Source organism: Camelina sativa, chromosome 11, assembly GCF_030686135.1.
Source record: "Camelina sativa cultivar CO46 ecotype springtype chromosome 11, ASM3068613v1".
NCBI lineage: Eukaryota > Viridiplantae > Streptophyta > Magnoliopsida > Brassicales > Brassicaceae > Camelina > Camelina sativa.
Window position 1 is genome coordinate 12,113,142 of NC_141890.1, and position 224,029 is coordinate 12,337,170.

General features: G+C 34.0%; 36 protein-coding genes, 4 long non-coding RNA genes and 7 pseudogenes across 140 annotated transcripts; 26 read left to right on the forward strand and 21 right to left on the reverse strand.

The window, feature by feature from the left end:
• Positions 1 to 5,865: 5,865 nt before the first annotated feature.
• Positions 5,866 to 13,901, reverse strand: PP2-A5 (phloem protein 2 A5). 2 transcript variants are annotated; one of them, XM_087473609.1, is made up of 5 exons: positions 13,187 to 13,901; positions 12,905 to 13,018; positions 12,288 to 12,366; positions 12,107 to 12,204; positions 5,866 to 6,406 (listed from the first exon to the last, which is right to left on the reverse strand). In XM_087473609.1, the coding sequence occupies exons 1-5, from the start codon at positions 13,660 to 13,662 to the stop codon at positions 6,403 to 6,405; spliced, it is 771 nt and encodes a 256-aa protein (XP_087329735.1). In that variant the 5' UTR covers positions 13,663 to 13,901; the 3' UTR covers positions 5,866 to 6,402. The 2 variants fall into 2 exon arrangements, with proteins under 2 accessions (XP_087329735.1, XP_010439743.1); XM_010441441.3 differs by having other exon boundaries at positions 5,866 to 6,414; positions 13,187 to 13,889.
• A 5,316-nt stretch (positions 13,902 to 19,217) lies between these two features.
• Positions 19,218 to 21,701, forward strand: LOC104723129 (WAT1-related protein At4g19185). Of its 2 annotated transcripts, none has more exons than XM_019231612.2 (7): positions 19,218 to 19,616; positions 20,143 to 20,205; positions 20,298 to 20,414; positions 20,500 to 20,785; positions 20,907 to 21,062; positions 21,144 to 21,295; positions 21,410 to 21,701. In XM_019231612.2, the coding sequence occupies exons 1-7, from the start codon at positions 19,402 to 19,404 to the stop codon at positions 21,612 to 21,614; spliced, it is 1,194 nt and encodes a 397-aa protein (XP_019087157.1). In that variant the 5' UTR covers positions 19,218 to 19,401; the 3' UTR covers positions 21,615 to 21,701. The 2 variants fall into 2 exon arrangements, with proteins under 2 accessions (XP_019087157.1, XP_087329737.1); XM_087473611.1 differs by having other exon boundaries at positions 19,243 to 19,616; positions 20,505 to 20,785.
• Positions 21,702 to 22,148: 447 nt separating this feature from the next.
• LOC104723130 (putative apyrase 7) lies at positions 22,149 to 25,868 on the forward strand. Of its 3 annotated transcripts, none has more exons than XM_087473614.1 (4): positions 22,149 to 22,652; positions 22,808 to 24,921; positions 25,056 to 25,348; positions 25,583 to 25,868. In XM_087473614.1, the coding sequence occupies exons 2-3, from the start codon at positions 22,953 to 22,955 to the stop codon at positions 25,331 to 25,333; spliced, it is 2,247 nt and encodes a 748-aa protein (XP_087329740.1). In that variant the 5' UTR covers positions 22,149 to 22,652; positions 22,808 to 22,952; the 3' UTR covers positions 25,334 to 25,348; positions 25,583 to 25,868. The 3 variants fall into 3 exon arrangements, with proteins under 3 accessions (XP_087329740.1, XP_087329739.1, XP_087329738.1); XM_087473612.1 differs by having other exon boundaries at positions 22,235 to 22,663; XM_087473613.1 differs by lacking the exon at positions 25,583 to 25,868 and having other exon boundaries at positions 25,056 to 25,516.
• Positions 25,869 to 40,755: 14,887 nt separating this feature from the next.
• Positions 40,756 to 42,926, reverse strand: LOC104723131 (putative carotenoid cleavage dioxygenase 4, chloroplastic pseudogene; annotated as a pseudogene). The gene has a single exon (XR_015572153.1). The product of XR_015572153.1 is annotated as a putative carotenoid cleavage dioxygenase 4, chloroplastic pseudogene (transcript).
• A 1,248-nt stretch (positions 42,927 to 44,174) lies between these two features.
• Positions 44,175 to 47,344, reverse strand: LOC104723132 (uncharacterized). Of its 2 annotated transcripts, XM_010441448.3 has the most exons (8): positions 46,535 to 47,344; positions 46,249 to 46,411; positions 45,984 to 46,061; positions 45,411 to 45,774; positions 45,036 to 45,313; positions 44,823 to 44,941; positions 44,646 to 44,738; positions 44,175 to 44,513 (listed from the first exon to the last, which is right to left on the reverse strand). In XM_010441448.3, the coding sequence occupies exons 1-8, from the start codon at positions 46,654 to 46,656 to the stop codon at positions 44,357 to 44,359; spliced, it is 1,374 nt and encodes a 457-aa protein (XP_010439750.2). In that variant the 5' UTR covers positions 46,657 to 47,344; the 3' UTR covers positions 44,175 to 44,356. The 2 variants fall into 2 exon arrangements, with proteins under 2 accessions (XP_010439750.2, XP_010439751.2); XM_010441449.2 differs by lacking the exon at positions 46,249 to 46,411 and having other exon boundaries at positions 46,535 to 47,241.
• Positions 47,345 to 53,067: 5,723 nt separating this feature from the next.
• LOC104723133 (uncharacterized) lies at positions 53,068 to 56,445 on the forward strand. Its single transcript, XM_010441451.3, has 2 exons — positions 53,068 to 55,039; positions 55,679 to 56,445. Exons 1-2 carry the CDS (start codon positions 54,882 to 54,884, stop codon positions 56,301 to 56,303), a joined length of 783 nt encoding a protein of 260 aa, XP_010439753.1. The 5' UTR covers positions 53,068 to 54,881; the 3' UTR covers positions 56,304 to 56,445.
• LOC104723134 (uncharacterized) lies at positions 56,434 to 58,144 on the reverse strand. Its single transcript, XM_010441452.3, has 5 exons — positions 57,672 to 58,144; positions 57,445 to 57,575; positions 57,233 to 57,358; positions 57,005 to 57,132; positions 56,434 to 56,851 (listed from the first exon to the last, which is right to left on the reverse strand). Exons 1-5 carry the CDS (start codon positions 57,913 to 57,915, stop codon positions 56,554 to 56,556), a joined length of 927 nt encoding a protein of 308 aa, XP_010439754.2. The 5' UTR covers positions 57,916 to 58,144; the 3' UTR covers positions 56,434 to 56,553.
• Positions 58,145 to 58,260: 116 nt separating this feature from the next.
• On the forward strand, positions 58,261 to 61,256 carry LOC104723135 (replication protein A 70 kDa DNA-binding subunit E-like). The gene is made up of 2 exons (XM_087474803.1): positions 58,261 to 58,981; positions 59,074 to 61,256. Exons 1-2 carry the CDS (start codon positions 58,698 to 58,700, stop codon positions 61,130 to 61,132), a joined length of 2,343 nt encoding a protein of 780 aa, XP_087330929.1. The 5' UTR covers positions 58,261 to 58,697; the 3' UTR covers positions 61,133 to 61,256.
• A 5,725-nt stretch (positions 61,257 to 66,981) lies between these two features.
• Positions 66,982 to 71,060, forward strand: LOC109124539 (putative methyltransferase PMT21). Of its 3 annotated transcripts, none has more exons than XM_010441454.2 (8): positions 66,982 to 67,243; positions 68,297 to 68,623; positions 68,719 to 68,867; positions 68,973 to 69,168; positions 69,247 to 69,457; positions 69,577 to 70,255; positions 70,339 to 70,416; positions 70,502 to 71,060. In XM_010441454.2, the coding sequence occupies exons 2-8, from the start codon at positions 68,357 to 68,359 to the stop codon at positions 70,728 to 70,730; spliced, it is 1,809 nt and encodes a 602-aa protein (XP_010439756.1). In that variant the 5' UTR covers positions 66,982 to 67,243; positions 68,297 to 68,356; the 3' UTR covers positions 70,731 to 71,060. The 3 variants fall into 3 exon arrangements, with proteins under 3 accessions (XP_010439756.1, XP_010439757.1, XP_010439758.1); XM_010441455.3 differs by having other exon boundaries at positions 66,996 to 67,255; XM_010441456.3 differs by lacking the exon at positions 66,982 to 67,243 and adding an exon at positions 67,856 to 68,034.
• A 292-nt stretch (positions 71,061 to 71,352) lies between these two features.
• On the reverse strand, positions 71,353 to 83,335 carry LOC104723140 (uncharacterized). Of its 39 annotated transcripts, none has more exons than XR_015572173.1 (13): positions 83,126 to 83,335; positions 82,840 to 82,872; positions 82,623 to 82,758; positions 82,095 to 82,180; positions 81,947 to 82,020; positions 81,783 to 81,848; positions 76,106 to 76,177; positions 75,595 to 75,729; positions 75,415 to 75,472; positions 74,650 to 74,716; positions 72,667 to 72,763; positions 71,856 to 71,945; positions 71,353 to 71,657 (listed from the first exon to the last, which is right to left on the reverse strand). It is a non-coding gene; the product is annotated as an uncharacterized LOC104723140 (long non-coding RNA). The 39 variants fall into 39 exon arrangements; XR_015572168.1 differs by having other exon boundaries at positions 75,595 to 75,732; XR_015572175.1 differs by having other exon boundaries at positions 81,769 to 81,848.
• Positions 71,870 to 74,537, forward strand: LOC104723139 (replication protein A 70 kDa DNA-binding subunit B-like). 2 transcript variants are annotated; one of them, XM_010441459.3, is made up of 10 exons: positions 71,870 to 72,045; positions 72,128 to 72,392; positions 72,460 to 72,556; positions 72,646 to 72,771; positions 72,852 to 72,936; positions 73,035 to 73,164; positions 73,232 to 73,425; positions 73,525 to 73,648; positions 73,730 to 73,942; positions 74,023 to 74,537. In XM_010441459.3, exons 4-10 carry the CDS (start codon positions 72,648 to 72,650, stop codon positions 74,338 to 74,340), a joined length of 1,188 nt encoding a protein of 395 aa, XP_010439761.1. In that variant the 5' UTR covers positions 71,870 to 72,045; positions 72,128 to 72,392; positions 72,460 to 72,556; positions 72,646 to 72,647; the 3' UTR covers positions 74,341 to 74,537. The 2 variants fall into 2 exon arrangements, with proteins under 2 accessions (XP_010439761.1, XP_087330937.1); XM_087474811.1 differs by lacking the exons at positions 71,870 to 72,045; positions 72,128 to 72,392; positions 72,460 to 72,556 and having other exon boundaries at positions 72,627 to 72,771.
• On the forward strand, positions 76,626 to 81,359 carry LOC104723138 (uncharacterized; annotated as a pseudogene). The gene is made up of 5 exons (XR_015572165.1): positions 76,626 to 77,011; positions 77,101 to 78,046; positions 78,136 to 79,485; positions 79,588 to 80,664; positions 80,762 to 81,359. The product of XR_015572165.1 is annotated as an uncharacterized LOC104723138 (transcript).
• Positions 83,336 to 84,470: 1,135 nt separating the features above from the next.
• On the forward strand, positions 84,471 to 89,443 carry LOC104723142 (cyclin-dependent kinase F-4). Of its 6 annotated transcripts, none has more exons than XM_087474806.1 (17): positions 84,617 to 84,945; positions 85,278 to 85,339; positions 85,466 to 85,695; positions 86,077 to 86,549; positions 86,647 to 86,725; positions 86,810 to 86,878; positions 86,965 to 87,054; positions 87,131 to 87,269; positions 87,410 to 87,512; positions 87,622 to 87,674; positions 87,763 to 87,829; positions 87,927 to 88,035; positions 88,115 to 88,180; positions 88,282 to 88,350; positions 88,430 to 88,496; positions 88,594 to 88,821; positions 88,914 to 89,443. In XM_087474806.1, the coding sequence occupies exons 4-17, from the start codon at positions 86,542 to 86,544 to the stop codon at positions 89,156 to 89,158; spliced, it is 1,392 nt and encodes a 463-aa protein (XP_087330932.1). In that variant the 5' UTR covers positions 84,617 to 84,945; positions 85,278 to 85,339; positions 85,466 to 85,695; positions 86,077 to 86,541; the 3' UTR covers positions 89,159 to 89,443. The 6 variants fall into 6 exon arrangements, with proteins under 6 accessions (XP_087330935.1, XP_087330933.1, XP_087330932.1 ...); XM_087474808.1 differs by having other exon boundaries at positions 88,923 to 89,443; XM_087474810.1 differs by having other exon boundaries at positions 88,926 to 89,443.
• A 57-nt stretch (positions 89,444 to 89,500) lies between these two features.
• On the forward strand, positions 89,501 to 98,427 carry LOC104731660 (uncharacterized). Of its 2 annotated transcripts, XR_015572206.1 has the most exons (4): positions 89,501 to 90,657; positions 90,762 to 90,879; positions 90,971 to 91,026; positions 98,024 to 98,427. It is a non-coding gene; the product is annotated as an uncharacterized LOC104731660 (long non-coding RNA). The 2 variants fall into 2 exon arrangements; XR_015572205.1 differs by lacking the exon at positions 89,501 to 90,657 and having other exon boundaries at positions 90,745 to 90,879.
• Positions 89,504 to 90,654, reverse strand: LOC104731657 (protein PAM68, chloroplastic). Its single transcript, XM_010451099.3, has 2 exons — positions 90,429 to 90,654; positions 89,504 to 90,253 (listed from the first exon to the last, which is right to left on the reverse strand). Exons 1-2 carry the CDS (start codon positions 90,483 to 90,485, stop codon positions 89,666 to 89,668), a joined length of 645 nt encoding a protein of 214 aa, XP_010449401.2. The 5' UTR covers positions 90,486 to 90,654; the 3' UTR covers positions 89,504 to 89,665.
• LOC147933886 (uncharacterized) lies at positions 91,168 to 93,742 on the reverse strand (annotated as a pseudogene).
• LOC104727923 (putative disease resistance protein At5g45510 pseudogene) lies at positions 94,066 to 97,461 on the reverse strand (annotated as a pseudogene). Its single transcript, XR_015572937.1, has 2 exons — positions 96,879 to 97,461; positions 94,066 to 96,756 (listed from the first exon to the last, which is right to left on the reverse strand). The product of XR_015572937.1 is annotated as a putative disease resistance protein At5g45510 pseudogene (transcript).
• Positions 98,428 to 106,186: 7,759 nt separating the features above from the next.
• Positions 106,187 to 108,571, forward strand: LOC104723148 (uncharacterized). The gene has a single exon (XM_019232268.2). The coding sequence runs from the start codon at positions 106,198 to 106,200 to the stop codon at positions 108,076 to 108,078; it is 1,881 nt and encodes a 626-aa protein (XP_019087813.2). The 5' UTR covers positions 106,187 to 106,197; the 3' UTR covers positions 108,079 to 108,571.
• A 139-nt stretch (positions 108,572 to 108,710) lies between these two features.
• Positions 108,711 to 111,337, forward strand: LOC147933887 (uncharacterized). Its single transcript, XM_087474812.1, has 2 exons — positions 108,711 to 108,830; positions 108,960 to 111,337. Exon 2 carries the CDS (start codon positions 109,040 to 109,042, stop codon positions 110,219 to 110,221), a length of 1,182 nt encoding a protein of 393 aa, XP_087330938.1. The 5' UTR covers positions 108,711 to 108,830; positions 108,960 to 109,039; the 3' UTR covers positions 110,222 to 111,337.
• On the forward strand, positions 110,267 to 111,337 carry LOC104723149 (disease resistance RPP13-like protein 4). The gene has a single exon (XM_087474815.1). It carries the CDS (start codon positions 110,267 to 110,269, stop codon positions 111,095 to 111,097), a length of 831 nt encoding a protein of 276 aa, XP_087330941.1. The 3' UTR covers positions 111,098 to 111,337.
• Positions 111,338 to 112,409: 1,072 nt separating this feature from the next.
• On the forward strand, positions 112,410 to 114,753 carry LOC147933888 (uncharacterized). Of its 18 annotated transcripts, none has more exons than XM_087474823.1 (6): positions 112,684 to 112,780; positions 113,504 to 113,657; positions 113,786 to 113,845; positions 113,939 to 114,082; positions 114,204 to 114,308; positions 114,525 to 114,753. In XM_087474823.1, exons 3-6 carry the CDS (start codon positions 113,822 to 113,824, stop codon positions 114,576 to 114,578), a joined length of 327 nt encoding a protein of 108 aa, XP_087330949.1. In that variant the 5' UTR covers positions 112,684 to 112,780; positions 113,504 to 113,657; positions 113,786 to 113,821; the 3' UTR covers positions 114,579 to 114,753. The 18 variants fall into 18 exon arrangements, 9 of the variants coding, with proteins under 9 accessions (XP_087330947.1, XP_087330949.1, XP_087330951.1 ...); XM_087474819.1 differs by lacking the exon at positions 112,684 to 112,780 and adding an exon at positions 112,831 to 113,147 and having other exon boundaries at positions 113,789 to 113,845; XM_087474816.1 differs by lacking the exon at positions 112,684 to 112,780 and adding an exon at positions 112,887 to 113,147.
• Positions 114,615 to 115,944, reverse strand: LOC104723152 (uncharacterized). Its single transcript, XR_757301.2, has 2 exons — positions 115,806 to 115,944; positions 114,615 to 115,049 (listed from the first exon to the last, which is right to left on the reverse strand). It is a non-coding gene; the product is annotated as an uncharacterized LOC104723152 (long non-coding RNA).
• Positions 115,945 to 115,983: 39 nt separating this feature from the next.
• Positions 115,984 to 119,321, forward strand: LOC104723151 (cadmium-induced protein AS8). 2 transcript variants are annotated; one of them, XR_015572155.1, is made up of 5 exons: positions 115,984 to 116,258; positions 116,623 to 116,869; positions 117,055 to 117,279; positions 117,588 to 117,842; positions 118,055 to 119,321. XR_015572155.1 is itself a non-coding variant. In XM_010441467.3 (4 exons), the coding sequence occupies exons 1-4, from the start codon at positions 116,256 to 116,258 to the stop codon at positions 117,620 to 117,622; spliced, it is 510 nt and encodes a 169-aa protein (XP_010439769.1). In that variant the 5' UTR covers positions 115,984 to 116,255; the 3' UTR covers positions 117,623 to 119,321. The 2 variants fall into 2 exon arrangements, 1 of the variants encoding a protein (XP_010439769.1); XM_010441467.3 differs by having other exon boundaries at positions 117,588 to 119,321.
• Positions 118,072 to 119,321, forward strand: LOC104723150 (putative disease resistance protein At4g19060 pseudogene; annotated as a pseudogene). Its single transcript, XR_015572154.1, has one exon. The product of XR_015572154.1 is annotated as a putative disease resistance protein At4g19060 pseudogene (transcript).
• A 1,421-nt stretch (positions 119,322 to 120,742) lies between these two features.
• Positions 120,743 to 124,549, forward strand: LOC104723154 (putative disease resistance protein At4g19050 pseudogene; annotated as a pseudogene). Its single transcript, XR_015573061.1, has 2 exons — positions 120,743 to 124,154; positions 124,248 to 124,549. The product of XR_015573061.1 is annotated as a putative disease resistance protein At4g19050 pseudogene (transcript).
• A 1,668-nt stretch (positions 124,550 to 126,217) lies between these two features.
• Positions 126,218 to 132,274, forward strand: LOC104723155 (protein ENHANCED DISEASE RESISTANCE 2). Of its 7 annotated transcripts, none has more exons than XM_087472130.1 (22): positions 126,218 to 126,774; positions 126,863 to 126,937; positions 127,326 to 127,379; positions 127,481 to 127,546; positions 127,681 to 127,784; positions 128,255 to 128,322; positions 128,405 to 128,521; positions 128,959 to 128,999; positions 129,105 to 129,209; positions 129,410 to 129,505; positions 129,819 to 129,883; positions 129,972 to 130,043; positions 130,136 to 130,291; positions 130,402 to 130,628; positions 130,708 to 130,747; positions 130,845 to 130,987; positions 131,079 to 131,180; positions 131,329 to 131,373; positions 131,471 to 131,611; positions 131,699 to 131,794; positions 131,875 to 131,976; positions 132,075 to 132,274. In XM_087472130.1, exons 9-22 carry the CDS (start codon positions 129,190 to 129,192, stop codon positions 132,174 to 132,176), a joined length of 1,407 nt encoding a protein of 468 aa, XP_087328256.1. In that variant the 5' UTR covers positions 126,218 to 126,774; positions 126,863 to 126,937; positions 127,326 to 127,379; positions 127,481 to 127,546; positions 127,681 to 127,784; positions 128,255 to 128,322; positions 128,405 to 128,521; positions 128,959 to 128,999; positions 129,105 to 129,189; the 3' UTR covers positions 132,177 to 132,274. The 7 variants fall into 7 exon arrangements, with proteins under 7 accessions (XP_087328256.1, XP_010439772.1, XP_010439773.1 ...); XM_010441470.3 differs by having other exon boundaries at positions 126,220 to 126,774; positions 129,105 to 129,205; positions 130,842 to 130,987; XM_010441471.3 differs by having other exon boundaries at positions 126,275 to 126,774; positions 129,105 to 129,205.
• A 588-nt stretch (positions 132,275 to 132,862) lies between these two features.
• Positions 132,863 to 133,468, forward strand: LOC104727924 (putative defensin-like protein 139 pseudogene; annotated as a pseudogene).
• A 3,408-nt stretch (positions 133,469 to 136,876) lies between these two features.
• On the forward strand, positions 136,877 to 139,300 carry LOC104723156 (aquaporin NIP1-1). The gene is made up of 5 exons (XM_010441473.3): positions 136,877 to 137,211; positions 137,324 to 137,548; positions 138,006 to 138,224; positions 138,637 to 138,698; positions 138,819 to 139,300. Exons 1-5 carry the CDS (start codon positions 137,041 to 137,043, stop codon positions 139,033 to 139,035), a joined length of 894 nt encoding a protein of 297 aa, XP_010439775.1. The 5' UTR covers positions 136,877 to 137,040; the 3' UTR covers positions 139,036 to 139,300.
• A 460-nt stretch (positions 139,301 to 139,760) lies between these two features.
• On the reverse strand, positions 139,761 to 142,483 carry LOC104723157 (uncharacterized). Its single transcript, XM_010441474.3, has 10 exons — positions 142,157 to 142,483; positions 141,998 to 142,063; positions 141,726 to 141,906; positions 141,411 to 141,607; positions 141,240 to 141,290; positions 141,031 to 141,122; positions 140,868 to 140,944; positions 140,645 to 140,736; positions 140,439 to 140,543; positions 139,761 to 140,344 (listed from the first exon to the last, which is right to left on the reverse strand). The coding sequence occupies exons 1-10, from the start codon at positions 142,376 to 142,378 to the stop codon at positions 140,207 to 140,209; spliced, it is 1,221 nt and encodes a 406-aa protein (XP_010439776.2). The 5' UTR covers positions 142,379 to 142,483; the 3' UTR covers positions 139,761 to 140,206.
• A 204-nt stretch (positions 142,484 to 142,687) lies between these two features.
• On the reverse strand, positions 142,688 to 149,221 carry LOC104723158 (DNA (cytosine-5)-methyltransferase CMT2). 6 transcript variants are annotated; one of them, XM_087473384.1, is made up of 24 exons: positions 148,717 to 149,105; positions 148,555 to 148,589; positions 147,348 to 148,395; positions 147,073 to 147,107; positions 146,862 to 146,961; positions 146,571 to 146,678; positions 146,368 to 146,487; positions 146,159 to 146,249; positions 145,935 to 145,975; positions 145,791 to 145,857; positions 145,613 to 145,678; positions 145,282 to 145,533; positions 145,097 to 145,155; positions 144,960 to 145,026; positions 144,520 to 144,849; positions 144,379 to 144,447; positions 144,200 to 144,286; positions 144,033 to 144,120; positions 143,805 to 143,923; positions 143,625 to 143,726; positions 143,387 to 143,430; positions 143,233 to 143,302; positions 143,045 to 143,148; positions 142,688 to 142,962 (listed from the first exon to the last, which is right to left on the reverse strand). In XM_087473384.1, exons 9-24 carry the CDS (start codon positions 145,952 to 145,954, stop codon positions 142,797 to 142,799), a joined length of 1,710 nt encoding a protein of 569 aa, XP_087329510.1. In that variant the 5' UTR covers positions 145,955 to 145,975; positions 146,159 to 146,249; positions 146,368 to 146,487; positions 146,571 to 146,678; positions 146,862 to 146,961; positions 147,073 to 147,107; positions 147,348 to 148,395; positions 148,555 to 148,589; positions 148,717 to 149,105; the 3' UTR covers positions 142,688 to 142,796. The 6 variants fall into 6 exon arrangements, 5 of the variants coding, with proteins under 5 accessions (XP_087329510.1, XP_019087808.2, XP_087329509.1 ...); XM_019232263.2 differs by having other exon boundaries at positions 145,791 to 145,975; positions 148,717 to 149,221; XM_087473383.1 differs by having other exon boundaries at positions 145,791 to 145,975; positions 146,567 to 146,678; positions 148,717 to 149,145.
• Positions 149,222 to 155,109: 5,888 nt separating this feature from the next.
• LOC147933889 (thioredoxin-like fold domain-containing protein MRL7, chloroplastic) lies at positions 155,110 to 158,547 on the forward strand. Of its 3 annotated transcripts, none has more exons than XR_015573123.1 (5): positions 155,110 to 155,317; positions 155,663 to 155,769; positions 156,304 to 156,386; positions 156,475 to 156,614; positions 156,776 to 158,543. XR_015573123.1 is itself a non-coding variant. In XM_087476495.1 (5 exons), the coding sequence occupies exons 2-5, from the start codon at positions 155,762 to 155,764 to the stop codon at positions 156,863 to 156,865; spliced, it is 267 nt and encodes an 88-aa protein (XP_087332621.1). In that variant the 5' UTR covers positions 155,110 to 155,352; positions 155,663 to 155,761; the 3' UTR covers positions 156,866 to 158,547. The 3 variants fall into 3 exon arrangements, 2 of the variants coding, with proteins under 2 accessions (XP_087332621.1, XP_087332620.1); XM_087476495.1 differs by having other exon boundaries at positions 155,110 to 155,352; positions 156,475 to 156,560; positions 156,776 to 158,547; XM_087476494.1 differs by having other exon boundaries at positions 156,475 to 156,560; positions 156,776 to 158,547.
• Positions 158,548 to 158,743: 196 nt separating this feature from the next.
• On the forward strand, positions 158,744 to 161,597 carry LOC104723160 (4-coumarate--CoA ligase-like 6). The gene is made up of 6 exons (XM_010441475.2): positions 158,744 to 159,906; positions 160,090 to 160,279; positions 160,551 to 160,696; positions 160,797 to 160,864; positions 161,013 to 161,115; positions 161,215 to 161,597. Exons 1-6 carry the CDS (start codon positions 158,836 to 158,838, stop codon positions 161,338 to 161,340), a joined length of 1,704 nt encoding a protein of 567 aa, XP_010439777.1. The 5' UTR covers positions 158,744 to 158,835; the 3' UTR covers positions 161,341 to 161,597.
• Positions 161,598 to 161,606: 9 nt separating this feature from the next.
• LOC104723161 (26S proteasome non-ATPase regulatory subunit 13 homolog B) lies at positions 161,607 to 163,959 on the forward strand. Its single transcript, XM_010441477.3, has 6 exons — positions 161,607 to 161,896; positions 162,248 to 162,694; positions 162,888 to 162,968; positions 163,068 to 163,264; positions 163,359 to 163,458; positions 163,575 to 163,959. The coding sequence occupies exons 1-6, from the start codon at positions 161,747 to 161,749 to the stop codon at positions 163,758 to 163,760; spliced, it is 1,161 nt and encodes a 386-aa protein (XP_010439779.2). The 5' UTR covers positions 161,607 to 161,746; the 3' UTR covers positions 163,761 to 163,959.
• Positions 163,960 to 164,082: 123 nt separating this feature from the next.
• Positions 164,083 to 165,783, forward strand: LOC109124846 (vacuolar protein sorting-associated protein 25). Of its 2 annotated transcripts, none has more exons than XM_010441478.3 (7): positions 164,083 to 164,272; positions 164,530 to 164,605; positions 164,703 to 164,842; positions 165,015 to 165,068; positions 165,189 to 165,277; positions 165,364 to 165,439; positions 165,526 to 165,783. In XM_010441478.3, exons 2-7 carry the CDS (start codon positions 164,547 to 164,549, stop codon positions 165,645 to 165,647), a joined length of 540 nt encoding a protein of 179 aa, XP_010439780.1. In that variant the 5' UTR covers positions 164,083 to 164,272; positions 164,530 to 164,546; the 3' UTR covers positions 165,648 to 165,783. The 2 variants fall into 2 exon arrangements, with proteins under 2 accessions (XP_010439780.1, XP_010439781.1); XM_010441479.3 differs by having other exon boundaries at positions 164,088 to 164,210.
• A 31-nt stretch (positions 165,784 to 165,814) lies between these two features.
• LOC104727925 (protein IWS1 homolog 2-like) lies at positions 165,815 to 168,204 on the reverse strand. Its single transcript, XM_019231849.2, has 9 exons — positions 168,113 to 168,204; positions 167,455 to 167,782; positions 167,116 to 167,360; positions 166,880 to 167,009; positions 166,727 to 166,789; positions 166,559 to 166,636; positions 166,302 to 166,459; positions 166,056 to 166,212; positions 165,815 to 165,952 (listed from the first exon to the last, which is right to left on the reverse strand). The coding sequence occupies exons 1-9, from the start codon at positions 168,130 to 168,132 to the stop codon at positions 165,854 to 165,856; spliced, it is 1,278 nt and encodes a 425-aa protein (XP_019087394.1). The 5' UTR covers positions 168,133 to 168,204; the 3' UTR covers positions 165,815 to 165,853.
• Positions 168,205 to 172,516: 4,312 nt separating this feature from the next.
• LOC104723163 (putative xyloglucan endotransglucosylase/hydrolase protein 29) lies at positions 172,517 to 174,959 on the forward strand. 2 transcript variants are annotated; one of them, XM_010441480.2, is made up of 4 exons: positions 172,517 to 172,915; positions 173,268 to 173,368; positions 173,487 to 173,695; positions 174,277 to 174,959. In XM_010441480.2, the coding sequence occupies exons 1-4, from the start codon at positions 172,702 to 172,704 to the stop codon at positions 174,833 to 174,835; spliced, it is 1,083 nt and encodes a 360-aa protein (XP_010439782.1). In that variant the 5' UTR covers positions 172,517 to 172,701; the 3' UTR covers positions 174,836 to 174,959. The 2 variants fall into 2 exon arrangements, with proteins under 2 accessions (XP_010439782.1, XP_019087815.1); XM_019232270.2 differs by lacking the exon at positions 173,268 to 173,368 and having other exon boundaries at positions 172,696 to 172,915.
• A 997-nt stretch (positions 174,960 to 175,956) lies between these two features.
• On the reverse strand, positions 175,957 to 176,639 carry LOC104727926 (protein S40-3-like). The gene has a single exon (XM_010446981.3). It carries the CDS (start codon positions 176,507 to 176,509, stop codon positions 176,177 to 176,179), a length of 333 nt encoding a protein of 110 aa, XP_010445283.2. The 5' UTR covers positions 176,510 to 176,639; the 3' UTR covers positions 175,957 to 176,176.
• A 3,379-nt stretch (positions 176,640 to 180,018) lies between these two features.
• Positions 180,019 to 181,950, forward strand: LOC104723164 (pentatricopeptide repeat-containing protein At4g18975, chloroplastic). Of its 8 annotated transcripts, none has more exons than XM_010441481.2 (8): positions 180,019 to 180,214; positions 180,301 to 180,396; positions 180,487 to 180,588; positions 180,717 to 180,772; positions 180,856 to 180,952; positions 181,058 to 181,201; positions 181,283 to 181,495; positions 181,611 to 181,950. In XM_010441481.2, exons 2-8 carry the CDS (start codon positions 180,340 to 180,342, stop codon positions 181,803 to 181,805), a joined length of 864 nt encoding a protein of 287 aa, XP_010439783.1. In that variant the 5' UTR covers positions 180,019 to 180,214; positions 180,301 to 180,339; the 3' UTR covers positions 181,806 to 181,950. The 8 variants fall into 8 exon arrangements, 7 of the variants coding, with proteins under 7 accessions (XP_010439783.1, XP_010439785.1, XP_010439784.1 ...); XM_010441483.2 differs by having other exon boundaries at positions 180,724 to 180,772; XR_015571822.1 differs by having other exon boundaries at positions 180,023 to 180,214; positions 181,271 to 181,495.
• A 780-nt stretch (positions 181,951 to 182,730) lies between these two features.
• On the forward strand, positions 182,731 to 184,821 carry LOC104723166 (GDSL esterase/lipase At4g18970-like). The gene is made up of 5 exons (XM_010441485.3): positions 182,731 to 183,352; positions 183,473 to 183,597; positions 183,691 to 183,936; positions 184,046 to 184,301; positions 184,401 to 184,821. The coding sequence occupies exons 1-5, from the start codon at positions 183,121 to 183,123 to the stop codon at positions 184,622 to 184,624; spliced, it is 1,083 nt and encodes a 360-aa protein (XP_010439787.1). The 5' UTR covers positions 182,731 to 183,120; the 3' UTR covers positions 184,625 to 184,821.
• Positions 184,822 to 185,227: 406 nt separating this feature from the next.
• On the reverse strand, positions 185,228 to 190,815 carry LOC104727927 (floral homeotic protein AGAMOUS). 4 transcript variants are annotated; one of them, XM_010446982.2, is made up of 9 exons: positions 190,535 to 190,815; positions 189,684 to 189,921; positions 186,501 to 186,582; positions 186,345 to 186,406; positions 186,153 to 186,252; positions 185,988 to 186,029; positions 185,868 to 185,909; positions 185,536 to 185,726; positions 185,228 to 185,439 (listed from the first exon to the last, which is right to left on the reverse strand). In XM_010446982.2, exons 1-9 carry the CDS (start codon positions 190,668 to 190,670, stop codon positions 185,436 to 185,438), a joined length of 897 nt encoding a protein of 298 aa, XP_010445284.2. In that variant the 5' UTR covers positions 190,671 to 190,815; the 3' UTR covers positions 185,228 to 185,435. The 4 variants fall into 4 exon arrangements, with proteins under 4 accessions (XP_010445284.2, XP_087330157.1, XP_087330159.1 ...); XM_087474031.1 differs by having other exon boundaries at positions 185,868 to 185,918; positions 190,535 to 190,687; XM_087474033.1 differs by having other exon boundaries at positions 190,149 to 190,539.
• A 4,480-nt stretch (positions 190,816 to 195,295) lies between these two features.
• LOC147933890 (uncharacterized) lies at positions 195,296 to 196,100 on the reverse strand. The gene is made up of 3 exons (XR_015571823.1): positions 195,942 to 196,100; positions 195,478 to 195,639; positions 195,296 to 195,397 (listed from the first exon to the last, which is right to left on the reverse strand). It is a non-coding gene; the product is annotated as an uncharacterized LOC147933890 (long non-coding RNA).
• A 3,780-nt stretch (positions 196,101 to 199,880) lies between these two features.
• LOC104727928 (serine/threonine-protein kinase 12) lies at positions 199,881 to 203,145 on the reverse strand. The gene is made up of 12 exons (XM_087475572.1): positions 202,407 to 203,145; positions 202,214 to 202,288; positions 202,001 to 202,096; positions 201,820 to 201,905; positions 201,615 to 201,735; positions 201,446 to 201,525; positions 201,284 to 201,346; positions 201,088 to 201,194; positions 200,899 to 200,984; positions 200,680 to 200,801; positions 200,454 to 200,565; positions 199,881 to 200,328 (listed from the first exon to the last, which is right to left on the reverse strand). Exons 1-12 carry the CDS (start codon positions 202,737 to 202,739, stop codon positions 200,230 to 200,232), a joined length of 1,380 nt encoding a protein of 459 aa, XP_087331698.1. The 5' UTR covers positions 202,740 to 203,145; the 3' UTR covers positions 199,881 to 200,229.
• A 2,866-nt stretch (positions 203,146 to 206,011) lies between these two features.
• Positions 206,012 to 208,173, reverse strand: LOC147933891 (uncharacterized). Its single transcript, XM_087472371.1, has 2 exons — positions 206,611 to 208,173; positions 206,012 to 206,329 (listed from the first exon to the last, which is right to left on the reverse strand). Exons 1-2 carry the CDS (start codon positions 208,171 to 208,173, stop codon positions 206,012 to 206,014), a joined length of 1,881 nt encoding a protein of 626 aa, XP_087328497.1.
• Positions 208,174 to 211,644: 3,471 nt separating this feature from the next.
• On the reverse strand, positions 211,645 to 212,911 carry LOC104723167 (cyclic phosphodiesterase-like). Its single transcript, XM_010441486.2, has 3 exons — positions 212,428 to 212,911; positions 212,177 to 212,231; positions 211,645 to 212,005 (listed from the first exon to the last, which is right to left on the reverse strand). Exons 1-3 carry the CDS (start codon positions 212,857 to 212,859, stop codon positions 211,806 to 211,808), a joined length of 687 nt encoding a protein of 228 aa, XP_010439788.1. The 5' UTR covers positions 212,860 to 212,911; the 3' UTR covers positions 211,645 to 211,805.
• A 170-nt stretch (positions 212,912 to 213,081) lies between these two features.
• On the reverse strand, positions 213,082 to 214,415 carry LOC104723168 (cyclic phosphodiesterase). Its single transcript, XM_010441487.3, has 3 exons — positions 214,030 to 214,415; positions 213,792 to 213,846; positions 213,082 to 213,411 (listed from the first exon to the last, which is right to left on the reverse strand). The coding sequence occupies exons 1-3, from the start codon at positions 214,312 to 214,314 to the stop codon at positions 213,209 to 213,211; spliced, it is 543 nt and encodes a 180-aa protein (XP_010439789.1). The 5' UTR covers positions 214,315 to 214,415; the 3' UTR covers positions 213,082 to 213,208.
• Positions 214,416 to 219,330: 4,915 nt separating this feature from the next.
• LOC104723169 (oil body-associated protein 2B-like) lies at positions 219,331 to 220,894 on the reverse strand. The gene is made up of 4 exons (XM_010441489.3): positions 220,453 to 220,894; positions 220,008 to 220,090; positions 219,808 to 219,922; positions 219,331 to 219,703 (listed from the first exon to the last, which is right to left on the reverse strand). Exons 1-4 carry the CDS (start codon positions 220,739 to 220,741, stop codon positions 219,462 to 219,464), a joined length of 729 nt encoding a protein of 242 aa, XP_010439791.1. The 5' UTR covers positions 220,742 to 220,894; the 3' UTR covers positions 219,331 to 219,461.
• Positions 220,895 to 221,109: 215 nt separating this feature from the next.
• LOC104723170 (aquaporin NIP1-2) lies at positions 221,110 to 223,714 on the reverse strand. Its single transcript, XM_010441490.3, has 5 exons — positions 223,366 to 223,714; positions 223,007 to 223,231; positions 222,163 to 222,381; positions 221,670 to 221,731; positions 221,110 to 221,565 (listed from the first exon to the last, which is right to left on the reverse strand). The coding sequence occupies exons 1-5, from the start codon at positions 223,519 to 223,521 to the stop codon at positions 221,346 to 221,348; spliced, it is 882 nt and encodes a 293-aa protein (XP_010439792.1). The 5' UTR covers positions 223,522 to 223,714; the 3' UTR covers positions 221,110 to 221,345.
• Between the last annotated feature and the right edge of the window lie 315 nt (positions 223,715 to 224,029).

Here is a 224,029-nt window from a genome sequence, read left to right on the forward strand (position 1 = left end):
ATTAAAATTAATTAAATAATACATACTGCAATATCTACCACAAAAGTGTCACAAGTCAGTAATTTTGGTAAGATTGATAAATCATATTCTTACAGTAATTCATTACAACAAACTGCTATTTTTACCACATAATTTTTACTGCAAGATACATCTAATTATAATATTCTCTGCAACTCAACTTAAAAAAACACATGTTACCGGTCACAGCTTTCATTAGGAACAAAAAAAGGAAAGCTGAAGGAGAGAGAACATAACGAACAGATAAAAAGTTTTTTTTTGGTTTGGTAGATGATTAAGGGCAAAATAGGCACAAAAAAAAACGAAGACATGTAAAAAGTGACGCAAAAGTATACCAACTACGGAGCGGGTGTATTGAAAGTGGAATTTGGAAGGATTTTGTGAGATTTATGATATTTTGGATTTTAAAAGATTTAAAGTGGATTTTAAGGTATTTGGTGGATTTGGTGTTATTTTTCATTTTTAATAAGAAAAATTAGTTTGTGATTTCATGAGATTTGGTGAGGTTTTAAAAATAATTTGGGGTGATTTTATGAGATTCTCCACAAAATCACATTAAATACAAAAGTCACCATCCTATTTTCTGAGAAAGTCATGTTCGTGTTTTTTTGGTTTTGGTTGTGAATGGTTGCAGCGGTTGGGGTGGACAAATCCATCTGCAGATCAGACCGCTTTTTATTTACCATTCATTATGTTTAGTCCGTAGTAGTGCGGTCTACATAAAATAGAAACAAGATCGCAGCAGACCAACTGCAGACCGCTTTTCCTTACAAATAGAGTTGAACCGCAGCGGTTCGCTGCCCACACTTAAAACAGAGCGGTCTAGTTTATAGACAAATTTGTCCACCCCGACCGCAGTTACTATTCACACTCTTTGTTTAATTTATATCGCTGAATATAACCATCGTGCGTTGTATAATTTATAGTTACATGTGACATCAGTTTGAATTTGAACCCTGTTGATTCCTACTTTTCTGGGCAATGTTACTTGGGTATTACTTTTAAAATTGCAACTTAATTAAATTGTTGAATATTTGCTCAAAAAAAATTAAATTGTTGAACCAAATAGTTACTGATGAAACATGATGGGACTGTTGAGTTTGAAGTTCGGCTGATGCTATAAAAGATTTCAAAAGCAACATAGAAAATCTCACATGGTCTCTCTCGATAAATGAACCATATATGAGAGATACAAACCTCTTTGATTATATCAATCAAATTCAGAATATTCTAGGCATGTCTTCTTCTGAACTTTTTTGTTCAAAAGAGAGATGAACACCATAGATAAGAAAGTGGAAAATGATTTTTTTTCTTTGTTTATGTGAATTGTTTTTTTTTTAAAACCAATCCTTCCCAAATCACACTTGTAAAGGTGTGATTTTTCAAACAGGATTTCTCTTACAAAAATGTATACAAAGTCTCCCAAAATCACTGTTATGATTTTATATTTAAAAAAAAGTTATGTTTTGAATAATAGAGGATTTGATATGATTTTTACAAATTTTTGATTGAATAACAGAGACTGTGAGTGATTTTGAATGATTTTTTACAAATTCCATATTCAATAACATTGGATTTGAGAAGTGATTTAGAAATACTTAATTGAATAACAAGTGATTTTTTAAAAAAAAATCCAAAATCCTTCAAAATTCCACTTTCAATACCCCCCAAGATCAGAAAGTAGGTCTAAATGTAAGAGTTTTCACATAAAGTGGGTGTGGATGTTATTCTCTCTTTTTTAAAATTATTAAAAAGTTACTTACGAAATTCATTTAAAAAAATGGCAAAAAATCTAAATGGACTTTTCTAAAAAAAACCTATCAAGAATACACCGTCTTAGTCAAAACCCTAAAATCGTAGGTCATTTACTATTATAAATACTATATACACTAACCATTCTCCATAACTCAAAAACAAGAAAAAAAACCTTAAACTATTATTATGTTCTAGAATTTATTTTTGTATTATAATTTTGATCTTTTTATGATTTATCGGATTCTAGTTTTTCATTCTCTCTTTTTTGTAGTGGTTGTTTGGCAATCAAGATCAAACAATTTCCCCACCTTTTAAAACATGTATGTTGTGTTGATCTCTATATTTTGTTTTATACTTTGGCAATTTGAAAAAAAATCATTATTTTTTTTTTGTTTCAGGTAAATTCATGGATGATCATAATTATAGATCTACAAAACTGAATATAACAAAATTCAGGTATTAATCTTTGTTAACCCGAATCCTTAGTTTTAAAAAATAAAATTGATGCTAATGTTTTTTTTCTAATGTTATCGTTGCAGAAAAACTATGGTGGATTATATTGATGGAAAATTTAAGGTAATTTTCTAAAAATTTGGATTTCTTTCTATTTACAAATAGATTTAAATTATAGTTCTGTTTTAATATAATATATAAATTATAATATGTGTGCCTACTAAATTATAATTGTTTTTTTTAAATAATAATATGATATGTGTGCCCAATTTATTTTGTATTATAATCTTGGTCTTTTATATGATTCATCGGATTTCAATTTTTCATTCCCTCTTTTTGTAGTGGTTGGTTGGAAATCAAGATCAAGCAATTTCTCCTCTTTTTAAAACATGTATGTTTTGTTGTTCTCTATATTTTATTTTATACTTTGGTAATTTGAAATAAACTTATAATCTTTTTTTTGGTTTCCGGTAAATTCATGGATGATCATAATTGTAAATCTACAAAACTGAATATAATGAAATTCAGTTATTAAACTTTGTTAACCCGAATCCTTAATTTTAGAAAATAATATTGATGCTAATGTTTTTTTTTCTAGTGATATATTTGACCACAAAAGTTAATATCTTGAAAATATCTTACTTATCTCCGTTTGTGCTTTATATCTTTTATGAACTGTAAAACACATTTTTTTGTATGACTTTATAGATGATTTGATATTCTTGTAGTAAATTTTTATTTTTGGGTCTAAGAAAGAAGGATTCATGTCCCAAGACATTGATTTGATGTTGTTTGAGTTGTTTTTTCGAATTTAAAGAAGACGAATTGAGGACAAGCACACATGTTTTATTAGTTGTACATGTGTTCATATTAGTTTCTCTGCAAATAATTTGTAATTTTGTAGTATTAAAGATTTTGGTTTGAGAAGTTTCAACACGTGTCGATCTAAAACCAAGTAAGTATATGAGTGAAAATATTAATAATTGGGTGTGTTTGGTGACTATGTTGGTCTTCATGAATTGCACAAATTTTAAGAGAAAAGAGGTAATGATTTTGGTCTTGGAGTTTGACGGGTTAACAAGTTATGAGGTAATATAAAAAATTTAAATAACTATTTAGTGTAAGAATGTGAGGAAGCTGACGAACAAAAGGAAGAAGAAGAAAACAACGAAGAAGTAGACGGTAAAAGCAACGATGACAACTACCATAAAAAAAATCAAAATAAAAATAGTGAGAAAAAAATATAAAGAGTAAGAAAACAATGAAAAATAACGAGAAAAAAATATAAAAAGTAAAAAAACTGTGAAAAATGAAAATATAGGTGGTCAAGAACAATTAATATGAAAAAACGAGATTAATTCATGATTCTAAAAATGTTTCGTTTGTCTCGTGGTCAAAGAAATGTTTAAGATATGCGAGATCACCAGTTCGATCAACCTCGCCTGGACGTCGAGTTAAATTCATAATTTTTCTGATCAGATTTGATTTTTTAAACAACTGAGTTTTTAGATTTTTTAAAAAATTGTGTATCTAAATTAAAAATTTTACCTTAATAGTAATTTAAAGTTTTTTATAAGATAATATTTTATAAATTTTATCAATTATATATAATTCTCGTCAAAATATATCAAACAAACCTATGCGTTAAAAAAAAAAAAAGGTAAACATGGATGCTACACTAAAAAAATATAGCAAGAGACGTATCTAAACTTATTATGCTTTTATGTATCATGTGATGGTTAGTTTAATTATGAAATAAAATTTAAATAGTATTAAAAAAATGGGGTAAAAAAAAGGATTTTTTTTTTGAGAAACGATCCACCCTTCTACGGCTCTACCGATAATAATGCTCTTAAGAGCTTCTCCAACGGTGGATTTAGCCAAGGTTCTTATTACAGATTGTGACTAAAAATAAATCAGAACTAATAAAAAAAGATAAGAGTTGCCTCTTATTTAGGAAGCTTAAGAGTTGCCTCTTAATAGATAAGTGTCAGCATATCCTTGAGTTGGTTTTCAATATAAAAACAAGTTTTTTTTTTCCCTTTCTTTCTCTTCCTCTTCTCTCTTTCGCGATCGCGATACTCTCAACCCAAAACGAAGAGTTTTTTTTTTTTACAAAATCGGAACCTGGCAATCGGAGGTTTTGATTAAACAATCGCTAATCGGAAGTTTTGACTAATCAATCGGAAATCAGAGATTTTGATTAACCAATCGGAGCGACATATCGGAGCTTCAGATTAAGCGACGAGTTTGAATGTGAAAGCGTTGAGTCTTCTGCACCAAATATAGCGTTACCTTCGCTTACTCGCAGATTTTGATTAACCAATCTAGATTATACAGGTAATTTCCTTTTTCTGATTCTATGAATTCTTGTTTAGTAAAGGTATAGAAATTAGGGTTCTTCAAAATCTGTTTATATCTTTGTCCATAGGCATGATTGTAATTAGGGTAATCTTTTTGTAGAATGTGATCAAAGTCTCTGTTTTATTCTCTTACCTCTCTCTGTTTTCTGTTTTATTGCTCTGTTTCTCTTTACTCGCATGAACGAAAGATGACAACGTGTTTGCTTTTTTGGTGTCTGCGATTTCTGCTAAGGTTGTTGTGTGCTCGTGATGCTCAGTTTGCTTTTTTTTTTTTTTTTTTTTTGTTAACGTGGTGAGAGAACGAAACAGAGAAATTAGTGAAATTGATATCTTTACAATTCTATTAAAACTCTCTTATATTCTATTAAAGTGTTGCAAAATATAACTGTTAGAATTAACGAGAAAGATTTGAAAGTTTAGAATGCTTGAAAATCTATCGTTTATGTCTTCAAAATTATTCAATCAAATGGTTTTAGTTGTGCTGATAAGGCTATGAAGTATGTCCCATTGTAGTTGATAGTGATTGTAATGGTGGCTTTTAAAAAGTGAACTAGGATATAACTTATCTGTATTTGTTTCAGTTTTGGCTATGATCATTGTCTTGTAAGCATTTATAAGTCTATAAATGTCGAGAAAGCAAGAATCTTTGGTGTTTAATTTGTTGTTTTTGTTGCTTTGCAGATCAGCTACCTTCTCACCATTGTTTTGTCTTTTCTGTTTTCGTTATGTGATCAGTTTTCCTTCCCCTTATCTGTTTATGCCTTTCTGATTTTATAGTGTGCATATGTTTTATGGTTAATGTTAATCACTTCTATTGGATGTGAAGTCAGTTTGGATGTTATATAGTGGAGGTTCTGGTTCGTCCTGCTTGCCTACACTCCCCTATATCTGTACATCATGAGTTTGTGAGGTGGTTTTCTATGTTTGTTACTTCTAGTGTAGATTTTCGAGGAAGCATAAACAGACTTTTCATCAGGGAACTCATTGCCTAGTCTGATCTTTGTATTGTTTTGATACAGAACTAGGAAACCAATAGCTTTGTTGTCGTTGTTGCTCTTCTTGTTGTTGTTGTTTTTGTTTTTGTTGTTCTACATGTCTTTTTGTCTCACGTGTTTGCGTGTTGTGCAACGCTTTGAGCGAGAGCGCGGATGCTGTGGGATCTGGAGAAGAGGAGAACATGGAAGGCTCGGGTTAGGTGACAATGACCCGAGCAGTTTGGTCAGAGAGACCATGGTAGACTTGTGATCAGTTTGGTCGGGTCAACAATGGCAACAACTAGAGAATTCAATATATTTTTTTTCAAAATTAAAAACCCTAATAAGAACTTCACCATTGGAGAAAGCAAAATTTTAATTACTCTTTCACAAGTTCTTATTTTCAAAAAATACAAAATATAATCTTAAAAAATTTAAAAACCTCAAAATAGCATCCTCACTGTTGGAGAAGCTCTTAGGATTTGGGACGAATTGCAACACCTTTGATGAAGAGCCTTGACTTCCACTGGTTGCAATCGTGATCGTACATTGCAAAATAGATTTCCCCGATATTTTTGTTCGATGTGGTGAACTCACCGACAGGAATATCAACCCAATCCTCAGATAAGTAATCTAACATGTTCACACTCCGCTCTTGCAGTTTCCCCAAACTCTTGGGCAAGACCAACTTTAGATTCACTGGTGTCTTCCATTTTGAGTTGCTTCTAAGCAACGCCACCACAAACACTACCTCGTACCTTGTCCTCGGGGACAGATATTGTGTGTCAAACTTTCCAGATATGTGTAGCCAGCAAACTTTTTTCAAAATCGCAACTTCCTTAACTGATTCACTGGACAATATTGTGGTTAGTAATAGAAAATAAATCTAGGAAAAGATATTTGAGATTATACTAAACTTACAAATCAGTTTTATGAAAGTTCTTCAAAAGTTTTAAAATAGTAGTCTAAAATGCGTTTGTCGTGGATATTTGAGATTATTTCTCTAACTTTATATAATAAGATAATGTTTTTTTTTTTTGCGCAAAGTATAATCATATACATAAAAGTAAGGTTTTGCTATCTACTTATTGGTCCATTTGACATTTATTTTTTTTAAATTTAATATTTATTTTTAATTAAACAACACAATTAATTGTATACATTAATGCATATTTTATATTCATTCTTTACTATTAAATTGTAACTGAAATTTCATAAATTGTAAATTGACTTTTTCTCTTCCATTCATTTTCATTTAAACACATTATTAATTATAATTGTAATTCTTCTAATTTAATTATTTTAGAAATATAACTTCCATCACTTTTTATCCTATAAATAACTATTCTCACATCCTCCTCCACCATATCCCAAATCCTAAATATTTTCTTTGTTTTTTATAATGTTCTTGCATAGGTTGAAAACCACAATAAGAATTTGATTATATTTTTTGTTTACTATATTTTACATTGTTTTGAATTTATTGTTTCTTTGTTTTATGTACTTCTTCTTTTCTTCTTTGTTTTCTTATATTATTTTTATTTAAAATACATATGTATTCTAATATGTATAATAAAATTTTGATGACCATAATAATATTTTGGTTATAACCATCTCATAATAAAAGAATCAACCGAAAAACATCTTAATTCTTTACTTTAGATATTTGATTAGTTCATACAAATTCATATATATTTATTTTATTCTTAAAATTTGAAATGTTCTCGTGAAGGAAATTTTGGTAATATAATTATCAAATAATTTTTTTATACCTCTCTCTTACCTCCAACAAAATTGTAATAAATATATTTTAGAATACTCATCATTATATTTAGTCTCTCATTCAACATATAATTATATAAAAATCATTACTTTTAAATTTAATTCAAATATGCACTTTAAGGATTTTGCTATATAAAAAAGCAATTTGATATTTATTTTCTTTCTAGCTTTTACTACAAGGATGAAAAATTGAAAATAAGCCTAGCAATATAACTTAAATTAAGGGGAATATAAAAAAATGTAATATAATTATCAAATCAATTTTTCTTAACTCTCACTTACATCCAACAAAATTGTAATACATTTATGGGCATTTTCAAAAATATCTCTTTTTCCATGTCTCTTTTTAAAAATATCCCTCAATGTTGGCCACTTTTAAAACTACTTCTTTTTATGTGCAAAATGACCAAATTGCTCTTTCTATGAATGACAACAAGAATGTACAGTCACCAAAATCAAAAAAAATTCCCGCCAAAAATGATAAGTTTTTCCACCAAAAAATAAAAAAAATTCACGCCAAAATCGAAAATTTTTCCTGTCAAAAATTATTTTTTCCCGCCAAAAATTTTGAAATTTACACCTTCTAAAAACATTGTAAATGCTTTTAAAAATCTTTTAAAAACCTTGTAAACGCTTTTACAATGTTTTTAAAAGTGTTTTTAAAAGATTTACACTTTTAAAAATATTGTAAAAGCGTTTACAAGGTGTTTAAAAACCTTGTAAACGCTTTTAAAAACCTTGTAAACGCTTTTAAAAACCTTGTAAACGCTTTTACAATATGTTTAAAAACTTTTTTGAAAACCTTTTAAAAACTTTACAAAAACCTTGTAAAAGCATTTATAAGGTGTTTAAAAACCTTTTAAAACCTTTTAAAATTTTTTTAAAAGTTTCTACCTTATAAAACCTATTAAAAATCTTGTAATTTTTTTTGGCGGGAAAATATTTGGTGGGAAATTTTTTCTGACAAAATTTTTATCAAGGGACTTTTTTCGAAAAATTTTTGGCGGGAAAATATGTTCGAAATTTTTTTGGCGAGAAAATTTTGCTTTTCTTTTAATTGAATAAAATATTTTTCATTTAAGGGTAAAATGGTCACTAAAAGTTAAAGAAGGACAAAACTAAAAATGGCCAAAAAAGAGAGTATTTTTGAAAAGGGGTATATCAAAAAGAGTATTTTTAACAAATTCTCTACATTTATTTTAGAGTAATAATCATTATATTCAGTTTGTGATTCAACATATAATGATATAAAAATCACTATTTTAAAATTTTAATTCTAATATGTACTTTAAATATTTTTCTGCATAAAAAAATTGATTTTTTATTTTCTATCTAGCTATTTATTACAATGGGAAATATAACTAAGGGATTTTAGTTAAAAGTACCACATTTACTTACAATCTTTTCTATTCTACCACAAGTGAAAACTACTTTTGGATTCTACCACAAGAGACACTTAAAAGTCGTAAATACCCTCTTGTTTATGAGAAAAAATTGAAATTAATTGTCTTTTTTTTATATAAATATGAGGGGACAGTCTACTACTGACAATTGACATTTAATATGCACAAAAGTAAGAATCAGTGGGCCAAAGAAATGAGCCGTAAATATTTTGAAGAAGAAAGAGAAATAGGTAACAGAAAAACACGTGTGATGAAAAGATGAGAACATTAATTGAGTCTGGAGACAAGTTATTCCGTAGACAAAATGATTTGTTTGTAGACAAGTTTTATTTGTTGATCATGGTAGACATATTCATTTTTGGGGCTGTGGACAAGTTATTTTCAGTAAATTTATAAAAATATATTTTTGTAGACAAGTTGAGCCGATAGACAAATTATCAAGTACATAGTGACGGACAAGTTTGTGGATAAATTGGTTTTGTTGTTTGTAGAAAAATTGGTTTTGTTTTTCGGATCTATAATAGACAAGTTGGTTTTGGTGCTTGTGGACAAGTTTCAATTTGTTAAGGTTGTAGACATATTTTTTTTAGTAGACAAGTTGGTTTTGTTGGAAATTGACAACTTTCAATTTTTAGGTCCAAAAAACTGAATCTTGACAACAAACTAAGATCTTAGTAGACAATTATGAAATCGATGGATAAGTCGTAAATATGTCCATAAAAAATTAGACATCACAAAAAGATATAATTTTGGAGTGATGAGATCCATCTCATCGACGCCACCACTGTTGGTTTTGTGATTTATCATGAGGGGACAAACCAAAGATAAATAGAAAAGGTTATCGATTAGAGGACAAAAATGGGATAATGGAACATGAAAAATGGAGATATAAACAGTGGAAGAAAGAAAGAGAGAGAAATGGAATGTAACTTTCTTCTATCTACTTTAATTTGACATTAGTGAAACGATGGAGAAAGAGAAAAAAAAGGTGTTGGTTTCAATTAAAGTTTTTCAAAAAAAAATATGGAGAAGTTAGTCAAAGTTAATTTAGTCATTTAATGTTTGAATGTGGTATTTGTGGAAAACAGTTATGGAATGTGGTAGATGGAATGAGAAAGGTTTTAGAATGTGGTAGATTTGTTAAAAAAACTCTATAACTAAACCTAGCAATATATCTTAAACTAAGGGGAATATAAAAAAAATGTATTTTTTTAAAAAAAAATTTGGGAATCGTATTTTAAAACTTTGATTGCACTTCATATGATTTTATAGGAAATGTGTATTTTTTTACTTTCAAAATAGTTTAGCTTTTAATTATTAAATACTTTAGGTTTTGTGTTAGTTTATATGAAAAACTTAAATTATATATTTAAATCACATAGTAAAATTTTGTTTTTATTATTAATAATATTTTATGACCTCAAATGCTCAAAAATACTAATAAAAATTATAGCCAAAGTTGAACAATAAAAAACAAATAACTTTAAGAGATATGTATAATGTATGTATGATTATATTTAAATAAGTTATATATTTTGATATTGTATGATTTGAATAAATAAAAGTGTAAAATTTTTTAATGACATTTAAATTAATTTGTTAAGTTTTTTATAACTATCAAATATATTTAAATTAATTAATGTATTCTATTATACAACAATCCGCGTATTTGCGCGGGAAATTTCCTAGTAAATAGTAGAAATACACCAATTTGGCAATTTGATCCAAATTTCACAATTAATTGCTAGATTAACACATATCTCATTACTAGAATGACACAATTTTTATGTAGAAAGACTAAAAGCCCATCAAATTTTTATTTCAATTTTTTTTTGAAAAAAAAAAACCAAAAATATATAATGTATTAAAAATATGATTTAAAATATAAAGTTTCAAATATTATTTAAAAATATGATTAATGAAAAAAAATATAATGTAAGAAACATGATTTAAGAAATATGATGTTTGCCCAAAAACAAAAAAAAAAATATGATGTTTAAAATCATTTTTAATTATGATTTAAAAATATTATATATAAAAATAATATTCAAAAATATGATGTTAAAAAAATTATTTTTTAAATAAGTTTTATAAAAATATAATGTATAAAATATTATTAAAATATTATTTGTGAAAAATATAATATAATGTATAAAAATATGATATTTATTCTTTTTAAAGAAAAAATATGATTTAGAAAAATAAAACTGTGTAAAATATGATGTTTTAAAAAAGTATACAATATATGATATACAAAAAAAAAATCTAATGTATAAATATGATTTGAAAAATATGGTTAAATTTTTTTTAAAATATAATTTATTAAAAAAGTGTATAAAATATATTTAAAATATAATGTAAAAAAAATATTTGTAGTTTTATTTATAAAAAATATAATATAATGTATAAAGTATGATTTTAAAAATATGATTTAGATAACTATAATATAATGTATAAAATATGTTGTTTAAAAAAAATTATTAAAAATATGATATATAAAAAAATATAATGTATAAGAATATGATTTTAAAATATAATGCATGGAAATATTATTCTAAAAATATATCTATGTTGATTTACAAAGATATGATTTTTGGAAAGAAAAAACTGTCGTAACATAAAACAAATATGTTGTCACTATATTTACATCTGATAAATCTGTTATCAAACACCAGATTTTTGGAAACAAAAAAATTTCATAACGTAAACAAATATGCCATAACATGGTCTTCATGTAGGTTATTTTAGCAATTTTTAAAAAACATTAATAAATCTGTTATCAAATGACAAATTTTTGGTTAAATTAAAAAATCTGTCTTAACCTAAAACAAATTTGTTATCACTAAACGTCAAACTAGTAATTATTTTTCTGTAAAAAAATTTGTCACGTTACAATAAATTTTTAATGAAAAATATAAATTTGAAATAACTTTGAATAATAAATCTGCCAGACATTATATCAAATTTGCTATATATTATGAAAGTTTATGTTGTCTATATAATTTTTTCGTGAAAAATAAATCTGCTATTAATTATAATTTTTTGTAACTATCGTTAAAAAAAATATGTCGTCCAAATAAGTGTGCCATTAAAAATCTGTCATTGCAAAAATAAATTTGTTGTGTAAAAATATTTTTATTTTTATTAAAATGCAGGGAGGATAGATTTGACTTTCTTTCTTTTTTCCTAACAAATCAAAAAAAAAATTAGGAAAAAACAACTCATCTAACCTTCATATTTTATAAGTTAGTTTAGTAATTAACCTTTTATTTTAGGTCAATTTAGTTTTTATCCCAAATGAATAAGGTAAAGAGAAGATTATGACCAAACAAAAAGAAAAGGTTAAGAGACGATTTACTTTGGACTTCGGTTTATGAGAGGAAGCCAGAACCAATACTCGGAGTCGTTTGACCATGTAATAGAAAGTTCCCTTGCTTCAAGAACCCATACTTTTAACTGTTGACATATAAACTTCCATGTCAATTTCATAGACATACATAAAAGACAATCAACTAAAAAATAAAAGCAAATTTTATCACCTCGTACGAAGGCTCCGGTAACTGAATCTGGGTATTTCCAGTCATGTTGTTTGACTGGTAAACTTCAACGGCTTCCTCACTGAACATAAAATCCAAACATCAAAAAGGAGTATGTTCTAAGAAAACACAACTCGGAGGTTCCATTCCTTTAATTTGAACATAGTGTTAGAATATAGGAAATATTCTAACATTCTCTTGGAAAATCAGCAAGCAAGATGGCAAGTGGGAGTGTTGAGTAATGCCTTTTTGGCTCCCAAAACAAACTAGAAGCATTCAAGGATAGATAAGAAAAAAGGGTAATTAGTTAAATTAATGGCGTTGTTGAAAGAGTATTCTAGTGTCGTTTGAAGTTGCTTGTAAGACTAATCTAGTGGGTTAGGAGAGTTGCATTTGCTGTAGCTTTTTGTCTCTATATGTTGAGTTTGTATTGCAGTGCAAAACTAAGAAAAAGGTATGAGTTTATTATAAGGCTTTATTTCTCCAATGCTTCAAACGATTTCCAAAACTATAGAACCAAAACAGAGAAATGCAAAAAAGCTTTCCAAATGATCTAGACTTGTAAAATAAAACAGTTCTATTTTCGTTATATATATATATATATATATATATAAACTTACTTTGATGCCTCGTCATTTTTTACTATTTTCCCATCTATTCTTGTGGAGGAATCCGACAGCATTTTCTTAACCTCCGTGACGATTATCCTTATGAAATCTTCATCGGTTATATCACTTTGGTATAAGAAAATAAAAGGAAAAAAACAGTCAATGAGACAACTAGCTTTCCTTTTTTACTTGCTATTAAGTACAGACAAAAACAGTCAAAACGTTACATAGAAATTACACAGATATTTATTATCAGTTGAGTGACAAAAACATAAAAGTGGAAGAATAAAAAACCTGTTTTCGGACAAGGACAAGGCAAATCTTTGGCAAACAGAAACCACAGCTTCCTTCCATTTTTGGGGTGTTTCTGGTTTAGTATTATTATATCTACATTCCAGATCCCTGAATTGATCGCCGAATTTACCTTGAAAACGTTTCACTACGGCGATATCAAGCTTGTAGAAGATGGGAATCACTCTGAGTTTTTCTTGATCCATGCATTCCGTGATCTTTACCAGCTCATCCAAACACCATTTTGACTCGGTGTATCCTTCAGAGAAGATAACCAACACGATTTCCGAATCACCTATCCTAATAAAAAGGTCGCTTAGCTTTTTGCCCCTCTCCTCATGCTCGTCTATAAACACGTTGATGTTTTCGTTTTTCAAGGCAGTCACAAGAAAGCAGATGAAGCTTTTGCGAAGGTCTTTTCCCCGGAAATTGATGAACACTTGAGGTCGATTAGAAGAAACAGAAGATGCTTTTGCCATCGAAGATCAGATTGTAAAACGAGTTTTATTCGATTATAATTTGAATTTAAAAGAACAAGAAGAAGAAGAATAAGAAGAAGAAGATGCTCCTGCCATTGAAGAGCAAATTACAAAACGAGTTTTATCGATTCCTGTTTGAGTTTGCAATAACGTATTATTTGCTATTTTCCTGGAAACTCTAGGCCAAATGGAAAAATCTCTCCAAAAACGTGTTGACTTGTTCACGCAAAGATAGATTTAATTTAGGCCCCTACGGAATAAAAATATAAGGACATATACATATTTCGGGCATTTGGTAACGTCGTTTGATTTAATTCACAGTTCCAAGAAACGTTTCCTCAAGGTAATATATACATGTTAAATATATGTTGAAAAATAACAAATATAATTTATAGTTGACCAAATCTAAAACATAGAGGCAGCTACAATTTCAGACTACCCTGATATTTAACACACCAATCAAAGATAGTCTTTTAATAGAAACTAGATTAGGACCCGTGCTCTAGCACGGGTTGAAATTCTTTTTATTTATATTATAACTTTAAATTAAAATATAATTTATATGATTGTTTTTAAAAAAAAATTTGGATAAAATATGATGCAATAAAATCATATGCTAAATATGATAGATTGAAAAATCACATATTTTGTAAGTTTAATATTGTTAGTTTTTTAGTTTTATGTATGAGAAATGGTTATGTTTGTTGTTTGTTTTTATTTTAGTTTTTGAACATGCTTGGTGAAAGTTTTTAAATATGATTCGTGCTTAGTTTTTTTTTTTGGACAAACGACCCGTGTTTAGTTTAGATTTTATTTTCAACTGCATAATAAGATCTCGGAAATCACAATTAAGTGTGATAAATTGCTAAAATTTTATTCATTTATATGTCTGACAATATATTTTTATGCCTAATAGTATATATTTTGTAACACGGGTTCTCTGAAACTATGAAACTAATGTCATTTTTATGTTTTCGTAAGTTCTCTGAAATGTATTCTGGTGAAAGGAGATTAGCATAATTTATATACAAAGTTTAGAAGATTCTCATTAAGGTTTAATTTTTAATTTTAGAATTATTTTACGAAGATCACGACGATTAATCTTGTTAAATTAGCGAGATTTGATTCCTTTTGTATGATTGAGAGTATATTTTTATCTCTTTAATAATTTGGGTAACATGTGGTCTATCAATAAAATATGTGGAACAAATTGGTAATATTTTGATTCTAGATATTTGGAAACAACGTGATCTTCCGAAAATAAAGTTTGGAATATCCATGAACTATCAATTTAGAATAACTCATTTAAGATTTTCGGTTACAATTAAGATTTTATTTGTTACAATTAATATATGAATTAATCTATAACCTATGTATAACCTATTTGTAACTATTTATTAAAATTATAAAGTCTACCAAAACAATGTTGTGTACTTCCGTTTTATTAAATAGGGGATATCTAGAATAGAGTTTAAATTATACTTCTAAACTTTTTTTTAAGCTAGTTTTTAAACATATGATTTTCAGCTATTAAAGGTTTTCCATATTTGATATTTTTAATAAAACGCATTCTAAAGTTTTTGTGTTTTAATTAAAAAATTCTCATTAAATCTATACTAAATAAAAGTAGAAGGTATAAGCTCCTAAGGTTGTCCACCTAAGATTTAAAACATCCAATCGAAATTCGACATGTCACTAACTAACATCTTTTAAGTTTCCAGAATTTTCTATATTAAGATATTTTTTAAACAACCAATCGCGATAAAACAACTCAATATTTAACATTTTTAAAATTATGTTCAATTTCTATGTTAAAAATACTTATAAATCAGTATATTTACAACGTCCCACATCGGCTTGAAAATTTTAGACAATAGCTGAAAACCATTATAAATAAGACGTATATGCTTCCAACTTTGAATGAGAGAAGCTTCAGTTATGAGGCGTCCAAATTAAAAAAAAAAAAAAAGTTTAAATAATTATAATTATTAAAACTTTTAAAAAGTTAAAATATTATAAATATTTAAACTTTATAGGATGTTTAGAATTATTATAAACATCTCCACAGAGAGTTTAAAATATTATAAATATTTTAAACTTTGTAAGAAGTTTAAGTATTATTAATATTTAACTCTCAAAATTTTAAAACATGTTTTTATCTATGACTTTATAGATGATTTGATATTGTTTCTAAAATTTAAAACATGTTTTTAAAATTATCTTTTGGGTCAAAGGAAGAAGGATTGACATCGCAAGATCTTGATTTGATGTTGTTTGGGTTAATTTTTTGAGGTTTAAAGAAGAAGGATCGATGATAAGCACAAATGTTTTATTAGCTATACATGTGTTCATATTACTTTCTCAACAAGTAATTTGCAATTTTGTAGGATTAAGGATTGTGGTTTCAAAAGTTTCAATACGTGTGGATCTAAAACCGAGTAAGTATATAGGTGAAAGTATCAATAATTGGGTGCATATAGTGACTAAGTTGGTCTGTTAAATTGTACAAACTTTACGAGACAAGAGGCAATGATTTTGGTATTAGAGTTTGATGGGTTAACAAGTTGTGTGGTAGTTTAAAAAAAAGTTTTAAATAATTATTCAGTGGAAGAATGTAAGGAAGCTGATGAGGAAGAGGAAGAAGAAGAGTATAATGAAAAACCGGACGGTAAAATTAACGATGACATTTATCATGAAAATTTGACAATGAAATAATGAGAAGGAATATGAAAAGTAAGAAAACAGTAAAAATAAATCACAAAGATATAGATGGTGGTTGTCAATTAAATATGAGAAAACAAAATTAATTCATGATTATGAAAATGTTTTGTTAGTCTGAAGGTCAAAAAAACGGTTTAGGATATGCTAGGTCACCAGTTCGATCCGCCTCGCATGGACGTCCAATTAATTTCATGATTTTTTTGATCAGATTCGAATTTTTAACACAAGTGACTTTTATATTTTTAAAAAGTAAAATTTTCACCAATCAATTGTAATTTAAAATTTTATATAAGGTAATATTTCATAATTTTCATCAATCATATATAATTTTTACCAAAATATATCAAATAACCTAGTCTATACTAAATAAAAGTAGGAGCTATAAGCTCATAAGACTGTCTACATAGAATTATAAACATCCAATAGGGATTAGTCACTTCATTATTTAACATATTTATAATTTACAAAAATTTCTATATTATTAACATCCAATAGGGATTAGCCACTTCATTATTGAATCTTTTTATAATTTACAAAAATTTCTATATTATTAACATCCAATAGAGATTAGCCACTTCATTATTTAATATTTTATAATTTCCAGAATTTTGTATATTCAGATTTTTAAAACGAACAATCGAGATCAGAAATCTCAATATTTAACATTTTTGAAATTATTAAAAATTTCTATATTAAAATATTTATAAATAAGTATATGTACAACGTCCCACATCGACTAAAAAATTTTAGACACTAGCTGAGAACCATTATATATAAGACTAATATGCTTCCAACTACGAATGAGCAGAAAGCTTGATTTATCATGCGTCCAAATTTAAAAGTTTTATTTGGGTTAATCCGGATTTTTATTTGACCAAATTATTTTTTAAAAAGTTTATCTATATTTCTTTATAATTAGTATAGATTTTAGCAAATTTAAACTTCTAAAAAGTTTGAAAATATTATCATATTTTAAAAAAATTTAAAAAGTTTGAAAGTATTAACAATATTGAACTAAATAAAAGTTGGAGCTATAAGCTCCTTAAGGCCCACCTAGGATTTTAAACAACCAATAGAGATTCGACATGTCACTGATTAACATTTTTTAAATTTCTAGAATTTTCTATATTAAGATTTTTAAAACGACCAATCGAAATCAGACATCTCAATATTTAATACTTTTGAAATTATGTAAAATTTATATATTAATTTATTTATAAATAAATGTATGCACAACATCCCATATCGGCTATAAATTTTGTAGACAATGACTGAAAAGTATTATAAATAAAACTAATATGATTCCAACTACGAATGAGCAGGAAGTTTGATTTATTAGGCGTCCAAATTTAAAATTTAAAAAGTTTAAAATATTATAATTAACGAAACTTTTAAAAGTTCAAAATTATAAATATTTACTTTATTGAATGTTTAAAAATATTATAAATACCCCTATAAAAAGTTTAAAATATTATAAATATTTAAACTCTATCAAAAGTTTAAGTATCATTAATATTTTACTCTAAAAAAATTAAAATGTTATAAATATTTAAACTACATCTAAATTTTAAAATATCATAATATTTAAACTCTATAAGAAATTTAAGTATAATTAAATATTATATAATTGATTTTTAATATCTTGAAAATATCTTATTTATCTCTTTCCGTGTTTTACATCTCTTATGAGCTGTAAAACATGTTTTTTGTATGACTTGATAGGTGTTTTGATATTGTTTTAGTAAATTTTTTTTATTGGGTTGAGGAAGAAGGATCATGTTGCAATACCTTGATTTGATGTTGTTTGAGTTAATTTTTGAGGTTTGAAGAAAAATAATCGACGACAAACACATTTTTATTAGCTATACATGTGTTCATATTACTTTCTCTGCAAGTAATTTTCAGTTTTGTAGTATTAAAAATTTTGGTTTGAGAAGTTTCAATAAACCGAGTAAGTATACGGGTGGAAGGATCAATAATTGAGTGCATGTGGCGACTATGCTGATATATTAAATTTTATGAGAAAAGAGGCAATGATTTTGGTTTTGAAGTTTGATGGGTTAACAAATTATGTGGTATAGAAATGGTTTTAAATGATTATTCAGTGGAATAATGTGAGGAAGCTGACGAAAAAGAGGAAGAAGAAGAGTATAACGAAGAATCGGACGGTAAAAGTAATGATAACAATTATTACGAAAATTTGACAATGAAAATGACAAGAAATAATATGAAGAGTAAGATAACAGTGAAAAAACCCAAAGACATAGATGGCGATCAATTAAATATGAGAAAACGAGATTAATTCATGATTCTAAAAATGTTTTGTTTGTCTGGTGTTCAAATAAATGATTTAGTATATACAAGGTCACCAGTTCGTATGTTTGATCCGCCTCGGCTAGACGTCGAATTAAATTCATAATTCTTTTGATCATATTTGATTTTTTTAGCAAAACTGATTTTTATATTTTCAAAAAGTTGTGTATCTAAAATAAAAGTTATGCCTTAGCAGTAACTTTAATAATTCTATAAGATAATGGGTTTGATTGGTAACGTATCCAAAACTGTACAGAAAAGCTGTAAGCTGAAGCCGTAAGCTTTTACGGAATAGTGCAAAGCTGTAAGAAAAAGCTGTACATGAAAACTGTACAAAAAAAAGTTGAGAGTAAAATTTTTAATAAATTTTTTGGTAAAGTTTTTGTGATTGGTAAAAATCCAAAGCTGTATCATTTATAAAGATTTGTTAGTGTTTACCAATCAAGCCCAATATTTCATAACTCTCATCAATCAGATATAGTTTTCACCAAAATATATAAAATATTTTGTATAAAAAACCTAGTTGTATAAAAAATTCATGGGAATTTAGTATAGAACCTAGAGAAAAGACTCCACAAACTCCAAGAAGCAGCTTTGATTTATTCCTAAGTTAACCAAAGATCTCACTTTTTAGTCTTTGCCTCATCTAATAAAACTATTTTAAGAGTGGGAGAGAGTGAGCGAGGTGCCGAATAAATCGGAAAGATGACGGCGCCGATGAGCCTGACCGGAGGCGGATCGGCGGAGAAAGACGCTCGGAGGGCGCACACTGCCATGGCTTTTGTTCAGCTCTTTAATGGCGGATACCATGTGATTACAAAAGTAGCTCTTAACGTTGGAGTCAACCAGCTTGTCTTCTGTGTCTGCCGTGATCTTCTCGCTCTCTCTATTCTCGCTCCTCTCGCTTACTTCCGCGAAAGGTATCACCTTTTTCACCTTCTCGAGATGGGTTTCAATCGAATCCTATTTTAATTGATCGACTTGTATGAAGGAAGAACAATACAGTCTCCTTTGTTAAGTGCATGATCCATTGGTAATGTATATTTGGATTTTGAAATAGGGTTTCTCCCTGATGAATTTGTATAAGTTATGGGTATTTAGAGTCAGTGTGATCTTCATAATAGAAGAACTAGAGTTCAGATTTGTAGCAATGTGCGTTGACTTAAGATTTTTGTTCCGTTTAGTTCCACTGTTAGTAGATTTAGATATTCGATGGGATCATAGATTGCAAGTGCATTTGGTCATATTCTCTGAGTTCTATGCCTCTTACCTTTTGCAATTAGTACATTAGAAACTTGGATCTGATTTTGTTATCTAGGCTTGTCTAGTATGAGAGGTTATGATGCGTCAAGTTTTAAGCGAGACCCACTCTCAAGCTATGCAGGGTTTGTGATGAATGTTCAAGTTATCTAATCAATGAAAATTGTTCTTCTTTCATGTATGTAGAAGGATCAGAACTCCAATGAATAAAAGCCTCCTCCTGTCATTCTTCTTCCTGGGTTTAGTAGGGTAAGAAATCATCCCTATCCTGTCTCAATGTATTGTAATAACGTTTATGCAGATTGAGCATCTCAGTAAAGCCACCTCTGCGTTTTTGATAGGGTATTTGGGAACCAATTGTTATTTCTTATCGGTCTTACATACACAAATCCAACGTATGCTGCTGCCATTCAACCATCCATCCCGGTCTTTACCTTTCTCTTGGCTGTAATGATGGGGTGAGTATGATTCACTTTAAAAAGTTCTCCCTTTAGGTGTTGCCTTCACTTCTCGGCTTTTTGATGTCTCCTACTTTGTATGCAGTACAGAAAGAGTGAATTTGTTGAGAATCGAAGGTCAGACTAAGGTTGCAGGCACACTTGTGTGTGTTTTGGGTGCCGTCTTTATGGTTCTATTTCGAGGTCCAGCCTTGGTTGGAGATAAAGATGCAGACTTTGCGATGAACAATGAAATTAGTGCTAAAGGTCAACCTGAGCCTACTGGGTGGTTAGTCTCTGGTTTGCTTGATCTTGGACTTGAGCAATTTCACATTGGGGTTTTATGCTTGATTGGAAACTGCATGGGTATGGCTACTTTTCTTGCCATTCAGGTAAATCTCTTCATTGTTTCTGTTCTTTGGTTAGTTTTAGACCAACACATAAACTGCAGGCTACTTACTAACCTCTGTGAATGTGTCTTTATATGCTGATGTAATAATGGACACTCTCTAGGCGCCGCTTTTGAAGAAGTATCCGGCAAATCTTTCAGTTGCTGCATTAGCATACTTCTTCGGTACACTACTAATGTGCATAACAGCTTTCTTTATGGTAAAGGAGCCATTAGATTGGAGGCTAACACAATCTGAGGTTCTTGCAGTTATATATGCAGTAAGTTGCACAAGATTTTTTTGTTTTTTTAATTCACTCACATGTTTCTCTCGTAATCGTTGACACAAGTCTTCTCTCTAGGGAGTCATTGCATCAGCACTAAACTATGGACTCTTAACTTGGTCCAACAAAATTATTGGTCCTGCCTTGGTTGCTCTCTACAGTCCTCTTCAGCCCGCTGCATCAACTTTCTTATCGAGAATCTTTCTCGGTAGCCCTATTTATCTCGGAAGGTTTATATACATTTTCTGGAATCTTTTATAACCATTCATACATCTTCTTGACCGTTTCACATTACTTCAGTTCCAAGACTTTCTTCTAACTCTGATTTATTTTCCTCAACGCAGCGTTGTGGGTGGATTCTTCATCATTTTGGGACTATATATGGTCACTTGGGCATCATTTAGAGAGCGGAAGACAGGGCTTTCCGGGATTGGGATCCCGTCTCATGGTGTCAAAACCTCGGAACCACTGATATTTAATGGGACAGTCAACAGATTAGGACATTTGTTTTCTGGATTACCCAGTTCCTCTCTGAAATCTGCAGACTAAAAAGACAAGAACCCATTTTTACAACAGTTATAACTTATTGTTACATTCATATCTTATTAATATCTTCTTTGATTACCTTCTTCAACAGATTCATAGTGTTGCTCCATTGCTAAATTACTTTATTAATCTTGAAGTTCATCTAGTTGTTGAATTGAGTCAAATGTAAAGTCCCAGACAATGATTATTAATTCGTAGTGGATTTAGGTCTAAAACTATATAGGCTATGAAGATGACATGTTATCTTTTAACCTTTTGAATATTTTTAGCAATAGATTTATAATGACAAAGACTATATGATATACAGTCATAGCTTTTTCAAATCTTAGGGTAGGAAGATCTCAATAAAAGTTCGAAAAAAGATGTGGCTTTTTTTGGTAAGAACACATAACAATAGTGGGGTTGTACAATTCCTTAAAGAAGTTGGTCTTATCCTAATTTAGTTCACATCTTTAAACATGAAGTTTATTAGTATAGCTTTAGATTTAAATACGGTTAAATATTTATAAAAATATACATTTTTGATACAATATTGTCGACGTCACACACCATTAGCATTTTTAAACTAACAAAAAACATGATTTGCGAAAATATTAATGAACCTTTGATTGAATCATATTTCCACCCCAAAGGTTTTCAGATATTCATAAATAACCCCAAGAAATTGAAGATTGAGCAAGACGTTTTCAGTTGAAAAATCAGAGGACAAAAGGCAAAAGAGGTCTTTCACAAAACGGATCTCTCTCTCTCTCTCTCTCTCTCTCTCTCTACCCCAACGTCTTCGTCTTCGTCTTCGTCTTCGTCTTCGTCTTCGTCTTCGTCTTTCTCTGGTCTGAGTCTCGTGTGGTTTTAGCCTGATACTCGTCAGATCTGCTGAAGATTCTCGATTGTTTTGTACGAAGACGACGATTCGTTGGGATTAAACGCATGTGCGTGTGTTGTGTATGCGCTTTATGAGACGCTGCGACATACGAGATCTAAAGAGAGCTGAGAACGCTTTGACGGTGGGCTAGAGTTTTTTGTTCTTCGTTCTCTACCAATGTGTGTTTCTGGTATTGTACCCTAGCTTTTTCAATTTGTTGAATTGTTATCGCATATGTGTTTCGATTTTGAACTGCAGATCGCTTTGTGTTTTTTTATTGATTTGTGAAATCACATAAAATTGTTTGTGAATGCGTTTGATTTGATTTGTGTAGTTTCCACAGAAGAATGAAGAAGGATGTGAAGAGTTTGTTGTGGTTCTGCATTTGAAACACTACGGAGAAGGTTGTGTTTGAGTTGTTGTTGTTAAGTTTTCTTCTACGTAAAGCAGTTTTGGAGGTTATATGTAGGCAAAGAGAGATGGTTTTTGGTAGGATCACTGAACTTTTTAATGCTGCATCGAATCGGTTTTCATCGGGTTCACAATCATCTGTTCCGTATATGCCTACTGGTTCATCACCGGATGTAGGAACGTCACCTTCGGATTCGATTAGTTTTGGGAATGGTGGACGAAAGAATAGTTTGCGACACTCTGCGTCTCTCCAAGATTTCTCTTCGTATCATGGGTTTGATCCTGAAGAGTCTATTCTTGCTAAGGAAGCTGATTTAAACACTAAACGGCAAACTATATCATGGGGACAGAATGGATCTAGTGTGTCCAAGGAAAAGGCAGGTGTTCCTAGTGGTACCAATCCATCGACACGCCGTAAATGTATCCGTGCGTTTATGATCGTTATGTGCTTGATTCTGTTTGCTTTTCTGGTGTATATAGTCTCCATGTATATTTATACAAACTGGTCACGGGGAGCATCAAGATATTATGTTGTGTTTGACTGTGGAAGCACAGGTACTCGCGCGTATGTCTATCAGGGCACTATAAATTACAAGAAAGATAGTAGTCTCCCCATTGTTATGAAATCTTTGACAGAGGGTATTTCTAGAAAGAGTAGTGGCCGTGCTTATGATCGGATGGAGACAGAGCCTGGGTTTGATAAGCTTGTCAACAACAGATCAGGGTTAAAAAAAGCGATAAAACCACTTATTCAGTGGGCAGAGAAACAAATCCCCAAGCATGCTCATAGAACCACATCACTCTTTGTTTATGCAACAGCGGGCGTCCGGAGGCTCCGTCCTGCTGATTCAAGCTGGATTTTAGGTAATGTGTGGTCTATACTAGCGAAGTCGCCCTTCACTTGCCGGAGGGAGTGGGTTAAGATCATCAGTGGTACAGAGGAAGCTTATTTTGGATGGACCGCCCTTAATTACCAAACAAGCATGTTGGGAGCTGTACCAAAGAAGGCAACATTTGGTGCACTTGACTTAGGTGGTTCATCATTGCAGGTAACCTTTGAGAATGAGGAGCGAACGCATAATGAGACCAACCTAAATCTCAGAATTGGATCTGTTAACCATCATCTTAGTGCATATTCTCTCGCGGGATATGGTCTTAATGATGCGTTTGAAAGGTCTGTTGTTCACCTTTTAAAGAGACTACCAAATGTCAATAAGTCTGATTTGATTGAAGGAAAACTGGAAATGAAACATCCTTGCTTAAATACTGGATACAAAGGACAGTACATATGTTCTCAATGCGCGTCCAGTCTCCGAGGAGGTAAGAAAGGGAAGTCAAGAGTTCCTATCAAGCTTGTTGGTGCTCCAAATTGGGAAGAGTGCAGCGCACTGGCAAAAAAAGCTGTTAATAGCTCTGAATGGTCGAACACAAAACTTGGAGTTGATTGTGATTTGCAGCCTTGCGCTCTTCCTGATGGTTACCCTCATCCTCATGGTCAGTTCTATGCTGTATCCGGATTCTTTGTGGTGTACCGTTTTTTCAATTTAAGTGCTGAAGCTTCCCTTGATGATGTCTTGGAAAAGGGTAGGGAATTTTGTGAGAAGGCTTGGCAAGTTGCCAGAACCAGTGTTTCTCCACAACCCTTCATTGAACAGTACTGCTTTAGAGCGCCATACATAGTCTCCCTGTTACGAGAAGGTTTATATATTACAGATAAGCAAATCATAATTGGGTCTGGGGGTATAACTTGGACACTTGGAGTAGCTCTTCTGGAAGCAGGGAAAGCTCTTTCTTCTACACCGGGACTAAAGAGCTATGAGACTCTCAGCATGAAGATAAACCCAGTGGCCCTTATAATTGTTTTGCTCGTTTCATTGCTTCTGCTTCTCTGTGCACTATCACGAGTCAGCAATTGTTTGCCAAGATTCTTTAGAAAATCCTATCTTCCACTTTTTAGACACAATAGCACCTCAGCTTCATCTGTTCTCAACATCCCGACTCCCTTTAGATTCCAGCGATGGAGTCCTATGAGCACAGGTAACTAATTTTTATATAATCTTCAGTTAGGACCAGCTGTACCTGCTATCTTCTCAGTTCTTCATATTGTATTTTCGTATGCCTTCAGTTTCTTTTTTGCGTAGATATTCATTCCTAGAGGTTTTTTCTTTCAGGTGTAAAGACACCATTGAGCCCAACAGTCCGGGGATCACCGCGTAGGCCATTTAGTTTTGGAAGCAGCGTACAGCTCATGGAATCTTCGTTGTACTCATCGAGCAGCTCCGTAATGCATAGTTGTTCTTCTGATAGCTTAGGGGATATACAATATGACAGCACTAGTTCCTTCTGGTCCTCCCCTCGCAGGAGTCAAATGCGTCTCCAAAGCCGGAGATCACAATCTCGAGAAGATCTTAGTTCGTCGCTCGCTGAATCACACATGCTCAAGATGTAGGAGAAGAATTTTTTGGTACGGTCTTTTATCACTTCCACACACTCAGAATTTCTCTTTTCTAGGTATAAAAAAAATCATAGTACCTAAAGAAAAAGAGAAAAAATTCAAAAGCTTTCCTTGTGTCAGTTCACATGTAATTCTTTCTATACCATATACTATATATGATTACTAATTTAACCCAAATTCGACTATCTATCACTCTCTTCCTCTTTACCCTTCTTGTATTTCTCCACATTCTTTCTTGTACAGAGCCGGTCCAAGTTCTTGTCATCCCAAAGTTTCTTGGGTTTGAGCCGCTAGAAAGAGAAGAATCGATTCCCAGATTGAGTGGTTTATGTTTCAAGCCTAGAATAAGTCCTGTAAGTGCTTATTTTCTGCTCTTTGATTCTTATCATCATATCTAAAGGATGACAACAAAAAAAAGTAGAATCTGTTATATGTTGTTTGGACTTGGTTTCATTGCAAGATTCGAGGCTAAAAGTGTCTTTTTCCTTTTACCATGAAAATATCCAATATAAACAGTATCCTTATGTTAGATTGTATAGCTCAGTTCAATCTGGGACCATAGTGTGTGGTTGACATTTAGATATTGAATAATCAGAGTAACTATCACCTGGACTTTGACTTATCTTCCTATGGATCATATGTCAAATATATGGTTTAGATTTTTTGCATATTGATCGAGTGCGTAGATTATTTAACCACTCCTCCTAATGTTTAACTTGTGGTAATAGGTTCGGTTCAGAATATCAGATAACCAAATAAAAATGTTTATCCTAATGATCTCTATTTCAGTAGGTTTGGTCAAGTAAAGTTGTGCAGATTGATTCTTGTTAGTTGCATCGTTAATCATATTTTGGTTACCTGATCTAGTGATCTAGAGATTATGTGATTGGTTCTGAAGACTTGATTACCAAATAAAACATTTCGTCAGATTGATTGAAAGTATGTGACGAAACGAGTCTGTCTCAGTAATTTTCATTGCCATAAACGTCAACTATTGTTTTTTTCTGTTGGAATTGATCGCCCATCACGTGAATCTTGATCCCAAATTATAAAGACGTTTATTTAAGTCGATGTTAACAAGTGTACCATTTGGTCTCAGACGGAAGGATAAATCTTACATCTATGTCAGTGTCACTCTCGTTCGTTTTATTGCTTTGGCCACTCGTTTGCTTTGATTCCACTACACCCAACAAAATCAACAATAATTGAAAGAAAAGAGTGGTTATTTATTCCTTTTCTCTTTGAGATCAAAAAGTTGTTTTCTTCTTAAGAATCTCCATCAAAGAACAAAAGTTCAAGTACAAATTTTAATTATTAGAAAAGAAACAGAGGAAGAACTAGCATTCCTCAAACACAGAGCAGGAAACCCCATACAACCGGACTAATCACACACTGAGGTAATCAAACATTCTGCAGGGCTTTGAGATTATTTCACGGTATGCATAAACAAAACTAAAATTACATCAAAAACAATTAAAATTGTTTTAAGAGAGGTTACATTCGTTAAAGGTCGTTGTATTTGTTGCTATAAATGAAGTAGGGCCATAACCATATACGAACCTCATGTTTTGCTGAAATAATGTCTCGTTGGTCCCATCGATAAAACAATCTTTTTCACGTTCCTAATTTATCTGTCCAACTTATACAAATAAAACATTTATCTAAAAATTGTTAATGGTAATAGATACCACAAAGTATCCTTCTTCCTTTTTTTTTCTTTTTTTTTCTTTTTTTTTCTTTTTTTTTTTTTTTTGTTGTGAATCACTATATTGTAGTTCTTTATCCGTTAACTGATCTTTCCTATTTCCACTATTAAGTGTTTCAAAACATAAAAAATCACGAATAATAAATGCAATGGTTACATTTAGAGTGGTTATCAACTAAATAGAGTATTAAAATCTAGCAGTTTCATTTTTTTCCAACAATATATGTTCTGATTAGAAATAGTCATATTTTGTGTTAGACTAAATAAAATCATACAATACTTTGAACTAATTTCTATCACGTAGTTTTGGACGTTCAGATATCCGTTTGGATACGGATTTCTAAATATTTCAGATTTTCAGATTTAGAAGTATATAACCGGCTATTTCTATACTGCAGATTTGAATTGGGTATTTCGGGGTTTGGATTCGGATGACATGTACAAATATCCGAATATTTGTACTGCAGGTTCGAATCTGTTACATGTTGTATGGATTTCATTGCATTGCAAATTCGAGGCTAAAAGTGTCTTTTTACTTTTACCATGAAAATATCCAATATGAACAGTGTCCTTATTGTAGAGCTCAAATCAGTCTGGGGACCATTGCCATTGTGTGTGGTTGGCTTTTAGATATACAGAACAATCAATAATAGTAACTATCAATCAGTCAGTCTATCACCTGGACAATTTACTTATCTTCCTATATGGATCATATTTCAAATAATTGGTTTAGATTTTAATTTTGCGTATTGTAATACGTAGATTATTTAACCACTCCTAATGTTTAACTTGTGGTAATAGGTTCGGTTCGGTTAAGAAAATCTGATTACCTAACAAAAATGTGTATCCTAAATTCCTAATGATCTGAATTTCAATAGAGTTGGTCATGTAATGTTGTACAGATTGATTCTTGTTAGTTGCATGTTCGGCGCATCTGGTCTTAGTGGTAATAATAGATCAAGAGATTATGTGATTGGTACTTATGAAGACTTGGTTACCACATAAATTATCTGCTTAAAACAAATCATGTGACGAAACTAGTCTGTCTCAATGTAATTTTCATTGCCGTAAATGTTCAAATAGTGTTTTTTCAGTTGGCATTGCTCACCAAGCACGTGAAATACTGAAACTTGATTCACAACATTTAGACAGTAGACATTGACTTAACCTAAAATAATTGTCTGGCTTCTCAAAGGAAAGGATAAATCTACAATGTTAGTACTTAGTACCAGTGTTATTCTCGTTCGTTTATTGCTTTTAGTACCAGTGTTATTCTCGTTCGTTTATTGCTTTGGCCACTCGTTTGCTTTTTTCTTTGGGGGCAAACTTTGGCCACTCGTTTGCTTTGATTCCATTACACCCAACAAAATCAATCACAATATATTGAAATAAAAGAGGAGTTGTTTTTGGTTACTCAAATAAATATCTTATTAAGAAACTCCATCAAAGGATCTTAAGTTTAACTAGAAACTCGAATCAAAAACCAGAGGAAAAACTAGCATGAAACCCCAAACAAACCGGACTTGATCACACCGAGGTAATAAATCATTCTGCTGCAAACGAACCTAGGTAATAAATCATTCTGCTGCAAACGAACCTATCTTTTAACCAATCTTCCACTGTTACACTCTGGGCTTATAAGGGAGACTCCTTTATTTGCTTTAGCACTCACAGGATTCAGCAATTTGGCTTAGAGTTTATTTCACGGCATGCATACCAAAAAAAAAGGATTTAATCCAGAAACAGTTAAAAGTTATTTTGAGAGATTAGACTACCTCCAATGAAGGGTCATTACTTTTACTTTTTAGACTACCTGCAATGAAGGGTTATTTTTTTTTTCCTTCCAATAACTTTATTAAAACTCAAAATCACAGTCATGGGTTACAGCATTGAGTAAGAATTGGGGACAAGAATGATATAAAGCATACATTTGAGGACTAGTTGTTGCCTTTTTTTGCAAGTATATCTGCACAAACATTTTGGTCGCAAGGACGGAAGGTAAATTGGATAGAATTAAAGTGTTGACACCATTGCCGGATTGACTCTAAGTAATGCTTTAGTCAAGGAGATGTTGCTTGACTATTGATAAGGTTGATCACTGTTGAATTATCACCTTCAAATACCTCCGAACGATAACCAAGTGTCCAACTTCATTGTATTGCCCAGATTAATGCAGTACATTCTGCTTCCTCGATAGTTGCTTTACCTTGATATTTACCCATTCCACCATCAAGGAAGTTACTAGTGGAGTTCCGTATTATCCAACCTAGTCCAGAGATAAGGATTATTATTTTTACTTTTTAGACTCTTATCATTTTTTATCGTTAAATTTTGTATTTTTTGACAATATTTTTTTTAAGGTTAGTTAAAATTATTCCCTAAGATTCTACTAAGGTCTCGAAATAGCACAGTAACAAAGTAACAACTGTGTTGGACTCAACACCTACAATGAAAATTTAATTAGAGTTTTTATTTATCCATAAATATTATATCAAAATAAAAAACTTTTAAGTAGAATTTAATTAGTTTAAATGTTTAAACATTTTATATTTTATAAAATTGCAAAATTATTGCATTTCATTAATTTTTAAACATAAAAACGTATTAAAAATAGAAGTACAAATCTAATATATTAAATCTACACCTAATGAAGAAGTGACACCTATAGAATAAGAGTTGCCACCTAATATCATCTCCATTGATGGTGCTTAAGAATATCTTAACATTAACACAATTAAAATTAAATCAAAATACATGATAAATTTAAGATTCCATTCTTAGCTAAACCTTTTTAGAAATTGTTAAGCAACTCTATGTGTTAGTTTATAAATAGTTTTCTCTTCTTCTTCCTCTTTCTCTTCTTTTTCCTTTTCTTTTTTTGATTTTGATGTTTAACAACTGTGAATAAAGCCTTTAATTTCTACAGTTTCTTAAGAAGTTTTTAATCTAACTTTTTAAAAAATTTATCATAAAATAATTTTTAAGCAACTTTCTTTAAATTCATGAATAAAGATGCTTTAAGTTTACTAAATAAAAATTGCCTCTTATTTTTTCATTCAATTTTAATTTATTTTTTATCCTATTTAGCATAAGAGATCTTTCTAAATCCCCCGTAGGACAAGCTCTAAACATTTTTAAGGTCATTGTATATGTAGATTATTTTAAGATGAAAATAAGTATATTGTGTGTTAAGTATGGCCAATTAGGCAATTATACAAAGAGAGGGTGGAGTGTAATAAAATTGAATGAAAGTAAAAACCAAACTTTAAACTTATTATAATCAAAAGGAAACACATATAAAGAAACATATTTTTTAGTTAAAATCACTTAATTGTTGTGATCATTTGTTTACATGTTTCTTTTTTTAACCCGCGGTACACCGAGTAAATATAATTTTTTTATTATTTATATTTTATATTGTAGTTGTTTGTTAAGTATTTTTCAAATAGAGGAATAACTAAATTTCCCGACCGTTTGTGCGACTAAATGCTTATATTAATTTTTTAATCCGTAATATACTTTATGACCATTTGTTTGTTATATTTAGTTTGTTTTGTTTAGTGTTTGAGATTCTATTTTGATTTTTAATTATTATAAAATAAAAGATCTAAATACATAGTAAGTCATTTATACGCTATGATTAAGTCACATTTTTCCTAATGATTTAATTATTTTACACAATATTAGTTAAATCAACTTAATTTTTATATGTCAGATATCCTAATATTAATAGTGTTAACAAATAATAAAATAAAGATTTAACTCGTGTTAGCACAAATTAAATGATTATTCATTGGCTCCAACATGTCCTTTTTATAAATCATCTACTATATAACCATATTATATAGTATTTTAAGTTATTTTAATTTTACATATTCGTAGTATTTTAAATTTTTATTAAGTTTATATATATATATATATTAATTATAATATTAAAATAAATGTGAATCGAAGTTCTTCTTACGTTAAGAATCAAAGCTCACATGTTTTGGAAAACAAAATAGGAATCAAATTGTTGTTTTCTTTGATTGCAAAAGATTCTAGAATATCTTGAATACACAATAGAATGTGTGGTTAAATATATCATAGTTTATATTTCCATATTGATTATGCTGTACTTTTTTAGTTGGAATGATATGTAAAATAATTAGGAAACAAAAATATGAAGTAATGCTTTTTTAGAATTTTTTTAGGGATTAACTTTGTAAATAAGTACAAATAAAAGAGTATAACCCAAAATGTACTTCAAACATGTATATATAATATTTTCAGAGGTTAATTCGAATTAATTTGTATCATTTAAATTTCTTTGTTAAATATTTTTGAAGTACTTAATCCGCATGTACTTTAATTGGTTTCCTAAAATACTTAATCCGCATATACGTCCAAAATGTATTTCAAAAATCTTAAATATTTGGAAATATTGGTTTTCTAATCATTGAAATTTGGGTTCTCATTTTTAGAAACTTTATTAATGTTAAAATAATTATGAGGATTGTAAACTTTTTGTTATGGAAAATCGGTTGTGTCATTTAAATTTGAGAGATTATACCATCTCTAAAGATAGTTTTGGATATTTTATGGGAATAAAATTTTAATGGGTATAATAGTTTTTGGAAAAATCGAAATGTATAGATGTTGTCTAGATTTTATGGCAATAAACTTAACATGTTTAGGAGTTAATGTTGTAAAAAAAATTAAATAAGCAAAACTTAAAAAAACATAACCTAAAATGTACTTCAAAAATATTAATATAGATAATGGATATCACAAATCCTTTTTCTTCTCTTTTTTTGTGAATTTTCTTTTTATCCGTTAACTAATCTTTCCTGTTTTCCACTGATAGGTGTTTTCAAAAAATAAAATCACGAACAATAAATGCAATGTTTTATTTGGAGTGGTATATTGTCAACTGAATAGAATAATAAAATAAACTAGATTTTAATCCGCGGTACACCGCGGGACAATATTTTATAACAAAAAACTAAATTTTAAAATGTATTTGTTTGTTAAATATTTTTCTTTTGTTTAGTCTTTAAGATTGTATAACTATATTTTGATTGTTAGTTCAAAAATTTGACCAGCTGTATGTAGACACGAAACGAAATGACAATTATTTAGTTTTATTTATGATAATATTACATTTTTACCATATCAAATTTATTGTGGTTACAGTTTTTAGATTTAACCCGTGAAAAAAATATTCTTACATTATTAGTTTTTAAAACGTTTTTTCTTTTTAAATTTAATCCTTAAGTTTTTAGTGTTTTTAGATTTAACATGTGAAAAAATAATATCTGTAAAAGTTATTGTGCGGTATAATGTGGGTTAAATTATATTATTAAAAACTTTTTTTGGGTTCACCAAGAATTGTCCTATTATATATACTCTATTTTTTATATTTAACCGGTGAAATAATTATTCTCACATTATTTTATTAGCATCGTAGTAATCAGTGGCGGACGCACGTTGACCGTGGGTGTGGCACGTGCCCCACTCTCTTTTTTTATTTTCCTTGAATAAATAGTATAATATTTATTTATATACCCTCTAATTTAATTATTAATCTTATTAGTGCCCATACTAAATATTTGTCTGTATCCGCCCCTGGTAGTAATCATTAAAAAAAATAATTGTTTCGTATCAAACAATATAGTTATTATTGAATCTTAGAGTTTTTAATGATTTTATAAAAAATATATTATATATATAAATATAAACATTGTTTTAGGAAATTATAAACCAACTTTTTTTTTGTCAACAAACTATAAACCAAATTGTTAGTGATATTTTAGGAATCTAATTAATTTTGTTTTTTTGTGTAATTATTTAAGGATTAACTTTGTAAATAAGTATAACATAAATGTTAGAACAAAAAATACTTAAAAATGTTAATATAGATATATTTATGTGTCTTTACTATCATTGTAACTGTTTAAACAAAATAGTGAACATTTTATGTATATGTAAAGATGTAGTTTGTGGTATTGGACAGTAAATTAATATAGGTTTTTTTAGAAACATAAATAATTAAAAATCTCACAAGTAACGGTTACAATAGTAATATAGACCAGCATACTAAGTCAATAGATCTCCACCTCCAGCCTCTGTTTTTCCGGTCTCTCTTCAAACTGATGAGGAGTTTAATCCGGTGAACTTTTCTTCCCATTCTCCAAGTTTGTATCGCTTTTACAGTTGGGAAATAATTAAATTAACATCTCAGTTTAGTTAGAAATTATAGCTGGTTTGGCTAGGTTCTCGCTAGGAATCATATTCTTTTCTCTCCACCGAATCAATGATTTTCTAATCTTGTTGCTATTGCCATAGTAGGTTTTTTCCATAGTTTCATCAGCTTGACCTATGATCATAGGATTTAAATATATACCGCATAAGTATGTAATATACTAATATCACATGAATCATTAATTTACTAGGGATGTAAAAATGTGAAACAAAAGGTTACAATTACCTTGTTATGATGGACACCATAGTGCATCCGGATATGAAACAAAAGGGTTCCCTAGTAAAAAATAAACATTGTTGTATGTTTTAAAACATGTCTTGAGCCTTTATTGGTCAAAATTGTAAAAAAATATAAAAACTAACGTTTGGCTCCCATGAGGTGCATAACTGGAGTTGAAGCATGTCTACCGCGCATGTTTGGTAAGTTTGTGATGGTTTAATTGTTCTTTGAGCCTGAATAATCCAGAAAATAAGTAGTACGACTCATGTTTGCTTTGTTGCTACATATGAACGACGACTTTACTGATAACTATATTTATTTGATCCTTACTTGAAGTAGTAGAGCGTAACACTTCCCTTCATGATAGATTTCTTCTATTAACACGCTTCAATCCTTTAAAAAAAAAATAAGAAACTGGTTATTGTTATTAAAGACGACCATATAAAAAATCTTGGAGGATTAAGATTAGTTACCTGCATATCTGTACCTTATAAAAACTAAGTCACTATTACTTACCTTTCAAATTCTTATTGATTTGCTCAACCACGGTAGTCTTAAAGATTGGTTTGCTAATGAAAAAATAAAGCTTCATATGATTAGGTCATTTTCTTTCATTGGCTGACATATTATTTATATAGTACATTCTTCATGATAGATTTATGTGTGATATCATATTATTTAGAAAGCAAATAATATGATATCAAGCAAATATCTTTGAAAATATGACAATTAAGAATTAATGCAAAGAATTTTGTAGTGAGTTATGGAATATCCCATTTAATTCTCGTCAATCAGTAATAATTAGTTTATTTGCTTATACTATAATGTCATGCTAACGTATGTTGATGTTGAGTTGGTAAGAATATTGCATAATAATATTCAGTTTCTAAAGGAGATATATACTTATTTCTTGCTTACAAAGTTAAATATTTGCTAAAATTTGATTTTAACCATTTGGGTTATCGTGTTTATGAATGTTATCTTCGTCATAATTATAATTGAGAATGTAATCTTTTGTTTCTCAAAGTCTTTCGATTTACATTCAACTATCATAAAGATGTATTAAAATAAGTTTTGAGCATTTAATCTCAATCTCTTAAATGATGGTGTCATGTTGTGTATGACAATAAGCGTAAATTAATTTGATCGATTAATATAGTTTCATTAATTGAGTTAAGTAGAAATATTATTTTAGGAAAATCTGTAGGGGTTAATTAACTAGAAATGTTATTTTAGTAAAATCTGTAGGGGTTAATGTTGTAAAAAAACAAATTAAATAAGATAAACTTTAAAGGCATAAATCAAAATGTACTTCAAAAGTGTTAATATAGATATTCCGCTTTTGTTCTTTTATAGAAATTATTTATGAAATATTATAAAATACATTTGGGTTAAGAATTTATACGATTAGACAAAACTTGGAACTAATTTAATTTCTATCAGGAGGAATGGAACATAGGACAATATATTTATAGAAACTTTGTTGCCACCAATATTTAGAAAAGAGAGAAGAATTTTTTATAAGCTTTCGTATTTATTATATATATAGTATATACATGAATACATCGACCACAACCAAACTACGTATCCATTTCAATGTATAAAAATGTAACAACATCACTATTCGTCTAGTATCGGTTGTACGGAACGTAGTTAAGCACTTAATCTATACGTAAAGGGGAAGCATTTTTTGCTCTGTAGAAATAAAATTAACAAAATATGACATGAAATACCTTTGAAAATATAATAAAGCATAGAAAACGATATGGGTATTAAAATAATTTTATAAGTCAAAACACGCGGATCGTATTTTTATTCTGTTTTTGTTAGTTCGGATTGTGTTTTGTGTTTCCAGAATAAGAATACTTATTTCCGTCACCAAACAAGATATTATTCAGTGGAAAAACATCTGGTCCATAAATAAGATATATAAAATGGTAAACGAGCGGCCCATAATATCAATATCCAATATGCAAACATTTAGTGGCCTAATTACATTAAATACAATATTCCAAAAACAGCATTCTTTAAATAACAAATATTGACTATTATCATATTGAATTCCTATAATTTCTACGAATAGCAACAATAATGAGAAACATATAATACTTATGTCCCTATAATCACGCGAATTACCAATTTGCATATCTCCAATTTATTACAAAATCAATAAAGGGAATCATCTACCGAAATCATTTAAAATTAAAGTTTTCCTAAATATATAAAATTAAATAAAACAACGACACAATGTAAGAAACTATACCAAACTTTAAAAATTACCAACAATATCGTTTCAAATCATGTAGCTACTTACCATATTCCCATATAATCATTTACTGGCCAAATATATGCTAGGTATATTCTAAATACCTAGGTCTTCAACTATAAGCCATCCAAGCCGACTTTGAAGATTCAAGTGCGGATTGTTCACTCATGGCGATAGTACATGAGTTTTATTGGATAAACCTTAGAAGTGATCTTAGCAGATGTCGAAGTGGGCTTATATTGGTAAATATAAATCTTTTATCTATGTACTTATATTTGTTTAAAACATAGATGATTACGATTAATCCTGATAATTTACTATGTGATTGTATGAAATTGCAATGTTTTTCACATGGACAGCTTTATGTTCTTATATCAAGAGTGACTTTCAAATAATGGCTAAGGTGCTAATCTTTGGTAAAGAAGTTTTTCAAAACATATAAGCAATTTATGGACTTCGAGTCTCTTACATTACTTGGGTATGCATTTTTTTTAACTATTACAATATGTATAGAATACATGAATTTACTTTCTATTGCTTTAGTTTATTCTCGCTTATCTTATTTATAGATAGCTACTGTTCAAGGCGTCAGTGATGATTAATGGTGGATTATGCCTCTTACATGAAACCAGTTTGTCTAAATTTATATGATTTGCGAGAGGTAGTCATGTAACATTATACATTATTTAAATTTTTATTTATTTCGACTAACATTATATTATCTTTCATAACGAAATCTATGTTGGGAACTAAAATTTTTTGAGATATTTTTAAAACAGGTTGACCATAGATTTAATAAGGAAATTATCTAGAGTTAGAAATTGAATGTTGAAAGTGTAGATTATTTGTTTTCAAGATATATATTTAGGTGTTTAGTAAGTATGAAGAAAATTTAATAATCAGAATGACAAGGTTCCGATTTAGATTTTGGGGTTGTGATCATACTATCAATTTTTTTTAATCTAATTTACATCTCCTAGAAAAACCAGATAATATGAAAATTTACTTACCTTGATCAACGATGGTGAGCCTTGCTTTTGGGTACATTGATTATTTCCAAGAAAAATGGATTTATAAAACAAGAATTAACACCCAATATAAAACCCAAAACCAGATTAAATAAAAACTAAAAATTAAGATTGCTTACCTTTGAACATAGTGTTATATACTCACTGGATTCTGTAAATTATTGATGAACTTGGATGTTTATTGATGTCTCTGTTGGATTTGATAATGTGGAAGACGAAGGTTAAAGAAATTACCTCTTCAATACACACTAATTTTTTCCTTTTCTGTTTTTGGTCAGATAGTCACAGAAGGTGTTTTTTTTTCAATTTTTTTTCTTTCAATGAGTTTGTAGAAAAAAATAAAAATGCCTTTTGTTAAATTTATCGGGCATGGCAAAGTATGTTACTTTGAAGGTGGAGTTAATAACCAATAGATTGAAACTATAAGATTGATAAGTGTTATTTCTCCATGGATGGCCATTGTTAACTCTATGTTTTATAATGTTCTACACTAACTTGGAGGAGGATCGAGAATACAACGTGCGAGTAGTTTTCGAGTTGCACCCACGCGAACATAGTATGGAACTATAGACTGATAAAAGTCAACTATTTTAAGTTATGATTTTATTGTTAAACACGAACACAAAATTGATTACGTTGTATAATTCTTTTTATGAACAAATTAATTTAAATTATATAATACTATAGATTTTACTATAAAAACTTATGGAAGTACTTCGACACCTTATTAATTATTATGGACTGGAGATAAAACAGTCTAACAATACTTGAAGACTCTTCCGAGGCTAAATATTGTATAGATTTGTCATTACAAATTATAATATACTATTGTTTACTAATATTAATTAATACAATTACAACTACTATACCACATTCACGACACATTTTCTTCTCGCCTTTATTATCCATAAACGAAATATAAAAAAAATTACAGTATTATTCTTTAAAATTACAGTTTCACTAAACAATAAACTTAGGGGGTGTATTCAAACCATGATTTTGGAGAATTTGATGGGATATAGGAAATTTAGAATTTTGATAGATTTTAGGGAAGTTCATATGATTTTCTGTAAAATTCTTTCAAATCCCACCTAAAACCATGAGATTTGGATTTCTGTATTTTTAACTAAACAAATCCTCCAGAATCCTAAAAATTATGAAAATCCTAATCCACAAAACTGTTTTGAATAACCATGGATTTTAAGATAGATTTTTAAATCATCAGCTCAATAACAGTAGATTTTAATAGATTTTAAAGTAGATTTTTAAATCATCAGTTCAATAACAGCAGTTTTTAATTGACTTTTTAAAATCCATGATTGAATAACATAGAATTTGTAAATTTCACACAAATCACTTAAAATGTCAAGTTGAATACATCCCCTTAGTTTTTGAAAACAATCTCGCACGTACGTGCGAGTCCGAATCTAGTCTATACTATTAAAAGGGAAGCATTTTTAATAAGTAGACATAGATTAAGAGATTATTACATGAAATGCCACTGGAAATAGAATAAGGATATTTATAAATCATGTATCCAAATAGATTGATATTTAATAGGAGCCAAACAGAACCAAAATTAAAGATATAAAAATAAAAAATCGGGTGCAATTTTCTAATGTTTATGGAAATTGAAATTAATATACTATAATAGCGCAATCAACAGGATAATAATTCTCTAATGTTTATGGAAATTGAATTAAAAATAATAATAATTACCTAATATTTATGGAAATTAATTAAATTTGTTGCCATAAAAATCGGATTCTTAAATATATTTTGAGATACTGGAAACAACTATTTAATTTTAATATAATGATAACTATTTAATTGGGTAAGAAGTTCCAAATTAATTTGTTAACATAGATAATGTGGTTAATAAAAGAAAACAATTATTGAATTATCAAAAATGGAAATAAATAATGTTACTTAATAGCCCTCTTTAACTTACAACAGCTATTTTTTAAATTTGTTCAAAAAATCTAAAACTACTTTTATGAATTAAAATAATAATTACAAACAAGATGACAATAACCAATGAAAAATATCTATAAACGGAATATGTTCTTTTCTATTGATTTCAAAATGATTAATAAGAAAGTGTTCCAAAAATATATTCCACTTATAGATAAAAATAAATTATTTTAATAAAAATTTTGGAATAATGTTTAGTTGAATAGCAGATCTACTAAATCCTAATTTCGTGAAAATTCTAATTTTACAATAAATTTTTAAATAAATGATGAATAGTATAAAATATGGTTTGAAATTAATTGAAGATAATTTAAGTAATTAGTAACTGATATTGAATTTTCGATATTCTGAAAATTTTCATAAGATTTGTTTAAATTTTTGTTTTTTGTAAGGTTAAAATCTTTTATTTTAGTCAGAAAACAAGTATTAATAGAAAATATGGGCAAATTAATGGTGGCAAAATTTGTGGACGAACAATTAGGAAATTTATACAATGTTCTAGGCAAAAAATATCTTAACAATAAATGAAAAATCACAAATATTTAACTTATGTCATACCACTTTCCTATATATATATAACAAAATATTTGTGTTTAAATCCTAGATTATCCCTTTTTGCCATAGCACATATATTTTTTTTTTGTTCTATTTGCTAATTGAAGTAGAATCTTATTTTGAGTTTTTTTTTTGTTTGATTTCAGCATTCGAATGGATCAACGGTCGAATGGAGCAGGGAGACAGTTTTTTCCCCACCTTGTGTGTTAGTATCTCTTCAAAACTATTGTACTTTGATCAATTTATTTTTGAATATTACTTAGTTTGTTGACTTGGTGGGTTTTATATAATGTGAAATTTGATCTTTATTTTGCATGACACACCCTTTGATTAAAAGAGTTTATAAATTGATTTCCCTTTATTAAATCATCAAAAAAAGTTATTAGGATATTGGGAAGAGCAGGAAGAGTTGTTCATAGAACATGAATCCTCAAAGCAACTCATCGAGCTGTAATTATTTTTAAAAATCATTTTTAAAAGTTTATGTAACATATCAGATTATTAAAATCGATATTCTATATATGTAAACTTATTTAATTTAATGGTATATTATTTGTTATTTACAAAAACAACCATCTAATTTAATATGTTCAATAAAAAATCATCATTTATTTTTAATTTCAAAAAAAAAGTTTAACAAAAATACTAATTAATTCTGATTATAATAAATAGATTAAAACCAAAATGAATTTTTAATTATATTTTATTCAATTATGAAAACAGTTATTATATTTGCAGTATATAATTTAACCACACGATTTAATATTTTATAAAATAGTATATTCTTTATATAAATTTTGGATTTTAGATTCATCACTATCTCGAAAAATTAAAATATTATCGATTTCTTAAATATTAATTCAAAATATATACAATGTTGAAGTTTTGCCGATTTTGGTTCATAAGTGGAAAAAAAAACAATTTTTAACAGTTAAGAATAGTTTTAGTGGATTTATATCATAACTGCTACAATTCTAATAAATTCTATTGTGAAAGGATTATTATTTCATTCTCACACTTTTATAGCAAACTAATACAATTTTATGTTATAGATCTTATACAACTAAATATATCAACAAATAAAACCCACACATATGTGAGGATCCAAAACACTTACTTATTTTCTTATCTGATAAACTAAAATATATAATATGAAATATATAGATTATTATTAAAAACAATCATAAAATGAAAAATCATATCTGGGAGGAGATATACCACTTTTGTTTTACTATTTTCTGTCCTGAAATAGATGTACGGTCTATCTCTTATAATTTTTTTTTATTGTAGTTATCTTTACATATAATAAAAGATAAACTAATCACTTTTTAAGTTTAAACAAATCGAATATGTAACCGGTATGAGTTCGGTTATATGAATGTTAACATTCCTAAAAAAAAAATAAAATATGTCTACAAACATAACTCCACAAATATGTAATCTATTATAAATGTTATAGTAAACTTAGTTTCTGAAATCAAATCCCCCACGTACGTTAACGCTAGTTATTCTATTAAACTATATGTAGTTAAGTTAACGCTGCTTATTAAGGTCACTCTCCTTCACAAATAGACCGTGGAATCCGTACGGAACCCTTCGCGGCAACCTCACGGCGGCGACGATTTCAAGCTCCGGCGACTTTGAGTCCATCACCAGAAACTTCGACTCTCCAGTCACCTCATCGTGAACGTACGTCACGACATAACCGTCATCCTCCTCGGCCTCCGGATCACTAGGATCCCTAGCCACGAAAAACGGTTCGCCGCCGTAACAACCTGGACCGTACATCCTACGCGCCACCGTACAATCATCCCTATCTCCTTTAGACACTTCGAGCTTCACCACCCCGGATATCTTCGGCATCGGATCACCAATCGCCGCGTAAACATACCTGCTCCGCCTCCCGAGAAACGCCGGATTAATCACCGCGAAATCGAGATTCCTCGCCGAGATCGGATGACGTGACACGATCCCGGTGACGAGATCGATCCTCACCTTCTCGACCAAAGCGTGAACCAGATCCATCCTCTCCAAAGTATGCTCAATCGACATAATGTTCGGAGCGATCAAAACGACGGCGTTTCCGTCGTCTTCATCCCAAGCATTGATGGCGTGAATGATATTAAATCCAGGAACCTCAAACCACTTTATCTCCGATTCATCTCCGGCGTACTTCGGGATCACACCGAGCCTCGGTGTTTTCCCTTTATCAGCACCGACCGGAGAGCCACCTTCGAGAACAAAATCCATCGGGTTCGTCCTCATCCCAAGCTGGATCTCAGCGAAAATCGCGTTGCGTTCTGTGATCGCGAAGTCGTGGAGAAACGACGGAGACGTCATGGAGAATATCGGAACGTCTCTCTGTTTTCTCCCGGCGGAATCAAACCGGAAATACGTTAAAAACGGTGGAACCGGACCGTACCGGAATGCGAATGTCTCTCCGGTTATTGGATCGGTTTTAGGATGAGCTGTCATACTCATCGCCAACTTCCCGTCGAAATCGTACCGTCCGATCGTTTCAATATCTCCTGACTCTGTTAATCGTACGGTGTAGGGTAAATCAGATTCACCTAAAGCGAAGAGACGGTTACTGAAGAAAGCTAGACTCGTATTAGCCAAACCAATGCCGTTAACCGGATTAAACTGTCCGGTTAAAACCCGAACCGCCGATAAAGCTCCACGAGCTACCGACGCGGTTACACCGTTGAATCCAGAGAACACGTTAGGCATAACCGGAGCTCCGGTTTGTTTCTCGACGTTGTATTTATAAGTCTTGACGTATCTGCTACAGAGTGTTGCTTTACCATCGTTGATCCGAATCGCGTGAAGCATACCGTCGCCGTCGAAGAGGTGGTAAGGACCACGAGGGAGGAACTGTGGATTCGGACCGTTACGGATGTAAGCTCCGTTAAGCGACGGCGGAAGAGAGCCGTGGATGATCTCACAGTCTGTAGGAGGAAGCTCGTCGAGGACAGGAGCGAAGTTGTCGGAGAGAACGTGTTTTGGATCGACTGAAGGACGTGACGGTGGATCGATGAAGGTGTTGATAACATCTTCGACGGTGGTGAAGAGAGATGTTGCGAGGTTCATTTGTGGTCGGGGTTTCGCCGGAGATGATGAGAGTGATGTGTGAAGGTTGGTTCGGTTGTGGAGTGTTTTAGGTTTGCTACTAGTACGACGGTGATCATTGCTGTCGCTTGGGTTAGTGATGGGAGAACGTTCTTCGACGACGGCGGAGTTGATACGGAGGAGACGGGGAGAAGAAGATGGACGGCGAAGAGAAGAGAGATGAAGAGAGAATGTGGAGATGAAGGAGGAGGAAGAAGAAGAAAGAGAGTCCATTGCTCTATACTTTTTTGTGTTTTAGTTGCTTTGCTTCCACGTTTAAGGCTGTGAAGGATGATGAGTGTGTGTGTTGTTGTTGTGGGGCTATTTATTGAGTTATGAAAATGAAAAATCAAGCAAATGTTTTCTTGTGAAACTAAGATTTTTTTTTTTTTTTTTTTGCTTTATTTTATGTGAAGCTAATATTTTATTTGGTTCGTTGGTTATTCTTATGTGAAGTTCTGATCTTCAATAATAATTTTGTCTCTATTCTTATTTTCCGCATACGTTTTTATTATTCTCCATAATATCAGAAGGATTATCCTGTATTTTATGTGACAGCAAAATTTTTCGTTAAATTTGGATTGATTGATTTGTCAAAATATAAGTTTCTGAAGCTAGGATAAAACCTAATAATGTTTTTTATTAGTAATTTACTCATAATATTATTTTATCAAATTTGATAGTTTTTCTAGGTTGCCCACATTTGATATTTTGGTTGTCAATTTCTTTTTCGTCAAAGTATTAGTTAATTCATTACTTTCTTACATTTCTTATTTGTTTTTTTTTTTAATTGCAGTTCCTTTTTTTTTTGACCGCATACATTTTCTTTTTGTCTAACCTATATATTCCTTTTTTGTTAATAATATAACATATGTAAATTTGAATCATTCCAATGATTGCTTCCATCCATAGGTTTTAATACTTTTTAAATATATATCATCAATAGTTCAAGATATAAACGATTACAAACAAACATGTGAAATGCATGGAATCTTGTAGCTATTCATAAACTCAATAGAACTAACTATGTTCATTCATGTGGTCCGGTTGTTGATCAAAATGAAAGCTCAGTAAGGCTAAGACTGACCTACAAATGTGGAAACTATAACAAACTCCTAATATGTAACTTGTAGTCGATAACTCGATATATTCGGTCGCTTTGGTCGGAATTCAGTATATAACAATTAATTTTGATATCTGTATATGTTGAGGCATTTACAGGGTTCAGAGTGCACAATCATCAAACAATATAAGAAAAGAGAGAATGACAGGTAATGGGTACATGTGTTGCGTATCTGGAATTGCCACTTTCTGGGTTTTGTGCATGTAATTGCCATTGATGCATGCACAATTGTTAGGTGTTATTCATACGTTGTAAGATAATAATACCAAACTCATTTTAAGTTAACTTTTTATGTGATTGATCAAAACTGTAACCGTTGTTTTTTTTTGTCCTTTCTTTCTTGACAACCCCAACCAATCTTCTTAGCTTTTCTACAGAAATACAGTAGTTGAACTCGGCAAGATTATCGTGTTTGGTTTAATTACTTTGAATCGGGCAGTCGGGCTTACTTTTTCGGTATAAACCAAAGTAAAACCGTAAAATCATGTCTAAAAAATTCCAAATCTCATTCGGTTTACTCGGTTCTTTACATGCCCGGCCGGTCACTAGACCATATCAATAGAATCGGCTCATCTGATAATTAAAAGTTTAAAACCTTAAAACATAAACAAAATTTTAGTCGGAGCCCCAAATCCATTAGATATGATCATAGAAAAGGTAAAGAGTTACAACAAGGGTTCCATGTCTTCTCTCCTTAGTCCTTACAAAGGTTCTTCCAACACAACAAAGACGCAGAGAAAGAAAGAGAGCGTATTTACAAAGTGGAGTACAGACAGTGAGAGAGAGAGAGAGAAGTCAAGGAACGGTCAAGCGATCAGAGCCAAGAGGCTTCAATGAAGATATTAGACGAAGGAGATGTAGTCTCTCTAAAAAAGGTTTCAACACCGCTTCTTCTTCAGGAGGAACAAAGGCCAAACATATGCTCAGCTCTTGTACCGCCTCTCCATATTGCCTGCTCCACAATAAACCATATATGCCAACAACAATTCAAGATCTTTTGTTTTGATCAAACAAAACCGACCAATTTACAGAACAGGGACAAGCAACAAAAGAACCATTCTTTGTAAAGATTTAAATCTATTACCTTTCGTAGTACAGCATCATACCAAGGTCTCTGCGAAGTACCCAGTTATGAGGTTGCAAAATCAACAACCTTTCTGCAGCCGCTATAGCCAACCTTTTGATCAGCAGAAACCGTATGTTAGGCCGAGAAAAGATTAAGGGTTTGCAAAATCTTTCGTCTTTCAAGTTTATTTTTTACCTAAGCTCTTGAGGCCGCAGCAATGGGCAATTAGAACTACTGATGTTGTTAAGTTGACTAAGAGGAGAAGTCAGCATTAGTCCAGGGGATGACTTCGTAGCACGTCTCCAGTGAAGCCTCTGCAAATAATCAAAAGACAAAATAGAATCTTTTCAATATGAAATCTTTTGGAGTTCAAGATTTGTACTTTGGCTTTAGGTGATAAGGACTTACAATCAAATTGGCAAGAGCAATCCCAATAATGTCTCTGTTTGTTGCGATGTCGAGGTCTTTAAGTGACTTTGCGGTTAAGTCTGATGCCATTGATCCAGGATCATCAACGCAGCTTCCATTGGCAATAGAGAACAAGCTCTGTCCTGAAGATATTTTAAAGAGTTCCTCAGGATACTCCGTTTCAGGCCAAATCAGAAAATCTTCCCCAACTGGAGATCCAACAATTGGCACATCGAGGCGCTTACAAACTTCAATGTATATTACACTAATCAGAAATGCTGCACATGGAAGAAAACAAAACCAATTAAAGACCAGAGACAACAACTGAGAAAAAAGGAAACTCTGATTGAGAAAGCCTAAAGATGAAACTTTTACCGGTGCTGCTTCTACAGTTAAGTACAGAGTGAAGGTAGTAGTGTTCTGGGTCTAAAGTAATAGATGTCCTCTTGAAGCCTCTCAAACCGAAAAGAACTGCATTTACAGCTTCAAGAATTTGTACCATGTGGCAGCCGATGTCTCGTGAGACTAATTCTGCCTCTACGTCTTTGGCAATTGCATCTATTTCACTCAACCACTCGGTTACACTCTTTTCATCTAACTGCAACAGCTCCTCAGAATCTGACTCACTTGAATCAGATTGATCTTGGACACTTTCCCTCTCGTTCATGAGTGACTGAGCATCCCTCTTTCGGTTAAAAGCCATGTAGGCTTCATCTTCAGCAGCAATGTAAAACAGAACCTGTGAGTCCATTTCCATAAGTAAATGAGCAAAAGCTTCAAGGATATAAGTAACATATATAGAAACTTCAACAAACTATGTTACTCTAAAATCATCAGAAACCAAGTAGAGGGTCAACAAAACCATAGTCATATCATGTTCAGTAATGGTCTGAAGCAAGTCACCAAGAGTCAGGGATTATACCTTAAGAAGAGAAATTTATTATATACCTTTGCAATCGAAATGTCACTGTCCTTCGATTGGATAGAGATCTCTCGAGCAAACATTTGTCTGGCTGACTTAGTGACCTGTAAATTAAGTAAATCAAGAAACAGGAACATGAGCAAACCTTATATAACAACAATCCATATGAAAAGCTAACAACATCAACAATAATAATCTTTTCAGATATCATCAGTCACTACAAAGATATCACTATTGCTGATTCAAGATCCAAGTAAGGAAGAATCATATTGTGGATTTACAAAACTGAACCTCTTGGTAAGTTTTGGGTCTCGGTGAGTCTTTATTAAGCTGACAGAGAAAGAGAGGGTAAGCAGAAGAAGCTGAGGCAGTCCCAGTCCTATTCCGAGGAAAAGGGATCTTCTTTTCAATTCCAGTCCAAGAACAAGGACGACGATGTTGATCATGATCATACCTGATGATCGTTAAAGAACATAAACTCATGTATCCCAAACGCAGTCTCATACCACAAAACTCCCAAATTTCTAAACATTTTTAACCAATACAAGCATAAGAAGTGAAGGGATTAGTAAATCACCTGAGAGTAGTGGTATGATGACCAAATCCAACAAATCTGGAAGCTGGTGAAGAAGACGCCGTCATAGTCATCATAGCTGATGCAGAGCCCAAAAGAGCAAACGAAGATGATCCACACAACATTTTTGTTTCTTTGATGGGGAGAGAGACAGACGAAACAGAGATGAAAAATTTCGTAGATTTGGAAAAAGATTGAAGTTTTATAAACAAGAAGAAGAATCTTCAGAGACGATGATGATGAGACAAGAAACGAAAGAAGAAGAAGAAGAAGAAGGTTTGTGAATACTACAATTCAAAGTCATGGATATGGCGTCTGGATAATCACTTCCAGCTAAAGAATAATCTGAGAATCTACAAGGAGTAAAGCAATTGCGCAAGTACAATCGAGATTTACCCAGTTCCATATCAAGCAAATGCGATTGAATTTTTTAAAAATGGAAGCTTTCTTCTGATTCTTTCCCCAAAAAGACGATTCCTTTAAACCAAGAAAGTGGAGAAAACAGAGGAGGAAGAGAAGAGAGGTTGGAGCATTGTTGTATTCTGGGTGAAGATTCGATGTGGGTTTTAGAGAAGGATTCTAGGGTTTTTATATATCAGAAGGATCTCGTCTCTTGAGTAAGTTCTCTCTCTCTCCTTCTGTGGTGGTGATAATGGCGGATTTGGTAAAAGGAAGATAGAAGAAGAGGTTTTTAAAAGGATGATGACAACACTTGTTGCACAGTTACAAATTATAAATTCATATTCTAAAATTTTCCTAAAAATTTTCTTTTTCTTTTTCTAAAAGATTATTTTTGCCTCCTTTGTGCGTCACTAAATTTTTTTTGGAAATATATATATATATATATATATATATTTATATTTATATGATAACTAAAATTACTCAAATTTTTAACTTGTTTTACCATAATTTTAAAAAAATTTCTTATTTTTACCAATAATAAGGAAATTGGTAAAAAAATATTATTGGAAACATTGACATATAAAAAAAAATTAAAGTATGTTTAGGTATTAATTTACTTCAATTTTTTTTTGGTATTTACATAAAAACAATTTTTATGAACTTATGTTTTTTTCTAACATCTTAATCTTTATTAATTTAAAATAGATAATACAAATGTATCAATTAGCATACAACCAAGATTTATGAGCTAATGTTTATAAATTTGAAATGATATACTCCCTTGATACAGATTATTTTTTAGAATTTTTTATTGTTTCACAATAGATGATTTTCTTTATATGTTTATCAATTAATACTAAAAAGTTACAAATTTCAAAAAATCATTAATTGAGAATTTAAAACCTTGATGAATTACTATTGGTTAATAATTATGAAAATATGTTATTATGAATAATAATGCATTTATTGGTAAACATTAAATATTTTTCTTAATTTATGTGAAAGTCTCAAAAAATCATCTATTCTAATACAGAGGGAGTATCCTACTATATTAATTGGGAAGTACAAATATGAAACTAACCTTAAATTGTGTTAAAAATTACATTCAATTGCAATTAGAAAAACTTAATTAAGATTAATTAATTAATTAAATAAATATAATTAATTAAAAAACAAAAATTGGAGACACATAAAATAAAATAAATTGTAGAAAAGTTAAAAAAACTATTAGAATCAAAAGTGATTTTTTATTTAAAAAAAATATAACAGCTTTTAAAAATCTAATCGAATAAAATCTATATAACTACAAATTTTATCAAAAAACTTTTCCAGCATGGGTTAAAATTTTTATCAAAAATCAGAAGTAATAAAATATATAACAGTTCCGTTTAACAGCTTAGATTTTAAAATTAATAAATAAAAAATATAGATATAGTATCTTTTTTTTTTTTGAAACACAGATATCGTATCTTATCTATTTAAAAAAATTATATTTTTCTTTTAGTCACTGTTTTTTAGGAAAACTAAATTAAATTGATATTTGAATATATTTAATGCTTGAAGGTGCTTATTATAGACAAGTAAGGAAGCCATGTAAAAAACAATGAATGTTTTTCTTTAAGAAGTATTTCAGAACCTTCAATAGCTATATATAGTTGCTTTTTTTACATGTTAGTTATATATTTTTACTTACTTCACAACTATAACAATGATTGCGTTTAATTGATAAATATTTAAACAATTTTATTCATTACATGCAACTGTTTTATTGATAGGTTTTCAATAAACATTTTTAAAATACAAAAATTTTAATATAAACAAACTAAATTTTTAATCACAAACCTTTATAAATAACATAATAACAAAATAAATTATTGAAAAATTTCATCAAAAAAAATTTAGCCCGCGGTTTTCCGCGGGTTAGTACCTAGTATATATATTAAAGGGAAAATTAGAAATAAATGATATTTTTCCAAACCTTTATTCATCTACACTTTATTTTTGTAGGTTTGGTCATATAGGTTTTAATTTGCTTTTTCACCCAGTTTTACCCTCATTTTTTAAAAACCAAAATAAAGAAAATATGAATATTTTTTTTAATATATTTTCGAATCATGTTAGCTCACGGTAATATCATAAACAATAACTAGATTATATATATTAAAAAAGAGAGGTTATGGTCTTAATACGTTGAACCAATTCTCAGCCATTATTTTTAAAAGATACGACCGTACCTTGAGATCTATTTTGAGAATATTAACAGGCACAGCTCGACTTGTCGACAAAAATAATAAGAAACAACTCGAGTTATTTAACGATGACTTCGATCGTTTGTGCGATGTCATTTTTCCCTCTGATATATATTTTTTGGATTAAATTAGTTACATGTAAAGTAACTAGAGTAGAAACGTTTTCTGCTTTTAATATCTCTACCAAATTGCTAACATGAAACTCATAATCCTAAGCCCTAACATAATACAGTTAGTACATTTGTTGGATACTATTCAATGTAATTTTCGTTAGATAACAACAAAATCTTCGTAATGCATGAAGAATATATAATTTTATGAGAAAAATATGTTTCGGCATTGTAGACGTCTCGAAACACATGAACCCTCCTCTATAGAGACTGAGTCAAATCCCTCTTTATAAGGTGTCAGTACAAAAGTAATTGCGTACAGTGCCGGCTCAAGGTTTTTGGGAGCCCCTAGGCAATTTTTTTTGAATGAAAGACCAATTTTTTTTTAAACCTCTGTTATATGTTAAAAATAATATCGATTTCATTTTGATAATATATAAACATTTGATAAAATTATAAAAATTTATTTTTGTTCTACGTTGGAGTCAGTTGAGATAATTATAGAGAAAATAGAGAATTTTTTTGGTTATTGACTCGTAAAAGTAAATCGTTAAAACATATTTTAATGAACTATTTTTGTGTTATAAATTTTGTTTTTGCCTCTTTTATCTTATTTTATTTTTTTGTGTCCCTTTATCTTGCATTATTTTTTTTTTGTGCCTCTTTATCCTGTATTGTTTTTTGTGCCCTTTTATTTTGTATTATTTTTTTTGTGCCCCTTTATCTTATATTATTTATCTCTTTAATTTATGAATTCAGGGCGGTCGCACCCCTTGTCCCCCTATCTAAGCCGGCACTGATTGCGTATACTAGACAAGCCACTAGTTTTAAGAGGAAAACATTCCAAATTTGTACTTCTTGGATGATCGAAAAGGGGGGGGGGGGGGAAGTTAGTGGCTATTTCAAGAGATTCTAATGATTCTAGGGATCAATGTTTAATTGTTTTTAACAACCATCAAAACCTTTTTTTTGTTTCTCCTCTTTTTCGTCTTTTTTCTAAATAATTAAAAATACACATTCTAAAATATATTAGAACATATTTAAACAATAAATACAGAATCATAACCATAAATTAAGATTATTCAAAAAATATTCACTTTTCTTATTTAATTTATTTTCTTTCTATTTCTATGGTATTCTAAGTTTTACAGATTATAAATTCTAAAATGTCTATGATATATCTTCTACTTCTTTTAGTATACAGAGCAAAACGTGGAAAATATATTTTGAATTGATGTAGAATGAAGAAAAATGTAGAATACATATTCTTAATTTTGTAGAACATACAAAATTCATGTTCTGAAGTTTTTAGAACAAATTTCTTGTCTAAACTTCGTAGAACATGTACAAAGTGTAGAATGAATAATCTAAATGTTTCAGAACTTGAAAAAATCGTAGAAAGTCTTTTCTGAACAATTTAGACCAGAAATCATCAATTTACAAACTGATTTTTGACACCCAAAACATTTTTTTTTCAATTTTTTTTTATACAATTGTATACTAACATGTGTTTTCTGTTTGTTTTTTTGGTTTAAACTCCTAAAAACTTCACTATATTTATCAGTAAGGGTATTTTTGTCACAATTGACAATCTACAAAAAAAAAAAAAAAAAAAAAAGTGTATATGGTCAAATGTGTAGAAAAACCTCCTCTATTTCTAATTTTCTCTATATTAAAATGCTTATTATTGCACAGTAATTTTTTTTTTGTCTAACGCCAAACAAAAAAACATGAAACAACAAATTATACAACCAACCAAAAGATATTGCAACAGTAAAAACAGAAATAAAGCGAGAATCACGAGAACACGTATCATATGCATGAAACATCCCTCTATATAACTATCCAAAAACTTCACTGACAAAAAACTGTGGAAATTTTAAAATTTTTAACACCCATTTTTCAATACGTCCATTATGATATTCTGGAGTGTGCAAATAAGCGTTTCGAGTTTTGTTCATAGTTAGTAACAGTTCCATAGTATAATAATTGATAAGGAAGTAGGTGTTTGATGATAATCTGTTATTTACCAGAGCAAAAACATTTATCTCCAGAAACCAGAGTAGAGCTAGTTTCTCTGGTGAGAGTGTGAGATTAAGTGCACCAATGTAATTTCTCTATTAGTTAGTGTCATCTGACCGAAAATACATTATTAATTGTTATTAAGTAACAAAAAAGATGATGAAATAAGATTATATTTTAGTGGTTTGTTTTGCCCAAAAAAAAAATGAGTTTTAGGGGTTTGTAACTTTGTATTAACATCGTCAAATTCAAATTTGATAATACATGTGTGTGCATAGTTCTGAGATACATATAAAAACCATGTATATATACTCAGATCTTAATTTAGAACTATAAATTTAGTCATACAAACGGCTCTATTTTTCTGGTATTAAAAGTCACATATTTTTGTCCTAGTTAATTCAATTATTTAAAATATCTTAAGTTTTGGTCCGGTATATGAATATCTCTTAGTCTCTTCATTCCTCAAAAGTTGAACCTACATAATTGTAAACTTTTCCCCTTTCCGCCAAACCTACTAGATAATTAATTAGAAAGATATTTTTGATTAGGTCGATAACTTTTATGTGGTTCTGAATTTGATACATTGGATTTTGGAACTGTTCTTAATTTAGTTAAATTTTAATTAGGATTATCTTCCCAGAACATAAGCATATATTCCCGCAGATCCCATAAAGAAGACTGGATAATGTAGCCGCTTGTCTTTATATTTTTATAAGAGTTATTTGTCTACTTAACTTTTATATTTTGAAAGTGGATTACTTACTTTACATGAGATTCGATTCTGATAAACGAATCTAATGAAAATTACATGGAACTGAGTATATATAAACCAATAATAGTTTTTGCTTTCTTGTTTTTTCTTGGCACAAAACTTTTTTTTTGTTTTTCCTCTATAATTTCTGTCTTTTGTTAGATATTATGGAAGCATTAAGTGGATGATAACCTCATCCAGAACGATTGGTAGGAGCACGGCACAATCATCATTGGTGTGAATAATGGCAGTATATATGCTAAACAATGGTATATATTGGTATGTATCTAATTCTATCAATCAAGTATATATCTATATATATAAATTAAATGGATTTCACGAACGTATAACTACACAACCAAAACGCGTGAAGAAAATACACTTATATACACATACGATAAACTAATACTGTTAGTAATGTTACGTTTACCTAGTTTTGGATACTTTATTTTTCTTAACCAGATTCATTTTTTTGAAATTTTTTTTACATATATATTTTTCTTAACCAGATTCATATAATCATAATTGTTGTTTATGGATATATTTTTGTTGTTAGAATGATTTTAAGTTCATCATAGAATTAGGTATTATTAATGGTCGACTACTCCTACTATTATCCATGTCATGGTTAACCCCATCATGTAAGTTTTAATCGCGAAATGTTAAAAGTAACATATATATTCACATTTGCTTTTAGAAATTAGTTTGAATATCAACACAAGTATATTTTGAGGATAAACGATCTTGACTTATTTACGTTATTGAGTGACGTTAAAATGGAAGATTACTATTGGGATCCTGACGTTAAAAAGACTAAATCAAAGTATCAACTTGAAAGGAGTGCTTGCCCCACATGACGATGGCTGATTGACAATAGTATTTAATACTAGTTTATATCGAGTACTAGTTTTTCAAAATGCTTTAATGTTTTATATATGTATATTGTCAAATAGTAATGTAATGTTTATATATATATTAATATTCATCAATTATGTATAGAGTGGAAACGTAGGGCTCCGTATCTGTATGGAATTAGCTACGATATCCCAAACTCCATTATCCATATCCTTTTTGTTGTGTGTCAATTATTTGTTTTGTCTGACCTTTTGATTGGAGTTTATATTTTTACTATATAAAGTAGACCATAATTGGAAGGATAACACGTATGTATGACTATGATGAATTGGCTGGTTGTGTGGATTATAGATTCGTTATAATATTAAAAACCTGCATAAATTAATGTAAATATAAACACTGATTTCAGGCAGGTTTGTGATTGTTACTTCAAACACATTTTACATTAGTTTTTATTTATTTATTTTACATTAGTTTTTAACTAGGAATTGTTACCCAATAGGCGAATATAATTATACTTAAATTTATGGTACAAAAATGCATATATCAAAAAACAGTTGAACAGCCAAAAGACTACGAGAGTGTAGTTAGTGTGTAAGGTATGCAAGTTTTGCTCATCGAACGTCATTATTAGAGCAAGATGTTTCCAATATATATAATTTTTAGTAATGGATCAATCATATGATATCACCGTACTACGCAGCATGCATCTAACTTCAATTATATGCCAACTTGCTTTTATAATATTGTATAAATTTGGAAAGGACAAAATATTTTATGTCTTTTTACATTATCAGAAATCTATATATGTGTAAATATATTGATTTGAGGAACCTTCCCATGAAGATTGGACCTATACTTACACTGGTCTCTCTTTTTCAAAGCTGGCAGTCTCATCCCTTTATCCTACGGCCTACCTAATCTTTTTGTCCCATGAATTGCATCACATTTGGATGGATAAATTTAGTATTGGATATACTATATAGATGTACAGTATTTCCCAATTTTATTATATAATTTTCTGCCAATATTTTTTCACAAATAAAAAGTCTCGAATATTATTGTTTAAACACCACTACACAAATGATAAATTGGTACCAGACCTATGTCATCATGTCAGCACTCTTATAAAACGATTGACCAAAATGTTTTTGATTTCACATTAGACATAATTCGTGATATTATATTTTTGGTAGATTTGTCAATGTAAAATTATAAACCCTCTACTATGAATCCACGTCAATGTAAAAATATTAAACAATGACAAGAAAACACGACTAGATAACAATATAAGGAAACTAGACACGAGTGCACTCTCTCTCGGTTTGTCACAAGACTAGACATGAGTACACCCTAAAAGGACAAATCCTAATGTGACATTTGACTTTACTATTGGCCTATAGGGGTTTTAAAAGACAATCTTAATGTACAAGTTAATATATTTGTTTTCCACAATTATATAGTATTTTTTAATTTGTTCAGTTAACAACATGCATTATACAAAATTATAGTCTATTAAATTTGTAAGTTATAAATTGCTCAGCAATTAATAATTTGTATGATTTTTTTCATATATAAATATATGGTTTATGAAGTAACCAAAGGGCACATTAACACAAATAATATACCTTTGAGCAGCCTTTTTATATACTTTGTACCATTTCGGCTTGCTATGTTTCGTAATTAAAGGTTCAAATGGTTGGAACGAACATAATGGACTGTATTATTCCTTTCACTTAACAAAAAGGTTTATTATATCAGTTATTGGAACCAAGGTGTGTAACCGGGAACGGTCCGTTGAGAATGAGATGACTCGCGTAAGATGGGCTTAATTTGGGCCTAAGCTCAAAAAATTTACGCCAAAATCGACCCGTTTGGATATCGCCAAACCGCCATAGTTTACTCCAGCTGAATAGAGGAGGAGGAGTCGGCGGAGAATTGCACCGAGAAAGACGAAAATGGTAGGCGGAATCGGCGGTTCAAGAGGAGGAGGAGGAGGAAGAGCGTCAGCGGATCTTCACTCCGCGGCACGATCCGGTGATTTAGCGGCAGTTCAATCTATAATCAGCTCTAATCCGTTAGCTGTTAATTCTAGGGATAAGCATTCTCGGACTCCGTATCCTTTTTTTTTTTTTCTTTTTTTCCTCAGCATAATCACTCGTCTTCGATTTTGATTCTGGTTGATTTGATCATGGGAAGTTTAAATTCTCTTGACTCGTTTCGTTTCTCTTATAATTGCTGAATGTTATTTGATACGGCCTTAGTTAGGGTTCATGGCGAGCTCCCTGTGGTATCTATGCCACAGGTCTCTATATTGTATTCATCAATTCGGGAATTTACAGGCTTAGATAGGTAAGCACGATTATGCTGTGAAGTCTGAACTGCTTGTACTGTATTTACATTACATGTTGATGATATAGCCTTACCTTTCCCATTCTTTGTAGTATCAACCTATTGTTATTATGTTATATCATGCGATTGGAACCTGAGTATTGGCTTATACAACATTGCTCAATGTTAACAGGTCTCTCTAGGTTTTTAATTTTGATACTTCACACATGACTCATGTGACATGAGCTATGAAAATGGCATAGTTTATAAGGTTAGAGGATTACAGCTAGAGAGATTATAGATTTGACTTAGCTGGTTGTCTGTCTGCTTTAGGAAGAGTGATCTACTTTTTTTTTTTTTTTCCTTGCATGACTTCGTTGTCTATTGCTTTGTCCTTAACATCATGATCTCTTGGGGAAAATAGACTACACTTAGCAGCATGGGCAGGCCATAATGAGGTTGTGAGCTACTTATGCAAGAACAAAGCCGATGTTGGTGCTGCAGCAGTAGACGACATGGGTGCAATTCACTTTGCTTCCCAAAAGGGGCATTTGGAAGTTGTGAGAACTCTATTATCCCTTGGGGCTTCTGTGAAATCTATCACCCGCAAGGGACTTTCACCTCTTCACTATGCTGCTCAAGGTTCTCATTTTGAACTCGTCAAGTATTTAGTTAAGAAAGGAGCAAATGTCAGAGCCACTACAAAGGCCGGGAAGAATCCAGCAGATGTTGCTGGTAATGCAGAGACCCAAAACTTCCTCGAAGAATGTGAAGAGCAGGCGAGGAAAGCTAAGGCAAACAATGAGAAAAAGACAGAAGAAGTGAAACCTGAGAGTTGTAGCAATGAAGGAGATACCAAGGATCTGAAAAGAAAGGATTCTGAGGATGGGAACGAGGAGGGGAAAGAAGAAGCTTCTCAGGTAGCTAAAAAGCCAAAAGTTACTCTTCCTCATCTTCAGGAGACTGATGACACAGAAGCTGATCAAGAAGAAGATACTGAGGAGGCAAATAATGTAACTTGTTCTAATCCATCAGAAGTATCTACTTAACTAGAGTTGTAAGATCCATTATATGAGATAACTTTTGTTTGCTCGTAAAAGTCTGTAAAAGAATCCATCAGTTTCCATTTTAGAATTGGTAAAACAGATTGTGTTTTTAGGCTGTTCAATCAATCCTCAAGACTTATAAGCTGCTTCTCTGTATTGCTTTCTTTTGCTTTAAATGATTTAAGATTACATCACACAACTGTCTACGAATCATTACACCACTCACCGACTCTCTCCCAAGTAATGTGTTTTTCTAAGCCTTTGGAAAAAGAATTTTCAAGTATTGTCTAGCCATCCATCCGAGAACCGAGAAGTAAACAAGTACCAAACAAGCACGCTTCACTTGTACCAAGAGATTCACATTAGAAAACTGGTTCTTAACTGAACAACAAGCTTGAGGGAACCAAGATTTTGCATGCCTTAAGATCCGTACGATGAAGACTGTGATCATGGAAGTTGCAAAGCCAGAGACGATGCCAGCGATCACATCGTATTTCCAGTACTTTGGTGTTGCTTCTCCATTAAGCCATGACTGTAAAAGCTTAGAGATTCTGGAAAAAAAAACCAATGAAAGAGGATGAATAACAATGCCAAGACAAGACAAGACTCAGAAGCTGTGCTATTACAGATTATTATGGCTATTATGATACTTTCTCTTCATCACTCTCATATGTATAAAAATGAGAGAAAACATAAGAACTTACACAATAGAGTATTGCTTAACAATGTCGGTGAAAGAAAGATCATTAGCTGGGCAACCGAAAAAGCTATCCCGATAAAGCTTTATTTTAGGAATCCCTAATGTGTACCAGCAATCGTAAGTCTCATTCACCTGGACAAACAAAGATACCACCCATCAGAAACACAGTGCTACAAAGAACAGCTAAACCAACTGATATCATCAAATCAGAGAGAAATCTATATGAACATGCCTTGAAGTTATCTTTGGTAAGCAACGCAGCACCAAAGTTAGGTCTGCACTCAGGAGGAAGGGCTTCATTAGGTGCTTCTGAAAACGCTAGCCGTGTTTGACCCATCAAGTTATCTTTATACTCTACCTGTAAATGCCATGAAGGGATATAAGTACATTGCTCTTCTTTGGAACGTCAAAGAGGAGATTTTTGCTAAAATATCTTAACACAACCTTGAAGACAGAAGCCCAATAGTAATCATACCGACATCTGAATTTATCTCTCTCAAAAGGGTAAAACACATGTTGCGCTTTGATGTTCAAAAGTCCAATGCCACACACTTTAGAAGACCTAAGATCAACAGCTACATCAAAAGATACAAAAACCCCCCCAATTAACACAAGAAACCTATCAATTGATGATGAACTCAATAGAATCAAAACTTTATTATATAACTTACAGCTGGAAACAATTTTGCAACGGGAATGAAGAGACGCGGAAGCAGAAGAAGTAGAAGAAGAAGAAGAAGAAGAAGAAGAAGAAACCCACAATTCACCGATTAAAATCACAAAAACCCCTAATAGAAACGATAAGACGACGAAGCTGGTGATCGAGAAGACTATCACTGTACAAAATCGCAAAATCAACGAAGAAAAACTCCTCTTTTGCTTCTTCGTCGTCGTCACCGTTTCTTCGGAATCCATTTTAAAGCTTTCTTCTCAGGTGAGTGAGTTTTTAACTCAGAACAAAGAAATCGAAGAATCCATCTTTTCCCGGTGATCTAAACACGACGGTTACCGGAAAATCAAATCATACAGATTTTTTTTTTTTTTTTTTAAATCGCTCCTCTCTTTATTTTATTTTTCTCCCCTTTCAGAGTCTTTGCCTATCGTTGTAAAAATAAATGCAATTAAAACTAAAAATGAAATTTTCAGACAAGGTTGATCCAATGTGAATGTGATGAAAGATTGCTGACTCAACATTACACATGCCACGTGTTCCACATGATATGTTTGGGCTTTAAATGGGCCTGTTTTGGGGCTTAAAAGTCTTTTCCGAAAACATTCCACGTCACCGGTCTGCACGATTCACGAAGCTTGCTTGAGAATTTTGAGAAATGGCAAATCCGTAAATAAAACCAACTCGTGGCTCCGATTCGATTGCGATTTTCCAAATTCTTGAAACCCTACAGTTTCCCTCTCAAAAGGAGCGTAAAGGTCCAACCTTTTCACCCAATTCTTCATCTTCTTCAACCTCTGGTCTCTGTATATTCAAACCAATCTGTTTCTACCTCCCCAACGTTCCTCAATTTCGGATTCGTCCATAAAGATTCTACCTTTACCTCCTCGAATCGTGTTTGGGTGTGGTGGGTCAATCGATTCTCTAATTGCTTCCATCGATTACGCCAAGGTTCTTGGGTTTGTAAAACCTTGAGTTTTTGTTCTGGGTAATTAATTTAGTCTCTAGGGTTTTTATATCTGTAACGATGGAGGTAAGTTTGACGGCGGGAGCAATCGGGAAAATAATGAGTGGAGAAGTGACGAGTGAGCAAGATATGATGCCGGTGCTGCAAGTGACGGATTTGAAGCATGTTAAGGCTCTTCAAAATCCAACGAGTGAGAGGTTTAGGATGGTTTTATCAGATGGGACGCACTTGCATCAAGGAATGCTCGGAGCTGATCTGAACATTCTTGTCAAAGATGGTTCTCTTCAATCCGGTTCGATTGTTAGAATTACTCAATTCGTCGGTAGTATCGTCCAGCAGCGAAGGTGATTTTTTTAATCCAATTTGTGAGCTTTTGATCTCTTTTATCTGTGAACAAAGTTTTTGAAGTTAGGATATGATTTGTTTTTGATGTCAGGATTGTTATTGTTATGGTACTTGAGGTGATAAAAACAAAGTCTGATATAATTGGGAATCCTGTTCCAATAAAGCCTAGTGATCAACGTGGAGCCGATTCTGGTATTAAGTTGAATACAACTGGTTCTGAGCAACAAGGTAGGGGTGAGTCTAGTGGTGTCCGTCAAGTAATCAATACCGAGACTGGGAGGAGTAATGCAGCTATTTCACCTCAAGTTGTTCAGAGGCAAGTGTTTGGTACTGGTTCTAGTGTTCCTGCATCAACACCTTCCACTCGAGCATTCAACAATCCGTCTGCAGGTCATGTAGCCCCTAGGCAGGACTATGCGCGTATGCAAACAGGGGACCAGTGGCAACCACCACCACCACTGTATGCAAACAGGGGACCAGTGGCAAGGAACGAAGCACCTCCTAGGATAATTCCAATTAATGGTCTTAGCCCGTACTCAGGTAGGTGGACCATCAAGGCCAGAGTCACGAATAAAGCAGAACTTAGGCAATACAGTAATCCCCGTGGGCAGGGGAAAGTGTTCAACTTTGATCTTCTTGATGCTGATGGCGGAGAGATACGTGTTACTTGTTTTAACGCTGTGGCTGATCAGTTCTATGACCAGATTGTTGTTGGTAATCTTTATCTGGTTTCTAGGGGCAGTTTGCGGCCTGCCCAGAAGAACTTTAATCATCTTCCCAATGATTACGAGATCACGCTGGATAATGCATCAACTATACAACAATGTTATGAGGAGGATGCTGCAATCCCGCGCCATCAGTTCCATTTCCGTACCATAGGTGATATTGAAAGCATGGAGAACAACAGCATCATTGATGTAATTGGTATTGTGTCATCTATCAGTACTACTGTTGCAATAATGAAGAAAAACGGAACTGAAACACAGAAAAGATCACTTCATTTAAAGGATATGTCTGGACGAAGTGTGGAGGTAACTATGTGGGGTAACTTCTGCAATGCCGAAGGACAAAGGCTGCAAAATCTTTGTGATTCTGGTGGGTTTCCTGTTCTTGCTGTTAAGGCAGGCAGGATCAGTGAGTTTAACGGAAAGGCAGTGAGCACCATTGGATCAAGTCAACTGTTCATTGATCCAGATTTTGCTGAAGCACAGAAACTGAAGGACTGGTTTGAGAGAGAAGGAAAGAGTGTCCCTTGTATCTCCATATCTCGGGAGTTTTCCGGGAGTGCCAGAGTAGATGTTCGCAAAACAATATCACAAATTAAGGATGAGAAACTAGGGACCTCAGAAAAACCAGACTGGATTACAGTCAGTGCCACTGTTATATACATGAAGTTTGACAACTTCTGCTACACCGCTTGTCCTATCATGAACGGTGATCGTCTATGCAGCAAAAAGGTCACAAGCAATGGAGATGGCACATGGAGGTGTGAAAAGTGTGATAAAAGTGTTGATGAATGTGACTATAGGTATATACTGCAGCTCCAGATACAGGACCATACGGATATTACTTGGGTCACAGCATTCCAGGAGGCTGGTGAAGAGATAATGGGCATGTCTGCCAAAGATTTGTATCATGTGAAATATGTAAATGAGGAGGAGGAAAAATTCGAAAGTATCAGCCGTAAGGTTGCTTTTACCAAGTACATCTTGAAGTTGAAGGTAAAAGAAGAAGCATTTGGCGACGAACAGCGCGTGAAAGCAACAGTTGTGAAAGTGGACAAGCTAAACTATTCATCAGATACCAGGAGTATTTTAGATGCCATGAATAAACTCAGGAACAGAGATGCAGAAGGATCCCATCACAGCGCTGAGGTAGTTAACACTAGTATTGGAAGCGCAGGAACCAGAGATCCCTCATCAGTCGAAAGAAGGGATTTCGGTTTACACGCACATCAATCACGTCAACATGGGAAGTATAGTAGTGGCCATGGGCCTCATGGTGGTGGTGCTTCTAGCTGCAATGTATGTGGAAACAGTGGTCATGTTTCTGCAAACTGTCCAAGCGTTAATGACCCACAAGGGCAGTACAGAGGCATGTCTGGGAGTTATGGAGGAGGACCACCTAGGCAACATGTTGGAAGCTACTGAGATTCACAATCATCATCTGATGCTCTCACTCTTTTGTTGTACACTTTTTGGTTTTGGTATTATGAACTAATGCGGGGCGTTTCTGAAGCCTTTTATTTATGAATAAAAGGTTCTATTTTTTTTTTTGGTTTATGAAATCAACAAACTCGTTTTTGGTCTAAGAATGAGACTATGAGCTGGGAACAGTGAAACAGAAGAGAAGTACAATTGCATATACTTATAAATTACTAAGAAATGTTACAGTGGGAAGTATTTGCGCCATTAAGTGTTTGATTATGAGATCTTCTGATCTAAAACTTCCAGCAAAGGAACCATCTTTCCCAACTACAACCAAACCTCTATAAATTAATACTATTTAAATTAATACTTGCTATAAATTAATAAAATTTTCCGGTCCCGAGTTAGGCCGGTGTAAAAAATAACACATTTCGATAAATTAATAAGATAATAATATTTTTGAAAATCTTATGTAAAAATATAGTCCCATCAATATCATAAATTAATAATCAAATAATATTAACATATATATATATATATATATATATATATAAGAAAATCTAGTGAAATATGACTCTATTGTTGTTTGCATATTCTTGAATTTACATTCTTATTGGAGCTCATTTCTAATCTTTTTTATTGTTGTCTTCTTAAACCGCATCTAAAAATTATGGAAAATACTAAATGCGATAATTGCTTTTTTACATGTAATTGGTTCTAAAATCACCGCAATATATTCTTCGACTTTATCATTACCATGAATGATACTAGTAGCAATTTCTTCTAAACTCTAAACTTCTAACATTTATCGTTTTTTTTATCTAAACTCTAAATTAAAAATAAAAAAATTAAAAAAAATTTGAATTAAAAAAAATCTTTAAAAATATGAATAATAACAAAAGTATCTTATTTTGTAATATAAAATTTTAAAAATCTCTTCATAAACTAATAAAATATTAATTTATCGATAAATTAAAACCTCTATAAATTAATAAAATTTCATGGTCCCGACCTTATTAATTTATAGAAGTTTTACTGTAGGAGGTTTTATTTTTTTTTATCATGCTCCTCTTTTTCCTATTTTCCATACCCTGCTTCGATGTTCTTTTTTGTAATATTCAGGAAAAAACAAAAAAAACCTTGGCTTTACCAAAAGAAGAAGACCCAAAATCAAGAGACGTTTGACTTATTTTACAACATAAAGGATATAGGTTTTCATATTCTGTAATATGTAACAGTTGATAGTAGCTCAAGTATAAATCTATATAAACACTATTTTAGGAAGGTTCATGGAACAGCTAGTCACATGTAGCATTTTCATTCCAAGGAGTATTATTATATAACGCTTGGAATTGTTTTCTACGATACTTGGTACCCGTTATTCGATTGTACAAAGTCCTTTCCATCTGTTACTTTCAATAATTACTTGTGCCACACCTGTTAGAATCAAATGCCTGATTATGAAATAGTTTAACCATTTTAGTGAAGAAATTGGATTAAGACTACGAAAATATATAGCCTCAATATCATGAGCTAGTAGTAGCAGCAGCTTGATCTCATGACAAAATTTAGATTATGACTGTTCACCATGGGAAGTCTTAATGTTACGAATCACACTTCATGCCAAATTCATGACTTCTTTTGTTGGTGTTAATAACGATCTTCCATCTCAATTTTCCATGCTTAAAAAATTCAATTTAACAATAAAGTCTTTTGTTAAGTTGTAACATTTTGGAGGATAAATACATAAAAGATACTGTAAATATGTTGATATGATGCTATTGAAATGATATATATATATATATATATATATATGTATATATATACTGTATATGTTTTGGAATTTATTGCCTTGCTAGTCATTATGATAGACATCCAACATATAAAAAAGGTAGTGTAATTCAGCCAAACACAAAAATAAAATAAGTATTATTAAATTGTTTTGACTCAATAAGTTGCTACTTTTTCAACTTTTCATACCTTTCTTTTTGGAGTAAACCAATTATATTCTTTAAAATTCAAAATAAAACAATATTTTGGTGTAAAAAGACCTAATGACACATGGGGGAAGATGATGCACCATTAACAGATTCCACATGGGGGAAGGTGAGTTTCCAACTTAGACTTGATCATTTATTCAAAAGTATATGGTTCTTAACGCACAATTCAACAAAATTACGTTATGATCCTTCTTCTGAGATCCGGCGATAACTTGCAATTATCAGCCAAAGGATGTAAGATTTAATTAGAGAAGAATGCTACAAATGATAGATAGATTCGGATAGTAGATTTATCAGAAATGAAGTTTTTTATAGGAGTGCTAATTGTATTATTTGCCATCCAAGATCTTAGATAATAGAGCGATACACTATATATTTACGACGACTATGTAATAAAATAACTAGATAATTAACAGTACAACATGGAATAGGTAAACAGTAGTACTGTATATAGTACTATATAATACGTGAGGGAGGAGGAATTAATATAAACGCGTTCTCGATTAGTCAACACTAAATAATTCAGTGTAGTAGTCGTGGATCTATCACAAGTGACAAAGCCACCGACTAACTCGGCTAACTTCAACTAATTAATTGAATTGTTTCGAATCTTCAAATGGTTTCGTGTTATTTTCATACTAGCTATAATAATTAAAGAAAAATACAACCATGTTCCGATTTATATTCAATCCTTCTTCTATTTTTATTTTTAAAGTTTGTGTTAACGAGAGGAAGTAGAATCCTACAAAAAAAAATATTTAAGTTTTGAATAGTTGTAAAGTATGGTGTAGATCGGACTATGCATACCAATATTTTGATATGCAAAACAATGGATTGTAGTATGGAGAAGACTAGTATGGAGTTTATAATGATATAGGCTTTGAATGGTTGTACGGTATGGTGTAAACCGGACAATGCATACCAATATTTTGGTATGGAAAACATTAGACTGTGGTATGGAGCAGATTAGTATGAAATTTATATTAGTATGGAGCTTTTGAGGAGCAGAATAAAAAATGCAGACCAATAGTGAATTTACAATGGTATGGAGTTGTACGCTCAAATGCATACTAGTATGGAAATTTTTAGTATGCAACAATGCATACTGGTATGCAATGGTAAATTAAATGCAGACTAGTCCAATTTTAGTCTGCTATGGAGCATACTGTACAACCATTCAAAGCCATAGACTTTGAATGGTTGCATACTATGCTGTAGACCGGACTAAAATTGGATTAGTCCGCACTTAATTTACTATTCACCATTGTGTACCAGTATGCAACAATGCATACTAAAAATCTCCATACTAGTACGCATTTCAGCATACAATTCCATACCATTGTAAATTCACTGTTGGTCTGCATTTTTCATTCCACTCCTCAAAAGCTCCATACCATTATAAACTCTATACTAGTTTGCTCCAAACTATAGTCTAATATATTGCATACCAAAATATTAGTATGTATAGTCCGATCTATACCATACTGTACAACTATTCAAAGCCATAGAACTTTTGAGGAGTGGAATAAAAAGTGCAAACTAACAATGAATTTACAATGGTATGGAATTGTATGCTTAGATGCATACTACTATATGGAGATTTTTAGTATGCAACAATACATACTAATACACAATAGTGAATAGTAAGTTAAGTGCGGATTAGTCCAATTTTAGTCCGGTCCGAAACAAACTATGCAACCATTCAAAGCCTTAGTAAATAAGATTATTTTAGTAAGATAAAAACAAGAGAGATTTTTTTTGTTTATGTGTTAAAAGAGATTAATTTAGTAGTTTTAAACTAAATCGTTTTTTTAGTGTGGCTATCTATTAAAGTGTAGCCAATGATTACAAAAAAAAAACTCGAACCGTTAAAATGCATCATTTTAACCAGTGTAAAGGAAGTACTATTATGAAATGTCAAAAACAAAAATATAAAAAATCACTCCCGGGAAATAGGAAATTTCCAGTGGGTTTTTTAATTTCTGCATGGGAGGAGGATTGGTGGATAAATTATATAAAGGGAAAGTCGTGACGCCGACGGTGAATCGTTCTGTCGGTGGTGGGTTCCATTTTTACTCTTTTTCTGGTTTTTCTCTAATTTACTTATTTGTAATTGAAATAAAACTAAATTAGAAGAATCCTAAATAAAAAAAAACGATTGGTGACTTTAGTAAAAGGAAAAAACAAGTTGATACTTTTTGGAAAAACAAACCTATAATTCCGGGGAATTGTGTAAATCTATAATAATCATTTCCATTTTCCTAGAAGAGGATCTAGCAAAAGATTTTCATATAAAACTTCTATAAATTAATACTCTATAAATTAATAAATTTTGTTGTTCCCAAATTGGATCAGTGTAAAAAATAACAAGATAATATGTTTTTTTTGAAATTCACATGTAAAATATGGTCCCAATAATATCGTAAACTAATAATCATGTAAATATATATATATATGTTTTAGAATTTTGAATTTTCTCATAGAGCTCATATCTATAAAAAAATTGTTATGTTGTATTTTTAAACTAAAATGATAGAAAATACTTTATAACATGTCACAAAAATAGCTAAGTTTTTTTGTAAGTTTTCGATTTTTACATATGCATAGTTTTATTTTGATATTTTTATAGATTATTTGTAATTTATTGTCAATAATGTTTTCTAAATATTACAAATTCAATTCTAAATTGATAACATCTGAAAGTTAGTCTTATTTTGCTAAAATTGTCTCAATTCATAATTTTTAAAAATTTAAACAATTAAAATATAAATTAATCTATAAAATAATAATTATTAATGAATATACCTATAAATTAATAAAATATCATAGTCATAACATTATTAATTTATAGAGGTTTTACTATAATACCATTACTTTTGGATTTTTTTTGGGGCTTATTATCAAAATAGACACTTTTGGAGGTGTAACTTCGGATTTAGGCATAGTCAGTATAATGCCATAAATAATAGTCATTTATCAACTGTTCATGACAAAATTACCCCTTGGCATTTTGCACGGAATAAGCATAAGGAGAGGAGAGCTAAACCCTAAGTTTGGGGGCTTCTAAACCCAAACATTACCTATAACCAAAATCTCGGTTCTTGGTTCGCGACCAATCATGTGGCGATTTTGGATTTTTGTGGCTTGGACGCTGCTTTTCTCAAACCACTAAACTGCAACAGATATTCTCTAAATCGATGACTCCTACGTCGTTGGTGTTGATCGCCGGAAGTTTTGGTTTTTGGTCTGTAATTATTGACAAAGTTCAAGAGAATGGAAAAAGAGAAAAGGAGTCTCGAAGAAGAAGAAGGATGAGTGAAAGCAAAAGCGACATTTTGGATCTTGTTTGAATGCCTAAGTCCGAAGGGCATTGGCTTTTTAATGCTCTTTTTTTAATTAACTCTTTTTTTTTTCTTCTAATAATTTATTTATTTTGTGTTTAAGTAATAACACTCTCTTTAGTGGAGTGTATATTTTCTTTAGTTCATTATTAAATTTAACCCAAATTATTTAAATATTTATTATAGACTGAAAAATAATAAATATCTTTTGCCTAGTGAAAACGATTCCATCAATCATTATTATCAAGTATCAACAAACAACAAGTGAGTGTGTGTGACTATTATCTCTCTTGTTCTTTGTTTCCAATCAACATTTAATATAATTAAATAAAACAAAAAAAGAATAGTGAAAATTATGTGAAAATAATAGTCATAAAAAGATTGAAAAAGACTGAAAATGAAAGAGAGATAGTGAAAAAAAAAAAAAGAGGCAAAAGAAAATAATAAATAAAAATAAATTTTTTTTTCTGTGAAAGAAAAAAAGAAAAATAATAATAATGTATACTAATTTACAGCCAATTTCCAATAAGGAAGGAGGAAGCTTATATATGTTAACGTTAGCTTCTCTGCAATTCTCTTATCTCTCTCTCTCTCCCTCATTCTCCTCCATTTCTATTTTTTTTGTCTTTCTCAATTCCACTTCTAAAAATATTAATCGTCACCGGAAAATATCTTCTCCACCCCGAACAACGAGGAGACTATTCGAATCGTAAATCGCGCTTTCGTAATCGTAACCCAGAATCAGAGGACGCTTTACCCGAAACGAATCTAGGGTAATTTTACACGTTCGTTTCGTCTCTCTCAATTCGTATTATATATACGTACGTTTTGTTTTGTTTTGTTTTGTGTGTTTCTTCATGAAGGTCGACGAATTCTGGGTAAAATCCCAGATCTGGATTTCGTAATTTCGTTCTGTGTTTCTGTTTCGTCATTGTTCGCTGATTACATAAGCATTTTGCTTCCGTATGAGCAAAACTATAGCTTAATTAATTAACGCATCGATTCAATTGTGTTGACTGTTGAGTTATAATGTAGTTTTTGAAATCCAGATTCATTTCGTTTTTGTTCGCCTTGTGTGTGTGTATTTTTTTTTTTTTTTTTTTTGGTCCAGTACTGTGTAATTCCAGATTCATCGTCACAATCTCTTCGTTTCTGTATTTAATTTTCTTGTGGTGTTGTTATGTGTGTAAAAACCAAAAAGATTAAAGACGATTCCGTATCTGCCAAGTAATGGATTTAATGCCTAATTCTCTCTTCTTCTTCATCTTTTACATTTTTTTTTTTTTTCGTCCGACCTTTTTGTGCTTTTTAGCTGTCGCTGACTCTCTCTCTCTCTGCAAGGTTTCTTTTAATTGGTACAGATTTGTTTCTTTCAGAGACTTTTTAAATGCGAAAGTGAATAAGACTTTAAATAGAAAACTCATTCATGTGTTTTGCATTTATTATGTATGCAATTTGTTCCCATTGATTCAATTTTGTTTTATTTCTCTCTCTCGAGTTTGTGTGAGAGAACATGTTATGGCGGTCGAGTGAGTGAGTCGAATTCTGGGTCCCTAACACCCATGTGAGATCCATTAAAGCAACAATCTTTTTTTTGTCGGCAACTCTGTTTGTTTGTTCCTTTCAGATCTCGTCCTTTGTTTCCTCAATTTTTTTTAAAATTCTCATTTGTCAAATAGTAGTATAGTTAACACTGGCCCATCATTTTGTTTACCTTTTTTTTTAATAATTGTGCAGAAGCTTGTTTTCTGCTATTGTCCCTAGTCATGTATTGAACCAATCTGATGATGTTTTGGCTTTTATGTGTATTGGTTGATCTATTGCAGGTGTTTTAATCTTCTGAAACAAGGGTTTGTAATTTAGTACCAAAAAAAAAAAAAGAAACAATGAAGTATAAAGATGAGAAGTATGAGAAAGCTGATAGAGGAGGTTCAAGGCTCTTGCCCAAGACTCTTTCACTGATTCTGTTATGTGGGCTTTCCTTCTATCTTGGTGGTTTATATTGTGGGAAGAACAATGTCGAAGTTAGTGATGTTGTCAAAGCTGAATCTTCTTCCTTGGATGTTGATGACTCTCCGCAAGTCAAATCTGCAGTTTCTTTCTCTGAATGTAGCAGTGACTTCCAAGATTACACTCCCTGCACAGATCCAAGGGTACACTCTAGTTTTAACGTTTTTTTGGGTGTGTGAGTGCTTTGAATCTGGAAATCATTTTAGCTAATGTTTTTGATTTCGTTTTGCTTGTTCAGAAATGGAAGAAGTATGGTACTCACAGGCTTACTTTCATGGAGCGACATTGTCCTCCTGTGTTTGATAGAAAGCAGTGTCTGGTTCCTCCTCCTAATGGGTATAAGCCACCGATAAGATGGCCAAAGAGCAAAGACGAATGTTGGTACAGGTAACTAGTTGTCTCTTTTTCTCAACCTGATAATTGCATCTCTTAATTATTTGGATCTCTCTCCTGTCCTCGGTTAATTGAAGTAAGTTGGTGATTTGATTTCAGGAATGTGCCATATGACTGGATTAACAAGCAGAAATCTAACCAGAACTGGCTAAGGAAAGATCGTGAAAAGTTCATTTTTCCCGGTGGAGGTACAATGTTTCCACATGGAGTTAGTGCTTATGTCGATTTGATGCAAGATTTGATCCCTGAAATGAAGGATGGAACTATACGCACCGCCATTGACACTGGTTGTGGGGTAAGTTATTATATTTTTGGCAGATATTGGATTAGATGTTCTCTCCTTCACCTCCATTAATCTTGATCTGTTTTCAAGGTTGCAAGCTGGGGAGGTGATTTGTTGGACCGCGGTATCCTCACGGTATCACTTGCCCCGAGAGATAATCACGAAGCTCAAGTACAGTTTGCTCTAGAACGTGGAATTCCTGCGATTCTCGGCATCATTTCCACTCAACGTCTCCCTTTCCCTTCAAATTCATTCGATATGGCTCATTGCTCAAGATGCCTTATTCCATGGACAGAATTCGGTAATTTAACTGTCTTTGACCAGTTGACTGCTATTTTGAATCTTCTTGTTCATCAAACGATGTGAGCTTTTTCAACTGAAACTCTTGTAACAACCTTTGTCTCTTTCCTGCTCCCTCAGGTGGAGTCTATCTTCTGGAGGTTCACCGTATCCTAAGACCTGGTGGCTTCTGGGTCTTATCTGGGCCACCAGTCAACTATGAAAACCGTTGGAAAGGTTGGGACACAACCATTGAAGAGCAGAGGTCAAATTACGAGAAGCTGCAAGAATTGTTATCTTCAATGTGCTTCAAAATGTATGCCAAGAAAGACGATATCGCAGTGTGGCAAAAATCTTCAGACAATCTATGCTATAACAAGTTGTCTAACGACCCTGATGCGTACCCACCAAAATGTGACGACAGCCTTGAGCCAGATTCTGCTTGGTATACACCGTTACGCCCTTGTGTTGTGGTTCCAAGCCCTAAGCTTAAGAGGACAGATTTGGGATCTACTGTCAAGTGGCCAGAAAGATTGCACACAACTCCTGAAAGAATGTCTGCTGTTCCTGGAGGAAATGGTGGCGTGTTTAAGCACGATGATAGTAAATGGAAAACAAGGGCCAAGCATTACAAGAAGCTGTTGCCCTCGCTTGGCACTGATAAGATTCGTAATGTGATGGATATGAACACTGCTTATGGAGGTTTGGCTGCTGCTCTGGTCGATGATCCTTTGTGGGTTATGAACGTTGTCTCTTCTTACGCTGCGAATACACTTCCCGTTGTCTTTGATCGTGGGTTGATCGGAACTTATCATGACTGGTAAATTCTCAAAAACCTAAGCTTTCTACTTTCAAACACTTTTGAGGTCACATACATAATCTGACATGTTGTTTTATTTTTAGGTGTGAAGCTTTTTCGACATATCCAAGAACTTACGATCTTCTTCACGTAGATGGGCTGTTTACTTCTGAAAGCCAGAGGTAATGATAGAACAGATATCGCACAGCTAAGTTCTTTGAAAACTCTCATTCATGATCTGATAATTAGTGGTTTGGTTTTGGGCAGGTGTGATATGAAATATGTAATGCTAGAAATGGATAGGATCTTACGTCCTAGCGGGTATGCGATTATACGCGAGTCGAGCTACTTCGCAGATACGATAGCATCAGTTGCTAAAGAACTGAGATGGAGTTGCCGTAAGGAACAGACAGAGTCTGAATCAGCGAATGAGAAGGTCTTGATTTGCCAGAAGAAGCTGTGGTATTCATCTAACGCAAATTCAGAAACAAAATAATTAAAAAATATAGGACAAAACTAAAGCTTAAACTCTAAGCTTTTCTTTTAATGTCCGGAGGTTTCTTGAGAACAAAGTCTCAACAACAACAAGCATAGGTTCTTTGTGTTGCTTCAAAGCCAAGAAAGCTGTTGAAAGCTGCCAATTCATTTATACTATCCCAGCATATTTATCAATTTTCGGTTATTTTTTCTTTTTAGTATATGCTTGGTGAGAATTATATATTTCTTTTTTTTTTTATTAAAAAATTGTAAGTTTAAATTTTACTTAAAAGTTAAAACGGTGATGTTCGAGATTTCTGGAATGTGTTAGGTATAATGATTTGAGATCTTCTTGTATTGTTTTACACGTTAATATGTTGGCGGTCCAATTTAGATTTAGCGATTGTAAAATGATCATCTTCCTTTATGCTAAATAAAATATTAGTGTTTTTCAACAATCATATATATATATATATATATATACGGATGGAGGGCGATGGACCATAAAACAATTGAAAAGTAAATCTAGCCGTGTGTTGGTTAGGTGGAAATTTCCTAATCGTATATGATAAACAAATTCTAAACCTGATTGCAGGAACAAAAAAATATGCTTAAAACATATTTTATATAAAAGAAATATATTTTAATCCATGAAAATCTATATATACATTTTCAGAAATTTAAGAAATAATTCCTCAAGTTCCAACTTATTTACAACCCTGCCACTCTCTTTATTAGTTGAAATGTAAATTTGAGCTCCATGATTACAATTTATTTTTTAACAAGCCCAAACAAATATTTTTGTAAAATCTCAAAACCCTGAAATATTCCCCCCCCCCCCCAATCGTTTATCTTCAAAAAATATATAGAAAATAGAAGGATTTTACTTGCCTTTCATGATGATCTTCTGCGAGATCATTGTTACACCTGCTTGATTTCCAAATCTCTTCCCCCAACAATTACGCAAATCATAAATCAATCAATCGAAAAAGACTTTTGCGTTAGAATATAGCATATCTCATAAAGATACCATAAAAAACAGATTGACATAATCATCTCTTTAATTACTCGCATAAAAGATCTTTTAGATATCATTACAAATTTGTAGGCCGACCTAATCGGTTTCTGTATAAATAGTACTCACCTAAAACGAAGATCATACACAAGCATTCACTGGGTAAGTAGTCACCCAAGTTATGGCTTCTACTTTTGCTTTCTTGAAAGATGTTCGTCCCTACAAAACATCATGGAGGGTTCAAGTCAAAGTCATCCATTCATGGCGTCTAAACATCGAAAATGGTGAAACACTTGAGTTGGTTTTGTCAGATTCGATGGTAAGATTTTACAAAATGTTTACGTTTACGAGATACAATTATTTTCAATTACTAATGCATCTTATGTCTTTCATACTTTCAGAGTAAAAAGATTCATGCATCAGTCAAGAATTCATTGGTAAACAAACATGTGAATAGGCTTACTATTGGTAACTGGGTTTTCATTGAGACATTTGCTCTTAGCTATGCAACTGGTCAATTCAGACCAACCACGCATCTTTACAAGATGTCATTTACCAATGGAACTATGGTAATGGACAGTGACCCTGTTTCTGATGCTAGCTTCCTTACCTTAACTAAGTTCAAATCCATCCACAGTGGTCAAGCTAATCCCCACATATTTGTTGGTAAGTATGTACTTAAAATAGTTTCAATATACACTCAATATATATATTTAAAGGTTCCATTTTGCAGAGGTTATTGGTCAAATTGTGAGTTTGGGTGAATTGGAGGACCTCGAAGCCAATAACAAGCCTACCAAAAAACTCAATTTTGAGCTACGGGACGAAACGTAATGCTTATCTGCTACTGTGTCTATATTATTATTATGTTTTGTAACATTTGCAATCACTAATCCAACTTACTCATTTTATGTGACAGAGATGACAGAATGTCATGTACCTTGTGGGGTTCATTGGCCGGGCACGTATTTACATACGTGTCAAGACTCTGATGGAAGCATCATCACCTGTGTCCTCAGATTTGTGAAGATAAAATCCTTCAAGGGTAAAAACATTTAAGCGTTAGAAATTGTTTATCATTTAACAGATGCATTATTCAACATACTTATGATTCTACTTAATCAGGTGTAAACTATTTGACTAATTCGTTTGATGCATCTCAAGTCCATGTGAACCCACTATTCAATGAAGTTGATGTTTTCAGACAAGTGTAAACCTATCTATTCATTAACTTTCTATTATCTTTCTTCCGATTATAAGTGAGTTTGTATTGTTATCCTGAATATATACATAATCGTGCTTTAACAGGCTCCCCGATGATGGGCTCTCTCTCATATGTCGTCAGAGACAACCAAGGTGGGGGATGGTTGCTGTTCAAGCTGATAATGCAGAAGATTTTCCTAGGAGAACTATTGAAGAGTTGAAGAATTCTGTTGAGGTATGTAAAGCTTATGTTAATGATATGAGATTATTCTAGATATTCAACAAAAAACATCTATCTACAGATTGGAAAGGCAAGGATTCATGTCACTGTCTACGCCATTGACACAGACTGGGCTTGGTACTATATTAGTTGTCGTTCTTGCAATAAGAAAGTCGAGAAAGTAAACGATGGGGATAATGGGTTGAATAACAAAAGGTCAAAACCAAGGTTTTGGTGTTACAATTGCAATACTGTCGTCACTAATGTTGTATCACGGTAATGGAAAAAAACCAAACATTCAAACTATTTCAAATCTATATTTATTACTTTACAATCAAATCCCATTTATATTTATTACTTTCTCTATATTTTTAGGTTCATGCTCTATGCTAATGTCATGGACTCTACTGGTGAGACAAAATTACTGTTGTTTGATTCTATTTGCTCTGAGATCATTGGGCAGTCTGCCCCATCAGTTCTTGGTGGCTCAGTTGATGAGGTTAGCTAATCATAAGATAATTTTCCCTGTAATTTAGGGTATGACAATGTCTCTAACTGTTTCATTTAAATTCGCCTTTAGATTATAGATCCAGAAAATTTGCCTGATCCAGTGAAAAGTCTTATTGGAAAGACTTATCTCTTTCTGGTAAATGTCGAGAAAGCTCACATATTTGATGGTAAAGACAACTACAAGGTCTCCAAAGTCCTCTTGAAAGATGGGTTACTCGACGAACAACTGTTGGAAAATTCATCTGACACACTAAATGCAACACCTACTGTAACTGGTGACCAAGTATATGATCTACACATTAATCCGCTATAAAAATTAGGGAACCTTGATAAATTCTCGATATAACTAGGTATTGTTTACAGGGACCTCTCATGTTAGAATGTAGCCCGCAAGTGACCGACTCTACTACTCCATCCTCCAAGCGTATTTACCCTGCTAACAGCGGGACTTCTAATCAAAACTCAACTTCTAAAAAGTTGTGTATTGAACCAGTAGATTTAGAAAAGTCTAATCCGGAATTTCGAGCTGAAAGAGTTCATGAAAAAACTCAAGGATCAAACAACAAGGATGGGGTTGGAAAACAGATGGGTGTCTACGATGGCAGTGTTGTGACCAAATCTATGGATGAGGGAAAAGAAAAGCCGGTCGGAGTTAAGATCAAGGTTGAAAAGAAGGAATGATTTGTGTCTTGTGTTTTCAGTTTTTCTTTTGTTTTCAAACTATTTCAATTTCAGTTTTGCTTTTGTTTTCTCATGTTACAACTTCCACAGTTTGTCTCTTCTTGCTTTCGTGATATTGTTTCAAGAAAATAATTGCTGTTTTCCAGCTATCTTCTCAAACTTTTGAGTTGCTATTATAAATTTTTTATTTCTATCTCCTTCTATGGTTTAGACAACTGCATCCTATCAAGTTGGGAGAAGCATGCTTATCTAACTAATTAACTTAAACTGAATCCTAGATAAGTATTTAATGAAGTGTATAGAACTCACCTTCTTTGTAGATATCTTGACCGCATGTTTCACTGGAATTCATAATCCCACCATACGGCAAAATAGCCTGAGAGAAACGATTAAGTTTTGATATAAGAGAAAATTAAGTATAGAACGCAAAATATGAAACTATGTAAATAATAAACCATGTATATACGAAAACATGAGAATATAACAATCATGTTTATAATTTGAGAAATTAACTCCATGCCAGACTCAAAATTAGTATAAGAGCTGCCCAAATCTTTGTTTTGCAAGACATATTCATAATTTAGTCAAACAAAGTATTTAAACTGCCCAACTATAACACTCAATCATCAGAGAAATGCGTAAACCTGTTTTCATTATTCCTATTAAAATATATGTATCCCATAACTGTCTCCTTTTAAGTTGTAATTGAAACAAACTATCTATATTTACTACCCAATCAAATATTTGATTCTAACTAATGAATCTTATACTCTTCTTAGTAGACAACTACTGAATATAATTGAACCAACCTGTTTAAGGAGTGAAATAAACACCCTCTAATCAGTAACAACTTATCATCTTCGACTTAATTCGAAAAAACTTACAGCCACCATGAAAAAGGAAAAGGAACCTTCTCTCTCGGATTTTGATTCTAATTCTAACCCATCCAAAAAAACCCGGTTCATTCAAAGTACTACTCCTAATAGTCAGATTACTCAATCAAATGCATCTAATAGTAATGGTTCTGTTCTGCTAAGTACAACTTTTAGCAGGGTTTTAGGCGATATTACAAACCTTGGTCATTCTTCTACTGGTAATTTTAGGACACCAACATCTCTTCAACAGTCCAATCCTGCCAAAAAAACACCAAATGCTCTGGGTGATTTACAACACACATACTTATGAGTATCCTTTGTATTTTCTTATCTTCATTGCGACATACATAAACTAAATTTTGAGAACTAATTTCATTACCAGGTTCAAGTTCTTTCTTGGGGATGCATTCAATTGAAAATAACAGCTCCGGATTGACTCAGAGATCTTCAATAGCTGTTCTCACGAACATCACCAATCTACACCGCCGGGTTGCTCCAACAGAAACACTTCCTTCTGCTGATATCCACAATAAACGAGAAGGTTAATGCTTGCCTCAAATCCCTTTTAAACACCAAATACTCATACATATAAATTGAATCAATTGATATTTCTTATAAAGTGGACCAATGTGCTGCTAAGACATCATTCATAAGGGACCAGAAACAATCAAAGCATGGCACGACAGTCGACATGTTTCCTATTAGATATTTGCAAGAAGAATTTCTAAATGCATCACCCACAGCTTTTATGCAAGGTAATCTATATACACAACTTTATATATACTTAAATATAGTTATCATGTTTTCTATAAGCCATGGTTAGGCGACATAATATTTTAACTGTTAACGGTGACAAATAGGTCAAACTTCATGTTTTATGAACTACGAACCATTAGTGGAGAGTAGTACTGATGATGAAAGCATGGACCAGTTCAACGATGATAGTTTGAGTGAGGGTGAAACTGCAGAGGAACAGTCCTACTATATTAGTACAACTGACGATGAAACTGAACAGTACCCTGATGAAGAAATTGCAATTCCAAGCAATGCTAATATAGAAACCCAGAATGCTACAGAACAATTCACTGATGTATCAAATCAGATCGCCAGAAGTGAAGAACATGTAAAATTCATGGCTAAAGTGGATCAAATGTTGCAGAAAAAAAGAGAAAAAGAATCAGCTGATCAGAACATCCTTCAACCAAAGAGAAGAAGTCGACCATGTTTGCAAAAAATCTTCAATTGTGAAACATCAAATTCTAAGAAATCAGGTATCAATCATTTATTACATGTTCGACTAAGATTTTTGTTTCGAGTAATATATTTACTGTGTAGGAAACTCTTTTTTCTTTCCCAGATTATCTTGACCACGGTGATGCTACATACAAGTGTAAGTATTGTGGTGCCTTCATGTGGTATGATGAACGTATAAACAAAAGTAGGAACCAAAAAGACCCAACATTTACACTATGTTGTGGTCAAGGAAGTGTGAAATTACCCTTTCTAAAAGAATATCCAGAGCTTATCAAGAAATTGCTCAAAGGAAATGATGCAATGAGCAGAAACTACAGAGAAAATATTAGAATCTTTAATATGATTTTTGCCATGACTTCTCTTGGTGGAAAGGTGGACCAATCTATGCCAAAAGGGAAAGGTCCTAACATGTTTCGTTTGCAATGAGGAAACTATCATTTGATTGGCAGTTTAAAACCGGATGAGGGTGACTATTCTAAGTATTCACAACTATATATAGTTGATACTGAAAACGAAGTAGATAACAGAGCTACTGTAATCAAGTAATTTTCTATCTACATATGAAATAAATATGTTTTATTTACTTCACTATACTTATAGTTGTTAATTTAATTTTTGCCTCTTTCTGTAGCAAGGGTAAAAATGCAAAGGCAACCGCAGGGAAGCAAAAACTTAATAAAGAAGTCATCGAAGCCCTAATGAAAATGCTAAATGATGTAAACCCTTATGTCAAAATTTTCAGATCCGCTAGAGAGAGGTTTCAATCAACTACTGATGAGCCATTTCACATGCGTATTGTCTCTGATCGAAAAGGTGTTGATGGGAGGATATACAGTATGCCTACAACATCAGAAGTAGCAGCTTTAATACCTGGGGATTTTAAAAAACAAATGCCTGACCGTGATATAGTCATTCAAGAGAAGAGTACTGGTCACTTGCAGAGGATTAGTCAAATTCATATCTCCTATTTAGCTCTACAATATCCTCTCATTCTATGCTATGGTGAGGATGGTTTCAGGCCTGGTATTGAGAAATGTTTTCAGAAAGCCAACAACAAGAAGAAGAAATGTATTAGCATGAGGCAGTGGTTCGCATTCAGGATTCAAGAGAGGGAAAACGAGTCTCATACTTTGTTGCATTCTAAGAGGTTGTTCCAGCAGTTTCTTTGTGATTCTTACACCACTATCGAATCAAACAGACTATCTTACATCAATTTTAATCAGTCCAAATAAGATGCGAGAACTACAGCTCCATTAAAGAGGCAGCGGTAGCTGGAACAACTACTATGGGTGAAGAAGGTAATCAAATTAATATACCTTCTTCTTTCACCGGTGGACCGCGGTATATGGTTCAAAGCTACTATGACGCAATGGCAATCTGTAAACATTACGGATTTCCTGACCTATTCATCACCTTCACATGCAATCCTAAGTGGCCAGAGATAACAAGATATTGCCAATCAAGAGGTCTAACTGCTGATGATAGACCGGATATTGTTGCAAGGATATTCAAAATCAAGTTGGATTCTTTAATGGTAGATTTGACAAAAAGGAATATGCTAGGAAAGACAGTTGCGTGTAAGTTTTTTCTTTTATGTACTCGAGGTTTTATTACTGTTTTTATATTTTTACATATCCTAAATTATTATTTGTTTCTGCTATTTCAGCTATGTATACTGTCGAATTTCAGAAGCGATGATTACGGCATGCTCACATTCTCTTATTCATGGCTCCTCAAAGTAAGCTACCAACGGCTGACGACATTGATAAGATTATTTCTGCAGAAATTCCAGATAAAGAGAAAGAGCCAGAGCTCTATGAAGTTGTTAAGAATTCAGTGATTCATGGTCCATGTGGTTCAGCTAACAGGAATTCTCCGTGTATGGTTGATGGATCATGTTCAAAGAAGTACCCAAAAAAACATCAAGATATTACAAAGGTTGGTGGTGATGGTTATCCTGTTTATAGAAGGAGGAGAACAGAAGACTACATTGAGAAAGGTGGTATTAAATGTGACAATAGGTATGTTGTGCCTTATAATAAGAAGCTCTCTCTACGTTATCAAGCTCATATCAATGTGGAATGGTGTAATCAGAATGGTTCTATTAAATACTTATTTAAGTATATCAACAAAGGCCCAGATCGTGTTACGGTCATTGTTGAGCCTGTTGGTCAGTCTAAAACAAATGAAACTGTAACTCCTGGCAAAGCACCAAATATCAATGAGAAAAAGAAGAATGAAATCAAAGATTGGTTTGATTGCAGGTAGTTTTGATACACTTAAACTACAATCCGCCTATTTGATTCTTTTAACCCTATCTAACTTGGCTCCTATCTTATTAGATATGTATCTGCTTCAGAGGCAATTTGGAGGATTTTCAAGTTTCCACTTCAAAATAGATCTACAGCAGTTCAGAGACTGTCTTTTCATGTCGAAGGGAAGCAACCTGCTTATTTTGATGGAAATGCTCATATTAATGATGTTCTGGAACGTATACTGAATCAAGATTCACAGTTCATGGCTTGGTTGACTTTGAATAGGAATAATGCTGTTGGAAAGAATGGTAAACGAGCTCGAGATCTTCTATATGCTCAAATTCCATGGTATTTTATTTGGGATGGAAAGAATAAGCAGATTAAGAAGAGATCAAAAGGTTTTTCTTTGGGTCGTATTAACTACGTTCCTAGAAAAATGGAAGATGAATACTATCTGAGGGTGCTTCTTAACATTGTCAGAGGACCTTGCTGTTTTGATGACATCAAGACATATAATGGTGTTGTATACGAATCGTACAAGGAAGCATGTTTTGCACGTGGAATTTTAGATGATGATCAAGTTTTCATAGATGGTTTGATTGAAGCAGGTCAGTATTGTTTTGGGGATTATATGAGAAATTTTTTTGCTATGCTTCTTCTATCGGATTCTCTGGCTAGACCAGAACATGTATGGTCTCAGACATGGCACCTTCTATCCGAGGATATAGAAACAAAAAAGAGAGAACAGTACAACAATCCAGGTAATTATGTATTATAGATATCTAAGCCTAATTTCATATATATTAGTACCATTTCGAATACTATTTTTCTTGATTTACTCTCACCCACATAAATTTTTGCAGAACTGACTCTGACAGAAGCTGAGATTAGAAACTACACTCTTCAAGAAATAGAAATGATTATGTTGTTTAATGGTGGAACTCTCAAAGACATTGCGCATTTCCCTCAACCATCACGCCAAGATATTGATAATTCCAACTGGTTAATTGTTGATGAGATGAGATACAACCGTGAGTTTTTGGCAGAAAAACATGCTAAATGGATAAAAATGCTAACGATTGAGCAGAGAAGCATATACGATGAGATCACCGAAGCTGTATTCAATGATTTAGGTGGTGTTTTTTTTGTTTATGGCTTTGGAGGAACAGGGAAAACATTTGTGTGGAAAACACTAGCAGCAGTTGTTAGATCAAGAGGACAGATTGTTCTTAATGTCGCCTCCAGTGGCATCGCATCTTTGTTGTTAGAAGGAGGTAGGACTGCTCATTCAAGGTTTGCAATCCCTTTGAATCCTGACGAATTTTCAGTTTGCAAAATCAAGCCTAAATCAGATCTAGCTAACTTGATCAAAGAAGCATCACTTATTATCTGGGATGAAGCTCCAATGATGAGCAAGTTCTGTTTTGAATCTTTAGACAAAAGCTTTTCTGATATTATCAAGAACAGAGATAACAAGGTATTTGGTGAGAAGGGTCTTGTTTTTGGAGGTGATTTCAGACAAGTTCTTCCAGTAATAAATGGAGCAGGGAGGGCAGAAATTGTTATGTCATCACTTAATGCTTCGTATCTTTGGGATCACTGCAAGGTCCTAAAGTTGACTACAAACATGCGACTACTATCAGACAATATTGGAGAGAATGAAGCTAAAGATATCCAAGAATTTTCAGATTGGTTATTGGCTGTTGGTGATGGTAGGATTAATGAGCCTAATGACGGTGAGGCTCTAATCGATATCCCAGAAGAATTGTTGATTGAAGAAGCAGAAAATCCAAAAGCAGCAATTTGTAAGGAAATTTATGGAGATCCATCAGTAATGCACAAAGAAAATGATCCTAAATTCTTTCAAAAGAGAGCTATTTTAGCACCGACCAATGATGATGTCAACACAATTAACCAGTTTTTGGTAGAGCATTTGCAAGGTGAGTAAACGTTTATATAGCTATTATATATTTTTTACATATTATATTTAAGTTATCTTTAATATCTTCAAACAATTAACAATTTGTCTGCTTCTAGGGAAAAAAAGGATCTACCTAAGTGCTGATAATATAGATCCTACAGATTCAGATTCATTGAACAATCCGGTAATCACTCCAGATTTCTTAAATAGTATCAAGTTGTCAGGTTTGCCACACCATGCTTTACGTTTGAGAATTGGTGCGCCGGTTATGTTGCTTAGGAATATTGATCCCAAAGGTGGGCTGTGTAATGGAACTAGGCTCCAGATTACTCAACTAGCTAATCACATTGTCGAAGCTAGAGTAATAACAGGTGACAGAAGTGGTGAGATAGTTTTAATCTCGAAGATAAATTTAACACCTTCAGATACTAAACTCCCATTCAAGATGCGTAGAAGACAGTTTCCACTATCTGTTGCATTTGCTATGACAATCAATAAGAGTCAGGGACAGTCTCTAGAGAAAGTAGGACTTTACTTGCCTAAACCTGTGTTCTCTCACGGCCAACTTTATGTGGCATTGTCTAGGGTGACATCAAAAAAAGGTTTGAGAATACTAATACTAAACAAAGAGGGAAAGATTCAGAAGCAGACAACTAATGTTGTTTTCAAGGAGGTTTTCCAAAACATACACTGAGTCATCTACTTCTGAATAAGGTAAACTTTACATATCTTATATTAGTAGCTATAACATTTATACGTTGGAAACACAAAGAACAATAGTTTTCATATAATTGGGATTTTCTTTATAAATGCAGGTGCAGAATTATCAATAAGGCCACTGATTCGAGACCCATGATGGAAGCATATCAGAACTGATTGTTAGGACTGATATAAAACAATATTTTGCTTATTGTAATTTTTTTTAATTTAGTTTCTAGACACAGATTCAACCGGCAGTTTACTTTTCATTATCATAATTTACTGAACACAATTTTAATAATTTTTGATTGAGCTTTTAGTTATTAAACTGTTTGCTAATCACTTAAATTTGTAAAAGTCAATTCATTGAACACACAGAAAAAGTTAAAAACTAATTGTCTACAATGCATATATAGATACCAACCTTAATCAAATTACCTTAAAGACACATTGTGGTGATAGCAGTTCTTAGTTACGGTTTTTTACTTCAGTTATGTACTTCAACTTGAAGAAACAAAACACAATTAGCTTTATATATTACAGTATCAGTTAAGGTTTATTATTAGAAAGTAAACAAATTCTTATACTATTTACCGTCTTACCTTGACTAAATACAAGAATCAATATATGCATTATCAGACACTTTTATTATTCATTGCTCAGAATCTCAAATAACCTGCAAAGTAATCCTAGATTATTTTCAATACCAGGCATGTGATTTGAATATAAGTGTTAATTTCATTAACTTACCAGTATAGCCCCATATAGATTGCTTCTTTACTCTTCCACTTCTATTTTCAAAGTTTAAATTATGTAACCCTGTAACAGGAATTAACCTGACAAAAATAAAACCAGATTCACATTAGACTTGATTTTAATGGAAAATACAGTATGAAAAAAACTAAACAAAGATTCAGTATCTTATCTTTAATTCGTAAACTACTTGCAAGGGAAAATATATCCAAATTACTGCTTTCTTCTAAGTCAACCTTCAACACATTTGTTCCCCAATTATAATTTTACTGAAAGTAATGTTACCCTGACCAAGTCAAATTAAACATGACAAAAGATCTAACCATGTATCCATGTAAACAACAACAAAATTCAAAATCAATTTTGAACAGAACCTACAAACATTTGAAAGAAGACTCAATTCGATTATATATATTCAAGGTTCACACAAAAGCTATAATCATACATCAAAGATGAAATAAATGAAAAATATAAATCATTTGATAACTATCACGCAGAATTAGAAAGAACAGATATAGATATTACCTTAGTGATCCATTGTAGACGGAATTTTTTCCCTACTTGCAAGGAAAAAGAAATCCAAAACTCACAGGTAAGTTTTAGGCCAAATTTCATTCCAATTGTTGTCTCTAAACTTCCTCTTATTGAAAGTAATTTAACCCTGACCAGGTAAAATAAAAGATTAGATTTTTTGGATCTATAAGTCATAGGCATTTACAAATTAAGAAATGGGTATCATTACTTATCTTTGGTTAAGTGTTCGTCATTCGAGTTCCTGATTTTTTTTAAAAATCCCAAAATTAGGAAAAACATAAACTTCAATATAAATCCAAACATTAGAAGATGTAAACAACAAGGTTAAATTCAACACCCATTTACATGTAAACATTCTAACATTTGAAAGAAGACCCATATTCGTTTATAGATTTTCAAGCTCTATTATCAAGTCAAGCAGGAATCTTAACAGTTTCTGAGCTATAATCAGAAATAGAAAGAATAGATCGGAATCTAAACAAACGGACAATTACCTCACTTATCAATTGAAGACGCCATCGGAAACTCCAGCTTTTACAAATTGATGATGGATCTTACTCTGAGTTTTCCAATTCGAAAATAGAGGTTGTCTGATCCATCTTCGACTGAATCTGATCTATGTTGTCGAATCGACTTTTGCTGTCGAGACAACCATTTTTTTTTTGTTTTACGTTTTCCTTTTGTTGTTGTCTTTTTTTTTTTTTTTTTTGCCACCGTAAATTAATTTGTTGAAGCAAAAAAAAAAACAACAATGGGCCTGGACCTTACTAAAACCCAACATAGATCAATTTTTCGATTCATTTTTATGGTCCATTATTATTTTAAAACAGAGTCTTCTTTACTGAATGCAAAAAAAAAAAAAATTCACCAAATATTGCAAAATCTAACATATATTTATATGAACACAAAAAAACTATTCCCCACACCAAAATATGCATGTCAAATTATGGTAAACTCATCTCATTATTCAAAACAATAGTATTACAAATATATTTACACTACATTAGCTATATACAAATACAAAGAAACAAAAATTAACTAATACTTTATCCAATTGAAATATATGAACACTAATGATATTTTCAATTATTAAACCGCAGTCACTATATCTATTCAGACATGAAAATTATACAATCATTTAGACTTTATAAATTTTTAAAAAATATAAAAATCTAAAACTAATTATTCAAATATATAGACAAATAAATAATTAATTTATTTTTTGTATTCCTAAACGAAAAAATAGCCCTGCGGTGTACCGCGGGTGTATATGTAGTGAGATAACAAAATTAAAAAAACGTAAACTAACAGTCTCCTTAAATATTCAAAATTCGCAATTTTTCCTAGCAAAACTATGGATCACGTTAAAGTTGTACAGAGGGAAAAAACACTTTGAACTTCTTTAAACCTTTTTGTTTTCCAACAACAACTTGAATTTCTTTCCCTCTAAAAATGAAATACATGCAATGATCTCAAAGCATTCGTCGTATAATTGGAGCTTTTTTAGGTAAAAGAGCCAGTCTATCAAATTAGGTATACTTTCGATTCTTGACATCCATCGAAATTGAATGACTTCGAACCTTATCATCCATATATAGATTTGAGCATCTTGCAATCTTTTTAAGATATGAAACATAATCTATAATTCCAAAAAAAAAACGTGTTGCATAGTCATGATTAGCGCTTAACAAACATTATAGATTACATTAATATTGACAAACAACAATTTCGGTAATTTATTTTCAAATTTAGTAACCCCTCGTGAATCATGATTTAATTCTACTATCGAAGAAAAGTCAAGAGACAAAAAAAATAAGAACTGTGTGAATCAGCTACATCGTGGAAGGCAAGAATAAAGAGGCGGCCACGTAAAGATACGTTAGAAATCCTTATACTTAAATCGAACGGTCTACAATAAACGAATGACATCACCACGTGATAATCCCACGGTTATATATTAAAAGAACACTGTAACATAATAAAGTGAGACGCAGACGATTAAAGCAGTTTTTCCAACGCGACACGACCAGAAGATCATATCATCAATGAGGTCGATCGAACCAAAGCGAGAAAAATATTCTCTTCCTTCTTTAGCTGCTTGCCTTGGGGAATATAAATTGTAGGGTTTTTTTTTTTTTTTTTTTTTGGGTCATTACGAGAGAACCGCACATAGAAAAAGGGAAAGGGAGAGAGGAAGGAAGGATTGATATTTGTTTCGCCAAAAAATAAAATTGAAAGGTAAAGAGGTTAGAGAAGCTCTGGATTCCGTCTCTTCCCGTCGTCTGCGACGGTGGTTATGCCCGTTGGCTCTGAGGTAATATATCTATCTCGCAGATCTCCATGAGGTTTCTTGTTTTGATCAGATTTGGATCTAATTTTTGGTTTTGATTTAATCCTTTTGGTATGCGTGTAATCGTGCGTGTGGGATTAGGATTTGATGTGTGTTTTGGTCATTTGATTGAAATTTTAGGGTTACGTTAGGTATTAATTGATTCATTTCTGTTTGTATTGGTTGATACATATCCTTAAATTGGATATATATATATATATTTTTTTTTCCCTAGCTTTTTCAGATCTGTAATGTTTTAGATGTTGTGAGCTTTGATCTCTCATCTGCATTTTTTTAATTATTATTATTGCTGGTAGGTGTTTGAGGTTTCATCAACGATGATGAATTTTACTGGTAATTGATGAGAGTCTAATGTAATGTAAGTTTTAAGTCTATTTTGTTAGCCCACCCCTGCTTGCTTGGTTTTTGGATGGTTTTGTTTTCTCAGGTTTCTTGTGTTTTTTATCTTTGGATTGCTTATATTTTTTTTCTTTTGTTGCTACAGGTTATATCAGGCTTCTTTATAAGTGGATTTTTATCTTTTGAGATATGGAGCAAGTTTTCGTCTGGCCAAGTTGCTACCACTATCGGCTTTTCTCATTCCAAGAAGCGCTCGATTGGCGGTTTCTTGTTCGTTCAGATTTCCTTGTTGGCTCTTTCGTTAACTGCACTTAGTGGTCATACCTTCTTCTATGATCTTTTACGGAAGGCGTGAGGCAAATTTCTGAGAGACAGGTATGGCTTTCTATTGAAGCTGTTGAGACTTTTTGTTTTGTCTTTACACGATGCTTCCGTCCTTAGATAGTTGGAGTTATTGGAATTTTTAGTGCGTGGTAGGTTATCCCAATTGGAGCTGTTTATAGATTTCCTTAAGATGTTTTTTTTTTTCACCTTTAAACAAGGAAATTTGAGAAATTGTAAAACTGCTATAAAAAATTAGGAAAATTCAGAATAGTAAACAATGAAAACTCAAGTCTTGTATGACATCATCAGAGAAAGACACTTGCAGACAAGATTTAAGAACGTCAAACATACCAATCCTAAAGATTTATTTTGTACACATCTTTAAATTTATCTGGGAATAATTTTATGTTTGGCATTTTTGTTATATTGCAGGACTGAAGTCTGCAAAATCTTCTTTCGCATAGTCCTAGAGAATCCCCTTTATTAGCCCCTCTTCCATATCTTGTGCTTATGGGCGCCGGTTGAAGAAAGTTATTTCGTTTTCTTTTTCAAGTTTAGATGTGTCGTTTCCTTTAATCTGAACCCCTGAGTGAGATGTTGTGAGCATAGGATCCTTCCTTTTAGCCTACACTTTCTATCTTTTTGGTTCCTTTGCTTCTTTGAGTTCTCAGTATGTGTTTTTCTCTTCTCTTGCTGTCTTTCTCTTTCCTTAATGGTCAACCCATTTATGTTCAAAGTAAATAACGGTCAGTCTACCCAGCTGGAGAATCATTGATTTTACTGCCTTGGTGTTCAGTCCTTACTACGAGCGACTGGAAGATTGATGCTATATAAATCTTTCAGAAGTTCTTTACATACATAAAATAAAGAGCCTTATTTTACTTTACTGGAAAAACGATGGACAGGTAACTTAAATTTCTTTTAATATCTAAATCACTTTGGCATCTGGCCCCTTCACTTTTGCTTACGAGTTTGCTTGTCAATTCTTTTTGTGTTTTATAGATACAAATTAATTAAGGAGGTTGGTGATGGAACTTTTGGTAGTGTTTGGCGAGCTATCAATAAGCAGACTGGTGAAGTTGTAAGTTGCTTTCTTTTGGAGCTATATATGCCTGTAGAATGTTCTGTTCTTAATTTTCAACTAACTGAAGTTTTCTGTGAGCAGGTTGCAATCAAGAAAATGAAAAAGAAGTACTACTCATGGGATGAATGTATTAATTTGAGAGAAGTGAAGGTAGTGATTTGCCTTTGTTGAGATAATCTCTTTTTTTTGTTTGGTCTTGTTTACTGGAACTTATTACTAGTTATTCGTGATATTAGTCGCTCAGGAGAATGAATCATCCAAACATCGTGAAGCTGAAGGAAGTCATCCGGGAAAATGATATCCTATACTTTGTCTTTGAGTACATGGTATACTTTATTTCTGCTTGTAGTTTAATATTTTTTTATTCATTGCACTGAACGTATGTCATTCTTACTTGATCAGGAGTGCAATCTTTACCAGCTGATGAAGGATCGACAGAAGCTTTTTGCAGAAGCTTATATCAGAAATTGGTGCTTTCAAGTCTTCCAGGGCCTTTCTTACATGCATCAGCGTGGTTACTTCCACCGCGATCTTAAGCCAGGTAATTGATATCCTTGAGTTGCCAGATACGAAGCCTCAAACACCTGTCTGAAGATTGACTGTTTTGATTTTAATCACTTATTCTTTTAACAATCATGGGTAAGTAGTTTGTCGCTGAAAATCTATATTGTGTTATTGCAGAAAATCTATTAGTCTCGAAAGACATCATTAAGATTGCTGATTTTGGCTTGGCACGGGAGGTTAACTCGAGTCCACCTTTTACCGAGTATGTTTCTACACGTTGGTAAGATTCGCTTCACTTCTGTATATTTGTAGTTCAGTGACCCTAATATTTGATTAGATTCTTCATCAGTGCTACCTTACTGACCCTTATGTCTCTGTTCTAATAATAGGTATAGGGCCCCTGAAGTACTCCTACAGTCATATGTATACACATCGAAAGTTGGTTAGTATCCATATTGCAAAAAAAAAAGATTATCTTTAATCATTGCAATCTAGTGCTTTATTAATTTGGCAATTGATTTTTTGTTCAGATATGTGGGCGATGGGAGCTATTATGGCTGAGTTGTTGTCTCTTCGCCCAATTTTTCCCGGGGCTAGGTAAATTTGCGTTGATTAATTTGTATCTTTCTTATTCTAAATATTGTAAAATTAAATGTAATAAACAAGTGAAAATGTTGTTTTATCATCCTTGCAGTGAAGCAGATGAAATCTACAAAATCTGCAGTGTCATAGGCAGCCCAACTGAGAAGACCTGGTTGGAAGGACTTAATCTTGCTAAAACCATAAACTATCAATTCCCTCAGGTACATGCTCGAGCTTGAAAAATTGTGTCTTGAGCCTTGCTAGTATTTGTATCAGAGAATAACGGTTGTCATCTTACAGATTCCTGGTGTACCTCTTTCAAGCTTGATGCCATCTGCCAGCGAAGATGCAGTTAATCTTATCGAGGTATAATAACAGCTCGTAAAAGGGGTTTCTCTATGATTACAAGAATGTATTTCTTTTAATTCTCAAGACACTAATCTCCACCTTTTAACTTGATCATTCAGCGGCTTTGCTCGTGGGATCCATGCAGCAGACCAACTGCTGCAGAGGCGCTACAGCACCCATTTTTCCAGGTACGCCATGAAAGTTTTTGATTGGACGATATGCTAGGACTGTTATATCTCCCGATCTTACTGTGTTCTCTTGTGGCAGAGTTGCTTTTATGCCCCACCATCTCTTCGTCCCAAGCCATCTGTTGCAAGAACTCCTCCTCCGCCTGGTACTTTCTTATTTGTTGATTGCAAATTTCCGGGTGTGGATTATTAAACCTGTTTTGAGATTGTTGCAAACTAAATTTCGTATATGGTTCCTTCTAGTCGGGCCAAGGGGATCATTTGAGCACCAATCAGTTAAAAGACAGCCGGTGTCGCTTGCCAATGCTAAGCCATTCAATAGCTATGCTAGTCCAAAGTCGCATGCTGCTTTTGGCAGTGGTGTCCAGCGGAAACTTGATATGGCTAATCAAGATGGGACGAGAAACACTAAACCTGTGAGAAGTTCCGTCAGAGACTCCAAATACAGACCACCTGGGAAAAAGAGTCCTCGTAAGTAAAACCTTTGGGCCACTCTTTTTTCTTTTTAACACGCACACTGGTTGTTTTACTTCATCTAACCAAACAAATCCATTCAATTGGAGATAATGCAGCAGCAGCATTGAACAAGAATCGGTTCACTCGTAGTGTATCAGAGGCTGCTGATAAACTCGCAAACATGACTATTGGAGGAACTGGATCTCGCAGACACTCTGTGTCCGTGGTTGGACAGCATCAACAGCTGAAACCACCTTCGATGAAGGCAGGTTGGGTAGGAGAAACACGTGACATGTACCTTAGACCAACACAACCCACCACCAATGCCTACTCTAGGAAAGTCGCCGGATGACACCTAAACCAATAACTCAAGCAAGCCTCGTCTGAGCAAATATTTTACTTTATAAACTATGTCTTATATAATCTATCCTCTGGTGTTTATCCCTGAGTCTCCATTTCATGAAAAAACAAACAGTGAAGTGTCTCCTTTTCTTTTACAATGGTCGTGTTTCTCCGGCGTTGCTGGTTCGTTCCGCTTTTATTTTCTTTTCTTAATTCCGGTCGTGTGATGGTTTGTAATTACGTGAGCGTGACAATAATAACATTGTGGTTTGCAATAAAGTTCGATTTGGGACTATTCCGTGTGGTTCTTTACTTTTTTTGAGTGGTGATATATTGATGTTGGTAGCTGCAGGTAGAGTCGGTAAAGAAAAATTGCAAAGACACATACACTATCCTCTGATGGAGAGAACAAACCCAAAAACATTTCTGCTAAATTTACATCAGATTGTAATAAGTAAATCACAAAATCCTTGAAGCTTTTATAGACAAGGCCGGGCAAAGAGCTACTGTGCTATGTCTATTTCTTGCTTGAGGAATTCCAAAAGGATTGCCAAAAGACAGGCCAGTTCTTCTTAGCTTCGTTCCAGCCTAACAAGGATCCTTCTCTCAACGGATCCCAGCTGGACGACACGATCCCATAGCTCACACCAGCCAATGCAGTGCCGAAGAAGACGAACGAAACAATAAAGGGAACCCATGTGGGCACATCAATTTTCAAACCTACTTTGAGATAGTAAAAGAAAGGGAAGAAGAGAAGACCAACGAAGAGTGGTAAACCCACAGTGAATCCCATTCTGCTAATCATTCTGTTGGTCACTATCTCTGGAATCACACCTCTCTCACGTTCATCTTCATAATCATCATCATCATCCTCGTCTTCTTCGTCGTCGTCGTCTTCATCATCACTTTGGTTTCCGGGTTTGGACTTTTTAGCCTTCTTGGTTTTCTTGGGAGGAGGTCCAAAGCCTCTGGGGCTGTTCATCGTCGCCTGTAATGGCGCAATACGCGATATCTCCAAGCGGTTGATGCAAGTAATAGACTTAGGAACTTGACTCTTCGTTTCTTTAGGTCTCTCTACTAGACTACACTGTTTATATCCATCACGCTGGGCAAATGGAAGCAGTTCAATAAGGATAATTCAACACCACAGTATAATCTAAGTAACAGGAGATTGAAAGCCAGAGAATGATCGATACAAAGAGGAAAAGAAAAGAGTTGACTAAGCATCAATGATCTCTACACAGAGAGACATATTGAAAGAGATGGAGAGAGAAGATTACCTTGGAAGAAGATCTGGGATGAGCAGAGAGCTTGAAAGAACATGGTACAGAAGCCATTGTATCAAACCAGACATGAACCAGGAAGCCAAACACTTAACTAGATTTAGACAGAGAGAAGCATCAGATTTTTTTTTTTTGTGTTTTCTCTTCCGTTCTCTGCTCTGTTTTCGAGTGGGAGAGATGGATAAGGTTCTTCTTCTTCACCTTTAGAATCTTTGATTTTCCCAAAGTAAGGCCAATTGGTTAATACCGGTTTAATCCGGTTCGGTATGCATCCGTTTCATCCCGGTCCAATTATTTTCTTGACATTAATTTTAATCTTTTTGAACAAAGAATGAAGAAGATAAACGAACGAGTGGGTTACCATCTTCATCGTCGGGACTCGGGAGATTCTAAGGAGGAGGATTCTCCGATCGGAAGAGCGAGGAAAATGACGGAAATATCGAAAGAGGTGAGATAATTTTCGGTTTGTACTCGATTATAGGCGAGTTTTGATGTTCTCTGATTCGAAGAAATTGTAATTTTCGTGTTTTGTTTTCCAGTTATGGCCAAGGTTGATCAATCGAGACTGGGTTACAACAACGCATCTACGAATTAGGTATGTAACACGAATCTAATTTGCCTCTTTGATCTGAGAATTTCATCTTTCGTTTGGTAGTGAGTTCTGTTGAGTCGGGGTAGTGCTAAGATGCTCATGAGAATCCGTATCAGTTTGCTTCAATGTTAGGTTTTTGCATACGATTAGGTTGTGAACCTTCTTTAATAGTAGAAACACACAAAAAGTTAAAACATAAGTAAATTTGAGAAACCTTAAGTTGTTGCAGCTCTGAATCGCCATTCGTGATCTGAGTTAATCAATCCCCTAGGCCAAAGTGAGCCATTAGTAGCCAAACGAAGTTGATGAACTCTCCACCTTTGCTTAGAAGCTCCAAACGTGCTGTACCATCACAATGGGATGCTGCGTGGAAGAGGAACTCCAACCACACCTTGCTAAGTACCTCCCATTTGTCTTTTTCACAACCCTTGTCCAGTTTCAGAAGTTCTTTGGCCACTGAACTTGCCTCAAATAACACCGATTTGCAATGATTTCCTTTGACATCACTTGGTTCGATGCTGGTATCGACTAAAAGAATTTTCTTGCTCGCTAATTTCACGTCTCTAGTGTTTCCGATATCCATCTTCTTGAAGAACCTTTTAGCCTCGGCCAATGTGTCTCTGAATCTGATATTTCCTATGCCTGCTACATCTGACATCAGCTTAGGCTGCAAAATCAAGAGATACATCTTATAGTCTGAGATGATTTTGCTGATCTCTCGGTTCATCTGATACTGATGTTGATCACAGTTTTCCTTGGCGGAATCGTCCTCTTGATAACAGAGCTCCGTGGCAATGTGCCAAATCAAAAGACTATGGTCATAGTCAACATCTGTTATGTACCGTAGCAGCATTTCCTGACCTGCTATTTGAATCTGGGTATGGCTTGACGCCCAATCTCTCCTGGCCGAGGCTTTTGTTGTGGTACTCTCAAGGTTGTCTAGAATCTGGGACCTGATTTTCAGCTCGGAAAATATGAAAGACCATAGGGTTTTTTGTCAAGGGTTCGTGGTGTACAGATCTTTCTAGTCTTATCTCATGGAACAGATCCCTGATGCCTAGGTAGTTGATGACGTAGATGACAGGAAATGCAAAAAAGTAAGGTACGTTGAACCAAAACTCAACAAATGTCTTGAAGATGTTGTTAGAACGAGAGACTTGATTTTCTCCTGGCGGTGGAATGATCACATGGTGGATAATATACCGGCGAAGATCACAAGACCATATGGCAATGCTACCTGACCAAGTCTGCATGATGGAGAAAACTTAACTGAAAGGGTAAAGCGCTATCTTCCATAAAAGCTGGCACGTTCCACCCCTGGAGTTGTGGATCCTTTCTGTATCTGCGTTCATGGAGTATGTGAGGAAGTTGAACACTGTGATGTTTCCGGTCCATCTTCTGAGTAGAAATGGTGTGTTAAACACCTCCTCTTCACGACATATTTGCCCCTTCCACTTTCTCTTGAGACCAAGGACCCACTCGAGTAAACGGTCTTTCAGTGAAGGCATCTCATGGAAGTCATCCTTAAGCTTTGAGAGGGTGGCTGTTGTCCAGTCAGAAAGCATAAGCATGAGAAAAGATATAACCTCCAGAGCTATTCCAACTAAGAACAACGTGTAGGTGATTACAATGTCGGCTTTCCGAAATTCTTGGATCTTATTGTGTCTGTAATGGTAGATGGTGAAGGCTGACAGAAGGGATACCAATGATGTGATTCTGAGTGCAACTCCTAAAGAACTATGAAGAACCGCACCCTTCGTGTACAATCCTTCATAGATAAAATCGAGCTCGGCTTCTATAATGCACAAAGCTTCTTCTTGTAGTTGCAATGCGCTGAAAAAGGCCTTGCTCTTATCACGCAGTTCCAAGCTAAATATGTTATTGACCATAAGACTCGTAAAGTTATTGAAGAACAAGAAAGCAAATTGAAGAATCTGAAAGTCGGTTAATTCTTTATCTGGATGCATTAGATTAAGAGGTTTCGGTGCTCCGCGATGCTCCTTCATGTACATCTCAGAAGCCAGTATCGAGTCCATATCTAGGTTATTTGCTTGCTCGGTGTAGTCAAACCCGGAGTTGGATTCCTGCAACATCAAGTTCCTGTATTTGTCTGAACTCGCAAGGTACAACGCAATTGCCGCTCCAAATACTTTAAAGTCCCAGCTACGAACAGCAACTCTATAACCAGCCAAAGCACATTGGGTAGAGACAGGACAACCACATAGACACCTGCAAGTGCCTGAAAGACAAGCCCAAGAAAATGTCTGTTCCAGAGGGCAGTGTCTTCAATAGAAAACGCAGTGATGGTGTCTGGCCCACCAAGGTGTAAGAGCAAGAAAGGTGCCCACAAGGCTACGAGCTTCTTGTCTTCAGGAGGATCAACGGGTTTAGGGTCTTTACCTTGGTTCTTGGCAATCAGTGCTACCGCAAAATTCGCAGACAAATCTGCCAAGAGATACGAGGACCACAAGAGCATGATCAGGAACTTGTTGGGCGTTCGTTTTCTGAGGGGGGCAAAGAAAATGAGAATTGTCTGAAGCGAGAGACTGAGGATTATCATTCCCCTAATATTCCATGTGTCCCAAACATCTTTGATTTGTTTGGGAATCACTTCCACCATTTCTCCTATCCTATAGTTCCTGATTAGATCGTTTCTGGAAAAATAGTTTGCTCTGTGGAATGCTTCTTTGCTTCTGCCATTGACTTTTTACCCAAGCCATTCTTGGGACGTGTGAAGGGTTTTCTTTATTTAATATATCTGAAGTTTGTAGTCTTTTCCTACAGATAACCGCTGGTCTTCTGGTCTTATTTTATGTTATAAACGAGGAAACGACAGCGAGCATAGCCCTCTGCATTATATAAAATAACTTGTAGAGATGGTTCCAAATATGTTGAGAGTATATTTTTAAACAGATCTCTTGAAGTCAAACGAGAAAACAATCAAATTCATGTCGATTATTCTACACACACGCGCACACACATACTAAGAAAGAGGGATCAGAGTAAATATTGGGGAAAGGATCCAGGGAGAGAATACTCCGTAGCTGCTTCTTCTGCCCCTGTGGTTTTTCATATCCTCGTTGCACTAGATCACTTCCAAGTCCTGCAAACAGAAGCAACCACAAAAATTGATGAAAGATTGTTATCTACTTGTAAACTTCACTTCAGTAACACGAACAAGAGGAACTGAAGACCAAAAACACATTTGAGAGTAGTGGTATGCATAACATTGGACTCACCAGACAACATAGATCATCTTCTGAAGTTTCCAGCTTCGGGCATTTGTCTTTACTGTATGTCTTCAGATTAGGCAGCGATCCATTGATAGCAGATAGCACAGGCAACTCGTAAAGGCACAGTGTGTGCAAATTAGGCACTTCGACTTCTTGTTCAAACACTTTCTCCAGCTTCTCACAAAACTTTATTTTCAGGACTTTTAGGCTGGTGGGAAGCGCGGATGCAGGAAATAGCGTTTTAATATGCGGGCAACAATCTAGGCTTAGATTCTTGAGATTCTTGAAGCTGCTGCTGCATATACTCTCCAACAGCCGAAGATTGGTAATTGACAAAGTCTCCAGGTTTCCGAGACGTTCTCCATCTACTCCAGTGAAAAGGATTTCTATATCCTCGCACATCTCCAGCCAACAACCTTTCACTGATTTCAAATCATTAAATATTGATGAGAGACTTGCCGCTGTATTGTCCACAATAGCCACAAACTCAACTTTAGCTAAGGTTTCCTTATCTTCATCTACGCCATTAGATCCTTGGATCTTGAGGACTTCTTGACAACGTTTGGTATCAACAAATGGTGCTATGTTCTGATAGACATCCGTGTATATATGACCTTTGTAAAAATGTTCCCTGCGATGACCTTTCTTTTCAGGACAATCAAAGTCCCAAAGTTCACCTACACGTCCTTTCTCCTTTCTTGAGATTTCGTGAATTCTGTCGACAACATCATGAGAGCTTAGACTCTCATAAATCCCATTTGTTATGTCTTCCTTTACCTGTCTCCAAGTCTCATGTATCAATCTTCTTGAATTTGCCAGAATAACTAGCTTTGAACAACTGATACTGCTCTTCTCTGGAAACTCCAGTAAGGTTTCTATTCTTGTGCCAGAGAGATTAATTTCCCGCAGGTAAGACATGTACTTAAAGAATCCTTCAATTTTATGCAACTTAGTGCACCCAGAAACATCAAAGACTTCAAGGCTCGCGAGTCCATTGATGTTTGGTAGAGTTTCTAGGTTGGAGCAGTCTTTCAGGAGGAGTTGTCTGAGGTTGGATAGACCGGAGATGGTGGACGGAAGGTTGGTAAAACTTGTGCCTGACATATTAAGAATTTTTAGTTCCTCTTTCTGCTCGAAGCATACTGCCGCAATTTCCACCAAGCTGGTCATACTATAAAGATCGAGAATTTGGAGACCTGATAAGGTTCGAAGATTGGGCAGTTCTACTAAATTGCTACAGTTATACAATGAGAGCCGCGTTAAGGAGCTAAGATTGGCAGCAGCCGCAGGGTCATGAAATATTGGTAGTCGTTTTAGCTTGCTCTCTGATAAATCAAGGAGCACAAGCCGCTGAAGATGAGAAAAGGTTTGGTTTTTGCTTGTGGTTTCTTCAAAGCAAGTTCTTAGCTTGCGTGCACCACGGATGTCGACAACCTCGAGCCTGTCTAAATGCTGTATGTCTGGCAAATCTTCCAATACAAGACAGTCTCTAAGATGAGAGTATGGAGATACTTCAGTTGAGAAATGCTGGAAGGTGAAGATATGATCCGAAGTCCAGAGAGGTTCAGACTTTGAAGTTCGGGCAATGCTTCAAAGAAGTCATCAGAGATAGTTTCCACAGAGCTAGCACCAGAAACTTCAAGAACCTCTAGCCTTCGTAGACCCTTAAGTTCCTCCATACTTGGCAGTAGATCATAGTTCCTGATCACAAGAACTCGGAGTTGCTTGAGTTCTCTAAAAGACTAGATAAAATCTTCCATTGTGGGATCAAAAAGACCTAGTACTTCAAGATCTTTCATCTGTGGCTGCTCAAAGAACTTGTAAGGTGTTTCACGACGCAGACGGTTTCCACCCACCAGAACTGTACAGATATTTTCTCCTTTATTTGCTTGTACTGTTTTTATCATATCATCTATCTGGTTTATTTTCCCTAGACCTTTGTTCTTGTCACCACCATAAACCCTAGCAAATCGAAGCCGGGATCTGCCTAAGAACCCATGATGCCGAAGATCAGGTAAATCGCTCATTGCCATCTCTGGTACAACCATATCATCCTCTTGTATCTTCAGAATACCACGGTTTATAAGTTCCAACAAAATATCATGACCATCCTTATAAGACTTCTTAATAGATCGAATGGGATCAAAATAGCCTTCAAGTATCCAATGTGTGATCAGTTCATTGTAGTGAATACAGCCGCAATGCTTAAAAAGGTCCAAGCTATGCCAAAAACAATCAACAATGGCACTTTTTAATGTATCATCGGTTTCCAGCAGCTGATAAGCAAGTTGCAGAATAGGATTACATCTTGAAACTGAGTAGGCTGGCTCACCGGGGGATAGAATTTCCTTTAAAACCTTCTCTTGTTTTGTAGTTAGGCTCTTAAAAGAGTTCTGATGAGCGATGCAGCTTAAAGACTTGGCTAGCACAACGATTGCAGCAGGCAAATTACTGCTTTTTCGCACCACAGAATGTATCGATGGCTCATCACTTTTACACGCTTTCTCAAGAGACTCAAGCAAACTCCCCTCATGAATGGTAAGCGTGCAAATAAATCATGCATGTTATCCTCGGTAAGGGTGCAAATTAAAGCTTGTGACACATCTGTGGTATGGAACTTACGTTCCCTTGTATCATATGGCTCTTCCATGTTAGCGGATTCAATTTTCCCACCATGCTTTGTAGTGTTTTCGTCTCCTACTCTTCTTGTAAGAAGAATTTTTAGAGGTTTGTACTGTGCAAGAAAACTCTCCAGGCCCAAATCCTTCATCACTTTGTCCTCACTGGTCTTGTTTCCTTCGTCATCAAGTATCAACAGAAGATACGGCACCATTTCATATGATGAAGGGTGTTTCTTCTTCTTGTCCTTGAGCTCCAAAATTATCTTATGCTTCAAATCCTTTAGCAAGTCTTTCTTGTCCTTCTCCCTCTTATCATCCGTAACATACACATCAAGTTGGAAAGCTATGTTCTCATAAAGCGACATTTCATCTTCAAACTTCTCGTTGAGGTTAAACCAGAGGGTGAGGTAGCACATGCCTTCTTCTGTTGCATACTTACCCACATTCCTTGCCAGCCGCGTCTTACCGATTCCGGATTTCCCAGCCAGTACAACTCTTTGAGGACCACCACCACCCATTGTTTCCACTATCATCTTAAACAACTTCTCATCCTTAGCAGCTTGGCGTAATTGAGCGGAAGCCATATCTGGAATATGATATAAAAGAACGCCTTATAGAGCTTGTATAATGTAACAGCAGCATACTATATAATTATGAAAGGTTTCCCAAGATTTGGTCACTCAAAAGTCCCAATTTTGGACCATGATAATAGTTGCGTAGGAAGCCCAGCAATGTATAGGTTCTGAGATAACTAAATTAGTGAAGAGCGCAGCAAAGACTTATCAATCAATTTGAAAATGGGAAGTCATATAGATAAAGATACTAAAAGGCGTAGAAAATCAGAAAATGTAGAATGAGGAAAGCGAGAGTACCCGTTAGCTGTTGCACTCACAGCAATTTATCTGATTTCTTTGGAAAATGGGTTTAGCTTTTTCTGCCTTCTTCGTCGTCTGATCAAGATCTACTCGTCTCAATTCAAGTCAACGTTTTGCTCGGGAGATCTAACAGTTAATTTCAAAAATAAACAATGACTTTCTATATTGAGTTATTAACTGATAACATATTGATATCTTTTAGCTTATTCAAGGTCGTATCGTAGGCCTGCACTTGCTTTTACAATTATTGAAAAAACGTTTTTATGTACAGGCACATCAATCAAGAGATACCTCTCCCACTACTAGTCCGAGGATAAAGTCAGATAAGATCTCAATCAAGAGATACCTCTCCCACTACTAGTCCGAGGATAAAGTCAGATAAGATGTTGGAGACCTTTGCTTAGAGTTGAACAAACTGCTGTGTTCTCTAAAGTAAGGGAGTAGGAACTAGGAAGGAAACTTTAGTTGGAGACTCATGTTGCATTTTGACAGCAAGCTGATTCTAAATCCGAAACCATGTCTACTTGCTCTTCCTGATTTATGCATTTTTAAACCATTGGTAAGTTTTTAGAACGTGTCGGTTTCGACTTTTGAGTTCTTTTGCGTTTACTTTTTCAAAACATGTAAATCTCAGAACTAAAATTTATAGATGCATTAATTTATCTATACTATTAATTGGGAAGCACACTTAGAAAAGAAAAAAAAAATAAACAAGATAAAATTCCATATAATACCTTTTTTGTAAAAAAATTTGGAGAACAATTAAAAGGTAATGAGGTAAATTGAAGCTTAAAAACGCGCAGATCTTGGGTACGACCCGGTGTATGTGTATTCGGATCATGATTAACTGTATCAGATGCAAGGTATTAAACGGAACCAAACATTTATTTATACTGTGTTAAAGAATAAGAGTACGTGTACATTAACTGCCGATTAGCCACCCCTTGATTCTGTAAAATAAATGTTTAATTAGTCCATAACTACAATAAAGAAATGAGAATCAAATGTGCGACCCTAATTATTTAGACTTCCCATAACTACTCGACATTTAAACAAACAGTTTGAATTTTAATTTCAAATCCCATCAATTAAGCAACTACAAAACCACTACATCAAAACAGTCTACAAAATATTACGTATATACCAAGAAAATGGATTGTTTCCTAAAGTATTTAAATCATTAACATCCTAAAAATCTTGAATATATTTTAATCACGTAATTCAAAATTTATCACTACTTAAAATTATTTAATGTTAATTCCAAAATTTTATCTTAATATTGACTACTCAATCTTATTAAAATCAATCAAAAAATTCAGCTTTTGGCAACTCGAATATATACATTATTATTATCTTGGAATTTTACACCGGATCTAGCGTATTCTTTTCATCACATAGTACCTATAAATATAGAAAAACATATTGAGGGTTAACATGACATATGTGGAAACGATCTTCTGTTAAATCTGGGGAAATCAAGGAAATTATATCGTCCATTGAATTAGTAAGTTTTTTGTTTTTAATGTAAAACATCATAATTATAAACAGATGAATCATCATGTAAACAAAACAAACATATATATAACTATATTTATCTTTTTTCTCTTTTCTGTTTGTTGATAGATATGTTGTTTGATTCATAAGTCTATTTACTTTGTCAATTTTCTAGGGTTTCAAAATTTTGAGAATGTGGAAATAAGAACATATGATACTGAGGAAATGGAAAATAGTCAAAAAGTTGTGTTTAACTACTTAATCTTTCTCTTTTTATTTCATTTCTACTGAGATTTGTCAGATGGTATACTAATGATGTTAATACAGGCATATTCACACAAAGAATAATAATCTCCATAAAAAGACAATGCATGTTGGAAGACAGATTGAGAACATAGCAAGTAAGCAAGGAGAGTGAGAAGAAGAAGACGGAGAAGACCATCGTGATTAAGAAAGAAGCAAAGAAAAAGAAGTCTCCTTCGATGGAGAAGAGGTTTTACAGGGAGAGAACGTGACCTAAAATATTTTGCACTTTTAAATAATTTAGACTATTAAATTTTTAGAATCAAAGTATCAAACATACTTCAGGTATTTTATTTTTGAAATTTATCTTATCATTCATAACCTTAATGTATTCTCATATATTAAGATATATGTTTCATTATTCAAAAATTCGAAATGATATCTATAAATCTCACTCGCGGCGATTTCTCTCTCAAAACTCGAGAGTCTTCTGATCACAATCTCGTGCACCGACGGCGGATCCTCAGTCAATTCCGGTGACGATGAGGACTCTACGGCTCATGGTTCTTCAACCGCGACTCTGCATCTTCTCGACGACACCATTGGATCAAGATCAAGGGAGCAGTAGAAGGGAGAAGCATTTGCGAGACTCGTATGGTAAGAGCTCTACCGGCGGAGTAGCGACGAAGAGTGGAAAAAGGAGTTTCACGGCGAGGAACGAGTGAGGAAGATAGTTAGATTTGGGAACCGGAGATTCTGGAGGTTTCGCGGGATTGGTTTCAATAGGGGAGGTAGTCTCCGATCCGGCAAAGCTAAGCCACCGTCGAAGGTCCCTTCATCTACTCCCTACTATCTCTCTCCCTCACGACTGAGCAAGAAGCCTCCTTGACGACGACGAGCTCGGTTCTCTTCCTCCTCCTCAACACGGCTCTACGGTGGCAGGTTGGAAACGAATCTTGGATCACCATCTCCGTTCGGCTAACGCCGTCCAGGCTTACCGGAGGTCCTGTTCCGGTAAGTATCCGCAGATCTGTTGGACGGCGGCTACAACGAGTTCTTCGTTTGTAGATTAGGGTTTTCAGAAACCGGTTTAGTTTGGTTTGTGAATTCGGTCGGCTTTGTATCCTAATGGTTTAGTCTGGTTCTATATAATGGGTCGGGCCCTTAGGGGATTTTGTATGGGCCTAATCCGGAAATAATCCATTGGACATATATTATTAATTGAATAATCTTTAACAAAAAAAAATGATATCTATGTAACAATTTCAAATTCACATATATACATTCATCGAAGTAATAATTAAAATTTTGGATTTTATGGTAACTTACTTCATCCTCATTTTTCTGTTTTTAAATGTTAAGTTTCTTTAGGATCCTAGAGAGTGTAATACATAAAATTGATTTTTAAATAATTATAGAACATAGTTTAATCTCTCATCCATTACACAAAAATAAATAAGTTTAAACAAATATTTATTTATAACGGAATTTTATGTGACATATAATTTTCGATGATTATTGGACATAACGGGTTTTTAATCATAAAGTTGACATACCTATTATGTAATATTGAAACCTTTTGTATAGTTTTTGAAAACATGTTCAAAATTTGTGGCAACTAATTATTAACCAGTCAACCAGCTCAAAGAATTTTAATCTGTTACGTGATTGTGTGCTAACTTCCGGGAACATAATTTTGAGAAAATGGGACCGGATGAGATCAAAACATAATTTTCAAAAAAAAAACAAAGTTCCGGTTCATGTTACAATTAAAATAAATTAACGCTTCCAATATTCTATGTAACAATTTTCAATTTCTCTAACATAAAAATGTTCAAAAACTAATAAATTAAGAACACTAAACTATGTTCTATAATATTCAAAAGATTGAACAACAAAGAAATGTAATCCAAAATAAATTAACCATATGTCAAATAATAATAATAAAGAAGTCAACTAATTTTTTAAAAATTTATGATATGATATGCCATGATATATAAATACTATGAATTATATTTGTGTTTATCCATCATCCATTTGGGAAGTTTTTATATTTTTGACAGTTTTTTCTCCAGTTTGATAGTTCAAAGGTTTAATAAAAAAATTAACTCATCACTATTCCGAATTACACTCGATCCGGTTTTATCGGCATGCCGATCTAAATTTTATAGAGACTAAAGGCATCTTCAACCCCACTCTATTTTAGAGTCAAAACTCTATAATAAAATAACATTTGCTCCAACATACTCTATATTTTATTCTTAAATAGAGAAAATGATAAGATTGCTTAATATTTAGAATAACATTATTTTTTTTTACACTAATTCTATTTTAAAGTAAAAAATAGAGTGATACAATTAAGAAAAATTATTCTCTATTTTAGAGTTACTCTATTCTAGAGTTAAAAAAATAGAGATTTACATTGGAGATGGCCTAAAAATGATTAAGACAATGGGTAATTCAAAAAAATAAAAACATTATTTAATCTATTTGTTTCAGGCATCAGGACAAGAAATCAATTTCCAGAAGTCTGCCATCACCTATGGGAAGAGGATGGACCCATATATGAAGAGGTTAATTGGATCATTTACTGGAATTGAACAAGAGGGGGGGACTGGTAAGTACCTGGGATTACTGGAATGTTTTAGTGGATCCAAAAGAGACCTCCTTAACTTTATCACCAATAGATTAAAGTCTTGACTAGGGGGATGGTACGAGCAAACACTATCCTTGGGAGGAAAGGAGGTTTTATTGAAGTCAGTCGCTATGGTTCTACCATTGTACGCTATGTCTTGTTTTAGGTTGACGAAACATCAATGTCGCCGAATAACAAGTGCCATGGCTAGCTTTTGGTGGAATGAAAGTGAAGACAAGCATAAGATGCACTGGGTTGCGTGGGATAAGTTGTGTGAGGCTAAGGAGAGTGGTGGTCTGGGGTTTAAAGACATTGGTCGGTTTAATCAAGCTCTCTTACAGGCTTGGCGATTGTTAGATTCCCCTAACTCTCTGCTAGCGTGCGTGTATAAGGCAAGGTATTATGCTGACACAAACCTCCTTGATGCAAAGATCGGATATAGACCGTCCTATGCATGGAGAAGCATTATGTTTGGTCGAGAGTTGCTACAGAAGGGGATAATGAAGTCCATTGGGGATGGTAAGAGCACCAACGTTTGGCTAGATAGGTGGGTCCTTGATGAGCCCCCAAGGCGTCCTTTCAACAGAGAAATGCAGATTGATCTTAACCTGAAGGTCTCGGCACTTATAACTCCAGAGGGTGAGTGGAATACTGGGACTCTACAGAGGTTGTTCCCTCCGGATGATGTCATGAAAATTCAGTCGTTTCCCCCTGCGACAAATATTCCTGATAAATATGTGTGGGCGTTTACAAATGATGGCAAGTATTCGGTGAAGAGTGGAACTTGGCTCCTCAACTCTGAGATATCAGCTGGAGTAGTTATTAGTGAGGAGGCCCAAGTGGTGAACGATATCAAAGCACAAATTTGGCATACAAAGACAGAACCCAAGATCCGTATGTTCTTATGGAGAGCCTTGTCGGGTGCTTTGGCTGTGGCAGAATGTTTGCGGCGACATGGAATACAGATGAACCCTATATGCCAGGAGTGTCGCATGGAGGACGAAACTATTGCACATGTGCTTTTTGGATGTACCCTTGCTACTAGAGTGTGGGAGGCGGCTTTACTGCCATTGCCATCACATGGTTTGTCAGCATCTATTGCAGCTAATATTCAACATTTATTGCAGCTGATGGTTCGAAGGGACATACGGGAAGACTATCGGAACGCCATTCCTTGGATCCTCTGGGAGATTTGGAAAGCACGCAATGGATTTATCTTTTCGGGAAGAATACAGGATCCTCATGTGCTACTAGCTGGGGCGTTGGAGAACTCTGCTATATGGCTACGCCAACGAGTCAAGAACCTGCAAGATAGTAATGTTGTTGATCGACGGGTAGCGATGAGACTAGGTCGATGGAGTAAGCCATTACCGGGAGTCCTAAAGTGTAATATTCATTGTGCTTGGGTTAATGATCGTTATTTTTGTGGTGGAGCTTGGATTTTACGGGATGATGTAGGGGATGTTAAGTTTCATGCGAGGGATGCCTTTCCTCCAAAGGTGAATAAAATATCTGCGGAGCTAGGCTGTATCCTATGGTGCTTGCAAAGTCTTCGTACTCTCCAGATTTTTTCGTGTGAAGTATGGTTGGATTGTCAGGCTGCTTTATCGGCTTTGGAGGATCCTTTGAGCTGGCCAAAATATCGATCTCAGGTGGAAAAGATTGCTGAAGTAATACAAGGAATGGACGTGATACAGTTTAAGCTTTCCTTGCCGAAAGCTAACACTTTGGCTAGGGATATTGCTCACAGTGTTACTAGGGATGGCAGGCTATCTTCGTATTTGTCCTTGGGTGGTCCTTCGTGGTTACATGATCGGATAAAAGAAGAAAGAAGGGGAAGCTGAGGATACTGCAGGGTACAATGATGATGAGGCAGGGAGTGTTGCAGAGCATAAGTTTGACAAGGCTTGTGGTTATCGTTTTTGTTGGTTTTAGTCTCGCATTTGAGTTTTTGATTTCTTGTTGGGCTTTTGCCTTTATCGAACTTTTATATTAATCAGATGAATAGCGTTAAAAAAAAACTATTTGTTTTATTAAAATGAGAATTAAAGGTAACAAGAGGAGATATAAAATTTGGATTAAATCTTAATTTCAACTTTGAAATATCAAATAATGGATAAGATACATGAACATGAAATTTAAATAGATAAATTTAATTTCAATTTTCTCTATTTATTTCAAATATCGTGGCATGCTGGAAATAACGTGTATGGGTAATTCGAAAAACAAAAAACAATATCTAAATTATTTTAAATAGAATAAGGGTTGATAATTTTGGGTAATGTGAATTCGAGCACGATAATTGAGGACATACAATTTATTCATGTAGATTACGGCCTTACGGGGAACATGATTTTTGTGAGTCAAAATATTTTAATAAGTAACATAGCAGGCACAACAAAGGGGTTTGACTTGCTTGATACAAATATTTAGACCATCGGGTTTATGAAATTTTTTTATTTTCAAGTTGTTTTTATATGGTCTGATAGTTCACGAGTTTAATATAGGTGATCACTAACCCGGTTTACACTAGATTCGGATTTACTTTTATGTCGATATGGAATTTATGGTAAAATGATTATTATTATATTCACAAATTTTGATGAAAGCAAACCAATATAGGTTTGTGTTATATATTTTATACCAAATAAATATATCTACAAATAAAACCCACCGATATGAAACATTTACCTATTTCTTTATCTTTTGGACTAAAATATACAATATAAAATGTGTAAATTATTATTAAAACTAGATGAGAAATTATATCTGAGACGGGTCATATCACCTTTCTCTTACTATTTTTTGTCCCAAACAGACATACCACTATTCTCTCGTTATTTTTTAATATAGTTGTCTTTACATATAACAAATAACAGATTTGATCATTCTTTTTTTAAAACTGAATTAAAAACAAATCAAATACTAAACTGGTATGAGTTTGGACTATAAATGTTAATATTCCTAAAAAATAAACAAAACCCTACATATATGTAATATATCATAAACATGATAATAAAGTTAGTTTTTGAAATTAACTCTGCACGTATGTGCGGATCCGAATCTAGTTATTAGTAATTTAACTCGAAGAGATTGCAATTAATAGGGAAGTATTTTCAACTTTCCTTTTATCACTGATTCCAGGTAGTGCTAACGTAAAAAAGCAATCTCTTGACATGCAAAGGTTATAGAAAATCGTAATCACAACTATTTTGGAATAGGTAGAAACGATTTCTGATGATCATGATTGTCTGCTAAAACTTTAAAGATTAGTAGTAAACAAATGTCATTGATGAAACACAGTAGGAAGCATGGTCCAGAATATCTCACCGAGTCAACAAAATTACCAAAAGTCTTTATTTATTTTTTAATTTTTAACTCTAAACAATTTATTGTTTGCTCGGGTTATAATTGAGTTGACTCGTTTCTACCAGTGTTTGCATCTAAGGTGAAAACCAAACCAAACTTTGCCATAAACTGAGAACCAGAGGTAGGAACCAGTTCCAGTTGGCTGATACGCAACCAAAAAAAAAAAAAAAAACAGAAAGATGGCGGAGGCAATACCGAAGGCAGTGAAAGATATGTGGGACAAATGGAACATCCGTGGTCTTGTCATATTCAGTCTTGTACTTCAGGCAGTCCTTGTTCTTCTCTCACCAAATCGACAACGAACACAAAGAGGACTTATTCAATTTCTCATCTGGTCTGCTTACCTTTTAGCCAATTGGTCGGCAGATTATGCTGTGGGACAAATCTCAGATAGTTCAGGAGACAAGCCTGAACCACACGAGTCGCCCAAGACAAACGAGCTCGTAGCGTTCTGGGCAATGTTCCTTCTGTTGCACCTTGGTGGTCCTGACACAATCACAGCTCTTGCTCTAGCGGATAATGAGCTCTGACTCAGGAGTTTGTTTAGTCTAATGTGCCAATTCATTGCTACTCTATACGTGTTCTTGCTATCAATACCCAACCGCCTCTGGGAACCAACAACACTCATGCTTATGGCTGGAGTCATCAAGTATTTTGAGAGGATAGGGGCAATGCGTGCAGCTAGTCTCGAGAGGTTCAAGAAAATGAGGCCTGGGGAGCCCGAACCTGGAGTCGACTACTCGAGGTTCATGGAGGAATACAAAATTAGGAAGATTTCAAGAGAGCATAGCGAGTTTGTCAGGGTCGAGGAGCCTGAAAAAAGGCAACGTCAAGTAAGGCCACATGTTTTAACACAGCTCCATGCTATTCAATATGGTTATAAGTACTTCAATATCTACAAAGGTCTTGTAGTTGATTTTCTATATAGCTCTGAGCACTGGCTAGAGAGCAAGGAATTTTTTAAGTCACTGGAGGCGGTTGAAGCTTTGAGTATTCTGGAGGTAGAGCTCAGCTTCATCTATGGCACTCTATTCACCAAAGTTGACATCCTTCACACTTGGACTGGACTTACTTTCCGCTTTATATCCTTGGGATGCCTATTTTCATCCCTCTCCATCTTCAAGACATCTAGGAAAGATGAATATGATGGTTTTGATGTGGGCCTTACTTATGCTTTGATCCTTGGTGGAATCGCCTTTGATTTCATTTCCATCCTCATGTTCTGTATATCCGACTGGACATTTGCAAGAATGAGGATGCCTAAGGACAAGGTGGACGAAGAGGATACCTTGTTTGACGAGATTCTCACTTGGTTCCTCCGTTTCAAGGAACTGAAGTGGAAAGAGTGCAAGTGTCACGAGAAAGAATATCCCTCTCACATGGTACTTGATCGACTCTTCATATTTCGCAGATGGTCTGAGTACGTATATGCATACAACCTGATTGGCTCCTCTCTGAGGATAAAACCAAAGAGAATCCACCACAAAACCTTTGAAACTATCATTCAAAGCGTGTACATAGATCGTGCCATCAGTGTCATCATCCTAGAAACAATCCTCCTTTCCAAAGCCTTGAATCACATCCGTACGAAGATAGATTTATACATGAGTCACCTGTCCATCGAGGATCGGGTAATGTATTATGTTCTCTACCCTCTCAGGCCTTTTCTTAGATTCTGGTTTGGAGTTCCTTTGATCAATTATCCCTTGGGATTCTTTGGCATTCCGGACCAGCTAAATGAGATCATATTTACATCTCGAGAACGCCTCACCGCAGAACTTTGGGGATTCATATTTGAGGAGGTCCAGAATAAATACCGCTATCTTCTTGGCTCGGAAAGTTCCAGCTATATATATTCAGCTAGAGGTGAATGGATTCTGCGCGACATGAAAATCGATGAATATTACGAGAAATTGCTGCCATATGTTACTGACATGGATTACGATCAGAGCATCCTGCTGTGGCACATTGCCACTGAGCTCTTACACCAAACAAACGAGAACAATGCAAGATATGACGAATACAAAGAGGTCAGCAAAACCCTTTCAGACTACATGATGTACCTCCTAATCGTGCAGCCTACTTTGATGTCAACAGTTGCAGGAATTGATAAGTTAAAATTCAAAGCGGCAATAGCAGAGGTCAAAAAATTTAAAGAGGCTAAAAAGCTGTTTGAGAGGACCCCTGTTGAAGGTTCAAGAGAAGCAAAGATGGCCTGTAATGCAATTCTTGATTACTACAAGGCGGATGGGGAAAGAAATGAGAATGCCCAAGGGTATCGAAACAAGTCTGTTCTGTTCCAAGCGAGCATGCTGGCGAAGGAGCTTCAGCGGATAGAAATTCAAATAAGCAATAAGAAAATGTGGGAAGTAGTAAGCAAAGTGTGGGTGGAGATGCTTTGCTATGCAGCAAAACACTGTGATTCTAAACAACAGGCAGCTCAACTCAACAGAGGTGGTGAACTGATAAACTTTGTTTGGCTTTTGATGGCTCATTTTGGGCTCGGAGATCAGTTCAGAACCACCAAGGAAGATTCTAAAGCAAGACTCGTTCTGGACAAGACCACTACCTCTTGTCCTGTGTAACACTTTGTTTTCTGGTCTTTTGTCTGCTACATCTTTGGCTATTGTTGAATAAGAAATCCAGCACTGTAATATTCTGCTAAACCCTAACTGAATTCAATATACTCTAAAACGCCTTTCACTCGTTTGGCCTTTCTTGCTCCGATCCACTTTAAAACCAGAGTATCCGAAAAATAGTTTCAAACACCCCTATCGCCACGCCAGTATACAAAGTGGGATCTCATAAAACAAACGTTTTCATGTCCGGTCATAGCTCAACTATACACACACACAGGAGCTGAGTAAATAATTTGGTCATAATGCTTGGTAGCTCGATCCTGCTTCGGCTGACACTGTGATTTTTTCATATAATCCTCAATAACATGCGCAAAATGATATGGAGACGCAAATGGTGGAAATAATTAATAATTCAAAAATCCTGAAATCGAACTGTGTTAGCAATATTCAACCATAAAAACAAAAAAAAAAAAGTCATTTCTAAATGTGGGAGCATTCAATTGACACAAGCTTACGGAATCTCAGCCAAGCTCAGCGGAAGATCAGATTTATATTGGGAAATGGGTTAGATGTTTTCTCTGGATCTAGTTTAATCGTGTGAACTGTGAAGTCAACCTTTGCATTTCTCTCTCTCTCTCTCTCTCTCTCTCTCTCCTTTGCAGGCCACTAAATCTATAAAGAATGACTTTTTTCATTAAATTGGTGATTGAAGATAGCTTCCATTCTCTCTCTTTCTGGAGGAACTACAAGAGGCAAAGGTAGCGTTTCGTTTGTTTTTTTTTTTTTTTTTTGTTTTCTTTCTTTTCTTACATACAGTATATGAAAGATTTCAGATTCGAAATCATCTATTTTCGTCTAGTTTGACTGTTTTCATGATTCGGAGGCAGGTTTGATATTCAGTGCGTTTGCTTTGAGAGCTGGTGAGGAAAAGGGTTTTGACCATTGGCTAAGGTGTAGTGTCCGTGTCATGGCTTCCCACAAAAATCCACATCTATCGTCTTCTCCAAAGGCTGATCCAAAGGAAACTGTCCAGATAATGTTGGGCCTCGTGAGTGAGTTGCACGACAATACGTATGATAAATTGGAATATCGTGTACCTAGAAGCAACAACAACAAAGAAGGGTATTTAATTCCAAAAAAAAAAGAAAACAAGGAAGAAAGGTACGAGCTCAGTCTAGCAACAAGTGATTTTCCTTCTACTAGGTCTAGGGAGGACCTGTTTATTCCGATGCTACAACATCATCTTGGACTTCTCGAACGTAAGCTGATAAGGCTGCAGAGACTTCATGAAGAAGTTCATGAAGAGGTTTCTGAACATCTTCGCCCTCTCGAATTAATTCTTAAGCAAGTCAAGTCCTCAACGCGTTCTCTTAAATTGAGCGAGGAGATAAAATCCGAATTTCATGGCATCACCATGAAGATATCTGATTTGGTGGCCAAGGTTCCCCAGTTGCCTGACAAGCCAACAAGACAGAAAGCATTATCATTATATTCTCATTCTCAGGAAAATTCCGGAGATAATAATGGCAAACGCATTGTATACCTACCTGGCCTCCACGAGAATGCACAACTTCTCACCAAATTCGAGGTTTTTAGACAGGTGGAAAAGGAATTCATGGAGCTGGAGATTGTAAAAAAGATGTGCCTCTTGAGTTTCGCTGTGTTCCCTGAGAACAGAGAAGTTCATAGAACGATGCTCATGTATTGGTGGATAAGAGAAGGGATTATTCCTGTTGAAGGGGCTGAAGAAACTGTGAGAGAGATTCTGAATGTATTCACTGACAAAAAGTTGGTTGAGCCCGTGGAAGAGAGGCGCAAAGTGGCTCCAAGCAGCTATAAGATGAACCCTTTCGTGCATTCTTCAGTTATTCATCTCTCACAGAAGATTGGACTTTTTGATATCTATCATGCAATGGAGAAGCCAAGCATGACACAATCAGAGATGGGAAAGGTCTGCCTTGTGGAGGGGTCATCAGCGCAGCCAGAGGCAAAAGCTAAGAAAATGCAATCACCAGATCAAATCGAAACTATACTAAACGTTTCTGAGAGACGCCCAGAGTTCGCATTCAAATGGTTCTCGGAGCCTCAAATCAATTTGCTAAAAAAGCCTGTGTTCAAGTCACTCCATGTCTTCTATTTGGGGAGATGAAAAAGAACTCAGAAGCGAAACATCGAGGTACCGAATCCTGAGATTATGAAATATTTGAAATTTATGTACAACCTGAGAGTCCTAAGTTTCCAAGGGATCTCAACCATTAGAAGCCTCAACAGTTCAGTCTGTACGCTACGCAAGCTGATCGTCTTAGACCTCAGGGAATGCTCCGACCTAACGGAACTTCCAAAAAGGATAGATTCACTCCATAGTCTGGTCTACTTGGATATGACTGGATGCTATATGTTGGAATGGATTCCCATGAGGCTGGCTGCACTGAACAATTTGGAGGTTCTCAAGGGGTTTGTGGTTAGTGACACCGCCTATGAGGGTATTGCGTGCACAATGAGGTTGCTGAAGAGGTTGAAGAAGCTAAGAAAGCTCAGCATTGAAATACACAGGGATGATCTCGGTGTGCACCAACTGATGGAGGATCTTGTAATGCTCAAAGCGTTGACAAGTTTGAAGGTGACATGGAGGAAGAATTTAAACACAGTCCGTGCTGGCAAGCCTGATGATTTCAAAAAGATTGAGAGTCTTCCTGATCAGTTAAAGAAGCTGAGTCTGCAGCGGTTTCCGCACGAACAACTTCCCACTTGGATTCATCCCCACAAACTGCTTCACCTGAAAAAGCTTCATATTGGAGGAGGAAGATTGCTCAAGGGTTTTGGTGCCTTGCCGGAGAAGGCAACAAAATGTTCTGTTGAAACATTACGTCTCACGTCACTCCCCAGGCTAAGGATCGGGTGGATTGAGCTGAAAAAACTCTACTTCCCAAATCTGACCTTTCTGGAGAAGTATGACTGTCCAAAAATTAGTCTCACTCCCTGCGATGGAAATGGAATCTGGAGATCCGACCAAGATGACCAATGATGTGCTCGAACACAGGTCCAACGGTGTATGGGAGCAATCTGATCGAATGTTTGGTAAAATAATTGATTTGGTACTTATACTTGTGAGAGAATTTGAAGTATTTTATAATTGTGTTGTTTGTGTAATTCTGTTTTCTATGCTTTGGTTTTGGGGTTTGGGTGTTTTCAGATTGAAAAGACAGTAGATCTCCGTTTTGTGTTGAATAATCGGATTTGTTAAGAGACAATGTTGAAAGACTAATACTGCTAGATCGGGATTGTGATTTAAAGAGGGCGAAACAGAGGACTTTTATTGAGATAGTCAAAGATCATTGAGTTTACAAAATATCCTGCTTTAAGCCGACCAGCTAATTACATAATGATGTATGCTCAAATCGACTATTTAACTTAGTGCAAGAATCGGATTGTTTCCAGACTCCTGCTTCAGGTTACTTGATGCATTCTCCATGCCTGTTCCTCGGTATTTATAGCTGATGGGACGTCTCACCCTCATACCTCAAGATCGATGTGGTACCGCTTTAGGGCAAAATCGGTGATCGCCTCTTGGCAGACTGTCGTTTAATGGATTGTCCGTTTTTATTGGGTTTTCTAGAAACTATGTTGGTCCGATAAGGATGATCTGGTCAGTCAACGATTTTGAAGATTAGGTTGACTATTCAGGAATGAGCTAGATTGGAGGCCTGTTAAGATAGGGTGAAACTTATATCCAACCGACAATAGTTTTGTATATAGCTAAGCGTGTTTCATATACATAGTTTTAACTTTTATGAAAAGTGATTTACACGAAAATAATTCTCAGCACCATACAAGTAAAAAACTAAAAAAAAAAAAGTATATTTACGAAAGGAACTCATGGTAATATGCGTACACAGTTGAGTTGAGTAGTTGACAACAACTCTTCCAAATTTCTCAAAGTGGTTCAATAGTCGTTGCAACTTTTCATTATAAAATAGTTCAAAAATAAAACGAACAAGTATTTTTTTTTTCCCTTCTCTCATGGAAATTTCAAATTTGATATTGTCGGCAAAACGTGGCCACCTTGGCTTTTTTACAAATAACATGCCAAATTGCCCAATTTTAAGAACTTCATTTGTAGACGACTTTCATATTTTTAAGTCCTAGGAGACAAAAATCAGTAATATACTTAGTTAGTTTAGTAGTACTAGTTAGCAACAACAAATATCTACTTTTGTATTAAAAAAATTACAAATTGCTTACAAACGACAAAGCATTTACGTTTTTTTTTAAAAATGAATTAACAACTCGTAACTCGTGTTATATTTTAATTCTAGATCAAGATGTTAAGTTGATTTGAGTACAGCTCATGCATTTGTGTGTGAAAAACTTAAAATTTTGTATTGTTCTGACTTCTGACTTTGTATTGCTTTAGCCCTACATTTCATTTACTTTCCAAAAAACTATGACAGAAAAAATGTCATAGCTTGTAATTTTTAAGTTCTTAAACTGAAAGCCAAAAGAAAAACTTATAAATTTGATTTTTTCATAAATTAATATAAAACAGTCGTGTAAGAAAGTTTTTACTAATGGTAAGCAATTTGTATTTAAGCCTGAGGAAGGTGGAAAAGAATGAAATATACCAGGTTTGACAGATTTCTCAACTGGCTCCTGAAGTGGCATAAGTGTATGTGTCACGAGCAAGACAACTCTGTCCCTAACTCATACGGTAACTATTTCTGAGCTAGTACATATATGCATGCATACAAATTACAACCTGCTCATCTCCATCAATGCATCTTATAAGTTTGCTAATAATAAAATAGAATAAAAATAATGTAAACAGCTTAATTTTTTTTTTTTTTTTTGTCAAACACAGCTTAATTTTACTAAGCATCCATCGTTATGTAAGATGTTTTAGATTCATTTAGAAACCCATGTATGTCAACTTTGGATTGGCGGGGAGAAAAATGTTTTTTTTTTTTTTTTTTCTTTTTTTTCTAATTTGTTTTGTTATTCTCTCTCTCGTCTCTCTCTTTCGTCTCTCTCGATTGATCGATGGCAAAAGCTTCAGAGAAGAAGCGAAGAATTGAGAGGTGAAATAATCGAAAAAGTTGGGTGATGATCTCTTTGATTTCACTTCTAGATCGACATGAATTAGAGTTTTATGGATGTGAGAAGAAAGTAGGGTTCTACAAATTGGAATTGATGCTAGCGAAATTAAGGTTGTGAGAAGAAATTAGGATTCTACAAATTGGAATTGATGTTTAGGAATTTGAACTTGATCTGTTTGTTTGAAAACTTAGTTTGATGATAAGAAACCCTGTTTTTGATTTAGAATAAGAATCTGATTCTTTTACAAGTGTTTGATGAATGTTAATATGTGTGTGTGCTGATGTGAAATCAATACTTAATTGTGGTCTCCTCCATTCTTGTGTATATCCTTTACCAGGTTGGTTCAGGCTCAATGTCAAGAACTATTGCTACTACTAGTGAGCGTTCGTTTAGCATGCAGCTCAAGTTGATCAGACCAAAGACAATATTGTTTCTGACATGTTGATTACTTATTTTAGTTCTCACTTGTTGTCAAAGTCTGGGATTGTTAGGTTGGCTGGTCTTTTTGTTTCCGTTGGGGTTATGAAATCGATTGATACTGTATGCTATTGAGCTTGGATACAATCCTGTGAAAGTATGTTAATGTAATCCTTCCCTCATTTGTTCCATTTGATTGCAGCAGAACAATACTTGATGGTTGAAAGTGTTTTTTTGTATGTTCTTGGTCTTGACAAGTAAGGTACAATTTTTTTCAAAATGTTTGGCCTTTTTTGAGATTAGTCAATTTTTCCTTAAGCATTTCCATGATTGGTTTCAGTTGTTATGGTAACAGGTCAAGGCCTTTCCAAGTATAAAACATATGCAAGATCACCCTACTGAAACAGCCAAGAACTTTACGATTGATGGGCATTGCGGTTCTGTTTCTTTCCTCTGTTTTCGGTTGTGTTTGAGACTTCAAATTCACAATGGGTTTCAGGTATAGACATGTTATAAGCTCTGAGCAACAACATCTGCAAATAAATTGTGTTATCCAACATCCTAGTATTTGTATCTCATTTGCCATCTCCTGCTGCTGATTTTCTACATGATGTGAATAGGCTCAATTCTCCCAAGTGAGGCCAGTTGCAATGCCACCATCTGTTGGTCCCCGCATGCCAATGTATCCTCGGGTGGTCCTGGTATTGGACAACAAATGTTCTATGGTCAGGCCCCTCCGAACATGATTCCTCCCCAAGCAATTCATCATGTTTGCTCTACTTTAAGTAGTAGTGTGCAATTTTGCACAAAGATATTTGGTTTATGGGACTTTGAAGGGCATTACGATTGATGGGCATTTTGTTTATGGAACTTTGAAGGTCACAGCTCACCATATATGTAGCTACTCGTCCATAAACTAATGAAGATCTTTGATGCTGCAGGGAATTCATTTGAGCTCTCTACTGTTGGATGCAAGTGCATTGGAGCTTATGTGAAGAACAAGAAAAATCAGAATCAGGCAAACAAATCTCTTTTAATCAAGAACAAGAAATTTTAATTAAAGACTCCAAAGTTAACAACCTTCAATGGACTCATGTAATAATAAAGTTTCTTAATAAGTTCTTAATTTCACTTTTTTCCAAAATTAAGAATAAAATATGTTTTAAGAAATTTTGGTTAAATCCTTTGATGGAGATGCCCTCCTCCCTGAAGATAATTAACACCTAATAGAATCCACCACCATACGGGTTACAAACACAGTTCCTTTTGCCATCATTCAAAGCTTGTTCATAGATGATCGATCGTGCCATCCGAGAGGTAGTCTTAGTTTTCCATATAGCCAGATATATATATATATATATATATATATATATTCGGGTGGAGGCGACAAGATTCTGCGAAATATGCAAATCGAGGATTCTTATGAGATACTCCTGCCGTATGTCAAAGAGATGGATTACGATCAACTGAGCCTCGCACCAAAAAGAAGCAAACAATTTAGCAAGAAACGTCAGATGCAAAGATTTAATCAAAACCATTTCAGAGTATATGATATACTCTTGTTAGTCACACAGCCCTCACTGATGTCAACAGTTAGCCGAATAAGCTGCTGTTTCAGAGGACGCATGTTGAGGATACAAGAGATGCAAAGATGCCCTGTGTAGCAACTAAGAATTCCTATAAGGAAGTTGAGCAAAGAAATGAGAACTTTAAAAGATATCAAAACAAGTGTGTGATGTTCCAAGCGAAGAAGCTTCTGCATCAAAAATATCCACGAGGCAATGTGAGAAGTAGTGAGCAAAATGTGGGTGGAAATGCTTTGCTACGCAGCAACTCACTGAGACTCTAAACAACATGCAGCTTCAACTCAACAAAGATGGTGGATTGATCAACTATGTTTGGATATTGATGGCTCATTCTGGACACGGATCGAGCAATCCATGACAACCAAGGAAGATTCAAGAGCCACACTGCCAAATTGTAACAAATTGTTTTCTCGTCTTTTATCTTCAACACCTTTGGCTGTTGTCCACTAATCAATCATAAACTCTTCTCAATTCTTCTAATCCCTAATTTGCTCGTAAACAATTCCTTTTACTGGCTAGTGGCTACACAGGATTTCGTGCTCCTGCTCCATATTCAAACCAGAGGATCCGAAGTAGCTTTTGCTAACCTTTCTAGCTCTAATTCAAAAACCAAAGCATGTGAATTTAGGGCTTAACCTGATCGACACTGATATCGTCACTATCACCACCAGACAGTATCGTGTCGTGTGCTACCACTTTCTTGAGATTTCGCGAACTTTGGATCCAGCCTTCCAGATTCGAGTAGCTGGTGGTGACGAATCTGGACAACTTTTAGGGTTTAGAACGCCGGACTCCGAGAACTCAGACATCGAACGCCGCTGTATATGGTGTGATGCTGCCGTGGTTTGTGTTTTGTAAACCGGATTTGTATTATACCGGTTATGTCTGTCCGGTCCGGTTCTTATTTTTTTTTTAATCTTAACGTAAAACGATGAGTGGTTCTTATTTTGTGTTCGTCTGGGAAGAAAAAGAAATCGAATGATGAGTGTTTTTGTTTGCACTTAGGGGATCGAACTAAGGTGAGAACAAGGAAGGGAAAGATCGAAACAAGCGAGAAGAATTGAAATAGCAAATCCATTTTAATTAATGGTACAACTTTTTGTTCTTTTTGTAGATATTGTTCTGTTTCTTTGGTTTATCCAAGTTTTTTTTTCCTAGGTTTCAGCTGGAATTGGTTTATTGATTAGTACTTAGTTGGATGGTTCCTTATCCTGACAAGAGTTTCCAATTTTATGGGGTTTTCGAGAGAATTGGTTGGGAAAATAGGAGCTTTATGTTTTTGTTGGTGAGAGTGTTGAATATCCACATTGGTTCAGCTTCTTACCTTAGTTCAGTGGATTTGGATTATGCATTGGATTTGTTTTAAGTTCAGTGGGTATTTAAAGGATCATTTTTTGGGTCAATGTTAACTTATTCTGTTTTTTTTTTCTCAAATCTTTACTAATTTTTTCAGGTCTTGATGATCATTAAAGGAATATTTAGGAGATATGAGAAATGGAATCCTGTTCATCCTACTTATGGAGCTTTTTGGGGTATGGGGATTGGGATTGGTTGTGGTGTCGGATGGGGACCTGGTTTTGGCCCTGAGGTCATTGGTTATGTAGGTGCAGGCTGCGGTGTTGGTTTTAGTGTTGGCATTACACTTGCTGGTCTCGGCATTGGTCTCCCCACAAATCTTCTTCTTGCAACTCCTTATAACAGTATTTACTATCTACTCTCTCTCTCTCACACACACACACACATTTCTTCATATATATGTGTTCACAATACCAAGTAAATCTTTTATTTCTGAAGTTTCTTACAATTCAGGTTTTATGCAACATGAATGCACTGGTCTTGTTAGTAATGATATGTCTCCTGAAATTTTTCTTATTTTTCTCTTCAGCTGTGGAAGCAACTAGAAAGGGCGCTTTCAAGTTCTTTGGTAAAAATCTCTCAACCTATGATTTCATGCCTCAAGTTGGGGAGTTGCAGAGACAAGTCAGTGAGATGTGCTCTGGTTTTAACAAAAAGCCTCACATAGATTATAAGTTTGACATAAAAAGTTTTCCTTTGTTCATTTCACATGATTGTGGAAAATTTGGGAGACATCTTCTCCATGTGCGCAAAGGTACATATAACTAGTCTTAGCATTTTGCTATACCCCTGTGCAAAGTTCTTCTCTATCCGTTTTCGTTCTCATTGATAAGATAAGTTAGTCGTAGTATATCAAAATAGAAGCTGGAATCAGGCCTTCTAGTCTGAGCATTTGCTTGCCTCTATGTTAGATATCATATAACTAACTTGCACTCCAACACTATAGTCGCATGCTAATGTACCTCTAGATTGGAGATGTTTATGTGATTCACTGTAAATCCCTATATTATTTAGAACGAAGTGTATAAAGAACAACTAAAAATTTATCATTTTTCTTTGCAGGTTCGGAGGGCAACAAATCACCACGAGGATCTTAAGCATCTGAGACACACACTTCTAGATTGTTACTATGATTGGCATATGTGAATGTGACTGTGAAATATTCAGCACAAATCAGAACCAAATCTGAAGCACTTGTGTCTTACAATTACAGAGATATGAATAAGAGGTTAGGGATTTGACTCATAGACAGTTCAGAGTAGTTGTTTCACAAAAGGATAAAAAAAGACCAGAAGTGTAGTTAATGTTACACCACAGGTTTATGCTTTGCCCTTAATCAAATAAATTTTTTTCTCTTTTGTTCTTTCCATTTGCTTTATTCCTTACTTCTAGGGATAAATAAATTGCCGAGAAAGATAATTCTTCTGAATATGTACAATGTTGACATGTATACTTATATATGTGTCACCCCAAAGTGAAAGCTGCAGGCTTTGAAAGCCTGAGATTCCTCCCATTTTGGTTTTTCTCAGAAACACAACAAGAGCTAATGGAACAAGCTAAGAAGTCTACATCTGAAATTGATGAGAAGCTCGACACAATCAAGTTATCTTTTGATACAGAATATGCAAAATGGTTGTCTAGAAATCAGAGTGGATCTTTCTCTAAGCATGGAAACCTGTCCATGGGTGGCGATTCATCACCAAATCGGGACAGTAGCAGCAGCACCACCATTAAAAAAAGGCGGCCTAAGGCGAACTGCGTGGAGACAAGCTCTGAGCTTCCGGATCACAAAATTCATGGTTTCGTAAACGAGACCTTGTTCTTGAAGAACTTCTTGCTGAAGCAAAAGGAATCCAAAGAGTTCAAAACTCTAGCGATTGTTGGGAAGTACGGAGTTGGGAAAACGACGTTGTGTCAGGATGTGTTCAATAACGACGAAGTGAGACGAGCTTATACCCCGAGGATATGGGTGTCTATGTACAGCAAAGAAACAAAAGAAGAAGAAGATCCCAAGATAGACGTTGTGAAGAGGATCTTGAGATCACTTGGAGTTCAAGATGAGATATTTGAACACATTAAAACAGAAACAGAGGAAGAGAAGAGAAGCAAAGATGAAGCTGGGGAAACAGAGGAAGAGACGGTCAAAGAGAAGGAGCTCTCTCGATTATTGTATGCTCTTCACTCAAATCTGATAGGGAAGAAGTATCTGATCGTGTTAGACGATGTTTGGGAAGACAACGAGTGGGATCAGAGGCTCGATGATGAGAAGAGTCAACAGGAAAAATCACATCTTTCTTGTGGGTTTCCTAAAGGGTCTGGTGGGAGAGTGATCATGACTAGCAGAGACGAGCAACTGGCGAAGGAGATAGTCGGAGAAGAAGAGAATCTGCAGCATTTGTTTCCAAGATACGATGCAGAGAGCGTGTGGGAGATGTACAAAGATGCAGTAAAAGCAGCCTTGAAGATAGAAGTGAAACCGAGGTATCCGGGAAGATTCAAACAAGAGCTTATGGACAAGTCTTGTGGTATTCCTTTAGCTGCTCGAATGCTGGCGAATATTGAGCCTGTGAAAATGGATGAAACTGGAGACATGGAGAGGAAGAAAAGCTTCTAACTTGTAAAGCAATGTAATCTATGTATTTACAAACTATTGCTCTCTAATCTAAGGATACATTTGAAGCAGCTTACTATTTAAAATTGTTTTATCGTCCTGAAACTGTTATAGTTGTGACTTATGGGAGTGTAAACCTTTGACATTTGAAAATAAAGAATGTAACTAAATAGTTTCAGTAGAAATGTGTCAAATTCTAAGATAATACTTTTCACATGTGTTACGTACGTACCCTTATAATCATATTTCATATAGTACAATGCCTCTCTAGAATACATTACGATATATAAGAGTCATAGGTACGTCTGTGGTGATTAGAAATCTCATAACAAAACTGAGGTCACTCTCTGTCGATTAGAATTCTACAGACTACAATAATCAAATTATGCGTCTAAAAAAACCAATCACTAATTTCGGTTTCCAGTTGAAAGAAGAGAAACTTCATTGAACCATAACAAAAACAAATTTACTTCCATCTTTACCATACCTTTTTAGAAAGATATCTGAAAATTTCACAAACTTCAGGGTTTTAGAGACTACAAATATTCTAATAAGAGTTCATAAATCATGTAATTTCGTTTCTAAAATTTTAGACACTCTTCATATACCTACAAGTTGTAGTAGTAATTTCGAAAATTTTGGATTCAAATGACAACTTGAATTTTTTTTTATGAACTGTGATCATTGCTCTAAAAAAGAATATAGTGATCTTTCAAAAAATACTTCACTTTTAAAAGAAGTAATGAATCAGTATTAGAATATTAATTTCCTTTTCGCTTGAGAAGTTGCACATATATTCTTCCCAATATTTTAAGTTAAACATCTATACCCTCACTTTCCTAAACGTGTATCACAAAATCACAACTACATAGATAGAGCAATATATGGACCGCAGCACAGAGTACACAGAAAATAAATGTATAGTGATTAACATGCAGAGGGTGTATTGAAACCATGATTTTGGAAGATTTGACGGGATTTAAGAAATTTGGAATTCTGATAGTTTTTAGGGAAGTTGATATGATTTATGGTGAAATTCTTTCAAATCCCACCTAAAACCATGAGATTTGGATTTTTGTATTTTTAACTAAACAAATCCTCTCAAATCCTCCAGAATCTCAAAAATTTATTAAAATCCAAATCCACAAACTGTTTTGAATAACCGTAGATTTTAAAGTAGATTTTTAAATCATTAGTTCAATAACAGTGGATTTCAGGAGACTTTTTAAAATTTATGATTGAATAACATAAGATTTGTAAATTTTACACAAATCACTTAAAATGTCAATTTGAATACACCCCGTAACTTTTTGTTTTTTTGTGATAGACACATAAGAAAAGTTTTACTTGTGTAGTAAACAATTCCAAAAGTCATTGTTACTTCACACTGATCCAAAAAGAAAAAGTGGGTATAATTGTTACTCTGAAATAGTTAAAGGATGAAATTTAGGAAGAATATAGTACGTAAATATACTTAGCGTTTTCGTGTCGACAGAATAAATAATCTAAACTGAAAAAAGAATACAAATTGTTCTTTTATAGATTGATATAGAAGTTATTGAATATGGATAGAGTAGTATAAATACATGAATCATCAATCCACGAAGGATGACAAAACAAAACAAAAAAAACTAGAAAGAAAGAAAGAAAAAAAAAAAGTGGAGATACCAATCTATCTTTATAGAGATGGACAATCGAGAGAAGATAAATCAAACAACCAGAGAAGAGTTTCTTAAGAAGATAATGGAATCACTGGGACCAGACGGTGTCGCTTCAAGAACTCTCCTCGTTGGTGAAGCTGGTATAGGGAAGTCATGGCTTGCAAAAGAAGTCAGCAAACGTGTTACCCAAGAAAGATCTTCTATTTACAATGTCCTCTGGTTATATCTGAACAAAAGGATTGAAGACGTGAAGTCCCTTTACGAGAACCTAGCTTCTCAGTTATCAATAATTTACGAGTTTGAAGAAGGCGAAGAACCTGATGAGCTTGATTATTCGATGGAAAGCTTGAAAGAGAAGGTTACGCATGTGATGAGCAATAACAAGAAGAAGAATCTTCTGTTGATTTTGGATGATGAAGGAAGTATGACAACTGAAAACCATGTAATGGAAGACTTAAATCTCCGGGAGTTTCTTAATGAACACTCAACTCTTAAGCTTCTAATCATAAGGAGAGACGAAAGAGAGGAGAAAGAATCGATAACGATCAAAGTCACTCCGCTTACCGAAGACGAGTCACGAAACTTACTCCGCAGTTCTCAGGACTTACTTAAGTCATTTACCATTGAAGATTGGCCGGATCATCGAGAGATCAACGAACCTACTTTGATGTCTTGCATTTTAAGCAAGAGCAAAGGCTTACCAGCTGCGATCGTTGTCTTAACCAAGTCCTTAGACAACATCAAGTCATTTTCTGCAAAACAGAGAAAGATCTTTACAGAACTGATTCTATCTCCCGAGTCATTAGACGCAGCTGCTGCTTCCAAGAACGCTATAGAACGCAACCGCTACAATCCCGTTTTGCGATTGAGTTACGAGCTATTAAAGCTTGAGGAGACGAGCACACGTCCAGTCATTGCTTGCTTTTGGCACATCTTGGACTTTTACAAGTACTCTGGATGCGCTTACTACCGCGACCTAATCGTGCACTGGATGCTTGAAGGGTATTTTGATCCAGTTAAGTCGGTTGAAAAAACTTACCAGGAAGGACATTCCATTTTAATGGAGTTTATGAATAGAGGAATCTTGAAGATACAAGAAGACAACATGGTGGTTCCAGAGTTTTCAATGAGCAATCTATTAGATCTTCAAGATTGTGGATTCTTTGGAAGATCTTGTCTTGGATTCCACAGAGTTTACGGAGGAGACAAGAGAAAAGGTCTTGGTAAAATCATCTTAATCGATGATATGATACAAACAATTCAATCTAAGCAGAAGAAGATCACGACAATTATCGCTAGCGGAAATCGTTTACGTAGAGAAGTTTCTGGAAAGTTCTTTAAGAGACCAGAGATGCAAGATCTTGAAGTCGTTGTACTCTTTGAGCCAACGTTCCAAGATCTTGTTTTGTCTTTATCTAAGCTTAATAAACTCCGAGTACTCGTGATCAGGGACTGCGATCTTATCCAAAACATCGATGAGCTTACGGGTCTTAAAGGCCTACATGTTCTTGAAGTCTCTGGTGCAAGTTCTCTGAATAGTATTCCTGATGATTTCTTCAAGAAGATGAGTCAGCTTCAAAGTCTTAACCTTTCAGGGCTTGCTATCAACTCTTCGCCTTCCACAATCGAAAACCTAAAAATGCTCCGTTGCTTCATCCTAAGAGAGTGCTCTGAACTACAAGATCTGCCTAATTTCAATGTAGCTACAAAAGAACTAGAAGTTATCGACATTCGTGGAGCTCGAAAACTCGAGTCTTACTTCGATAGAGTTAAAGATTGGAAAGACTATAAAGGCAAAAACAAGAACTTCGCTCATCTTCGGAAGCTCGAACACTTAGACTTCTCAGAGACTCAGATCATTCGCTTACCTATATTTCATTTCAATGACTCTACTACCGATTACAGCACGATGCCATCCTTGACCCGGCTCTTGCTACGTAACTGCACAAGGCTTAAGAGATTGCCACAGCTTAAGCCTTTGACTAATCTTCGGATTCTTGATGCCTCTGGTGCTACAAGCTTAGTGGAGATGCTTGAAGTGTGTTTAGAGGAGAAGAAAGAGCTTAGGATTCTTGATATTTCAAATACAATTCTTCCAGAGTTAGCTGACACGATCGCTGATGTTGTTAATCTCAATCAGCTTCTGTTAAGGAACTGTTCTCAGATTGAAGAGCTTCCAAGCATTGAGAATCTGACGCACCTTGAGGTATTCGACGTTTCTGGTTGCAATAAGTTAAAGAAGATAGATGGATCCTTTGGGAAGATGTCTTACCTCCACAAAGTGAATCTTTCGGAAACAAATCTTGGTGAGTTACCTGACAAAATCTCAGATCTATCTAACCTCAAGGAGCTCATCATAAGAAACTGTTCCAAGCTAAAGGCTCTTCCAAATCTTGAAAAGCTAACATATCTTGAGATCCTCGATGTTTCGGGCTGCACCGAACTGGAGAAAATCGAGGGATCATTCGAGAATATGTCTTATCTTCGCGAGCTCAATCTCTCAGGGACTAAACTAAACACGTTTCCAGAGTTGCCAAAACAGAGCATCCTCTGTTCTTCAAAACGCATTGTTCTCGCGAATTCAGCGTGTTTAGAGCGAGAAGACTGGAGCCAAATTAAGGAATGTTTAGCAAAAAATTCAGATGGCTCTATCTTCTCAAAAGTAGCTGAAAAAATCCACGAAAAAGACGAGAAACTTGTTCATCAAGGCGACAGATACAGAGTTCTTGATCTTGAGGTTCCTTTAGGTATAGATATCGTTGATATCAACAACCCAATGAATCTTGGTGCAGAGTTTATAGCCAAAGCAGAGTATGTTTCTATCACAGAGAATGGATCTAGAAGCGTATCTTCCATCTTCGACGAGTTTCAGATGAGATCGGTCAAAGGTTGTTGGGTAGAGAGGTGCAAGAACATGAATATTCTCTTCGAATCAGATGAACAACAAGAGAAAGAGAAACCATCATCATCATCATCATTGGAGAATCTTTGGATATCAAATCTTCCATTACTAAAAAGCTTGCACAGTAACAATGGAGGATTCATCGTCAAGAACCTTAAGAAGCTAAGCATAGATTGTTGTCCAAGCATCACATCACTCTTCCCCGTGATTCCTGGTAACCTTGAGATTCTACGAGTTAAGTTCTGTGATAAGCTGGAGAGGTTGTTTGAAGTAGAAGTAGGAGAATTATCGAAGCTTAACAAGCTTCAGCTTCTTGATTTGCCTGTTTTATCGACCGTTGGAGCTAAACTCCCGAATCTGGTGAAATGCACGATTGTGAAATGTCCGAATTTGAAAGTTGGAGAAGATGAACTAAGGCTAGCAAAAGAAGAGATTACAGAAGAATAGCCTCACAAGTAAGTGAACCAACCAACTAACAAAATTGATTTTTTTTTTTTGTTTTTTTGTTTTTTTTCTTCTCATTAACTGAACGTTTTCTTTATGAGCAGGTCTATTGGTGTGAAACCCAAACTCCTACTCAGCCCACAGAAGAAGCTATAAGAACACTGTAAAACATCATCTATCCCTGTTCTTTCGTCACACGACGAGGATGAAGAATCAAAATTTCCAATGGAAGCTAATAATTTATCAGCATAAATGTTGAAATAATGATCAAAGTCTTGAACTTTGACAGAACATGTAATGCGAAAACTTTTAAAAATGTTAACTTCGTGTTGTGTGATCGTGTCTTTTGTGTAGTGTGTTAAGTAAACTCTAAAAATAATGAATAAATGAACCCGTTATTTATTTTTATAGTTTTCTCATGTTTTCATCTGCGATAGTGATATATACGCAGATAAAGAGACAAAGGGAACAATGTCATATTTATTTCTTTTCTCAAAAAATTTCAAATCGATTTGAGTTCGTCTCAAGCAATGAGTAACTTTCTGAAAAATGGGTATTTTTCTAAGAAATTTCGAGATTGTTTGTTATCTCAGTTCTAAATTTGGTTATGGTTTTTGAGTTTTATAGATTTCTAAGAATAATGCATCATTAAACCATTATGTTGAGAAGGAGTTTGTTCTCATTGACAAGAAAGAAGTCTTGCTTCAGACACCTTCAGTAAACCTAGAAAAGAAAAAAGAAAAAAAAAAAAAACAAATCTTCTGTCCAATTCAAGATTTTCAGATTTTTATTTTTTACCATGAAGTTTTACATATAGTAACAATTTTTAACTCCAATATAATTGTAGATATCTTTCCACTGCATTTTTGTTTGTTAAAGAAAAAAGAAAAAAAACCAAATGCAAATAATCTTAATGGATTTATTAAAAATGGTTCCAATACAATTTTCACTAGATATATATATATATATACAGTAAAACCTCTATAAATTAATAATGTTGGGACCAAGACATTTTATTAATTTATAGTGATATTAATTTATAGATATATTTTTAATTGTTTATTTTTTTTTAAATTATGAATTGGAACAATTATAGCAAAATAAGATTAAACTTTCGAATGTTATAAATTTTATGGTTTAGGAATTGAACTTGTAATATTTATAAAGCATTATTGACAGTAAATTACAAATACTATAAACAAATTGACTTATACACATGACATACATAAATTCAAATTTATGAATAATAATAATATTAATTCTCATATTTTAATAATCTGTCTAATTATCAAATTGTAAATGATGCATATTTAAAAATTAAAACTTTAAAATTTAATTATTTGTATGACATGTTATAAAATATTTTAGAGATATCATTATAGTTTGAAAATACAACATTACAAATGTTCTATAGAAATGAGTTTTAGGAGAAACATACACTATTATATCAGTATATATATATATATATATAAATTTACATGATTATTAATTTATGATATTATTGGGACCATATTTTATATTGAGATTTCAAAAAAATTATTATCTTATTATCTTATTGAATATTGTTAATTTTTACACTGGCCCGACTTGGAACCAGCAAAATTTATTAATTTATAGTAATTATTAATTTATAGAGGTTTTACTGTACATACATATTGAAAGATGTCTTGATCAGTAAATTTTGAAATCACTTTAGTTTTGACTTTTGTATGTGTTCATAAATCATATAATGTTGTCTTACTTATTAAAAAAACTAAAGAAGACGTCAGCCAACTATTGTGGACCACGTGTATGTGGTTAACACGTCAGCTATTTTGTTGATACGTCGTCGTTGCGGAACGGAATAACATCACCGTCAGCGACCTTCTCAATGGAATTGCTTCGTCAGCTAATTTATTTATATTTTATATGATGACTACGACAAAATAAAAATTAAATATAATATAGAGTTTTTGAACTGATTAGGCATGACTATGATAATTAATTTAAATCAATTAATGGCTACTCAATTAAATTAAAACATATAAACATCCATTTATGTTAGTTTAAATTAACAGACTACTAACTTACTCCTTTGGCGTGTTTAGTTATTTAATTAAATTAAATTAATTTAATTTATTTTGTGTTTTTATTTTATTTTAAATTAAAGCATTGGATTTTTTTCTTATTTCTGTCAAAGTTGAATCCCTTTCTCTTTGTATTTTCGTCGAAGTGGAAAATTTCGATTTATTCTTTTTTTTTTTTTCGGAATTCTGAAAAAAATCTGTGAGCTCATAAAATCTTCGCTAGTTCGGCAGAGAGGCATCTGCGAAAATCACCAGATTCCGGCGCCGGAGCGCCGATGAACAATCAGGTCAATTAGTATAACTCGAATGATTCTCCCGCGGAATTAAGAGTTAGATTTCCGATTTCGAATTCCGTGGGGAGAAGTTTTTGTGAGCTCTTTTGATTTGTTTCGTTCGTACTCCCTGGTTGTTCGAGGGACAGCGAGAAATGTCTAAGGTAGTGTACGAAGGGTGGATGGTTAGGTATGGGAGGAGGAAGATCGGAAGATCGTATATTCATATGAGGTATTTCGTGTTGGAGCCTCGTCTTCTGGCGTATTACAAGAAGAAACCTCAGGATTATCAGGTGAACGATTGGTTTTATGAATCTTGTTTATTTGTTCTTTGTTTGAGTGGTGTGAGAGGTTTTAGCTGAAAAATATGAGTGTTTACAGGTTCCTATCAAGACTATGTTGATTGATGGTAACTGCAGAGTTGAGGATCGAGGCTTGAAAACACATCATGGACATGTGAGTCTTGCTTTTTACCTTTCTCTGTTACCATGTTGTTACTTGGAAGTGTTTATTGGTTGTGTATGTGATATGTTTCATTTTCCTTGGTATGGATCGGAGGAAGTTATTCAGACTTATCTTCTCTTCCCTGGCATATATTTGAACTTTCAATAGTAGGGTGAGAGAGGTTATGAGTAGGAGAAGAAGACTCTCTAGGAAGTAGGACTGGCTGCTAGTTATTCTTAGTTGTGAGGATTATATAATTCTGGGCAGAGTAACTGGGTAGAATAGTTGAATCAGTTGATGGTTTTCCCATTACACGTTAATTTTCTCTTATCATATCCTTGACTGTTATATCACTTATGCCTCTACAAACTCTTTTGGGCTTTTCGGCTCGAATTTGCAGATGGTTTACGTGTTGTCTGTTTATAACAAGAAAGAAAAGAGTCATAGAATTACGGTATGTTTTCTATACTTTAAGAATAGTTAACACCGGATTTTCTGTGGTACTTGGCAATTCAAACTTTTGGGTTAGTTAATATGGAGTGTGTTTCTTGCTAGATGGCAGCGTTCAACATCCAGGAAGCACTAATGTGGAAGGAAAAAATTGAGTCTGTTATAGACCAGGTTAGTCATCTGCCTGCCAGTTCCTGAATCACAAAAGCTTACTTCCCTTTTAGTATTTATATAGTAGTCACTGTTTAAACATTTGTAGATTGGTAGTTTATCTGATTACCTAACTATGTTTTGCACTGGTGCAGCATCAAGAGTCCCAAGTTCCAAATGGTCAGCAGTATGTTTCCTTTGAATATAAGTCTGGAATGGATACTGGAAGAACTGCTTCATCCTCAGAACATGAAAGCCAGTAAGTGCTTATTTTAAAAGATTTCTATATTACTTCTTCCAAATCGAATCTTCCAACAACTCATTGGCTTAAGTTTCTCCAGACTAAATCGGAACAAATTATGTTCTGAATATTATTATCATTCATAAACCTGATCTCCTTGTTATGGAATGACCATTTACATTGTTCAAATTTTAAGTTGTTTGTGGCAATAGTTAGAAATAAACTGAATTTGTCATTTTATTAGATAAAACATATAGGAAGTATACTACCGATCTTAATCTGGGTATGGCTTTTTCCCTAACCGGCTGCTTCAGTCATTCTAAAGATCTCAAATTCACAAAATCAGAATAGGCTAACAAAATGATGCATGTAGAGAGTACCCATCAGATGTCATTCTTTTTGATGTTTGTCACTATGTTTTGTTTATCTTTTTTGTTTTTTTTCTAATATGCATATGTTATGCAAAAAATATCTGCAATTTCCTTCAGATATAGTGCGCCAGAGGATGAAGAGGACTCTCGACGTAGCTTAATGAGGAGGACAACTATTGGAAATGGTTTTTTTCCGAATTCACTTTTTTGTGTTTAAATCTGGTACTGCCATCCGGGATGATCTAATCACCTCAAAAAAACTTGCAGGTCCTCCAGAATCTGTACTTGACTGGACCAAAGAATTTGATGCAGAGTTGGCCAACCAGAATTCCAACAACCAAGCATTTTCCAGAAAACACTGGCGTCTCCTTCAGTGCCAAAATGGTTTGTGGTTTTACAGAGTTTCTAGATCCTGCTGCTACTTCTGAAATGCAATTTAGTATACTATGTTCTCGTTGATAAACAACAATTATGAGATCTTATTTGGAACTTTTGGAATCCAGTGTCTTCATTAGTTATCTCCTCTAGGAACTGGAAGATCGTTTTCAATGCAAAATCAATAGGATCCTCTATATTTATGGGTTCCGTCATTCCCATTGCTTCATTCCCATTGCTTCGTGGTTAATTGATAGGCCTGAATTCTACAATGGAACTCTTGAATGAAAATTTTAGATCTGTTTTTTCTAATTGTAATTGGGTGAACTTTTCAAGTTTTCATTGGCTCAAGGCTCTTACTTTTTTTTTTTGGGTTCATATTTATTTAGTTATTGCTCTTTAGCATTTGGCCTTAACTAGCTCTTGCTTTTTTACACATTTGGCAGGTCTTAGGATTTTTGAAGAGCTTCTTGAAGTTGATTACCTTGTACGGAAATGTCGAATACCTCGTCATTATTATGGCGTAATTTCTTTTTGATTACATTGTAACTTTATATAGACAAGAACCATCATTATAGTGCTACACGTGCAGCCAAGAAGCTGTAGCAGGGCTATGAAGGCTGTCGGTGTAGTGGAGGCAACGTGTGAGGATATATTCGAGCTTCTGATGAGCATGGATGGCACTCGTTATGAGTAGGTGCTTCTCTGCCTTCTATGTTTTCTACTCATAGTCTGATTGTAGAAGATGGCTTGTATTTCTTCAATTTATTGCATTTAGACACTATTATTTGGAAAATTTATTAATTTTTTTCCTTGTGGTTTTATGCATTTTGTTATTAATGTCGGGTCTATGTATATATGTTTCTTTCCTGAAAAATAGTGTCCTGTTCTATGTAGGTGGGACTGCAGCTTTCAGTATGGTAGCTTAGTGGAAGAGGTGGATGGTCACACAGCAGTGCTCTATCATAGACTTCTGCTCGACTGGTTTCCAATGTAAGTTTGCACCTGAAAATAAATTGTCTACTAATAGTCAAGCTAACAAAATGTGATGATTTTGTTCCCAATGAATTAAACCTTATCACCACATCGTTAGGAATATACCAGTATACCACAGAATTGGTTGCCCTCAAGGGCTGTAGGTTTAATGCTAAGGCGTCTTAGATTTGTGTATAAGACTGGGTCAGAAAACCAATTCAGGGTTATTATCTTTGTTTTCATTTGTGATCTTTCTGTTTCCCATTTGAATATTTTTTTACTGTTTCCACGAGCTCTGTTTTATCCTGATTATGACATCAAATGGTTTCAGGATTGTGTGGCCTCGTGACCTCTGTTATGTCCGCTATTGGCGCCGTAATGATGATGGGAGTTATGGTATCTTTCTTTCCTCTTTATTCATGTAGAATCTGGAAAGGTATTTTGATATAGATTGTTGGTTATTTATTTCGCTCTTTCTGTGAAGTTGTGTTGTTCCGTTCTAGGGAGCATGAGAATTGTGGTCCACAACCTGGATGTGTTCGGGCTCATCTTGAGAGTATGTCTACGAAAATAATTGACGTTACTTACTTATAAAATTCTTCTACTCTTTGATGTACTACTATCTAACCCTATTTTTGTTTCACTTAGGTGGAGGATATAATATTTCCCCACTAAAACCTCGGAATGGGAGGCCTAGAACACAAGTGCAACATCTAATACAAATTGATCTAAAAGGGTGGGGTGCAGGCTATCTTCCAGCATTTCAACAACATTGTCTTCTTCAAATGCTGAACAGTGTTGCTGGTAAGTTCTTTCATGCTCCTTTCCACTGGTTTCCTTATGTTCTTTTAGAAAAGGAATTCCATTGGCTATTTAATATCATCCATCTTAATTCATGGTGCTGCTTATCCCAGGTTTGCGGGAATGGTTTTCACAGACAGATGAGAGAGGTCTTCCTACCCGGATCCCTGTCATGGTGAATATGGCATCATCTTCCTTGAGCTTGAGTAAGAGTGGGAAGTCTCTGCATCAGTCTGCCTTTTCTCTTGATCAAACAAATTCTGTTAACAGAAACTCTGTGCTCATGGATGAAGACTCGGATGATGATGATGAATTTCAGATTGCTGAATCGGAACAAGAGGTTTGAATATCGAGCATTTTGATTTTAAAATCTTAAGCAGCATCTGGAATTGAATCGTCACTTTTGTGTATCATTTCAGCCTGAAACTAGTAAAACAGAAAACGATGTCAAGAGACCAGGTGAGCACCCTGTTATTTAGTATGAAAATGCTACTTGAGCCAATTAGGATATCTAATAGCAATGGTTTTTTTGTGCGATTTGAAACTTCTGAAGAAGAACCTGCTCACGACATTGATCTGTCATGCTTCTCGGGTAACCTAAAGCGCAATGAAAATGAAAATGCCCGTAACTGCTGGAGGACATCTGACGGGAACAATTTCAAAGTTCGGGGCAAGAGTTTCGGTGGAGATAAAAGAAAGGTTGCTAAATTTGTCGTCTTATTAATTAAGAATGGTTAGGTTCTTACATCCAACTAACTTTTGTTTCTATACATTTAACACCATACGGAAGATACCTGCTGGGAAGCATCTTATGGATCTCGTTGCTGTTGATTGGTTCAAAGACAGTAAAAGAATAGATCATGTTGCTAGACGCAAAGGCTGTGCAGCACAAGTAAGATACACAAAGCACCTTAATTTTAGTTACCTAAAGGAGAGATTTTCCACTAAACCTTCAATATTCTTCCCATGTTATTCATTAGCTTTTGGATGAATCATAATCACTTAGAACGATTATTGAGCCTTTTGATACACATGTTCAGGTTGCTGCAGAAAAAGGTCTATTCTCAATGGTGGTAAATGTTCAAGTAAGCTTTGCCCATCAACTATTATATTAAGATTCTGAACATTGTGTACAAACCACACAGTCCTATTTATATAGGTGTAATACTGGTATATAAATAGGTTCCAGGATCAACACACTACAGTATGGTGTTTTATTTCGTGATGAAAGAACTCGTACCCGGGTCCCTCTTGCAACGGTTTGTGGATGGTGATGATGAATTCCGAAATAGTAGGCTAAAGCTTATACCATTAGTTCCTAAGGTATGTATATCTCTTTGTGATTACTGCTGCAAGTATGTAGAGATTCTATAGGAAGTCAATTTCACGTATAACTCAATTCTGTGCCAGGGCTCATGGATAGTAAGGCAAAGCGTGGGGAGCACCCCATGTCTCCTTGGGAAAGCAGTGGACTGCAACTACATCCGTGGCCCGACATACTTAGAAGTGAGCATACCCATCATTGTAGTTTATAAATTTGCCTCTCGAACCAATAATAACTCAAATACTTTATCTTGTTGATGTAGATTGACATAGATATTGGTTCATCAACGGTTGCAAATGGGGTCCTTGGCCTCGTTATTGGTGTAATCACCTCTCTGGTTGTGGAAATGGCTTTCCTTGTACAGGTAATTTTATCTAGAAACTACTGACCCATATAACATTTGGATTTGCTCAGGTAGCTTGGGTTATTATTTATGCATACAAATCATGTTGGAATTTGCAGGCAAATACACCGGAAGAACTGCCAGAGAGGCTAATTGGTGCAGTTCGGGTTTCGCATATAGAGCTCTCTTCGGCTATTGTTCCGAATCTGGAGTCAGAATAAACCCTTCAGAAATTACCCATCAAACTTCATATATAAGTTCTCACATTAAGTGTTTGGTGGTTCTTTGGAATAATATTCTTTATCTCTGTCTTCTCTTCTTTTTCATTTGCCTTTGTTTTAATACATCCTTTTTATTTCTTCTCTGTAATGTCAAATTATAGTGAAAAAATAGTTTGTTATATATCTTATTTACAGTGCGTCAATATTGTAATGCGTTGCCTGATCTGTGTAAACTTACACATATCTATCCATTCTAAACATTTTTAAAAAAAAAGTCGTTAATTTGCTATTCATTCAAGAAATATTCTAGTGGATAATATTGCATATGTCTGTTTGAGAAAAAAAAAAAAAAAAATTGCATATGTCCCTACCTTTTACCATTCATGCGTACGCCTCCAAATTTCTTGCTTCTATTTGCTTAACACAAAAAAATATATGAAACTTAAAAAAAAAAAATCCTATTTCTCTTGTATATAATCTTCTAATTTATTCTAAACAAAGCATGTAATCTTCTAGTTAACGAAATTTCTTTGGTTTTCTATTTGAATGGGAAAGAAATCCTTAGCAATAAAGGGGGAAAATAAACTCATGGTTCTAAGGCAATGACTCAAATCACATAGATAAATATGTGAAATTTGCTCTTCTTTTATTCATCAAACATTAACCATTCTCTTGCAATATCCGACATGACTAAATCCTTTCAACTCTCCGTCACCGTTCTATGTATTGTCACCCTTCTATGTATTATGTATAGGTTTGTATTTAAAGATCATCTTTAATTTTATAACAAATTATCTAATTTCCTACATTAACAATTCAAGCTTCTTACGTCAACTATGAGTCATGATAGTTAGATATCTAGATTCTATTTTTTTATTTTTGAATTTCGTAATAACTAGTTCAATTATTTTATGTTAAAGAATTTGAGGTATAATTCTCATGTTTCGTAATTCGTACTACCATTTTTGTTATGAAGGTTGTTCATGCGCTAAAACAAAAAAAGTCATTCAGATAGTTGTTTTTTTTTTTTTTTCAATTTTATATAAGAAACTGAGAATTTATATATGTGTGTTTTAACCATGCATTACTGTAATATAGGGATGGCAATGGGACAGAGAATGGTACCGGTACGTTGTCATGACATGCTAACATGGGGAGAGTGTACACCCGTCAACTGTGCCTTTGTATGTATACTCAAGAGACAAGGCAAGGGTGGCTGCATTCAAGCATACGACAATCGCCCCGCTTGCGTCTGCTATTATACTTGCTTACGCCCCGACCCTAGCTCTTAATTAATAGTATTATTGTATTTCACTAATGAAAACCCAACATCAACTCATATTTTTATATCTTATATACTGTAATAAAACCAACCTTCTAGTAAAGTTGTTAAAAAACTCTTACTAATACAACAGACAGGGCCGGCCCAGTGAAATTTGTGGTCCAATACAAAACAATTACTTTTTAATGGATTTTATAGATAAAAAAATAAAACTGAAACTAAATCTTAAAATTTCGGAAAATAAGACCTATTTTTGCAATAAAAAAGTAGATAAATTTAAAATTTGAGGCCAAATCTATAACTTTCATAAAATTGATGCCTATTTTTGCAGTAAAAATATGTTTTGAGGCCTATTTTTGTTACTAAAAATCTCAGAAAATATGGAGGCCTAACACCCATGTGTCATAAGAATGGGTGAAGGGCCGGGCCTGACAACAGATAAAATCCGTTTATCCTGGTATAGAGTACTTTGCCACTCTGACGTTTGGAGTCTTGTTCAATGACCACCGATGCATGTGCCAACATCTTCGAAACAATATTGGTTGGGACATTGAGAGCCTAAACAAGTCTTATCTGCCGAAATTCGAACCAAAACATAGATCCTGTTTCCAAGTTCTTATACTTATATACTGGACAACATTTTGAAGCCTTTCCTGAGAAGGTCCTCATATCTAAATTTCTTCCGATGATCTTGACGTGGTATCTAATCGAAACTTGCATCCATGCATGGTCGAATATATACATTGGTTGTACAGAGATTTAGCATATCTTGAATGATATAATTACCAAACCATGTGACTGAAACTTAAGGATCAAACTCAATAGTAATAAAAATGATTTTCCGTGATCCGTAGCACCTTCAACTTTAAACCAAACGTAATAAAATATTACAAGTATGTATGTTCTCTGCACATAACATACTAGTACGTTCCCTTCTCACTGGAACATAACATACTAGTTCCGTGGTATATATGTTTTTTATTTATTTTTTATTTCATTGTCTGCCCGAAGTGCCGGGTAATAGAAACTATCTTCAATTTTTTTTACAAAAATAGTTGTATACTAGTATATTAATTAAACTGAATTTAAGATCGGGTTGTATAATGATGATTAGAATTATTTTTTGGAATATAACCAATATCTTTTTTTTGACAACAGAGTAACAAGATTGGCAAGTCAATACGAAGAAACAGTGTTTATATAGTTAACTAAGTGCGGAACTGTGCGAACACGTCGCGCTAAATTATCCGTTTTTCCATTTTGAAAGCGCGGATTGTAGATTAAGAAAAAAAATGCAAACTCCTCTTTATCCGCCTGGATGTCTCATATCTTATATTATTATTTATATTATTATTTGACCAATGATTTGCCAAAAAAAAAAAAAAGTTACACGTTAATCTAATTAATTGGGCTGAAAGCTTCTCGACAATGTCTTTTCCACTTCATGTACAATTTGAGTTTCTTCTTTGGGTTATGAAGTGCATTATATTAATTTGTCTCTCTGAATGATCTGCTTTCTGAAACTGATTGCAAACATTTAATTCAGTTGTCAGTCAAAATGATTTGTAATAATGTATATGTGCAAATTGCTTTGCTAGAAGAGCACGAGCACGAAATTCTCTTTTTCTTGGAAACTATGGACTTTCGGATTGGTTTCCCATACAAATAAACCTTTTTTTTTTATAAGCTTCAATGGATGATTGGTTACTTTTGGCGAAATAAAAGAATAATGAAGTTGACATACAGTTGTCCCAAAATTTTAAATTAATAGAGATTTAGCATATCTTGATGAATGAATGATACAGTTACTATACATGTGACTGAAATTTGATTCAAACTTAATTAAATTAAATGATTTCCCCGTGATCCGTGGCACCTTCATTTTTATGTCAAACTATAAAATACAAACAAGTATGTATTCTGAAATCTTAAAAACCTTCCCTTCTCATGGGAAACATAATAATTTTGATCGACTTTGACACTCTCCTACATATATGTTCTTTTTCTTTCTGAATAATATACTTCATTCATTTACCTTCATTTTTTATTTTTTATGTATATGTGTGTGTGTTCTCACATGCAATACGTATTCTCACCTCAGAATTTTGGCATCATACATCATATACATAATGTATTTACTCATTTGGTCATATAAATATATACACGATTCACCAGTTCTTTTACGTCTGAACTTTCATTAGTACAAATTTTGATCGTAAATCGTATAGTCTTGATATAACAAATCATTAATGCATCGAGGAGGATACGTGTTACATGTGGCATTAACACTGAAAATTATTAATGTATACTATGTGACAAGTTGAAACCAAATTTACCATTTTATATATACAGGAAGATACTGAAGCACTGATTAAAGGGGGAAAAATATGTATATTCTAATGACTTGGTGCAACTGAAAAGTCTTTAAGATTAAATGCTAATTTTACTGAAAAATCAAAACGTGAGTTGTAAATGCCACAACCGTACATGTTAACATCCATTAAAGAGGTTCGAACTCAACGTAAGCTAGAGATGACATTTTGAGGAGGCCATCAAGTAACAACTATCGTCGCATATAAAAAAATTCTGATAATTAGTTACATGTTAGGATGGATTCAAACTTGAGGTTGATATGATCTGATCCGAACAATAGATTAAAGTCTACGGATCGAAATCTAGATAGTTACGCTAGCAAGTTGGCATCTAGATTTTAAATATCTTGAATTTTAGAGTAATTTTATGCGCACAACTACGACAAGATAAATAAAGTGTGTCCATATTTCGGGTGGTAGTTGAAGACTTGAAGAGGCCTTCATGCCTTCATTCATTCAATCAACTGACACTTTTCAACTTTCCATAAATGATAACAGTTTATTATAAATTTTGCATGATATCTTTTTTTGGTCTATATGATACGATTTATACGACCAAATTTGGTTGTACACTACATATGACCGGGTCCGGTAGGGTTGACTTAATATCCGAAATGCAATATTCGATATGATATGTTTTAAAATTTAGGATATCTAGAGATGAGAGATCTCTTATAGCTTATAAACTTTGTATTGATCTGCAAACAAAAAAAATAATCTATAAAAATCGAATGATTTGGTATAAAAACTTATAAAATTCTTGATATACTTGCTTCCGCAGACTAAACCTACTATCTAGCCAAAATAATTAAGATATTTTAGTTAGTTCATATCCAATAACCCAAAACCTGTTTTGGGCGTAAGTTCTTTAACGTTAGATTACTCGAAATCTTAGATAAAACGCGAACTTATGACGATCAAATTAACCGTATGACGTTAAAACAAAACAATCATCAACTTATACAAATATACTTTTGTGGATAAGAATATAGTATGGGAAATGCATGCAAATAATTAAGGGAATATCTTTAAGCATTACTTAAAATGGTAATATTGAAATCGTCAAAGAGACTCTAATCTCTCTCTCCCCCGATCCCCAATAAATAGGAGACAATCGCCACGAAACTTATCATTCTCACAAGTCATAACAAGTCCTTTAAAGTTTAACCCTTTTTTGTCTTCTTTGTTTCTGATAAAACAGAATTCATTTATGGGGGATATCTCGGGAAACGGCTATGGCGCCAGAGAAGAAGCAGTAGTGGTGAATCTCAAGGAAGAAGACGAACATCAACAACAACAAATAGAAGCTACTCGTCTTAACCCAAACCCCTTGAAGAAACAAAACTCTCTCCTCTCAGTCTCTGTCCCTTTCTTACAAAAGGTTTTCTCACTTCTGTTACTCTCCATCTCCAAAAGTTACTCTTACAAGTTAGACTTGAAAACACTCCATCTAAAGCTAATTTACTGGATTTTCTTTTACGCTATGTTTTCAGTTGATGGCGGAGTTTGTGGGAACCTACTTTTTGGTATTCACCGGTTGTGCATCAGTGGCTGTAAACATACAAAATGACAATGCCTTAACTCTTCCAGGGATCGCCATCGTTTGGGGACTCACCGTCATGGTCCTCATTTACTCTCTTGGTCACATCTCCGGTGCTCATTTCAATCCGGCCATTACTATTGCATTCGCCTCTTGCCGCCGTTTTCCTCTGAAACAGGTCATATACATAACACAATTACATATATAGCTGCCGCCTGCCGATATTGTTCGATCAAGTTTTGTATTTATGTGTGTTTTTTAGTTTTGTAAACAAACTAAAGAATATTAGTGTTTTGTGTTTGATAGGTCTAATTTATCTAACGTTTGCTTGTATTGCACGAGAGTTTAGGTTATTTAAAGAAGTAGCATTTTTAATGCGACATTAACTATAAAATAGATGAGTGAAGATAGTTTGAGTGACGATAAATAAGATGAAAATTTTATTTAGTTAATTAGTTTCCAAATTAAACTTTTGAAAAGTGTTTCATGCAAGTTATTTCCACAAATAGTATTCCACACGTACAAAGTCAAAGTTTGTTAAATAACGTCACAGTCTTCTAATACATTGGGTCCCTTAATTAGTTAATGTGAAATTGTAAATTAATGTATTTTTGAGTTTTCTTTGATGTTTTTAGGTTCCGGCTTATGTCATATCACAAGTGGTGGGAGCAACGCTGGCGGCTGCAACTTTACGACTGTTGTTGGGACTTGATCACGACGTTTGTAGCGGAAAACACGATGTGTTTATTGGATCATCACCGGTGGGATCGGATCTGCAAGCGTTTGTGATGGAGTTTATCGTCACTTTCTATCTAATGTTCATCACTTCTGGCGTTGCTACGGATAATCGAGCGGTTAGTATTTTCAATTTTTTCTTGTGTTGAACTGAAATTATATACTAGTCAAATTTGATGGCTTGTATACTCACCCGTCAAAATCTAATTCAATATATTATATATATATATATATATAAAACGTCACAATAATAGGAATACACAAACCCTAATAATATAAAATTATAAATGATCAGAAAAAAAATATATATAATAAATTTTGATTACAAGGAAGGCAAATATTCTAAGTTTCTAACCAAAAATATTAGTATATTTTTTCGTGACCGAAGACATTTTCTGGTTTTCAATTGTTTCTCTATATATTTAGTTAGTGTTGTTAATTAATACTACTGCCTCAGAGATTACATTTGTTTTCTCTGGTCTTTAAATTTATGAGAAAGTTAACATTGGGATCAAATGCTACAATATTCAGATCGGAGAGCTTGCTGGATTAGCAATAGGAGCAACGATTCTACTTAATGTTCTAATTGCTGCGTAAGTTAAATTATCACTCACCAATTCTATTTATTATTAGTGTGCATATACTTTTCTTTTTCCACTAAAAAAATTAAAAAAAAATGATATGAACTTAATTATGTTAATCATTTTTATCAGACCGATATCGAGTGCTTCGATGAATCCAGCAAGAAGTTTTGGACCTGCAATGGTGCACGGTTGCTACAAAGGAATTTGGATCTACATAGTCTCACCAATACTTGGTGCGGTTTCGGGTGCGTGGGTTTATAACACGGTTAGATACACCGACAAACCATTGAGAGAAATAACCAAAAGCGGTTCGTTTTTAAAGACCGTGCGAAGCGGTAGCTCTTAGTTAAGGAGAAAATAAAAAAGCATGGCTACGTTAAAGAAGTGATGGGAATATTTTGGTATTAAGTATTTTCAAAATGAATTGTAACAACTTTCACCATACCATACTCCATACCTTACGTATGGATTCGATATGATATATTAATTGCTACGTTTTCTCTCTTTTACTTAATGCGAAAGATTCTATCTTCATATTTATGTGGAGCTGTATATATGGAGTATTAAAAAAAAATCAATTGTGGAAATAAAAGGGTTTAGTTTAAGCAAAATTGTTGGAAATTGTCAAAGGAAGCACAAAATCCGGAGTCGCAATCATTGCCAAGCGAGCAATACTTTTGTGTCCACAACTTACAAGCCGGGCACATGTTGCTTTGTTCGGAAATATCCAAATTAACATCATCCACCAACATCACCACTCTCTAGTCTTTAATGAGTGGCACACACCCCCATATCATCCACACCTTATAGTTAACTTCCTCATGCAACGTCAGTCCACTCTTATAAGACCAAAATACGCACACAAACCAAACGGAAAGCAGAAGAAAAAAAGGTTAACAATGGCGTCAATTATGATAAGGTTTACGGACCTTGCGTTTGCATGTCCGGCAACCAACGAATATGGTAAGGAGCCAAGGCGAGAATGCGAGCTCGGAATTCGACGAAGACCACTACGGCTCAACAAAAGAAGAAATTATAATAACTAAGAAAAGAAGAACAAGAAACGTAAGAGTAAAATAAGAGCTGTCAAACATCAAACTCATGTACAATAATCACATTCCATTTGGTTTGTCTGAAGGAGAACAACAAATGGTTATGTCTCCGAATAAGTTAAAAGCGGGAATCAAAACATATAACTCAGAATTCTTTTGCACTAATTAAGTGAGTAGTGACTGACTCTTTCGATTCTCAAACGAGCGCCGTGACACAGTACTGTCATACTGACACCTAGATGCCAGCATGAAATATTCCTATGTCGCTTAAACAGGAGAATAAATTACACGTTTATATGTTCTGACAATGCCTTTTGGAAACCCGGTACGTTTTGGCATAACCTGCTAGCTAAACGCCATTCCATGTTTTAAGTACGTCTGTGTACTCTCTATCAACTAAGATGTGTTATCTGTAGAAGATTAGAATCAAAAGATGGACCCTGCTTCTGAGTTCTTCTTTTCTTTTTATAATAGACAACCTTTAAAGCCTTTCCTGAGAATGGTCTCATCTAAGTTTCTTCCAATAAACACAAGTTTGTTTATCCGCTTCTCTTCGGGTCCCCATGATTTGCCTGGGCATCCGTCTAACGTCGAATGGACTCCCTGCAATGGATTCCATTGTCAACTCCAATGGATTTGAATAAATTATTTAAGAGATTAATCGTATAAGTAACGGTTGAACTAGTATTTTCGAGACCTGGAAAATATAACGTTGATCAGAGCTCTCGATGGAGAGAACACCTTTCATTCTGTACAAATCATCACCTTTTTCTTCGATTAATCTTTCTAACCAATCGTCAACCTATACAAGTTCATATAAACAGAATGTGTTAAGGTCAATCGAGATGGCATGATGTACTCAAGAATCAGCTAAAGTAAAGATGGAGAAAAGTAGCTTTTTACCTCATCAAGATCAAGATTTCCTTCGGACACTATGCTAACACTTGTGACAGCAGAGTCATGAACATGATCATGTTGATGTTCTTTGTGCTTTCCTGTATTAGTATTAATGTGTCACCCGTGTATAATGACAAAAGTGAAATTCGAAGATGCTCGTGAAATGATTTAACTTCTAAATTAGATAGGTTACGAAACCAATTTCTATTTGAAAGACTGATCTATATACCATGACTGCATTGGTGGTGATGATGGTCATGATCCTCTGCACAACTCAAGCCATCTGCATTGACTTCTGAATCAATTCTGAAAAGGTATGCTATTTCAGGACACCAACAGAGAGAAAGAAAGATAAGTTAATAAAATTGGACAAAAGACATAGCAGAAGTTACCTCTCAAGATCATAACCTCCAATCCCTAAGACAAAATCCATATCAACATCTCCGAATTTAGTGTGTTTGATGGGTGCCATAGAGTTGATTTGCTATTGATTTTAAAACCAATTAAAGAAGAAGTGTCAATGACAAATGCATCTTCATTCTATTGGGAAAAGTGAGCTCATAGCAAATCAACAGTATTCTATTGGGAAGAAGTGTCTTACCTTGATTCTTTTAGTTAAGTGCTCCAACTCAGGCTCGGATACCAAATCAATCTGCCATACAAAATATAGTTAAGTACTTAACGACCTACAAGATGATTCCTCATAAATTGTATCAAGTGACAGAAATGCATCACAGAACTGGACTCTTAAAAGAAGATATAACAAACAAACCTTATTCAAAACTATACGATCTGCATAAGCAATCTGTTCAACTGCCTCATTCACAACAAATCTCGGTTTCACTTCATTCAAATGCCGCATGGCGTGTTTAGAGTCAACAAGTGTAACAACACCATCTAACTTTATATATCTCGGAAGCAAATCATCACTACAGAACGTTTCAATGACAGGACCAGGTTTCGCAAGCCCTGAGTAAGTAAGTATCACAAAAGAAAACGCAATCTCACTAACAAACAGACCAACAAAAACTAAGAAAGTTTTAGCTTCAGTGAAAAAAAACTCGCAATAACACAACCAAACGGATACCTGTAGTTTCGATGACAATATGGTCAAATCTGTCTCGTTTATTTTTAACCAAATCAAGAAGCATTTTGACTAAATCTCCACGAACAGTGCAGCATAAGCAACCATTGTTGACCATGATAATATCATCAGAGGATGAAGAGTGGCTCGCAACCAGAGATCCATCGATATCAACCTCCCCAAACTGTTTATATATTCACAAATCCTGAAATGCTTAACCAATCTGACTGCAACATTAAGCTAAAAGATACTGTACTTCTTTGACTTTGTGTTACCTCATTTTCTATGACTGCTATACGCTTCCCATGATTTGAAGTCAAAATATGATTTAACAGAGTTGTCTGCAGATACCAACAAATATCTCAGAAATGCGCAGCAAGAGGCAGACAAGTTTCGGGAAGTCCAATAAACAACGAAATTTTGATCCCATATACCTTTCCAGAACCGAGGAATCCGGTGATAACTGTGGCGGGAATGCGAGTATCCTGGTCTGCGACATCTTGCACTGAGGAAAACGATTTGAGGAATGGCTTCGATGGAGGTGAAACCGATATTAAGGAAGTGAAGCTATTGAGGAAACCAAAGAGGCGAGGAGTGAGAAAACTCCGAGAGGAAGATACTGTTCCAGGTCGCGATATGAGGAATCTGGTAGCCATTTTTGACGACAATCCCTAAATCCCTAAAACCCTTTGAAAATAGCAGAGAGAGAGAGAGAGAGAGGGGTTTTGAAGTTTTATTGATTTTTTTATATTACGAACCCGGACCCGGACTCAAAACATTGGTTTAGGTGGAATATTAAACCGGACAAATCGATTTCATCCGATCCTACGCGAACCAAATCAAAAAAAAATCTTATCCAAGACCAAACTAAATTAACTGAAACTATTTAAATAATTTTTGTTGAATATTATAATTTTTTTTTTTTTGGTCAAATCAACATTTTTTTTTTCTGTTGAATATTATAATTAATATCCAAAAAATTTGAATCAAACCAAAATCTCGATCGCAGTCCCTAACATAAGGAAAAAAATAAAGAACAGAATTCATTCTTTTGTATGTAACAAAACCTAAATTTTAACGAGGAATGGCTTCTTGAAGCTGAGGGTAAGTTGAATGAGAAAAGTTTAGGGGAAGTTTTATCAGATGCTCGTCGCCGGCTAGATCACGGAAAGCCATACCAAGAGAATAACCTAAAGCACGAGAAACCGAGACCGCCACTGCATTTCCTATCTGACAATACCTGTAAATATTGAATTGCATTTGCTTAGTAATCTGAAACTATTGTCCTCGGCTTTTGTACGAAAGAACACCAAGTAAAGTACCTTTGCTTCATGGTTCCACAGAACTGGAAGTAATCAGGGAAACCTTGAAGCCGTGCTGATTCTCTTATGGTTAGCATTCGATCTTGCTCGGGATGCAATAACGCCTGCAAATAGCAAACTTCTTAGAGAATGTTTTAAGAATATAAAAGATGTATTCATGTTAAAACATGGAATGGCTTTGAGGGTACCTGATTATGGCAGCTTGGGACTGTTAGAACGGTTGGAACTGTTTCGTCCCACCAAAGTCGGGCAAACGGCCTGCGAATTTAGAAATCAGGAGAGAGACTTAAAAACTTGAAAGTTTCAACACATAGTTTCAGGTGGAGGAGTCTAAGAGTATACCTTTTAGATTTCCCTTGCTGAAAAGTAAAGACGTATTCTGGTACCTAAGGAGGGCAACAAGTGAGCTGATTCAGTACACATATTCATTTTTGAAATTTTGAGAACTGTTGAATTAGCAGACTTGACAAGTAGAATGACATTAGCTGGAGAATTTAATGACAACTAGTGTGTAATTTCATTGATAACTCATGTAATATGGGTAAGGGTAAGGCTCAGTTCATATAAGAGGATTCTTTACCAAAGACTTCCCTGATGGCAGAATAACCGGTTCCATTGATAGATCACGACACACTGTATTGTTTCTGACAATTAACCCTGGAAGATCCCTGAAATTAGCTCCCTGCAGACACTTCTCTTTACATGAGAATCTTTCGGCTCGAGGACTGGGATTGTTTATTAGTAAAAAAGAAACGCGTACCTTCCTCTTTGGGATTTGGCAAACTCGGGCATAATCATCTTCATTTACATGGAACGGCCTGTGATCATGCAGTAGCATTGTCCTTTTGTTACAATTATCAGTTGCAGAGCCTGTCAAATCTGACAATGCAAAACGCGTGAGTAACGTAATGTAATATGCAAGTGAGTGTTCATGGCCTATCAGAACAATGTTGTGAAAGAGACTGTAACTACAGATGGTCCAACTTACCATTTTTGGTTGATCTGATGTATCTCTGAAAATCTGTTTGTGGGAGACTTTCATAAGGCATTTTTTCCCGGTCTTCGTCATTTGACACCTAGAGATGTGACAAGAAAAGAATTTAAATATATATGTAGCCCTGAATTGCAGATGGATCTAGTGGATATGAAACATACATGAGGAAGATCTGATATCGCATCTTTTAGAACAAGAGCTTTTTCAAGTATTCTGGGTTGACCTTCATCATACGCAACTACATTCCGCTGAAACATGAAGACCAAGATGGTTTAAGTTGTAAGAACGACAGGCTTAAGGAAGGAATATGAAGTAAGTACCAGTTAACAATATTTATTACCTCGAATTCCAGTGGAAACCCATATCTGACAATAACATCATGGGTTGGAAGCGGAAACGGAGGTAGGTTCTGAAATCAAATACCAAATAATGTAAGTATGAAATAGTCAGCTTGAGGAAGTTAACAGGCCTATAAATTCACCTTGTTAGGAACAGCTCCCCACATGAAAACTCTAGATCGAAATTGGGAAAGACCATAGCAACCAGCTGTCATGATACCCAACCTTGCTTGGTATCTCATGTTCACAAGACGGCTCAAAGCGTATCGCCCAAGAGAACCTTGGTCCAAACGCAGAATATCAACAACGTTTTCCATCAACACATATGAGGGTTTCAGATACTCCACTATGTCCATGAAAACTATAATTTGCTGATTCCTTTCATCATTCAACGGAGAATCAACATTCCTGTAGCGGTTATAGCCACTAATTCCTTGGCATGGAGGGCCCCCACATATCACACCAACACCACCCTGTTTACAATCATTTGCAAGATTTCTGATTTTTCAGTTCAAATAGATCTTGATAGTACAATCATACAACTTTCAAAGATCAGAAATTCAATTCAGAAGCAAGTTCTTACAGGAAGTGGCAAGATCTTGGACTTAAATCCACTAGTTACAAACTCCCGAATGGCATCTTGACAATTGCTAAAATTTCAAGCAATATTAATTAGATCCAGACAACGAACACTTTTTGACATTGTTTTAAAGCATATACCTCAATCCCTCAGCTAGTTCCCATGTATCTTCGTTGCTGCTGTATCCTTTCCAGTGCACCTAATGAAAGAGTCATGGGTATAATTCATCTTCACAAACCTAAAACGTCATAAGCTAGCAAAGAACATTCCTAAACCCCTAAGAAGTAAGGTTTGATCAACAACATAAGTGCAACATAGGGCATACCTTAAACCTCAGGCCAATTTTTCCTGTCTTGTTAGGATCACCATAGCATATATCAACCAGCTTTTCCACTTCGTACTCGTCAGAGTCTGAATCATCGTCAGTAGATGAGCTACTTTCACTGGTTTTTTTTGTTGAATTTACGGATCTTAATGTATCAGTTCTCTGATCATTATTATTTAACACATAGCGCTTGCATAATCTATCCCACTCCTTCAAAAGTAGGAGGAAGTCTCCAGCAGCATCATTTCTAACCTGCAAACAACGACTGCATCCTTAGATTTGGTATAAGTCTCCAAAATGATCTAGCAATTGTCTCCGAAAGTATTCTGACCTTTGTATTTGGATGGTTCAATTTCAAGCTCTCACAGGCAGCCATATTCTGGTCAACAGCCCATTTCTGGAAGAGCAAAAAAATAAGAAAGGAATCCAGATATTATATGAAACTGAGTGCAAAAATAGCTTTCCAGCCTAGGTTAAAGAGATAAAGACTAATTACTTAAAGCAAGTACCGTCACGACATCAACACCAGATATTTTGGCTCCAAGACTTAACCCAGTTGACATTCCACCACAACCGCTGTAAAGATCAAGCACAGGAAGCTTTCCGCTAAAAGAATTCTTATTCAAAATAGTTTCAGTGGATTTTGTAGGTACCACATCGGCGCAACACTCATGCTTGTTTTCGGACGACTTAGCTGAGACCAAAAAAAAAAAAAAGGAATGTTCAAGCTTCTGTGCCAGGATCTTATATAAAGACAGTGTAGAACTGGTAAAAAACTGTGGCATGTGTTTTGCATAAAGAAATAAAGAGAAATAGCTATAACCGTTTCCAATCGACAACTCATAAGCTCATATGTACATAATACACAAGCACTTACGATTTCTCAAGGTTCGAAATGTTGAATACTCCACGCAATACTCCATATCAAAATAGTAGTCAGATTTTATAGAATTGGGCTTCAATCCTGCCTGCAAAGTCATGAAACAAAAAAATTCAAATGCAGATTGTAACAAACTGATCAAATCTGTAAAAATTGTAAGCGAAAAAAAAAAGAGAATGAGAGAGAATGAGTTTGACTCAGCATACCCTAGGTGAAACTTGTAAAACAGTAACTCTAGAAACAAGACAATCTACTGGATTGTCATTCATTACGGTAGAATAGAAGAGACGCCTTTTGTCATGATTAGTAGCCTGCTGTTTCATTACCTACAAACATTAGACAAATGAGAAACTAGTTGTTGCGACGGAAAGAATTAAACAACCAAGAGAGAAAAAACTTGTATACACACTGTATCTGTTGCTCTGTAAAACCACTGAACTCGAAAGTAGCTTTCTCCATCTGTTGTCTTAAAAAACTCTACTACCTTGCCAACATAGTTCTCTTTTTCTTCTTCACCCTGTTCCATATTGGAGATTGACATGTAATTAGCTACGTAATTTATTTTCACAAAGGCATAACATTCTAGAAAATTCAAGGCTCTTGAATGAAAAGTGGTTTGATCCAATGAAATAGTGAAAACTGAAAAGCACCCCACGGTACTGAGGTAAAGAATACCATATTCATAATAAGCATGTTTTACCTTTATGCAGGCAAAGTCTCCAAGGCTAAAGGTGTGCCCGTCGACTTTTGCTTGCCAATAATGGCATTCCACATTTGCAACAATCTTGTTTTCGTCATTTCTTCAAAAGAATCGCTCAGGATAATGAATGTATAGTAGTATCACGAACGATATATGAAGGAAGAGAATATTATAGAAAAAAACAATGAGTTGATAAAACATCAGTACTTACTCTGATCGTTGGCCTGTATTCTTAGATTTGCGTTCCTGAAAATTAATGAAATTTATAATCAGAAATGAAACGGATATTTAGGGAGTGAAAAGAAGGATATGAGGTCCTTGTTATGTTAGATTACAAACATATACTATCTTATAGGACTGAAAAAGACACAGATTTTTCATGTACACACCATTAGACTATGCAATCTCTATTGCTCAAATTTAATTTTGCAACTTCCGGAAACAATTTTTAAGCAGCAGTCAAGTGCAAAGCAATTAATCAACTACCTTGAGATCATATCTCCAGCGCCATCTTTCTTGAGCCTCTTCGCAAGAAATTGGCTCTCCAATGAAAAAACAGATACTGTGTTTGTCCTGATCTTGGACAGCCGTCCGGGTTACCCGTTCACCCTTTCTCTTGGTTGATTTTGTTGGACAATTCAGATCCAATGAAATGATTTCCTCATTTCCCCCAGAGGAGAGAGTAGATCTACTTTTGACTTGTGTCAAAATATCTCCATTTGAACTTCTCATATACAAATATTCAACAGAAGACTGTTCATTGCTGTCAGAGAGATAGATCATAGTAGAATTTACATGCATCTCCCTATCAATTCCCTTATCAGCAGCACCACAAGCACTAGTTTTACCCTGAAGTAAAGACCCGATTGCTTCTGGCTCCACTAAACCGGTCGTCATAGTTAATCCATTACTAGTACCATTTTCGCTAATTTTTAAAGACCTAGTGTGAATATCATCCGCATATAGGTCAGAAGATCTGGGTTCTCCTAACGTTCTATCCCTACAACCATTTACATTTGTCTTGCTGCAACCCGAAGATGAAACTAATAGCTCATGCTTGGATGAAACAACGCCATCACCTTCACATTTCTTTATAGCCTCACAACAGTTATCATTCTCACTAATTTGCACCAGCTTCTCAGTTCCTCTCACCTGTTCCGCAGCACATAATGCGGGGCCAAAATCTTTTATTGTATTCACAGTTTCTGTGTGGCCATTTTCTACAACTCCAGATAGCCTTGAACATCTTTTGACTGAGCTCCCAGATGCCAGAGACTTCCCTTTTTCCCTAAACTTGCCTAGAATTTCTTCTCCCTCTTTCTCCTTTCCCTTCATGAATCTTAGAGATCTCCTTATTCGTTTGTTGCAGCCGAGACTCTGGTTAGAACTCTGGATGCATGAAGATGATGCATCACTGCAAACTTTCCTCTTGGCTGGATCTCGCAATCTTGATCTACCTTCAGCAACATTGTTCTTATATTGACACTCGGAAATGATTTCCAACTCCAGGCTCTTGCCAATTCCAGCTATGCCTCTGCATCAATTTCACAAGATAACAATATCTAAGAACTAAAATCATCATTTCAGGATAATTTCCCAAGCAAAGTTGAGTTAGAGCTTACTGATGTTCATCTGAAGATAACCAATTCAAAACTAATTCATATATAACAAATGCTCTGAAGCTATCACTTACTTGAATGTTAATCCCTCAGAATCTGAGCTTTCCTTCTGCATCAATCCATAAAAAGAACGATGATTTTTAGTTCTTCGTTCGTATCAGTCAAATGAAATGAAAACGAAGATTAAAACTCTCGAGAGCACGATTACTATTTCCGATCACCGGAATCGAGCATACATTGTTGAAATTTCCACTCGTCGCCGTAAATCTCGGCGACCTCCGAAGCTGACAGCCGTTCGTCAGCATAAGCAGCCGATGCGGCTTACCACGGGAAGACTTCCGCTGCGAAACCCCACCTTCTCCTCCTCCTCCTCCATTCTCTTTAGGCGAGTCACAATTGGATCTCCTCAAACTCATCTCTCCGAGCTTCGTGGCTTCTTCTCTACTAGACGACTGAGCAGCTCCTTCTTCGGAACTGGGTACCCAGAGGACGAGAGCGAGGCACTCCGGTTCGGATCTAGAAGAAGAATTGAGATCCAATTGAGCTCGAGAATCTTCTGACTCACATTTCGCCGGCGATAACATCGGAGAAGGTGAATAAAGAAGAAACGGATCCAAAATTAGCCAATGAGGATGAAACTGAAAAGGGAAGATATCAAAGTGAGTGTGACTGGCTGACTTTTTCTACCTTTTTGACTCCTTTTTGCTTTTTTTTTTACTGAAACCAACTGTCACGTGCCACGCATGATCTTCTTTATAATATTTTTTTTTATAATATTATAGTTTTAAAATATTTTTTTAAAAATATATTTTAATGATTTTTTTAGGACAAAAATGCATGTGTTCAAGAAAGCGCTAAGCGGTATCTGGGCGGTGACCCATCGCCTAGCGTCTAGAACGCTTAGTCTGGACCTAAACAATTTATAGGCGGTTTGGGTGTTTACGATATAAAACATTATATATATAAAATATGTAAAAATATATGTTAGAAAAATACAAAAATTATAAATTATAAACAAATGTAAGAAAAATACATTTATTTAAGTTATATTAACACCATATAAATGTTTATAATTACGAATACAGATATAAAAATTAATAATTTTTAATATATGTTTTTTAAAATCAAAAATAAATATTAAAATAAAATTTATGTAATTTTAAGCGGTTTAGGCGGTCATCTAGGCGTCTGTTGAACGCCTAGTGCCTAGACGGCGCCTAAGCGGCTGCCTAGACCGCTTTTTTGAACACTATTATATATAGTACAACTCTATAATTTAATCGACATATTGTAGTAGTCAGGGGCGGATCCACATAGGTACGAGGGGGTGCAACTACACCAGATAAATATAAAAATTGTTTGATTTTGTATTAACATTGTTGATATAAGTGGTTTAGTGGTAACGAGTGCACCACATGATTCAAGAGGTGAAGGGTTCAAATACCCCCTAACTATAAGTCACAATTATTTATGGGTGTAAGTATTTGCCATCAACAAATGAAGTCTAAAACCGAACTACAAAACTTACTCAAGCAATGCAACAAACATGGAGTCTAGGTTACACAACAAATTATATAGATGGTAGGATATATCGTCTAGTCAATATTTGTAGGTGTTCATTTATTTATTTTATGTTTATACAAATATTAAACAAGGACCCGCCCGATGTGTGGGTCTAAAGTTTTATAAATTATATTAAAACTTGTTGTACGTTATTTATAAATTTCATTTTTATTATAATACACTTATTTATATCCATTTACAAATTTTTATGTATGTTACCATTACAAATATTTTTTTTACACCTAAATATATTCTATGTTACAAATATATTCACCCACCTAAAAAATGTCTATATGAACACATTAAGCCAACTATTTTACTTTCACTTCTGCATCTATACTATTAAAGCAGAAGTACTCACTAGACTCAAATTGGACCATGACTTTGTTTTGGTACGTTTTTCATTAAAAATGATTAGAGAATCACTTAATTTGATTAAATTAACCTATAGTCATGATTTATCTAAATAACTATTATATCCCTTGCTCGATCACTTAATTACGACCGGGTCGGGACGCGGATCCTCTTTAACCCGGAAATAGAAGAAAAAAAACTCGCGGATCTGTTTGTACTCCAGGTTTATAATATTCGGATCATGTATGTTGTTTGGTTCAAGAGTAATTATTTCTGTCACCAAACAGAGGTATAATCCCTATAAATAAGAAAACTGGTATCGAGTATTTAATGGCTTCAGTAATATCAAATATTAACTACTACCATACTTAATCCCTATAATTATTATGAATATTAATAATAATGAGAAATCTTTAATACTTATGGATTGTGACTTTGTTGCTTCCAAAATAATCAATAAATTAAATACGAAATTGTATATATATGTAAACTTATTTGATTTGCTTTTATATGGTGAGATATTTATGGAAACAACAAATCAACTTAATACAATTAAATAAAAAGAAATCATCATTTAGTTTAGATTTTTTAATATTTCCTTAACGAAATTATAGTAATTAATTATGATTAGTATAGATGGAAAGAATAAAAAATGCAGAAATTATATATATGTAAAGTTGTAAACTAATTTACAGCAAATGTGTATTGTATATCACACATCGACTAAATATTTTGGAATATGGTTCATAATCACTATAAATATATGACTAATATGTTTTGAGTACAAATGAGCAGAAAGCTTAATTTATCAGGTATCCAAATTTAACAGTTTAATTTGGTTATATATTTGAGCATATTTAAACTTTTAAAAAGTAAACATATTATAGTATATTTACGTTTCTTAATTTTTTTTAAGAGATTATAAATATTTAAATTTTTATAGAATGTTTAAATTATTATAAATATTTGAACTCCATCGAAAGTTTAAAATATTATAATATATTTAAGTCTATAAAATATTTAAGTAATATTAATATTTCTAAACTTAAAAATTTTTAAATATAAAAAAAGTTTGAGTTAAACCCGTTAAAATCGGTATTTTTATCAAACTATAAATTAAATTGGTTTTTTCATTTTTGCTAAGATTTGATATATCAAATATTAACTTTTAAATGATAACCTAAATATATTTAATCTCACTATAAATACAATGGTTTCCTAACATTGAAATATCTCACACTAAAATTAAACAAGTAACTTCTCCTCTTTCGACGAAAAACCAAAATAAGGAAAAACTCGTTCTCTTACAAAACTACTATCCAATATTGTGGTGTGTCTATCCTCTTACAAAACTACTATCCGATATTACGGAGTGTCTATTCTCTTACAAAACTACTATCCAATATTGTAGTATGCATGTTTCCGTGAAAAGCTACATTTTACAAACTACTTACTCTATTAGGATTTCCAATTTACTATATAACCCCAAATATACAAATAAACACTATATAAACAAAGAAAATAAGTCAAAATAAAAAAAAACTACATTACAAAATACAAATTACAAAAAAAAGTAACTAACAAAATATTTAATCCCGTGCTGTAGCACGGGGTATCACCTAGTAGTTTTTTAATTACGAAAATTGTTGGCTCAAAAAACATTTTGAATAAAAAATATATTACATAATATACTAATCAATGATGTATCATCACAATAGTGTATGACTACTATGGAGAAAACATCGGCTTCGCCCTTATCTCTTATGGAGAGAACCTTGCGTCAAACCTTCTCCACTATGGAGAGAAACTTGGCTCTGCCTTCCTCACTTGGAGAGATAACCTTGCGTCAAACCTCGTCCACCTTCCTCCTTTAGGAAGATAACCTTATGTCCAACCTTCTACACCATAAAAAATACCTCGGCTCTGCCCTCCTCTTGTGTGGAGAGAATATGTTCACGTCTTTTTGTTATCTCAAAATGGCTGGCTCCGACAACCAATTAAAGTAAAAACCTTTTTTCTAACGTCACAAATTTTTTTTTATAGTAACTAATGTTAAATTTCCGAATGTATTCCTGGAAGTTTCTTTGACACACCATGATGTAGCCTCTGTCTCTGTAACACCTCAACCGCCACTTTTTTTAGTGAGCCCATGTCCACTCTCAGTCCATGGGCTCACCTTCCTAAGTGGCCCCTACATCTATTCCCAACTCGTGGACCCACCTATATTCGATGGCCGATTTGTTACGTCTGAGAGGCTTTAAAAACTTGTTTACCGATCCTACAAAACAACAAATGATCTTTTCCTGTGTTTTGTCCTCACTCGCACAGTTCTGACAATCACTTTGAGGAAGGTCACCCATCATGAAATTCTCTCAGAACCCTTGACCGAAAAAATAAGTGCATTTTGGTGACATATGTAGCCAAAATCAATTCTTTTAAACTTTTCTGCAAACCAGGGTGTCATAGTCTTTGAGCTCCTATAGATCTATCAACAACGATTTATGTTTTTCCAATCTATCTATCTATGTTTGTAAGCTTGTGTTTGATTAGCCTAATTTATCCATCCATTAGGTTGATGAGCTTCTACTCGTTATCTCCCTTTGGGATTGAATGAATAATGGTAACAATTATGTTTGCAAAATAAAAAAGGGTTTATGACCAACCAACCAAGGTTAAGTAATTACAAGAAAATTATAAGCACGGTAATATATGAATCCCAAATAATTCAAAGTTGAAAATACAAATTAAATAAAATAATCTAAAAATACAACAATAAATTTTAAAATACAGTATTAAGAAAAGTATACGCATATATTCTTATTTTTTGGGTCAACTTATTAATCTTACCTATTCCCAACTGAAAAAAAAAGAAAGTAGGAGAAAATTTTGGTTAAAAAAAATAAGAAAAATTTACCTTCCCATAAAAAAATCCTAATTAAACAAAGTTGAAAGCAGTGTTTTTGAATAACTTAAAATTAAAAATAAATAAATAATATTATAATATATATATATATCTAATATTATTATTATTTTAAAAAAACTTTGTATTTTTTTATAAATTCTGTATTTTTTGATAATTATTTTTTACATTATTAATATTTTCCTATTAAATATTAACTTTTACCCATGTCAAAATCTCAGATTGATAACTTGACACATGCCAAAATCTTATTAATGACTAACTTTCAAAACCCAACTTTATATAATAAGATTGGATATGTCATAATATTGTATCCTTCTATTATTAATTCAGAAGTACATTCTAGACAACTTGATCTTTCATACAACATTGTGGAATCAAGTAAGAACTGTTCTTATCTTATATTGATATTGAAAGCCATCAGAATTTGATATCTATGTCTTCTTATCAGGGAGACACTATCAAAGACCAAAGTTGGTTCTAGATGTGTACTCTCCATATGAACGTGTTGAAGCCAGCCCTAGTGCCAGGAGGAAGGCTAGCTCTAGTGGCAGATTCTTAAAGAGAACGACTCCAGGTTTTAATAATGATGAAGCTGTAGTTTTTGGTGAAGATGATGCTTCTAGCTCAAACATACATAATCCAGCTCCTGCAATGGTGAACTTATCTCGACCCCATGAGAAACAAGTCACACAACTGAAGATACTTCTTCTATGTCCACCAAGCAAATTAGCACTTCTCCAAAGCAAAATTGAAAATATCAAGGAGGAATGTGAATGTGAAGTCATAGGCACCATTGTGTGTTTGTTTATATGTACATGATAAACTTGCAGATGATGTTATTCGAATCCAAAAAGCTGTTATCTCACTTCTTCACATCTGCAAGGAGTATAGTGGAGATTTGTGGGAGGTCAGACTTATAGTGAGTAGGAAGTTTTTGGATAGAGAATTTCAAATCTGGTCCATTATAAATGGTGTCGTGCTCTCTCTCAACGATGTGGACAATGACGATAGAGTTCTTAAAGTATAGATAATGAATTGATTTGTGCTACTGATTTTTTTTTGGTTCCTCATTTGATTTCTTGCGTTTCTATTTGTTTGTAGAGAACTGCTTATTCTGCTAAGGATTTTTTCCTTCAAAACCAACGAGATTTGATAGATTTTTACGGATGCTTTGTTGGTCCAAAACTTGTAGATTTAAAGATTCTGAGTCATAGATTTTTTTTTTTTGTTACTAGCTTCGATGGCACCTTCTAGTTTGTGAGCATTGAGCAAAGTGGATTTTTAGAAAATTCATCGGTATCAACTATTGGCATTTTCTTATATACTATACTCGAGAAAAATTCATTTTCTTAGCATGTCCAGTGGCCATTGCTCATGAGGTTGCTTTAAATTTTAAAGCCCAAAAATAAATAAAAAACCTAAATTTAAACCTAATTATCAGAGAATCGTTGCTCTAACAGGAAGCGTAAGACCATCATTACGGGTGAGTGCACACATGAGTACTTCATAAATATTATTCTAATGTTTTCCTAAAAAATGATTTATTGAATAAATAGATAAATTATAAAATAAAAATTTGACCAATAATAAAAAGCCAAGTATCATGTGAGTTGCTCAGCTAGGTTCTCAGATTGCTCCAAGCAGAATCGATTCTAACTCTCTTTTCTGTTTTTTATTACTTTTCAATGGTCTAAGCAACCAATAAGACACTCGTGTCAAGATGTGGTTGGCTCTGGTTAAATATAAAAGATTTTTTTTCCCCATCTTTCTTCCTTCCTTTTCGCGATCAACCTGTTCTTCTACTTTGATTCATTCTTTGAAATTCAGAGAGAATAAACGATTCGTGACTAAGGTTTTGGAGAAAAATCACTCATTTGTGCTTGTGCGCCGTCTTCAGCAGATCTCCAACGTTGCTATCTATTATACCTCCGGCGAACCGTCTTCCGTCGATGCCCATTACATTCCCGTTGAACCAGCTTCTTCTCCTTCTTTACATTGTAAGAATCCTTGTTGTGCTTTTCGATAAATCCAGGTTCGTTTTTGATTTATCTAGATTTCGAACAAGTTGAAGTTTTGACTTATTTGGATTTCGACAATATCCATCTGTGTGTAAAACATTTTGATGAATTTGGGATTTGAAATCGTCGATTAATATAGAAATATGTGTGTGTGTGTGTTTTTTTCTTAATTTTAGTAAAGTATGTTAGGTTGGTTTGATGAACGTTTTGTGATATGGTCTCAGTGTCTGGCTTTTGTAGTGTGTTAAGGAACCTATTTGTCCTGTTTGTTGTGGTTTTTGTATATTGTTTGTTACGGTGATTGTGTCTTTGGGTTGTGTGCAGCTATGGTGATCGCAGACAGAGAGATATGGAGGTCGAGGTGTTTTGGATTTGTCAGCTTCAGCAGTGAAGATTCTGCAAACACTGCCGTATCAGAAATGGATGGAAAGGTTAGAGAAGATTGCTATTTGCTAATGCATAGTGTTGATTGTTCTGTCAAAAATGTCTTGTCTCTTATATATGTTATATAATCTCAGGAGCTGAATATAAAGTGTTGATTGTTCTGTTTAAAAAGTCTTGTCTCTCATATGGATTTTGGTATGATTGGTAGCTGAATACATAGTGTTGATTGTGTGTTTCTACACCTTTGTTCTGTTATCTTATGAACACATAACTAGATTGGTCCTGATTGTCCCTAAACGCTGGAACAGTATAACTTGACTTCGTCATGACATTATTAGTTTTGGCCCATTTCTTTGCTCATAAGATCAGACTAAATTTAGCATTTGGATTCAATAGATACATGTGGATCCTCTTTGCCACACAAATCTTTTGTGAAAACATGTTGGTTCTCATATTGAAAAACGCTTAATGCATCATATCCTCTCATGATTCACCTTTTCCAGTATTTGTTGTCTTGATTATTATTCGTGATCTGAAATTTCAAAATTGTATGATTAAGATTGACCTGAACATTGATACAGAGATTTGGCTTATGCTCTTAAAGCTAAGGAATGCCCACAAATTCTTTTCTTACGCGGAAACAGGATTGTGTACAGAGCGAAAGGTGATTAGATGTGTTGCTAATGTTGTTTTCATTGTTTTTGCAATACCTTTGAGCAATGGAATAATAAACCATGTTGAACTTGATGTAGACTTTCGCACGGCGGATGAATTGGTTCATATGATTGCGCACTTCTACTATAAAGCAAAGAGACCTTCGTGGGTTGACAAGGCTAAGGTAAACCCGTTCTGTTAGTTTGCAACGGGAACAGAGTACTAGTTTTACACAAAGGTTAGTCTAGGAAAGGAGATACAAAAAACTTCAAACATATAGATTATCTTGTGAATTTGTTTAATATTTGATTATATGATCAAGCCATGGTTGGGTTGTTTTTAAGCTTGATATAGATCTTAACCGTAAAAATGTTGTAACTTGGCTATATACAATCTTAGGTCTATGGTTGGGGAAGAGGAGAACATGGAATGATTGGGTTAGGTGACAATGGCAGAGGTGACAGTAGCCAACCTTGTAGGCCAATTTGACCCGTCCAAATGGGGATGAATCTGATCCTGCTGAAGCCATTGGTATGTAAAATGCTTTCTCTTTCACCTTGTTTTGTAACACTACTAAAAAGATTTGTAAGAATTGACATCCCTTCATTTGGGAATATAATTAAGCAATTGTTTAAAAAATTTGAATTATGATGAGCAACCTTGATAGGGTTTCTCCATTTAGAAGTGTGATTTTGTTTAAATTGTTAGGTTACTTTGATTAATTTAATATTAATTATATGATTATTTTAATTTTGAGCAATTAATAGAGGTTCTGTAGTGGACATGGTCCTCTTTTAACTCTACAAAATTATTGTGTACTATTGCTAGTCAATGAACTTGATTGATGAAAGGAATAATATAATAACTAGGTACTAACCCGTGGAAAACCGCAGGCTGAACTTTTTTTTGATGAAAATTTTTAATAATTTATTTTGTTATTATTTTATTTATAAATGTTTGTGATATAAAATTCAGTTTGTTTATATTAATTTTTTTGTATTTTAATTTTTTTTATTGAAAAGCTGTCAATAAAACATTTGTATGTAATGAATAAAATTGTTGAAACCTTTGTCAATTAAACACAATCTTTGCTATAGTTATGAAGTAAATAAAAAAATATAACTAACATGTAAAAAGAGCAACTAAATATAGCTAGCGAAGGTTTTGAAAAACCTCTTAAAAAACAACATTCATTTTTTTTTCTGTGGCTTCCCTTAGGGCAAGTCCAATGGTGAGTTTTAAATTTGAGTATCTTATGTACTGTTTAGAATTTTTAAATAATATATAATGTATTGTTTATAAAATAAAAATAAGAGTTGCCTCTTAAGTGTACTAAATAAGAGTTGCCTCTTATTTTTTGATTCAATTTTGATTTATTTTTTATATAATTTATCATAAGAGTCCTCCCTAAATCCCCCTGATGGAGATGCCCTTACTTGTCTGTAATAAGCATCCTCAAGCATTAAATATATTCAAATCTCAACTTAGTTTTATTTTCCTAAAGAATGTGGCTAAAAGAAAAATATAACTTTTTAAAATAGATAAGATACTATATCTATATCTTTTATTTTTTATTTATTAATTTTTAAAATCTAAACCGTTAAACGGAATTGTTATATATTTTATTACATTTGATTTTTGATTAAAAAAATTCACGCGTGGCATTATGAGAAGGGACCGTTGTTGAGGAAGCGGACTCTCTAAAGTCCTGGGGTTCCGGGAATCCATTAAGCTCGAAACCATAGAAAATGAATCTGGTAATGTAACTAGAAAGAGGGTGAAAGGCCCAACTTCCCTAGAGCTCATCAATGAAAGGATTCCATCTTTCACCCGGAACTGGAAAAAGACCTAAACTCGTGATGCTCCCATATACCTATAATTGTGATCTGTTTGCCAAAACCTCAGAGGAATTGGTGGATCCAATTATTATGTGGCTCGTTGAGACCTCTTTACGATGGCGGTCATGAACTCGGAGCCTATTACAGAAGAGCTCCCCGGGTCCTCTCAAGGGAATTGAACCCGCACATGGTGGATTAGATAAAATTTTTAGTTATATAGATTTTATTCGATTAGATTTTTAGAATATTAGCTGTTAATTTTTTAAGTATAAATTAGTTTTGATTCTAATAGATTTTTTAAAACTTTTCTACAATTTATTTTATTTTATGTATCTCCAATTTTTTTTTTTTGATTAATTATATTTAATTAATTAATTAATTAATCTTGACTAAGTATTTGTTATGACAATCGAATGTAATTTTTTTATATATTTTAAAATTAATTTCATATTTGTATTTCCAAATTAATATAGTCTTTACTTGGATACAATATAAAAGACTATTAAATATATATATCCCCTAGTAACTTACTAAAAACATCCGTCGGTGTTCATTAAAGATTTGATCGCAGCGTAAAACTTCAATCACTGCTCCTATACTCTCTCAGTCTCTCTCTCTCTCATGGCGTCGACTCATCTTCACATAACCCCAAATACTAAAACCCAAACATCATCACACCAAAACCCTCCCTTTTGGTTCTCTCCCAAAACAGGAATCTACACCAGTAAATTCCCCTCCGTCCACCTCCCCGTCGACCCTAATCTCGACGCCGTCTCCGCCCTTTTCTCACACAGTCACCACGGAGATGTCGCCCTCGTCGATTCCTTAACCGGGTTTTCGATATCTCACGTTGAGCTTCGGGTTATGGTTCAATCCATGGCGGCTGGGATTTACCATGATTTGGGTGTTCGTCAAGGTGACGTTGTTTCCCTCGTGTTGCCTAATTCAATCTACTTCCCGATGATTTTTCTCTCTTTGGTTTCGCTTGGTGCCGTTGTTACTACCATGAATCCTTCGAGTAGTTTGGGAGAGATTAAGAAGCAAGTGAGTGAGTGTAATGTTGGTTTAGCGTTTACTTCTTCTGAAAACGCTGAAAAGTTGAAGTCTTTGGGGGTGATGGTGATTAGGGTACCTGAAAGTTACGATTTTGATTTGATTAGAATCGAGAATCCTGAGTTTTACGCGATTACTAAAGGAAGTTTCGGATTTGTTCCCAAACCGTTGATTAAGCAAGACGATGTAGCTGCAATAATGTATTCGTCTGGGACAACTGGAGCTACTAAAGGGGTTTTGTTAACTCATAGGAATCTGATAGCATCAATGGAGCTTTTTGTGAGGTTTGAAGCTTCTCAATACGAATGTCCTGGCTCGAGTAATATTTACCTAGCAGCTTTGCCGTTGTGCCATATCTACGGGTTATCACTCTTTGTGATGGGGTTGTTGTCTCTGGGATCAACCATTGTTGTTATGAGGAGGTTCAGTGTTAATGATGTTATCAATGTAATCGAAAGGTATAAGATCACTCATTTTCCTGTTGTTCCACCTATGTTGATGGCATTGACAAAGAAGGCGAAAGGAGTTTGTGGGCAAGTGTTTAAAAGCTTGAAGCAAGTTTCTTCCGGAGCAGCCCCTTTAAGTAGGAAATTCATTGAAGATTTCCTTGGGACTCTTCCTCATGTAGATTTGATTCAGGTCTCTGAATTTATTGTTAACTAGAGTTTTAATCTCTTAGTAAGAAGTAGAATCTAGATTTTGAACTTTGCTTAAAAGGAATGAATAATTCTTAATTTATGAGGCTATGACTTTTGAGTCACACTAGTATTTTATTTACATTTGGCTGAAAGAGTATATGTATGGGATCACGTTTTGTTCCAGGGGTATGGAATGACTGAATCAACCGCAGTTGGAACACGTGGTTTCAACTCGGAAAAGCTTAGTAGGTATTCTTCTGTGGGACTACTTGCTCCTAATATGCAAGCCAAGGTAGTCGATTGGAGCTCTGGTTCTTTCCTTCCACCAGGAAACCGTGGAGAGCTCTGGATACAAGGTCCCGGTGTCATGAAAGGTAGATTGATTCTTCCTATTGTACTACCTTGCCAAAATAGTTTGAGATTTTCCTTTTCAGTTCATAAATAAGTATTGTGTCAAAGATACAAATCACTGGGAAACTCTTGCATCCTCATAAATGTAAATATAGATTGGATCTTCCAACTTTCCTCTGGCTTATTTTGGTCATTGTGTTGATAGATTAGGCTTATTATCTTGTTCTTGCTTGTGTGTTACATGTTTTCATCAAACAGTTTTAAATTTGCTTTCACCATTCATTTGTCTATCAGGATACTTAAATGACCCCAAAGCAACTCAGATGACAATTGTTGAATATAGTTGGCTACGTACTGGGGATATTGCTTATTTTGATGAAGATGGTTACTTGTTTATTGTTGACCGGATAAAGGAGATTATAAAGTACAAAGGGTTTCAGGTAAGAAACAGTTTTCCCAAACCCAAAACCATCTAAATTCTTTCGTTTTCAGCCAACTGTAAAATAGGACATGTTTAATCTTTGAAATTGTGTTTTGCAGATCGCACCAGCAGATTTGGAGGCTGTTCTTGTTTCACATCCTTTGATTCTCGACGCTGCAGTAACAGCGTAAGTTTGAGCCCCTGAAGCGTTAATAAAATCGTGTTATAATAAGTGGAAGATACTGCACATCCAGTTTTGGACAATGTGACAGGAGTCTACTAAAAAAGTATCCAAATTTGTGAAGTGTATTCTAACATAAGACTTTGCACTTCAGTGCACCAAATGAAGAATGCGGAGAGATTCCCGTAGCATTCGTTGTCCGGAGACGAGAAGCAGCACTTTCAGAACAAGATGTAATAAGCTATGTAGCTGCTCAGGTCAGGTTTCCACTAATCTAAAAAAAAAGGCTTTTCTCATCATTAACAAAGATCGATGAATCTGATGAACCGATGAATACGTTTTTTTTTGGTTGGTAGGTTGCGCCGTATAGGAAGGTGAGGAAAGTGGTGATGGTTAGCTCTATACCAAAATCCCCAACTGGGAAGATATTGAGAAAGGAACTAAAGAGAATTCTGACAAGCACTATCTCTTCAAGACTATGATGAAAGAATTTGGAAGAATCATAATCTTGAAGATATAGTGTTTGTCAGAGATCCACGAATGTAACCTTCAGTTCAGTTATTCATTGCTTTTGTAGCCCTCAAAAAGAAACGAAGCACAGACACTTTTTTTTGTGTGTTCTTTGATTCTTGATTGAATAAAAAAGCATTGTAACTCCCAACCTGGAAACAAGAATTTGTTCTGAGCCCTAAATTGTAAATTGTCATTATATTTTATTTATGAAAAGGTCCTTATAATCTTTGCTTTTGCATTTATTGCCCAATACTTGTCTTTGAGCTCAAGAAATATAGTTTACTAAAAAGGCTGGGGTTTTCCGGAACTTCTCTCTTACTCCCAAAACTGATACAAGATCGAAGCTTTTCAGTCTGTTTCTTCGAAAAATCTGCCATGGCTGCTCTACAGTACCTTGAATCGCAGAAAAATGCACACCCGGAGCTTGGCGAATGGTACAATTCGTTCGCAGATCTGTACCAGAAGAAGCTCTGGCACCAGCTCACCCTTAAGCTCGAGCAGTTCATCGCTCTTTCTGTTTTTCAGGTCATTTACTTTCTTCAATCGATTTTAAATTTTCATTCTTTAGTAAATTATTCTGGATAATTAGGGTTCATAGATCTTGGGGTTCACAGAGATCTAAGGGATTCGTATCCGACTGTGGATTTTATGAGTTGGGTGTTTTTCTAGATTCATTGAAAAGCTTTGTATTGGTGAATTATCGCACTTCTGTAACCGAAGCTTTTGAAATTTTTAGCGCAGAGATATAGAAAAACTTAGCTTTACGAGGTTTAAGGGCCTTTTGTGTTGCTATGTTTCTGTAGGTTGTCTGCTAAAACCCATGATTTGGTAAGGGTTTATAGATTTGTTAACGTGTTTCTCCCATAATCCTTTCAGACTGGAGATGCTTTAATACAGCTTTACGACAATTTCATTACTGACTTTGAGACGAGGATCAATCTTCTGAAGCTTGCTCATTTTGCTGTGGTAGTCTCGAGACAGTACCCTGAGAAAGACGCTGCTGTTAGTTATCTTGAAGGAGTGATTGAAAAGCTTAAAGCTACTAAAGAGTCACGGATAAATGAGCCAATTTGCTATGTAGAAACACAAATAGCTTTGTTCAAGCTTGAGCAAGGTGACCAGAAGGAGTGCAAGAAAATCTTGGACGATGGGAAAAGCTTGCTTGATAGTATGACTGACATCGATCCATCAGTCTATGCCAACTTCTTTTGGGTGTCTTCTCAGTACCATAAGTTCCGTCAAGAGTTCTCTGAGTTCTATAAGAATGCTCTTCTTTACCTCGCTTATACCTCTGTGGAGTCACTCTCGGAATCGTTTAAGCTGGTATGTCCTTCTGAATATTCTAAATCTTGTTCGAATGTTTAATATATCTGGTCTTTCACATACCAAATGGCCTTTTAGCAATCTCGGATAAGTATTAGCTAGCTATGGAAGGAAATTGCTATAATTCTGGAAGTTGGTTTGTATTCACCAATGATAGTGTAGTGCTGATATAAAATACTTTTGGGTATTTCAGGACTTGGCTTTTGATTTGTCGCTTTCAGCTCTACTTGGAGATAATATCTATAACTTTGGGGAACTATTAGCGCATCCAGTTGTAAGTTTGCCTTCACCCTCCATATTAGTGTACTACAAATTTGTTCATTGAGCATTGCAGATGAAAGAAGAACACTGAATGTTATATTTCTGATGGCAGTTGAAAAGTCTGCTTGGAACAAATGTGGAATGGCTATACCACATTCTACAAGCATTCAACCACGGTGATTTAGTTCAGTATCAAGAACTCTGTCGTGTGCACAACGCTTCCTTGAGCGCTCAACCAGCACTAGTTGAGAATGAGAAGAAACTATTAGAGAAGATCAACATTCTCTGCCTTATTGAGATCATTTTCAGGTAATTTATTGTTTCTTTAGGAAACATATTACACACATATACAGACAAAGGAGAAATAGTACTTCAATTGTTTATAACCAACGATCTGCTACAGCCGACCTGCTGAAGATAGGACCATACCTCTGAGTGTCATTGCCGAGCGTACTAAACTTTCAATCGAAGATGTTGAGCACCTTCTCATGAAGAGTTTATCCGTGAGTACCTTTTACGTCCTCTCTCTCTCTCTGCCCCATTCTTGGATTGTCTTGAATGGTATGTGGTAAAATCATATCAGATCATTATGAAAACTAAGGAGATTGAGTGACTGCAGGTGCACTTGATAGAGGGAATACTAGATCAGGTGGATGGAACAGTTTATGTCTCATGGGCGCAACCAAGGGTGTTAGGGATTCCGCAGATCAAGTCACTGAGGGATCAGCTAGACAGTTGGGTCGATAAGGTTCACACTACACTGTTATCTGTTGAGGCCGAGACACCTGATCTTGTTGCAGCTTAAAACCCTTGTTTCCTTCTTTTTCTTCTTCGTTGTCTGTTTAAGCTACAGATTGTAACATTCTCTGAGGGGATTTAATGCAAGTTCTATTTTTAAGTGTTTTAGGAGCTGCAGTTACTTTTAAACCTTGTTCTCCACAGACATAAAATGTATCCTCCCTATTCGTCCATTTCAGGGTGATCCAATTAAGTTGAGTTTCATCTTTTATTGTTTCTTTTAGGCTTAAGCCTATTTGACATAACAAATTGTGTAATGTGTCAAAAACTCATAATCTCAATTAGTGAATTGTCAACTTCTTAAAAGCGATGGGTCCTAAGGCTAAAATAGTCCGAACATATTAACCCCAATTAATCATCGTCGCTTCAATCAAAAGTACCGATTTTTGAGATTTTGAAACAGAACACCGAAGTCTCTCAAAGACTCAAACTTTCAGTTACCCCATCTGTCTGCCTCGTAAGCTGCTCGCTTTCTAATGTTCTGTCTTCTGGGGGAATATATTTTTTAAGGAATCATCGGTATGTGTTATGTGTTGTTTGAATTGACAGAACCCAGATCTGGTTTCTTCTGAAATTCAATAAATTTGTGATTGTTGTTTCTGGGTTTTAGATTTTCTAGTGTTGTGGTTTTGGTGATCCGATTGCTAAATAGTACTTCAATTTCATAACTTGAATTGCTTGTAGCTCTTTGCGTTAATTCGAATAGCACATTTGTTTTCTGGGCTCTGTTTTGTTTACAAGATAGTAACTATGGTTGCTGCTGCTCTTGTGAATAGATTTGAGAGGTCCAAAGATGCAGAAACTGGCTGATTTCAAGCTTCCTCAGTTCTTCAATTATCCTCCATACTTCACGTATTCAGTCTCTCTTCTTCAAGTTTTTTTTTTTCTTCCTTTATCCTTCTTAAAAAGGATGTGGATTGAAGAAAAAGTCTGTTTCTTTTTCTTTTAGGTTGCAGCCTGTGAGGGACACTCGTGAGAAGCAGATACAGCTCTGGAAAGAGCTTATTTTGGATTACTGCAAATCCCAAAAGACTTTCTTGATTTGCGTTGAAGAGGATTTCCCACTCTTCTCAAACTCTGCCATTGATAGTATGGTTATCCATTGTGCCTTTTCACCTTATTACATTCGATTTATGTGTCTTGCCTTTGGCTGTTTAAAAATCTTAGATCCTTTCAGTTTTTAGGTTTTACAGTTAATCATGCAAGCTTTCTATGATATAAAGGGGAGTGCTTTAAAGCGTTAGTTTCATTTGGTTTTTAGGATCTCTAAGTCATGAAGCAAAGGAAACATTTCTCTCAGCCATTGTTGGAGAAGGTTAGATTCCGAGAGCATATTCAATCTGCTTGTGTTTATTTTGGTTTTATGAATTCATGTTCCGGTTTTTTTAAATCTCATTGTTTCATGTGAATGTGTCATTCGTTATCCATTTGATAGGGCGTGCTGAGTGGTTAGATAAAGGCCATAGGAAATGTCTGATTCTGTGGCACCGGATTCAAGATTGGGCAGATATTATTCTTCAGTTTGTGAGTCACATGTGAATTAATCTAAGATATATCAGGTTTTAGTTTTTTTTTTTTTGCACTCTTCTCTAATGTATCATCTCTATCAGGTGAGAGATAATGGATTAGAAGACAGTGTTATGACTGTTGAAGAGATTCGTTCAGGGACTGAATCACATGGAACAGGTATTCAACTCATTTCTTGTTTCCTCTAATATGATTTTGTTTGTGTCGCACAAACTGTGAAATTCGATGCTCTTTGATTGTTTCAGAACTTCAAGGGATAGATCGAACCATTCTAATGAGGGCCTTAAAGCTTCTAGAGAACAAGGGAAAGCTTGCATTGTTCAAGGGAACATCAGCAGATGATGAAGGTGTCAAGTTCTCTGTCTGATGCTACTCTGTATAAAACTTTTGGTAATAATTTCTGTTGGAAAATCTTACGAACCAAGGACAAAAAAATTGGAGAAACAACTCTTTTTGTATTCTGATAACACTCAATTCTCTAATCACACTTTTGGATTCTATAATATAAGAATAGTCTCTATACATAAAACGCTAGACGCAATGCGTGTTGAAAACTTCTCTGGTGAATAATCTCTACAAGTACTTGAACATAGTGCGGCCATCTGCACTAGGCTTCAATGCTTGCATACCCCTTTTCCTGAAGACCTTTTGATTCTGCAGTTTCTTGATTATCTGTCACAAAGGTAAACATATTTCTATTAGTTTTCAAACAAAAAAAATAGTTATGGATACAATGCAAGTAGTGATCATCTATCTGTTACTGCAGGACACTTACCTTTTCACGGGTGCTGGCTTCCTTTTGCTTCTTGACAGAAACTACGAGTTCTACATCAACTTTGCCTTGAGGACGGATCTTAACGTCCATCGACATTGCGTTTGGTATTTGCGTTCTTCCTCCTCCTGTCCATGTACCTAGCTTGGATTTTGGTTTCCTGCATGTTTTTATTGAACATAGATTTTTCAGATTACCAAAAAACACAAAAAAATTTTAAGCTGAGCTAAAAACAAAAGAGAAACTTACACATAAAGCTCAACATCTGTATCACAGATTATAGTTTTTCTTTCAGACACCTTACGAGTCTTGTTCTGTCTTCTTAATAGCATTTGCTGTTGCTCTTGACGTTCCTCCTTACTTAACATAGTATCATATCTTGTGCTATTATTATAAATGATACGGCCCTGCCAAAAAATCAAGACCAGAGGTGAGTAACAACGGAATCAAACCCCAAGAACTGTTTATAACAGAAAAGGATTTAGGGTTTATATATAGATAAGTACCCATTTGTTGATTAAATCATTAGCGAGTCTCCTGTTAGGTGTAGTTTCTTCATCTGACTTTGATAAAAACATTATGACCTGCAAGAAAACAGAAGAAGGAACATTAAACTCTACAAGGAAGAATCCTTTCTGCTATGATTTTTTGCTTAAGTTATTTTGATATTTTACCTTCCCTATACCGCTCTTGATAAACTGTTCTCTTCTACTGTCTTGATCTAGATCGATGCGCAACTGCAAAACAGATGAATAACAAAGGTGAGATATTTCTTAGCCAAATTATAATTTAGACCTTATTATAATGGAAGAGAAGAAGGTTCATACATCTTTGAGGATCTCCAAAATGGCAGTGCGGATGTTTATGTTCGGTAAGCTACCATCAGGAAGCGGCTCGAGCCAATTCTTTAAAAGATTAAGTACTCCATGATCTAAGAACTCAGCTTGAAGTGGTTTCCTGTGAAAGAGACAGAGAAAAATGTCAGAGATATATCACACGAAGATATAGAGTGCATTATAATCACTTAAAGGATTGATTAAAGAGTTGGATGAATCTTGTTTACTTTGAGAGAGCGTTAATGAGAAGAGGCAACTTCATGAGCTTATTAATGGCGGGCTTCCCTTCTCTGTTTTGAATTACATCGTCTTCTACCGCAATTTCAAGAGTTGCAATCACTTGTTCTACTTGCATAGCACTCTCTGACGCGTTTTTCTCGACCTTGCTCTTCTTTGGCCTAAGCTTGAACAAGTTTTTAATCTCATCGTTATCTTCTTTCCTTAGACGCTTCACTTCGTCTTTATCAACATCCTGTTAACAATAAAGACAGAAAAAAAATCAAACTTATGATCTCAAGAAAACAGAACAATGAGCCAAAAGATTTTAGACAAGAAAATAAACAAACCTTGGGGTTCTTGTCGTTCGTAATTGAATCCCACATCTCTTGAACCTCTGTGGAGTCATCCCTCTTCTTCCTCTTCTTATTCTTAGACTTGTCAAGAACAGACTCATCTTTCTTCCTCTGTCTCTTCTTCCCGACTTTGTCATTAACATCAGGTTCAATACAATCGTCAAGATCTTCTGCAACTCCGTCTCCTGCATCAGGAACAGAATTCGACTTTTTCTCTAATCTCCTCCTTGTAAATTTCGATTCCTCCTTCTCTTTAGGGTCCGTGAGAACATCTTCAAGTTCGTTCACCCATTCATCGTCAGAATGACTCAACGCTTGCATCCTGCGGGACAAAAGAAAGAACAATGAAATCGTTAAAACCCTAGATATTGTGATCAAGACCAAAATTTGTCGATGTTAACCATCGTGTTCATCAAACTTAAATGTAGTTGTGTCTACATGCATCGAATGAAAGTATTGATGATTAAACAAAAACCCTAATTCTTAGAACTGTACTCGCACATACGGAGACAAACAAAAAATCTGACGAACAAAAAATCTACAGAACCGCTTCAAGGATCCAAGAAACGAAACTTGTAAACCCTAATTCTTTGCATAAACCATAGAATTCATAGAGATAAAATAAGGAAGAAGAAGAAGAAGAAAGCATTACGTATCCTCTTCGTGACTCATCTTTAGTTTCGATCGCTTTGTTTCTGAGTTCAATTCGCAGAATGTTTAATTAGAACAAATAGCAATAGAGTTGGGTTGGCAGTGTTTATATGCATATATATATACACACTAAGCTAGGTTCGTGAAGTTCAAGCAACTGGATTAGTTTTGATGAACTGCTCTGATCTCGCCACGTCAGCAAAACCGCGGAGAGTTTTCCAAAAACTGGAAAAGGAAATAAAGGGAAAGTGGATATTTTCCATATTCCATCTTTTTACTCCAACAAAGATATTAATTTAAACAAAACAAAATATTTTGTTTATTGAGTAGCAGCTAACACAGTACTAAATGTACCTATAGAATCTTTAATGTTATCAAATTTACAGAGAGAATGATGGCAAGTACAAGTTAAATTCCAACAAAAGTATATACTATTAGTTGTTTTTTATATAAAAATTGTAGTGAACTTTAATCAATAATTACTTATTTTGAAACTAATAAATTTGAAATCTAAGAACTTTGACATCTTCGATAACTACATTGTTATCTCCATCCTAATACAAATATACAAATCATGAAAACTATGAATAAATTCATTTTTAGAAGAAGAAAAAAACTATATAATTTATAAATCTTAATTATCTGAAATTGTTTGTTTAGCAAATATGAGATATATATGAGACCTTTACTCAAATTATCTACTGTATAGAAATACATATGGATCAAATTTTGAATTCACTTATCTTATCAATCTTATCAATTTGTTGTCCTGTCAATTATAAATTAAAATATTTTCTATCAATAAAAATTCTTGAGCTCAAATATATCCATTCAAACTTTTGAGTATAAATCTATATAAATACTACACATACTTTATTAAGTGATATACAACATATATATGGTTGAAGATAATGTTTTTTTTGTTATATCTATTTGCGCGGGATTTTAGTTTATGATTTTTATCAATTAGAATCATTGAATATAAATATAATTAATCATTTTAAGTTTAGAAGTTAAATCCGTATAATTTTAAACGCCATACTAATTTTACTAATCTATTGTAACATTCGTGAACCGAAATCCTGGTTTGGGAGGTGCATCGATCGATGCAAGGTTGGTTTTCGCGAGGCAACTTAAGTTAAACGTGTGCTTGGCTGCGTTTTGGGGTTAGGAAAACCTTTAAGTCGAGTTAAAAAGGAGTTTGTGTCGTCACTGAGTCGAGTTTAGCCGTTTTTAGAGAGAAAAGAAAGTGAGAAGTTGTTCTTGAGGATTTTGGGAGATTTGTGGCTGTTCTTGGGAAGATCTATAGTTGGGATCGTTGTAGGAGCTTGCTAGGAGTGTAGATTCGTCAGTTTAAATTCAGAATCTTTTTTGGAAAAGGTGAGTGCATGACCATGGCTTATCTAAGCTTGAGATTTCTCTGATTTTTGTGTTTATGTATTATGTGGTTGATTCCTTGGCTTGTTAGAATGTTTATGAGTCACTTGGAGCTTTGTGAGGCCTCTTTGTGGCAGAGGATCATGTTTTGATGGTTTTATGAACGAAGATATGATGAGGAGCTTCAGGGAAAACGATGCTCGGCATGTGCGTCCAACGATGCACTATGTGCATCGGTCGATACAATGCGAGGACGGCGCGATTTGACCTAGGAGCATCGGTCGATGCCATGTGGAGGTGTCGATCGATGCAATTAGAGATTTTGTGAAATGTCGAGCATGCATCGGTCGATGCAGTGTTGGTGTCGGTCAATGCAGATGAGTTTTGTCTCGGTCGATGCAATCCCAGTTGGTGTCGGTCGATGCAGTTGTCCTGGTTTGTTTGTTGATTGTTGTTTGTTGGTTAGAGTAATCTCAATTGCTTGTGTGTATAGCCCAGTAGATGGGAGGATTGTTTCACTGAGTGTTTATAACAATACTCATGCATCTCAATTTGTGTTTGTGGTGCAAGTAAAGGCAAAGTGTGATCGTGAATCTAGGCGATGAAGAGGATGATGTTCTAGTGGCTCGTTGATGTGTTGTCTGGCTTCTGTTAAGTTGCTAGAGATGAGTCAGTAAAACATTGCTAGGTTGCTGGTTTTATATTTTATGTTTTATGACTTGGTTGAATTATCACTATTATTGGTTGTTGGTTAATGATATCTTTTAGTTATTTCCGCTGTTTGGTTGGATTGTGGTTAGGTGGTTAGTGAGTATAGGATTAATAGATTATTATTATTATAATATTAAAAACGGGTCGGATCGTTTCATCTATATATAATATATGTCTAGTGTTGCAATAATGTTTTTCTGGAAAATCAATAATATATCACGTATTAACAAAAAATGACCTAAGAAGTTCACTGGAAGAATAAACAATATTGTCGACAATTTTCTGACATTTTATCCCTAGAAGAGTTCATTCCATATTCATACCCATTAAAACATCTTTGAAAAAAAATTATCGTCAAATGTCGATCGTTGACCTAATTATAAAGATCATTTAAACATACCAATATCCCACATTATATGCAAATATACAAAGTTTTATGAATATTTTTAGTGTTATCGCTACAACGGAGTTGTCTAAGGCATCACCTGCCATAATATATAGAATTTCTGACCAAGTCAAGAATCCTTAGATAGTGAAACGATTGAATCCGACAATGAATATTCGTTCACTAATCCAAATTACATATTTGTCTAAAACCTTATATGCTATTTTCATATGTTAATTTTGTGATGCAACTTCAGCTTCGTCTTACTTTAAATATGTTGTTTCTGCCAATGTTTTTGGTTAAAAGTATTTGATAAAATTGATGAAATCTCAAGCTTATTTTATATTTTATATTTTTATCATGTTATAGAATTGTAGCTCCATTTAATAATATGTCTTCTCAGATATGCTATTCAAATCATATGTCACTTTTTTATAACGACTTACATATCATTTTTTAAATATTTTGTGATCATTGTTTTTTGTTTTTTTAGATGGATTATTTTTGGAAATTTGTTAGAAATACCCTTTTTGATATACCCCTATTCAAAAATACCCTTTTTTTGGCCATTTTCATTTTTGGCCTCCTTTAATTTTTAATGATCATTTTAACCTTACATCAAAATTAACTTAATCAATAAAATGAAAAATAAAATTTTCCCACCACAAAAATTTCCGACATATTTTCTCGCCAAAAAATTTTTGAAAAAACTTTCCCGCCAAAAAAAAATACAAGGCTTTTATAAGATTTTTAAAAGGTTTCCAACCTTGTAAAAGCGTTTACAAGACTTTTATAAGGTTTTTAAAAGGTTTCCAACCTTGTAAATGCGTTTACAAGGTTTTTAAAATATTTTTAAAAGCGTTTACAAATTTTTAAAAAGCTTTTTATAAGATATAAAATTCAACTTTTTTGGCGGGAAAATCCAAATTCGTAATTTTGGCAGAAACTTTTTTCATTTTTTTAGGGGAAATTTTTTTTTTTTTTTGGCGGAAATTTTTTTATTTTTTTGCCGGAATTTTTTTTAATTTTGATGACTGCACATTTTTGTTATCACTCAATGAAAAGGTAAATTGGTCATTTTGTACATAAAGAGGAATGATTTTAAAAATGGTCAACATGGAGGAGTATTTAAAAAAAGATGCATGAAAAAGGGGTATTTTTTAGAATGCCCTAATATTTTTTGAAGAATTTTTCTTTGTAGTTTTCCCCGGAAAAAAAGTGTGACCCTTACAATGTCTTCGTTTTAGATCAAAACTTTTAAGTTGAGTTGAGTAATTAATCTTTTATTTTTCTATAAGTGAATAAATCTTAGTAGTATATATTTCTTAGAAACTAATGTTTCATTTCACTATTATTTTTATGTTAAATTTTTTATAAATATAATTACATTAAAATCTAACTTCTATTCTAAAACTCATTAACACATTCTAAATTTTGGAATATTATTATTTTTTGGTTAAAATTTGAATAATAACATTATTACTAAAATAAATTCATAGTATTATTATTACTATTTTAAAATATTTATTTATTTTACTTAATTCATTTTTATATAGTTATTATTTTTATTATTTACTAAAAGAATTTTCTATTATTTTTACTATTTTTCAGTTTTAATTAATTTGTTTTTTTTTACTATTATTAATTATAAATAATAATTACTCGATGAATGAATATTTAAAATAATATTTTTAATGTAAAAAATATATATAACATTGCCTAAGTGGATGTTGATATGGAGAAAGGAAATTAAAGAAAAATTAACTTTATATATATATATATATATAATACCCTATGCCGTAGATATATGGTATCCTATAATTTCTTATTATTATCTACTTAAATCTAAATAATAAACTCAAATGGCAATTCCATAGATAACTCAAATGGCAATTCCATAGAGTCGCTTTTTGACAATTTTTAACAAAGGATAGAAGCTAAAAAATTAGACCATTCCATGGTCTTCTCTCCCACTTTGACGCATCTTTAGAAAACATAAAAACAAGAGCAACGATCTTAGACCAGACAAAAGAGAAAATAAACCGATTTTTCTCTTCTTCTTCTTCTTTTTTTTTTTTTTCTTTTTTTCTAGATTTGGTAATATTAAAAAAAAAGTTATGAGAGATTCAATCTATTTCCTATGGATAGAGAATCGAATATTAGTGGTAATAATTACGATGGTAATGATCGTATCATGTAGATGTGTTTTGGGATTGGAGAACATAAATCCGATATTCTTCGATGAAGGTCTTTCTCATTTGTTTGGAGAAAGTAATCTCATCCGATCTCCTGATGATCGTAGCGTTCGATTACTCCTCGACAAATACACTGGTACCTTTTTCTTGTCTTTGAATCATAATTCTATAAAAAAAAATATTACGACGATTTCTTGAATGTTTAGGCTTATGATAGTGGATATGTATGTAACATGCTTCTGCGATTATAATACCGTGTTTCACCAAACATGAAATTTTGCAAAATCTTGATTTATATTCGTAAGTTGGACGATAAAATAGTGAACTTTCGCATCCCCATCGATCTTCAGTTATTGTTAAGTTTCTTTTGCATTTTCATAAGCTATTTCATTTTCTGCGGTTGTATATATATCTAGTAGCGACCACTAATCAAATCGTTGCTTTTTAACTATATGTTTAATACACGATGATAAAATGAATTTGATTAGGGTCTGGATTTATCTCTTCAAGCATGTATCAGCATGGATTTTTCAGTTCGTTGATAAAGTTGCCTGGAGCTTATACGGCTGATATCGTCGTCGCCTTCTATGTAAATCACTAATTTTCTCAATTGTTTTTTATCATACAAATTTTAAAAATAAATTAATAATATCAAAAGACTGAATGAGTTAATTAATGTGTGAAAATTGTAAATGAGATTTATGCAGACATCAAACGGCGATGTGTTTGTGAAGAACCATGATGAACTAGACATAGAGTTTTTAGGGAATCTAGAAGGGAAGCCGTGGCGATTTCAAACGAATATGTATGGGAACGGTAGCACAAACCGCGGCCGGGAAGAACGCTACCGTCTTTGGTTTGATCCCTCCAAGGAGTTTCACCGTTATAGCATACTTTGGACCCCTACCAAAATAATGTTAGTTTTCTCTTTTTCTTCTTCTTTTTTTTTTCATTCATTTAATATAAAAAGGGTGATAGACATTAGATGACAATAAGGTTTTCAAGATTATCATGAGAATAAAAATGGTACTTTTGGATTGTTTTTAAAGTAAATAATTAAAACCATAATTAGTTAGGTGATCTCTAAGGACTTTTGTCCGATTATGTGTAAGATGGTGTATGTATGGGGTTAATAGTGTTTTGATAGTGAGCATGAAATAACTATTTCAAATAAACTAAGTGGTTGTTATTTAGTACTCCATACATTTAGTTTAGTCAACGCCAAAATTTGACACGGCAAACACATATTTCATTTCACCATTGATTTGGTCTCATTTATACGCATTTAACGATGTACAATTTGGATTAAATGTAATAACCAAATTTGTTACAATTATTCAATCTTCTTGAAGTTAAGATTGAAGACTCATGAATAAAACTAGCTTTAGCCCCATGTATATATGGAATATATATAACCCTTACTATGATTATATGTAATTATAGTTACAAAAAGATAAAGCTACGAAATGTGTACGTTGGTTAATTTGTTATTTGCAGATTTTGGGTAGATGATGTACCAATAAGAGAAATCATAAGAAAAGAAAAAATGGAAGGAGACTATCCACAGAAGCCAATGTCTCTCTACGCCACCATTTGGGACGCCTCAAGCTGGGCTACTTCCGGTGGAAAATTCGGAGTCGACTACACATTTTCACCCTTTGTCTCTGAATTCAAAGATATTGCCCTAGACGGTTGTAATGTCTCCGACTCACTCCCCACCGTCACTGGAGAAAACAACAACATAGGTTATGATCACATCAACTGCTCTGTCTCCGACAAGTTTCTCATGACCAACGACTACTCAACCATTAGTCCTAAACAAGCAGCTTCAATGAGACGGTTCCGAGAACGTTATATGTATTATTCGTATTGTTACGACACCATTCGATACTCGGTGCCTCCCCCAGAGTGTGTTATTGTGACGGCTGAGAAGAACCGGTTTAGGGATACTGGACGGTTAAAGTTTGGTGGTAGTCATCCTAAGGTGCATAAAGCACGGAAGAAACGGCGACGGAATCGGTCCACGCCGGTATCGGTTGTATCAGCTGATCTATAGCATTTAAGTTAGTTGAGTTCATTGCGGCTGACTATGTGATATACATCTATATCGTATGTTTACAGAAAACGAGAAGATAAAATGATATGTGATATGCCCATTGCAACTTAACCTTTTTTAAGTATTTCAAATGCTTTTAAGAATAGAAACTAAATAACAATAAGAAGAAAGTTACTTCTCCATTTCTTTTTTAAAGGATGTGAGAGTATTTAATTAGCAATGTAAAAGATTAATTATAATTAGGTAAATTTAAGCAAAATTTGAAATCAGAATACGATAGCAAAAGGGGTATTTTCTATTTAAAAACAAGAAATTAAAACATTATCCAGACGTAATGTAAACGTAACCCGAAAACACATAGCTCAGCAATCCGACTATATTGGTAAAGCTGAGATGGCTATGAACTTTTTCGGTATGTGAATGTCTCCATACAAAATGAAATCTAACCTATTTATAACTTGTTGACAAAACAAACTGACGTAAAACTACAAAAAAAATATGTAGCAAAATAAAACTATTTTTTAACATGTGACCAAAAAAATAAAACTATACGTGGAAGAAAATAATTCTGATGTGTAACTTTCTCTGTTCCATATGCATATTATTATTAAACACTACGATTACTGGCTAACTAATCTGGTGATCAGTAATGAAATTGTCAACAAAAACACTTTGTTTAGGCAAGTCTCAAACTTAATAAGATGACATGTAACATTCCTTAATATAAAGCAAGGTTACATGTTGATTAGATTAATAATGTATACAAATTTGGATCGAAGTTTATAAGGTATCAATTTGTTTTATTTACCCGAAATTTCCAAGGTATCTCTCCCTTGGTTCAGGTCAGAATAGCATTTACGCTTTTTTACGGCTCACGTTAGCAAAGCAAATTGGCAAATTGCAGAATCCCATGAATGTAGAGTGTGGACCAAACACAAAATTTACAATCCAAGAAACCAATTACGTCTCAAGCAAACCCATAACTCAGTTTTAAACATAAGATTTTATTCTTATGGTTTTTCCACTTCTCAAGAAACCTAACAATAATTTATATAAAATAATTTCATATCTAAGTTAACCGGAAATTTAACATTTTACCTGATAATTTATGGGAAAATATATTCGTAGTAAAAAACTTGTTTCTTCACCAAATATAACAAATCGTGGTACATTGGTTCGTTTCAACGCTATGCTATACGTGTAAAACATGATACCTTAATTGGTTCGTTTCAAAGCTAATATTACATTACATCCAAATGATGAAAAATGACGTAAACCGAACCCAAATATATCAAACTAAACCGGACCGATTCTCATTTTTTATATATATTTCAAGATCAACTAAACTTCCAAAAAACCGGTCATCCTAAGAACGGAGTTACGATGTCGACGCAAGTCTCTTCCCTTAAGACTACAAAACGAAAACGCCATTTGCGTCTCCGTTCTACGTTTTCCCATTATGATATGAGGCGGAGTCATCTCTCCATCCTCTTCCACCTCTTCCGTACACCGGAAATTAGTTCTTGACGGAATTCTCACCGGAGATGAAATTTTCTCCGTTGCCGTCGTCTTTCCTTTCTTGTTTTCGTTGTTGCTAGTACTATTGATGTCTCTCTTCTTCGTGAAATACTCATCGGAAAAAATAACCTCGGATTCTTGAAATTCGTCTGACATTGAAAGATCAAGAAAATGTTTTTTTTTTTGCCAAGAAAGTGAGGGGAAATTTTTGGATATATGATTTGATTGAAGATTGCGGTAGAAAAAAATAGAAGACACAAACAATTGGAACTTATATAGAAGGAGACATCGCAAAAAAGAGAATCTCATGTTTTACACGTATATATACAAATATGACGATTACATATGTGTATGTAAACGTGTAAGTATTAACTACTAATATATTTTGTTACATCACATGACCTCATCGTTGAAGGTGTTTGAGTGACGTCAAGGGATTCGATCTCATGATTAATTAATCATTAAGGATTATCTACTTATTCATCCTTTTGCAATAATGTAGTTGCGTCTGAGTCCGTAATTAGTAACATGTAGTATAATTCTTTTTAATTCAAAATTCCCTATATACACAATTAATGATGGACGCTATACTAAACGCAAGCTCCGCGACTAAACTGTTCAACGCTATATAGAATCGTATGATCACAAAAAACTTGAAAGTCACACGTGTCCAGGTCGAACTAGCTTAACGTCAGCCAAAGTTAACGTCACAAAGCTTCCGACTAGCGTGTGCCGGTGCCACGTGTCTACGTTATCTTAAAACTGCCGTCGTTCTCCTTCGTGCGCGTTTACGTGGTGGCGTTAGTTAACGGCTGATCATTAAGTTGTTGCTTTCGGAGAAGAAAAAAAAGGGAAAGATTGAGTTCCCATGGTTAAAAAAACCCTTGCAAGATTGGTTTCTCCATTGCTTCCATTATTAGTTTTGTAATGTCTAACCTCTTCGGGAGTTTGTTTTGTCCAAAACACTCTTACTTTTAAGAATTAACAAACTAAAAAAGAATACAACTAAGTAGGAAAGAACCATTGATGTTTATTTTAACATTTTTGTTGGATGAGTGATTCCAAGGAAATAAAATTTGTTGTAAATACCATCTCTATTATATCTTGTTGACAAACAAGTCTATCCGTGAGTTTTGTCGAAAAAGCAAAGTTTTTATTTATTTATTATTATTATTATTATTGAAAGACAATTATTTACGAGAAAGACATGCCTTGAGGAGTACATTTAACAAAAAAAGGGTTATTGAAAGTGATCGACTCATCCGATCCACCTATCATATAGTTAGAATTCTCAATTAAGTTGTTGAATTTTACAATATGATTATTGGGATTTCAAGTAAATTTTACTAGGGTATTGTTTTTTTTTCTTCTACTTCTATATTATATTTTCATTTTGATTTCGTAGAAACTAAGCTTTAAAAAAAGTTTGTAAAATGATTCAAAATAAGCGAAACAATATGACGAATGCGAAGTATAAAAGTAATATAAATCGAAACGGTTATTCAAAAGATGAAAAGAGTATTCTAATTCTCAAACTATATCTATAAATTAGTTCTTTTTTTACATTTTAGATGACTTGAACAGCTTGTTTTTGAGATTAAAAAATTACCCAAATTGGAGAAGCATATTTAATATTTGGGTAAGTGTCGTGAAGATGCAAACTGTTTTCTTAAGTACATTTGGCTTTAGAATAGAACAAAAAAATTTGTATCAATAATGATGTGTGGTGTTTCTATATATGTGTTCAACGCAAAACAGATGGGATAAATACATCATCGCTTCATACATTAATTTGATATAGTTCAATGTTGAAACAATTCGGCCTTAATTAAGATCTAGTTCAGTGTTGGAACAATTCGGTGAAAATTGAAAATTCGTGCATGTCCTAGACATTCAATTGAAGAGTGACAATGAAAATGGACAAAGAGGTAGACAGATAGAGTCGAATGAATTGGACATTGTACGAATCGGGGTAATCATAGATGCATAGTCTTATGCTAAAAGACAATGACTTAGCCAAATTTTTGGACACCTTTGGACAAGTGTGGTTCCTACTTATTCCTACTTCCTACTCCTGTAGTGGTCCTTCCAAAAAAAAAATAACTTCTATGTACATATAGTTTTCGCATGCATATGTATATCTTGTTCCATGTCTTCTTTTCTTTTGTAAAAGGGTTTTTCTTGTTCCATGTCCCTTACTATATTTTCGTTCTCAAATAGTCATACTTTTAAAACCTTCTCTATATATACATTATACATAGATTAAGTAATTATCCTGCATAGAGAGGTCTTTGTACATACTTAAATAACTTTATAGTAACATTACTATCATAAATATGTTTTTGAAGAAATTTAAAATCATCTCATCGTTTCAAAAACTCAAAAAAAAAATAATCATGCCAAACATGGTGTGTATTCTAACAAAATATACTAAAAACTCACGTCACAAAGTTATCATTAATACTAATTAAACCGTTATATTTCTATCATATCATTATACCATATTATCTCTTATCGTGCTATACTACTGTTTCTAACTATACTCGGTTTTTCCTACATCTCTTAAAGTTATAACTAATTATAACATGCATGAGTCATAGGGACAGTCCTCAAGGAAACTTGATTAAATTCAAATGAGTTTAGAGGAAATTAAGAAAGACATTTAATTGGGCGTGAGAGGTGGAAATAGAGATAAGGTGTTCATTTTCTTGATTAGTCCAATATCAATTTGTATGGGACCTTCTTAATGACATCGTCGTTAGTTTTTTCTTCTTCTTAAAAAAAACATTTATCAATGAATTAATTCAAGTTTTTTCACATGAAAATTCACGTTTTCTTTGCTAATAATCGGAAGAAACTAGAAAGTTTGAAATGGTTTACAAAAAATTTATAGTATAATAATCAAGTATTGATAACCTAATCAATTATAAAACATAACTTGGAAATTTAACTTCAAAACCTTAGTGATAATGGTTGACTGATAGTTTTCTATTAATTTAGACAATAAATCAACCTAGCTAGCACAATAATAATAATAATCAATTCATCACACCATCAAATAAAAATTAACAAAAATTCATAGATTGGTTATTGACTCAAAATAAATATCAAAAAATAAAATATTTTAATTTAGTTGAACGAATTAATTGTCGGCCCTTACTAGCATAAAATGAAAAAGAACAATTGTGTTGCAAAACATATAAAAACTTGTAATTAGTTGGAAAAATTGGAGAACTACAACATTTTGGTATCTTAGAACAATCCGTATTAAAAGTCAAAATTGACTACATTTTATGAGATTGATGTTATTAACTCTCCATGAGAAATGATGAAATATTTCTTTTTATTATTGTTATATATCTTCCTCCTACTTGATAGAATTTGAGATCTTTCACACAAAAAGAACCATATCCTCTATTTGATCTTTGGTATGTAATCCTCCGGGAGACTCCTCAGCTAAAATTTGAGCTTCCCTCGTTAGAATTAAAACTACTATATACAATTTAATGCATTGAAAAGTTATGCTACTTTTTTAACCAACAAAAAAAACACAAGTGTGGCCGGATTTCAAGAACTCATTTGTCTTTGTTGGGCTGGATTTGTTTCAATAGGGCCCATGTTTAGGTTAGAAGGTCCATTATATTCACGTTCTACTAGTCATCACTAACCAGGTTGAATTAAAACCGAAACCAAAATTGCCTCGGTTTACTAAAATCATCCCTAAATCGATTCTCTTCTCTCTTCAACTTAGCTCAATCGATCATCAACATCACTTGTAATCTCTCTCACTCATCGATTCCCTGAATGCGTTTTTGTTATTGCTTCATCGTATCAGCTTCAGTTAGTTATTCTCTGGCTCAAGTAAAGGTTCCACCTTTTCTTTTGTTTTCTTATCTTGAAACAACTCCAATTTCAGAAATTTCTCATTTCGCAAATTTCAATTACAGTTCTTCAGAGCCCAGATTGTGTTGCTGTAAGTGACAGTAATGTTTCTCTGTAACTTCAATCCAACTCAAGGAATATTTCCATTGCAAGGGTTATCAGTGAGTTATCCCTTTTTGTTTTCTCCATCAGTGAGTTATATCTTATTTACTTCTTTAAGATGTGAAAACAAAAAAGTCTTCAAATTGCAGAAATCTCAGGAACTTGGATGCTTTTCATTGCTTGGATTTTCAAGTTGTGGAACTTACTCCACGTTGGAGGCGAAAAGGTTTGGTTTTTGTATCAGGGCAAAGGTAATAACATGTTTGTTTCTGGTTAGAATCTATCTTATACTGGTTCTTTAGATTTTTAAAAACTTGGTTCCTTGTGATTCCTGTGAAATGAACCTCAACATGTCATAATGGTGGACTTGTTTTTCAAGTTCTTAGAGAAGCAAGCTGGGAAATTGGACATAGGTTATGGAGCTACTGTGGAGAGGTTTGTTTGGTTCCATATCTTTGACATTGTTTGTTCTGAACTTCCGAGTGATTCATCAGTAAGTATTTGTGTTGATATTGTAGGAAAGAAGTGAAGAAGGTGGGGAAAAATGAGCATCATTTGTGGAAGAAGAATGACTCTGCTGGATCTGGACAGAAAGCACTAAATCTTGTCCGAATGGTTAGTGAGAAAAAAAGTCGTGTTAAAACGTATGTTTTCTGGATTCTATGGAATAGAAAGAATATCAAACGTACATGTTGATTGGTGGTAACTCTCAACTTGCAGCTCTCCGGACTCCCAAACGAAAAAGAGGCTGTTTATGGAGCTTTGAACAAATGGGTAGCTTGGGAGGTTGAATTTCCCATTATTGCTGCAGCTAAGGCTTTGCAAATCTTAAGGAAGAGAAGCCAATGGCATCGTGTGATTCAAGTACGACTTTCTTTATGTCGAGTGTCATTTTTTTGCTAAATATGGTAGTCATCAGTTGATTGGGTTTAGTGACAAACTCAGGTGGCTAAGTGGATGTTAAGCAAAGGGCAAGGTGCTACAATGGGAACATATGATACCCTCTTATTGGCATTTGATATGGACGAAAGAGCTGATGAGGCAGAATCGTTATGGAACATGATTCTGCATACGCATACACGTTCCATCCCAAGACGCTTGTTTGCTAGGATGATTGCTTTGTATTCTCACCATGATCTTCACAATAAGGTTATCGAGGTAAAACAAGGTTCTTTCTTTCCTCGAGGATTGATCTTGGCGTTACACTTTAGATACTCCTCGAAATAGTATGACTTGGGTGTAACATACATTTGCTTTGTTTTTTGTCTTTTAGGTATTTGCAGATATGGAGGAGCTGAAGGTGAGGCCAGACGAAGATACAGCGAGAAGAGTGGCACGAGCCTTCAGGGAACTCGGCCAAGAAGAAAATCGAAAACTGATTCTTAGGAGGTACCTCTCTGAATTCAAATACATCTACTTCAATGGTGAAAGGGTTAGAGTCAAAAGATATTCATCTGAAGAAGGTTGATTTCATTCTCATGCACACACATGTATAGAAAGTTACCCCCAAGTTTTTACTCTTGATTGTAATATTTAGACTGTGAATTCATTAAGATGATGGTAAAAAGAATCTCCATTAAATAATCTTTATCTTATTTTCTTGGTAGAACAAACCGACATTCATGCTTTATAGTGTTCATAATTCCTTGCATGTGGTTGGTGTACTGATGTAGATATGATAATTTTTTCTGTCTCTTCATTTTTTTTTGTAATGTTTCTTTATTTTGATAAAGAATCCAGCATGGCTGCTTTAACTTATTTGCTCTGTCAGAGAACCCCACAAGATCATGCTTCAAATTTATGAGTCACTGACTTCAAACCTCAAAGTCACATTATAACAACAATTACATTTATAAGTTTTTTTATTGGTCCACTCTTCTTTCATTACTTACCAACCCTAAACTAAATTCGTCTTATTTATGCTTTTTGTGGCTATTAGTACACAAAGGTTGGATAAATGCTTCACAATTTGTTCCAAAAGTGATTATTATCTTACATTATCACTAAAGAAGATGAAGAAGCATGAACAAAGACACAGAATATATGAATTTCAACTACCACACTATGTCAATCATGATGATCATCATCATGACACAGTGTATCTTCCTCTTCACATTTAATGTTTCTTCCATCTACCTCCATTATTACATACAGCCATAGCTCAACACCATTCTAAACCCTCCATTCGAACCCACCCAGGACCAATGACACATGATCAAGATTATGCAAGTGGCCCCTAACATTTCTTGATTTGTTAACAATTTGCCATCTATTACAAAACCAAACTATTGTCTCTTCTCTTGGCGCAGTAGTAAAATAAGCTAAAAGGGTAACTCAGTCGTTGTCTCCACCTCATCTTTGTTTTAAATCTCTAATCTTTCAAATGTCCAATTATGGATGTGATTATTTCGAACATATGGTTCCCTCTGAAGACAAAGTTCTTGACTTTTTCTGGCAACTATATTAACAGAATGATCAGATTTGTTCCCAATACTGCAAGAGACAAGAGTATTATTATCAACTCTTTGAAAGAGTCTCTTTCACTCGTTACTACACATAAACATTATCACCGCGTGACATTAATGCTTCTTCAACTGTCTTAAAGATCAAAACATTTTTTTTTGGTTCTTTTGTCCATTCCCTCCATATTCTTCTGACCTTTAATTATATACATCCATTTACATTCCTCACGTTCTCAAGCCAATCTCTCTCTCCTCTTCTTCACGTTGTCTCTCTTAATCGGATAAGGAGGTTTTCAGAGAGAGATAGCTAGAGGTTGTGTAATGATGATGATGAAGGTAATTATGATAATGGCTATTGCTATGGCTATGAACATAGCTATGTGTGATCCAATAGCCCCGTGTTACTTCATATTTGGTGACTCTTTGGTTGATAGTGGAAACAACAATCGGCTTACTTCTTTAGCAAGAGCTGATTACTTCCCTTACGGTATAGACTTCCAGTTCGGTCCAACCGGCCGATTCTCCAACGGCAAAACCACCGTCGATGTCATCAGTAATCTTATAAACATCACCTTTCCTTTGTTATTTATGTTCTTTGATCCGAAACATGCAACTGAACAAAACAGAACAACAAACTTTTTCTCTGTTTTCCTCTGTCGGGAAATCTAAAAAGCCGAGCTTCTTGGTTTCGATGACTACATTACACCGTATTCCCAAGCAAGGGGAGACGACATTCTGAGAGGAGTAAACTACGCTTCTGCAGCTGCCGGAATCCGAGAAGAAACTGGTCGTCAGTTGGTAATACTCAATTTTAGTTTGATGACATATCTCCTTTAGACTTGACTTTATTTGACTAGGAAACATAAATCTGTTTATACATTTTTGGTTCAGGGAGCTAGAATAACATTTGCAGGACAAGTAGCTAATCATGTAAACACTGTGTCACAAGTGGTGAACCTACTCGGAGACGAGAATGAAGCTGCTAATTACCTAAGTAAATGCATCTACTCGATTGGGTTAGGAAGTAACGACTATCTCAATAACTATTTTATGCCTGTTTATTACTCAACCGGAAACCAGTACTCCCCTGATTCCTTTGCCAATGACCTCATCAACCGCTACACTCAGCAACTCCGGGTCCGTTCATTTTCGTTGCTATATTCCTCTGTTTTCTCTGTTTCTTAATCCTTTTGAATGATACAGAGCGTTTGATATGAATCTATGTTTCTTTGGTATGGATGAGTAGATATTGTATAACAACGGAGCGAGGAAGTTTGCGCTGATTGGTATCGGAGCAATAGGATGCAGCCCAAATGAGCTGGCTCAGAACAGTAGAGATGGAAGAACTTGTGACGAAAGGATCAATTCTGCAAACAGAATCTTTAACAGCAAGCTCGTGTCTCTGGTCGACCATTTCAACCAAAACACACCAGACGCCAAGTTCACCTACATTAATGCTTATGGTATTTTCCAAGAAATGGTAGCCAATCCTGCTCGCTATGGTAAAAGAGTCACTTCTTAAACAACTCAAGACCAAAAAATGTAAAAACTGAAAGTTTTGTCAATAGTTTCATCTGACGACTTGTTGATAATGGGTTCAGGTTTTAGGGTGACAAACGCGGGATGTTGTGGAGTTGGGAGGAACAATGGACAGATAACTTGTCTTCCAGGTCAAGCTCCATGTCTGAACAGAGACGAGTTTGTGTTCTGGGACGCGTTTCATCCAGGAGAAGCAGCCAATGTTGTCATCGGTGGTCGATCTTTTCAGAGAGAATCTGCTTCTGATGCTCATCCTTATGATATCCAGCAGCTTGCTATGCTCTAGCCTCTCTCGTCCAAATATTCCCTCCACACAAACACACACAGAGAAAGAGAGAAGGAAGATTTAATCTTTTTTGTTGCAGAAGAAATGTTATGTTTTTTTGTGGAGTTAATATATGAAGTTGCTGTTTATTTTAAATAGATGATTAAACTGATAAACTCTTTTGGATCTCTCATTCTCTAATTACAATCTATTAAATCTTTAAAACGTGCAATCATGTATCTAGTAAGTGGATCTAAGAAGATGCTCAAGTTGAATTATATGGAGAATTTTGGATAAGAGGAAGCTTGGAAGTGCAGCAAATGGTTTAGTTTGGACCTTTTGGTTAATAACTGTTTCTTGACATAGAAAGAACCAAAGTGTAACTTTTCCTTTGCAAAAATTTTGTTGGACCGGGCCTGTACCATACCACACTGGGGAAAGAGGATGGAGCTCAGCCCAATTTCTAGATGATCAGAGAATATCCTAATGTAACTGATTATAAAATTTAACTATTTTCATATTGAGATATGTTTTATTATAAGCAACTCATTAAAAGGGGCATGGAATTGGTAATTAGGTTCAACAGTTGAAGTAATTAATAAGACACTTATACACATATGTAGATGTCTTTAAACAAAGTAAGCACCATTAATGACATTGTCTTTAAGATATTAATATTTCACATCAACAGAAGCAATTCAAATAAGTATAGAAATCATCGATACAACATTCATGAAATATATATATATATATGATAACATGCATTAGCTTTTTATATTGCTCAACCCAGTTCTGGTTTTTTAATTCACTCCCCCATTTCTTTCAGCCAATATTACCTGCAAAAACAAAATAAATAATACTAATCAGACTCACCTTACGTAGAAAGTGTACACAAAATGGATAAAATGAAGAGCAAGATTTTGTTATCTTACACTAACTGAAGAGCGGTTTGGTCTTGGCGACCAGCAGATGAGTAATGGTGATTGTTAGGTTGCAATGCCGCGACTTGGAAATAATTCCGTGAATCAAACGGTTGTGTTTGAGGCGGTGGCATAAGCTGCTCGTAGTTAGATCCTCCTGGCATCAGACTTATGCTCGGATGGTTCCTCTCATTCTCAGCTATCTATATACACACATTACAAAAAAAAAACATATCATAAATTATTTGTTTGATTAGTACTTTCGTCATTTTATAATATAATTAATAACAAAAATCAATTAATGGGGAGAAATATAGGAAATGGATCTAATGTATACTTTTTACCTTTGCACGAAGAAGCTGGTTATCGTTATGCAAATCACTTTCCTGAACAAACTATTGCAAATGAGTAAAATAAACATTAACCATATGTAGCATCTGAATTAGAATTTTTTTATTTCTTACTCTCTTCTGCATGTAGTCGATTTCCGAGAATAAGAGCTCATTCTATAAAATTCACAAATAAAGAAAAACTTTATAAACATAGCAACAATGTATATATAGAAATAGATAGTTTTCATAGGAATTAATTTGATGTTGAAGCATTTAATAAAAAAAAAATATAATAACCTTCTTGGAACGGATTCGGGTAATACTTCTCTCTAATCTGCCTTCCAAATTCCTGAGCTCTTTGGGAGACATTGAACCTATCGTCTCACCCATCAATTGCCTAGTTGAATTATCAAAATATATCATTATATCAATAATTTAAATAACGAATATTTAATCAAAAAAATTCAAGTTATTAGCATAATATTTAACCTGTTGGAGTTTTGTATGCTGATAATTTGTTGACGCAATTTGGCCGATTCTTGTTGATAATACTTCAAAAAAGTATGAACAAATGTTGTCATATTAGTATATATACCCACACACAACACATATATTAACAGCATCCGTGTAGTAGAATTAACTTACCTGTGCATTAATTTCTGCCACCGATCCGGTGTTAGAATTATCCGATATTGCCTTCTTGTACCTCTCTATTGTCCCTTTTACACTGCAAGAATTAAAAGAAAAAAAGAATTAATAGGTAAATTAGAAGTATAAATTACCAGTAAAACTTAACTTAAATCTACATTATGAAAAAACAACAAATATAATTATAAGAGTCAAATCGACCACTTGCACAGTTAAGTAACTCTAGTACGAAACCTTAAAAGCAAACATTGGTTCTTTTGAGTCAGAAAAAATGCAACTTAATGTGACACATGATGTGAAGATAAATGTACAGTAAAAGAAAACAATTAAAACTGTTAATAAAAATATAACTAAAAAGTTGTAAAACAAATAAAGAAACATTTTATGAAATAAAAAGGAACCCTAAATAAATAATATATATTCCTATCTGAAACCTTAAATCCATCGAGCTAGTGATTGGCTGCAAACTGGCCATGCTGGCAAAATTAGAGTGACATGATTGGTCTGAAATGTCTAGGGTTTTAGACATGTGACATGTGTTAAAAACCCCATTAAGACATTGGTAAACCCAACATACATTTGATAGTCTTCAAAATTTTAACCACTGGATTAATTTAAACGTGATGGATGTAACTATAATGACTTGTCCCAGTAACATCACAACGTTCCATACTTTCCTAATTTGGAATATAATTCAAATCACTATTCTAACTATTTCTTCTTTCTTTTCCTGAGTTTTCTGCATATAGATGTACTTTGTACATACATACATATATACACACACAAATACGTTACGATGACATGTTATAGACTTTGATGTCTCAACTCTCAAATCTTCGATGGAGAGAGATCACGACCGTCCATTATGAGATCGTAGAAGGCAGAACAAACTCTTAATCTATTGGATCCGTACCAAAAATCTCACTTTCTTCTCTCTGCCCATAATGAGAGAGAAAATGAGAAGAAAAAAAATCCCTAACATTATTCTCTCTCTAGAAGAAGAAAAAAAGTGATAATTTTTTAAAGAAAGAGAAATTGCATAGATCTATCTACGCCAAAGATGTTGAAGCAATTCCAATGCTCTACTTATATACCAAATCTATATTTACTCAGTGATTACTTTATAGAAATATGAAAATTTAGTATCCTTATAATTTGTCTCTGTTTATATTACACACATAATATGAACATTTGGGTATTGACCAAATATGAAATCTAATATTAAATGGTCAAAAGTAGTAATATGATGACAATCTTTTGAATTTATAAAAATAGGTTCCAAATTAATTCATTATGACATAAACCTTTCTTGTCAGAAGTCAAGAAACTGAAACTAACATAACTTTATAAAAAAATAGTAAATATAAGTGAAAATAAAAAATAAAAGAGATAATATCTGAGTGATGACGTGATCAAAGATTCTGTAACAAAGACAACAAATCTTACATACATACACCAAAACCTAATCTTGTGTGCTCAATCCCATTCCCAACCTCTAAAAAAATTCAAAAAAAAAACTTCTTAAAAAATCAAATAAGAAACGAGATTCTGATTTTCTTTAATTGAAGTACCCAGTGGATATTTAAATGCAAAATTAAAGTTGATTGGGTGATTTTGAAGTCGTTGTTAGCTTTTTCTTGTTTTGGACATGGGAATTATATATTTCAGGACATGAGTTGACAACTGTAAGCGATTAAGAGAAAAAGAAAGATAAATCAAAGCACCATTTAATTTGGACATGTTTTATGTTTCTAATGGAGAGAAGAAAGAAATCACGTGGGTCTCTAAATAATAAATACTGGAAATTGCGCGTGGAAATAGAGATTACTAGTTTGAGTAATGTAATTCAAATTGAGTTTGATTGTTTTTAAGAGTAATTTTAAGGTAAATGAAGGACCCTCCCAGGAGCTAATTATTTTCTTAATTACCATTTGAAATTATTTAAAAACAAAAAATCCCAATTGAGTTCCAAATCTTTATTACTTGAAGATGAGAACCTACTTTGAATGTTTCAAAGATAAGTAAATGAGCTATGACCACTTCTAACTAATCCTGTACCTCATATACGTATTTCCAAAACTATAAAATGACTCTTAAATTCTTACATTCACAAGAAAACCAAAGATAAAAAAAAAAAAAAAAAACCTCATAATCATATTGTCCTAGCTACATGTACGTTCCATTATTTCTATCACTCATAAGTTCAATTTCCTGAAAAACCAAAAATCTAGTTCACCTTATTCACTCTCACTTACCATCACATGGATGTGTTGTATCAAAACTATATCAAATATAGATATGATATGATAATTCATGAGAGAGAAATTAAGTAATCAGAGAGATAAGAATGGAAAGTGAGAGAAAGAGAAGAAGAAAAAGAGAGACACAGACATTAACAACAATGGAGGATGGGAGGAAAGATGATCACAAAACAGAAGATATGACCTCATAGTCCTTACTTCTCTCTACCAATTTGTTTTCCCCCAAAACTTACTTTTATGTCATAAAAATCAAGATTTTACCTATTACAACACCATATCTATTAATATATCTAAATCTTCAAGTACTTGTTAGTAGGGAAAATAGAAACTTATAATATTATATTTATATATATATAACAGAAATGAGTGAAGAAAGAAAACCCAACAAAGTGAATCTTAGTTCTACAAAACTGAATCTAAAACTCCAACATTAGAAAAAAAAATGATTGTTTCTTATTTCTTTTCATTTATTGTCTAACTTTCACTCATATCTCCTTTTAACTTTCTACCATTTTCCTCACTTCATATATATAACAAGAATTTATAGATCTAGATAATTGTTACAAATTCATAACTACTAAAAACCTACAAAGCAATTAAAATAAACATATATATATATATATATATATATATATACAACAAAATTCCCACAAATATTAGTGTGTTTATATTTATGTGTGGAATATATATCAAGGAAAAAAAGTGAAAAATAATTCTACCCACAAGAGGATTTAAAATCATATATAGGAGAAGAATAGAATCAAATCTAGCAGAGAATTAAGATCCAAAAAAACCCTAGTAAAGATTTATGCTTTAACATATACAAAGAAATTAAACCCTAATTAATTAAATTAAATCAGAATTTAAAAATAACTAATAATATATTAATTAAGAACAGAGGACAAGAATAAGAAGAAACCTGTTGTTAGAGTACTCATAGAGACGACCACGGCTAGAGAAGACGATGAGTGCGACTTCAGCATCACAAAGAACAGAGAGCTCGTAAGCTTTCTTGAGCAAACCATTCCTACGTTTGCAAAAAGTGACTTGGCGATTCGTTGTGTTCTCGATCCGTTTGATTTCGATCTTCCCTCTCCCAGACTTCCTCAAGGGAGAGGAGTCTCCTCCTCCTAGCTCTGGTTGGTACGCCGTGATTGCTGCTCCAAAAAGCCAACAAAAAAATTGTTAGGGCAAATAAATTGATTAATCTACAGTTACAAGATTCCAAAAAGACCCATCAAATGATTTTCTTGAAAAGACTCAAGATTCTTCATGTTTTCTTAATCTCTTGAATTATTATAAAGATTTAATTCTCTAACTTGCCGACACATATATATCTTAAACAAAAATAATTAGAAAGTTCAAAAACTAGTTTTGATCTTACATTCATATCCTCCTAACAAGAGTTAACCATGGATTCTGTTGCTGTTTTTTTTTTTTTTTGGAACAAATAAAGTATATATGGTTAAACAAATTAAAACTATAAGACCAAATCTTTTTGAATTCTAAAGAAAAAATAAATCTAGACTGTGAAAAAAAGAAAAGTTATAAAGAGCTAATAAAGATGATCAGAGAAATTTTAAATCTTGTTTCTCTCTAAATAAACATAAAAAGAATCAAACTAATTAAAACAGAAAAAAAAAAAAAAAAAGGAAACTAAAAAGAAGAACATAGATTTGGTTTTATAGGACCAAAAGAAGTGAAGCAAAGTAATATGATGAAGAAGATAATGTTTGAAAGGATTGGGGAACAAGAAAATATCAGACTGACCTGTTGGGGGGAGAAGAACAAAGAGGAAAGTGTTATTTTTCTTGGGAAAATGATTTTCTGGAAAGTATGAGATTTGGAGAAGTTGCAGAAAATGGAAGGTAAGGTTGTGCTGGTGAAGAGATGAGTATATACACATTTATAAAGGAATCATATATTTTGTTTTTATTTCTTTTTTAAAAAAAAAATTTCACAAAAATACATATTTATCACCATTTTCTTTACCACTTTTTACATCCATATAGTGTCATGTCAATTTGTGTTGTTTACTTGTTTTCTTACTCACTAAAGCATAGTTTTATGAATCGAATCTATTAGATAAGTATGTGTTTCTTCTTTACTAGATAGAATGATATACGTGTATTTTTTTTCTTCTAAAAAGTAATTCTATATATATATATATATATAAACTTATTTTGGAACATACACATGTTATATTGTTCTGAGGTGAAAGTTGATTTAATTTGAGTATTGACAAAAGGTTTGTACTTGGTTATACATATGAGTATAATTTACTAAACTGTTTTGTTTCTTTCAGTACATTTAGACATATGTTAGGTTATAAAAGTGATTGACATAGAGTAATCTAAAGGTTCAACAAAGGATGAGTATAGCAGCTTTTTTGAAATTAAATCACATGAAAGATGTTATTAATAAATAGAGAGTTAATTACCATAAATAACACCCACCATACATCCAGACTTTTTCGTAAATATACACTTATTAAGGACATCCCCCAAATTGAGAAACTGTAGAAATGAATATATATTTTTAGAAATGGAGAAAAAATATATGAAGAGTTTTATTGGTGGGTAGTTCTTGTGTGGTCTTTCACAAAAGTCTAAATGAAAAGAGGGTTCAAGTTGGGCAATCACTCATGAGATGCAGACTCTACTTACCATTACTTGTCTTTCCTTTTCATGTGAAAGTTTTTGAAGGCACTAAAATCTTTAGGTAAAATCTCAGTACATTTTTTTTTGTTTACAACAAATATCGGCCTTCTTCTTTGTTTTTAGTTTTTACTAAATCTTGATCTTCTTAAAGAGGAAAATAATTCAGCGCTACTCCCTTTTCTTTTGTGAATTGTTTTGAAATTCTAAGTGACATATTTTGCAGGGAAGTTTGTTTCACTAATTACGGAATTCATATATATTTATTTATAAACAGATGTTGCTGTAAATTATGATATACTTTATATTATTCTGCGAGAAATGTACATTAGCAAATGAATTTTGATTACAACAGAAGATTACAAATTTCGAATTTTGATGAGAATATTGTAATTATATGGGATGAAAATTATTTTTACATAGAGGAACTGATAGTGTTTATATAGTAACATATAAAAGAAAAATGTACAGTTATTTATGGGTAAACTAATCATAAGCAATAGATATTTATCTCTCTTTTTTTAAAAAAAGTGGAAAATATAGAATTGAAGATGTAAAAGGAGAAAATTACTCAGATAGTGAAGAAAATTAGCATGCTATTTCTGTGTTAGCTAGTGAGATTTGAAGTTGATGATGTTTACTAGTTGTGATATTGACATATAAAAATAAAAAAAGAAAGATAAATTAATAAGATAAATAGGGTTTTAGGGTTTATAGGGGAAATAGGGAGATGAACCGTACTTTAATGGGGCTGGACAAGACGTAGGGCTTAATTTGGAAAGTTATCTAAGTGTAATGCTTCTGACTCAATTAGGAGGTAACCAGACTTTTCTCTCATCTCCAACTACTTTTTAATCTCTCTCTCTTTTACGTTTTCCTTTTTGACTTTTGTTACCCTCTCGTCTAAATCACATCTCTTTAAAAAAAAAAAAAAAACCACATCTCTTTGTATTTTGCTTTGTGGAACTATATGATTTATACATAGGCGGGTAACAACTTATACGTAGACGATTGAACTGTGTCCAAATAATTTCCCTAAAATTGATAAATATTTGCCAAAGAAAATATCGTTTCATTTATGTGGTAGAAAAAAAGCTGTAGATTTTTTTTAAAAAGTTTTTGTTTAATTATTCATTTTCAATATATGTTGAATAATTGAGGGGCATAATGTATAAATGGAGTATGGTTATGCCAAGAGAAGAGGGATAGTAGCATGTGATGTGTAGTCTTTGATCTCCATCTTTATGAACCCATTTAGGGTAATTTGATAGAGATAAGAGATCCTATACATACAATCCATATTTATTTATATTTACGTGCCCTTTAACTATATACACCCACTTGCAATGTGCTTTATTTTTTTTTACTTTTATTTTCTTGCAATTAGAAAAAAACTATTCAGCTTAAAACTAGGATTTACACCTTCTCTAATAGTGTATTTATTAGCAAGATTTAATATTTGGTTTAGGAAGAAATTATTTAATTAAAGTACACTATCTCAACTTAGCAAGATTTAATATTTGATTTTATATTAGTATATTTTACAAATTAGTACATAATTAGATTTCCCTAACGTCATATGTATGATGTACTTATTATGTAGAGAAATTGATTAGGTCATTTATAAAAGAAACAACTCAATTGCTTTGGGTCAAGCTTTCATGGTCGAAGTGGGTTTTTAAAAACCATAAAATCTTCTCGTATCTTCCATGATGGACCACAATCGAAGGTTGCTTTTCTACCATATTTTTGATCACTTTTGAGTATTGTTTTTTAACGAAAATATGTGACTCGCTAGCTGAATTATTTACCGGGCTGCTGGTAATTGATTAACGGTTCAATGGTGTTTTACTTAACTAAACGTATAAATACGGTAAAGGCAGGAATTTCGAAGACAATAATATACGTTAATTCTAATTTCTACGGTGGATCCACATGTACGTGACTTTTTTTTTTTTTTAAAGCTTTTTAATATACAAAATCAGTGTGTAAGTAAACACCGTAGAAAATGTGTACTAACTACAAAGTCACAAAGACATATGTTGACTAGATACGTTCCTACGTAAGAATGATTAAAATTACTAATTATATGGAGGAGAAAAAAATAAAAACATTTTGTGTTGTAGAAGGGATCACTTATGGAACGACCTAATCATATATAATGCATATTCTTTTGCTCCCTAATTTTTCTTCCTTCGTCTTTAGAAAAAGAAAAGAAAAGGATACATTAAACATAACCTGCTGAAGCAGTTCAGAAAGAAAAAAGAATTCTAGAACAAAAGAATTCTCTCTCCCTTTGAAGTTGTATACTATGTAAATTTCATCCCAAAATTAGTAGATGATGTGGTTAGTAGTTAGATCCAAATAATATTTCGAACCATTTGAGATTTTCCAAAATAGCCGGTAATTACATAAAATCGTCATAATTAAATAGATTTCGAGTAACTTTAAACATTCCACATTTTAAACCTATAGATGATTACTAAAAATGTGGAATCGTCAAGAATTTGTCTTATAGTTATTGATCAATATAAATTTTAGATGAAAATATCCTCAGGGTGTAAAAGTTAACTTTTACTAAAATCAAATTCGTCCATCACGAAATTAATCTTAATGACCTATGGTAATTTGCAAAGCCACGAAAATATGTGGCCCATGAGAGCTATAATTGAATATAAGTTAATACAGTTTCCAGATCAAGAGCCTGTTGTCGGGACCCTCTAAGAAATGTATATATTATATCTGTGCGTTTTCATATTTTTCATTTGTGTATATATTCTTTTGTGATAGACATGAAATTTCATGTGATTTTGTAAAATTCACATTTTAGGGTAAGCCTTTGATAGAAAAAGTAACACTCACATGATAGTATGAGATCCTATGACAAGAACCAAAGGTGTGTTAGAGCATGTTCACGGTTGGGTGCCAAAAAAAAGTATTTAAGCATGTTTGTAATTATAATATTGAAAATAATTAACTTAAAAACATTTTAAAAAATCTGTAAAATGGCATGCTCTAATGGTAGATTTTAATTTTGGATTCCTAAACAGTCCAAACATATTTCAAACTTCTGAAATCAGTTCAGAAAATGGAACTCTGATGTCAGAAACTCAAGAGATCTACCATTCTGATGTCAGAAACTCTAACCTCTCACCCTCATCTTGTGCATTGGCCAATCCTGATCTGGCTGAGATATCAACACATTCTGGACAAGAGGATCCACAAAAATGTTGCATACTCTGTTTATCAAAATGCAAGAGAAAAAGGTAGATACAATATTCATGAAACAAGATGGGCAACAAAAGAAAATCTGAAGTGGAGATAGTTATTATTACTTGGAGCTTAGATCCGGCATTGGACAAGAAGCTTCCATCTGACGCTTTCTCAAGACCCACCCAAGCTTTATTCATCTACCATAACAATTACAACAACAAGAAAAATTCTTAAAACTTAGAATTGGAGAAATAAACGAAGAAGACTGATTACAAAAGCCCTTCTTTTATCTCATTCCTAGTGGTCCTAAATGAGGTTCGTTATCAACAAAACCTCTAATCAGAAACAAAACCAAAGCTTGTTCATTGGTCAAAATTTTATACACCCAATAAATCTCACTAGACGCCACATGAACACACGGACATTGATGCGAGCTGCTTAGGCAACCAAATCCTACATTTTCTCTTCATTTCAGGTCTCTGCCACACAATACTAGCATCCTTACTAAAATGTTAACTAAGAGTAAAGTAAAATCAATAAAACCCCAGGAGAATACTAGCATCCTTACTAAAATCAAATCTCAGTCAATGAACTACCATCCAAATGATGTAGTGATAGGAAAAGACAAAGGATGTATAGCAAAAGTAGAAACAAAAGCTAGTCACCTGAATTTGTTCTACAGTGCCTACAATGATGTTTGAAATCACCCAACAAGCAGGCTTTGTTACGAAGTGCATGAACAAGCACCGCTGGAGAAGGGTGTCTGCAAAAACAAAAAATTGATCAGCCATCAGCAACCAAACATGTCACAAAGGGTTTAAATATGTTCTGAGAAGTACTAACTTGAGAAATTGAACTAGTTTTGAGACAAAATCAGCCTCAGTCAAACTTTGGATAGCATCTTCAGAACCATTAGAGATGTCACAGTGCCAAGCAAGCATTTTTTACGACTTCTTCATCGTTTGAATGAAGAAGTAGTTCAAGTGCAAGGAGAGCAGGTTTCATCTGTTGAATCATTGCTTCATATGTTAAGCATTGAATGTATACAAACAGAGGAAACAAAGGAGAGAGAAGTAAGAAGACCTAATCCTAAACACTAATTTTGCTAAAATTCATTGAACCCTCAAATCATCAAATTCACAAGCTACTAACAGTTGTAAACACTAATTTTGCTAAAATAAATACCCAATCGAAAGAATCCTAATTTTACTAATCAATTCATAAATCAGAAAACTCTAATTTTCTAATATCTACTCTTAATTCAGAAGATATTAAAGATGTATACTTCAAATCAGAGATATGCATACCATGGGGACAAGATTGGAGTGTCCTTGAACCAAACTCATCGATTTCTTTACTTCCCGATTTGGTGTTTGCAATTGAGGAACCTATTTCCGACTCATCTCTTTTATCAATTCAACGGACTCTCTCAATTCAACGGATTGAGGGTTAAGACAAAAATTCACCGATTATCGGCTCGAAAGAAATGAAAGAGAGAGGAGAAAAAAGTTTCGGTCGATTTTTTTTTTCTTTTGTTAATTTCACCAACCAATGACGGACCGACACATATGAGATCCTAAAGGATTCTAAAAATGCTTAACTTAGAATCGATTTTAACATTTATCATGTATTTTGATTTATTTTTAATCTTAAGCATCTCTTAAAAACTCCTTAAAAACCACTGTTGAACTTGCTCTTAGGCAGCTTAGATAGGTAAATCTTTTTAATTATTTTAACAACAAACTAAGATTTACTCCGTGGTACACCACGGGACAATTTTTACGTTTTTCATTTCATTATTATATCTAATTTTTATAAATTCGTATTTGAAGTAGATTGGGGTTTAATATAAATATTACAGTGTTATTGTATATATATATATATATATACATTGGTGTTTTGTAATAATTAACAGTATATTTTATTAAATGTATGTGAGTCTTACTTATAAAAAGAGTACGATATCATGAGACAAAATTATTTATCTGTGTGGTAGTACCAAATTAAATTATTTAAAATTATATGAATGTTGATCCAAATCCGTCCCATTATATCACCCAGATGATATTTTACACATTTTTGTAATTTTGAATGTTTATAATATTTTAAGTTTTAATAAAACTATTATATCTGGTATAATTAAAAGATATAGCGGTATTTAAATAAATTTTTAATTACAATTGTTTAGCTGTAGTATATAATTTTGTTTGAGTTTGGCAGATAAATATGTTTTTTTCATAATTTTTCATAATTGTTAGTAATTTGAAAATAATAGTATGTGAAGGACTAATGTTAGGTTATGTTTTAATTTGAAGAGTTTTTTTGTATATCCTTTAATACGAAATTACCATGAAGTAAGCAAATAGTTGTTTATTAAAAGTATTTTTATTTTTTTTTTTAAAGGGAAGGAGAAAAACTTAATGAAAGAGAATTAACAATATAAAAATATGATAATATAGAGTATTATAATTGAAAACTCTTCATTTGTCCAAACAAAGAGAGCCGAGTACACCTTGGAACAATCGGAATCACAAAATGATTTTACTTCGATTGATTTTTGTTAACAAACAATATTTTGTTATGATACATAACAAACAAAGAGAGCTGAGCCGAGGTAAAATCAATATTTTGTTCTGGATGTAAAATAGATTGATTTTTAAAATTTTATCTCTTCGATTATGTGAATAAGAGGTTGATACTGAAATAGATATCTCAATCGATTTTGTAACGTTTTGCCCAAAAACAAAAAAAATCACGTTATTAGTTTTTGTAAAAGTTCAATAATCTAACTTTATTATTAACATAAAATGGATGAAAGAGTTAAATAAGATGAAGTTTGGTTGACAAAGACATAGTTAATTAAGAAATCGTCGAATATTCTCTTACTTCTACTTTTTTGTACAAACTCAACGTACGGATAAGTTTTAAGTAGAAATATGTATACGATCTGGATAATATATAAGTGGAAATATGTTTACTCAACATCTTTGCTCTCCAGATTCCGAAAGACATGTTTAAACACCACATTAGTTGTTGGTGTTCCAATCTTGCCTCTTCGTTGAGAATAAATAATTATAAAAAAACCTAAAAAATTCTAAGTTTTTAAGAAAGCAAGAAGTGCTATTAGTAGTTAACTGATACATAACATATAATGATATATGTATACATGAGAAAACAGAAATAAAGTGTTGACAGAGATCTGCTTTTTCATCGGCTAACACAAATCACTTGCGCTAACACCAATCTCTTAGGTAAGAAAATGAGGCAGCCATTGAAATCTTAAAGTTTATTATGGATTGCTATAAGTAAATTGTGTTTGCTCAGATGATTTTTCTACCTTCTATTAACAGGCTTTTTATAGAGATCTTTGATGATGCCAGTTAGGTATGATTGCAAATCGAGAGAAAATTGGTGAGCAAGCCTAACATATTTAGATAAGGAATGTTAGTCTAGCAAATTTTATGTTTCCATATTTTCTCGATCTTTAGCTAAGAAATAGGAGAAATCTTTACTGAACTACGATTTCATGATTAATGTTTAGAGAAAATACTTAGGTTCAGCCCCAGGGTGAACCTTGTTGTTCACTTCCTTATTTTCAACCAATCAGAATCTTATATACATTATTTTATTTAAAAGTTAAATCAAAATTAAATTAAAAAAGCAAAACAAATTAAGGAAACAAATTCTTTATACTTTTAATTAAGGAAAGTTATATATTGGCTTGGTTTAGGTTTTACAATTAGAACGAAATTGTGTGTCGGTTTGGGTTTACAAATAAGATGATTAGAGTTTAGATTTTACAATTAAAACGAAAATATATGTCGGTTTAGGTTTACAAATAAAGTGGTTAGGGTTTAGATTTTATAATTAAAACGAAATTATATGTCGGTTTGGGTTTACAAATGAAGTGGTTAGGGTTTAGATTTTATAATTAAAACAAAATTATATGTCGGTTTGGGTTTACAAATGAAGTGGTTAGGGTTTAGATTTTATAATTAAAACGAAATTATATGTCGGTTTGGGTTTACAAATGAAGTGGTTAGGGTTTAGAAATTATAATTAAACCGAAATTATATGTCAGTTTGGGTTTACAAATGAAGTGGTTAGAGTTAAAATTTTATAATTAAAACAAAATTATATATCGGTTTGGGTTTATAAAAGAGCGGTTTGAATTTTTCATTTTATAATAATATATACAGATTTTGTTTCCTTATTTTATAAAGAGGTGAATAAATAAGTTCTTAAATGTATTATGACATGTTACATTCTCATTGGTTTAATTTAAGAGAAGTGAACAAAAGGTTCACCTTAGGAGTGAACCCAAGAATTGTTCAATGTTTAGTACTAAAACCGCTTAATTCTTTTCTTTATTTAAAAATATCTTACCAAAACCGGATTTTGTGATTGAAATCGTTATGAATGTGTATTTGTGTGTTTATCCATGTTAACAAATATGCTTGTATATTGATAATTATTATGGATTTTATTGGCTTTTGTTATAACCCGAATATTATACCATATCTTCAATATGGTTTCTCGTTTCAACTAAAATAGGAATTAAGTGTAAATATTCATTATATATTAAAATAACTCAAATGTAAAATAATCTATATTAGAATATATTTTTTTGGTTACAAAAATCCTAAAACAATTTTTAAAATATATATCCGTTTATAAAAATTTAAATCATATCATATGCTGAAAAAAATCTAAAATTTTATTAATATTATGTATTAAATAGTAATTCAAATAATTATATATAATATTAAATAAAAGTGAAAGGAGAATTATATTTTAATCTAACATATTGATTTAAATTAGGTAGATAGATTTTAGGAAATTAATATTAGCATATAAGGAAATGATTGTGTTTGGTTGTAAGGATTGTAGAGATTTTAGTTTGGGACTTGTTTGGATACAAAGATAAGAGAGGATGACATAAAAATGTACTCCAAAAATGTTAAGATAGATAAAAACATTTGATGTAATGAAATATATCTTATATAGAAGAAAATTGCTTGGAAAGAAAAAAATGGTGTTAAGAAAAATAAATACCAAAGTGATTTTGCAGCAAGTTGAAGTTTCAAGTGCTCCAGTTAAAGAAACATGGCAAAAACATATCTAGCTTTCAGATTTTGAAAGTGCAATTATAACCAAACTGCTGAGAATATATTGCTGGCAACTAGAACAAATATTATTTGGGACTATAGTATTGGTCGGTATATGGACGGTAGGCAACAAGAAGCTAACTATTAAACTTTAACATTGCAAGAGCTATGCTTACATTTCGAAGTTAGGGATCATAGATGGACTTTGTAGTCATGAATCTTACAATAAATTTTGATTACAACAGCAGATATTGAGATTGAAATCATAAATCTTACAACAATATTTTTATACTACAATGAGAATGCAGTATTTGTCCACACGAAAACTTTTCTTGAATCTTGAGTTCGTCAGTGTACATCTTTTTTTTTCTTTTTCTTTGGTCAAACTCTTCAGTGAGAAGACAAATCACAAAAGTCAATTTCGGTTGCTTTGGGGGAAAACCAAACTAAACCGGAAGGAATGTAAAAGAATCGTTTCTTTAAAGAATCACAAATGTGAACCGGATGATGAGCCGTCATGGCTGCTCAAATCCCAATTATGTTTCTTCTTGTGCTCGAAGTTCTGAAAGCATGTCAATGGCCTCATCTGAGAAAAGAAAAAAAAAACATGTAAGAGAAGAAAACAGATCAGAGAGACAGTCAAACAAAACAGAGAAGCCAACAAACAAACTCAATGATATGTGTGTTCTGTAGAGAGTTGGAGAAACAGACCCTCCATTGTCGCTTGTGACCCATGTGGTGAAGAATGGACTCTAGCCGTTTAATGATCTCTCTGAAAGTTGGTCGTTTTGCAGGTTTCTCATGCCAGCATTCTTCTATCAACCTATAGATATTAAATAATCGGATCGAGCCCAACCGGTTAATAAACCAAACCAATCAATGATGTTCATAAGTATTATACAGTTTCTTGGTGAAAGAGAGAAGAAAGAAGACTCACGTTTTAAGACCATGTGGGTACTGCTTTGATGGAGCTTTAAATAATGGCCGGGCTTTTCCAGCATAAGCATCAGAAGCTTCACTGTCATCCTTTTCAGCAAACGGCATACAGCCTTCGATCATCTATATATCCGACATGTAAAGAAATCAATGACAGAGGAACAGGTAAAAAAGCAAACCGAAGAGAAGAAAACTGAGAAGATTTGTGTATTTTACTAACCTCTTGAACAATCAATGCAAATGAGAAAACATCAGCTTTTGTATCGTATTCTTCACTAGTGAAAACCTCTGGGGCAATATATCGACCTAAAATGTGGATAACATTTATCATAACATATCCAGTAATCAAGATTCTTGACCAAACAGATCAAGAATTAAAACTCCCAAATTTACAGTAACTAATACTTACAAGAAGTGTCTTGACATGTGAAAGGCTTGTCTTCTTTAACAGTAACAAGCTTACTTACTCCAAAGTCTGCAACTTTCAGATGCCCTGTATCATCCCGTAAAATGTTTCTGCAAGCATATATAGTTTTACAATTGTCAGAGAATAGAAGAGCTTGTGATCAAGAAAAAACGCGCTGATATGGATAGTGTGAACTCACGAAGGTTCAAGATCACGGTGGATTATTGGGTCACCTTTGATCTCGTGAAGATAGCTCATTCCCCTATATAGTTTTAAACAGATAAAGAGTTACAAAAGAATCAAACAGAACATTTATAAAATATGAAGAAGGCGCTTGCATATATTGCTTTAAATCACATACCTTGCAATATCAAGGGCATATCTAACAGCATTAGCTGGTTTCAATTGTCCTTTTCTTTTTAGCAATTCACGCAAATCTCCCTGAAGTATATAATATATAATGAGATCGTTTCGAGAAACTAAGAGAAAAAGAAAAAAAATATCTAAAATTTAGCAGAAAAAGGCAGTACCCTGGGCAAGTATTCAGTCACAATCATCATAGGATTACTTTGAGTAACAGCACCAAGAAACTGCACAATGTTTGGATGCCTAAGCCTTTGGAGCAATGCAAGCTCATCGTGAAATTTCCTCCTGCGCACACAATACACAACAAGATTATGGTAAGGAATTGGAATCTACAACCTTATTACCCTCTTACAAGAATCATTCACTTACACTTGATCATCATCGCTCAAAACTTCATCATCGAGCTTTTTCACCGCAACTTGAATGCCACGCCACATTGCCATACAGTAAGTTCCCTAAAACAAGAAGCTTCATACCTTTAGACTAAAAGGAATTGGAACACACATCAATGAAACGAACCATCATAGACAAGGACATGTATTTTTTTTACCTTTGTTATCTCTTTGCTTTGAGTGAAATCAAGCTCATTAGGATTGATTTCATACTCAGGGACTTCAGGAGGAGTCCTCACGTGCATTGGAGCAACCTGAAATATACAAATGTGTTAACAATAATCAGAACAAAAAAAAAACAAAAACCCAATCTTCCAATGGCTATTACAGCGATAATTACAAACAAACATCATATTGAGCTAGATTCTTACCGGATGCTTAGCTCCATGTATCTCAAGAATCTTGATTACATCAATGTTTTTGTAAAATATTGCATCTGCAAGAGGCTGTTTTCAAAATATGCATTAAGATAACATCATCATCTATCTCTATCCATCATCATTACTCAACAAAAACCAGATAGCAAAAAAAAAAAAAAAAAAAAAAAAGAATCATATTTCTTACAGTGCTTCCCCAACGATCTTTAGGATCAACATCAGCTTTCCGATCAAGAAGAAGCTCAACAACATCTTTCAAACCTTGACAAGCCGCAACGTGAAGAGCAGTCCGATCATCAATGTCTCTGTAATTAGCATCGATACCTGAATCAAGAAGCTCCTTAATCCCTTCAATGTCACCTTCATTAGACAAGTACATTAGTCTCACACCACCGTCGATCTCTTCTCCATCTTCTAACACCTCTTCTTCTGAGTGAATCGACGGCTCCGGAACCTTATCCGGCGCCATCGAAGATTGACGACCAATCGTAAACCTCGGAACTAAGTACTCTTCTTCCATTTACACAATAGCAAAAAACAAAACCCAGAAAAACAAATCTTGATCCTTAAACCCTTTGATTTGTATCCGAAAATCTCGGAGCGGGTCAATGAAAAATCAAACCTTTTTGAAACCCTTTTGAGACACAAGACACAATCTTGAGAAGAAATTGAACGAAGAAATCGAAAAAAGGTTTGTGCTTTTTTGGTGTGACTTTACAAAGTGGCGAAATTTATAGGTGGGGTGATGCCTTAATGCCGTAATGGAGAAGAGAAAGCTTTAACAAGTCATTGGAGACGAAAAGGAGACGAACCTACAGCTTCTGTGTTGCGCGTGTCTATCACGTGGTTCGAAGCGCGTTTTAGAGGAAAAGTTCATTTGTAAAAGGAGACGTCATGTCTGGCGCCACGGTAAGAAATGCGTTGACGAAAAGAGAATAAAACAGATCCAAACCGCTGATTTTAACAGCGTCAGATGAAAAGTAACGGTGTGGATCAATCGGCACGTGTTTGGATTCGATTCGATTAAACGGCCGCGTTTTAACTTGCCGACCGACGCTTTTTTTTTGTTGTTGTTGTATACTTGTATTGTTTGTAACCAAGCTGGCTCGTGAATTAAAAAGTCATGTATTAAGATAAGAATCATAAGATACATCACAGTTCTATTTCCGTTTGAATTCCCAAAATGATTCACATTTTTTCCACTTGTTTAATGGTATTTTTCTAAGTACATTATCAATTTACAGGCTACTTTAGTTGTTTCTTGTTTTTATAGCCACTTTATTTGGCCAAGGAAAAAAATAAAACACTAATTGGATAAGGTTTACATGCTAAGTATGTGATCCTATTTATTGATGTGTATATTTGAATAGGTAAAGATTGACATGTTCATCCTCATCCTTTTATTTGTCAAAATTTCATTATATCACAAAAACTCGTTTAATTTACTATTCGATGTCACAACATGTGAATTTTGTATGGTTTTCGCATCTTTCTAGTTTTTCTATTTTGTCAACCTTTATGTTTAACTATTTTTTTTCATATGTAACAGCAACTAACATGCAAGGTCAAGATTTTGACATTCTTATTTTCAGACATGGGTGTATATATAAACTATGTAAATAACCAATTTGTTGTCTCTAATGACAAGTTGTCTTAATTTATAGCTCATATTTTCCTGCTGAAAACATATTTTTAATTATTATCTCTTGATTTCAATCAAACTTTTTCGGTTTTTTCTAAGTGATTTAGTAACAAATGTCAACTATACATTCCAAAGTTGTTCCTACTCTAATAGGGATACTAGATTAACACCGTGCTAGAGCACGAATTGAAGTTTATTTTATTTATATTATAATTTTTATATAAAATATAATTTATGTGATTGTTTTTTAAAAAAAATTTGGATAAAACATTATGCAATAAAAAAAAAATTTGTAAGGCAAAGGGAAACAAAACCTCCCTTACTTATTGAAACAAAAACAAAATTAAAGACACACTCATCGCGATGTTGCAGATCCTCTAGTATCCTCCATCAAAACAGAAAGAAGACATTCCGGACAAGAATCAAACAGTTGCAAGCCAGAAGGATGAGTGAAAGCATAGTTTGCTAACCCGTCCGCAAGACAGTTAGCCTACCTATACACATGCGTAACCCGGACTGACCAGTCCCTTGAAAGAAAGCCATAGCACACACGTACTAGGAAAGACAAGGGATGAGTATCCACTATCCCTGTCGTAAGAAAACCCACTACCAACTCTGAATCAATCTCTAACTCTACATGAGTATCCACTATCCCTGTCGTAAGAAAACCCACTACCAACTCTGAATCAATCTCTAACTCTACATGAGTTAGCCATTTCTCCCATGCGCTTTGCAGGCCGTAGTAGACCCCCAGAGTTTTGCCAACGAAGCAGTACAATGTCCTATGTTCAGCGAAAAACCCTGAATCCACATCCCCATACTATCCTGGATGACGCCTCCTGCCGTAGCACAACCAGGATTCCCATGAGAGGCACCATCAATGTTAAGCTTGAACCAGTTCTCCTTAGGCGGAACCCACGCAATCTGCCTCTCCACTCGAACTGCGACATTTAACCTTCCTCGACAAGTCAGATTTGCATGATGCACTTCCTTAGCCAAATCCTTGACAAACTTAACCCTATCTCTACATTTACCAAGTCCACCAAAGACGTTATCACAACGCCACTTCCAGCCCCACCATACAGTCATACCAAACAAAACAGCCCACAGAACATCATGCCTTACTGCCATGTCCCCCATGTTACCCGACACCCACTCCAGTAGACCCTGGCCAAAGAACTGACGCTTTCTATCCAAACCCACAATACGATTCCATAGCCCTGACATCGCCGAACAATCCCGAAGGACATGGATAATAGTCTCCTCACCCCCTTTACACACCTGACAAACCCCTGAATCACACAGATGTCGTCTTTGTCTTTCAGAATTTGTCATGATAACCTGATGCACAACCAACCAAAAGAAAACTCTCACCCTCTACGGAACCTTCAGACTCCAGAGTTTACCAAATAACACGCCCATATCAGCTTGCAGTGTTCTGTCCTGAGTTAAAAAATAATGTGCAGATTGCACCATAAAATTACCATTCGGACTGTGGCACATCCTCCATTGAATAAAGCCGCTTGTAATATCCAACCGCCAACGACTCCAACTCCTGAGCCTCAGAGATCCAATCACCACTCTCCCCTTTCAACATTTCAATTCGATTCCGCCGTCGTCGAATAATTGTTGAGGTGTGAAAATATCTCGTGTTGCGGTCACCATACGCAATAAACTTCTCCCTGGATTTCTGAAACCAGACCATCTCCTCTTGCTCCAAAATTACCTCCAATTCCTTTTGTAGCTCCACTTCCTTTATTAACAGAGTGTCCATCGGGTTCACATCAATCAGAACTTGAAGCTCCTGTAACTCCTGCATTAGTTTATCAGAAAGGAGTAGACAGCTCGCGGTTCCAAGATGCTCGAAGGTTCTTCAAAGCCAAAGGAGTAGACAGCTCGCGGTTCCAAGATGCCTCCAACATATCCTTGAATCCCTCATGCTGTAACCATGCAGCCTCAAGCCGGAACGGTCGTCGGCGTGGATCCCCTCGAACCTCTGGTTATAACTGCACATACAAAGGGGTGTGATCTGATGACACAAAAGGCAAGTGGGTAACCGTTGCCTCCTGCCATTTCAGACGTGCATTCGCACAACAAAACACCCTGTCTAGCCGCTTAGCAACATAGGAACTCTCAACTCTACCCTGCTTTCATGTAAACCGACTCCCCTTAAAGCCCATGTCTATTAAGGACAAATCATGAATCCAGTCCCCAAAACTCAAAGAGTCCGGAGAGAGGCAACCATTTCCCCCAGTCCTCTCATCAAGACGGACTAGAGTATTGAAATCACCGCCAATCAAGACTGGACCAGTAACACCCTGCAGCACACTCTTAAGTTTGGTCCATAGACCACACCTCCGCGACACAGTAGGGGCAGCATAAACTACCCCCAGATGCAACACCTCTGTCTCCCTCGTCACAATAGCATAAACAAACTGATCTGAGTAACCACCTCCCCAACTACCGACCTCCACAAAAGCCAAATACCCCCACTCTGACCTGACGAATTAACCCGGAAAGCATTATCGAACCCCAGACCCTGACAAATTCGCTGCACTCTATCTTCACTTGAATGAGTTTCGAACAAAGCTAAGATATTTGCTGGGAATTTCTTCAGAATATAACAAACCGAACGACGAAAATTGGGTTTGTTTGCCCCCCGACAATTCCACAATAAGCAATTCATAAGATCTTGATCAAAAACACAACGAACTACCGGGGCAAACAGCTATGCACTCCGTACACTAACCCCTTCTTCATCCAGGTTATCCAATCCCACCAATGAATTCCCCAACTGATTACCTTCAAATCCGAGAATCAAAGGCGGAGCGTCACTAACCAGGAGCTGTAACAGAGATTCTGACATCGGATCCGCATCTCTGCCATGACCTGAAACTCTCCCTGCCCGACATACATCCTCCTTCTCCACTCGTAAACGTTTACCCGATTCCGACCATTGAGAATCCCCTCGTTTCAGATCAAAGACAATACCTCTCATGGGCTTGTTCGTTTGCCGTCGAGATTTAGGCCCAATAACCCCACCAGATTTAAAGCCACCAGTCTGTTGCGCACTTGGGCCTTCAGGAAAGGCCTCTTTCGCTTTGAACACCGGCCCTTTATTCACCACAGCCTTAACTTGAACGCCACTCTTCCTCACATTTGAATTAGTTTGCAAAGATATGTTTTCTTTATCCGCCCCCGGTGAAATCACATCTTTCCTTATCAACTGACGATCGAGATCCTCTCCCAAACTACCAAATCGGTTAGATATGGTAAAATTCTCTAAATCATTGATACGCGTAATCTCTTGCAAGGTTCTTCCTAAACTACCCTCGGTTACACCAGCCCCAACCTCGGCCGGTGCAGACGGCCGCTCCGTTCTTCGATTTCCCCTACGTACTACCGTAAAGCTATCTCTTTCCGTTTCCTCAACAAGGGGTCCTCTCTTGTCCACCGGACGTTGAGCAGACACCAGACTCTCCACAGGTTTGCAAGCACACGCATGTTGTGTGTGTCCAAACATACCACATATTGAACAAATTTTTGTCAATCCTTCGTACGACACAAAATATCTATCCTCATTGACCATTATCGTACCCTTAAGCGGCTTCCTGAGGTTCACCTCCACACAAATCCGAGTGAAAGGTCCCAGCTCAAAGTTAAGAGTGTTCAAATCTACCTTAATAGGCTTGCCTAACCCCTTCGCAATAGCCAGAAGGATTGCTTGATGGTAGAAATTCGCGGGGACATTAGCCAACCGGACCCACACCGGAGTTATGACAATGTCATCCACCAACGGATCAAACCCGGCCGACCAAGCTTGCACCATCAGGTAACTCCGAAACGCCCTCCAAGGACCCCCAGTCAACGCCGCCATATACTCATCCTCCAACTCAAAACGCACCATGAAGAACTTTCGTGGCAAATCTACCACATACATAGCCCCTTTAGGTTTCCACATCTCTCTCAATTTTTTGGCAACCAGTGGCAACGACAGACTCCGCCCAAGCACTTTGACCACCATACACTGCTTCCACAAACAATTCATAACTTCTAACTCCTCCTTCTCAATGGTAACAACCGGTTCTCCATCCTCACCATCAGGAAAAACCAGCTGCACTCGCTCATCCACAAAAGCATCATTCATTAGATCTTCCGGTCTCAGTCTCCCACCAACATTACTCCCCGTCACCTTCCTCACCCAATTCATCCCCGGATCCAGAGGTTCACTCGGCAGTCTTACCCTTTCCCCGATATCAACCATCGTCGCATCCACCTCACCCTCCGTTCCAATCGCCTTTTCGCTCTCCATTTACATTATGCAATAAAATCATATGCTAAATATGATGGCTTGAAAAAAGACACCTATTTTGTAAGTTTATATTGTTAAATCTAGATAAGTAACAGTGCTATAACACTGGTTAAATTTTATTTTATACAAAATTTTGTATATTTTATATTTAAAATAAAATTTTAATATGTTGTATTAGGTTATATATGTGAAGTTATTTCAACAATGTATATTCTACATCATGACTTGAATGTCATTTTAAGATATAATTTTGAAAATTTGGTTTTTAAAAAGTGAGTTATTATATTATGAGTAATTTAATATATTGTTATACTTTTTGTTTTAATATACTTGGTTTCTTGAAATTCTTTTATATTATAGTGACATATTATTGACATTGCTATAACAAATCAATTTAGAGTGTTTATAGTTTCTAACTTTTATATCAAATTTCAATATATTAAAAATATTTCAAAATAAATTATTTAAAGTTTATTATATTATATAAAATTATAAAATTCAACAAAAAATATGAAATTGAATTTAAATATTCAAATTTTGACCGGTTACTCAGTAAGTTTTTTAATTCAATAGATATTATTTTTAAAGAATAATATTAATAAAGCTTGAATATTTTATAGATTGACAATTTATATTTGTTTTTAAAAATTCAACTTATGGTATATCGAGAAATAAAACTATTTTTTAATTATAATAAATAATATGATAATTTATTTGTTTCACAAAATAGACTCATATATAAAAATGAGAGGTGAAGTATAATGATAATTAACAAATTAATATGTTAAGTTGATTATCAAAAGATTTTATTTGATGAATAATTTAATAAAGGAAATTAATATGGTAAGTTAGATGATATGATTTTTTAAAATATTCTCTTTAAGATTTCTGGTATAACTTATTTGTAACCAATTAATCTATCAATTAATGTATAACAACATATTTGTAACCAATTTATTAAAATTAGGGAATTTTGATTTAAAAGGATGTTTATTTTAAAATTTGTCCATCAATGACTTTTTTGGAAAAATTTGGTGTATTAGGTTTTATAATAATTAAAATTCGATTTTACCCTTACTTGACAACTTATAGAAATAAAATCTAATTTTTTAAACATATTCCAAAACATCTAAATCATAAAGAGTCTTTCCTTAAGATTATTTTTTCCTAAAATATCATAAAAGAAAAATAATAATAATTCTAAAAACCCTTCTCCTACACCATAAATAAAAAAATTTGCCAAACCAGATTTTTTTTTTTTTTTTTCACAGAAGATAAAGCTACTGTGATTCTCCTACGTTTTGTTCTTCTCTTCTGGCTTTTAGATTGTCTCTGTTTCATTGATTAATTTATGTAGTAGGGTTATTGTATGATTTTGATAAGCAACGTAGATTTTTGAATTTTTATTTATATGGTTTGGTTATTTTTGCTTCTCACAATGAATGTTAACATAAACACTCTCTTTTTTTATCATCTCAAAGACTTTATTGATATGAATCAGAGTATACAAAATTGTCAATAAAATTATAAATACAACCAATGGTTTGTGTAACGAAAATAAGATAAAGAAAACACTTAATCTTCTTCGTCATTTCCGACAATCTGGTGTGATTTTCTTGCTTGGCAATCACATTCTTTTTATTAATGAAATACTAGTAACGCTTTTGAAAATCAAAGGTAGCGATCCATCTGTTACATCGCATAACCTTTTAGATTAATCGAAACTCTCTTATCGAAAGAGATGTCATTGATCTTGGTTGTACTTAAAACCAATTTTTGTTGATATGGTGTAAACCATCTTCTGATTCTCCCAATAGTGTCCTCCAACTCCTCTTTAACATATTGCTTCCATGGTGGTTTCTGTGCCGGTCGACCTATTTGTGTTATACTTCGGGACGCCAACAGTAGATCATACTGATGCCCGAGAACAATCACATAACTAACATAAGATGTTAGTTTGAATAGACTCATGACCATGGAGAAATCGCCGGACATGGTGAAATAGCGGTTGATATGAAACCGCTGAAAACTAAACTTGCATTCCAAGAACATACACCAATAGAGAAGGAGAATGGTGGTTGATAACAGTGAAACCAGCGACACAACACTAACCCAGGGGAAGTGGTTGGGTCAAAAAGTTGACAGAAACGAAATCCGATTTAAGATCTGATAATCGAGATTTTTGTTCTGAAAAATTAAAACCAGAGAAGGCAATATTAGAGAAACATTGAGGGAAAGCAATGGCAGAGATGGTGGCTTGAAAAACATCGTGATGTTGATCGAGAATTGCTTCCATCCTCCGTCTTCCATCTTTGCTTTTCTTATAACAAATGACACAGATTGTGCCTATGATAAAACCTAATAACTCTTTAGATTAGTAAGTAGAAGAGTACGATCGACGTCGGAGCCGACGCCGATTGATCGGAAAAACCACAGAAGGAACGGTTGTCTTTGATCGTTAAACAAATCGCCTCAGAAAGAAAAGGGATTTTTTATGTTGTTAACTTAAACACTCTCTTTAGCATCATATCTCTCATAATTGAGTTCATACTAATTTATTTTGTTTTATTAATTTTTTTGGGGGAAAAAATAGAAAAAGAACATATTGTAGATTGTAGAAAACAAATTGTAGAATTCGTCTTCTAACTTCAGTAGAACATAGTGTAAAATGTAGAAAACAAATTCTAAAATTTGTAAACTATAGAGTAATGTGTAGAATACATATTCTAATTTTCGTAAAATACCGACAAAATCTGACTTCTAAAATTTTTAGAAGATATATCTATTTTACACTTCTAACTAGATACATATATTTGTTGGATTAACATATAAGTATTAGATCTCATAGCATCATATTGACTAATATTAGATACATCGTCACGTGGATTTCAAAGTTGGTTTGATTAGTGAAAAAATTAAACGACAATTTATAATGAAATGGACAAAATATTATCTATATTAGTATATGTATATAATAGTAGACTGGAACAACTCCTTTAAGAATTTCCAGCCAACTCTTACCGAGTCACTTGGTCCAAGTGTTTGTACTTGTACATTGAAGAATTATTCACATTAAATTTAAAATATGTTAAAAATATGTACATGGCTATCAGAATTTTTAGTTTCAACGAATGACAAGTTGTTTAACTATATCTATTTCCTCCTCCTAGAATTATTTATAATCATTCTTCTTATCTTTAGTTTCAATTCAAACTTTTTGAAACTTTTTAAGTCATTTTAGTAACAAATGTCAACAAGACTCCAAAATGGTTCCTGATTGTGTTTTTATTACTATTATTTCTTGAATCATCTTATTATGATATTATCAGTTTGATAAGATTCCAATAGTTTAAATCCTTGACTAGTTCACCCTTCTTCAAGATATATATGTATGTATAGACCAAACCACTAGTTAACTAGAAAACAAAGAGGAATATTCCCACAAGATGCATATACATTATGCTCATAGTAACATAGAATTGTGATTTTTAAATGTCATTTTATCACAAGACCTTTTCATAAAGCAGAGGCAAACATACATTTATTTTAAACTAGCCGAACCAAGAAACATCATAAACCGATCCAGCTGATATATACCGAATACATCAGCCATAACATTTATCTTTACTTTATTATATTTGAGAAATTAGATTATGTTCGTCAATTTTCACCCAAGATCCAACGTCTGCATCGGTTATCCATAATGCAACTCGATTGATCCGAAAGTTCAATCCGTCGAGACTCGGATCAAGCGCGTAAGCTTTCTCTAACGCGTTCTTCTTCTCTCCATCCGTTAGATCGCCGTAGAGTATACTCATATGTGGCACGTAAACTGCAACATGCCAACATCCCAACATTAATTTCACACACACGTAAACAGAAAGAGATAATAAAACACGTTTCTTGGTAAGAATTTGATTTTTAATGTTGTTCACATTATTAACGGTTCAATTACATCCCAATAAAATTATTAAAATCTGATTTATTAGAGATTGGATCATACATTTTCCGGTCATGGGTTTGAAGTGGGACATAAAATGTCCGGCAGCATTCATTACCTGTAAACATAACACAAACAACGTTTGTATAGCTTAGTAGATTTTTTAAAATTTATGAACTGTATGATTTTTTTCTAAAGTTCATGTTAGATTCACGTCACAGTATCATAAAGTTTCCATTTCGATATGTATGTATTTTGTTAATGTTTCCTCATGTAAAATATAAGATTTAATTTTTTTTAATTTATGACTTTACCTCTACGGTGTGCCGGAGAGACAAGTAAATACATTGAAAATAAGAAGTTCCAGGGGAGACTTGGTCAACGGTGGCAGGATACGCCTTAAAACCTTCACACGCCGCCTTGAACATCCGTTTAGCCTCGCTGGCCGTAAGTTTGTAAGGTAAAGGTCCAACGAGGGTTAAATGTGGATCAAACAGTGGACCACCGAACTCTGACCTAAGCCCTTCCATTACCCTCCGAAACCGATCGTCAACGTCACCCTCCGGTACCGCCCAGACCGAATACATGGCCTTCTCCTCCTCCTCATCCTCCTGCGTTTGTGGCGGTTGTAGTGGCGTTGCGCTTTCTTCCGTCATTGTCCCTTTCCCTCTTTTAAGACTCGTCTCAATGTTGCTGTATGTATATATATATTTAGAAATAGCTGCAACGATTAAGTAGATAAACATTATTCATAGCGTAACAGCTTCTCCTAATTCTGCCTTTTGGATTGACTTTAACAAAATGTCTTTTCGACTAATCAATCAAAGCTTTAGGCGTTGACGCAAATGTCTTAGAATTATTAAAAAGACTTGTGGTCGGTTTAAAAATACTTCTTTTGGTTAAACACTTTAAAAAGACTTGTGGTCTGTTTCTTTTCGCTAAATCTGCAATCACCATGCGAGTGGAAGTTTTGTGTTGGGGAATTGTATTATAGGTAACATTTATTCAATCTTTAGAGAGAGACGATACATAGCTCCAAAGCAAGTTTATTGAAACCTTATTATTACAGACTCAGAACCAAACTCGTTGTATTTCTTAAGGACTGAGATTGCATACAGCCACTCTCTCCCATGACTCTAGAGTCTTGTCTTCGGTATCGGTTTTGCATAGAGCGAGTCGGTTTAACCGGAAACTCAGGCCATCGAGGGTGCTATCGAGTGTGTAAGCTTTCTCCTGCGCTTTCTTCTTCTCCTCTTCTGTTAAGTCGGCGTAAAGCAAGCTCAAATGCGGCATGTAAGCTGCAATCATATGTAGACAAAGAAAACGTCTTTCACATACATATGGGCTCATGAATCTAATATGAGAGATTACTCTCTGGAGTACCATCATGGCTTCCCCAAATGTATTTAGGCTTCAGATGCATTCGATTTCAGATACTTAACCAAGTCCGATATGGTTTCGAAAGGATTATATACTTGCCAGGCTAATGTACAACACTTCCCCTAACATTTCATATTCAAAGAAACATTCCTAATGAATGGACTTCACCTTAGATCTCCCAAAGAAATTAACACTAGTGACTAGACTTACTTAATAGTTAATAATAAATACCATGGAGCTACAATGATCTAAAGCTTTGATATTTACATAAACAAGTTTTGAGGTCAAACGAGCTTACGTGTGGCAGTGGAGGAATTGAAATGTTTCTTACAGTGTTCACCAGCTTCCATCACCTGTAAATAAACAGAACAAACTAACCTTATAGATTCCAAAACCAAACCCAAGACTTTCAATATGTAAAAATGTAATCTTACTCATCTCAAATGATAAATTCTAGTCAAGACCCAAGATTTTAATTAACCATTCTCCCAGAAAGATCGAATCTTGAAAGGAAAAGTCTGGAACTTTATATATACCTCTGGGGTGGATTTGAGAAGCAAGTAAACGCACTGAAAAAAGAAAGTTCCGGTGGAGACGCGATCAACGGTGGCTGTGTAAGCTTTAAGACCGTCGCAAGCTGATTCGAACATCTTCTTGGCTTCCTCTGCAGTCAGAGTGGCTACGGCGACGGTGACGTGAGGTTCGAAACTAGCGCCAGTGAATTCAGATCTCAGAGCTTCCATAAGCTTTCTGAATCTCGGCTCTGATTCCTCATCCGGTAATGCCCACAGTGAGTATACGTCCTCCTTCACCTCCTCCATGGATCGATCGGTCAATGCTCTTTGATCCCAAAATATGATGAGAAGTCATATTTATTTATTATTTGCTTATCAGGAAAACGTTAAAAACTCATATAGTTTATTATTCCTATGGACGACGAAACAGAAGTGTTAAATACGACGACGGATTGAGAAAATATACAATAGACTAAACTCTCTGAATGGGCCTTCATCAGAAATTTTGAAAACGTATTATTATCTAAAAGACTACGAAAACGCAGAACATGTTATCCCAACTAAAGTGGCAAATAACTACACCAAGGCTAATCAATTATGGCACGTTCACTCGCAAAAAATCAACGCTACAATCAGTATATAGTCCTATTTGGGATTGTACGTGGTTAGGTACAAAGACCAATACTGTAAAACCTCTATAAATTAATAAGGTCGAGACCATGAAATTTTATTAATTTATAAAGGTTTTAATTTATGAAGAGATTTTCTCATTTTCATAATTTTGAAAATTTTCTATTACAACATAAAATTGTTATCATTTACATTTTTAAAAAATTTTCTTAATTTATAATATTAGTTACCGTAATAGGATGAATTTCAATTGTTTATGAAATCATCTAGGTAAAAATGATAAATGTTAGAAGTTTAGAATTTATAAAAAATTGATATTGCTATCATTTATGGTAATGATGAAGTCGAAGAAGATATTTGTGGTATCTTTAGAACCAGTTACTAAATAATCAATTATATCATCTAGACTCTACACAATTTTTGGATGCAATTGAGAAGACAACAATGAAAAAGATTAGAGATGACTTCCAACAAGAATGCAAATTCAATAATAGGCAAACAACAATAGAGTCATAATTCACTAGATTTTCTTAGATATATATATTTTTAGTTTATTTGATTATTAATTTAAGATAATAATCAATAATATAACTGTTTTAAAAACTGTGGAACCTATTGGTTGTAGTGGAGGATTGGCTTTATTTTATAATCAAGATGATTTTGATATCTCAATACTTTTTGCATCCAACAGACTAATTGATATTGAAGAGGTGCATAATGGAAAAGTTTTTAATATAAAATTTGTGTATGGTGATCCAGTTCCAAAAAACGAGATATGGTTTGGGAACGTTTGTTGAGGATAAGTTCTTCTCGATCTACACCTTGGCTTCTGATTGGAGATTTTAATGAATTAACAGAGAATCATGAAAAACGAGGGGGTAAGCTTAGACATACGGCTTCTTTCCGTTCTTTCAATGGGATGATACAAGATTGTGGTTTTCTGGAATTTCCATACTTGGGTGACTGTTTGTCATGGAAAGGATGGCGGGATAAGAACACGATTCGCTGTCGGCTGGATCAAGCTTTAGGTACTGAGGATTGGCATGATTTGTTTCCGGATACAGTCACAGAATATTTGCCTATGATCGCTTCTGATCATAAACCTTTGGTGACCAGTATCGGTTCCAAGCGACCGCGTGGGCGCCGGTGTTTTATGTTTGATAGAAGGTGGATAGGAAAGGCGGGCTTGATGGATGCTATATCTCTGGGTTGGGGTGGCCCAGCTGATCGGGATTCGACGAAATTTGTGGACAAAGTCGGAAAATGCAGGAGAGCAATCTCTCAATGGCGGAAAGCGCAGGTTCCTTATGGACGAGATACGATTGAAGCTCTTAAAAGACAGTTGGAGGTGGCCCAAGCGGACGATGCGGTGGCTCCGGATGTGATTTCTGAGTTAACTTCACGCTTGCGTGAAGCTTATCGGGATGAGGAGGTATATTGGCATCAGAAAAGTCGGAACCGTTGGATGCGAGTGGGGGATAGAAACACAAAGTACTTTCAGGCGCAAACAAAGCAGCGTCGGGCTCGAAATCGTATTATGGGTCTTTATGATCGGAATGATATATGGTCTACTAAGGAAACTGAAATTTGCAACACGGCGGTAGCGTATTTTGAAAGTTTGTTTACTTCAACTAACCCTTCGGTCTTTGAGGAGGCGTTGGTTGAGGTTGATCTGGTTATGACGGAGGAGGTCAATGATCGATTAACGGCCCCGGTTACGGAGGCGGAGGTACGGCAGGTTCTGTTTATGATGCATCCGGATAAGGCGCCCGGGCCGGATGGAATGACCGCTTTGTTTTTCCAGAAGGCATGGGGTATTGTCAAGAAAGATCTAGTCTCTATAGTTAACCAATTTTTTGAGGAGGGTGTTTTTGATAAGAGCTTAAATCGCACGCATATTTGTCTTATTCCCAAGGTGGGTAGGCCGACTCGGATGGCGGAATTACGTCCGATTAGTTTGTGTAATGTGGGATACAAGGTTATTTCCAAGGTTTTGTGTCAACGGCTTAAATTGGTGCTGCCAACGCTGGTTTCGGAAACTCAATCATCTTTTGTTCCGGGTCGTTTGATTTCCGACAACATCTTAATTGCTCAAGAGATGTTTCATGGACTCAGGACTAATCCGTTGTGTAAAGGAAAATATATGGCAATAAAAACGGATATGAGCAAAGCGTATGATAGGGTTGAATGGAGCTTCGTCGAGGCTCTGCTACGAAAAATGGGTTTTGCGGAAAAATGGATCTCTATGGTTATGTTTTATATATCTTCGGTTGAGTATCGGGTCCTGCTGAACGGCCACCCTAATTGTTTGATTGTTCCGAAGAGGGGTTTACGTCAGGGCGACCCATTATCTCCTTATTTGTTTATCCTTTGTACGGAGGTGCTAATTGCTAATATACGGAAGGCCGAAAAAGATAAACGGATAACGGGAATCAAGGTGGCTAACAAATGTCCACCGATTACGCACTTGTTGTTTGCAGATGATAGTCTATTCTTCTGCAAAGCTGATACGGTTCAATGTGGGGTAATTTTGGATATCTTAAGGAATTATGAAGTGGTATCAGGACAGAAAATTAATTTCGATAAATCCTCCATCCAATTTGGGCACAATGTGGATGAAGTAGTAAAACAGGAGGTTCAGGGGGTCCTTGGAATATCGAGATTGGGCGGGATGGGATCTTTTTAGGGATCCCAAAGAGTCTGGGAGGGTCCAAGACGAAAGTTTTCTCCTATGTTCGGGATAGGCTTCAGAGTCGAACGAATGGTTGGACAGCAAAACAGTTGTCCAGAGGGGGAAAGGAGGTAATGATAAAGTCAGTTGCTACGGGGGTTTCGACGTTTGTTATGTCGTGCTTTCGGTTGCCTAAAACAGTCACATCCAAATTGACTAGTGCAATGGCAAATTTTTGGTGGAGTTCAGGGCAATCTGGGGGTATGCATTGGCTAGCCTGGGAGAAGTTACGTGTCAGTAAGCAGCTGGGGGGTTTGGGTTTTAGGAATGTTGATGATTTTAACACAGCCTTGTTGGCGAAGCAATTGTGGCGGCTGATTGAAACACCAGATTCTCTTTTTGCTCGGGTTTTCAAGGGTAGATATTATTGGAACTCAGATCCTATGGATCCGATCAGATCATACTCTCCATCCTCTGGATGGCAGAGTATTGTTTCAGCTAGATCTCTGGTAAATAAAGGGCTTATTAAACGATTTGGTTCTGGAGAAACCATTTCTATATGGACTGATCCATGGATACCAGCTCAATCCCCGAGACCAGCTTTGAGTAGGGGTTCTTTCAAGGACCCTTCATTAAAATTACCAAACTTTATTGATCGTCAAACAAATTCTTGGCGTATGGATCAGCTCCATGAGCATTTTGATCCGGATGATGCTGTTTTGATAGGGGCTTTACCGTTGGGTATTTCTCATACGGAAGATTCTCTCGGTTGGCATTTTACAAAGTCCAGAAAATATTCGGTCAAATCAGGGTATAATACGGAACGGGCGGCGGAGGAGCGGATGTCTCAGGATACTCGGTACGGGCCGCATATTACTCCCCTCCTCGCGTGGGTCTGGAGAGTTCCTTGTTCACTGAAGCTTAGGCACTTTATGTGGCAAGTGTTGTCAGGTTGCCTTTCGGTCTCCACAACCTTGCATCGTCGTGGTATTGCTTGTGACCCGGTCTGTGCAAGATGCGGGGCTGAAGAGGAAACAATAAATCATGCGATTTTTCGGTGTCCCCCAACTCGCCAGGTTTGGCCAACTTTAGCTTATGTACCAGTTGGGCCATATTCCTTTCCCACGGAATCTCTGTATGCCAATGTAGATCATTTTTTAGGTTCAACAAACCCGGGTTCGCAGGTACAAGCTTTTCCTTGGCTCATGTGGTACATATGGAAAGCGAGAAATGCTTGCGTTTTTGAAAATCTGATGGAAAAACCAGAGGACGTAGTGAGGATAGCGGTTGGGGTGGCGACTTCCTGGTTGCAGGCTCAGGTAGAGGAGGTGGAGGAGGTGGAGGAGGACCTATCTCCAATGCTCAACCCTCCCTATGCTCGGGGACAGGGGCGATTGGGGCACCTTCCTGATAGGTATTCAGGCTATAGATGCTTTGTAGATGGCTCGTGGAAAGTAGGCGATGCTTTTGCGGGTGTAGGATGGGTGTGTTTGTCTTCTCTGGACGCTTTGACGTAGTCTTTCACCATTGCATGCCGAAATAGAAGCCTTTGTTTGGGCTATGCGGTACATGATAGGACATGACTATCAAGAGGTGACTTTCTATACAGATTGTGCAGACTTGGTGAAGATGGTGTCTTCGCCTTAGGACTGGCCGGCTTTCAAAATCTACCTCGACGATATCAAGATGGACATGGAGGAATTTTCTGCTTGCTCTTTGTCTCTAATTCCAAGAACTGCAAATGTAAGTGCGGATAAGTTGGCACGCCAAACGCGTTCATCTCTGCAACATGTTTTATTTGTAAATGATTTTCCTTCGCATTGGCTCATATGAGCTGATCTTTTTTTGTTGTCAAAAAAAAAAATTAAGATATTGATGGTACCATATTTTACATAGGATTTTCAAAAAAAATATTATCTTATTATTTTATCGAAATGTGTCATTTTTTACATCGGCCCAACTTGTGACCAAAAAATTATTAATTTATAGTAAGTATTAATTTATAGAGGTTCTACTGTATGAAGATTAAAATACCAATATAAAGCATAAAAACTTGGATATACTGTTTAGCCATATATATTGTATGAGTTTACGAACTTATATATATTATGTCGTCTGAGATTTCATTAAAAACATGCACGCATAAAAAAGGTTACGGGAAGGGAGCTGTTCTCTTCATATCAGTCTCAACAACATCAAGCGCAAAGCCTTTCCTGAACCGAACCAGATTCTTCTTTTCCGGTCCACATATCCCATCTCTCGACGGCTTCAATGCTTCCGTCGAGATTCCATGTTCTTCATCTCTCTTTTTCACCATCTCCGGTTTTATTCTCCCAAGATTCACATCTTGTGGCGACACCATTAGTGATGGTACTCCTAGTGGTAATCTATCCCCTAAAAACAAAACAAAACAAAAAACCTAAGCTATTAAGTTCATATCTCATCATATTAAAATACAAGGTTGGTTTTACCTAAATTTTGCAAGACTAATTAGTTACCTCGGTCAATCTGCCATGTACACCAAAATTTTCCGTAAGATTTGGCAAGATTTTTAAGCTCCGGCTTCGCAACCATCTCCGGGACCCTTGGAGTTACTAGAAGAGCCATTTGGATCTACAAACAACACTTAATTTTTGTCATTTTCGATTCTTCGGTAATTGATATGTAAAACATACCGGAAGTGTATATTGAAATGAACCTCGTAGTCATGCGAGTGCCAGAGCTTCTGTTCCTCCGGTGAGAGACTTTCGAATAACTTCTCTGACACTATATATTCGATCCCTAGAAATTTAATACAATAAGAAACAGAATTCGTAAGTCATAAAACAATATCAAACAAGAGCTTTAATATTCAAGTTAACACATTCATACTTATAATAGTCAATGACTATATACGCAATATGCTTAAGCATGACCACCGATTAACCGTATAGTAGTGCCTTCCTAAAAGAAACTAATCAATTTTTAAAATTCAAAGTTTTAAACAACTAAATTGTGAAATGTAAAATTTCGATTGTTTTTAAGGCAGTTTATACGTTAAACTAAGTAATAACTACAATAACAATAAAAGTTTAATTAAGAAGAATAAGTTTATTTGGAAAATATAAACAAAGTACAAACAATCGAGGTGGAAGTGTATGTACCGATGAGATGAGCCTTAGAGGAGTTTGAATCGTAGACAGCACACTGTAGGAAGTCCTGGTTTACACGGTGGCCGTAGATATGAACTTCCACATGACGGCCAGGATCGTGGCTATAGCAAGCAAATGAACACACGTGGAGACTCATTTGCCTGATCGGTTTCATTGATTGCATCATAGCCGTTCCTTTGTCGAGAATCGTGGTGGTCGTCTTGGTCGGATCTCCCATTGGCTCCTTTCCATCACCGCTGCTAGCCGGACACGCCACCGGAACCTTATCACTCGACGCCATTAGCTAAACTAAACTGTTTTAAAAGCCTTTTTCTCTTCTCCTTTAGCTTGGTTTGTGTTTGGTTCGGTCTTATAAAAGAGGAGTGATGTTTGCATGAGGAAAATATGACGTGAAGTGACTTTTATGTGTGACATGTCATTAGAGAATAGTGATGTGGCGGAGGATTATAGAGATGCTAAGTTTAGTGTTTTCCGGACAAAGTGATCAGGTCCGGTTTTAATGCTCTGGACAAAGTAATGCACACTTGGCAATGTTTGCGACACCGGACATTGTGCTTTGTTTGACGAGTTCGAAATAACAACTTTTGACGATTTTGCTTAAAGTGTCCATGAGATAGAACAGTTGCACATATATATGAAGATAGAATCTTTCGCATAAAAAGAGAAGACTTAAATATAGCATTTAATACAACCATATCCGTGATTAGGTCTGGTCAAACTCGTTATAGATCAGTTATATATATGTTCGTCACATACCATAAATGTTTACCCTTTCTATGGTATAATTCGAAATTAAAAACATTTTCATACCAAAATACTCAAATTATTACTTAAACCTCCGACGACTAATTTTAACATAACCAAGCTTTATTTTCTTTCTTTTATCAACGAGAGCTACCGTTACGCACGGTCTTTAAAAACGAACCGCTTTTGGTTATTTCTCGCAATGGTTTATCGGTATATCTGACCGTGTTATAAACCCACGCACCCGAAACCGCACCAAGTATTGGTGAGACCATGTAGATCCAAAGTCCTTTGTAGCAACTATAAACCAGCGCAGGTCCTAAACTTCGTCCTGGATTCATTGATGCTCCCGATACCGGTCTGATAAAAAATATGTAATCCATATAGCATTTTTAGTTATTTTTTTTTTCTTTTTCTAAAAGGAAAAATGATAACAAATAGAAATATTGTAAGTAATAAATTACCCGGCAATTATCACGTTAAGTAGCACCGTTGATCCCACTGCTAGTCCGGCAAGTTCTCCGATCTGCTTATTAAAAACATTTGAACTTAATGTTAAGTTTCTCATAAATAGAAAAGACAAAAGAAAATATGTGCAAGGAAGCGTTATTGCGCCAATAACACTCAATCCATAAAACGATAAAAAAGTTTGGTGACAAAAAATATAATATTAAAAATAATATTTGTTTCACTTGTAAACCAAATTTAAATATCAAATAGAAAACCATAGAGGAACGTATCGGGTCTATATTTCATGAAAACAAACAACCTTTAAAAAGTGCATTATTTCCGTTACTAGGTAGATTGTTCAATAGATATAAAGTACATAAAAATGAAAACACATTAGTTAAAAGTTAATGAGAACATACTTAAAGTAGTAAGAGTCCCCAACATATAAGCTCATCAAATTTGACAATATAATATACGTGCAAGATAAGAAGAGCTTGAAAGACTAACCGCTCTATTATCGGTGGCGACACCGGAAATGACGAACATTAGGTAGAAAGTGATGATAAACTCGATCACAAACGACTGCAAATTCGTCCCCGATGGTAATGTTCCAACGAACACATCGTGTTTTCCACTACAAACGTCTTGATCAAGTCCGAACAAGAGACGTAAAGTTGCTGCCGCGAGCGTAGATCCTATCACTTGTGATATCACATAAGCCGGGACCTAAAAAAAATCAAAGAAAAATATATAAAAATAATTTTTAGTAACCAATTAATTAACTAGGGACCCAAGATATATTGGATGATTGTGAATAATTTGACATTTATATATCACAATTTTGTTTGACTAAGAAGATTGAGTTTGAGGAGAAAAATATATATACAGACAAAAGTTACATGATAAATTAACTCTTTTTAAAAGTTTCAATAGGAGAACTAGAGAACTAAAAGTTTTTTTTTTTTTTTTGAACAGTTTGGGTTAAGAATAATTGTATACGTAAGTATCCGCTGTAAATCATATCCCGTAGACGCATACATTTAAATTAACCACACTCAATCATCATTACTCATATCTACGCAAATCAGTAGCCATTAATTAGTGAAAGATATAAGAAAACATTTAAGTAAAACTTTTGAAGAAAATGCAACTTCTAAAGAAATAAAGAATCCAATAGAAAATATATAATTTATTTTATATAACTTACAGTTTCGTGTAAAACAATCAAACGACAGCTAAACTAACCCTATCAAACACAAATGTTCTTTAGTTTGTTCATCAAACTAAAAAAATCACATAAAAACAAAAACTTGATCGATCATTATAAGTATTTTGGTATGTATTGACCTACCTGCTTGAGAGGGAAACGGCCGCTAGAGGCGAAGGCGATTGTGACGGCCGGGTTGAAATGAGCACCGGAGATGTGACCAAGAGAGTAAACGAGGACCATGACGGTGAGTCCCCAAACGATGGCGATCCCTGGAAGAGTCACGGCTTTGTCGTGTTGTGTGTTCACAGCCACAGCTGCACAACCTGCGAATATCAAGAAGTACGTTCCAAGAACCTCCGCCATCAACTGAGAAAACAGAGCAATTTAACAACAGGACAAAAAAAAACAGAGTATTTCATTTTAGTAAATTATGGTAATTTGGTAACGAATTATAGAGAGTTTAATAGATCTTTGAGAGTTTAAATATAGTGTTAATCTACCTTTTGTAAGAAAGGGACAGAGAAGGAGAGAAGAGAGTCTTGTTTCTTCAATGGTTGTTGTTGTTGTTGTTGATGTTCGTCTTCTTCCTTGAGATTCACCACCACAGCTCCTTCTCTTGCATCGTTACCATGTCCGTTTCCCGAGATCTCCGCCATAACAGTTTGCTTGTTTTTTTTTTCCTCACAAAACTAAGAAGATAAAAAAAAAAAAAAAAAGCCAAGAAATAAAACTCCTAGCTCAGAGAAAGATGAGACTTGTAATGACTTGTGTGAATGAGTTTGGTGAAGATGCGTCTCCAATTTATTGGCAAATATGGCTAGAGAGAGAGAAAGATTGGACTTCTTTGACGATTTTTAATTTGACCATTTTAATATATTTTTAAAAAAAATCGATGATGTATTTTTGAAACTATTTCACATGATATATTTGACCATTGCTTTTTTAAAAAAAAAAATAAGATAATAACTTTAACATATCTCTCTCTCTCTCTTTTTTTTGTCAAAAAGAAAAAAAAATTATCTCCGTTTTAGTTTTATAACAGAATTTTGGGACAAAATATAATTATTTTTTGAAATTTCTATATAAAATAAAACATAGATCCCATTTTTATTCGATTAATTTTGAGATATATACTTCCTAAAATAATTGCAATCATAATAGTAT

Excerpts from the sequence above, each read along its gene's own strand:
- PP2-A5 (XM_010441441.3), bottom strand. The coding sequence starts at position 13,662 with ATGGCAAAAGCATCTTCTGTTTCTTCTAATCGACCTCAAGTGTTCATC. Across the intron at positions 12,367-12,904 it reads AAAAATGACGAGGCATCAAA|TGAGGAAGCCGTTGAAGTTT; the intron begins GTAAGTTTATAT and ends TTTTATGTTCAG. Across the intron at positions 6,415-12,106 it reads CTCATAAACCGAAGTCCAAA|TGAATCAGTTAAGGAAGTTG; the intron begins GTAAATCGTCTC and ends AATATTGTCCAG.
- LOC104723129 (XM_019231612.2), top strand. The coding sequence starts at position 19,402 with ATGACGGCGCCGATGAGCCTGACCGGAGGCGGATCGGCGGAGAAAGAC. Across the intron at positions 20,206-20,297 it reads TTCTTCCTGGGTTTAGTAGG|GGTATTTGGGAACCAATTGT; the intron begins GTAAGAAATCAT and ends CGTTTTTGATAG. Across the intron at positions 21,063-21,143 it reads TTCTTGCAGTTATATATGCA|GGAGTCATTGCATCAGCACT; the intron begins GTAAGTTGCACA and ends TCTTCTCTCTAG.
- LOC104723130 (XM_087473614.1), top strand. The coding sequence starts at position 22,953 with ATGGTTTTTGGTAGGATCACTGAACTTTTTAATGCTGCATCGAATCGG. Across the intron at positions 24,922-25,055 it reads ATGGAGTCCTATGAGCACAG|GTGTAAAGACACCATTGAGC; the intron begins GTAACTAATTTT and ends TTTTTCTTTCAG.
- LOC104723132 (XM_010441448.3), bottom strand. The coding sequence starts at position 46,656 with ATGTTGTGTGGATCATCTTCGTTTGCTCTTTTGGGCTCTGCATCAGCT. Across the intron at positions 46,412-46,534 it reads CATCATACCACTACTCTCAG|GTATGATCATGATCAACATC; the intron begins GTGATTTACTAA and ends AACGATCATCAG. Across the intron at positions 45,775-45,983 it reads GTGACATTTCGATTGCAAAG|GTTCTGTTTTACATTGCTGC; the intron begins GTATATAATAAA and ends ATGGACTCACAG.
- LOC104723133 (XM_010441451.3), top strand. The coding sequence starts at position 54,882 with ATGGTAGGCGGAATCGGCGGTTCAAGAGGAGGAGGAGGAGGAAGAGCG. Across the intron at positions 55,040-55,678 it reads GATAAGCATTCTCGGACTCC|ACTACACTTAGCAGCATGGG; the intron begins GTATCCTTTTTT and ends TGGGGAAAATAG.
- LOC104723134 (XM_010441452.3), bottom strand. The coding sequence starts at position 57,915 with ATGGATTCCGAAGAAACGGTGACGACGACGAAGAAGCAAAAGAGGAGT. Across the intron at positions 57,359-57,444 it reads ATTGGGCTTCTGTCTTCAAG|GTAGAGTATAAAGATAACTT; the intron begins GTTGTGTTAAGA and ends TGGCATTTACAG. Across the intron at positions 57,133-57,232 it reads TTACCAAAGATAACTTCAAG|GTGAATGAGACTTACGATTG; the intron begins GCATGTTCATAT and ends TTGTTTGTCCAG.
- LOC104723135 (XM_087474803.1), top strand. The coding sequence starts at position 58,698 with ATGGAGGTAAGTTTGACGGCGGGAGCAATCGGGAAAATAATGAGTGGA. Across the intron at positions 58,982-59,073 it reads AGTATCGTCCAGCAGCGAAG|GATTGTTATTGTTATGGTAC; the intron begins GTGATTTTTTTA and ends TTTTGATGTCAG.
- LOC109124539 (XM_010441454.2), top strand. The coding sequence starts at position 68,357 with ATGAAGTATAAAGATGAGAAGTATGAGAAAGCTGATAGAGGAGGTTCA. Across the intron at positions 69,169-69,246 it reads CCATTGACACTGGTTGTGGG|GTTGCAAGCTGGGGAGGTGA; the intron begins GTAAGTTATTAT and ends TCTGTTTTCAAG. Across the intron at positions 70,256-70,338 it reads ATCGGAACTTATCATGACTG|GTGTGAAGCTTTTTCGACAT; the intron begins GTAAATTCTCAA and ends TTTTATTTTTAG.
- LOC104723139 (XM_010441459.3), top strand. The coding sequence starts at position 72,648 with ATGACAGAATGTCATGTACCTTGTGGGGTTCATTGGCCGGGCACGTAT. Across the intron at positions 72,937-73,034 it reads GTTGATGTTTTCAGACAAGT|GCTCCCCGATGATGGGCTCT; the intron begins GTAAACCTATCT and ends GTGCTTTAACAG. Across the intron at positions 73,943-74,022 it reads CTACTGTAACTGGTGACCAA|GGACCTCTCATGTTAGAATG; the intron begins GTATATGATCTA and ends TATTGTTTACAG.
- LOC104723142 (XM_087474806.1), top strand. Across the intron at positions 87,270-87,409 it reads CCACCGCGATCTTAAGCCAG|AAAATCTATTAGTCTCGAAA; the intron begins GTAATTGATATC and ends GTGTTATTGCAG. Across the intron at positions 87,830-87,926 it reads CCAATTTTTCCCGGGGCTAG|TGAAGCAGATGAAATCTACA; the intron begins GTAAATTTGCGT and ends TCATCCTTGCAG.
- LOC104731657 (XM_010451099.3), bottom strand. The coding sequence starts at position 90,485 with ATGGCTTCTGTACCATGTTCTTTCAAGCTCTCTGCTCATCCCAGATCT. Across the intron at positions 90,254-90,428 it reads ATCCCAGATCTTCTTCCAAG|CGTGATGGATATAAACAGTG; the intron begins GTAATCTTCTCT and ends CCATTTGCCCAG.
- LOC104723148 (XM_019232268.2), top strand. The coding sequence starts at position 106,198 with ATGAGGCCTGGGGAGCCCGAACCTGGAGTCGACTACTCGAGGTTCATG.
- LOC147933887 (XM_087474812.1), top strand. The coding sequence starts at position 109,040 with ATGGCTTCCCACAAAAATCCACATCTATCGTCTTCTCCAAAGGCTGAT.
- LOC104723149 (XM_087474815.1), top strand. The coding sequence starts at position 110,267 with ATGAAATATTTGAAATTTATGTACAACCTGAGAGTCCTAAGTTTCCAA.
- LOC147933888 (XM_087474821.1), top strand. The coding sequence starts at position 113,822 with ATGTTCTTGGTCTTGACAAGTAAG. Across the intron at positions 114,083-114,203 it reads AAATTCACAATGGGTTTCAG|GCTCAATTCTCCCAAGTGAG; the intron begins GTATAGACATGT and ends TGATGTGAATAG. Across the intron at positions 114,309-114,524 it reads TGGACAACAAATGTTCTATG|GGAATTCATTTGAGCTCTCT; the intron begins GTCAGGCCCCTC and ends TTGATGCTGCAG.
- LOC104723151 (XM_010441467.3), top strand. Across the intron at positions 116,870-117,054 it reads TCTTGCAACTCCTTATAACA|CTGTGGAAGCAACTAGAAAG; the intron begins GTATTTACTATC and ends TTTTCTCTTCAG. Across the intron at positions 117,280-117,587 it reads TCTTCTCCATGTGCGCAAAG|GTTCGGAGGGCAACAAATCA; the intron begins GTACATATAACT and ends TTTTCTTTGCAG.
- LOC104723155 (XM_010441470.3), top strand. The coding sequence starts at position 126,637 with ATGTCTAAGGTAGTGTACGAAGGGTGGATGGTTAGGTATGGGAGGAGG. Across the intron at positions 130,748-130,841 it reads AAACGATGTCAAGAGACCAG|AAGAACCTGCTCACGACATT; the intron begins GTGAGCACCCTG and ends AAACTTCTGAAG. Across the intron at positions 131,181-131,328 it reads GCAAAGGCTGTGCAGCACAA|GTTGCTGCAGAAAAAGGTCT; the intron begins GTAAGATACACA and ends ACACATGTTCAG.
- LOC104723156 (XM_010441473.3), top strand. The coding sequence starts at position 137,041 with ATGGGGGATATCTCGGGAAACGGCTATGGCGCCAGAGAAGAAGCAGTA. Across the intron at positions 137,212-137,323 it reads CTGTCCCTTTCTTACAAAAG|TTGATGGCGGAGTTTGTGGG; the intron begins GTTTTCTCACTT and ends CTATGTTTTCAG. Across the intron at positions 137,549-138,005 it reads GCCGTTTTCCTCTGAAACAG|GTTCCGGCTTATGTCATATC; the intron begins GTCATATACATA and ends TGATGTTTTTAG.
- LOC104723157 (XM_010441474.3), bottom strand. The coding sequence starts at position 142,378 with ATGGCTACCAGATTCCTCATATCGCGACCTGGAACAGTATCTTCCTCT. Across the intron at positions 141,291-141,410 it reads ATCGTATAGTTTTGAATAAG|ATTGATTTGGTATCCGAGCC; the intron begins GTTTGTTTGTTA and ends TTTGTATGGCAG. Across the intron at positions 140,945-141,030 it reads GGAGGTTATGATCTTGAGAG|AATTGATTCAGAAGTCAATG; the intron begins GTAACTTCTGCT and ends ATACCTTTTCAG.
- LOC104723158 (XM_019232263.2), bottom strand. The coding sequence starts at position 149,064 with ATGTTATCGCCGGCGAAATGTGAGTCAGAAGATTCTCGAGCTCAATTG. Across the intron at positions 145,976-146,158 it reads ATTTCGAACCTTGAGAAATC|CTAAGTCGTCCGAAAACAAG; the intron begins GTAAGTGCTTGT and ends TTTTGGTCTCAG. Across the intron at positions 144,287-144,378 it reads GGTTTCCACTGGAATTCGAG|CGGAATGTAGTTGCGTATGA; the intron begins GTAATAAATATT and ends TTCATGTTTCAG.
- LOC147933889 (XM_087476495.1), top strand. Across the intron at positions 156,387-156,474 it reads GATTGTGTACAGAGCGAAAG|ACTTTCGCACGGCGGATGAA; the intron begins GTGATTAGATGT and ends AACTTGATGTAG. Across the intron at positions 156,561-156,775 it reads CGTGGGTTGACAAGGCTAAG|GTCTATGGTTGGGGAAGAGG; the intron begins GTAAACCCGTTC and ends ATACAATCTTAG.
- LOC104723160 (XM_010441475.2), top strand. The coding sequence starts at position 158,836 with ATGGCGTCGACTCATCTTCACATAACCCCAAATACTAAAACCCAAACA. Across the intron at positions 160,865-161,012 it reads CTCGACGCTGCAGTAACAGC|TGCACCAAATGAAGAATGCG; the intron begins GTAAGTTTGAGC and ends TTTGCACTTCAG. Across the intron at positions 161,116-161,214 it reads TAAGCTATGTAGCTGCTCAG|GTTGCGCCGTATAGGAAGGT; the intron begins GTCAGGTTTCCA and ends TTTGGTTGGTAG.
- LOC104723161 (XM_010441477.3), top strand. The coding sequence starts at position 161,747 with ATGGCTGCTCTACAGTACCTTGAATCGCAGAAAAATGCACACCCGGAG. Across the intron at positions 162,969-163,067 it reads AACTATTAGCGCATCCAGTT|TTGAAAAGTCTGCTTGGAAC; the intron begins GTAAGTTTGCCT and ends TTCTGATGGCAG. Across the intron at positions 163,265-163,358 it reads CTTATTGAGATCATTTTCAG|CCGACCTGCTGAAGATAGGA; the intron begins GTAATTTATTGT and ends GATCTGCTACAG.
- LOC109124846 (XM_010441478.3), top strand. The coding sequence starts at position 164,547 with ATGCAGAAACTGGCTGATTTCAAGCTTCCTCAGTTCTTCAATTATCCT. Across the intron at positions 165,069-165,188 it reads CTCAGCCATTGTTGGAGAAG|GGCGTGCTGAGTGGTTAGAT; the intron begins GTTAGATTCCGA and ends TCCATTTGATAG. Across the intron at positions 165,278-165,363 it reads CAGATATTATTCTTCAGTTT|GTGAGAGATAATGGATTAGA; the intron begins GTGAGTCACATG and ends CATCTCTATCAG.
- LOC104727925 (XM_019231849.2), bottom strand. The coding sequence starts at position 168,132 with ATGAGTCACGAAGAGGATAC. Across the intron at positions 167,361-167,454 it reads CGAACGACAAGAACCCCAAG|GATGTTGATAAAGACGAAGT; the intron begins GTTTGTTTATTT and ends TATTGTTAACAG. Across the intron at positions 166,637-166,726 it reads TCAAGAGCGGTATAGGGAAG|GTCATAATGTTTTTATCAAA; the intron begins GTAAAATATCAA and ends GTTTTCTTGCAG.
- LOC104723163 (XM_010441480.2), top strand. The coding sequence starts at position 172,702 with ATGAGAGATTCAATCTATTTCCTATGGATAGAGAATCGAATATTAGTG. Across the intron at positions 172,916-173,267 it reads ACTCCTCGACAAATACACTG|GGTCTGGATTTATCTCTTCA; the intron begins GTACCTTTTTCT and ends GAATTTGATTAG. Across the intron at positions 173,696-174,276 it reads TGGACCCCTACCAAAATAAT|ATTTTGGGTAGATGATGTAC; the intron begins GTTAGTTTTCTC and ends TGTTATTTGCAG.
- LOC104727926 (XM_010446981.3), bottom strand. The coding sequence starts at position 176,509 with ATGTCAGACGAATTTCAAGAATCCGAGGTTATTTTTTCCGATGAGTAT.
- LOC104723164 (XM_010441481.2), top strand. The coding sequence starts at position 180,340 with ATGTTTCTCTGTAACTTCAATCCAACTCAAGGAATATTTCCATTGCAA. Across the intron at positions 180,773-180,855 it reads TATGGAGCTACTGTGGAGAG|GAAAGAAGTGAAGAAGGTGG; the intron begins GTTTGTTTGGTT and ends TTGATATTGTAG. Across the intron at positions 181,496-181,610 it reads TTCACAATAAGGTTATCGAG|GTATTTGCAGATATGGAGGA; the intron begins GTAAAACAAGGT and ends TTTGTCTTTTAG.
- LOC104723166 (XM_010441485.3), top strand. The coding sequence starts at position 183,121 with ATGATGATGATGAAGGTAATTATGATAATGGCTATTGCTATGGCTATG. Across the intron at positions 183,598-183,690 it reads AAGAAACTGGTCGTCAGTTG|GGAGCTAGAATAACATTTGC; the intron begins GTAATACTCAAT and ends TTTTTGGTTCAG. Across the intron at positions 184,302-184,400 it reads AGCCAATCCTGCTCGCTATG|GTTTTAGGGTGACAAACGCG; the intron begins GTAAAAGAGTCA and ends TAATGGGTTCAG.
- LOC104727927 (XM_087474031.1), bottom strand. The coding sequence starts at position 190,670 with ATGTGTATATACTCATCTCTTCACCAGCACAACCTTACCTTCCATTTT. Across the intron at positions 186,030-186,152 it reads CCCGAATCCGTTCCAAGAAG|AATGAGCTCTTATTCTCGGA; the intron begins GTTATTATATTT and ends TGAATTTTATAG. Across the intron at positions 185,727-185,867 it reads ACCAGCTTCTTCGTGCAAAG|ATAGCTGAGAATGAGAGGAA; the intron begins GTAAAAAGTATA and ends GTGTGTATATAG.
- LOC104727928 (XM_087475572.1), bottom strand. The coding sequence starts at position 202,739 with ATGGAAGAAGAGTACTTAGTTCCGAGGTTTACGATTGGTCGTCAATCT. Across the intron at positions 201,526-201,614 it reads TGACTGAATACTTGCCCAGG|GGAGATTTGCGTGAATTGCT; the intron begins GTACTGCCTTTT and ends TATATACTTCAG. Across the intron at positions 200,985-201,087 it reads CACATGTCAAGACACTTCTT|GTCGATATATTGCCCCAGAG; the intron begins GTAAGTATTAGT and ends TCCACATTTTAG.
- LOC147933891 (XM_087472371.1), bottom strand. The coding sequence starts at position 208,173 with ATGGAGAGCGAAAAGGCGATTGGAACGGAGGGTGAGGTGGATGCGACG. Across the intron at positions 206,330-206,610 it reads ATAACCTGGATGAAGAAGGG|GTCGGTAGTTGGGGAGGTGG; the intron begins GTTAGTGTACGG and ends GCTTTTGTGGAG.
- LOC104723167 (XM_010441486.2), bottom strand. The coding sequence starts at position 212,859 with ATGTTTATCTACTTAATCGTTGCAGCTATTTCTAAATATATATATACA. Across the intron at positions 212,232-212,427 it reads CTCTCCGGCACACCGTAGAG|GTAATGAATGCTGCCGGACA; the intron begins GTAAAGTCATAA and ends TTATGTTTACAG. Across the intron at positions 212,006-212,176 it reads CAAACCCATGACCGGAAAAT|TTTACGTGCCACATATGAGT; the intron begins GTATGATCCAAT and ends GGCATGTTGCAG.
- LOC104723168 (XM_010441487.3), bottom strand. The coding sequence starts at position 214,314 with ATGGAGGAGGTGAAGGAGGACGTATACTCACTGTGGGCATTACCGGAT. Across the intron at positions 213,847-214,029 it reads TTCTCAAATCCACCCCAGAG|GTGATGGAAGCTGGTGAACA; the intron begins GTATATATAAAG and ends GTTTATTTACAG. Across the intron at positions 213,412-213,791 it reads CAATTCCTCCACTGCCACAC|CTTACATGCCGCATTTGAGC; the intron begins GTAAGCTCGTTT and ends ATATGATTGCAG.
- LOC104723169 (XM_010441489.3), bottom strand. The coding sequence starts at position 220,741 with ATGGCGTCGAGTGATAAGGTTCCGGTGGCGTGTCCGGCTAGCAGCGGT. Across the intron at positions 220,091-220,452 it reads CTCTAAGGCTCATCTCATCG|GGATCGAATATATAGTGTCA; the intron begins GTACATACACTT and ends TTAAATTTCTAG. Across the intron at positions 219,704-219,807 it reads TACATGGCAGATTGACCGAG|GGGATAGATTACCACTAGGA; the intron begins GTAACTAATTAG and ends TTTTGTTTTTAG.
- LOC104723170 (XM_010441490.3), bottom strand. The coding sequence starts at position 223,521 with ATGGCGGAGATCTCGGGAAACGGACATGGTAACGATGCAAGAGAAGGA. Across the intron at positions 222,382-223,006 it reads GCCGTTTCCCTCTCAAGCAG|GTCCCGGCTTATGTGATATC; the intron begins GTAGGTCAATAC and ends GATTTTTTTTAG. Across the intron at positions 221,566-221,669 it reads CTTAACGTGATAATTGCCGG|ACCGGTATCGGGAGCATCAA; the intron begins GTAATTTATTAC and ends ATTTTTTATCAG.